General features: G+C 43.6%; 2 protein-coding genes across 3 annotated transcripts; one reads left to right on the top strand and one right to left on the bottom strand.

Moving 5' to 3' along the window:
* Positions 1–1,287: 1,287 nt before the first annotated feature.
* On the bottom strand, positions 1,288–19,629 carry PRMT9 (protein arginine methyltransferase 9). Its single transcript, XM_066573665.1, has 12 exons — positions 19,350–19,629; positions 18,196–18,344; positions 17,206–17,442; positions 14,592–14,759; positions 12,452–12,554; positions 12,261–12,361; positions 10,944–11,133; positions 9,008–9,191; positions 5,727–6,378; positions 5,412–5,565; positions 3,845–3,973; positions 1,288–1,666 (listed from the first exon to the last, which is right to left on the bottom strand). The coding sequence occupies exons 1-12, from the start codon at positions 19,545–19,547 to the stop codon at positions 1,445–1,447; spliced, it is 2,487 nt and encodes an 828-aa protein (XP_066429762.1). The 5' UTR covers positions 19,548–19,629; the 3' UTR covers positions 1,288–1,444.
* A 20,391-nt stretch (positions 19,630–40,020) lies between these two features.
* ARHGAP10 (Rho GTPase activating protein 10) lies at positions 40,021–267,128 on the top strand. Of its 2 annotated transcripts, XM_066573663.1 has the most exons (24): positions 40,021–40,420; positions 91,724–91,819; positions 91,904–91,965; positions 96,250–96,321; positions 102,651–102,752; positions 106,597–106,707; positions 110,791–110,895; positions 112,879–113,008; positions 113,290–113,396; positions 115,521–115,615; positions 126,013–126,094; positions 128,742–128,784; positions 131,968–132,033; positions 139,522–139,596; positions 146,006–146,093; positions 151,442–151,500; positions 160,009–160,114; positions 162,049–162,208; positions 178,761–178,896; positions 185,955–186,089; positions 208,658–208,811; positions 256,984–257,130; positions 258,255–258,346; positions 266,384–267,128. In XM_066573663.1, the coding sequence occupies exons 1-24, from the start codon at positions 40,267–40,269 to the stop codon at positions 266,470–266,472; spliced, it is 2,466 nt and encodes an 821-aa protein (XP_066429760.1). In that variant the 5' UTR covers positions 40,021–40,266; the 3' UTR covers positions 266,473–267,128. The 2 variants fall into 2 exon arrangements, with proteins under 2 accessions (XP_066429760.1, XP_066429761.1); XM_066573664.1 differs by lacking the exon at positions 185,955–186,089 and having other exon boundaries at positions 40,023–40,420; positions 266,384–267,127.
* Positions 267,129–270,276: the final 3,148 nt, after the last annotated feature.

Below are 270,276 nucleotides of genomic sequence, written 5' to 3'. Positions count from 1 at the left end.
TATAGTTCCAGCGCTCGGGCGCCCCCATGAGCTAAAAGCCATCCCTTATCATGCCACTAGGGAATAACTTTCAAACATGGTACAGTCTGTTTAAGAGTAGTTTCAAACAAGGTTTTTGTGAAGTCAATCCATTAAAAAAAATAAATAAATATTGCAGGTCTGATTATTAACTACAGTCCCAACAGTGCCACTTTTACTTCATTAGGGAGCGCTTTGTGAGTCAGTAATATTTCTTTTCAAAACGCAGGCCGTTCTATGTGTGGTGTGTTTTACGCATCTTCCATGGAAGCTAAAAAATTAAAAATAGGTCCATGGTATTTTAATACACAGTATCCTCTAGATGTAGTTTGTTTTTCCCCCTTCAGGGATTTTCCCCACAGTGTACTCTACAGTTAATATAAATAAAATGTAAATGTAAAAAGAAAAAAGTGAATAAAAATACATGAATTACATGGTGCTTCTTTTCTAAGCCCAAAACACAGCCAAAAAAATTGTAACTGAAGCCTATGGCCAGACACCAAAAAAAAAAAATATATCAGCGTTTTCTATCTTGGCGTTTCCTCGGAACGTCTCACCCATTGTTTTCAATGGGACCTTAAAAGACATCACATGATACTTGCATGCCGCAATGTGCATGCGAGTGCGATGTTTTCCAGTGAAATCAATGGGAAAAACTTATGATCCACAGGTGCATGTGAAACACGGATGAAAATTGAAGTGTCACAAAAATTATGTTTCACAAACATTGATTTAAAAAAATAAATAAAAATTGCATGGCCTTAAAAATATACGCTGGCAAGTGCGATATTGGGCGGAGTCACGCTCATCCATGTTGTTGTAGCCTCAGAGGAATACAACATAAATACAGTCAAAATAAACCAGTGTTTTCCAATCATCAACTCTTAAGCTCTTGCAAAGAGAAAACATGCGCCACAGTGGAGGATCGCTACTTTCCCGAAGTGATGCGAGGCGGTTTTTATATAAAAATGCCTCCCATCTGCGGAGAAATAAAAATAACCGCATGTTGGCGAATGCGATATCGGGCCCTGATTCATGGCCCGATATCACACTTGCCAGTGTGAAGTTAGCCTGCAAAGCCATCTGCACTATATCCACAACCAATCATGAGAAAGTACGACGTGTCTACGCCCCCCATTTAAATGGAGTGCTGGTGATCACATGCACTGCTGCTTCATTCACGGACTTTGGCTCTCTCAGTCAGTCTCAATTCTGTTGTACTCATGATGACCATTTACCTAAAGTAATGGTTAATGAGAAAAAACAGACTTCTCTAAATAGATTTTATTTAGTTGTACAACGAAAATACTAGACAATTTACTATATGCCATAAAACGAAAGTCTAGGTGGCATGTATGCTATAATACAGATACTTAGAGTATTGGACCGTTCCAGCTAGGGCAACTAACTGATCCTCCAGAAGTTACTACGAAGGTCGTCTCAAAGTCATATTGACATTGCTGTTCTGAAAGTGGACTCCAAGTAAGACTTCCTGCCCTTCCTCCACTCGGAGTGGCTCCTCCAACACAAAAGCTGCTTGTTTCCAGTGTGACATGTCACTGGAGGTGTCCAAATAAATCTCTTCATCAAGGTGGAGGTGATACCAGAACGGGATAGCAGTCACTTGGCCAGACTTACAAATTCTTACCTTGGGGAAAGTAGTACAAACATGTTCATGGTTAAGGTGTTACAGCAGATAGTCCGAAACAAATCACAATCCCCAACACAATCTGGATATTTACACTGAAAAATCAATTTGTAGTACTATGATAAGAAACAGAAGTAATCACATGGGGAGCACGGCTGCTTTACAGTACTGGACTTGGGGGGAAAAAAATGTATTTTAATATAAAAAAATTAAGTTTTTTTTTATTGCAGATCGCCATCCGTGTGGATGATCTGCAGTAAATCACTGGCATTGAAAGGCATGTATTTTCAATTTTTTCTTCACACTCAAATACAAATTGTGAATTCTGCGACTAGAAGAAAAAAATCTCGGCATGCTCTATTTAACTGCATACGGCCTCCATTGATGGCAATAGTGTGGATTTAGCCTTTGCGGCAGGTTTTGTGCTGCAGAAAGCCTGCAGTAGACACAACCTGTGTGAAGATACTGTAAGAAGGAACAGGCAATAGCAGAGCCTTTAGGCAAGAACCCTGGCATAGGCCTTAGTAACACTGCATCTAGACGGAATTTCAGTTCTAGCTCTTGCCAGGACAAAGCATGCAGCTCCATAACTCTTTTGACCACTAGGAACAAGTTATTGTAGGATTGTCAAGATATTGTAAGTATTTAAAAGGGAATCTCACGTAGTTTATACGGTCCTCAAAGCAGTTACAGACCTGCTCATTTCAGTGTCAGTCATGGGGTAATGTGCAGTAGTTTAAGAACTTACAGCCCGTTTCTGCAGCTTTCAAAAAGAGAAGAGTCCAGTTTATCCATGATGTGCTACTAGCCCTGGTCACTCACTGTGAATGACAGTCTTCTTGCTATTACAATGCATACTTAGTACCTTCACCCATCTACCCTAATGGTCAGCTTTCTAAATCCTTATGAATAAGGCGCTGCAGAAGCAAGCTGTAAGTTCTGAAAACCCCTGCACATTATCCTGCCAGTGACAGATGTCAGACATGCTGATTTCACCTGCTACTGTGTCGTTCTTACCAAGGGCAGCATAAAGGACAGGACAGGTTCCTTTTGAACACCACGAGGAGTAAATGTTCCACACAAGTACACAGTGAGGCCTTATTCTAGGGGGTCGAGCACAATATAGTCTGAGAAACTCAGCCAGATATCATGTTTGCCAATGTTGGTTTTTCACGACGATGCACAGCATTTTTGATTCAGAATCACATCACTTTTCAGTGAAATTGCAATCGTCACATGAGAATAGCGCTCGGGTGAATACTCCCTTACTCTAGGAGTTCCTCTGTAGGCCGGTAATAACCCCTTCATCTGAAACTTCCATGCCTTTAAAGGTGCCCTGCTCAGTCTCTATGCTGTCAGATGTAACTTGTCTATGTGCAGGTGAAGGAGATTGGGCTCTAGGAGGAAATCTCAGTAAGCGGACAGTCTCCAAAATAGGCCTCCCCTTCCGGAATGGCTTCCACCCTCTAAAATGGGTAGGAACATTTGCACAATTCATTGAGAAGCCATCTATGACGGAGGGGCTATCGGACTTGGTGAGGGAGCAGAACCCTGTGGCTATGGCATGCAGAGTCAGTTGGTCCATCCTTTTCACAATCTTCCAAGGTACTTCTGGATTCAGCCTCCATTCGTCTGGGTGAATTGAACTCTTGCTTAGCCAATTCGTCCTCGAGTTCAGAGTTCTTCAAAATATGCACAACACAAATAGAGCTCAGCATACATGATTAGGGAGCAATCGATCTGTAAAGGAGGACTTCTGATGGGACATTTAGATAGTAAAAGAGCAGAGAAATTCTCTGACCTGACTTTAAACATGATCGCTTTAGGGACAAGGACAACTCATTGTATAGGGGAAGACTATATAGATAGAAAGAACAATGGGTTCAACTTCTATCCAGTTTGAGAAGATTGAAAAAAAAAAATTAATTCCATTGGTTGATCGATTGGTTTATTGTCTACTTCTGTTTAATTGTCTCTTCTATCCGAGAAGTAGAAGGGTCATTAATCCATTTGTGATCTGCCTTAGTACAAACAGAACAGTTGTGTTTTGCGTAATCCAACTGAAAAATGTAAAAATTAAATTGTGCCCTCCCCCAATTTAGTATAACAATAGGATACCTTTGTACATACAGTAGGTAAAGAGGGGTACAGAACTGTAACACTGACAATCCACATTACCTTTACTTCAGTAGCCAAGCTAAAATGGCTTGAATATGGGTTCATTAAATCCAACCTCAGCAACTCTACTGGATCACTTAAACGGACAGAAGGCAGGGTCGATAGACTCAGGAAGACATGGACAGGCACCTGAAAGTAATAGTCACAGGGGCGTCAGGATTAGCCGGCGTTCACACTGCGTTTTCTGTCTACGTTAAAATGTATAGGTTAATGTATGTCACAAAAGTGTAAAAACATGCAAAAGGTATACCGCATGGTCAGTATATATTTTCATGAACACAAACATCAATTAAACATAGTTTGTTTTGTAAAAGCTTTGTTAAGACTTTTTGTATGAAGGAGAATTTGGGAAAATGTAAGTTGTTTGCCTATCTTCTTCTGTTTTCTAGAGGGAGAAATGTATTGTGTAGTGCAGTGTACAATACATCAGACAATAGGAAAACATAGTAAAACAAAAAAAGTAGACAAAACGTGTATTTTTCTTGCAGGATAACAGTCAACTAAACTTCAGAGAGGCTTGCAAAATCATACTGAAGTGCAAACCCGTGAAATAGACGAACATATACCGTACATTAGTTTACGTCTGTCTACACGTCTCTTATAAAACTATGTATTCATTAGAGATGAGCGAACGTGCTCGGCCACGCCCCTTTTTCGCCCGAATACCGCGATTTTCGAGTATTTCCGTACTCGGGCGAAAAAATTCGGGGGTCGCCGTGGCGGCGCGGGGGGTTGCAGCGGGGAGAGGGAGAGAGAGAGGGTTCCCCCGTTCCCCGCTGCTACCCCCCACGCCGCCACGCCTCTCCCCGCCCCCCGGCGCACCCGAGTACTCTTCACCCGAGTAGTGAAGTACTCGAAAATCGCGGTATTCGGGCGAAAAAGGGGCGTGGCCGAGCACGTTCGCTTATCTCTAGTATTCATCAAAGTATACTTTTGTAGACTTTGAACAGCATAAAACCATGCTTAGCAGACACACACAACACAGTGTGAACGCTGCTTTAATAACTCTGCATCTTCTAGAAGTAACAGAATTGCAGAATAAATGTTTGCAAGTCCCACCACTCGTTGCCCATTTATATGGACTGCGGGCTCATGTTCTGCGCTCCTATTGCTCCCCATATAAAAATGAGGGTTCTATTGAAGCTCTAGAAAATGGAAGCTCATCATGGCATCCGTCGTCATCCCACCAGCTGAGACGGATGTGAAGGTGCTGAACACCTGAGGCATCATTTAAGCCAGAAAAGCCTGTTTTGTATTACCAAAGTCTTCAGCTTCCTGGAGCTACTTATTATATCTGCTCACTTGTCATAGCTGTAGAATAAGACCATAGAAGGCTAATAGTATCAGTGCCTGCATCACAAGTTCTATCAGGTTGGACAAGATGAAGAATATCGGCATGCACTATGGTTCATCGAGCGCTTATGGCTTTCATCATACAAAGGATCCATAACTGCACTGTTGCTTCCATTATAAACCTGTGAGCACATAATGCTTTCCAGGAGGAACTGCAGGTTCAAATTTAACATTTAATCATTTTGACTTGAATATTGACCACATTTCTGCTCACCTTGAACTGGTTAATAGATGGTGCTATATTAAACCCCAGGGTAGGTTCTGTGCCCTGAACAGAACTCTCCTGCATTAACGTGTTGGATTCTACCAGCATGCCATGGATGACCACACACCGAGGAAAGATCTTTCCTCCAGACTGAAGCAAACACCTAGAGTCATAGAAATAGAATACAAGTTAGATACACCAATATCACATCAACCGCTTAAAAAGTAGACATACGTGGCACGAGCATACAACACAGACGTGAGAAATTTTTAGTTGACTAAACAAAATGTAATCAAGTAAAGACGATAGTAGTAGCTCATTCACCTTGCGATGGCACATTTCTCCATCACCTCCTGTCTGATCAGACCACAGGGCTCAATCACATCTAGAATAATGATGCTCCACAACTTGTCAGACTTGGGCCTCTGTAGCACATCATCATTGGCTTCCAATTGGTTTAGCCAAAACTCCAGAGTTCCTTTTGAGATATCGTTCCTTTCCGATAACCTCTCTAGGGTGACACGGTGCGGCTCCTCTTCGACCGAGCTGTAAGATTTCACCTTCCCAAGCTGTGCAGCGATCAGAGGTAGGATAGAAAATCCTTCAGACACATCCAGTATATATAGAGGGTCTGAAAAGTCTTCAGTAGCTGCCATAGTCTCATTCTTGGATGTACGATTCTCCTCGGCTGTCAGAGAAGTTATGACTTTACTTATGGCATTCTTGAAGCTCTCGTGGTAAATAGCATTGTTAAGCAAGGCTATCTCACTGGGCTCCAGAATGCACAGTTCCCTCTTCTGGTGTGTGGTGTGAAGGCTGGCCAAAGCATCGCACAAGTCTTCTTCCTTCTCCAATGACATGGCATTGGTCACTTCCCCAGCTCGAATAACCGTGACTAGATCTAATCTTAAATAACAGTCAGGACAGTGTACATCCAATATTACTGTATCCCCGCAGTTCACAATGTAGCCATCAGCTGTGGAGAAGGACAAAATGCGTACATGAGTATCTTTAAGGTCAGAAATTATCCAACATTTTATTTAATTTGCAGATAACACAACTGGAAAATGTCCTTCAGTTATCTTACAGCTACTGGAGTTCAGAGCTGCATTCACAATTCTGCTGGCTGCCATGGTAAACATATGGCAAGCTTGTTGAAAAACACCTACAGCTTCGTTCACTTCCAACATTGCACTGGAAGAATCAGACTGGTAGAGTTGGAAGGGACCTCCAGGGTCATCGGGTCCAACCCCCTGCTCAGTGCCGGTTTCACTAAATCATCCCTGACAGATGTCTGTCCAGCCTTTGCTTGAACACTTCCATTGAAGCAGAACTCACCACCTCCCGTGGTAACCTGTTCCACTCATTGATCAACTTCAAAGAGTTTTCTCTACATTAGATTCTTGCACACTGCTTAGTTTAAAGCCTACACAAGCCGAATGAAGAAAGGTCAGCTCTGAAGCCTACAGAATAGTAACTCCAACTAGGAATTACAATACAGGCTAACTCAAGACTTCTATAGGTAAGCCTAGGTATTTACAAAGTGACTCTACTCAAAACAGTACTCAAGGAAGCCATCTATGACGTAAACACAAGTATATCGCAGTTATGGTGCTGTTAAGTTATGTAACATGGAGTCAGGTGGTAGTGTTTTTTATATACTGACCAGCTCCCGAGTTCCTGCACTGTTACTCAATGAGATCTGAATACAACGCGAAAATCTGACTGGGAGAGGCTATGCATGGCAGTCTTTGGAAGATCGCATGCAAGGCAATCTGAAAGTCAGATTTTTGCACACGGACTTCAGTGGATCAGTATTAAAATAAACCCACAGCACCCAGCCTCCCTGAATAGCACCGTACGTTAGTTTATGGTGCTGCAGGGAGGGGACAGGTTCTCTTTACATTAAGAAAAAAAAAATGTTAAAAGAAAACCTTTATTTTAATTAGTGGATGGCCTAGATTTGTAGAATAGTGTATGCTATGTATAAAGCCTCACCTATGGTGCTTGCAGAGGAAAGTCATACACTGGCTAGGTTATTTATTTTTATTACTACTTTTCCTTTACTTATTTCTGCTACAGTCCACCGATTGGAAAACTAGGCTGCCTGCAATACTTGCTGTAGGAGAAGTAAGACTTCTAACTGACTGTAAAGATGGCTATACATATAGCATCAAGATGAAGGAACAACGATCTCCTCCGCCCCAGGCCTTCGATCTCCTCCGCCCCAGGCCTTCGTGAACTGTGAGATAAGCAGCTCCAAGGCACTGAGACTAAAGATATGTTTACACGTAGCGATGTCAAAAACTAGCCCACCGAAACGGCGCGACTCCATTCACTGATCAACCATCGCTACACGAGCAATAGTTGACCTGTCAAAAACCAGCCTAACAAAGAATTACACGGCTTAAGGTGGCCATACCTATTAGACAGAAGTAGGAGGATGTCTGATGAACTGTTAAAACTGGATTTTTGTTTTTTCGTTACTTACCCTAAAATCCAGAAATTCATTGGGGGACACTACTAAGACCTCAGCTTTGGCTCCTGCCACTAGGAGGCGAACAGGAAGCTTAAGAAGAGTTAACTCCTCCTAGTTATACCCCGTCTGTAGCTGCTAGGCTAAATCAGTTTGTATAGAAGCGGTAGGAGTCAAGAGCCCCAGGGCTCAGTGAGCAAGTGAACCAAAATAGAACATACAAACGAAGCAGTAAACAGGGGAAGCCAAAAACAGAACCCCCCACAAAACAAATGGGTGGGTGCTGTGTCCTCAATGAACATCTGCAAAGAGGATTTTAAGGTGAACAACAGAAAGAAAAAAAAATATATCTTGTTTTTGTCAGCGGTGACATAACCAAGATCTCAGGACATTCAAAGCAGTCCCTGGTGATGGGCCAAAAACACACGAAGCAATAAGGATACCGCCGCCTGCAGAATCCTGCAACCAAGAGAAGTGTCAGAAGACACTGAAATATGCATCCTGTAAAATGTTGTGAATGTGTGAAGTGAAGACTATATCACAGCCTCGCAAACCTAAAGACAACATCCACTATGCTCCCACCGCTCTATTAAGCCCCATTTACACTGATAGATCGCTCAAAAGACAGTTTGAGTGACAGTTTTGAGTGATCATCTTTGCATACTTTATAGTAGCCAAGTAGCTACTATAGAATATGCAAGCGGAGCGGGATACAGCCGCGGCCCCTAATAGAACAATGCAGCTGTTTTGCATAAACAGCTATATTCTTCTCCGCTCTGACTGCCAGTGTCTCGCTGTGAATTCACATCAGGACACAGGCACAGAGAATCTTATCAGTGCAGCCAGCTGATAACAGCTGATCGCTTAATTCTAGCAAGCTAGAATTGAGCGATCAGCGACTCGTGCACGAAAACTGCACGATATCCCTGCATTTAGACAGAACAAGAATTGCTCAAAAAACTGGTTTAAGTGATTCTCGTTGTGTCTAAAAGGGCCTTTAGAGTGGGCAGTGACCCGAACCAGTGGAGTCCTGCCCTTGGTGCAGCAGCTCCCCCTCTCCCTGTTCAAATTTCAACCTCTTAACCAAGTGATGACTAGTTTTTATATAACAAATACATAAATAATTCACCAGGGAGATGTTGGATAGGGAATACAGCTTGTTCCCAGCAGGTCTCTTCACTGGGTCCCGTTGATAGACTGTGTTCAGCATCCAGATGCAAGACAAACCAGGTTATAAAACAGTCAAGCTGTCCTTGTTCTTGGACCAGAACCGAAATCCTGCAGGACTTTCCAGAGGCAATGCTTTCCAAATTCTAGCATTAAAACACAAGCTGGCATTGTCAGAATTACTTCCATACAACGTATACTTATGTTAACACTAGAAAACTCTAAGAGAGAAGAACCTGACATTGGTTACTATGTAAACTGTCAACTTACAGACTTCACTACTCTAGTCCTGCACTAGGCAAAGTAATAGTGCAGAATACAGACATTTGTGTGCAAATTAACTGGAAACAATAGCTTCCTCCACCCCAGCTTTCTTCCTTTCTATGCCACTACCAGGAAGCCATCATTGAGCTCATCAGAAACTGTTACTGTAACTTTTGTAAAGAGAACTCTACAAGGGACCATCACACATCCACAAGTAACTCTCACGGTTTACCAGCAATTGTCAGGCTGCATCTGGACATGCCACTTGACATGGCAGTAGTTGCCTGGCAATTCCGAGCGTCAGCTGCGGCCAGTAACTTGTGTACTAGCGCCCTTCAGAGCAGAGATCGCAATAACGCCTGCACAGATACATTCACACTTTGAAAACAGCCTCATGGATATTTCAACGCACGAGACTGAATGCAGCAGGGGTGTAACTACCGCTGTAGAGGCCATAGCGGGAGCACTTTTACTGCGTGAGGCCCAATTACTATCTGAGGCACTATGAATGGGGAAGGTGCTGGAAAAGAAAGGACTCAAAGATACCTGAATGTCAAATTCTGCAGACACAAGTTGAGGCCGGGAGAAGTAATTGTGATGGTTTGTGCCGGACGCAGAAGTAAAGGGAAAGCAAGTCAGAGGGGATGTTGCCTGTGATCATTGGCTACAGCAGACTGTACTCACTAATACAATCTGTATAGTGCAGGTGTGGCATGAAAAACGTGCCCTTACATAGGGGCTGGTACACATTCATGCTTGAGGGGGTGCCCCATTCAAAATTTGCTATGGGAACCAGCCTTTCAGGTTACGCCCCTAGCCTGGAATGCACTACTGAGCTGCGGCACATTGCTACACCAGAGTGCAGCTTCTTCCAGCACCAAGTGGCACTGCATTTTCTGGGCTGGCTCACCCTCTGCCATAGGAACCAGGGAGGCAGGAGGGTAAGAGGGTGGGAGGGGTGCACACTAGTTGAAAAAGGAATTAGGCCATGGGGAGAAAAGCATAGATGACTGTGGGGCACAACAAGAAACTGCTTCTTTTTTCCATTTTACCTCAGGGAACAATACGTGCAGCCCCAGGGGGTAACCCATCAGATGGTACCTAACATACCGAGTCAGCGGCATGAAGCACATATATTATGAAAGATATCCATGGCAACCAATCAGAATGCAGCTCTCACTCTCCTTGTAAAGTTAAAACTTATATGATTGGTTGCCATGTGCAGCCACCACAGGCAGCGGCTTTCCTCTTCATCCTATTTGGCTACAGTCTACTTTGCGGCTTGTCTTTTTGAGAAGTTGCCCAACATGCAGCCTTATGTTCAGCGTATAATGTTTAGAATTCCCTAAATGCTCTATGTATACAAGGAAGTATTGTAAGAAGAACAGTAGCTCCTCCTTGCACATATAGCCAGTTTTTAATGCCATTCATACCCATGTATTGTCAATTTGAATTACTGCAGATTGTGTGCTCCTTCTGGGCTCACAATATGCATCAAAAAGGCTTGAAGGAGCACTTTTACTGCTCTGGAAAATATGTAGGGCGACATCTACCTAAAGACATATTTATCAAGCACAAGTACCTCCAATCATTCAACATTCAACAAAATTAAACAATCCAGAAACAATGTTCACCTGCAGGCTATTGAAGTCTACGGTCAGCGCCAGGAAGGGCTGGCTCAACGCTTTATAGCCACCGGGCACTCTGCTCATCTTCTCTGTAGCATATGGTTCATTGACCTCACTAGATTTGTGACTGCAATGTACAGGACTGGAAAACGTAGCTTCTTCTAGGTTCACACCGGCAACTGTATTCACACACACTCTGGGCAAAAAAAAATAAAATACCGTTAGAAAGGTAAAATGTGTGATAATAAGAGACCATTAAAAGTGGAATTGTCGCTATGTGCCATTCTCTTCCAAGTTACTCTCCTATCCTCTGGATAGGTAAACACTCACAAATCAGTGAGGATAAGACTACCGAGACCCCCACTGGCGGGTCAGAATAGTGGCTGCGCATGCGCACTTGCGCTCTGTGCATTTCAGTGGAATTGCTGGAAATAGCCAAGTTCAAGCGCTCAACTATCTCTGGCCGTCTTACAGAAATCTGTATGTGCTGCCACACCTCTATTTATTTGGGATTCCCTGTTCTTTTAAAAAAAATAGTTTAAAAAAAAAGGCAAAAATGTAAATTTGTAGTTTGGCTGCAGTTTTAGCTATCTTTCTTTTGTTCTATATGAATAAAAATTAAATCTAGATAAAATGAAAGAAAAAAACTAAAAAAAAGTTGAAGCATGACAACCCCAGCATTTGCATCTTCTAAATAACCAAAATAGTCCATAGAAAGAGATCCAACAGAAAGATAACTGCTAGTCATCTCTCTGAATTTCTCCATTTCCTACAGTAACCATATTTTTGCCACTTAAGACAATGGAGGCAAAACTAGGACTGTCTGTAAGGGCTTCTGCACATGAGAGTCTGTACTTCCATGCATGGTGACCATAATGATCTTTAGTACATAGCCACACAGTCTCCATTGGGAACCGTATGTACAGAGATATTCTCTCCTGTAAAAGCAATGCTTCCGGGGAAGAGCTTTGAATCTCTGATCAAACATGCTACAGGCTTTATATGGTCATGGAACTCCTTGGTGACCACCAATATGTATAGAACTTACAGGAAGGCTGCGGCCACTTTAGTGTTAGGCATTACAAAACTACAATGCCTGCTGGGAACACACCTGTCCCATGATGGGAGAGAACGGCGCCTGACACGAGCCAATGACTACAATGGGGGTCTGTCCGGGTTCAGTTACGCTGCCCAGTATTTCCCAGGCAAAAACAGCCGTGCAGGTTATACTAGATCATTCAGAAATCTGTGCTGGTGGCTCCAAGCCTCTAACACATGTGAGAAGAGCCCAAGGAGTACACTATGTAGACACCTTACACTTACCTGTGATGCCTGCGTATCTCTGGACAGTCCACAATCATGCCATATACAACAGCGCCTGCAGGTATGACCTGTCCATATCCAACACAGGAGCCAGCTTTGGGCTGAGGAAAGAAAAAAAACAAAAAAAACACAACACACATTAAAATTTTGGCATCCAATGTAAGCAAATATTCATCATCCATTTTGCTAACCTTAGGCTCTAAAAGCAGGTTTTTCCAAGCATGAATAAGAGTTTCCACAATCCCTTCGCCAAACAACCCAGCATCGACTGTCTCCGTTACAACCAGCGATACCCTGCACAGAAACAAGGATACAGAAAGATGACAAAATGTTATGATGTCACTAGACCGAGTGGTGCAGTACTGATGTCCACCACTGGGGGGTGGGGGGAATCATGTTTGCAGTAGGCAATGACCAGTGTGAGCTCAACTATCAGCCAACCGAGAGAGGACTAATCGATACAGGCAGAGAGTTTAAAGCGATGGAGGTAACACTGCATTGTGAGAGACTGACTAAGCTAAATGCACCAAACCCAGTGATGTACAGAGCTGTATGGTGACGGATGAGCATCCATTGCTGAGGAAGTCATTCAATACAGCCAACACTTCCAGTATAACTGCGCTACCAGTAGCCACAGGTGCAGAAATGGTGCCAGAAAACCGAAAAATTAATAGAGCTGTCCACTGTATGCGCTGTACCCACTTTATACACGGCAGGCGTCAGTTGTCTCTGCCAGCCAACACCCACCTGCAACAGTGGCATTTACGTGTCTGGATCGTGACTTAGATGCCCTGATCTGCCCAGCCGCAATAACATTGCAGGGGTAACATCCAGGTGTCATGGTTAGCTGGTGACTCCTGCAAGTCCCCAAGGCTGACAATCATTTGCCCATTAAAGATATGCTTGTGGAATGTGTTTAATAGGAAGCACAATGCATAGTACCATAGTATTGCATTATACTGTATAAGCGATCAAACGATCACAGGTTCAAGTCCCTTACGTGAACTAATAATAAAAAAAATTTTTAAAAAGTAAAAGAAAATAAAAGACTTTTTTAAAAATATCATAGAAATATTTGAAAAACCTTTCCCAGCCATCTAAAAGAAAGAAAAAAAAAAGGCATTTAAAAAAAATGTCACATTATTAAATCAGCATGATTACCTGTGTCAGGGGAACGGAAAAAAAAAACAAAAAACACAACACTAGAGCAGATTTGCACTTTTTTGTCATTTCATCTCAAAGAAAAGAAGTGAGTTAAAAATCTATCAAAAAGTCAGATGTTCACCATAATGGTACCAATACGAACTACAGATTATCCCGCAAAAAACAAAACAAAAAAACAAGCCCTCACAGTCCAATCGACAGAAAAATGAAAAATAAAAAAGGTGGGGGGGGGGGGGGGCCCAAAAACGTGACAACAGAATTTTTTTTTTTCTTTAAAAAAGGTTATATTATTTAAAAGCATTACTAAATTATATATTTTTAAAAAATGAATCTAGTTTAGGGACAGCGCTCTGAGTATGTACATAATATATATATGTATATCCATATACAAAAATATCAATTCAATCAATTCGTGCTGCGACGTGACAGGAGGAAAGCATGCAGATCAATAAAACACCAGATGGCATAAAAAATGTGCGATCCAAGAAAATTTGTGAATCAATAAAGAAAATGGATCAAAAAAGCGCTTACAGTGGAGGAGGTCTCATGTCTGGAGACCGCCCAAAAGGATTCCCAAGAAGAACACTTGTCTTAAAGGTTCAGTAAAAATTTTAAGTTCCAAAAGACCAGCTACAAAAATGGATCAAGTTTGTGACGCGTTTCGGAGCTTTACTGCTCCTTTGTCAAGCAATTCCTGTAAGCTTTCTGTTCTCATTTTGGGCGGTCTCCAGACATGAGACCTCCTCCACTGTAAGTGCTTCTATCCAGCACTTATTTGCACTTTACCCTGCGAGCGCCTGATCAAATAAAATCGTAGTTTTATTTTTAAATGAAAGTGGGGATACCAGAACTGCATGCAGGCGCATCAATGACCCTCAGTTATGAAAGGGTTAACAGGTTTCAGATCTGATCAGGCAATCGCATCCACACAGAACTTGGTCAATATTTCCATAAAATAAACTTCAGCCCCCGGGTTACAAAAATAATCTTTAGCCCATCTTTGAACCCCCTTGCCAGTGTACTGCAATATCAGCATTTGCTGCCATCCGCATCCTGCGCCCGCTGAACTGTCCGACACTTTACAAATACATGGACTGGTCTCCAACAGGAAAGAAGGAGTCAACAAACACTTTATAGAGCTTTGCAGAATTGATGTTTGCTACGTACTTCTCAGGTATGTGTTCAGGGACTCGAACTTCATGAGACTTCATATGTAGAAGCTTGATCTGGCCATCCATGTGATTGGCTGCCACTACTTCACACGCCAGGTCGAACATAGTCTTGGAGAGTTCACACGCGTAGACGTGCGGGGCGCCTGCTCTCCTGGCAAACATGCTGCAAAATATATAGAATACTAATGATAATACCCATACAGGATCACAAAGTACTTTCATTTCTTATACTGCTGAGGTAAGATGAAAGCTGCGCTGTGATTGGTTGCTAGGGGCAACACAGTTTTGGTTTTTTTTGACACATTCATAACAGTGCGGTGCTCGGCTCATTTTTGTGGCCCACTCTGTATGTTCCAGGACTGCTAGTCATACAATCGCTGTGCAAGGCATGGGGTATATCACTAAGGGCCCCTTCACACTGGTAAGAAAATTGCACGATTTTCAAGGGTTTCATTCTCACTTGCAAGGTTTTCACTCCTGCAATGCAGCATGGAAAAAAAAAGGGAAAAAGAAAAGAAGGAACTCCATTCTTTTTGCGATATCGCCCGTTGTCTTCACTGGGGGTGGCAGCAGCACCAGCCCCATTGAAACCAATGGGAGAACATTGCAATCCCTTGCTATGGCTGTGACCGATGCAGCGGGGGATTCCTTCAGCCCTGCAGTGATGCGAGGCTGTCATATCCAGGGGGTTTTTCCACAAGTTTTCAGTAGAGCCGGCGATGGCAGCAGGGCCGGCCCATTTGAAAACTATGGAAGAACATCGCAATCTCCTGCCGTGGCGGGAATGAATGGAGCCCCCACAGGGATGCGAGGCTGTTCCCATGGGAAAAGACCTCGCATGCAGGGGATTTCAGAAGGATTGCGAGGGCGATACCGGGCCATGAATCACAGCACGATAGCGCCCTCACCAGTGTGCAGGAGCTCTTAGTCAGACATAGTCCACACTACAAATACCCTCCACAGACAGTCCCAAAAAGCACCACACACCTTGCACTACAACAGAGGTAATCACAGACAAAACAGTCCACCACAACAGGCATCACACAACCACATCCAGCATAGGTCTCCTGCACATGGGCGGAAATTCTGCGGTGGGATTTCCCGCAGAATCCCCGCCCGTGCCCGCTGCCATAGGATTGCATTAGATAATGCAATCCTATGCAGACAGTCGCGATTTGTCCGTGTGAAAACTCGCGCGGTAAACAAATCACGGCATGTCCTATTTCTAAACAACAGTCAACAAACTTTACATCTAAACAGACATTCATGTTGCTGCAGAAAGCAGCCATACTAATTACATGTCACATTGTCAGGAGGTTTCTAGACCCGGGCATACAAAACACAAGGGTTTGGTTTTAGCATTGCTTTGGTGGCTCTGCCTTGGCTGTTGGCACCTGGTACCGGTATTAACATATAACATAGAAACCTAAGATAACCGGTATGTTATAAACGGACTTTAAGAAAACCTCAGAACTCCAGTTTGAAGGAATATCTGGTGGGGGTCCCCCACCAATCACAAGAAATGAGGTTCCAAATGAATGGAGCAGCAGTAGAGTATGCATGTGGGCGCTCTAGTGATTTCAGTGGTTCAGCTGGAGATTGTCAAGAGCTTGACCTCTACCATCTCCAACAGTCCCACTGAAATTAGCTGAATGGCTCCACCACAGTGGGCCCCAGCACTTAGACCCCCACTGATCAGATAGTTACTCCTAGTCATGTGGATAGGAGAGAACTTCCAATCTTGCTACAGCTGCTTTTACCATTTTAGGGATGTATCCTAGTCTGGTACTTAAGGACTAGGGATGAGCGAGTATACTCGCTAAGGCACTACTCGCTCGAGTAATGTGCCTTAGCCGAGTATCTCCCTGCTCGTCCCTAAAGATTCGGGGGCCGCCGCAGCTGACAGGTGAGTTGCGGCGGGGAGCGGGGCAGAGCGGGATCTCCCCTCCGTTCCTCCCTGCTCTCCCCCGCAGCTCCCCGCCACGCGGCGGCACCCGAATCTTTCGGGACGAGCGGGGAGATACTCAGCTAAGGCACATTACTCGAGCGAGTAGTGCCTGAGCGAGTATACTCGCTCATCCCTATTAAAGACGTAATGATTTTTGTTTTTTGGGGGGGCTGGGATTTGGGGGTTTGCTAAATTGGGAGTTGCAATTTTTATTTGTACTACTTTGGGGAACACAACAATTGGGCCAAGTTAATGCTTAGACATGCCTTCTTTTCTTCTGAGGTCGAGGCAGACAACAGAACAGTTGACTCTGTTCTGTTGGGGCTCCTCGATGGGGCAACAGTGAGGGTCATGCCTCCCCGTATTCTCTGGGTCCAAACAGCACTTGAAGACCGACAAAGAGGTCTGTCTCCTACAGACACTAAGCTTAAACTAATTAGCTTGGTGCCTGCAGGGGGAATATAGCCAGTAGGAGGGGGTAACACTTTCTGCTTAGTGTCCGCAGCTATACCCACAGTCTTCAGCTGCGCCCCCCCAATGATAGGGATGAGAAATATTATTACACTGAGGATACAGATGTTGGCCTGTTGTAGGAAATATACAAAAAGGTCCCATTTAACCAAATTTTTGACAGCAAATTAGAATTATGCTCTCGACTTACCTTAGTATCCCAGTGCCAGTTCCAATATCCAGCACAGATGTGCAGCCAGCCTGTACCGCCTTCTCAATAGCCTTCTGATACATCCAATTCCTCTTCACATCATTGAGCATAACAAAATGCCAGCGCTCCACAAGCCAGTTTGCTACACGGTAGAAATTTTCTTTGGCATCTGCCGAGCTTGGGTTCAACTTCACAGCCTTGTAGAAATACCCAGCTGCTTCATCTCGAAATCCTAGTCTATGATGGATGTAGAAAAGCCCACGGTTACGTGAGATGATTAATACACTTCAGCTAATGCGATTCACAAGCCACTAACCTGAAGGCCAGGCTATAGATTACAGGAAGCTCACCCGCTTCTACATACCAGGTACATAGCTAGAGCCCTCTCACATACAGTGGATTATAGACTTGTAATATTGTCGCGTTTAGATGGAACGATTATCAGTCAAACAAGCAAAATTGAACAACAATCGCTCGGTTTAACCCTTTTCAATCCACTGTCTGACATCTTCAGACATTCTGATTGAAGGCTGTACAGCTCCGATATCGGAAGACATCCGGCAGGGTATTCTTACTGTATATTACTGGCCGCTCTGTTGTCACGGGGCCTCTCCGGCATGTCCCATACCGCAGTACTGGCTCTAGCCAGCAGATGGCATTATTGTATAATGGCAGAAAAAGAAAACCCCCTAGGAAACCCTGAAATCAAAATTGGATTGCAAAGGGTTAAACAAGAGCCGCGCACTTTTTGTTCGTCATTCAGTTTCAGCCGGCATAGAAATCATTGTTGGCTCGTGAACTTCTCACTACGTGTAAACGCTCCCAGTTCAGTGTTTTATATAGGAATGTGCGCACTGAGCAAGAAGTGAGCGAAGATCTGTCTGTGTAAACATTCCGCGCAAGTGTGAACAACCAGCAGTTGTTCTCAGTGTATGTAGGGCTCATCTAGAAGAGGCATTGGACTGTGGCTTCCCATGGCATGTACCCCACCTGAAGAGCTGCTCCCCCATACTGTTGCAGATCACATCGTCATTCGGAAACAGTTCCAGCGCCTGTTCATAACAGTTGAACAAGTCCTGATTGCGGCTTAAAGAGTACAGTTCTTCTGCCCACCTGAAGAGGGCGTACTGGAAGGTCTCCTGGAAAACAGAACAGAACAAACAGATCAGCTATTCGAAGATGTAAAGTAGTCATCTAGGTGTCAACCAAACCATGTCAGACCCCGCTCAGTGTACCAGAGAGGCAGCACTGGCCGTCTTATGGGTTAGCCCTGGGACCCCCACTAGCACCGGAACTTCACCATCTGCTCACCGGTCAGACATGGACAGGACTGAACCCCACATGAATGGCTGCCCTACTGTGCCCACTGGGGGGGGGTGGAAGCTGCATTCTCCGATGAGCACGCAAAACGATGGGGGGGGGGGGGGGGGGGGGCGGGTTGTGCCAGCAAATGGCGGGTGCAAGCTACTGCACCTGCTCAGATTGTGCTTTGATGACTGTAAGGCCGGCTGCGCACGAGCAGAGTTTTGCTGCAGAATCCGTCGCGGGCATCCGCTTCCGTAGCAATAAGGCCCCCTGTCCACGGCAGTGATTTCGCCAGCGGTGAAGTTTTCCATAGCATTGCTATGGAAAGTGCCGGCCCCGATTTTCCGCGGTCAGCCTGTCTGTCAAATTATCAGAACAGTCTGCGGCTCCTGCTTCTGGGCAGCGGAGATCTGCCGCGGGATACCGCAATGCCCGTGGACAGGCAGCTGAACTCCATAGCATGCTTTGGAAAAATGATTTTTCATGTCTACCAGCGGAAACCAATTGCTGTTTCCGCTTGCGGATGAAAAACCACAATTTGCTCCATTTAACTGCTGTTCGATGGAAGCCGTCCAATCTGCGATGGACGTTGCGGATCTGCGTGGATTCCGCAGGAAAAGCAGGAGTTTGAAAAAAAAGTGCACTGCTCATGTGCGCCGGCCGTCATGTCCCCAGGCATCCGCAGTACACAACTTCAGGACACGGAGCGGTACGCAGGGTCGCCCCATGTGGAATCCGTGCATGCCCATGTGATTCAGCCTAGAAGGAGAGGGAATACTGCAGGACACATTCATACAGCCAGTAATGATGTGGAGTATGGGCACACAGGGCCGCCATACCTTGTAGTCTGCCCTGAGCTCCGGAGCCAGGCTGAGCACCAGCAGGAAGTGGGCATACGCAGTGCCATAGTCCCGCTCCCGTAGGCACAGCTCCGCGCTACGGAGAGACCGGGAGAGCAGCTCCCTCCTGCCGGCAGCCTGTGCAGCCCGCCGCCCTCGGCGTCCCTTCCTCCTGTCAGCCCCCTTAACGTCTGCCATGACCGCTCAGCAGCAGGCATGTGCTACCATTCCCAGCACTGATGAAGAGGGTCAGCCGGTGTAATGTGCGGTATCAGCTGGAACGCACGAACCAGGCGCCGGGATATGACGTAGTGATCGCTGATTGGCTGAAGCGGAGGGGCAGGCTCTGCATCTGTGACATAGCAGCATCATGGAGACTTCATGTATTAGTACATATGGAGGAACTAGACTAGTGCTGTGCGTGGTTAGAGATAAGCTGGGGGCGCACATAATCAGGGCTGTACATGGTGTACCCCAATTATGGGGTCTGGTTGTACCACCCAGGACCAGGAGGGTCTTGTTCCCCTTTCATGTCCTAACAAAAGGACTCAATTCTGCATCTCCTAACATTGTAGTTTAACTTTTGAAGAAAGTTCCACACGTATATTCTCACTGCCCAGCAGCAAAAGGGATAATGCAGTCAGAGTCGGGGCCCCCTGTCTCCCAGGGCCCCATAGCAGTCACATGGTCTGCAGTGGCACAAGAGTATTGGCCCAACCATAAAAGGGTTTTCTACTGATTACCTATCCTCTGGCTCGTCTATCAGTAGTTGATGCACAGCGGACCAGATGTCGTCATTGGCGCACAGGGAAGGAAGTGACAGCGTCGGCTTCACTCCCATTGAAGTCAATGCAAGCGCCGTGCTGGTATTCCACTTCCTGCCTTTTACTGAATCCTGCCCTGGGCCAGAAGTGGAACAGCAGCACTGTGTGGCACAGAGGGGACCCCCAGACCCTGTGGGGCAACACAGGGGACCTCAGGACTTTGTAGGGCTACAGAGGGGACACCAAGACTGTGGGGCCACAGAGAGGATACCAGAACTTTTCAGGGGTAGTTAGAGGTTCATTGAGGCTAGAAGTAGGATAGGGGGAGTGTGCAGAGACAAGCTGTGGCTTGCAGACATCTTCATGGTGGTCTGCGCCTTTATAAAGAACAAAAATAAAAATGGACATCACCTGCGATCACTGGAGGCAACTGCACTGCAATCACTATCACTGTAGATTTTGTATCTGACTACTATATGGTGACTTCTTTAGGCCTCTTTCACACGGGCGACAGCAATATCACCGCGAGAAATTTGCAGCGATACCGCAACTGTGTTCTGTACGATATCGCTATGTTTTCTTGCGGCGATATCACGATCTTGTGGCGCTACAAAGCTGTGATTTTCGATATATGTCCTACCACAAAAATAAGCCTCAGCTGTATCACAAACAAGAAAACCCCAATACATCACCTAACAGGCACTGTCCTCTCCAGCACACTTGTCTGCAGTCTTCAGCCAGCACACCCTGGTCAAGGGGTTCAAAAATCCCATCTCCGGGAAGCGCTGGCTCTGATTGGTTCTCAAGTGCCACTGCTCAGCCAATCACTGCAGCGCTCGATGAACGAATCACAACCATCGCATTGAATAGCTAAATAACTAAAGGAACTAAGGGGTGCCATTGATGAGTTTATGGCACTAAGGTGGCATCAATGCTCAGATGGGTCAGAATTACTGAGTATGGTGGCATTAAAGTATATAGTTTTTGTATGGTATATTTAGTGTACAGTACAAAGTGTGCATATTTATACAGTATAGTGTATAAAGTGTACAGAATATACTTTATATAGTGTATATAGTGCACAGTATAGTCTTTATGGTGTATATAGTGTACAGTATATTGTCTGTATATAGTATACAGTATATATTGTGATTAGTATACAGTATATACACTATATACTATATTATACACAATATAGTGTAAATTATAAAATCTGCGTATTTATTTAAAATATATTGTAGGTGTACTATAAATATGCCTAGTTTAGGTATAGTTTTTATAGTGTACAGTATATAACAGAGAATATTTAGTCGGTATCAGTGTAGTATGTCTCCACCGGAATAATGGGTGGAGACATGGGTTGGCCGGCCTGAGTGTAAGGGAACGCCCCCAGCTGCTAAATTGGCTGCTACAGGCATGTCTTCCTGAGCTTGGGCTCCTGGCAGCTGCTCCAGCTTTCCCCTCCCACTGGCAAGGAACACATAGTGGTCGAAGAGGCTGCAGTTGTAGCACTGCGGCAGCTCCTGCTCCATGTAGCTCATGGGCGGCAACCTGCTGGAAGTGGCTTCGGCAGTCCAGTAGTGGCCGCTACTGGTGCTGGTATCCAGCTGATGGCCGGCTTACAAGTGGCTACAGCAGTCCTGTACCGGCGGCTACTGCTCGTGGAAGCGGCGCCACCACTGCCGCTGCGAGTGCTCCAGCTCCTGGCAGGGAAACTCCTCTAAACTGCTCCTGCCTTCAGGGAGGGGAGGGAGTGCTGAGCCAGCAGCAACTGCTGGAGGAGCTGCCGTGCCTGTGAGCTACTGGCCCGTCGCTCTATGAAGGTGTGTGTCCACCATCCAATCAGCAGCTGTGGACGTTCCCAGGACCGCAGGCTGGCCAACCCATGTCTCCACCCATACTTCAGGTGGAGACATGTTGCACTAATACCTATTTAGTCTGTGTATAGTGTATATTATGTACAGCATGTAATCTGTGTATAGGTTATAGAGTGCGAATTGTAAAGTTTGTGTTTAGTGTATATACTGTAGTATACAGAATATAGTTTGTGCATTATTTACTGTTTATAGTTTGTGCATGGCATGTTATGTATAAGATACAATATATAAGGTGTATACAGTGTATAGAATATTGTGTGTATATAGTATGCAGTATATGCTGTGTATAGTGCATTTGCTCGGACCAGTAATCAGTTACTCGAAAAGATCGATGCTCGCTCAAGTATCAGCCTTAAACGAGCGTGCTCACTCATGTCTAATCGCACGTCCTTATCACACAGCTACTGGCTGGGACTGCATACATAGCAGGGGAGGAGAGCTTCCCGTACAAACAGCTCATTGGTGGAGGTGGGGGAGCAGCAGCAGTTCTCTCTAGCGCTCATCAATCAGCTACTCGTACGGGCGGCTTTCCTGCCTTGCTATGGAGCCGGCAGTTGTGTGTTAAGGAGGGGAGGAGAGGTTCCAACAGCTGATTGGTGGAGACGAGGAGCAGCAGCAGTTCTCTCCAACGCTCATCAACCAGCTGTCCCTATGGGCGGCTCTCCTCCCCTGCTATGGAGCCAGCAGCTGTGTAATAAGGACCGCATGCCTGCTCCATAGGAGGCAAGGAGAGCCACCTGTACGGACAGCTTATTGATGAGTGCCAGAGAGAACTGCTGCTGCTCCTCGCCTTCACCAATCAGCTTTTAGTACCTCTCCTCCCCTGCTATGGAGCCGGCAGCTGTATGATAAGGAGGGGAAGAGAGGTACCAACAGCTTATTGGTGGAGGCGAGGAGGAGCAGCAGCAGTTCTCTCCGGCACTCATCAATCAGCTGTTAGTACGGGTGGCTCTCCTCCCCTCCTATGTAGACTGCAGCTGTGTGATAAGGATTGCATGCCCACTCCATAGCCGGGGAGGAGAGACGCCCATAGGTACAGCTGGTTGGTGCCCTATTGTGCTAAAAAAGTATACCCCATACCTCACTATAATCAGACATGCTATGCCTGAAAAGTTTGGTTTACACACAGCGAGAAGCCTGCGATCCAGTGATTTTTTTAAAAAAGCTGTCTGAAAGTTAGTGATTACAAACAGTGAATGAACGTTAAACAATTTTTAGGCATTTACACTGGACGATTATTGTTCAAATTCATCCATTTGGCCCTTAAGGCTGCTTTCACAAGGTCGTGAAAATTGCAAGAGATTTGTGCGTTCTGAGGAACTCCATTCTTTTGAATAGGGTCATACACATGAGAGATTTTTTTTCACGCACCGCATCATGGCATGTGAGTACAATGCTTTTCTTTTTGCTCCAATAGAAATTAATGGCCGATTAAAGAAGAAGAATCAGAGGTATGGCGTATTGCCTCGAAATTCACGGACTTCGCTCTGCCAAAATCGCCCGCATTCTTCCTCCTGCATCTCAGCGACATCCCGGAGTATACCTACACGGGCTCGGTGGTGAGACACCTGGTAAACGCAGCAAGGGCTTGTGTCCCCAAACTTTGGAGACAAACACTACCGCCCTCTATTTCATTGTGGTTTCATCTTATATGTGAGATCAGAGAGATGGAAGAGCTCACAGCATCACTCAAAGACGCTCATAAAAAATTTGCCAAAACGTGGCATCATTGGCTGGAGTTCCAAAACTCTGATAAATATAAGAATCTTTCTGGACAGAACATTAGGTAGCTTTCCCAACAGGGGTTTTCAGCCAGTTATTAAATCCCCCACTTCCACGCCTTATATGCCTTCTCTTACGGAATATAGGGACCTGTATTTGTTTTTCTCCCCCCATTTTTTTCGTCTTGTCAGTCTTTGTTGTCATTGTCTTGTTGCTGTTCCCTCCCCCTAAAACCTTCTATGTTCCCTTTCCTTACCCTTGTTGCAAGTTAAGGTACATATGGTCAGGACATACCTGTTCCTATACTGTGATGGATATTTTGGAATGTTAACCCCTTAGTGACGAAGCCTGTTTGCGCCTTAGTGACGGAGCCAAATTTTGGAAATCTGACATGCGTCGTTCAACGTGGCATAACTCCGTAAAGGCTTTACATATCCCAGTGATTCTGACATTGTTTTTTCGCCACATGTTGTACTTCATTTAGATTGTAAAAAGAGACCGATATAATTTGTGTATATTTATTAAAAGTACCAATATTGGAAAAATTTTGAAAAAATGTCATTTTTTCACATTTTCAACCGTAATATCTCAAATATGTCCAAACATACTGTACAAATTTTTGATAAGATATGTATTTCCATCTGTTTACTTTATTCTGAATGCACACTTGAAAAACTTTTGTGTTTTTTTTAACCATTTAGAGGACGTACAAATTTAACATTACTTTTCAGCATTTTGAGGAGCACTTTGTTTTCCTGCACCAAGCCAAGTTTGCAGAGGCTCATAAGTGTCAGAATAATAGATACACCCACAAATGACCCCATTTTAAAAACTACACCCCTTAGTGTATTCACTGAGGGGTGTCATGAGTATTTTGACCCTACCAGTTCTTTTCAGGAATTAGTTCAATTTAGGGGACAAAAAATAAAATTTCATATTTTTGCAAATATGTAATTTTAAAGACATATTTTTTTTCCTATAGAGCCCATGAAAATGAGGATTTACACACCAAAATGGATACCCCCGTTTCTCCCGTGTTCAGAAACATACCCATTGTGGCCCTAATCTTATGTCTGGATGCATAACGGGAGCCAAAATGAAAGGAGTAGTCGGTGTCTTTCAGAACATAAATTTTGCTTGAAGGCGTTTTAGGCCCCATAGCACTTTTGTAGAGCTCTTGAGTGGCCAAAACCAAAGAGAACCCCCACAAGTGACCCCATTTTGAAAACTAGACCCCTTGACGAATGTATCTAGGGGTGTACTGACCATTTTGACCCCACAGTTTTTGAATGAATTCAAGCCAAGCAAAAGGAAAAAATTGTGATTTTCATTTTTTTGTCAATTCTGTCATTTTAAAAACAGCTTTTTTTGTACAGCACACGCATGAATGAAGCCTTTCATCCAGAAATGGATACCCCTGTTTCTCCCGTGTTCAGAGACATACCCATTGTGGCCCTAATCTTATGTCTGGATGCACAATGGGGCCCAAAACGAAAGGAGTAGTTGGTGGCTTTAAGAACATAGATTTTCCTTGAAGGAGTTTTAGGCCCATAGCACTTTTGTAGAGCTCTTGAGCGGCCAAAATCAAAGAGAACCCCCACAAGTGACCCCATTTTGAAAACTAGACCCCTTAACGAATTTATCTAGGGGTGTACTGCCCATTTTGAGCCCACAGTTTTTGAATGAATTGAAGCAAAGCAAAAGGAAAAAATTGTGATTTTCGTTTTTTTGGCAATTCTGTCGTTTTAAAAACTGCTTTTTTGGTACAGCACACACATGAATGAAGACTTGCACCCCAAAGTGGATACCCCTGTTTGTCCCGTGTTCAGAGACATACCCATTGTGGCCCTAATCTTTTGTCTGGATGCACAACGGGGCCCAAAATGAAAGGAGTAGTCGGTGGCTTTCAGAACAGAAATTTAGCATGAAGGTGATTTAGACCCCATTGCACACTTGTAGAGCCCTTGAGCGGCCAAAACGACAGAGAACCCCCACAAATGATCCCATTTTGAAAACTAGACCCCTTAACGAATTTATCTAGGGGTGTACTGTGTATTTTTACCCTACAATTTTTGAATAAATCTAAGCAAAGCAGTAGGAAAAAAATTACAATTTTCATTTTTTGGCAGTTGTATCAATTTAAAAACTGTTTTTTTTGTACAGCACACATAGGGATGAAGACTTTCACCCCAAAATGGATACCCCTGTTTGTCCCGTGTTCAGAACCATACCCCTTGTGGCCCTAATCTACTTAAAGGACGCATGGCTAGGCCTATAATGGAAGGAGCACCCGTTGGATTTTAGGGTACAACGGAATAAATTCCAGGCCCCATTGCCCACTTATAGAGTCATTGAGCGTCCAAAACTATAAAGACCCCCACAAATATCCCCATTTTAAAAACTAGACCCCTTAACGAATTCATCTAGGGGTGTACTGCGTATTTTGACCACACAGTATTTGAATAAATTTCAGCAAAGCAGAAGAAAAAAATTACAATTTTCATTTTTTTGGCAATTTTGTCAATTTAAAAACTTTTTTTTTGTACAGTTTACATAGGAATGAAGACGTTCACCCCCAAATGGATACCCCCGTTTGTCCCGTGTTCAAAAACATACCCATTGTGGCCCTAATCTACTTACAGGAAACATGGCAAGGCCTGTAATGGAGGGAACACCAGTTGGATTGCAGGGCACAACTGAATAAATTCCAGGCCCCATTGCTCATTTGTACGGAATAAAAATTGACTCCCTAAAATCCCCCCCCCCCCCCCCCTCCACGCCCTTTTCGGCGTTCCCCAAATCTTAGATAAAAGTAATAATGTGAACTGTGTAGTATTTCCAAAGACGGGTAATTATGGAGGCTGGTTGGGATGGGCACATGGGGCAATAAAACCGGGTATCCCCCCTCCTCTCATGCTTTTTGGGAGTCATTTTTTGACCTCAGTGGCGGGGATAGGGTGTAAAAAGTGGCGCTCTGTGAGTCTCCGTAAGCCTGATGAGGTGCAGCGGTCTCACACAGAAGGCGCTCAACAAGCTGCTCCTGGAACTGCAGGAAGGCGAGCGTTCTCGGGGCTTCTTGTAAATTGCGTATCACAGGTAGCAGTCTGAATAACGCCGGGCTCACACAGCCGTAGGTGGATCCCGGCTGTGAGCCCGGCTGTGACCCTGCGTACAGCCGCGTAATGTACTGCGCATAACTGCGTACTTCCCCGGCGGTCATGCGCAGTACACTTTTTTTTTTGTTGTTTGTATTTCCCGCACCGTCGCTTAGCGATGACACGGGTACCCGCAGCCCGTATACAAGGTAGTTGCGTATGGGCTGCGGGTATATCCATGACCATGGAGCACAATGGGCTCTATGTTGCGGATATCCGCGGTAAAATAGAACCTGCTGCGTTCTCTTTTCTGCGAGTGGATTACGCAATTCCAACCCGCTAATGTGAGCGGAATTGTGTAATCCAATGCGATTGATCTGCGTATTACCGCTAATCAAACGCATGCGGAATCCGTAATTTCTATCCGGTCATGTGAGACCGGCCAAAGGTAGATCGCTACCATTTTTTCACGTGTCCGGGGACCGCTCAACAAGGCCACCCGTCACGACTCCTGCGCATGTGTCCGGTGTTTTGCCAGCGGTCGCATGCGCAGAATACGGGAAAGTTCACGGAAGAAGATTGCGTCGGGGTGCAAATATGGAGGCCTCCGGTAAAAATTTTTATCTCCTCTCACCGATCGCATCAGTGAGGGGAGATGAAGCTTCACCTTTTTTTAACTTTTACGTGATCGCCATTATTCTTTGGATAACGGCGAACACGTGATCAGGAACCGCTCACCGCGGCCCTCCGTGAAATCTCCAGGCTCTCGGCTAAGTTTTGTAGCCAGGAGCAGGGAGATTTTAAAAAACCACGGCTTTTGCGCATGCGCCTGCCACATTGGTGACGGGCGCGTGCGCAGAAGCTGGGTTGGGGTCCGCGGATAAATCCGCAGGCCTTAGGTATGTCATTTCATCCTCCCTCACGGATATGATCCGTGGGGGGAGATGAAACGCAAGCTTTTTTTAACTTTTTAAAACTTTTTTTTTACTTTTTGCACCTTTTTTTTTTTACCTTTTACCCCTTTTTTTATTTTTTTATTTTTTTACTTTTTGCACTTTTTTTTTAACTTTACATGATCACTGTCATCCATTGGATGACAGTGATCATGTCCCTGGTGACATCCCTCTGCTCTTGGCTACACATGGCAGCCAGGAGCAGAGCAATTTTGAATTTCCCGGGGCTCGAGCCCCTCTGTGCACGCGCCCGATGTCAATCATCGGGCGCGCATGCGCAGACGGGGATTTCGGGTCCCGGGACATCGGGACATCGCAGAGGACCGGGGGTGAGTATCTTCACCTCCCCTCATGGATCCGATCCATGAGGGGAGGTGAAACTTTACTTTTGTTTTACTTTTTAAACTTTTTCGCGATCACCGCTATCGCAATGGATAGCGGTGATCGCGGGCCCGGGGACCGCTCACAGTGGTCCCCGGTAACACCTCCTGGTTCCCGGCTACCTTCAGGAGCCGGGAGCCAGGAGATTTTAAATTTGCCGGGGACACCCGGGCTTCTGCGCGTGCGCGTGACGTCATCGTCAGGCGCGCATGCGCAGAAGGCCGCCGGCGGGTCCGGGAGGACCAGATCTCCGGGGGACACCGCCGACAAGCCGTGTGAGTATTTTCAGCTGCCGTGATGGATCCGATCCATCATAGCAGCTGAATTACTACTTTTTTACACTGTTTTATTTACTTTTTTGTGATCGGCGCTATTCATTTTATAGCGCCGATCGCAATGCCGGGGGGGACTGCCCGCATCCTGGGATGACAGCTCCATGCTGTCGGCTACCTGCGGGCACCGACAGCATGGAGCTGTCACGTCCTCAGGCCAGTGGGCATCAATCCAAAGAGGATGCATAAAACTACGTCCTCTAGGATTAAGGCCCACTTTCTGAGGACGTAGTTTCCCGATGGGGCCGTCGTTAAGGGGTTAAAGATTAGAGATGAGCGAGCGTACTCGGAAAAGCACTACTCGCTCGAGTAATTGGCTTTATCCGAGTATCGCTGTGCTCGTCCCTGAAGATTCGGGTGCCGCTGCGGCTGACAGGTGAGTCGCAGCGGGGAGCAGGGGAGAGCGGGCGGGAGAGAGGGAGAGAAAGATCTTACCTCCGTTCCTCCCCGCTCTCCCCTGCAGCTCCCCGCTCCGTGCCGGCACCCGAATCTTCAGGGACGAGCACAGCGATACTCGGATAAAGCAAATTACTCGAGCGAGTAGTGCTTTTCCAAGTACGCTCGCTCATCTCTATTAAAGATGTATGTACACATATATTTTGTTTTTGTACTCAGTAAATGTTGAATTGCAGTTTTATATGGAAAACTTATAAATAAAGATAAATAAAGAATTAAAAAAAAAAAAAAAAAAAGAAGAAGAATCTGCCAAAAATAGAACATGCAGCGAATTTTCCAACTCGGACTATCAGGCTGAGAGAAAGATCGCTTGTGTGAATTAACTCGGGGAGAGATTTCTGCAGCTGAATACAGGTCTAAAAGCCACCTCAGACCCTTGCCAAATGGCGCGGGTTTTGAAGCAGCCTTTCCGTGGGAACCCAGCCCTAAGGTTCTTTATCCTGTTTATAATGGTAAGATTGGAGGACAGTAAGCAGCTGGAGATCATTTAAGATCTCTTGTCTTTTAGCAGGCCTTTTTTTTTTATTGTGGCTTACATAAGAAATAGGTATTTCAGATTTGATCAAACATAAAATTCTGCAGTTTCTGCACAATTCATTATGTACCAACAAAAAAAAAAAAGGAACAAAATCTAAATGTAGTAAATTTGCTGGAATAAGCAGGATGTTTGTGTCCATCCAATCGTGTGAGCAGTGTGCTACAAGCACCACATGGGAGGGCTATGGGAAAACTATTGTTTTATATTATTCTGGGCAGAGGGCCAAGTTATTAAGAGACAGCCCTTATTAGTAAAAGCTACATTGTGTGTACAGACATTGGTTGATGCTTACTAAACACTTCAGACACAAGTATGGAAAAACGTCACTCCTAGCGATACATAATTGTAAGAGCTTGGAAGGCCGTAACATTTGTTTTTAGTCTACAGAACTGAATCTGAAAATTAGAAAAACTAACTTTTGCCTTTGTTCCAACCCTTGCCGTTTTTTTTGTAGCTAGTAGGACATCATATGTTCAAAGTAAGTTCTGTCTGCAAACAGATTATTACATATTGTCACATCTATTAGGATATTTTATTAGGGAATTGTAATTGGCAGTGATTTGTAAAAAAGTTTTACTGAATGTATTGAATAAAATGGTCCAACCCTCATATCTTGAATGTTACAAAGTAGAGGTCCGTGGCTGTACCATAATAATTCAAAGTATAGACAATGACCTGTGTGCATCTAATATATACTTTTGTATTGCACTATATTATCAAAATACTAATGACCACCTGTCCGTCCGTGAGTGAGTTACATGCTCCACTCCTGATCATGTGACAAAGATCCTGTGTATGTAGGATTGAAACGTTGCAGCTATGTTTTTACCATTGAGGAATAAAGTGCTGTTTTATTCATAATTAACCCCTGGAGTGCTGATTCAACATATCTTGTAGTGACATCATCACAGGTCCTGTAAGCACATGGCTGCTGTCCAGCTAGGTTTTCATTAGTATTCCATAGCAACTGAGTCCGCAGGGAGTTTGTAGGGGATGTAGTCCGCCTGCAACCTGCACAGGGATGAAAGACCTGTGATGACGTCACCGTCATGTGATCAGGGACAGAGCATGTAACTCACTTGGGATGAAGGACCTGTGATGATGTCAATGTTATGTGATCAGGGACAGAGCATGTAACTCACTCGGGATGAAGAACCTGTGATGACATCACCATCATGTGATCAGGGGCACAGCATGTAACTCACTTGGGATGAAAGACCTGTGATGACATCACCATGATGTGATCAGGGGCGGAGCATGACAGTCATGTCATCACAGGTCTTTCATCCTGAGTGCTGTGCTGCTTGTGATCTCTGTTGTATGGGATGAAGAATGTATGCAGCAGAGCTGTATCTGATGAACATGTAGCAGCGCTGTCTGTGTGTGATGTGCGTGTAACAGAGCTGTGTGTATGTGTGACATGCATGTAGCAGAGCTCTGTGTATGTGACGTGCATGTGCATAGAAACACTGGTACTATAATTTCCTAATAATTACTTGTCAAAATACTAACCACCACCTGTCTGTAAGTGATAAGCGAGTAAGTGACTGTGTGAGTTACATGTGATGTCACCGTCATGTGATCAGTCACCGGGGCTCTGAGATCTGCCCCTCATCACATGACAGTGACATCATCACAAGTCCTTCATCCCTGTGCACTGAATGAGGGATTACGGGCGGACTACATGCCCAACAAACCTCTACTGCCTCAGTTGCTATGGATACAGCAGTACTCAGTCTGCCAGTTTGTAGCTGGTTGTGAGACAGCTAGACACCTATGTGGGGACTCCAATAAATGACACCTTACAAATGTACACATACATAGCTTGTGTGCTGACAGGACCTGTGATGATGTCACCGTCATGTGATCAGTCACTTGGTCTCTGAGCTGAATGAGGGATTACTAGCTGACTACATCCCCCTCAAACCACCATGGCCTCAGTTGCTACAGATACAGCAGTACTTAGTCGGCGGTTTGTACCTGGTTGTAAGACAGCTGCACACCTGTGTGGGGACTCCAATAAATGAGACCTTATTTACACATACATAACTGGCAGTGAAAATTGACCAACAACATTGAAGCACAGTCCTTCACTGCTATCTTCACATCTCCTAAATGTCATATCATGTCCTCTCAAGTTCTAATGCCTCCAACACCAGTCCAGCCTTCATCTAATCCTCAGTGTTGAAACAAACCATTGCTGTCATGCAAACATGTCACCACAGAAGGTTCAATGCCTCCATGAAGCTAATGCAGCTTCCATGGTACAGCGACAAGCCACGATTTCACCTCAGCCACCAGCTGAAGTTTGTAAATCTTGTGCAGCAGATATGTGAAAGCAACGAGCCAACATGTCTCCTCATTGAGCAGCTGGCGTTCATAAATCACATGCAGCTTATATTTGTAAGCAACGAGCCAACATCTCTCCTCAGTGAACAGTTGAAGTTCGTAAATCACATGCAGATCATATGCAAAAGCAACGAGCTAACATGTCTCCTCAGCGAGCAGTTGAAGTTTGTAAATCACATGCAGCTCATATGCAAAAGCAATGCGCGAAAATGTCTCCTCAGAGAGCCGCTGGAGTTCGTAAATCACATGCAGCACATTGAAATATTTTGACCAACTCCAATCCCTGTCACTATACTATATTAGTAAGTGGTGCATTGCGCCACCAGAAACACTGGCACTAGAACTTTTAATATTAGTCTGTTAAGCCAATTTACAAGCAAGGCTTAATGGGCTGAAATCTATGGCAGGCCGGGGGGGGGGGGGGGGGAGCATACACAAGGCCATAGGCTGCCTAGCAGCCAAATGTTACCCCGCAATCTCTTTCTGGGAAGATCGATTGGGTGACAGAGGGAACTTCTTCTATTTATCCAGCCATTTAAATGCTGTGGTGACCTTGACCGCAGCATCTAAATGGATAAATAGCTGGAAGTCAGATGTATTTTACTGCTTCAAACTACTCTGTACAAAACAAGCTCTCCATGCCTAACCCACACACATCCAATGTAAATTAACACCAGATTGCGTGAAAGGGGTTAGCCACTATTAGGCCACCTGCAGACGGCCGGGTCGGATCCGGCTGCGAGACAGCGTGACACTCACCTGCTCCCGCGGCCCCGACTCTTTCATGTGCCGGCTGCTGGGCACCCGGCGCATGAGTAGAGTGGAGCCGGCGGCCGGTGAGTGACGTTTCTGTGCGGGGCTCGACAGAGCATGCCGCGATTTGTTTGCCGCGCGACATCTCGCGCGGCTAAATCACGCCCGTCTGCATAGGATTGCGTTTGTTAACGCAATCCTATGGCAGCTTCCAGGGGCGTAAATTCCGCGGGAAATCCCGCCGCGGAGTTTCCGCCCTTCTGCAGGCGGCCATAGGGTATATTTTACAAACTTGTGTAAATGGTGTTTTTAAACATTTATTAAATAACAATATTTATTTAAATAAATAACATTTAGTGTACAAAGACATGAAGAAAGGGTATAAACTTGGCATTGCTGGAGTAGTGCTGACTCAGAAATTAATGTTATCGCATTATTTATCCTGAATGTTGAACAGCGTAAAAATGAAATCCAAAAATCAATTTCCCCCCCAATCCAACAAAAACAAATTAAAGGGGTTGTCCCGCGCCAAAACGTTTTTGTTTTTTTTCAATAGGCCCCCCGTTTGGCGCGAGACAAACCCAATGCAGGTGTTAAAAAAAAACAACGTTTAGTACTTACCCGAATCCCCGTGCTGCGGCGACTTCTTCCTTACCTTACTAAGATGGCCGCCGGGATCTTCACCCACGATGCACCGCGGGTCTTCTCCCATGGTACACCATGGGCTCTGTGCGGTCCATTGCCGATTCCAGCCTCCTGATTGGCTGGAATCGGCACACGTGACGGGGCGGAGCTATGAGGACCAGCTCTCCGGCACGAGCGGCCCCCTTCACCAGGGAGAAGACCGGACTGCGCAAGCGCGTCTAATCGGGCGATTAGACGCTGAAATTAGACGGCACCATGGCGACGGGGACGCTAGCAACGGAACAGGTAAGTGAATAACTTCTGTATGGCTCATAATTAATGCACGATGTACATTACAAAGTGCATTAATATGGCCATACAGAAGTGCTGAACCCCACTTGCTTTCGCGGGACAACCCCTTTAATAGAAGTTATATGATACATTATATGTACCCCAAAATGATGCTATTAAAAATACAACTTGTCCCACAAAAAACAAGTGTTGACAGAAAAATGAAAAAGTTATAGCTCTAGGAATGTGACAATGAAAAAAAACTGAAAAATAAGTTGGTCATTAAGGTGCAAACAGGCTTCAGTGTTAAGGGGTATAGATCCATCCACAGGACAGCCCATTGTCACAAAATAACCTCTTTAAGCACCCAGAATGCTCCATCGAAAGTGACAATCATCAAATATATTTATCATAATTCTTAGTGTTACTATACAGTATGAGTACACAAAATGTGCATGTTCACTCCTTAAAGGGGGTTACACCAGAATTAAGTCTGATTGGTGGGGGAAAAATTGTCCCTCCCCCTTCTCTCATCACTTGTCGGATGCTTCTTCCACCCACAGTATCGTCACATTGAATGCAGCTGCGCCATCAATTTTTAAATGGGGCTGACAATATAGCCGAGCGCATGTAGAATCTCCTCTTCACCATGGGGGGTGCAGTAAGCCCACAGTGCGGAGGAAGGTGGACACGGAACCCCTGTTAGGATCAGTGGGCGCCTCAGTGCTGAGACCCTTATCACCTATCCTTTAGCAAATGGGTCTTACTGCTTTGCTTAATGATAGGACCTCCAATGGAAATAATGCAGATCTAAAATTATGTTTATATAAATGAAATGAATTATTAGTAATTTAGAGGCTTCCTTCAATTGTTACATTTTTTCACCAATATTTATTGTTTTTCATGAACAGTGCACAAAATAAACATCTTTCAAATCCCTTGGGTATGGTTTCATTTGGCTGCAAATGAGCATGATTGTTGGATTCATTTTGTATGCTGTACAACGTAAGGGAACACTAAACCTAGAAATTAATGAGAAAAATATACAGAAGATAATCTTGTATACACAGTTTTTCAACAAACAGTCCTGCAGAAATCCTACAGAGAACACGGGGATAATCTGTTGGTCTGTTCCATTTTTGGCAGGGAACTGACTGAGGGGGTGGGACTTAGGGTACTTCTAGTATTTCTACATGGAGTGAGAAGTCGTTTACCCAATCGAGTGAGCAGTCTGTTTCTATCTTGTTGCTAACAGATACGTCAAGTAGTTCTTGCATGGAGAGGACAGGCATGCATACTTTAAACCCGCTTATTCTTCTATAGCAGTGAGACAGCACATGCACAGGTTCTCTGTCTGCATTGCAGAGGGTGAACAATATCCCGCCCCCATTTATTGAACAATTTATTTCTAGATTTCAATGCATCAGATCAGACAGGCGATTTTGCACCGCGTAAAAAGCGCCGGCCGGCCAAGATGGCGCATTTTGGCCGGTCGCTTTTACGTCAGGCAGGAAAGATAGTCCTGGAACTATCTTTCTGCCTGGAATACGTCCTATGGGAGCCTATGACAGCTGCCAGAGAAGGGAGGGAGTTTAGCAGCGTGACTGCTAAACTCCCTCTCCCTTCTCTCCTCCTCTTGCCGACTGTTTGCAATGGGAGGGGGCGGAAGGTGTGCTGTGTGTGCATGTTTATTGCATTATGTAGAGGAGGATATATAACTGCGTGCCATCGCTGGTGCTGCCTATATTCTGGAGGAACAAAGCAGCAGACACTGAATTTGTATTGCTCACATACACACAATGTTTGTGCTCTACTGTATGTTTAATGTACAGTACTGTGCCAAAATTTTAGGCAGGTGTGGAAAAATGCTGCAAAGTTAAAATGCATGCAAAGGTAGAAGTGTTAATAGTTTATTTTTACCAATTAATAAAATGCAAAGTGAATGAACAAAAGAGAAATCTAATCAATATTTGGTGTGACCACCCTTTGGCTTCCAAACAACACCAGTTCTTCTAGGTACACTTGTACAAGGTCAGGGATTTTGTAGGATTACAGTCAGGTGTATGATTAACCAATTATATAGACAGGTGATAATGATCATCAATTTCATATGTAGGTTGAAACATAGTCATTAACAGAAACAGCTATGTAGTAAGCTTGAAAATGGGCGAAGAACAGGCTAACTGCTACAAAGGTGAGGTTGTGAAAGAGAGTTTCCTACCACAGCGTGGCAAGACTGAGGACAGCAACCAAAGACAAGCTAGTTGTACTGCATCAGCAAGGTAAAGCTTTCAAGGCAGACTGGGGTTTCAAGATATGCTGTTCAAGCTCTTTTGAAGAAGTACAAATAAATGTGCAACGTCGAGGACTGTAGACGCAATAGTCAGCCAAGAAAACTTAATGCAGCAGAAGAAAGACACATGCTTCCTTCTCTTCGAAGTTGGAAGATGTCCAGCAGTGCCATCAGCTCAGAATTGGCAGAAACCAGTGGGACCCAGGAACGCCCATCTACTGTTATGAGACGTCCAGCCAGAAGAATTATGGCCAAAAAGCCATTTTTTCAACATGAAAACAAGGCCAAGTGACTTAACTTTTCCCCTAAACATAGGAACTGGGGTGCAGAAAAAATATCAGTAGGTGCTCTGGGCCAATGAAATCAATGGGGAGCATTTTCAACGCTGTCAAAAATGTGGTAGAATGCTGTGTACACTGTAGTACTATGTTTTTGAATGCAGCATTCTATATCATCGGGAGGGAAAGTGAAAGTGCTAATGTCATCGACTTGCTTTGCCTGTGTTGTTACTACACTGAAAGCACAGTATCAACGCAGGCAAACGCTCACACTGAACCCAGTACAAAGCAACTCTGTGTTTACAAACGTAGCATTTTTACTATCACCTGTGTGAGTGGCCAATACCCATCATGTGATGCCATCAGGATGGCACCTGATTGGCTCTGAATTTATTCTGCAGCAGGACAACAACCCCAAACATACAGCCAATGTCATTAGGAACTATCTTCAGCTTAAAGAAGAACAAGGAGTCCTGGAAGTGAGGATATGGCCCCCACAGAGCCCTGATCTCATCATCATTCAGTATGCCTGGGATTACGTGAAGAGACAGAAGGATTTGAGCAAGTCAACATCCACAGAAGATCTGTGGTTAGTTCTCCAAGATGTTTAGAACAACCTCTCTGCCCCGTTCCTTTCAAAACTGTGTGCAAGTGTACCTGGTGCTGTTTTTGAAGACAAAGAGCGGTCACACCAAACATTGATTTAGTTTAGAATTTGGTATTGTTCTGTTTTTGAATTTTGTTAATTGACAAACATAAACTATTAACACCTTCCATTTTTGAAAGCATTCTTACTCTGTAGCATTTTTTCTACACCTGCCTAAAACTTTTGCCCAGTACTACGTATGCTGGGAAAAGCTTCTGGCATATAAGTTAAAGGGGTTCTGCCAAGATAGCATCCCCTGTTCATAGGAATGTCATAGAGCATGGTCCTCCACTCGGGATCCTCTTCTATTTCCCAGGACAGCCAGCTGCTTAGAGCAACTCCCAACCTGGCGGACCTCCTGCTGTCCTATTATTTCAGCATGGTCATTCATGTGACTGGTCATCCTTTAATACTACATTTACCCTGCTACAGGGGAAATGTTAAGCTGGTGGCAGCTTCCCTGGGCAAAATCAGCTGTTTGCACAAGGGTGCAGAGTGGGATCCAAGATGATCAGCTGATCATCTCAAACCCTGCATTGTTAAAGGCACTGTACATCTTGGCACAACTTCTTTAATGTTTTCATAGACTTCTATTTACTGTGTAGTACAAACGGGTGTCATATTTGCCTTCATCATGCTGGTATGTGTCAGTATACCGTTTCTTTAATTATATGTGAAAGTGCAACAAAACAGGGAAAGCAGTGTATACAAAGCCTTAGATTGTTGGCTGATCCCAATGAAATCGCTTTTTGTCCATTCCTCTAGTACGTATGACTAGTGCAGGCAGACAGCATACCTGCATAAATGCTGCCACAGGGCAGAGGTTTCGTTAAGGTGAAGTGCTCACCTTGCCTCGTGAATGGTGCCTCATTAAAAACCTATAAAACAGGGCAGTCTTGGCATGAAGTTTGTGCCGGTCTGTAGTGTCTAGGCTTGTCAATCATCTGCAGATTCCTGGACAGTGTAAAAAGGAAGATTTGCCAGTCCCAGCAGGAAAAAATATGTGTCCGTGATTCTTTATGAGGCTGGTGATACTTCGTTTGGATTCACACTGATTTATGCGAATTGTGCCCTAGAAACTAAACAGCAACTTGCCTCGGGCAGCACATGCACACCCGTCTGCGCTATGTCCAAAGTCTGCACTCTGCATGCCGGTGAAAAAGGGTGAGAAAAGGTCATGCAGCAATTTTTTCCACACTACCTTCATAGGCTATAATGGGGCTGTGAGCTGTCAGTGGAACACATGGGGTTACACTGCTGAGAATACTCCATGTGTATGAATTGGCCCTTAAGAAGATGACTGTGGTTGTAAGGCTATGTGCACACCAGCAGTAATGCCAAGTTACGCTAGGAAACTAAGCCGCAACTTGCATTGGACATTAGTCACGTGCATTGGCAAGTGCTATTTCTCATCAGTGAAATGGACAGGAACAGGATGTGTTTTGTTTTTTTTATTTTACGCGGACCAAATGACCCCATAGGCTATAATAGGGCTGTGTGCCGTTTATGGAATTACACAGACCGCACACAGACCCAAAATACATTGGAGACCCAATATAATCATTTTACAGCTGATGATAAATGCTAGTACTGTGTTCATATCGATATACTGATCTACGCTGTAGGCAGAATTCATTGCAGGCTGTGTGCCAAAATGATGGCGCACACCGCAGTGGTTCACTCATTTTTTGGCTCTTTGCACTTTTCTTTGAAAAAGTCGTGAGAAAGTGTGTGGGACTTCGGGTACTTTTACATGGAACTACTGTCTTAACGAATATCGCTGCTGCGTTTTCACAGGGGAGCAATATTTTTTTACTGTATCGAGGCGGAGCGCTCTGGACATCTCTGTTCAGAATAAACAGGCAGTGGTTCATAGAAGAGCGACTGCCTGTTTACACTGGCCAACAGTTGCTTGGTTTTTAGGTAAGCTGAAAACCAAGCACCTCTTGACAAGCGAGCGATTCTTGCTCACTTGTCCTGTCGGGTCCCGTGTTCACATAGGGCGGCAGTCGCCCAGAGTCACTTTTTGAACAAGAGGCACCCGACACTTTTACTATAATATATGCCAAAAATCGGTGTCAGATCATCGTCTTTTGTGAATCCCTCCTACTGTATATCTTCATCATTCATGAAGGTTTTTTATGTCCCTTTTACACAGAACGACTGCACAAGTGCTGACGTCATGGCTAAGGTCATTAGCGCTCGTGCAGAGCATTTAGACAGGCAGAGGTCACCGCTGGATCGCGGGCTTCTTGCTCAGCACTTCACCTTCTACGTGAAGCACTGAATGGGGGCAGTTAAATTCAGTTGAAAGCCCGCGATGCAGCGATGTTTTTTATGCTGTCTGAAAATGAGTGATAACAAGAGAAATAGTAAACATTTTTTTTACATTTAGGCTGTGTCCACACGGGGCGGATTCCCGACGGAAATCTCGCAGTTTGGCCGCACGGAAAAACCGCGAGATTTCCGCCGGGAGAACCGCTGCTTCAAAACCCGCTGCAGTTTTAAAGCGGCCCGGCCGCTCGCTCTTCCGCTGTGGCCGGCGCTCCCATAGAGGAGAGCGTGGCCCCAGCGGAAAAAAAAAATGAACATGCTGCGGTCGGCAAATCCGCGCCGCAGCGGCGGCCTCTGCCAGCTTAGCTGCAGCGGCTTTGCCGTCCCGTGTGGACGAGATTTCTGAGAAATCTCGTCCACATGGCTGACTAATCCCGGGATTAGCAGCCGCATGCGGATTTGCCGCGGCACAATTCCGCACGGAATTTCCACGGCAAATCCGCCCCGTGTGAACCCAGCCTTACACGGCACAATTATCACTCAATGTCGAACAGATTTTGAGTGCTAATCATCCCGTGTAAATGGCCCTTATCCATAACAAATAGTGGCTGTTGGTGATGTTTGGATAAGGGGGTCTGGAATCCCTGCTTCGTCCAGGGAGCAGGACAGGGGAATCCATTGACTACAATGGGGTCCATCGGCTTTCCGCCCGGAGGAGGATAAAACGCTGCATGCCGCTATGTCTTGCGGTATTTCGAGCCGGATCTGCGACAAAGGTTCTGACGCAGATGTGGAACCTGACAGATAAAAGGGAGATCCTGTAGACCCCCTGCAGCAGACGTCACACAGATGGAACTCAGACTGTTACACAAATGATACATTTCTAACTTTTCCCAGGAACCCAGAAGTAACAGGAGAATCCGGGGAGGAGGGGGCAGCGCACCCCGGTGACCTGCGCCTGCAGCCGGAGGAGGTCAGCGCCGAGGTGACGGAGGAGGGATGAGGCATGGAGAAGGAAGGAGGAGGAGTGCAAGGAGGACACCGGAGGGCGGAGGACACGAGCGGCGGGGCGGGCTCTGCGTGCAGGAATGTGCGGACGGACCGGACACTGATCCGCTGCACGGAGCTCCTGGGATCAATGAAGCAGTGAGTGTCCCGGTGCCGCTCGGGCGGTGAGTGCGCTGCCCCGTCCCGGCGACAAGGTGACCCGCGCCGCCTATTTCTGTGCTGCTGGCTCGGTTGCCTATTAAGGGATTTCCAAGGAGGCGGCGGCGGGGTTGTCGTCCTCAGCATGGGGCTGCAGCCCTTGGAGTTCAGTGACTGCTACCTGGACAGCCCGTGGCTCCGGGAGAGGGTGCGGGCGCACGAGGCGGAGCTGGACAGAACCAACAAGTTCATCAAGGACCTGGTGAAGGATGGCAAGAACCTCATAGCGGCCACCAAGAGTAAGTGCCTTATGTAACACTGTGCCACCTCAGCCTGGCACTGCCAGCCGCAGGAATGCCCTCAGGTGCTCCTGCTGGGCATGACAGATGTACAGTGCCACCACAGACATGACTGCTGCTGGTGCGGTAAACTGGGGGGAAATCCCGCAAGGCAGCCTTGTCAGAAATAGTCATTACTGGTAGCATGCATGAAAGTGACAACGGGGACAATAACCTCCGAGAAGGTCTGCTTCTATCTCGCTGGGAAATCCTCTGGGCACGTAGCGATTCTGCAGCGCCTTTTCTTAGAACTCTGTGGTTCCTTAAGACCCTTTTTACACGTAACGATTATCTTTCAAATGAGCGAATATGAATGATGAGCGCCAACAGCGGAACCGTTCATTTTATGCAGACATAAAAATCATCGTTGGCTCGTTGGTTAAAATACCGATCATTCCGTTATACAGCGAATGAACGTCTAAACGATTTCTCCTTTTAACGAGCCAACAGTATATCTGCCGGTATAACGGGCCGCCCGAGCGAAAGCACGGACTCTGACATCATCCGCTCGTTCAAACGATAAATCGGCAGGTCTAAACAGACTCTTGCTGGAAATGTGCGCATGGATAAATAGACAGCTGGATTCTCCTGATAAGGCCGGGCGCACACCAGCGTGATCTCACCATGGATTACGTGGTGAATGGAGTCAATGAACGTACATTTTAATCTTCATTGATCCATTCATACTTGTGAATATTCATTGCGCGTAATATGCCCCCCCCCCCCCCCCCCAAACAACTCGGTATGTTTATTTCACTGCATGTTACATGCGTACAGCCCTATTGTTCTCTATGGGTTCCGTATGACACACTGTATGTACGCCATATGTTGTGTAGTCGCACATGCAACGCCGCTTTGAGATAGAGCGAAGAATTTTAAAAAAGAAACTAGTCACACTGCGCATGATGGCGTGAGGGAGATACACTGTCATGCGCAGTGCGCCATGCCCACCATGTGCAGTGATACTCGGCTCCCACCAGGGTAAAGCGCTGCATGACTCGCACAGTGTTTCCCGCATACGGCCGTGGGAACGAGTTACGCTGAGCGAGAAATCACTCACTAGTTGCTTCATTTTCACAGAGCGACTACATAGCTATTTCTCACTCACTACCTTGTCGGGACCCGTGATTACTCCGACTACCGTCGCTGAAAAATTGCTCATTGTCCTGTATAAAGAGCTCTCGGTAGAACAGTTGTTTTATGGGGAATACAAGTATTTACTAAAACACGGCAGGAGAGCTGAGAAGTCCTCTGTGATTCTGAAAGTGCAGTGCGGTGTTAGCGTTATCGTGGCACCCAGCTGAAGAATGCCAGCTGGCACATGGCACCGTTCACCATCATTTACACACAGAAGTAGAAGTAAATGGGAAGCAATGCACTCTTGTGCCCCTTCTGTTAACTTCTGTTGGAGTATACCTCTATGGCACATCCACAAGATCTGCCATGAAAGTCCAATAGATGCAGGTCCTACCTCTGGGGCACACAACTATCCTTAGTTCTGGCCCTCATTGGCCCCGGACTGGCTGCATGCAACAGCCGGGTTGGGCAGGACCTATAAATACAGATGAGCGGGCTGCGCTACGCTGTTCCTGTAACTCCCGTTGAATTCTATGAGAGGCAGGCTTGGGCAGTGGGGGCAGGATTCATACAGAAGAGTTGGTAGGAATACCTGTTGGCTGGCCAACAACAATTGTAGGTGCTTGATCATAGCCGGTACTCCTTGTGATGTACAGATAGCAAGGGTCTCTGTAGCTCACCTCCATCACATATGACGCTAGTTTGCAGGATGTTGCATCCGAATCCCAAGAATATTCTTTGTACGTCTTGTTTCCTGTTTGTACTTGTAAGCCTGGCTGTCCACGGGCGATGTGGAGCTCCGCTGCGGGAGCTGCCGCCCGGGAGCAGGAGCCGCCTCTGAATCTCCGCTGGTCAGCCCTATGTAATAGATAGGCTAACCGCGGAGAATCCAGGCAATTCACAGCATGCTGCGAATTGCCCACCGCAAACGGAGAATCGCAATGATTCTCCGCTTGTGGACAGGTACCGTCGCTTTCCATAGCAATGCTATGTGAAATGTCGGCCGGCGGTTTACCGCCCCACAGCGCCCCCGAGTACTTTTCACCCGAGTAGTGAAGTACTCGAAAATCGCGGTGCTCGATTGCGAAATCGGCCTTACCAAGTACGTTCACTCATCTCTAATTATAAATTCAAAAATAAAAATGAAGTTATGTAAATAATCTAAGGCCCCCTGTCCATGGCAGTTTATTCGCCGTCGGTAAACCGCCGGCCGACATTTCACATAGCATTGCTATGGAAAGGCCGGCTGTGCACGGTGGAGCCGTATTCCACAAGCAGGAATCCACAGCAGAATCCGTCTGGGACCTGGCCGGCGACCCCACATACCCGCAAACTCTGTATTGTGGATGACGGCGAACGCTCGCTGTCGTCATGCGCAGCACAGATTTTTAAAATATGTTTGGATTTCCCGCGCCATCGCTAGGCAATGCCGCAGGTCTCCGCAATGTCCGTTGCGGATGGGCTATGGGTTGAGTGGCCTCCATTGACTTTGATGGCGGCAGTCTGCAACAAAATAGAGCATGCTGCGATTTTCATTCTCTGTTCGCAGAATGCACAATTCGAAAAAGCGTTTGTTTTTTTGTGTTTTTTTAAAATATATATATACCTTTCATTTCATGCTATTTCCACAGTAGAAATCCTGTCGTGTGAAGCCGGCCTAAGGGCTCCTGTCCACAGGCATATACATGAAAGGTGCGGCTCTCTCTGCAGCGTTTTACCGATTTTTGTGACCATCGGCTCTATTGACTTTCATCAACTCCATTCACCGTGTATCATGCGTGCGTGCATTGCACACCTAGTACGTGGTGATAACGCAGTCATGGACATGAGCCCTTAAGGCCTTTCCTAATACATAGTAAATAGTAGTTGTGTTGGTGGGAGAATCCACAGTACTATTTGCTATGAGGGAAGAGCTTGTGCTGACAACAGAAAGTAATGACTTGGAGTCGTGAGAAATGGCTCCAGAATCTGCATGTATTTATATTGGAGCTCCGGAAGATTTAGTTAGATTAGTGTTAATTCTAATGTGTCCTCCAATGTTTTGAAATCTTTAACAGACAAGAAATGTCTTGCCAGGAGGAGTAGAGTAATAGTGCTTGTATGGGGAATGCCCGATCCAGAACCACTCCTCCGCCTTCATACCCCGAACATGACTGCACTAGTTCTGGTAGTCGCGTCCCCACTGTTTTACCAATCATTATTATATTACACAATTGTTCCCTCTTGGCTGAAATAGTCACAGTATCAAAGAGAGTTCCCAATTTAAAAACCATTGCGGTCCAGGATAGACCCCGCCAGTGTGTCATCTCTTACTGCTAGCCATTAAAAGGTATCATATCTACAAGGTTACTGTGTTCCTCTAAGGCCGCCTGCAGACGGGCGGGTCGGATCTGGTGGCGAGAATTCTCGCCGCGGGACCCGACCCCAGCGCCTGCAGGGAGAAGCGCGTACTCACCCGCATCCGGCGGCCCCGGCTCTTTCATGTGCCGGCTGACGGATGCGCAGACCGGAGCCGGCGGCCGGATGAGTGACGTTTCTGTGCGAGGCTCTGAGAGAGACATTTCGCGTGGCCAAACCGCGGCTGTCTGCATAGGAGTGCGTATTGTAATGCACTCCTATGCAGGCTTTTAGTGGCGGAAATCTCGCGGATAATCCCGCCGTGGGATTTCCGCCCGTGTGCAGGCGGCCTTACTGAGCGCAATCACACAGACCCCAATGATCAGCTAACCCAAGTGCTGCACTCATGAACAATGCTTTGTGCTTGAAGACACCTTCAAGGGACTACAGTGTCTTCTTACTGCAGATGTGTGGGTGCCCTGCTGTTCAGATCCGAAGGCCGCCTACACACGGCCAGATTTGCACTGTGGAATCTGGAGGGGGCGTCTGCAGCAAATGGCATGCTATGGAAAAGTGTTTTTTCCTGCCCATGAGCGGAAAACAATTGCAATTTTCCGCTTGTGGGGGAACAATCGCTCCATGCTCTATTTTTAGGCGGATTCCATGCGGACAGCTTCCATTGAAGTCAATGGAAGCCGTTGGACCCGCGACCCTTCTGCAGTCATCATTGCAGAAAGGTCGCGGAATCCACAGTACAGAATATGAAGAATCTGGCCAGGTACGCAGGGTCACTGGCCGGGCACAGGGTCAGGTTGTCCTGCGGGATCCGACCCGGTCGTGTGCAGCCGGCTTAAGAATAGACCATCTTTCTTTTCTTTTTTTTTCTCCCTTTTGGAAAGCCCCTTTAAGGTCCTTTATATGGCAACATATGTCATGTTTTCCATGGAATGACTGAGTTAGTTAGTAGAGAACTCTGTAATGTCTTAATAACACAGTGTAGTTCTCATAACTTCTTCTTTTAGTAAATGCAGAAATGTGCAGGTTGTTCCTTGATAATTTTACTCTATTTAGGATCAACTCCTGTTTTTGACCCAAAAAGAAAAACATCAGAAACTGCACTAAACTGTGTGGACAAAACCTGTGAACTCTGTTACTTATGGAACAAAAGCTTCTTACTGTGAAAGAATAGAACAATACATTGTCTTTAGAAATGGAGCTGTTAGGTCAGTTTGTCATCCGCACCCTCTGCTTCCATTCTTTCTTTATTTCTTAATTAAAGGTCCATACCAGCAAAAAAACATTTTTTCCACCCCTGCCCCCCCCCCCCAATAGATTTGCCTGTCACACTCTGTAGATCTCCTGTGTATATTGCAGCCACGTCCATGCTAGCTGCATGCGATGCATTGCGAGGTTGTCCAATTGAAATCAATGGTAGAAACTACACAATCCTACTTCCCTGAAGTGATGCGGGGAAATTGTATGTTGGTGAGTGTGATATCTGCCCACGATTCACGGCCCAATATCGCACTCCCCCATGTGAAGTTAGCCTAAGGGTGCATTCAGACAACCGTATATCGGCTGGGTTTTCACGCCCAGTTGATGTACAGCGTCTCTCTCTTGAGGGGGAGGAGGCTGGAAGACCCGGGAGCAGTGCTCTGACTCCTCTCCACCCCCCTGCACTATCTTCAATGAGAAGAGGCGGGACGGGGGCGGAGCTAATTCCCGAAACTTAGCCCCGCACCATCCCGCCTCATCTCATTGCAAATAGTGCAGAGGGGTGGAGAGAAGGCAGAGAGGGGGCGGGAGCTCAGAGCACTGCTCCTGGCTCTTCCAGCCACCTCCCCCTGCAGAGAGAGACGCCGTATTTGTACATAATATTTAAGTACTACGCAGCTCATCATCATGTGTGTTGTAGGTCACTTGTTGATGTACACCATGGCTTTGCTAATTTTATTTTTCTAGTACAGTGTTTCCCTGATAAAAAGCCCTACCCTGATTTTTGGGGGAGGGGTCTTGAAATATAAGCTGTCTCTTGAAAATAAGCCCTAGCTACACTACAGGACAAAAAACCCCCCAAACAATACTCACCTAGTAGCCGGAGTTTGGGTCCCTCGTGTTGGGATGCGGTAGTGCTGCAGGCTTCTGCATAGTCTTCGGCGGTGACAGAGCATTTCTTCCTGGTAGCGAGGCTTGAATAGCCCGATTCCAACAAGTGATTGCTCTAATTAGTTTGAGTGCCAGCTCTGATTGGTTCCTCGAGCGCCGCGTCAGCCAATCGGAACAATCGCTTGCTGGAGACTGGTTTACATTACATCATACTGCAGGAGGGATCAAAGCATTGCTAGTTGTTGTGCCCTGTGGGGACTTAAGAAAAAACAATTAAAAGTCAGAACAATAAAGTTTTACTAAATTGTTAAAAAAAAAAAAAAAAGACAACGTTTTGCCATACTTAGGGCGCCCACCCACTGGCGATTTTTTTTTTTTTATTTTTTTTTATTTTTTCCTTTGCGTTTTGCATTTTTTCTCAAGAGCAATTAGTTTTGAATGTACTCCTGTCCACTGGCGTTTTTTTTTTCAGTCCGTTGCAATTTTTAACATAGGAACTGTCAGTTGCATATGTGTCCTTATTTTTCTCTTAATGCACCCATGAATGTCAATGTAAATTAACGTAAAAAGCCGCGAAAAACGCTGCGAAAAACGCGCCAAAAACGCTGCATTTTTCACGCACGAAAATCGCAAACGCCAGTGGGTGGGCGCCCTTATAATGAAATACTCTAAATGATAAAACAAAATACATATTTGGTATCCCTACGACCGGGAAAATTCCGATCTATCAAAGTAATGTGTTATTTGCCACGCACATTGAATGTCATCCAAAAATAAATAAATAAAAGTAAAGAACGCCAAAAATGCACTTTTTTGGTCACCCTGTCTTCCAGAAAAAATGCAATAAAAAACGATCAAAAAGACCAATGTGTTCAAAAATGGTACCAACACAAACTACACGACATCCCACAAAAAATGAGCCCTCGCACAACTATGTCATCGGAAAAATAAAGAAATTATTGTGCGCAGAAGATGGCGGCAGAAAATAATTGTAAAAAATTAAGTCTTTAAAAAAAATAAAAGTAGTACAGCAAAAAATCCCCCAAACTATAAGTTTAGTATCGTAGGAATCGTACTGATCCATAGAATAAAGTTATGTCGTTTTTGTTGCAGTTTGTGCGCCGTAGAAACAAGACGCACCACAGGATGATGGAATGTGTTTTTTTTTTTTCTTCTCATTTTAATCCACTTAAAGTTTTTTGAATGTTTTTTTTTTTAGTACATCATATGGTACATTAAATAGCACCATTGTAAAATACAATTCGTCCTGTAAAAAACAAGCTCTTATACAGCTACGACGATGGATAAAATAAGGAGATACAATTTTTTAAAAGGGGGGAGAGAAAACAAAAATTGTGTGTGTGGGGGGGGGGGGGGTGCTGCATCATTTAGGGGTTAATGATGTAACTAGCACCCAGTACATATAAGCGAGCTAGAGTTACCTTGGTTAGTTGTTTCTTTTAGTTCTCTTTGAGATTCCTGACTTTTTAGTCATGTGATGTGTTCGGATCAGCTCAGATCTACTTAGGGCTTATGTGTTCTCAATTTAAGTCAGTTTCCCAGCTTGTGTTATGCTGTTACATGCACTTACCACAGAAACTGTCTACAGGTGGACACAGATACTCCTGTCACAGCTATTGGTGATGATCACACAGCTATAATAGAGGAGATCACAGCTCATCCTCCTGATCGTATACTTGTGGTCTGTAACTCATTTTGGTGAATATAGAAGGCAATGATAATTAAACTGTCAGGCAAAAATGGTATAGTCTTGGCTGATGCCGTTCTGATGCATCATGGGATGCATGTGAAACTGAAAGTAAGAAAAAAATCTTAGCTGGTAAACATCAGACAGGAGCTGGGTAACATCACACTTACATACATATTGCACGGCATGCAGGTGTCGTGTGATATTTAAGGTGGGCGTTATTTAATGGGCGAGATGATCGAAGGGAACGCTCAATGGTAGATCGCAAGGATTTTCTTTTTCCCTTCACAGCGACGAAAAAAATTGCTCAAAAGAATGGATTTAATATTTGTGTGCGTCGCATTGCACAAAACTCGCGTGAGATTATCGCTCATGTGAATAAACCCTTAGAGAAGCACAAGACATTAGGTTATTTGGCTCAACTCCTGAGATTTATTTCGACCAGCATAGACAGACGTGTTTCGGGACTGTGGTGCCCCTTCCTCAGTGTAGGCTGGGGACACACATCCAGAGCATCAGTAGCGCTGGGACACGAGGAGAGGAGCTCTTGTCTCATCTGCCCGACACACTGATATCCAGTAAATGGTCAACACACTCTACGAATTCTTTCTTCTCAGGGCAGTGATTCTCAACTTTACTTGATCTGCTGGGGGCGCTTGAGGACATGTTTTCAGGATTTCCTTAGTATTACACAGGTGGTGTCATTATCGTCAATGCTTCAGAAAGTGCCACAGCCGTTCCGTCTATAGGATATCCTCAAATTATGACCTGTTAATGGTACTTGAGACCTGGATTTGAGAAATGCTGCATCTAAAGACCAAAGTTATAGAAGTTTTAACCGAGTTATGTAATATTGGGTGTGCTTCACAGTATAGACACAATGAAAACTTAATTTTATTAGAAGTATTAAAATTAGGGCTGTAAACACATACATCGTTCAATGGAAAGACTGAGATAGTCAGGCTATCTTCATTCATTCACATCGAAAGATCTATGATAGTCTTCAAAACTTTACTTAAGAAATTAATGAGTTCTTGGTTCGACGCGTTTCCCTGTGACTAACAGTTCATCAGGAACCCCTAGAACCCTCTCTAGATGCAGAAAGAAATAGTAATTACTCTCCAAAGTTGGGAGAGATCAGAGATATATATGTATAACTAGCTGATATACCTGGCCTCACCCCAGTTAATTTGATACAGGTGTTTTTTTGAAATCAAGGTTACTTCAGAGGAACCGAGGAATAAAATATATATACACATAGAGGAGCGTTAGATTCTCCTTAGGTAGCATGTACCGATGTCATCCTGCAGAATGTGCCACCCCTCCCATTCTCCTCATTTAGGACCTAAAGAATGCTTGCGCCAAATTTCACGCTCCTACGAAACCGAGAAGTTGCATACATAGGGGTGCACTTACTTTTGCACTTAGCATTGAATAATTGAGTTGTGACCCTTTTACTTTTCCTATCTAGGACCTAAAGAATGGTTGTGCAAAATTTCATGTTTGCATGACACCGGAAAGTTAGAGAATTAGATTAGGTACATTACACAGGGGTGCTAATACTTTTGCACTTGGCAGTGAATTTTCGAGTTGCGACCCCCTTTAATTTTCCTATTTAGGACCTAAAGAATGCTCCTGCCAAATTTCATGTTTGTATGACATCGGGAAGTTAGAGAATTAGTGGCGAGTCAGTGTTTTTTGTGATACGCGGTGTAAATCCGTGGCGTTGCCCCGCAGCTATTGTGTTCCATTGAACCTAATAGCGCAATGCTCACGGGGCGGAATTCCACCCCGTGAAATCACTCGCGGCATGTTCTATTTGCCGCGGGCATATGCGCGGACGACTTCCATTGCAGTCAATGGAAGCCGTCCGTCACGCTGGCTTCCTTTGTAGCACAGCGGTAGATAGCGTGAAAACGCTTCTCCACCCATCGACGCCTGCGTCATATGGCGCGGCCAGCGCGCCACGTGACGCTGCGGGCGCGCCACGTGACGCTGCGGGCGCGCCACGTGACGCTGCCGGCGCGCCACGTGACGCTGTACTGCGCATGCGCGCCGGCACGGGATGCGGGACATCAGGCAGTGGTTCTGGAGGTGAGTATGGGGTCTCTGGGGGGGCGCCGTGACGGACTCCGCTGCGGAATTCCGCTTGCAGTGCCCGTCATGGCTGTGGGCACTAGGCTGTATACCTTTCACCGGCGCTTTTATTAGTAGATTCTAGAGACTGGGCCATAGGATACTGGGTTCTGAACTGTTTGGAGAATCCTTACTTTTGGACCTCTAAATCATTAACCAGCTATAGCTGTTTCACTATGTGTGTCTGTCTAGAAACCCCCGATCCTGCTCCTGGTACCCCCTTTTCTATCAGTAGGCCCACGGAGTTTCCTTATGTGTTTTCAGCCCAACTTTTAATATTTCTAATAAAAGGTAATTTTCATTGTGTCTATACTGTTGGGCACCCAATTCAAGAAACAGACCTCTTCTCCGCCTCTGTGAAATTTTGAGTTCTGTAATCTATAGCCAACATTCTGCTGCAGTGGCCCTAAAGGGAGTTCAAGCTTTCTAGGAACGTTTGAGATTTCATAGGGATGCGTCAAAAGTTTTTTGATCTCTGGGAATCCAGCTGCTGAGACCCCCTCCAGTCACTAGAACAAGCCAGCTGAAGCTTGTCCAAGTGCTGCCACTGCTCACTAGCTGAAGACTGGCTTGGGGATTAACAATGAATAGCTGCTAAATGGATGATCTCTGGGATCCCCACTGATCACTAGAATTAGGGCCTCAAGCTTGACTTTGAACGGAGCATTGGTCATGCATGTGCATTGCTGTTCCATTTGATCTTCTATCTCTGTCCATAGTGTGCATGCATGTCCGTTGCTCCTAGTGATATGTAGGGGTCCCAGTGATCATAGGTTTGTCTTTCCGATGGGTAGCTAGTAAGTGCTATTTGTGGGATCACCCCTTTAACAGACAAGGTTATCCGCATTCTTCCTGAAGATTGATAATTAATGCCTTTCTTGTCCATTCTTGTCTTGTTTGCATTCTTCCTGTGAACATCACTTTGTTGTGCTGAGTGCATTCATTCATTCCATAACCTTAGCGGCTTGGTGGTTTGCAGAAAATGTATGTATCGGAATAGTTTCTTCTCGAATGCATCACTCTACTATAGAGCAGTGGTCTGCAATCAGGGGCAATTATTACAGTTTTGCCTTTCACTGTGGCTGTGAATGAACTTTTTACTTGTTCTTGAGTGAAATGTTGTTTTGAAAGGGTACAATTTTGTGGACACAGTTCATAGTTAGCTGGCATGTATGCTGCTATTTTAAAGGGGTTGTTAACTACTAACAGCCTATCCTCAAGATAGGAAACTCATTCCGTGTCGATCTACTGTTGATGAACTAAGACCCCTGCCATTCTGTCATTGAACAGTTTGGTGTACTTCAGCAATAAGCTGATTTCTGCAGGAAGCAGACATCTCCGTTCCCACTGCAGTGGTCAGACTTGGCATTGCAGGCCAAGTTCACATTTATTTCTATGGGAGCTTGGCCTGCAATGCCAAGTCTGGCCACTAACGTGGGAACGGAGCTGTCTGCTTCCTGCAGAAATGATCTTTGTGCCCCAGCAAGCGCAGTTGCCCAAAGAACAGCTGATCGTTGAGGGTCCCTGACAATGAACCCCCAACTGTTCTGCTATTGATGACTGGTCCTGAAGATTGGCAACTGGACACCCTCTTAACAAAGGGCAAGTCTGATTGGAAGTTTGGCGCATATGCAATATTATTGCATATGCGCTGTGTTCTGAACGCACCCACAGGAAACTATAGGGCTGTACCCGCGTAATATGCAGTAATATAGAAAATGTGTTCTTTTTTTACACGCATAATATACCCAAGTGTGAGTGGAACCATGAAAATCAATGCACTTTCATTGACGTCATTCACCACGTAATACGTGAGCGTAATACCCAATACAAATACGTTTGTGTGAGCCCGGCCTTAAAGGCAAACAAGTTCTATGATGCGCCTCCTTAACCGTATAGCAGCAAATGTTGGACTGAATGTTTGGCCTGCTTCCTAAGGTAGTGCGGTGATTCAGCTCTGTAGCCACAGACTTGGTGACTCAGGGATGAGTTTGTGCAGCCTCATCCCGCAGTTATGTCATCCATTGCCCGAGGGTTGGATTAGCATTTCTCAGTGCGCAGTCTTGTGTTTTCTTCAGATTCCCATGTTAGCATCAGCTGAGGAAGTTGTTGCTAGAAAATAAGAAGATGAAGGTCTTTGTCCTCTGACAAAATAATTTTTGGATTCCAAATAAAGATTTCAGAGTCTGTAAGACCGCCTTCTCACAGGGTGGAATCACTGCGGGGTACTGCTTGTGTAAAGTTGGCCTGAAGGGGTCCTTACATGTTAGATGGAAGTTAGCTGCACCCTCTGAAAGTAATCTAAAGGGTATGGACATCTTCAGACTTGGATAATATGGTTTTTGTATGGCAGTTTGATCACTACATGCGGTAGTATTGCAGTAGGGACTAAAGGCCCATTTACACACAAAGACAATCTTTCAAATGATTGAAAGATTGACAGTTTTAGCGATCGTTTGGAAAAAGTGTTAAAGACATTAATGTTAGTTAATACTTTATCAACTTCATTTGCGTGTAAAAGGGCCTCCAGGAGCTGTTTGCAGAGCACAGCATGTGGTCAGTACTGGTGTATCTTGTCTCCACCAGAAGCTAGGGGCTGACCAGCTTTTGTGAGAGTTAACGCCCCCTGGCAGGTCCCTAGCTTTTGATAGATGCTGGTGTGTCTGTTGTCCCGTCACCACAGCTCTGGACTCCATGGATTTTACCTTCTCCAAGACAGCGGCGGCGTCCGATGCGGGTCACACAGCTGTTCTTGGGGCTTTTCTACGGCATCCAGTGACGGATCCTGAAGCACAGAAGGGAACGCCGCTGGAGAGTGTGACCGCGCTTCCCTCAGCGGAAAGACATTACTGTGTGTCGGTAACGAGCCGGCCCAGCCTGCGAAGAAGGGAGGACACCGGGGACTGTAACATTGGGGCCAGGTGTTGACATGGGAGAGGAGCCGGGCCAGCAAGCAGTTAAGGGCAGACACTTGCGACAGTAACATCAGGGCCAGGTGCTGACATGGGAGGGGAGAGGAGGATAGTGACAGGGAAGCTGCGAGTGCAGCAGCAGTGGCGGACACAGTCACATTGGGCCCGGGAGCACAGGCAAGACAGCAACCGGCCACACTGAGACATGCCAGATGGCACACTCCCAGGGAACCTGGAAGGCACAACACTACAGCATCGGGGTCGCATGCCTTGCAGAGGGATAAATCCACAGAGGACATCCAGACAGACAATCAGCCAATCTGAAGCTAGGGGTGTGACGGGGGTGTCAACTCACGCTAAAGCCGGTCAGACTTTAGCTTTCGGTGTCGACAAGATACACCAGAACCCATGTGGTCTGAGCTCTGCACACGGCTCCATTGTTCTCGCATGGGCTGTCAACAGAATACAATGTCATCTCCACTCCTGTGCAGAACACAGCATGCGGTCCCTGCTATCTCTCTCTAGCTGAATGATAGATTTTAAACTCTCCTTAAAATCATCGTTCAGCCGACGAGTGAATGATGGTAGAGTTTACACGCAACGATTATTGCACATTTGCCATCGTTTGAACAAATTTTGAGCGATAATCGTTTCGTGTAAATGGGGTTTAACTGTAGTGTATTATCTGGGCGATCTTGAGATTAGAATATCAGACAAAACCTCTATTAATCTGATATTGCCATATGAAAGCCATAAAAATCAACAATGGTGAAATTGCTTTATACATCCATAACGCTTCGTACTATAAAATATTATATTTACCCGGCAAAGTAGAAATCTTGTTTTTTGCAGGATGGCTTGTAGGTTTAATTGGTATCGTTTGGAGGTACACAAGATTTTTTTTTTTTTACTCTGATTTATAGGGGAATGATTATATGTACAGAGGTCTGTCACCCCTTACCTGGGACAGACAAGAGAATTGCAGATCAAGATTGTTCTTTGGTGCTTGCTTTGAAATGATACCATAAGCATGCAGTGAGGAAGACTGGGGACATGGGACCCCCACCAATAAGTACGTTATTCCCTACCCTATGGAAATTCTGGTAAAACCCCTTGAAAGTTGTCTGAAAATGTGGCGTAATGGGAAATGAAAATGTCATCTTGTGGTGTAAAGGGACTTTTCCCTTAGTAATAGAGAAGTGCTGCTTTCTAGATAAAAGTATGACCATATACATGGCTTCCACATAAATGGCAACATCATGCTAGCTTGTTTTAGTCTGAATGGTCATGCCTTGTCTCTCAGCCCTAATATGGTTTAGATCAAGTATTAGTCAAGTGTTTGAGGATGAACAGTGGGAGTTGGTGACAAAGTAGTCAGCAATGACACTACAACTCCTATCTTTTAGTTCACTGGTACAATTGAGAAAAAAAAGCTTAAATAGCTGTTGGCGGGTGATTATAGTAAAAAGTTTGTTTTAGGCTATGTCCACATCACATTTTTGATGTACATTTTGTATGTTTGCCGTGAAAGCTGATGATGTACACCTCCATAGGGTTATTCTACTGCAGTATAGGTATGGAATAATGTAATGCAGTGCACTATTTCATACAGAATAAGTGTACTATGCAGTATTTGTTTTCTTATGGGAGCCTGTGGTTGATGAATGCTATTGTATAGCATTTGTTTAAGGCCTTGTTCACACGGGCGACATGGCAATGCCGCAAGAAAATCGCAGCGATATAGCCTTGCTGGTCTGTTGCGATATTGCTGCGGTTTCTCGCAGTGATACCATGATTTTCTAGTGCTACAAAGCCGCTAGACTTTGTAGCACCACATGCGAGGATTTTTGGGAGTGGGGGAGTTTGAAATATAAGCCCTACCTGCAGAAGGAAAAAAAAAGTATGCATCACCTTAGAAGCACTGTCTGGCGCTCCTGCAGCTTCCTCCTGGTCCCGGAACTGTTTTTCATCTCTTCTGGCCGGGGATTGAAAAATCCCCGCCTCCTGGAAGTGCAGGCTATGATTGGCTGATGCTTAGCCAATCAGAGCCAACGCTTGATGAATGGCTGTGATTGGTTCATAAAGCGCTAGCTGTCATTGGCGAAGCATCAGCCAATCAGAGGCAGCGCTTCCAGGAGGCAGGGATTTTTCAATTCCCGGGCAGAAGAGATGAAGGAGAATAGTGCCAGGGACCCAGGGAGAAGACACGCTGGAGATGACAGCGCTTCTAAGGTGATGTATACTTTAAAAAAAAAATTTTTTCCTGCAGCTAGGGCTTAGGTTATGGCTTTGACAGTAGGATTTCCTACTGTCAAATTTGCATTGCACCATCCGAAAATCGCGTTTTTGTGCGATGCAACAGAGAGGAAGGCTCCATAGGGAAACATGAGATACAAAACCTCACGAGTCACGTGCATATCGCCTTGCCTGCAAGGTTTTTGCATCGGGATGTCGCACACTACAAAACGTCGCACGTGTCAACCCATAGAAAAGCATGGGCTTCACATACATGCGCTTTGTAGCAACGTGACTAAATCGTGCTAATTTGTCGTCCGTGTGAACGAGGCCTAATGGATATGTTCAGAGCTCTTTTCGGCCTATTTATTAATTGAAGACTATAAATGCGATATTAGGAGTCTTAAAGGTTTTCAACTTTTTCCGTTGGTGTAAGTTTATCATTTCCGATGTAGCGTTGAGAGCAGTTTGATTCCTTGTGTTCCTGACTTTACTCCTTGGAGAGTATAAATAGTATGCCATCTAGAAACAGCTGTTTGTACTTTGTACACAAAAAAATGTAATACATTTCTGTGGGTGGATGTTCCAGCGAGGAGGTGCAATAGCTTGTCAGTCTGACTGCTTTCATTAAAATGATCTTCGCCCACAAGCCAAATCCCCTGCTGAAACTTGTAGTGGTAGGAGAGGCAGTGTCCGACGGGCAGTCCAGTAGGCAAGGCAGCCTTACCATGCCGGAATAATACCCTCCTGCCGCTCATTGTTCAGAACTTCACTTGAAAGATGCCAAATACAAACGCCAGTTGGGGAAAAACTTAAAATGCACAAAATTGAATGCAGATTGCATCTGCAGCAGGCGTATGTCACAAAGTGGTATGTGACTAAGAGGGGGCAGGAGGCTGTAGCTAGAGTTTCATCCTTATAAGTCATAGTGATTTCTTGATTCCTCAGTCAGTGGTTTCTCCTCATGATTTAGAAGACAGTAAAAAATGTTCTTTCTGTGATTGTTTTTTTTTTTTTTGGTTTGTTTTTGTTTTCTTGGTAAAATCAGAGGTGAGAGAAAAAAATGTACAAAGACACAACTCGCTGAAAAAGAAGCCAAATATGCATCACCTGATACTGCAGGAAAGGCTCAATCACCAATATCCCCTAGTAGCATGCAAAAAGTCAGATTGCAATAAGGGAGCTAAATGTTCAGTGCAGACTAATGTGCAGCCACTCAACTCAACCCAAGATTGGGGGAGGGGGGACTGCAGACAACCTAGTCTGTACATGTGACTCGATACCAAAGATGCCAGCCATTGATAACTGTGTCACACCATACAGGAATACAACCCCTACTGGCAAAGCAGTGGATTGCCTTGTATCACTATAGTACGCCACACTGGCAGGGCATCCTGGGCTTCCCCAGCATCTATAGCATACTGCATGTAAAAAAAAACAGTGATAAATGTAGCAGCATTGGTGAGGCTGTGGAGGCTGGGAGAGGGGCCAGGAGCCAGTAGTGATGATCTATACAAAGATCTAAGTGCCGACCACAAATAGCAGCCGGGGAAGAAGCGGGGAGGCAGTGGAGGCTGGGAGATGGTCCGGGAGCTGGTAGTGATGATCTCTACAAATATCAAAGCGCCGACCAGAAACAGAAGCCTGGGAAAGCACTGTGAAGGGCGGGGGAGCTTGCCAGACAGACGGCAGCACTGAGGACCTTCAATCACGGCCAGGACATCTGAATGATAGTGGGCTGCCAGGACCTGCACGGGAGCCTTAGCTGCAGCCAATGACGTGCAGAGGGCGTCACACCCCCCCTGTCAGTGTTGACTTCACCAGGACTTCCTGGTGGCGTCAAGATACAATAATACCGATGACTGCTTTTCTCATCCTGTGGGAGGTTAAGCTTTCTTGTCTGCCTGATTGTAAGCCTAGAGCATGCTGTAAACATGGGCGCACTTGTGCATGGCGTTCCCTATTAAAGTCTATGGAATTTACTTCCATAGACTTTAAAGAGATTATTCAGGGAGGAAATGCCTGGCTCAGTCCATGCCTAGTGGTGCCAGCACCTTGACTTCTGGCCTGGTTTTAACATTGGGTCAAGTGGTATGGAATCGTCTTCCCTCTTGTTGTTGGTCACGTCATTGGGGGCTGACTTAGTTATTGAAATGGGTAGATAAAGCTAGTTGCCTGCAGTGATGTCACAGACAATGAGCAGGAGGAGGAAGACTCCATACCTCCTTACCTGGGATTGGAACTAGGCCGGAAGACAATATCCAACCAAGTTCCACCAGACCCAGGCTAATCTGGCAAGCATTTTGCTCCCTGGATGACCCCTTTTAAAGGCAAGAGCCACACAAGTGCACCTGCTTCTCATTGATTTCAGCATTCAAAGAGACTGCAGATGTCCACTTTGAATCAGTGAGTTCAGACCCCCTTAGAGCCCCCCATAGTCGATATTTTCTGGATAGGTCATAAATTCTTTAGATAACCCCTTTATGATCAAAGGTGTACATGTATGCCTTTGGTTGCCGAGGAGGAGTGTATGGGATGGGCCATGGCAGGGCTGAATAGGCAATGATAACAGGTTCAGTATACTGCAATGCAGAGCAATTGTGGTGTAGTCAAGTCCTCTAGTAGGACTTAAAAAAAAGTCCTAACAATTTTTAAAAGTCTTTCCTATTTTAAGAAATCGAAACATTAATCAAATCTAAGTGGTGTAGCTGCATTTATAGAAGTCTGAACTAATAAAATATTGTATTTTTTTATCACGTTGAAAGCCGTAAAAATGACACATTGTAGGAATTACGGGTTACGTTGGTCATCCTGCCTCCTATTAAAAAAAAACAAACGAAAACTGATTGAAAAGTTTCTTATGTACCTCATAAATGGTACCAATATAAACTACAGCTTGCCACAAAAAAGTCCTCACACAGCCCGTTATGGTGACAGAAAGTAATAAAATGTAAACTATATAAATTTGGTATTGCCATAATCTTACTAACACACAGAATAACGTTACTATACCGTAAAAATAAAACCCAGAAACCAATGGCGCAGTTGCATTTTTTTCCTTTTTAGTCCACTTAAAAATGTAAAGTTTTTCCATTTATTATAGATTACATTAAATGGTACTATAAAAAATACAACTAGTGCTGCAAGAAATATGCTCAAATACAGCTATGTTGATATAAAAGTAACAAAGTTATGACTCTTGGAAAGCAAAGATGCAAAAAAGGAAAAAGGCACACAATACAGCCTGCTTCTCAGTGTACCGCCCAGACGCACTATTCTTACCCGTAACCAGCTACACACTGACCCAGTTTGATGAAGTCATGTATTAGCAACATTGTTGCATGCACCATAAAGTGGCTCAATCTGTGCAGGACTTCAGAGCCTGCTGAGAAGATCTGGGATCAAACAAGGCTGTCAATCAGGGGGTGGCAAGGTGCGATTTCATATACAGGAAAGCCAATTCTAGCTCCTGCGTTTCTTGGCCAAGATTTTCACAGGTATGTGGTGCATTGCTTGAAAACCATTAATATACCATTGGATTACTGGCTCACAAGTAAGTTACATGCTACCCTAAAGAAGTCTATGGAGAGTGGAAAGGGGAGGAAGAAGCATAGACAGACATACACAAATGCTGCTTCTTTTAGTAAATCGTCCATCTTCTTCCAGTGCTGTGTTCACAAATGCCCAGCTCGGACTGCTGTATCCAACAGTGTGCCACAGTGGGATAGGTGAGCAGGATCTCCTCTTCTGTGTGTGCTATGTATAGGAGACATCATAGCAACTAGCCTCCACCCAGCAGCTAAGGGAAAACTGAAAATTGGGGATGGACCATGCAGAGGGAAAAACTAGTGATAAATTCCATATACAAGTCCTAATAGTGAGAAGTGGCACTACTACTCACCCACAGCAGCCTATTCTGAAAAGTCACCTGAATTGACAAATTACTTTATCCACATACTTTCTGCCATAACTTTCTGTAGCTGTTTACAACTTTTATGTAGTAATTTTATATAGCACACTTTACACTCTATATTTTACATGCAAACCTTTCCTAAAATGGATCTCTGATTTTTGTGTAGGTTACTGAATTCTCTCTCTGTTTTGGAGTGGTGTTGTGTGATTTACTGAAGCTACTTGTTCAAGATTGCATTTTTCTTCAAACATTTCATCATGTCTTGCGTTTCCAAATAAGGCCTCCAACATAATTTTATGATTTTTTTAATACATTTTTCAGTTTATCGAGGATGTCAGTAGGGATCCAAGTACAAACTGTTTCTCCTCTGGTTGAGTACTGAGATAAATGGTGTGAACAACGGAGGATTTAGATAAAATAATCCAATGCGAATAATTTTTCTGTATAATCAGTATTAGTTTTTTTGTTGTTGTTTGTTTCAGTGGCCACCAGGCTTTTAGGTCCAATCTGTGGGCACATTTAAAACAATGATGTCTTACCACCATCAGTAGAGAATATAACCTAGACATATTCTGTAAGTTCGCTTGCTCCGCCAAACTGTTTTCATTTTCTGATTAGAACTGATGTGTGTTTGGTGTAGGGCTGTATGAGCACATCCTTAAAAGGGGCTGTCCTAGACTTTGTGGATTTTTTTTTTTTTTTTTTTTTGACTCAAAATAGGTGATCAGTCGATGATCGGCAGTGTACAAACTGTGCAGGGAACAGATGGCGCTCTGCGTATTGCAGCAGGCAGCAGCCCGGGTTGGTACTGCAGGCTCCGCTCCCATTTTGACTTGCTGCTTTTTGAAATATATATAACTTTTTTTTGTGTGTAATTTATTTTTTTATTTATTTTTTCACTACGCATGCCAATGTATCTCACGCATGCATGTGCAGTCTGACTTGTTTTCTTTAATTTCCCGCTGTCGCTTAGTGACGTTGTGTATAAACGCCACACATATGCAATCCAAATGCATATGTACCGCGTTTATTACACGCCCATAGAGAACAATAGGGCTCTCTTGTGCATAATGCGCTGTAAAATAGTACATGCAACTTTTTTTTTTTTTTACACGGATATTATATGCAATGCACTTTCATTGACTCCATTTACCGCGTAATATACGTGCGTAATGTGCTATTAATTTACGCTCGTGTGAGCCTGCCCAAAAAACGACTAAGATCAAATTTTCTGTAATGCCAGGAGTCAATGGAGAAGGGCAGCTGTAAGTCCTAGTCATCCTCTGGTGGGTGATAACATGGAAACTACTGTGCCCGTCACCGCATATCTACTATGTCACATTGGGCTAGCTGTTCTGTAAAGGTGTCATGGTCAAGAGTTAAAGCCCATTTAGATGGGAGGAGTGTCAGGCAAACGATGCCTGACACTCGTCCCCGCACATACTCGCACTCGTGTTGCTGCAGAGGAGCTAGTATCGCAGGCTCACAGCAGGGCGGCTGGAGGAGATTTCACTCCTTGTGCTCCCCCACCCCTCTCCATTGACTTTAATTGACTCTTATGCAGCATAAACGATGGATGATGAGCTGATCGCTCAGTGTAAATAGCAGCTGTTCAGTACTGAACGTCCGCTATGTTAACGCAATGGAGAGGGGCGGGGGAGCGCGAGGAGAGAAATCTCCTCCTGCTGCCCCGCTGTGAGACAGTGATACTAGTTCCCATGCAACAGCATGGTAACGAGGACACACAGCGACAAATGTCGGCATCGTTGGCCTGTCATTTGTCCCGTCTAAATGGGCCTTTACAGTAGAAGCTAGTTAACACTGTCAAATAACTGATTACAAGCTAATTAACCAGTTAAAAGACTTTTATGAAATGTGCCACAGCAGATAAGAAATCAGTGTACTTGGCTGTTTCTGTATCTGCTATTCGCTGCACAAGGATAATCAAGAAGTTCATGTTTGTATTGAAGCCTCCAGGGTTGCCAATCTGAAATCGTTCATTTTCCTGGAAACTTCACAGACTGCCAACATTTTTTACGGACACATTGGGAAACCATACCGAATGATAAAAGTGATACCGGTCATAGCCCAGTTACTGGTATGAACTCATTACCAGCCTTTAACCCATTAAAGACCAAGCACTGTAAATTTATAGCGCTTGGTTGCGAGTTAAATAAGATACTGATGCACATTATTTTTTAATCTATTTTTGTTTTATTTGTAGATTATTTTTTTCCATTCTGTTTTCTGTGGATGGCCATCTTGTCTGAGCTACTGTTAGTAGCCATATGGACCATAGAAACCTGCAGTCTGGGAACGACCCATTAACTTCTATGAGAGAGTGTTCTAGGCATGATCTGTGACATGCGCAAAGGTCATTTACAGGGAGGTGGAAGAGGTGAGCTGTGAGTATTACCTATTGTGAATTGTGTCATCTCTAGATCTAGGTATAATCCTGCTTGTGGTAAAGAGAAGTTATCTCTACAGAACAGAAAGTGTCAGACTATTATGAGACTCAGTGAAAAGTACAGTAATTCAGCAATTTTGTTTTTATAGTGACATAGAAAATAAAAAAAAACACATTGAAACAAAAATGTAAACAAAGAATGGATTATCATTGACTATGGCTAGTTTCACACAAGCATATTATGGGGGCGTTTCTGTGCCCATGTAAGGATGAGTTTCCCGGCCCAACATTTCATTTAGATCCCTGTAATGCTGTGAGTTCGGTCTGGTAGACCTACAGTTGGGCTGGGACACTCCTCTGTAATACAGGCTCAAAAATGAACCCGTATTACATTTGTGTAAAACCAGCCTATAGGTCGTTTTCTGATGAATTATTCACTTTAAGTAGAAAAAATGCACTATTAGACCACATGTCGCAATAAAATTAAATTTTTTGCTGGAATTGTGAAAAATTACAGCAAAAACAATTGCTATGGACATGACTTGTAAATGGACCGTAAGGTTGCTTGTGCTTTCACGTTGGATGCAAGCGTTCCACAGCTGCTGCTGAGGAAATCCGCACCAAAATCCACATGTCTAAATGCTGATTTTGTTGCCAAATTACCAGCAGAATTAAAGGGTTTTTTGGACTTCTTTTTTATTTAGTTTTGGTCTCTCCGTGCTCAAAACTGTATAAAATCAATGTATCTACCATGGTGCCAGACCACCATTTTGCCGGGCCGGCGCCATGGCATCTGACGGCTGATTTCACTGAGCCACCGTCACCAGAAGACCTGGTGACATTCCATAAACCGGTCATGTGAGCTACTAATGTAGACATCCTTGGCAGGTTTATGGGATGTCACTGATGATGTCCCTGTTGGGCCTCCTATTGGCTGCAGCAGTACTGGTGGGTAAGCAATTCTAATAGTCTGAGAATATATAATATTTTTCCCAGGGTTTAGTGGCTCTACGAAGACCTTTCACTTATACTGATTTGGTGTCTATTACTGTATTATGACTGACTGCTAGAGACTTTATCTATCTCTTTATATAGAAAAGTGTAGCTTTTGCTCTGCTGAGCATGTCCGCTGTCCTGTACGGTCCCCCGACACACCCAATGATCACTGAGCATGTCTGCTGTCCTGTACGGTCCCCCGACACACCCAATGATCACTGAGCATGTCCGCTGTCCTGTACGGTCCCCCGACACACCCAATGATCACTGAGCATGTCCGCTGTCCTGTACGGTCCCCCGACACACCCAATGATCACTGAGCATGTCCGCTGCCCTGTACGGTCCCCCGACACACCCAATGATCCCGGAGCATGTCCGCTGCCCTGTACGGTCCCCCGACACACCCAATGATCACTGAGCATGTCTGCTGTCCTGTACGGTCCCCCGACACACCCAATGATCACTGAGCATGTCCGCTGTCCTGTACGGTCCCCCGACACACCCAATGATCACTGAGCATGTCCGCTGTCCTGTACGGTCCCCCGACACACCCAATGATCACTGAGCATGTCCGCTGTCCTGTACGGTCCCCCGACACACCCAATGATCACTGAGCATGTCCGCTGTCCTGTACGGTCCCCCGACACACCCAATGATCACTGAGCATGTCCGCTGCCCTGTACGGTCCCCCGACACACCCAATGATCCCGGAGCATGTCCGCTGCCCTGTACGGTCCCCCGACACACCCAATGATCACTGAGCATGTCCGCTGCCCTGTACGGTCCCCCGACACACCCAATGATCACGGAGCATGTCCGCTGCCCTGTACGGTCCCCCGACACACCCAATGATCCCGGAGCATGTCCGCTGCCCTGTACGGTCCCCCGACACACCCAATGATCCCGGAGCATGTCCGCTGCCCTGTACGGTCCCCCGACACACCCAATGATCCCGGAGCATGTCCGCTGCCCTGTACGGTCCCCCGACACACCCAATGATCCCGGAGCATGTCCGCTGCCCTGTAGGGTCCTCCGACACACCCAATGATCCCGGAGCATGTCCGCTGCCCTGTACGGTCCCCCGACACACCCAATGATCCCGGAGCATGTCCGCTGCCCTGTACGGTCCCCCGACACACCCAATGATCCCGGAGCTTGCGTCAGAGGCGCTCCTGGCATGAAGAAATGACTACAATTGGTGGATTGTGCTGTCCATTATGATTGACAAGCATGAATAATGTCTCCTTATTGGATACAACTACGCGTGTGTTCTGATTGGTGGTTGGATCCTTTGTCACAGCTATTTGCTGTTACAGTGGTTACATTACTGCTCTGTATTTACATGTGGGGGATCAATCCCTCCATACTCTAGCATGATGGGAGTCAGTTTGGTGACCTCCAAATTTCTGTATCATTATGACATGATCTATGATCCATGAATATTTTAGTCTATAGGAGCTGCAAGAGTCTTGTAATTTTAATATTTTCATAGGTGTTTTATTTCACTTACTTAAAGGGGTTCTGGGATTAAAAGAAAAACCTCACTACTTGCCTATTCCTCCCCAGGCAGTCTTCTTACTGCATCTTCTCCTTGCCGATCTTCTGCTGGCTCCTGCAGTCCCCCAGGTCACCTCACCACAAACCGGCCAGATCCTTTTCCGATGACGAAGCGTACATTCACAGGCAGTGTCCTCATAGCCAAAAGGCTTTTGGCTGCCCTGTAGCAAATTTGTCTATTTGAATATGAAGTGGGGAGCAATCTGTCAATTAGCAACTGGGAAAGCCTGCATATCATGAATACATCGGAAGCCTTGTTCACAGCACTGGAATCATGCTGCCGTGATCAAATGGGTTTAACAAAACAACTTTAAATTCACACATAAGTGACCGATCCCTGAATTCTGCTTGTTCGCCACTAATTTCTGCTACCCGGAAAGTGGGACATCTATAATTACGTGGAGTATATGTCTTATTTTGTGATCTTGGCAGTTGATGATAATTTAATGTTGTTTTATAAAGTTTATATACTTCTTGTATAATTTTGCAGCGTGAGCATCCTGCTCTGCCCGGGTCTGAGGATGGGAGGAGTGAGTGGGGTGTGCCAGCACTGTATAAACATCCCTGAACTTCTCACCTTCAGAACTGCTTCAGCTGGTCTGAACTATTGCCCCAGCAGTGCTTCTCAAACTCCAGTCCTAACCCCCCCCCCCCCCCAACAGGTGAGGTTTTGCACAGGTGATGTAGTAAGGATCAGTGCCTCAGACATTATCATGTGGTGTTCTCTCTATAGGATATCCTCAAATCGGGACCTGTTGGGGAGTCGTGAGGACTGGAGTCTGGGAAACGGTGGTCCCGAGTCGCCTATATACGGTCTGTTCTTTGACATATAAAAATACACATAAAAGTAAAATTCGGAATATAAACCTCGTTCTCTGCTAGGAATAAATAGAACGTTTCCAGTAGTAGAAAAAAGGCTCCATTAACCCTGAGAGGTATTGGGCAGTTGTTAATTCATATATATGGAAGCCATATTGCCATTCATGGCTATTCAATCTCTCCTATAGGGATACAAGGACTTGTTTATACCTGCGGAGCCGTTTTCCATAGTGACAGCAAAAACATTGACTTTTCTACAATTTCGGAAAAGTGTGGCTGAAACTACACCGCAGCAGATACCCTGTCAGGGCCACAACTGCACAGCCTATAGGAATAGTCACTGGGAACGGTGAATTCAGGCGATAGTTGTCCTGTGTACACAAAGCCACTAACTGGGCACGGAGTGAGAAATCGCTCAATTGTCAGAGTTGCTTGGTTTTTAGCTCGCCTAAAAAGCAAGCGACTGTCAGGCCATGTAAACAGGCAGGCAGTGGTTCATAGATGAATGACTGCCTGTTTGCGATGAATAGAGGCATCAGGAAAAGATCTCCGGTGCACTGTGCCTCCATTCTCTGAACAACTATCGCTCCTGTGTGAAAGCGCAGGTGCGGTAGTCGGTGGGATGGCTGTCTGATGCTTATGCGTGAAGGAACTTTAAGATTTGGTGAATGGAACGGCCATCAAATTGGTCCGATGCGTCAAATACAGCAATCTGGAAAGGTGTTATTGAGGTAACTCCAAGCATGGATTCTCCGATGTGGGAGAGCCCCATGTTGTGGGAAGATGCTAGGTTGCAGAACAGTTACTTGGGAATCCAGTATGGCAAGGCATATGGGGATAGATACTCTATGGATTGATAATCTTGTCCTTCATTACATCCAGCTTTCGATTTTGTGCTGCTTCGGATTTGTCTTCTGTAGACATGGGGATTTTTGGTTTCCTATATTGGTACGGTATCCCGATTTAGATATCCTGATAGATGCTTTGTGGCCTTCTCTGAGAACAAGATATTTCCAAGATAGTGACTGCCCATGCTGACATGATCGAGCATTTTGGTAGCCAATTCCTGCCTATGCGACTTGTTGTCTAGCTTCACTTGTAGGACAATTTGCACTTCATAAGGATATATATACGGAGCTGTTTATACTCTAAGCGTGGTCATTGGTGGTACGTTGAATTGTCCTGGATACTTGGCAAACCGATTTCCCCAGACTTCTCTGAAACCTTCCTCCAATTTCGTCCGCTTTTTCACTTGAAACACTTTGACAACTTCCCCCAGACACTTACAGCTGCGAGAAGCTTCTGGAACAGCACCTTTTTAATTGTTTTTCCATCAGGTGCGTCTCCTCGGTACACTTGTCAGTCATTTCTTTGTACTGGAAGTACAATGTTGGTTTAGTTCAGCATGTCACACTACTGTTTGTGCGCCGTTTGTAGAGTCACCAGTTTGCTTTATGCAACTGTCGTGAGTGGGAACTTCGAAATGAGGCAAAATTCATGACACATAAGGCCTCATTTACAAAAACTAGCAGTAAACCTGTCTTTGTTGCCCCTCTGGTAATATGAAAGTTGAGCTGTGATTGATTGCTCTGTGCAACAAAGACCATTTTACTGACACGTCTGATAAACGAAGCCGAAAACTCTTCAAAATTTTTAATGCTGATTGATTGAATGAAACACCCTGTATTCTTACAAAGTATGTCAAGTAAACCCTGTATAAAGTCTTGTTGCAAGGTTGTTAAAGGGTTGGACATAGACTTGGAGTGTAGCGATACTATTGTATCTTGTCACCACCCGGAAGCTAGGGGTTTGACAGGGCTTGCATGGAGGGACTCCGATGTCATGCCCCTAGCTCTGAATTGGCTGAATTCCTGAAGGTCCTAGCAGCGTCGGTATAGATTTTTGCCTGGCCTGGAGGGTTAAGGTTGGGGTTTGATTTTCTTACATTATTTGCTGTGAATGCTTCAGTGTTACAAGTGTAACATGGAACCATATAGAGCTAATAATGTAAGCCGATGGTTAGGAACACTAACCCTAACCATCCAGGCCCGGGAAACATCTATACAGATGCTGCAGCTATCACTCTCCCTGGAGCAGCCATTGTCACTCCGGCTGAAGCACATCGTGCAGCGGTGATGTGTGATAGCTGTGAAGACTGACAGCAGGGACCGGCCAGTGGGGGAGCACTGGTGGAAGAAGGTGGAGCGCTTCCCTTGGCTGACACCGGGGACTGGCCAGCGGCGGAGCAGTTCTGGGAGAAGGCACAGCGCTTCCCTGAGCTGAGGGGCTGACCAGGAGTCTGAGTACTGCTTGTGAGTGCAAGCCGCTCACTGTCCCTGTCCGCCTCACAGCGCTGCCACTGTGTCGGGATACACAGTGTGCTGCTCACTCCCCTGTGCGTTAATGCTGGATCTTGTCTCCCATTTGGGAGATAGGGGCGTTCCTCCATGTAAGGGCTGTCAAACCCCTAGCTTCCGGGTGGTGACAAGATACAATAATACCGAATGTAGCTACCTCCAGTAGGTGGCTTATTCACTCATTATGTAACTATACTCCCAGTATATATGACAGCTAGTGTTATCTTGGTTAGCTATTGCTTTCTATCTGAATCTCCTGTCCGCCTTCTCCTGCATGGAAGTGGCTGCAATACGCTGAGGAGATCTCCATAATCTGACAGGCAATCAGATAAGGGGGTCAGGAACGGAAAAATGTGTCTTGGCTTTTCAATGAGAATATTCTCTTCCTCCTGGAAGAGATCTAATTTGCATATTTTTCCCATAGGGCATTGCCAATAGGACTCCATATATAGCTTGGCCTCCTTAACCTCCTTGTGTCACATATATGGCTCTGTAAGTCCTAACTGCACATACCCCATGCAGTGATTATGTGTGCAACAAAGCAATTGAATAGGCCTAGTTTCGGCCATGTGAATGAGCCCTGGAGAACATCTTTGAGTAAAGGTACCTTTTGCATGGGCCAATAGACATCTGAATAATTATTCCAATAAGTGATATGGGGTGACTGTCATCCTGTGTACACATGGCCCCCACCGGGCACTGAGCGAGAAATCTGAATGACTGCTGAGGGATGTCTCGCTCAGTATAAACAGGAGTCATGCAGTCTTCGACAGAAGAGATCTCTGGCCCGCTCCACTACCATTCACTGAACAACTATTAATCCTGTGTAAATGCATAGCAGTGATAGTCGCTTGTGACGGCTATCGGGTGCTTGCATTAACCCCTTCAGTGGCAGGTTTATTATTACCATGTCAGCGCAGCAAGCCTCGGAGATTTTCCTGAGGTAATTCGAAGTGGCAAACGTGTGCAGTGGCACAATAACTGTGTGTCCTGGCCAGCATTTCAGTACTAGAGCTGTCCATGGAAATCTTCCGGGCTTTAACTGCATGGTCAGTGCAGCAAGCCCTGGAGATTTTCCAGGCGTGCCACTAAAGGGGTTAAGGCACCTTTTAAATTTGACAACTGTGAGATTGCTCTTATTGTATGAAATGTAGTTTTTGCTGTATAAAAATGGGGTCGTGGCCGGACCTCTTGACAGATGAGATGCATCAGTGCTTTAAGATTACTGGAGGGGGTTGAGGGGGAAAACCCCTGGGAATTTCTAGAATTGCTCTTCAAGAAGTATGGTTTGTGAATATTTCCAGGCTTTTCTTTGGAAGTACCAAAGAGACAGCAAACATTTGCGGAGGCAAGGAGATTGCTACGTTCCAAGCAGCTGACTTACAGGATGCTTTTTCCTGCCAAATTAAAGTTCATAGCGATAATCATTCGTATTTCTTTGATAAACCAGAAGATGTAATTGCTTGGCTGGAGCAACATTAGATTCTGTTTGGGATATACCGTATACCTCTGGGCCAACCTTGTTTGTTTGTTTGTTTGTTTTTGTCCTGTCAAGTTGTTTTTGGGGGTGTTTTTTCCCCTCGGTGCTACAACGTCTCCAGTTTTATGTGGGTGCCTTACGTTGATCATATGTCTTTCTGCTGCGATGGCTAATATTTCCATCAAATTGGACTCTTGGAATGTCAGAGGCCTAACCTTTAAATTTAAAAGAGCCTTGGTATTTAACTTAAGGCTTACTTCCCTCGTGTTCGCCTAGTTCGGGAAGCACATCTGCAAGCTTCCATGGTGCTGGCACTTTAATGGGCCTTCATAGCCTTTGTTTACCATGCTACCTATTCTAACTATGCTGGAGGAGTCCGCATCTAGGCTGCCAAGTCAGTCCAGTTTGTCTTTAAGCAAATTCATATTGATCCTGGAGGCCAATTTCTTATTTTCCAGAGCACTTTTCATAGCCAGCTTCTTACATTGGTCAATATGTACTTGCCAACCCCTTCTGATCTCCAGGTGCCTAATGATGTAATGACTCGGGTCATCATGCCTGAACTGTCTCCTTATGGGTGATTTTAATCTCATTTTAGACCCATCACGTGACTGTCTTGGCTGATTAAATCCCTTGACGGCTCATTTGTCTAATTGGGTCGCTTCCTATTTGTTGCAGGAGGTATGGCACCTATGGCACAAGCATGACACCACCTACTCATGTCATTTCCTTTCACATGGCACCTTTTCTCATCTTGATTTATGTTTTGACTCCCCACATGTCTCCTGATTGTATGTTATGTGTCTTGTTTACCCAGGGGTCTCTCGGATCACTGTCTGCTTCAATTAGTCCTTGATCTTGTGGTAAATGGGTAGTTCAGCAGGAGGTACATAATTATGTTCAACATGCGCCAGCTATGTATTGGGGGGCTAATGAGGGGTACGTTGCTGAACAAATTGTATGGGAGACCTTTCTTTAAGGATTTAGTAGAGGTTCCTTTACCTCTGCAGTAACTTAGTACAGAAAATCCTCACAGGTTGCTTGGTTAGATATTTTAGAAGCAGAGACTCAATCTATAGCAAACCCCTCCGTAGATAATTCTGCTCTCAATTGATTGTGAAGGCAATATAAACTACTGCTAGCTAAATATACCAGAAAGAAACTCCTCGCAACACCATATATTTGATCAGGGTGATAAAACTGCCATGTGTTCACCTACTTAGCCAGAGAAGATGGAACCTTACCCCCAATTATGGCTATCCACGATGCTTCGGATGTCCTAATGGATGATTTAAAGCTAGTCAATGGGGCATTTCCTACTTTTTACTCTGGTGAGCATCTGGCTAGCATACAGAGTAGTATGGTCTATCTAGATCACTTGTTGAGTGAAAATGAAATTGTCAGTGCTACTCGGTCCTTCCCTAATAGGAATACCCTGGGTACAGGTGGGTTCCCCATTGAATGATATATGGACTTCTTAGCTGCTAAACTCTTGATACTATGTAATTCTTTCCTATAGAATGGCACTCTGCCATCTACTTTGTGTGAGGCCCTTATAGTTCTTACTTCTAAACTTGGGAAACACCCAGTGAACTGTAGTTCTTATTAACCTATATCGCTCCTTAATTATATTAGAATTCTGGCCAAAATGCGTATTAATTCGGTCCTCAAAGAAATTTATACATGATGATCAATCTGGTTTTATGCCTGGCAAGAGTAGGGCTATGAATCTTGGGCAACTTTTCACTGACTTTGCGCCTGAACACTCTAAGGCTGGGTTCACACAGGGCGGATTTGCCGCGGAATGCCGATTGCATATCCGCACTGTGGCAAATCCGCTGCATTTGCAGTGCAATGCAGCACAAATGAGATTTGCCAAAAAGCTGTTCTGACAGTGAGGATTTTTTCCGCACAGCCGCAGTGCGGAAATGCAACAGCGGCGCGGTTTTCAAAGATGCAGCATGTTCATTCTACGGTCTTTTCCGCATTGCTTTTTTTGTCTATAGACCTCTATGGACGGAGCCAAATACACGGCAGATACGCAGCAAAAAGTAAAAAAGCGCTGCGGAAAAAACGCTTGCGGGTTTTTCCGCACGAAAACCCGCAGAGATATCCGCAAGCCCAAATTAAACTTTGAAGCGGTTTTGCCGCAGAAGCAGTTCTTCTGCGGCAAAACCGCAACAGAAAAACCGCTGCAAATCGACCCTGTGTGAACCCAGCCTAACTGTGGGAAACGGACACTGGTATTTGTTCACCTGGCTAAAACCTTCGATTCAGTAGAATGGAGGTATTTGTGGGCAATAATGGCCTGCTTTGCTTTTACACCAGGCCTTAGTGAGTGGGTACAAATTCGATACAATTCATCGGTAGCGAGCGTTAGAATTAATGTGGACATCTCTGTATTGTTCTCTTTGAACAGGGGCATGCAGTAGGGTTGCCCTCTTTCTCCAGCTTTGCCTGTCCTGGCTATTGAACCTCTCATGATTCTGGTACGTACGCCCCCAGCGATTGTTGGGTTCAAATTGAATAGTAATGAAGAGTGCATTGTATTATACACTGCCAATACTCTCCTTCTCGTGCAGCATCCAGAGTTCTCTCTCGCTTCTGTACTGCTCATTTTTGATGCATTTGGTCTCTACTCTGGTATTGGAGTTAATTGCGACAAGACCCATGTCTTGGCAGTTGATCCAACAGCAGCCTTGATTTCCCTGCCTGCCCTATTGAGTTGGCTAGATCAAACAACTCATCTGGGCATATGGGTTACCAAACAAGTCTCCACATTTTCTTTATGGCAATCTTGCCCCCCCCTCTTGGATTGGGCTGGGGAGCTGGCTGTAAGCTGGACCTCATTTCCCTTAACTCTAGTGAGCTGAATTAATTTATTGAACAATGAAACTATTGCTTAAGTTTTTTTATGTCCTCTATAACTCTCCCATTTTTGTTTCTAAGAGGGTTTTCCATGTTCTCTGCAAGATTTCACTCTGTATATTATGGAAGGGCTCCCTTCCTAGGATTAACTGGGAGAACTTTTGTCTTCCAGGGGATTTTGGGGACTGGCCTTGTCTAGTCAATTGGTCTACATTGGCTCATGGATGTCATTGTCCAATTACAACCCTGTGGTGGGCTTGGTGGAGAGATGGGTCCCAACCAAAGTCTGCGAGAGCTACTGCTGAGAGGCCCTACTTTCCCCATGATTACATTATCTAAGCTCATGATGTTGACTCTTAAACTTTGACATACTGTTCTTCAACTCTATCCTAAGGAAGTGGTCTCCAAACACTCTTCTGTGGTATAACCCACACCGCATTGACAGTGCTTTACAGAGTCAGCGTTTTGAAGGCTCTATGGTATAACTACTCTTCCTGACATAGGGGACTTTTTGCACATTTTTGCAGCTGCAGTTGAAGTACCTGAGAAGTCCTACGTCTGGTACTGTCAGCTGCAACATGTTGTTGTAGCTAAGTTCTATGGCCTGACCATTTTTCTATCCTTGACCCTCTTGGAGGGTTTGACACGAATGTCTAACCTAGTGAAATCCCTCTCTACTTTCTATAGGCACTTGATGAAGAATTTTGCTCCGTTTAAGGAAAAGGCCCCCCCAGAAGTGGATGCTGGATTCTGGGGATAGCCAGGATATACTGGCTAGCTTTGGGTCATCCTTTAGTCAGTGTTTGTGACAAATTAATACAGGTTAAGTTTGTACATAGGATTTATTATACTCCCTGTTTTTTACATGCCATAGGCTTGTCTCCTTCAGCAAATTGCCCTCGGTGCCTGACTGCTGTGAGCATGCTCATGCATATGTTTTGGTAGTGCAGTACCCTGCTGGGATGTTCTTAAATTTATGGAATCCCACATGGGGAGGCCCCAAGGATTATGCACCCCAAGTTTTGCCTCTTGTATAAAAAGGTTATTTTACTGAATTGGAAATGTCGTAAGAGGCCAACCAGGGCTGCCTGGATCCAGGTGGTTAATGGTGTAATACCCTTTGTGACAATGCAGTAGCAAGAGTGGCCTGTAGGGGTCTCTGAGTGCAGTTGCAGAGTTTGGTTTAGTTAACCTGCACATGCAAGGCGGCGACTACACAGGTTAAATTTCCCCTCCCTCACAAGCTCTGTGTCCTTTGAAACCTATGGAGCTTAAGTCCATGTAGACCTGGTGCTGATCTGTGAGGGACCCGGAAGCACGAAGTGGACAGAGGTAGTTGGCTCATCGCCTATTGGCGCAAAGTCCCCTTCCCGGAAGGTCCGCTGAAAGACGCTGTATGCGTTGCTGTGTGCACTGTGAGCTACAACAGTGTGAAGTTGCATATGATATGCTGGACTGTATGTTTAAGCTGAATACCTATGCTATGCTGAAATAAACACTGGAGGAACCAGCATTTGGACTTTACTTTGTGTTGCTGGACGCCATTGCAGTGCTGCCACCCCTAGGCAAGAGATCCTGAGCAAGTAACCCCCACTTGCCACACCTTGTATAAATTAACGTATCTGACTCTGGGTTGCCCTGCGACGTTTGATACAATCAGGGGTCGCTAGAAAAACCGTCCTGCAACAGCAGTAGAGGTAGGTACTGGTGCATCTTGTCTCCACTGGAAGTAGGGGTGGAGACAAGGGTTGGGCTGGCTCAGTGATAGGGAAGGGCCAGCTGACACCCCAGGAGTGGATTGGATGATGCAGGTGTGTCCCTTGGCCCCCCAGCAGTACTATTATCTTGATGTGCTGTAATTCTCCCCAGCGCTGTGCTCCGGTCCTCCTGCAGCAGGGCTTACGCTGGTCCTGCTCTCAACATGCCTGCATGGATGGAGCTGCTGCTGCAGAAGGCAGCGGCTCTGTCAACACCAGGAACATATCACAGACAGCGGGTCGAACATCAGCGGCGCTGGGGGACACAAGCACATATCAACAGGTACTCTGCTGTCACTGTGTAGAGGTATCCGACTAATTGCGCTGAGCCAACTTAATGTGTAGTCTATGCTGTATAATATCTCGCTCTCTTGCTCTTTTCTTTTGTCGTGCTGTGAGGGCTTATTATATTTGTCCCCTTGATTGATTTTAGATTGCCCTGCTGGGAATCTTTATTCTCCCGGTTTTGTTACAAATTCCAAACAGAAATGGAGTGTAAGTTGAGTTTATTTCTGTAATTTTGGATACAATATTTTAGTGCTTGGTACATTATGTCTCTTTCCCATTGGGTTGTATCGATGTGCTCATGTTTCGTTAATGTGCATTTTCTCTGTTTTTTTGATAAACGTTCCTTTTAACCATATTCTTCTTTCTTTAAGAAATAGTTCTGGCATCTGTCTGATCTATATGTATTAGCGAAAATCAGGAAACTGAGTACAATGGAGGGGCCAGTGGAAAATATAATGGCTTCCTACTTCAGACGGGTTGAGAGGAAAAGGCTTTTGCATGTTGCATGTAAACCTGCATATGGCACTCAAAGAAATATGGTATTCAGCAGACCTATTTGGTTTTGTTGGCTTTTCATAGTAGCTTAAGCATTTTGCGTAGAGGCTATTCATTTACAAATTACAGATTTTGACTATTAGCTTCTGTGCATTGGTTTTTATTTTTTGCATTTCCAAAGCCAGTTTGTTAGGGCTCCTGCCCACGGACAGATATTTTCTGCAGAATGCGCAGCAGGCATCCGCACCACGGATCCACAGCAAATATTGCCCATTTTATGCTATGGGAAAACGATTCCTTCTGCACACTGGTGGAAACCAATTGTGGTTTCTGTAAGTGGAGGAAAAATTGCAGCATGCTCCATTTTTGTGCAGGTTCCGCAATGGAAGCCGTCCAATCCACGGCCCTTTCGCAGTCATATTGCGGGAAGGTTGCAGGTTCCGCGTCATCGCCTGGGAAAGGCAGGACTTTCAGAAAAAAGTCTGTACTATGCAGGTTGGACAGCGAGCCACGCAGACCATCCGCGACACAGATAAGAATGAAAGTGATCAGGTACGTGTGGGCACCGCTGCTGGCATTAATTAAGCCTATGATCTATAGCAGTGCCCTCAATCAGTAGTTTGTGACACCCTACGTGTGGGTCACCATAGAGGTCCTGAGTTATGACCATATACACTTGGAATTGGCATTATTTCAGACCTATCCTAATCGCCAAACTCTGACAATTTGGATTGCTTAGGTATCCAATTTTCCACTGAAATATGTATCCACACATGAGGAAATTTTTGTTCTTTCTTGTTTCTCCATTTTTAAAGGGCTTGTCCAGTAATTTAAATAATTTATTTTCTTTATTGATGACCTATCCTCATGATAGGTCATCAGTAGATGTTCAGTAAGATCGAATGCACACAGCCGGGTCGGATTCCACATGCAGGATCTGATCCTGTGCCTGGATGGTGACCCCTGCATACCTGTCCGGATTCTTCATAATCTGTATTGTGGATGTGCCAACTAGTGCGCCAGCATACATGCTTAGTACAGATTATGCTGCGCCGTTGCTAGGTGATGACGCAGATTTTGCGACTTTTCCTCAGTGATGATTGAAGAAGGGCCGCAGATCGGACAACTTCCATTGACTTTAATGGAAGCTGTCCGTGCGGAGTCCACACTGAAATAGAACATCCTGTGATTTTTCTCTCCTTGAGCGGAAAATTGCAGTTGATTTCTGTTCGTTCACATGGAAAAACGATTTTCAATAGCATGTTTCTGAGCAGTATTTACTGCGCCATCCGTAGGCGGATGCCTGCTCCGGATTGCCAAATGCAAATACGGCCGTGTGCATTCGACCCAAAGGGCTGCCATTTAGGATCTCCATTGATTCCTGGCACTTCTGTCAGTACGGACAGGGCAGGAAGCAGATCTCGTTGTCCATACTGCAGCGGCCCAGTTTGGTAGTGCAGGCGCAGCTCCCATTGAATTCAGTAAAGTTGGGTCATGGCTAGTAGCGTGCTGTGCTGGATGATTAGTGTCGGGACATTTCATGGGGGCAGGCAAACTGTTCAAGTCCCACCCAGCACAAAACTATGGTTCCATGCCACCACAAATGGTATTTCTGGTATTCTTAGTGTTATTGATGTTTGGTAAGATATCTGTTGGAAATAAAATTTTCTGTAAACTACAACTGCTAGTAATTATGGTGTGGCAATTACGCATGCAATAACTTCTGGGATGGGTGATAACTGTTTGTCTAGAATGTTAACATTAGAGATGAGAGAGCACGCTCGGATAAAGCAGTTACTTGAGCGAGCATCGCTCTTAAGTAACTGCTTACTGGTCCGAGCGTGCTCGGGCGTGGGGGGGTGGGGGCGGCGGGGGGGGGAGTGATGGGTGGCGGGGGAGAGAGTGAGAGAGATCTCTCTCCCTTTCTACCCCCCACCTCCCTGCGCTACCCCATCGCCGCCCGCTCTGACCAGTAAGCAGTTACTTGAGAAGAGCGATGCTCGAGTAACTGCTTTATCTGAGCGTGCTCGCTCATCTCTAGTTAACAACCATCACTCACCATACAAAAACTTGTTTACTGAACTCGTATAGGAATGTGACGTGTGCACTGCTGTACACCAAGTGCACACCCTGACAGCGGATTGGGTCCAGCGGCGACTGGGCACACTGTGTAGGGGAGAAGCTGTCTGCAACCCAGAATGGCTTCTCCTGACACAGAGCACTGCTGGGGACAGCAGCGGGAACGGTACAGGGATTTATAGAACACCTGTGGTGGTGGGACACAATAGGGACACAGGAGGACTGAAAGTAAAAAAAAAAAAAGGAATAAAATGGAGACTTTTTTAGTAATAAACTTGTACTGTGTATGAAAACAACTAGTGCAGACCCAGCTAGATGGAACGCCATCTACTGCTATGCAGTGAGGCGAAGACTGCTTCCTCAGCCCTGTCTTCACAGAGCTGCACAGCTGAAGAGGGGTTTCATAGGCTGATAAAACTTATTGCAAAAGTGCTTTGGAATGCCTGTTCTGTACATTTAAGAAAAAAACTAAAAAACAGTGCAGCTACTCTTTAATCTTGCATAAACTGAATTAATTTGCCATAACTAACTTGCAGATCAGGGTCTGCGGATACCTGGGTGACGCACACCTCTTGTCTGTATAATGCTATTAGTGGTTTGGAAAATCTAGCATCAGATTAGACTGAGCATACTGTCCTATTATGGCCATGTAAGGTCCAAGTTGTAGAAGCAGTAAGTCCGTGGACTCTACTCTACCTCTGCTTCTCCCTGATTCATATGCAATTTGAGAGAAAGGAATGGTGACCGGTAACATTGGATGACTTATTATGAGATATTTTGGGAGAGGGTTTCTCTGTAATCTGTCACCGTGCGGCATTCATATGGCTCCTAATTACGCTTCATACCACAAGCTCTGCAAGCTCAACATACGAGGCCAATAGCTCCTTGATTTCTATTGCGCCACTCACACTTGCAGGTGTTTTTTGCGCATGTATTATGCAAAAACAAAATGCGGCATGCACTATTTTGGCATGTTTTAAGCAGGCGTACACACCAAGATAGTGAATGTGGATTGGCCGTATGCAGCAAGTATACATGTCATTGCATACTCGCTGCGCGCTCATGCGTGTGTCTCTCACACGTCAGCGCTACTTACTGACGTCTCTGCCGGAGAAACCTGCCGGAGGAACCTGCTGAAGCCGCAGATAAGACCTTATGGCACTCTGGGCAATAAGGCACAGTGCTTCCACACTGCTCATAGGATGTTGGAAGCTATGGACGGGGAAGAAGTAGCAAATGCAGACAAGATGTCAGAAGAAGTGGAGGGTCATGTGACCAAAAATTAGTTATGTAGGTAGACCAGATACAGTAGACCTATTACAAAATTACTTAGGTCTCTCTCACACAGGCGCTTTTTTCCCACGATTTTCAGCGCCGTGGTAATCGCAGTATAACACATTGTTTTCAATGGAGTCTCTCAGACCACTCGAAAATCGCTTCAATCGAGTGCCTATCTTTCAGCATTTAGCGCATCTCCTCAATAACTGGGAGGGCTAAAAGCCAGCATCGAAAAGCTGGAAACGAGAGTAAATCGCGGTAAAGCAACGCAATCGAAAACCTGGCACTTTTCCGAATGCCTGTGTGAGGGAGGCCTTAATGTGATGATGTACATTAAATGTTAATCCAAGCCCACACATGCGTAAGATTTAGAGATGAGTGAGCATACTCGCTAAGGGCAATTACTGGAGCGAGCATTGTCCTTTAGTGAGTACCTGCCCGCTCGGGAGCAAAGATTCGGCTGCCGGCGCAGGGGAGCGGTGAGTTGCGGAGGGGGGGGAGAGATCTCTCCCCCCCCCCCCCCCCCCGACACCCGACCCTTTTCTTCCAAGGTACTCGCTAAGGACAATGCTTGCTCAAGTAATTGCCCTTAGCGAGTATGCTTGCTCATCTCTAGTAAGATTACTACGTATTATGCGTGCAATGTACGGTAATTCGCGTAAGAATATTGTAATATGCGAGCGAAAAAAAAGCAGCATGTTCTATTTTGCCGCGTATTGCGCATGAAAGAGCCTGTTCTCTTTATGGCGCTTAATCAACACCACGCATACACAATTACATAAGGGTGGCATTTATACACGCCGTTGCAAAGAGACAACTCGGAAAGTATAAACATAAAAAAAGGGAAGACTGTGCATAGCGGTGTGCGTGAGATGCACTGTCACGTGTAGTACAATATCGTTGCGATACGCAGTGAAAGGCCAGGCCCACAGCCGTAAGACCCTGCGTGACTGACCGAGGGTTTTACATATATGGCTGTGTGAGCCCGGCCTTAGTCTTTACCCAGAATACCCCTTTAACTATTTTTGGAATGTAAATGTGCTAAATCAGTGCCAGGTTAATCCCATTACTCTGTTTTATAACTTTTCCATCATTTTAAAAAGTTGACTCATCATCTAATTATCGTTTGTAGGTTGCTTCTTGCAGATAATTTTCAGCTACGTTCCATGTAAGTCTGACTTGTTCTTCTACACCTTCTGCTATTGTGTTGCGGTTGCTTTTAGAACTCGGCCACCACAATACAATGTTAGATTTTTGCAGCGTGTTCCATGTTGCTTCTGGGATTTGGAATCATGAGGTCATTCTAACTTCATTTGGATGTAAACGGTTTCTTTCCAGTTGGATTTGTGTACGTCACCTGTGGGAGGTGTAGATCTGTTTTATAGACTTCATCATAGGTATAAATGTCTACTTTTCCATCTAATGATCTTTTACAGTCCCTCTTATTGTAGCAGATTGAAAACATCTGTTTGTAAGATCTGTTTAAAAACTCTGCCGGTATCTTCCAAACTGTGTGTGAGCCCTTGTGTATTTGGTACACGCATATCATGTGCCAAGCATGTCACATGTTTGGCTGCACGCCAGAGAAATGTTCAGACACCTGCTTAGAGGCTCGTCAAGAATACACTGATAGTTGCTGTAAAAATCCCTTTTTAATAAGATCTAGCTGCTTCTCTCTTGACATTATCGGTTCATGCTCCGTTTTTAGATTTGGATCTAGTTTCCTACTGAAAGTTAGAAAATGAAACAATGTCTCAAAGTTGGTGAGAAATGATTTTAAAGGGGTTGTTCTTGTGTCATTGTATTCTATAATAAGGACAACTGTGTTCTCCAAGAACAAAACAAACTCAGGCTGTTTATACGGCCGCTACTTGGTTTACCCCATTGTTTCCAACTTGTACAGCTGAAAGTGGGGGCCGATCCCCCACAACAGACATTTTTGGTAAATTTTTTTTTTTTTTTTTTAACTTTTGCCCATTACATTTAACAGGGATTGGTAACACCACTGTTTGTTTTAGTTCTATACCATTACCGTGGGATAGAGATGAAAATTGTGCAAGAGAGGGAGAGTTGCTTCTACTAATTTATATTATTACATCTTTAAACGAGCAGCGGATTTCACGCTAATTCTACAATGTTTCACAATAGAAGAGTGGTGGATATACGTTTATCCCTGGTGCCTCTCCTTGCATTGATATAGTCCCTGCTGTTCAAAGGACACAAACGTGGCGAATAGTCCGTCTGCCTGATGATAGCCTATTTCTAAGACAATGCTTACATGATGGAATATTGATGTAACAAGTACACCCTGGTGTGAATAATGGTCTATCACTTATTAACTGATGGATTTTGTAATCTGGCTGGAGATGGCCAGAGTCTACTGTCATGTTTATATATTCCATTTCTTTGATCAGATTTTTCCATCGTTCATCTTAAGTATTTTGTTTTTGAAGCATGTCCTTTATGTGAACTCGAACTGGAATGCTTGGAGATTACAGCTGGAATACCTTAAACGATTAACATTTATCTATCACAACTTTCACAGATTTAATCACTGAAGTCACAAGATACTATGACAACCACCGTGGGATGTACAGCAATGCTCTCTTTACATAGATGCCCCGCGCTCTGTTCGTTGAAAAGGATGTTGCCATTTTGGATAAATGGAGCTCGTTCTACTTCAAACGGCTATAGCTCTGGTTCTGTCGGATCTACTGACATGCTTTGGTCTTGTTTTAAAGCGTCTTCGCTTTAAGATGAGACCAAAAGCTTGTCTGTAGCACCAGCAGAACTTTAGTGACAGCCTATTGAAGTAGGATCGGGAATTCTCTCTATGTGCTGAGCAGTGAGGTGGGGGGGATCTGGGACAAGCAGGCAGGAGAGAAACCTTTTTTTTATTATTCTTCCTGTCCTCCTTTTCCAAGGGAGGGGTGACATGGACTTTCGTTCATTTATTACCCCCCCCCCCCCCCATATCAATTAGAGAACATATTTGCTCTCTGATTGTTACATGTTTTTTTTTTCCAGAAAAGCAGTTAGAGGATGAGGACTGTGCTCGTCTAATCACTTCTCTAGGCAATTTAATCCTGCAGATGCCAAGGTCATTGCTGCCAAAACATCTAAGTGTTTTTATGAAAAAATATTTTTTTAAATGTTTTTTTCCCCCTTACACATGCTTTAACTATTGAACACATTGAAATAATAAAGGAACCAAAAAAACTGCACATAATTGGTATCACCACATACCTAACAACCTGTGCTAAAAAAAATAATACATTATTTATCTAGCACTGCAAATTCCATAAAAGAAAAACTCACAAATAGTCACGTTCTATTCAGCTTAATTTCCCCAAAAGGGATAAAAAGTAATCAAATAGCCATATATACATCAAAATGGTAGCAATAAAAATGTATCCCGCAGAAAACAACCCTCCATAGACTACTGTGTTGACCAAAAAATAAAAATGCTATGGTCTTGGAATGTGCCACTAGGAAAAAAACTTATTGTGTAAAAGCGGTGTATTTGTCCCAATAAGCCAATTCTCAGCCCCTGTAGAAGAAAAATGACTCAAGCACCAATGGACATGTGTTGATTTGCGCTCATTACATTAAAAATTCGGCCCATGTAAAATACCTTTTGGGTGGTTTCACATCTGCCCTTGGGGTTCCGCTTACCAGCTCCATTCAGAGATCAGAAAAGTGGAATCCCCGCAGCTGAACGGCTCAGTCTCAGGACTATAATGGGGTCTGTCCGCTTACGGCCCAGGTGCCCGGCTTTTGGCCAGAAGAAAAAGTGCTGCATTTAGCCTTTTTTTTCTTCCGGTACTTTTAGCCGGATTTGTGATAGAACCTCTGACAGTAGGTTCCAACACAGATGTGAAAGCGGCCTTACTTTGTAAGCATTTGTCTAACCTCTCTTTTACGGATTCGGAGTCGCCGCCTGTGATAGAATGCAGGGCTACATTTACAAATCTGCAGGATTCAGAGCTGAAATCTCCCAGCACTCCTTGATGATCAGCATTTGCACAGACTATGCTCTGGTGACTTGAACTGTACAATAATCTGAAGGTGGAACGTCTAACTGGGCTAAGCTGCTGTGGATGTATCTCCATATGCTTATTTGATTGTTGGCTGTCCAGTAACTAATGTAGCTGCCACTCAGGACCAGCGCAAGATAGCTTATAGATGCTCCTTATGCCTTGTCAATCTGTTTCCTATACACTATTTTTTTTCATGTAATTTGCCTTGGTAGGTTACCATTCACATTGTAATAACTGAAATCCATTTACACACACAGATGATCGCTCAAAATTCGGCAGAAGCTGACGATTTTGAGCAATCACTTTGCATTAGCTACTAATGGGCTAATTAGCCCATTAGTAGCTAACTAGCTTCATTTGCATGTATTTAGAGAACAGTGGGCAGTCTGTTCTCTAAATACATCACTGTTGGTCTCCAGCAGGACAGCAGCTGAAAGAATGTTATCAGCGCTGCCTAGGGAGAACTCAACGTGCGGTCCCTCTTATCAGGGATGATGTATATTAAACTGAGCTGAACTCGGCAATGGACGAAAAGTGCACGATAAGTGCATGATGGGTGCATGTTTACACACAGATTATTGCTCAAAAGATGGCTATTTACAGACTCTGATTTCCCTGCTGTTTTTCACAGATTCTTAGAAACTGATTTGTAAATTTTGTATGTTTGGCCATAAATCTTTATCCTACCTCTGCAGCGATAATTATATGCTGCTCTTTGTCCCATGAACAGGTGACGTCCTAGCTACCATATTTCAGAGGGTCAGACAAGCAGGCCTGCTATATTTTACGTACCATACTATATAAAAGCACTGCAGTGGTTGACCCCCGTCGTTGTATTTACTCGTCTACTGATTTCCATCCCCTTACTATGATGACCTCAGTAGGCGATCTAGGAGCTGACTATGGCAAGATGCAAGACTGCAATAGCCGAATTCACCCACAGTGTAGACGAGCAAACAGTGCATGTATTGTTACATGATCACACGACTAAACAGAACATCCTCTCTGTTTCTGACAGTCTTCCACTAATGTTTGACTATACTCTAGACAACGGGACGCTTCATCGACAAGGAAGAACTTGCTGAGAAACTGCGATATTGTATTGGCTTCTAATCCCCAAGGAAGAAATGAAATAATGGAGTGATTGATACTTACAGCCAAAATGCTTAATTCGGCGAGTTCTGAATGTTAGTTTCATTCAATGAGCCAACATTTAAAATGGAATTGTGTGCTAGATGGCTAGTTACAGTCTCTATTTACAGTGTATTTTTATTGTAGTAGTAGTATTGCAATAATCAGTGCTGTGCTTAGATTAACTATAACTGATTAACTAGATAACTAATGATATGCCTCCAGCAGGGCTCTATAGCCCATAGGCAGACAGTGCTGTTGCAACAGCCCCCCTATAGCATACGTCTGTCTAGCTCCCTCCCTATGATACATACTACAGGGGAGATCTTCTCTCCTCCCCATAGGACTACTGCACCCCACAAAGCCTTTCAGGACGGAAAGGAGCGTGTTCGTAAAATCTTTGCGTTGGGCACACCATTCTGTTAATCTAGGAGTTGACACTACAGTTACATCACCTCGTCGTTGAAAGGAAAATTCCTCTTTTGCTTACTATTAGGCCGTAAGCGTGAAACGCTGTGTGGGCCGCGACGCGTTTTACAGCTGTTGAGCTGGTAGTGATCCAGCATAGGGCTGCGTAGGGCAGCGAAATTGTACTGCTTATGACGGCGTATCTCATGCGCAGTCTACCTGTTTGTGTTTTTTTTTTTTTTTTTCTCCCACACCTCTGGGATACGCAGTAACTTGCAGGCAATCCATTACATTGCCTTACGCAGTTCCAATCACATTAGCGTGTTGGAATTGCGTAAAATGCAACTGCAAAAAAAGAACACAGCATGTTCTATTTTGCCGCATATATACGCGAGATAGAGCCCTTGTCCTCTATGGGTGTGTGTATATACATGCGCCCACATGCAAGTACATTGCATACAGGCAGCATGTATATGCGCTGTCAAGTGAAGGCACAGAAACTATAATTGGGGGGGGGGGGAGGCGGGGATACTTTGCATATCAGCAAGCATGATATACGCTGTAATGCGCAGTACAATTTTACCGCCAAAAGTGGCAGCACGCAGGGTCATGGCCAGCTCTACAGCTGTAGAAACACTGCGGAACCCCAGCAGCATCTTGCGCTTATGGCCTAAGGAGGAGTTTGCGTGAACCATCAATCAAGTATTTATTTTAAACTAGCGCTGATCTTGTTGATTAGCGCTCACTTAATGTTTTTACTGAGTCCAATGGTAGCTGTAATGGAGATGATCGTTAATACGGTCGTTCATCTCAGGCCGGTCTCACATGACTGAATTTAAATTGCGGAATTCACAATCATCGCCCATGCGGACAATCCAAGGTATTCCGCAAACATTACAAAGCTAGAACATTTGCATATTCGCTCAGGTGAGCAGATAGCGATTGGGATTTCCGCAAGCGGAAATAAAATCGCAGCATATTCTATTTTTGTGCAGATTCTGCACGGATGGCTTCTATTGAAGTCGATGGCGAGCCCCCTCGGTGATCCGCAGTAACTACCGTAAACTACAGGTATGCGGGGTCGCCGGCCACCGTCAGAGTTCTATTCTTTGAGTGGCTTATTAAATCAAACTACTAATGACTACTTGTCTGTTTGTATGTGAGTGAGTCTCATAGCTCGGCTCCCTGGCGATGTCATAGCCCCGTCTCCTGACGCCGCTATGCAGGTCCTAACACACTCAGAATACAACTAAGCCGTTATGTCAGACACAACTCAACGGTCCTGACAGGAGACACTGACCTACCGTCACCACAGAGATCTGGCGGGCTGAAGGACCTGTGGTGATGTCACTGCTGTGGGAGGAGTTTGGGAGTACTCTATACTGGATAAGCAAACAAAGTACCAGGACCTGTGATGTCACTGTCATGTGATCACCTGTGTGGGTGGAGTCAGGGATCACATGACCAGTGGCTGACCACTGTATCCAAGAGCTGTGTGTGTCATGTGCAGTCAGCATAAATGTAGTAGAGCTGCGAGTGGCTGTTTGTCTAATGTGCTGTGCGTGTAATATGTATAGTCAGCATGAATGTATGTCATATAGCACAGCTGTGTTTGTAATGCGCATGTCACGTAGCAGAGGTGAGTTTGCAACATGCGCATGTACCGTGGCACACCTGTGTCTGTCACACACATATAATGTATCAGAGCTGTGTTTCTACCATGCGCATGTCATGTACCAAAGCTGTGTCTGTGACGCCCATGTCATGTAGCAAAGCTGAGTTTGTAACATGTGTATGTACTGTGGCACAGCTGTGTCTGTCACGGGCATATAATGTAGCAGACCTGTGTTTGTACCATGTGCATGTCATGTCTGTCAGGCGCATGACATGTACCAAAATGAAAACAAAGATCTGGTACCGTGTTAGTCAGTAGAGCAAAATGTGATTGTTCTCAGCAAGAGAAACGACGTAATCTTGTAGATATGATACCTTTTAATGGCTAACAAAAATTTCATGATGTAATAATAGCGAGCTTCCGAACCAACGCAGGGTTCTTCTTCAGGCTTATGGATTGGATCTGAAGAGGCATGGATATTTATACACACTTATAACATACATACTTATGACAAGGCACAGATATGGATGTGATTGGTTCGCACTTAAAAGGAATTCTGCAACAGCAAACAAACTTTTTTTTTGTCTAGGCACTGATAGCGGAGTGAAAGTTTTATGGTCCCTAAATTACTGTTGGAGGGGGGAAAGTCCCGTTTCGGCGCGGGACAACCCCTTTAAGTTAAGTTCGTCTCTGGTAACAGACACACAAAGTGGTTTGGGGTGATTTGTTGATGCCCATAGAAATCTGTAGAGAGGAGGGGGTTATAAAGGAAGACCGCAGCAGAGACTTGCACAGTCGTGGCTGCTGGAGCTAATGGTGTGTGTGACTGTGTTACAACTACTGGAATGACTTCTACACTGCTCAGTACTTGCCATCGTGTTCTCTCTGATTTCATCATTTATGAGTGTGCTACAGAAAGGGAGAAGAATCTTTTTTGTTTTTTTCCTCCTCCATGTGCAGTGTATATAGAAGACAGGATAAAAGACATATTTTCCACCAGCTCAGAGAGAACTGAAAATTAAATATATAGGCTCTAGCAGCGGTAAAGGGTGAAATATTGGTCACAAATGGCACTGTCCCTCTTGTAGACATGGTCGTTTATTTTGAAAACTCAGGTACGCTTTAAATTTGACTAATTTTCGAATAGTACAGGGCCCATGCTATCCTTTATCCGCCCCTGATACATGTCATTAAAAAGATATTCAGTCTTGGCAAGTTATCCCCTAGCCACAGGATTTTTCTGCTGCAGAATGGGCTACAGTAAATCTGCATATGTTGCAGATTTCACCCTTTGAATAGCAAATCTGCATGTAACCGCAGCAGATTGTATGGACGGCTTTGAGTGCCCTTTGCTCTTATTACATCAGTAATCCTGGTTGTAAAACCATGTTAGACATTAGTTCCTTCCAAGTCTCCTCACTGGTTTTTCTTTTGCAGGAGTTGAAGGGAACCTGTCACGTCTCCACAGTAACATGATGATGATTATCCGTTCAGTCACATCCAACCTTTGGTCCATCTATGGATCAATGTTCTCCACACATTCCTGTATTTCACCGCTTCTTTCAGTTCCGCGATTGACAAGTCCTTGGTGGCCTTGATTGTATCTAGCTATCTTCTTCTTTGTCGTCCTGATCTTCTCTTCCCACTGACCTTGCCAAGTATCAGTACTGTTTCCAGTGATTTAGCACGCATCGAGCGTCCACAAAAAGAGAGCCGCTGTTTGATTTTTGCCTCTAGTGATATTTTCGGTTTGGCGTGGTCTAACACTACCTTGTTTGTTGTCATGGTGGTCCAAGATATCCGTAGCATTCTCCTCCCGCACCAAACGCATCAATTTTCCTTCTGTCTGTCTTTCTGAGCATCCAACTTTCGCGACCATACGTCGTTATGGGAAAGACAATTGTATTGACCAGTATAATGTCCTTGCTTTTCTAGATCTTTTCCTTGCATTGCATTCCTACCAAGTGTAATCCGTCTCTTGATCTTGGGTCCAGATTGCCCGTTGCAATCGATTTGGTTCCAAGGAAGATGGCTTCTTCGTTGTTAATTTTTATGTTCACTGTACCGTTGCCTACCGCAGTCATGACTTTCATTTCTTTCCTTTTACACTCGTCAGATCCTAAAGTTTGCTCACAGCATGAAAACCTGACTTTTTTTAGAGTTCCGTACCCTTCAATAGACTTGTATAGGAGAGCGCGCACACACGGGCCATGCAGTGGCTTCAGAGGAGGACCGCGCTGGATTGTAGGCGCGGGAGTATAAAAAACATATCACTCGGCTCCCTGTCACATCGCCTTATAGTCTATTAACTTAGTTTATGGTGCTGTGGGGACATGGCAGGTTCCCTTTAATTTGCAGAACTTCTGTCACATGTTGTAATTAACTTTTCTCACTTGTATTCCAGCATGTGATTTTTGTTTCCTATTTTCCATCCCAAGCACTTTAAAACGCTGCAAGCAAAAATTGCATGTCAGAAAGCTGAATGAATGCGGCTGTGGTGGAAGCGGACGCCTGCAGCTTACCGTCCACGTTCCCCTGCTTAAGGCCAGTTTCCCCGGGGACTGAATGGAGAAATGACCTCTTGGGGCCCTTTTACTCGGAACAATATCGTCCAAAAAGTTGTTGGATGGCGCACGTTTGTACGATAATCGTTCAGCGTAAACACAGCCAACGATTGAATGATGTTGCTTGCTGCATGCAATTGCGTGTGAACAGCGATCGTTTAGTCGTCTGCGTTTACTGGTACAGTGAGTGTGAACGATTTGTAAATGCTATTCCGAACGAAACTGCAAATGACTTATCTGCCTGTATAAATAGGCTGCACTAACGAACCCTGGCATCGTTAGTTTTATCAATTCATCACTCCGTGTAAAAAGAGCTGTCTGTGCTGTGCTCTGTATGTTAATTTATATGAGAGTTACAGAAACAGTCAAGCAAGTATTTGGGGACAGGTATGGGAGCCAGAGGTGAGATGAGCACCTGCCAGAAATTTGGAAATGCCCCTTTACGCCGGCTGCACACGAACGGGTTGGAATCCGCATGCGTACTTGTCATTTAGTTTTTTCTTCTGTACTGCGGATAGACCCGGACATCCGCAACACAATTTTTTTTTTTTTAATTCTTGGAATCTGCGAAGCGACTGAGCGGAAAATTCAAACAAAAAGAAATCTGTAAGGCTGGATTCACACGAATGTATATCGGCTCGGTTTTCACGCCGAGCCGATATACGTCGTCCTTATCTGCGGGGGGGGGGGGGGGGATGGAAGAGCCAGGAGCAGGAAGTGAGCTCCCGCCCCCTCTCTGCCTCCTCTCCGCCCCTCTGCACTATTTGCAATGGGGAGAGGCGGGATGGGGGCGGGGCTAAGTGAAAACAATTTGCCCCGCCCCTGTCCCTCCTCTCCCCATTGCAAATAGTGCAGAGGGGCGGAGAGGAGGCAGAGAGGGGGCGGGAGCTCACTTCCTGCTCCTGGCTCTTCCATCTCCCCACCCCCCCCCCGAAGATGAGGACGACGTATATCGGCTCGGCGTGAAGACCGAGCCGATATACGTTCATGTGAATGCACCCTAAGACTGACGTGCGCAAACCTCATCATCAACTACAAAAACCGTCTGACCGCTGTGCTTGGCAACAAGGGTTTTGCCACCAAGTATTAAGTCTTGTTTGCAGAGGGATCAAATACTTATTTCTCTGTGCAAAATGCAAATAAATATATATGTACATAATTTAGACAATGTGATTTTCTGCATTTTTTGGGGGGGATAGTCTTTCTCTCACTGTTAAAATTAACCTACCCTAAAAATTATAGACTGTTCATGTCTTTGACAGTAGGCAAACTTAGAAAATCAGCGAGGGATCAAATACTTATTATCTTCACTGTATGTGATCTCTCCTCCCTCCTACTGCAAATTTGTGGGTTTGCTGCTCTTTTTCCTCGCTGTGAGATCCTTCTCTTCTCAGGTCCTGTTTACATCAGTGCTGGAGGTTCCTCCAACCGGAAACTGATTGGACCTCTTAAACTCCACATGGTTTATTCAGTGCAATTTTGTTTCATCATGTGACTGTTCCATTCAGCCAGCGGGTTCAATTTTCCTGCTCCCCATAAGGCTGGGGTCACAAGGGACCGAAATCCCATGAAAACGTCGCAGAATGACCACACAGAAATACCGTGAAATTTTTCGCAAGAGAAATGCACCTTCAAAACCCGCTGCCTTTTGCCGTAGATTTTGAAGCAGCTTTGCCGCCTGCGTTCTGCTGCAGCCGTCTCTCCCCACAGAGAGAGGAGAGAGGCTGCTGCGCAAACAAGGAAATAATTGACATGCCGCAAGATGATGCAAATCTCGTCCACTTTGCTGGCTATCCCGAGATAAAAAGCTGTGGGCGGATTGTCCGTGTGAACCCAGCCTAACCATTCAAGAAAACAGGCCTTTTAGTGCTGATGTGAGCGAACCCTCATACAGCTGTCTAGGTTTACAACCTCGACCCTCTCCCTGCTGATATCTGTAACACTGCGCTACTGTGTGACTTGAGAAGGATAAAGCATAAGAGCAGACACGTTAAGCCCTGAACTGGCAGCAGCAGGAGCATTGTGCTGTTGGATCTATTTTGCAATCTGCAGCACAGCCACCTAAATAAAGGAGTTGCACAGACTCTACAACAGTAAAGTTGTGAGACATTCTGTTATTGAATACTATTTAGAAAGTTTCTTGATTTTTGTTTTTAGGAAGTAAATAGACTAAAAAAGTAATCCGTGCTAAAATAGCCTTTAGTAATCTATGAAATTGTTATTTGGATGTCTATCATAGTGGTCCCAGCTACCAATCTTAATTTTCCCATATCATCCTGTGGGCTTCAAGAGTTTTTTTTGTTGTTGTTGTTTTTTTTAGTTTGAAGAGGTTTTACAAGTCATGGACTGAGCTGGTGTTCTCCTTTAATGCCGCACCCAGGAAATGGATTTTATCCAAGTGAAATTCCAGGACCATACTTTAAGCTAAATCAGTACAACCTTTGGCACTGCAGCTGTTTCTACTTCTGCCATTATTTGGCAGCTTCACTGGATCTATAAAGAACTTTTGTTTTTGGGATTACTTTGGCTTTGTAACTTCTTGCTTTCTTCAGACTTTTAAATAATATTTAGAAATCCGTCCTTATTTATAGAATGACTCTGGTCCGTGTACCTTTTTATATATAGCCTGATGTAATTTAGGAGGCTGTAAATTTGTTGCTTACTTGAAACGAGATCTGAAATGCTTCAGAAACTGTCAGAAGCGTTGTCTGCTATGAGAAGTATGAGTTATGCTATTGGTTTTGCAGTGTATTTGCACTAACAGAATAGACACAGCAGGGATTCTAGTTCCCTTGGGCAGCGAATTAAAACAATGCAAGGATTGTGGGCAGAATTTCTGCTTGCTTCTGTAGTTTAATGTTGACCTTGTGATTCAGAAATGTTAGTAAATTACCTTTTTCGGAAGCATTACCTGAGTACAAGAGATGTTCTAGGAACCAGAAAATGTAAATCAGATTTCAGGATCCTGTGGTGTTTTTTATATTTTTATCATTCTGCTTGTTTTGTTAACGTTTTAACATTTGTGAAGTTCTCTATATTCGGCAATTTTTATATGAAGTTTTGTATCCCACTTTTCTTAAAATAAATTGGAGGTAGCAGTCCGGCGAAAACACATTTTTCCATCCCAGCCCCCTCACCTGATTGTCCCCCACCCCCCACCCCACCCCACCCCGTAAACAGCATGTGTGATAGTCCACTCACCAGAACTTCCTGTATGACGAAGTTGCATGAGCTCTGGTGAACCTTTGAGAGAACAGAAAGTTAATTTCCAGGGGGTCACCATGAGATCACATGACCCAATTGAAGGGAGTTTTTTAGATAAAAAGGAATAGCTAAATAAGGTAGTACTCGTTGACTAATATGTACTGGGGAACTAGTTACACAATGAATGGAGAACCTATTTCAGTGGAGTGTCTCTTTAAGAAAAAAGTCCATAAAATGATTTTTTTAATAAAACTTTTGGGTTGGAGGGGTTTCCCAGGCAGCACCACTGATCAATGCCAAGAAACATCAGGGGTCAGAGCAACGCCCGTTGATTTCAATGAGAGCTGCGCCTGTAATTACAAGTGCCAGCCACTACAAAGGGGTCAGAGCAGCAGCTTCCTCTCTGACCCAGGTATATCCCAGCACTGCCTGGACAATCCCTTTAGTTAGGCTGCCTGTCCATGGGCATTGCACTTCAATGCCGCCGATTTCCGCTGCAGGAGAACCCTAAGGCTGGGTTCACGGGGGGCGGATTTGCCGCAGAAATTCCGTGCGGAATTTCACCATGGCAAATGCGCATGCGACCGCTAATCCCGGGATTAGCCAGCCATGTGGACGAAATTTCTCAGAAATCTCGTCCAAGCCACGCCATGGAAAGCTTTAGACAACGTGATTCACCGGTGATTTATCGCCAATAGAGTTGAGCAAACATACTCTGCTGAGCTTGATGCTCGTTCGAGTATTAGCGTACTCGATGGTGCTCGTTACTCGAACGAGCATCAAGCCGTGTTTGACCCCACCCCAGTTTTTGGTTCCTCCCCACTGTGACGTGCCTGTTTGGCCCCTTCCCGCCGCGACGCAGCGCGCGTCATTGGCAAATTTTTTGTCTGGCAGGCAGGAGGGAGACGAAGAGACTAACCTAGAAAAAAAAAAAAAAAAAAGCTCGGCACCCGGCGTCCCACATACAAAAATGCTTGAGTCTCCCATTGTAGTCAATGGGGTTCGTTACTCGAGTAGAGCTCTCGAATTTTACGAAAAGATCGACTCGAATAACACGGACCCAAGCGTTTGGGTGCTCGCTCATCTTTAATCGCCAACGAATCATCGTCCGTGGACATACAGCCAAAGTCACCGTGATTTTCTGTGATGAACCTATCCTTATGATAGGTAAATCGCGGCATGCCACAATTTTAATATGCGAGTGGAAAATCGCAGCGGATTTCCGCTCGTGTACATCAAGCTGTACTTTCCATAGTTATCACACCCCCCCACCCCTAAGAAAGTGGTTGAATTTTGTGCAATATATAAGCAGAGCCTCCAATTGCCTACTACATAGGAAAAGCTATAGGTGTTCTTGGACTAGGTATAGTTGCAGTTGCACCATTGGAATCTCACTTCAAAGCTTTTTATATGACCAGCATCCCGGGTCTTATCTCCTAAAATATTGCTATACTTCTATATTTTGATTGGCTAACTCGTCTGCTTTTTGGTTTTCAGGTTTATCTACAGCACAGAGGAAGTTTGCCCATTCACTAAGAGATTTCAAGTTTGAGTTCATTGGCGATGCAGAGACTGATGATGAGAGATGTATTGGTATGTTGAACCTATTTTCTCCGTTGGCATGTGTCTCTGTGGTGCTACCTTTTTTGGTTGACTTTACCCAATATTATATTCCAGATGCATCTTTGCAGGAGTTTTCTAATTTTTTACGAAACCTTGAAGAGCAGAGAGAGATAATGGTGAGTTTCATGTGCTTTTTAAAGAGTTGAACTTTATTTGTGACAAAGAAATTAAAGGGGTTGTCCGATAGGCACTCATTGACAAAAAAAAGGGGAAAACAATGCTCCAAGAAAGGAGTTATTGGAGTCGAATGAAACCGTGTGTGACTGTAGTGATGATATATTGCAACATTAGCGCAAAAAGCTAAGTTTATTGGGGAAAGCTGTACAATTCAAAGGAGGCTCTAGTACCCTTAGAGGTATTTTTGTATATTGTCACCACTGGAAGTGTGGGTGGAGACAAGATACAGTCTGCTTGACAGGATGGCCACGCCCCCCCTCAGGTCCTGGCAGTCAGTAAGAGCCGCAAACCCGCCGGCAAAGCGCCGCCTTCTTTTCCTTGGACTGGGCAGTGGCTGTGGACAGTGAGGGAACGGTGGCGGCAGAGCAGCTTCCCCGCCGGCCTCCTTGCACTGGGCAGCAGCGATGAACACAGGGAAAGTGGCACCAGGAGCAGCACACTGCTGGCTTGACAGTGACTGAGTGAGGGAGAGGGACGGGGAGGCTGTGCAGGAGGCTGTAGGGCAGCGGGGGCACAGCATGAGCAGGGGATCGGCGGCAGCACAGCGCTGGGCGAGAGTGGGTGAGGGAGGGGGACAGGAAAGGGGAAGCAGTGCGGAAGGCTGCAGGGGAGCGGGGACACAGCATTAGCAGGAGGGAGGGAGGCTGGAGGGGAACGGGGACAGCGCTGGGTGATAGTACGCCTGGCATGGAGGGTTATTTTCAGTGTTGGGGTTGTATTATCAGCTGTAAATGCTTCCATGTTCATGAAGCGGGCTCTGACATGGAAGGATTAACAGCTACTAATGTAATCCCTTACACTGAAACAACCCCTTAGCCTAAGCCGCCATCCCACCATGAACTTCATCCCCACGCTGCTAGGACCTTTGAGCACCTGGCTGCACACAGCCGATCAGCAGCGTGTGGGCGTGCACTTGGCGGATAAAGCCCATGACTAACACTCCACCCATTCTGTTGGTGGTGACCCCCGGGCAGGTTGAGGTGGTGTGACATCTAGGCAAAGGCATTCCTGGAAAACACTAATGCACGGTACAACCTGTGTGTGGATGAGCATTCTCCCGGTAAAATTTGCCTGTTGTAGGCCCTGCCCTGCCATGAGAGGCAACATATGTGGCTGTAGGATTTCCAGCACATAGTGACTGAGGGACAATGACAACTCAGAGATTCTAGGGGTGATTGACTGTCATATGCAATGGCTCCATAGATCATCACACCAACAGTTTGGGCAGTGTGTTGCTCCACAGCAAAGTCAAGATTGTAGCACCCACCATGAGGCCTCCAATTCCAAAACTACCTTTCGTCAGGTTCCAAACAGAATGTGCAATCCTCGCTAAAGACAATACGGTTGCATTCCATTGCAATGGAGCTGGGGTGTTATTGGCGTGACACGTAATGGGTGCCATGACACCAAATTTCCTTCTGCCAAGTGCCTGAAAAAGGTCTGAGCAGACAAATGGGTCTGTAAGGAAGGTGTCGTATATGTTTTGATGGTGGGCATCAGAACTGTTGGATCTGCTCTTGCTTGTCAATAGATCAAACAATCCTCTCTACGGGTGGTCTGTCTGGGCCGTCCGGCCCCTGTTCGTCATGTGTGCGTGCCGTCGCATAACCAATAGCCTAGATAGTCAGCAGTTCGTTGAAATAGCGGTCCAGCTTCTCAATGATAAGCCTACTCTCAAAGACTGTTAATTGGGCAAAATATCTTTGAGTGCATCATAGAGTTATGTCTAGCAGTCAACGAGGCACTCTACACAAAAGTAGCTTCTAAGAGCCATCTTATAGGGCAATGGGCAAAGCACGTTTACGGCCTGTGGTGACGAGCCAATGTCTAATTGGACCACAGTGGTAATCCTTAACGCATCTGCCTGAGTCAGTTTTGCAGCAATCCGACATTCTATTTGGGAGCATTATTTTTCGGTCAATGAGTGTATTAAACATTGGTCACAGTTGGGGCAGGGGAGAATGATGGATTAAAAAAAACACATTGCGATTAACGCAAAAAGTTGGAAAACCCCTTTTAATGTAGTGTTTGTGTTTTGATTATTTTTCCTACTGGAATAAGTGACTAATTATTATGTTCTTCCTGCCTTAGAATTGAAAATGAAAATGTTCATTTAGACAAGCTTAGAAACCTTTATATATTCTTTAGAAAGGATGCTATTGTATTAGAAGGGAAGGAAATCCTCAGCCTCGGGACACGCTCGATGGGTAAATACCTTGTTACTGAGGATATCCCATGGTAATCTGCAGCCACATAATAAAGAGCTGTCATGTAGAGCAAAGTCTCTTACAGCTATTCACTCAGTATTAACAGTAACATCCACTTATTTATATTGCTACCTTTCTGCTCTGTGATCATTGCCGAAATCCATCTAAACTGAGATAATTCACATAATTGAAAATGAGAACATTTTGATACAATTCAATTTAACATCAGCCGGATCTTCATGTTCAGCAGTGAGTGTACAAGCTATCCGTATCCAAGAAGTGCAATGCACGGTACGACATGGGTGAAATAGTAGATGTAGGAAGCCATCTCCCCTTCTACAGCACATCCCTTATGTTTGCAGGTCTAATGTCCACAAAACCGCGCACTGAAGGGGTAATGAGCGGGTATTGCAGTAAGCCCATTTAGACAACCGCTGTCTTCCACATCCTCCCTAATAAATATGGATACAGATATCTGACAAAAGCTTATTTTGCCCGGGAACGGCAATCTTGAAATCCAACCTGCCCAACGCATCACACAGATCATTGTCCACTGATCTTAACAAATTCAGCGGGTTTGAAGGCCTTTTAATATGCGTGATCAACTTAAAGTGAACTTCTTGGCTATCTGGATATGTCTGTTTTAGGAAATACTTGTACTCCTCATAGGCATCTTTTCTTACTGCTGTTCCTTAGTCCTAGAAACATAAGAATACATTAACAATTGGGCGTTACCAGTCCCTGTGCTACATGGGTGCAACTCCCCACAGACCACACTGATTGCACAGGGTCAGACCATGTAGGGACACCATTAGCAATGTATTCATGAAGTTCCTAGAGGAATAACAAGGGGGTCGGCACAATGCATAGATCTTAGAGAATATGCTCCAGAATTGTTGTTTCACGGGGTATACATATTTAACATTTTTATACCAAAATAGACATACGAGGAGAGCCGACAGTTCTTCTTTAACCCATGCCTGCTGACTTTGACTTGCACACAGGGTTCGTTAAACCAAGCCTGTTTTCAGGCTCAGAACATTGATATGTAAGTCAGTACCTATAGTAAGGGAGACGAATGCGCCCGCTGCCGTCTGAACCAATGCTGGTGTGTCCCAACTTGTAGTATGCAGCGCAGGAGGAAACCACTGAAAAATGCTTCTTTAACTGTAATGACATAAATAATTTTTGCAGAAAAATACATTGATTGATAAAAGTGCACTAATGTGTAAATTGTCAGTTTCTTTCCAAATTAACTGTCAGCAGAAAAAAGGTAAAGTACAAATATCTGATCTTGCTAGAAGAGAATCCTGCTGCGTCATATACCTAGTATAGAAGGAGCGGCAGTTAAGGCACCAAGTATTTGCACCTTTTACTTACACTACTCACTATTAAGATTAATACTTTCAAATTGACTGAGGCTGCCCAATTGCAACACTATTTGCATATTTTCTGTGTTTTATCCTCCTCTTCTCTAAAAGCAAAGATTTGTGAACCAACCTAACGCTGTTGTGCTTGGCCTGTAAAAGATTGTTGATCATATTAAATGGGGTTTCTGAGTTGTACAATTTCTGTAAATCCAGCCCCCCATGCAGTAAAATAACAAATGGGCATATACTCTCCTCTCCCCCATCCCGCTGTGTCCCATAGCGCTGCTCCAACTCCTCCCCTGTGATGTCACGTTTGAAGGCTGCTGCAGCCTGATTGCTGCGCTCTGTTATTGGCTGCAGCGCCTGTGACATCCTGTAAACGGGGCGAGACTGCAGCCTATACACAAGCACGGAGGACCGAGCAGCGCTGTGGGACACAGCGGAAGAGGTGAGTATATGCGTATGTATTGTTTTACTGTATATGGGGCTGAATTTACAGAAATTGAACTCTGAAAAGTCCTTTTATGGCAAGCATGCATTCTGCAAACAAATAGACCAATAATTTAGTCACATTTCACCTGAATTGAGCCATTTGTGATTGGATATCCACCCGCTTCAGTTATGACTCTTTATCACTCTTCATTAGGCACTAAGTGTAAATGAGACACTGATCAAACCCTTGGAGCGATTTCGGAAAGAACAACTAGGAGCGGTTAAGGTAGGAGGGATGGATATTTTTCTATCGTATGTAGTCGCATGCTATTATTATTTGCATATTTGACCTGTGAGACTCAGTGGTATCCTGCCAGGAATTTAGCTTTATCCTATAATTCTGGTCCCCTAATCAAGGAGGTCTTGCACTATTCTATCCTTTCCAGGGATTTTACTAGACTCTTGCAACACACTTCTGTAAACCTCTGTTTAACATTTTTTTTCCTTGTTGGGCTGACGGCTTATACCCATAAATGTATTTCTACTTATTTACTATGTTTCCTTTCCCCTGTATAAAAAAAAAAAAAAGTTTGCTGTTTTTGCGATCATATGCTTATTATTCAAAATATTAGGTTTGGAACTAAATATTTTATATTAATGGGGTTTTCTGTGAGAAATTTAGCTGCCAGGAGGAAATGTAAAATAAAAAACATTAGTTACCCTTTAACTCCCCCATGTTTTCAACGCCAACATTACCGTGGTCCTCGCCTGTTTTTGTTTGACTTCCTGGATCAGTACCATATATCCATATTACCGCTGCAGCCAGTCACGTGCCATGTGTGCTAGACTCTCCAGTACTGCCAAGACCGCTGAGGCCTGTGATGGACTCCAGCTGACATGTGGGTGTATGGTACGCCAGACCGATGGGGACCACTGGAGCATCGGCTCTAGAGATGTGGGGCATTTAACAGATGACTAATGGATGGTTTTGTTTTTTTTTGTTAATTCACAGCATTTCTTGTGTTTCACTTATTTTAAATTCCTGAACAACTTGTTGCAGCTACAATTACTCTAACTTTCTTACATTTTGCTATGAACAGTGCATCTATTAACACTAAATGTGATCATCTTGTGTATGGGACCCCCAGCTCTCCTCCAACAGTGAATACTGAGAGAAAGAAGGATTGGGCATGTTGGGTTTCAACATACCCGATTCTTTTGTTGTTTGACGAAGTAAACGGTCGCCTCTTGCAGTGGCTTAATTGGCTCTCCCTATCAGGAAAATATCTATTGAGTGTGTGTGTGTGTAATATATATATATATATATATATATATATATATATATATATATATATATATATATATATATATATATAGTGTGTGTGTATATATAATATAATCACACACACACACACACACACACACACACACACACACACACACACACTGAGAGGTCGGGAGGAATAGCTGTCTGCCAACAGTTGTCTGAAGCATATGGCCAACTTGAAAGGGCATTTGAAGACCGCATCTTCCACACTTTGTTACAAATATAGTGGTCCAGTTTCTAAAAAAAGTGGTGTAACCATGAGTGTTGCAGTTGTGACAGGGCTCTTAAGACAGGGGCATAGAGCGCCCCCCCCCCCCCCCCCCCCCCCTGGCACTGTGCCTACAGCATCCAGGAGAAGGCCTTCATGGCCTACATAACTCGGGCCATTTTGTGGACTTATTTCACTATATTCATAACATTTTTCCTAGCCTTACTGCCTCCTGCTGCTGTCCTGAGCACTCGACTCCTCCCTTGGCTCATCCTGCATGGAGAATAGCTGGCTGGGGGAGGAATCGGGTGCTCACTAATGTGAGATAGGCCGGGAAGATGTAATGACATGAGTCCAAATAATAGCCGGAGTTGCAGTGTGGGGGCTGGACTGAGGGAGGGGTGCACAGGCACATAATAACTTGGTGTGTGTGTTTAGAAGGGGCCACTGTGTGTGTCAGGGCACAGAAGAGGCATTAAATGTTGCTGGAGGATAGGGGGAGTGTGAAGAGACAAGACATGATTAGAAGTCACCTCCCGGATGGTCTGGAAAGGGATAGAGAAGAAAAGCACCAAGCAGATGTCAATGAGCAGAAGAGATGCCACCTATGATCACTGGAGGTAACTCCACTGTAATCACTACCCCTGTATAGAATTGGCATCGATCGTTGCATTATTTGGAGACCTAGTGCAACTGAACAACCGTAACCGAGTCTGCCATGTTATAAGAGGAGTCTTGTAGATATGCTGCCTGTGATATAATTTTATTTATTTATTCTTTTTTTGGTGGAGGGAGAATCAATGCATGTGTTTTTGAGCTTGTGCCTATAATCTTTTCAGACTCTAGCAACATCCCTGTTTGCTAGTACCACATTGATGAGCTTCTTAAGAAACCTGGGGATTTTGTGGAAAGCTTTAAGTGGCCACTCTCAGCATGCATGAAGAACAAGTGAGGTTGGGGGGGGGACGGACTGAACTTTTGTACTAGGGCCTATGGGGCTTTAGCTACGTCTCTGATCCTGGTCCTATGGTAATACTTCATATCTGCTGATATCATGTCTACAGCATAGCTCTTCTAGTCCTAGTCGTGTCTTCTTAAGTCGGGCCTGACTGCTGGTTAAATGGGCTGGCGACAGGATCGGAAACTTAAGTGATTTTTGAACATGCATTCTCGCATCTGCTGTAGTGTCAACTGCGTATGCTTGCTCAGGAAACTCTGGAAGTTACACTGGGGGAAGAGAGGAATAAAGACTAATGTGGCACATGATAGCATAGCGGGAGCGCTCAGGAGTGAGTATTATTCTCAATGGTATAGAACATTTTTGAAAATGAGGCACATTCTCGAAAAACCCATTTAACTAGGGGGGCTGCTAGCTGAATTTTTTTTTTGAGGCTGAGATTCTGCCTTAGTATAGATAAGTGTTTCCCAAACTCCAGTCCTCAGCACCCTCCCCACAGGCCATGTTTTCAGGATCTCCTATAGTAAGAACAGATGTGGCAATGTCTTAGGCACCGACAATAATTACATCACCTGTGCAATACTGAAGAAATCCTGAAAACATGACCTGTTGGGGGTCCTGAGGGCTGGAGTTGGGGAACCACTGTTCTAGATGGTATGAAAATTCCATACATAGTATGAAAGTACAGAGTTATGACAGAAAGTGTATTCAGATTGATCTTTCTAGGGATTTCATCTAGAAATAGAACATTGAATGGTTCAATGGGTTGTGTCTAGAGTTGAGCGAACATACTCTGCCGAACTTGATGCCAGTTCGAGCATTAGCATACTCGATGGTGCTCGTTACTTGAACGAGCATCAAGCAGTGTTTGACCCCGCCCCAGTTTTTGGCTCCTCCCTGCTGTGACGCAGCGCACATCGCTGGCTGGCTGGCTGGCTGGCTGGCGAGAGAGAGAGAGAGAGAGAGAGAGATCGAACCTAGGAGAGATAGAGAGAGAGAGAGAGAGAGAGAGATCGAACCTAGGAGAGAGAGAGAGAGAGATCGAACCTAGGAGAGATAGAGAGAGAGAGAGAGAGAGAGATCGAACCTAGGAGAGATAGAGAGAGAGAGAGAGAGATCGAACCTAGGAGAGATCGAGAGAGAGAGAGAGAGAGAGATCGAACCTAGGAGAGATCGAGAGAGAGAGATCGAACCTAGGAGAGATCGAGAGAGAGAGAGAGAGAGAGATCGAACCTAGGAGAGATCGAGAGAGAGAGAGAGAGAGAGATCGAACCTAGGAGAGATCGAGAGAGAGAGAGAGAGAGAGATCGAACCTAGGAGAGATCGAGAGAGAGAGAGAGATCGAACCTAGGAGAGATCGAACCTAGGAGAGATCGAACCTAGGAGAGATCGAACCTAGGAGAGATCGAACCTAGGAGAGATCGAACCTAGGAGAGAAAAAAAGCTCGGGACCCGGCGTCCCACATACAAAAATGCTCGACTCTCCCATTGTAGTCAATGGGGTTCGTTACTCGAGTAGAGCTCTCGAATTTTACGAAAAGCTCGACTCTAATAACACGGACTCGAGCATTTGGGTGCTCACTCATCTCTAGTTGTGTCTAATATCAAAGTTTATAAAATGAAATGCTAAAGAAATGTATAGATTGTCCTTAACAACATGTAATAAGATATAAGCAAGAAGTAAAGCTAAAACACAATTTAGAAGTAAATGGCTATAATGTGCACTTTAGAAAGTGCTGTAGGCCTTTACCTGCGTACCAGCTGTTTGCACTGCTTTACCTTTCTCTAGTTTAGCCTCTACTGGCACAAACATCATTGTTTTTCTGGTGTTTGCTAGTTTTATTTGCATCCAGAGCAACAAATTCTTGCTTGTTATATAACTTCTTGGCCTATAATGTAAGTGAGGCCCTCCATAACATTACAAAGTGGTGTGTGGTGTGTGTTCAGCCTTCTGCTTGGATAGGGGTAGTGCCCGAGGTTCTCGTCCTAAAAAGGAATTCTAAATCCACTTGTATTTCAAAACTCTTGGAGAAGGATCAGCTATTGTTTGGCAACGCTGTCACAACTACAAGATAATGACTGGAATATTCTGGGCAGAAATAACTTGCATTTTTAAGCCAAGTAAAGCACATTTACTAAAGGGAATGTATTACCTATATTGTTTACCAGCTGGAGGCAGAAACCCATGAGAACAAGGCACAGGCATCTGTTTTTATTTTCTGATTGTAGATGATTTATTCTATTTTCTGCATGTGATGTGCTGTAGACAACAGTCAGCCATGTGGACCATAGCAACCTGTGTTCTGGATAGGACTCATAGGCCCAATGCCCACAAATGGAATTTGTGCACAATTTGTGGCCAATGTCCATCCATAGACATGCTATATTAAAAGATTCTTCCCTGCCCACGAGCGGAAATCAACCGCTCGCGGGGGAGAATCGCAGCATGCTCTGTTTGGTGCGGCAAATTGCATGGACGGCTTCCATTGCAGTGAATGGAAGCCGTTCGTCCCGTGGCACTTTCGCAGTGAGCATTGCATAAGTATCGCCAGAGTCCACGTTATAGCCCAACATCAACACCCCGTCTTGCCCCGGACTGTGCATGCACGCCGCTCGCTGGCCAAGACACTCACGGCAGATCCAGACAGGTGAGTATGGGTCTCTGGGGGTCTTTGCCGAGGCATCAGGTGAGATTTCGCAGTCAGAATCTGACCTGGCCGTGGACATGAGGCCATTGACTTCTATGGAATTTTTCTGCACCAAATCATGTGAATTTTCCTGTGCATTATGTAAATAAAGGAAAACAAAACGTACTTTTGAAACCTACGCTTTTTTGCTACATATCTGCGGATAATCCACAAATGGGTTTTGTTGAGAATTTTGACTTTTCCATTGAATTCAGTGGGAAAAATCCACAACAAATCCGTGACAGAAATTGACCCGTTATGCAGATTTCTAAATCCGCAGCATATCAATTTTCACGTAGAAATTTTCACGCTGCTTGTTAATGAGATTTGTTAAATTTTCACTTAAATGACTGCTACTGTAATCCACGGTGGACTTTCTGTGCTTAAATCCGGACAGAAACTCTGCAGCATTTCCTTTGCTTATGCCTCACGATGAAATCTGCAGCTCCGTCTGCACCAAAATCATCAACATAGTTGCATTGCTAATTTTGATCCAGTGTTTTAGGGCAGTTCCACAGCATGATATTTACAGAAACCAGCTTTTGGGCCAATGCGCATGAGAAGAAACAGCTGAGGATTTCACCTGTGGATTGTGCCACGGACTTTGTTACGGATTTTTATTGCGGATTTCACCCATTTCAATTTAGCAGCAATGAAATCTGCAGTGAAAGTTCAGCACAATCTATGGTAAAATTATGCGTGGTTTCAACTGCCTGGTCAAAACTGACTTCTATGAACTCAGATTGTGGTCCCACGTAGCGACCGTGTCAGATGATTGTTGGTGTTTGCACGGTTTTGTGGCTAAAACTGTGGTATTACCAGCAATTGACTGATAATGTGGTCAATTAACAGTTTTTTTTTTTGTTTTTTTTTAAAGCTGCACCAGGTGGGACTGTACCCTGATGACTAGAGATGAGCGAGCATACTCGCTAAGGGCAATTACGAGAGAGAGCATTGTCCTTAGCGAGTACCTGCCCGCTCGGAAGAAAAGATTCGGGTGCCGGCGGGGGGGGGGGGGGGGGATGGAGGGGAGATCTCTCTCTCCCTCCCCCCCCCCCCCCCCCCCTGCTCACTCCCGCAACTCACCGCTCACCCGCGCCGGCACCCGAATCTTTTCTTCCGAGCGGGCAGGTACTTGCTAAGGACAATACTCGCTCGAGTGATTGTCCTTGGCGAGTATGCTCGCTCATCTCTACTGATGACCCTTTTTAATTGTTTCCAAAGTAGTGCTTAGATTATAGCAGACCATGCGTACAATAGGTCTCCACATATACCGATCTCCTGTCTATCAGTAGATCACATGGTGAAAAGCGTACACCGGATTTAGATTGGGCGCTGTTCTAGATTTTGGATTGAAATTTTGAATATTCGAAAATTACTTGGTTTTCTTGTGTGTTTGAAGAATAGTAATGAAGTACGTTTTCCTTTTACACAGGAAGAAAAGAAGAAGTTTGATAAAGAAACTGACAAGAATTACAGCAATCTAGATAAACACCTTAACATGTCAGCGAAGAAGAAAGAGCCGCAATTACAAGAGGTAACTTGTGTGGTCAGGGAAGGTTCGGACTCCGTTTCATGTTTTTAGTTATTGTATTTTATGTGCTGCAGTGACCCCGTTTTGTATATCTGGACAAGAAGGGCAACAAGCAAGTACATAACATGTATAATAATAATAATAATAATCTTTATTTGTATAGCGCCAACATATTCCGCAGCGCTTACATAGACAGGGGAAATACAGAAAGACAAAAGTACAAAAAAAAAATGTATCTAGTGGAGACCCAAACTCCACTGACTGCTTGGCCAAAAGCTGAAGTCCTAAAGAGATCCTGGCATGTCCGCACAGCACCGTAAATTTAGGGTGTTGGGATTCGTAATGGGGAACTCGGTAATGTATTGCTTATACTCATCCACTCCAACAATCCAGCGGTGTCCCCTTTTGAAGTTGGCGTATAGCATGAAAATCTGACTAGACTTGTACAAGTCTATTGGAGAGCGTGAGCACGGGTCTCTGAAAAGACTCAGATTTTCGTGCCATGTGTCGACTTCAGAGGGAGACAACACTTAATCGCAGGAGTTGGTGACTATTTGAAAAAAATCACCCATTTTAATTTTCAGCTCCTCTATCAGCACCAAAACATCGATTTCAAGGTAACATTTTGCTATATCTAGATCAGCATACCGAGAGAAGGGCTGAATATCCTGCATGTGTCACTTCTTCTTTTTTAATTCACTAATATGACAATTTTGAAATCTATCTTGCAGTATACACACTATACAGTACTCACAGGACTCACATCAGCATGCAATAGTTGTCTCCCATTGGCCCACATTTATTATGCACTTTGCTTCTGATTTTGGATGAAACTGCACTTTACAAAGTCGCAGCTAAGATCCAATTGCAGAATCCATTATTAATAAGTTTGGATGATTGTCACTTATATTTGACAGTGTTTAAGGGCTGTGCCTATGTACATATTCCGAGTCAATGTTGCGCACATCGTGAAAACGGCATCTATAAAAATATGTAGTCCCGCTCTGATTTACAGAGGTCTTCACCACTGGACGTGCCTACTTGTAGTGCTGCTTGTGCCCACAGATAGCTGGTAGGAGTACTTTGAAAATGTAAAACTTCTGACCATGAAACATTGTGTAATGTATAATGTATATGATCTCTAAACATAGTTGTCATTTAAACAAGATACACGCAGTTTACTTGGCCCTCATTGGTCTTCACTTCTTGGTGCAGGGAGCCAGTGAGGATGTCAGTGACATTAAAAGCCATGTGACCTGCTAACTTCAGCCAATGATTAGCTGTGTGAGCACGTGACGTCTTGTTGGTTTATCCTCGTTCTGCACCTGGAAGTGAAGACAATGTAGACCAAGTGTCGGTAGAGTAGGCAAGGTGACTATATCATCTTTTATGTAGGTCCAGTCCTTGATTCTGTTATAGAAGGAAATTAGATTAGTCTGGCGTGACTAGTTTAATACAAGCCATGCTGGCTCTGGTTAATTACTCTATTCTCATCCAAGTATTTACATACATGGGATCTTACGCTTTATTAAAACCTTACCAAACTCTTATAAATAACCGACACAGACACCAGTATTGGATAAAGAAGGCCGCGGTGTTTATTAACTGGGTTACCAACATTGGGGAGAAATGTAATCCATAATAACCATAATACTTCCTGTAAACTCTGTTTTACAGACCCAAGTTTATTAACCAATCAATAACCAGAACAGTTCATGTAGACTCTGTCTTACAGACATGAGTTTACCACCACCAAACTCTCCCCAAGTTTACCTGCCCACCCGCCTAATGCGGGCGACAATCCCCCATTAACTACACAGCGACAAACCTAAGGGAGGGAGGGCGGGATGCTGCTTCCTTTCCAGATGATGATGGCCCACATCTCTGCACCTCCATATCTCACTGCTGCTCCTCTCAGCTTGTTCCTCTGGACCAATCACCAGCCTCTGCCAGGCCACCAGAGTCTACCTGACTACCGCAGGCATTTCCTGCCATTTTTCTTCAGCCAATCATCTGCTGCTGCCAACCAGTCCATCACTGGGCAGAACTCACCCTCTGCCATCTCATCTGACCCAGTAATGACCTTTTGTAACATATCTTGGTTAACCAAAAAACCTCCTCCACAGAGGGCGACATATTATCCATCCATCATGTACATAAAGCTCCCAGATCCCATGAGGCTCCATAGAGGGTGACATATCATCCATCCATCATGTACATAAAGCTCCCAGATCCCATGAGGCTTTCCCTCCTAACTGTCCCTCAAGCCAAAGGATGTGAATATGGAGAGCAAAATGAGGATAGAGTCAGCAGGGAGACTGAATACCTGATAATGCATAATACTGAAAAATGTCTAAATCATGTGAGCGCCAGCCACCAGTGTATGTACGTGACAATGGATAGGGAAAGCTAGTTATGTGTACAACACTTCCTATATTCATGGGTAACATAATATGGATACGCTCTGCTGTCCACATGTCCTTCTGTCATTGAAAGATGATTATCTTGTTAGTTGAGATACTGCAAACACACTGTTTTTCTTGGCCGTCTTTCATTCCCTAGAGGGGTTATTTTCAAACAACTCTACATTTTCCAAAGGGACTGCTAAGGAGGAATGTATGAGAAAATGAGCAAAGGATGTGTTTCTGGCCTCTCCAACAAGGTCATCACACTAGAGAAAAAAGAGAATCCACTATTTCACTTATCTCTCTCAGTATTAGGAATTCATAGCGCTGGAAATTGTTTCCACAAATACTCCCTAATACTGAAATGGGAAGCAGAAACCTACAGAATTCACTTCTCATTGGTATAAGTTAAAGTAACTTCACATACAGCTACATCATTTTTTAGGAAAGTTTTTAGGAATTGTTCATCAACTATATAAAAGTTTTTGGCGTAGGGAAGTTGAGCTTTATGATATATATAGGGTTAATACGATTTCTCGGGAGGATTACTACATAAAAACAGAAAAAATCCAGACAGCACTCCTAAGCAAGACACCTACGATGCAGATGTGTACCCAACCTTAGCAGAGTAGAACCAGACAGTTCCCCCATGTTCTGTATGATCAGACAATAGAAAGTGTATGTATTAGAGATGAGCGGTCGTACTCGGTAAGGGGGATTTCGCAATCGAGCACCGCGATTTTCGAGTACTTCACTACTCGGGTGAAAAGTACTCGGGGGCGCTGTGGGTGAGCGGGAGGTTGCAGAGGGGAGCGGGGGGGGAGAGGGCGAGAGAGAGGGCTCCCCCCTGTTCCGCGCTGCTACCCCCCGCTCCCCTCTGCAACCCCCCGCCCCACAGCGCCCCCAAGTACTTTTCACTCGAGTAGTGAAGTACTTGAAAATCGCGGTGCTCGATTGCGAAATCGGCCTTACCGAGTACGTTCGCTCATCTCTAGTATGTATCATTTTCTTATAAATCGGGATATTCCTCAGAAGGCAGCTCAAAATACGCTACTATAACTGTGTGTAATTAGAATAATTTCCTACTTTTTGGTTTTGTGAAATCCCCATTATACTGCAGTATTATAACGGAGTCTCAGACGATCTGGATTCTCTGATGCCGACTCCGAGGAACTGAAAAACTTTCTTGTAGTACAATAACTATGTTGGGAGGTTTCTGGCTGTCTTGTGCCTTAATACACGTCTGTACTGATATATAATAAATGTAACAATTCATAAATGTTATGACTTCTTAGTGATAGTAAATGTTTATATTGGAGTCAAAAGCTCTTGAGTTTCTTTACAAAGGCTGCACAAATCTATTCCTTAAAGGGAATGGCATGAAATGCACAGCGCAGTTATTCTGCATCTCTAAGCGGCTGTTTTTTTTCTCCCTCCTTTAGGCAGATGTCCAAGTGGAGCAGAATCGGCAACATTTTTACGAGCTGTCACTAGAATATGTATGTAAACTGCAGGAAATCCAGGAACGGAAAAAATTTGAATTTGTGGAACCTGTAAGTGAGGACATTGGTATACAGAGCGCGAATGGTCTGTGTCATACTGTACATAGTTATTGCTGCCTGCAAATCAATCCTACCGAAAAGAAAAATAGCAGTATAGATAATAAAATAACACCGCACTCCCTTCTTAAATCCCCCAGCGCTTCAGCACCAAGGTTCCAGTGGTTCCCCACCAGTCTTTTAGATCCTTCGAGTAATGATGCGCTATAGTGGCTTGTGACTGCTGGAGCCCATTCATTACTGAGGCCAGTACAGCATACCTCTGCTTTCAGGAATTTAACAAAAACTATCAGGCGACCACCGGAACATGGGACTGAATTGAAGAAAACTGGATTATGTTTTATTACACTTTTTTTGATTTTTTGAAAATTCCCTTTAAGAACCCCACTAGGAATGTTCTTAAAACTGCTACTAAATTTTCTACCTTGTATCAAAAGCTATCTCTGCCACTTATTATATGACGGGTTGGTCCTTCTGCTCTCCGTTGACCCTGTTTCTGCCCTGGCCCTTTTGTGCTCTGAGCTTGTAGAAAACACTTAACCATTTTGTGTAAAAAGTCGACTATCGTTCAAAAAAACTTGTTGGATCGTTCGAATTTGAACAATAATCGTTCGGTTGAATGATAATTTGTTCGCTCATCATTCATTTCATGCAAGCGTAAAAATCATCGTTGGCTCATTCGCTTATCGTTCGGTTTTAACCCCAATTGTTCGGTCGTTCTCATTCGCTGGTACAGAGAACTGAATGATCCTTTAAAAAAATAAATAAATAAACAATTTATCTGTGTGTTTACAGTGAACGCCCCAACAAAATGTGTCATCGTTTGCTCAGGCGTACGATTTCTCGCCTCTTCTAAACCGGACTCCTGACACTTAATCAGCTAACTACTTTAAGCTTCCTGCAATATACTTTGAGGATAGAGAACCCCTTTAAGGCCATATTCGCATCTTCTCCATTTGGAGCCTCTAGCTAAAATTCTGCATGAAATCCTGGATGGTATAGTGCAGCATGCTGCGCTGTTTAGTCAGGGGAAATACCAGAAGGCGTAACGAAGGTCAGGCAGACCCCATTGTAGTGAATGGAATCCATTTGGTGCTGTATGATGCAGTCATAGGATGGATTGGTTTCGGCAGGGACTCCGTAAAAGAGAAAACTGAAAGCCAAAGACAGATGTGTATGTGGCCTTAGGCCTCCTGTCCAAGGGCAACGCAGTGAACGCTTTCCATAAACTTAACTATGGAAAGTGCGGTCCGACGTCCACGAGCGGAGGCTTATAGCGATTCGACGCTCGGGGGATTCAAATCCCGGCATGCTGCGATTTGCAGCCGTAAGCCTATCTATTAGACAGGCCCATCCTGGAGACCTGTCAGTTCTCCCCCTGCTCCCCCATGCCCGACTATTGCTAGCGATATTCCATCACAGCCATGGACAGGCAGCTTAAGTCTTTATTGATGGGACTCTTACACCATCTTGTATCTCTCTTTCTGAGGGCAGCATAATATAGTGACAATCACAGTGATCGGTCTGCTGTGTGTATCTGTGCAGTAGCAGCATGTGCAACTTGAAGTAGTCCTGGATATTCATGAGCTGCAGGCTGGCTTCACCCATCCCATCCTCCAGATGGGGATTGACTGCTGTTTGCCTATTACTGTGCATAGAGAGAGAGCTGCCAATCATGGGCTGGAGGGCGCGGTGGGCGTGGCTAGACTGCAGCTCATAAATATCAAGGGCTAGTCCCATGTGTTGCTGCTACCAACAGAATGCGGGTTTCTTCCAAACTACTGCACAGATGCATAAAGCAGACATATCACTAGAATCAGTTTGCTTGTGGCCATCTTATGGTGCTCACCAGGGTCGTAACTAAAGGCTCAGGGTCCCTGATGCAAAAGGTGAGCTGGGGCCCCCCCTGTATCTGTACCCGTACCCATACCTAAACCATGCTGCACAGAGGCATAACTTGAAGCTTCTGGGCCCCAATGCAAAACCTGTAACAGGGCCCTCAACTATAATGCTTTATTCATAGTACTGGGCTCCCTATATGGAGAAGAGAGGCCTTATGGGCCCCCTAAGGCTCCTGGGCCTGGGTGCAACCGCATCCCCTGCATCCTCTATAGTTACGCCCCTGGTGCTTACAGTGAGGACTGCGAAAAGATGGTGACAGATTCCCTTTAAATCATGTTCAGTAATCCCTTCTTTCCCCAGTGGTAGGTAGATAGACCTTTATAAAAGGGATTGAGCTCTCTGTAACTGAATAGATATAGTAAGAAAATATTGGGCACCAGTGTTACCAAACTACATCCTAAATTCACTCTGTAAAAATGAGGAACAAAAATAATACGTTTTTGTTTTTTTAAACTGGAAACAAAAGTGCGGAGTCTGCCATTCTGGTTTACTGCACTAGAACAAAAGCGAAGTGAAAAGTTAAGAAACTAATTGAAACTGAAGATTTTTAGTTTCAATGCATTTCTATGGGCTGAAAAATTGAAATTTTTCTTTCCATTTTTCTGTTTCCATGATGGAACAGCTAGACGGAAAGCAAAACCTTGGTGTGAACTCAGGCCTCATGCTCACAGCCGGGTCGGATTCCAAATGCAAAATCCCGCAGCGGAATCGGACCCGGTGATCCCCAGAGACCTATAGTCACTTGTCCGGATTTGCTACGATTGTCTCGGCCGGCACGCATGCACAGTTCAGGGTATGATGCGCCGGCACTGGACTATAACGCAGATTCCTGCAATACTTCTGCAGTGCTCACTGAGGAAGTGTCGCGGGAATGACTGCTTTCATTGACTGCAATGGAAGCCGTCCGTGCGTTCCCCCCCCCCCCCCGCCAAATAGAGCATGCAGCGATTCTCCCCCGCGAACGGAAAGTCGCAGTTGATTTCCGCTCGTAGGCAGGGAAGAATCTTCTAACATAGTATGTCTATGGATGGACATTGCTGTGGAATTTGTGGGCTTTGGGCCTTAGTTTTGTTTATTAAATATCTGTAGATGTAGACACTACATCGTTCCTGTCTGTCAAGTTGTTACATGTTGTTTCTTGTACAGTTGGGTGAAATATCAGTTGCTATATCTTGATTGGAAAATGTCCCGTTCACTGCATAACGTCTCATCCCTGAGACCCAGGTAACGCCCTGAGGGACCTGTCATAGCACCCACATGGCCGGTTACATCTACAGCATTTTGATGGGTTTTTAGAATGGCTCACACGAAGACTAAAGCCCCCTATCCACGGCAGTGATTTCGCCGGCGGTAAACCGCCCGCGAATCACACCGGCCGATGCTTCCATAGTATCTATTAGATACTGCTGACCGGCGAAGATTCGGCGGCGGCTCCTGCTCGGCGGCTCCCGTGGCGGAGCTTCGCCGCGGGATACCACATCGCCCGTGGACAGCCGGCCTAATAACTAATAATTTTCTGATGTTTTCTTTTAGAACCTTAAAGGGGTTGTCTCGCGAAAGCAAGTGGGGTTATACACTTCTGTATGGCCATATTAATGCACTTTGTAATATACATCGTGCATTAAATATGAGCCATACAGAAGTTATTCACTTACCCATTCTGTTGCTGGCGTCCCCGTCTCCATGGCTCCGTCTAATTTCAGCGTCTAATCGCCCGATTAGACGCGCTTGCGCAGAAGGGTCTTCTCCCTGCTGGTCAGTCCGGGCACGAGCGGCGTTCTGGCTCCGCCCTCTTCTACACGGCATTGCGTAGCTCCGCCCCGTCACGTGTGCCGATTCCAGCCAATCAGGAGGCTGGAATCGGCAATGGACCGCACAGAGCCCACGGTGCACTATGGGAGAAAACCCGCGGTGCACCATGGGAGAAAACCGCAGTGCATCCCTGGGAAAGGACCGGCGGCCATCTTTGGAAGAAGTTTTATAAGTTGCTGAAACGCTAGAACGGTGAGTAGAAACCATCGTTAAATTTAAACTTGTGCATAGTAATGTTTGCTTTAGAAGGGGGACTGGGCAAAAAAAATAAATTCACTTTTGCCTCGAGACGACCCCTTTAACTGGAATTGTGCTTTCTGTGACTATTTCCGGTTCCTCTACTAATAATTTATTTTTTCATAGATGCTGTCTTTTTTCCAAGGAATTTTTACCTTTTATCACCAAGGATATGAACTTGCTAAAGATTTTAACCATTACAAATTGGAGCTGCAAATTAACATTCAGAATGTGAGTGGGATTGTGTTTTTGTTTAAGTTGTTTGCCTCTACTTTCCAGAAGTTTGAACGCTCGTCGTCATAATTACATATCCATCTCTGTTTACCATAAATTTGTGGTGTGAAGAAACCAAAAATGACCAATGCTAACTAGTATTTTCAGGGTTGTGCTTCTCTCTTAGATTGTAAGCTCTATTCCCATGTATCATAGTTTGGTGTGAATTTCATAGTTCTCTGTATTTACACCCATTGCTCAGTCAGCTTAGAAATATGTGTTTAAAGGGTGATAATATACTACTAGCAAAAGTAATTGCTGTACTAAACTTCTATATATTCTGTTTAAGAAGTATAAATGTTTGTTTAGGCCTCCACTATTTATGGTGATTTTTAACTCTCCTTTTCCTATTTTCTTTAAACTGTAAAGTCACTGAGCCACTCTTTAAAATTCACTGTACATTCCTAGTGTATCATGCATCAACTATAAGGTGCAAAGTGAAGAAAAAAATAAGCATCCACCGTACATGGCAACATACTGCCACCTGCAGGAGGACTTACAATGGTGCAAACAGTTTAAATTGCAGTTTAAACCAACAACATTTTCATGGCAAATCAAAGAAAGAACAGAAATATCAGTCCCCTGTTCTGTTTACATTGTACGTATGTTTTTATCTTCAGTTTTGATAGTTGAAGATATCTTTTTATGTTTTGTTTAGTTTTTTTGTTAGGTCCCATGTCCACGGGCAAATTTGAATTGTGGAATCAACGTAGGGCACCCGCGCGGATGGTCTACAATTCAAGCTGCCTATAGGGAGATATGGTTGTCCGCAGCTTAATTAAAGCATGCATATTTGTTTTGTGGACCTTTTTGGTTTGGAAGACAAATCGCAGCATGCTCCATTTTTCTGTGGTTCCTGCAAGGACGGCTTCTATTGAAGTCAATGGAAGTCGTCCAGTCCACAGCCTGTCCGCACTTGAATTGTGGATGGGCTGTGGATTTTGTGGGAAAGCAGGAGATTTAAAAAAAATCTCTACTGCGCATGTGCGGCAGCACGCCGGCCAGCGCTTCTGCATGCATCTGCAGTGAAGACCTGGACAGATAAGCACTGTCTTCTGCCACGGGCACGGTTGGGTTCTGCCCCAGGCTCCTGCATACAGAATCCAAGACGCCCATGGACATGAGGCCTTAGCGTTATTGATCCTAATATTGAAGGTCTTCTTTTGAATTGTTTGCAGATTACCTTCCGAATTCTTTCCCCCTTTTAATTAGCCTCTTTTTTTTTTTCAAAGCTATTATTTCTATCAGGCAAACCTGTGATATTTGCATTATCTGCACATGCTTCCTCAAGACACTTAAGGTGCTTTTACACAGGATGATGATCTGTCAGACAACAGATGCCTGACAAGTTGTCCCAGCAATAATCGTTCCTGTGCTTTTACATAGGAGAGAGCATCGCTGACTGAATTGAGGTGGGGTGGGTCGGGGATCGTTCTGCCCCCCCTCCCCCCCCCCTCCCCCACATCCATTCATAGTAAGTGAAAGGCTGTTTACGTGGAACGATACGTCATTCGGTCGATGCTGCATCGACTGAAGTCTTTCACTTCCCAAAAAGTCTTTCACTTCCCGTGCGTCATTCAGTTTCTGCATGCAGAAAACCTTGGAATAATCGTTCAGATTCTCGCTGGATCATGGAAATCCGAACGCAGCTTCTGGAAAAAGTACTTGACCCGTACAGAATCCTCTAATTTTCCAACAGTGTAAAGGCTTTTCAATCTCTGTGGATATTTATGGATAATGTATCAGTTATTCTAACATAACTATCTTGGCTAATCTTATATACAGATCGCCATCTATTAACTATTTGCTAAAGAGTGCTACATGTCTGTATTTCCTCCTGACGGTTTTGCCAGATCAATCTGTCGTTCTTATGTCCACATGAGTCGGTTATAAAGTTCTGCGGAAAGCTAAGCGAATATATTTTGGGTTTACATATTTCAGACACGAAATCGTTTTGAAGGGACCCGATCAGAGGTTGAAGAGCTGATGAGAAAGATCCGGAAAAACCCGCAGGAGCACAAGCGCGCCAGCCCGTTTACAATGGAAGGCTACCTCTATGTGCAGGAGAAACGTAAGCCTTACTGTCTGTGTTGTATAGTCCATCTAACCAATAATCCCCCCCATATTTAAATTCCAGTAGTTCCTGGTGGGTAGTCTACTCTATTGTGCAAAATGTCTAAATAATACAATTTATTCTTCTGAAGTTTTCAGATGATCTCCATATAAACATTATTCGGTTTCAGCTCATGGCTTATATGTTGAATTGGCACTTTTAGCATCGATTTTGTTCAGTCTAATATCCACATGTTCATAAATAGTTGTATCTTGTGTATTTTTTGTTTTCATATATAGGACCTGCCCCATTTGGTTCCAGCTGGGTAAAGCATTACTGCATGTATAAGAAGGAAACCCAAACCTTTTCGATGTTTCCATATGAACATAGATCAGGAGGGAAAATAGTAAGTATTAAGATTGATTTCAGCTTTAATTCACAGTCTGAAAGCATGGAACAAGGGAAGGAAATGTGGTCTAGAGGCAAAATAAACCTCTTCGGGAAGAGTTTTCATTCCATTACAAGAATTTACAATGACTTGTTCGAACGGTATTTATTGTGACTATCATATTCTAGACTCCCTTTACACGGGCAGATAATTATGAATGAAAATGACTCCACTTGATATTCTGCCCATGTGAGGGTACTGCCAATGTGAGGGTACTGCCAATCACCCAACAAATGCGGAAATGCTTGTTTTTTAGGTGATCACATCTTTCCTTAAGCTGCAAAACCATCCTTGTTGGCAGCACATCACGCTGTGTAAACCGGACGTTTTGCTGACAGCAGTGAAACTGTGTGAGGGCAACTATTGTATAAATGATTATTTATCCCCCATTATGTGTGAATCGGTCTGTGTGAAGGCCAGTTAAACAGACCCCAATCAGCGCTCATCAGAATGTAATCAATGTGTGAAACTAATGGCTACATAAATTGCCCACCTTGCTGCTTCTGTCACCCTTGTATATGGCTAGTAATAAGGCTTTGTCCAAACATCGTTTGGCACATACAGTTGTAGAATACAAACCTGGAAATGCAGTTATTTTTTATTTAAACAAAAAGATTGAGTTTTTTACTATTCCACTAAATAAATTTTAAGTGCGTTTCACTCTTGTAATTGGTCAGAAAAGGTATGAAAGCCTCGATGTCATAGAAAGGGACTGCCAGCTTTCATACATTTTCTGACCTGTTTCCGTTTATTGCAAAACAAAAAAGGCAACATATATTTGTACCACTGAAAATGATACAAAGAAAGTCATTTGAAACATATTTGCCCCATGGAAACCTTTGGTACTCTTAGGTCGCCTGTCCATGGGCGAGTTTGAATTGCGTTCCCCGCTGCAAAAATCCGGCCGCGCGGGACGCAGTTCAAGCTCTCAATAGCGTTGCTATGGAGAGCGCTTCCCCCCTGTCCACGAGCGAAGAATCATTGCTACGGGCGTTGCAGTATCCCGTGGACAGGCAGGGAGCTCGGGAGCAGGAGCCGGCAGATGGATCTCCGCTGTCAGCCTTATCTAATAGATAGGAGGACTGCGGAGAATCACGGCAAATCGCAGCGGAGGCCAAAAGAGTTCCCTTCAGGCCGATATTCTTTGTTATGGAATAGCATAATAGACTAGGTATACAGTAAAAAATGTATGCTACAATAAAATTATATATAAGCTAATGAGAGACTCAGTTCCATTGACTTTGAATGGAGTGCCAGCATGCAAGATCAACCGCTACTCCATTCAAACAGGACACAGAAACTTCTATTATTCCAATTCAGCAGTTATCGCCCATCCACTGATAATGAGAGGTGATAATTGCTTATAAACTGAATACCCTTTTAATGTGATTATTCTCTAATAAACGCAACCCACCATGTGTTGCACTGATACTAATATGGCTGGTTTAGACACAACGATTATCGCTCAAATAAATCTTTTGAGCGATTTTTATTTATTTTTTGGAGTGATAATCGTTGTGTTCTTTAGCACTCAAACGTTGCGCTCCGAGTGGAGGATGCAGAAGACAAGTGGGGTGTCCCTGCTTGTCTTCTGCATCCAGCTGTTCTCTGCTCAGAGCATGAATGTTTGAAAAGTGTATTCCTAAAACATGATTAGCCAGGATGCGCAATAATGGATTATTCTAAAGGTGTTTAAAAACTGTATCTTGTAACCTTATTGGTTGTGAACTCCTCTGCACTGCTATTTTATGTATAAATCCCTCCTGTGTTCTTCCACCAGGTTTCTATGTTATCTGGATTTAGTGGGGGGCCGTAACAGTTGAGGAGGGCTGTATACTTCATGTCGACCGCATGTCCTTAAACTCTGGAGATTATTTCTACAAAGTGTGAACAGTCTTCTAAAAGCCCATCCACTCGCACTGTAGTGTTCATTTGTTGAATATTCCTAATACCCATGATTGTTTTCAGGATCGTTACTACTAAAACTATTGGACCTCGTATTTGTATGAACCATCTGATCATTCTGACTTGATTTTAAAAGCAGAATAAGTTTATACATATTTTTTTTTTCCGTTTTGTTAGGGTGAAGGGGAGAATTTTACACTTAAGTACTGCGTAAAACGAAACACAGACAATATAGACAGAAGGTTCTGCTTCGATGTGGAAGCTATAGAGAGGTAAGATAAAAATGTCAATTTGTAACCTTAAGAGTAAGAAAGCTATAAAGTGAACTGCTCTGTGCATTAAAGGGCTTGTCCAGGATTAGGAAAACACGGCTGCTTTTTTTCCCCCCAAAACAGTGTCACATCTGTCAATAAGTTGTGTCTGGTATAACATCTCAGCTTCATTGAATTGAATGGGGCTCCGCTGCAATACCACATGCAGCCTTTGGATAAGTGTGGTGCTGTTTTCGGAAGAAGGCAGACCTATCTTTCCAGTCTATGCAAACCCTTTTTAAAGTACAGCTTGAGCAGAACATTTTCTAGCTAAAGTCATTAAAAGGGTTTTCCCAAATAAGTTTTATGGCCTATCTGTAGAAAATCTAAAACTGCTTGATGGGAATCTATCCAATGATGCCTTCCCCAGTCCCTAGTACCTGTAGACTTTAACCCTTTCCAATCCACTGTCTGACGTCTTCCTACATTCTGATTGAAGCTTGTACAGCTCCAATGTCAGAAGACGCCCCACAGGGTATTCTTACCGTCTATTGCCAGCCACTCCATTGTCGGAGCCTCTCTGGTGCACACACACTGGCTTTAGCCAGCAGATGGCACCATTGTATAACAGCAAAAAGAGAAAGCCTTTTAGGAAACCCTGAATCCAAAATTGGATTGGAAAGGGTTAATGGAAAGGGAATGGAAGAAAGATCAGTCTTGTTGATCCTTTTGTTCTTCCTGAAATGCAGCAAAAGGTTTCTGGCTAGTTAATAAAGTTATCACGTCTATTATACGTTTTATCTTTATTATACAAGAGTAGGTAACCTCGCATAGTTCTTCCAGGAGATCAGCAATCACCAGAGCGGTGAGGCTGCGGCTTCCTCCACTGTCCCCATGAAAATCACATAAACACTCAGTTGAACGAAGCGCTTGTGTGTATGGTGGAGTCAGGAGAAATACTGTTTATCTGACAGTTATTGAGGGTGTATGGGCACCTTAAAGGGAATCTGTCAGAAGGAGGAGCTGAACAGATTGTATACAGTTTAATGGGGAAAGATTCAGTAGAACTTGTATTTTATTCATTTATATCTCTGCTCATTCTGAGCCGAACAGTCCAATGGGCGGAGCTATCAGTGATTGACAGCTACTTCTGTATGTACAGTCATACACAGCTGTCAGTCACTGATAGGACGCCCATTGAACCACTAAGCTCTGTATGGCAAAGGTTTAAATGAATAGAATACAAGTTCTATTTAATCTTTCCCCATATAATTATATATCCGCCTGCTCAGCTCCTCCTGTTCTATAACATGGTGACTGCAGTTTGGACTGCATATTCGAGCGGACTCTTTAGGATGACAGTGTGTTTTACACGCATGATACACCAGTTCTGCAGCCTATCCTCTAGCGAATCAAAAGTTTTATAACTATTTGTTTTACATCCAGGAAAAAGGAAAGGGTAACCATTCTGCTCATAGAGCCACAGCTTTCCATTTGTTGTACTTATGTGATGTTAAAAGCATGACCCCAGAGTACTGTTTCTAGGAAAGGGCCACATTGTATGCTTGTGGGTCCTACTTTATCATTACCCATGACTTGGAGGTTGTTCAAGGTAAAATCTTTCCCATGCCCGAACATAATAAAACTGCTAATACTCGCCTCTCTTGGCTTCCCACATGTGCCCCGTCCGCAGCCTCCATGATGCTGTGTGTACAGGGCATCACCGGCTGCTGCAGGCAGTCAGAGCTTGGCGATGCAGCAGCCTGTGAACTGTACATCACAGGGGAGACTGATGACAGCGATACAGGACATGCTGGGAGTGGTTAGTATTAACTGTTTTATTATTTTTGGGTATGGGGACCAAAGATTTTCACAAAATTGTAACTCTGGCAACCCCTTTAATTGGTAAAATGGAGGGGTGTAGCCTGAGACGTATGGTATCCATTATGATGAGCGCCAGACAACAGTGCATTAATACTTAACAATGTTTCCCAATATAACCTTCAAGGAGAAACCCCCAACAGATCTTGAAGATATCATACAGAGAAAGTACCGTATATGTACTAATTATTATTAATTTTGTAAAATTAACTAAATCACCTGTGCTATATAAGTGGGAAGTCCCCAAGACATGGCCTCTTGGGAGTTCTGGGGGCTTTATTCACACAGGTTAGCCCATATGCTGTCTGCAAAATCAAATGTGAAAAACATTGAACAGCACATAGATGCCATCCGTATGGTGTCTGATATTCATGGAGCTCTTAACGTTGCATGGCATATTCTCTTCAGTAAACAGAGACCAGAATAGGACATGCAATCGCATGTGTGAATAGTCCCAATTGGCTATAATATGTGCGTGTGTTGTCCAAGTGGAGTCTGTTGGAGACTCAGACAACACATGGATTGAAAACATGGTTATGTGAATATACCCCGAGGAGAATTGTGGTATTGAACCACTTATATGTAAGACAGGACACTGCTCTCAAGGATGTCATTCATATCCAAGTCCTTTTTGACCAGGAAATGAGAATAGAAGCTGAAGTGATAGTTATCAATGCTCAATAACTTAGGGCCCATTTAGACACAACGATTATCGCTCAAAAGCCATCTTTTGAGCGATAATCGTTGCGTGTAATTGTGCCCATCTGCCAGTTTTCTGCTGAACGATGGACCTCAGTTCAGCTTGAAATCCATCCTTCAGCAGAACATGTGATAAGACAGAGACCGCAGGCTGTGCTCTGCCCAGGGAGCACTGATAACAGCTGATTGCATTGTCTCAGCTGTCAGCTCCGCCAGCAGAACAAAGGGAATTTATTCAGAGAACAGCAGGCGGTCCTCTAAATAAATTCAGCTCCAGGTGGCTCGCAGGCTACTAATTGGTACTAATAGACATTACTATTAGAGATGAGCCAGCATACTCGTTAAGGACAAATACTCAAGCGAGTATCGTCCTTTTCGAGTACCTGCCTGCTCGTCAGCAAAGATTCGGCGGGGGTGAGCAGTGGGTTGCGGGAGTGAGCAGGGGGGAGCCGGGGAGAAAGAGAGACACCTCCTGCCCCCCTCCCATGTCTGAATACACCTTGAGTCAAGTGTTGAAATTTTGAGAAATTAAGACCCAAAGACCTGAGCACTACAACTGTTTGTGTTTTTAGTAGTTTGGTTCAATTGTGTTTGTCTATAATTGTGACTTGGATAAGAATCAGATCACATTTTCTTAGTAATCTGTGAAGAAATCCAGGCAATTCCAAAAGGTTCACTAACTTTTTCTTGCCACTGTATCTGATATCCAACATATTCAGTCCTAGTTTTCCCCAAAGGCAAATGTCAGGGAACGGTTGAGCCTTATGTATACATGTTAGACTTTGTATGATTTGGCTAAGTGTACATAAGGTTTCTGCCAAGGAGGTAAAGAAAATATGTAACAGGATACCTATACAGGATGCACATACAGTTGCATCCGGTTGTCATTATGTATTATAAAAAAAGAGCAGCGAAGCGGTTATATGTTAATACTTATAGTGGAAGTCAGTGTAAACAGGATACAACTTTATAGGCAACTTCTCACATGATTTTTGCTGGATATATTTTTTCCTTAGAAGAAAAAAGTAATATGCCTTTATTCCGTGTCAGCAATGTGTTGTGAAAGAAGCCTAATAGATTACCAATTGTTAGGAGGGAAGCAAGGAATAACAACTAACAGTTTTAAATACCACATAGCAAATCCTGCTAAACTGAGCCAATGTTATACAACATCCTTAGTAGGGTTGAGCGATTATTGGAATATTCGGGTCAGCAGAGCCCGACCTGATTTTCAAAGAATAATTTTGAATCTGCCCATCCCAATTCCGACTCCCATTAAAGTCAATGAGAGTAAAAAAAGTAGTGGTAGTTGTTTCATCTTAAAAGAAAGTGGCTCAATGGTTAGAACTATGGCCTTGAGGTGTTGGGGGTCCTAGGTACAAATACCATAAAAGGTAATATATGGTTGAAGAAATGTTGCTCTTGGACAGATTTAAACCTAGAACTTCAGCACTGCCAAGCAACAGTGCTAACAACTGAGCCACCACACGTCTTCCTTTTCCCTTCTGTAGAGAAAGACTAGATAGAGAAGAAAAAAAAATAACATGAAGAGAACATACAAACTTTACGCAGATGTTTAGCATAGTCAGATGTGAATTTAGAACCCTAGTGCTATAAGGCAACAGTGCTAGTCACTGAGCCACCAAACTTGTTCCTTTTTCCTTGTCCTTTGATCTGGAGGTGTAGGAGAAGGAAAAGGAGAAATTATTTCCTGCCCTCCTTCCATCCTCTGCTGCCCATAGTTTGGACACACGCAGGCTGGATTCTTGGGATTGGTGGCTATTCCAGTAGTCAGACTCCCATCAATGAGCAAGTTATCCCCGATCCCAGTGCTTTCCAACCTATTTACCCTTATGGTGCCTCTTGGAAAAGGTTTAAATCTTGGAGCACCCCTGGTTTACACACTTGCTGCAGTGTGTAAACCATAAAAATAAGTCCTCCCCACCCTCCAAAGATGGCGGAATTTCGGTTTCTTTTTCCATTTCACTGCACTTAGAATTTTTTAAAACTTTTTCAGTTCATCATATGATACATTAAATAGTAGCATTGAAAAATACAAGCCCTCAGGCATCTACATTAATGGATAAATAAGTTATGTTTTTTTGTTTTTTTAAAACTGCAGAGAAAAACTAAAAAAATAAGGGCCACGTCTTTTAAGGGGTTAAAATAGGTGTATGGATACATGACCGGAACCTTGTTCTTCCTCTTTACAAGTCACTGGTCAGACCACACATGGAATCTTGTGGACCGTTTTGGCATCGGTACTCAAGAAGGACATATCCGCATGTCACATCTAGGAAAGAAGGTTTCTATACCAACACAGAAGGGGTTTCTTTACTGTAAAAGCAGTGAGACTATGGAACTCTGTCTGATAGTGGAGTGTAACAATATTACATGTTCTAGTCCGGCCACCTGCACACAAACTCACTTGCATTGCGGAATCCGCACTGCGGTTCCACAGCAAATACCGTCCATAGCATTCTTTGGAAAATCGATTCTTCCTGCACACTTGTGGAACGAAATTGTGATTTCTGCAAGTGGAAGAAAAATTGCAGCATGCTCTATTTTCGTGTGAATTCCGCACGGAAGGCTACCATTGAAGTCCGTGGAAACCGTCCACCCTGTGGCCCTTCCGCAGTTGATATTGCGTAAAGGTCGCGGACTCTGCGTCATCGCCAGCAAGGACATGGGGGGGGATTGAAAACAAATCTGTTCTGCGCATGTCCGATGGCAAACCATGTGGTCAATCCAGACTATAGAATGTGCAGGTACCCGCGGACGCCGGCCGGGCACAGGGTCAGATTCCACTGCGGGCTCCCACGTGCGGAAGCCAACCCGTGAAGTCGGCCTTAACCCCTTAGTGACCAAGCCTGTTTGCGCCTTAATGACCCGGCCAAATTTTGCAAATCTGACACGTGTCACTTTAGCATGGAAAAAGACCAGAAAGGTTTTGCATATCCAAGCGATTCTGACATTGTTTTTTCGCCACATATTGTACTTCATTTAGGTGGGGAAAAAAAGACCGATAGAATTTGTGTTTATTTATTAAAAGCGCCAAAATTGGGAAAATTTTGAAAAAATCGTCATTTTTTTCACATTTCCAACTGCAATATCTCAAATATGTGCAAACATAATATAGAAATTTTTGCTAAGATTTATATTTCCATCCGTTTACTTTATTTTGGGCGCACATTGGAAAAACTTTCGTTTTTTTTTTAACCATTTAGGAGACGTACAAATGTAACATTACTTTTCAGCATTTTGAGGAACACTTTGTTTTCCTACACCAATCCAAGATTGGAAAGGCTCATAGGAGTCAAAATGATAGATACCCCCACAAGTGACCCCATTTTAAAAACTACACCCTTTAACGTATTCACTGAGGGGTGTCATGAGTATTTTAACCCCACAGTTTTTTTTCAGGAGTCAATGCAATTTAGAAGAGAAAAACAAAAATTTAATATTTTTGCAAATATGTCATTTTAAAGACAGGACTTTTTTCTATAGTACACATGAAAATTAGGATTTGCACCCCAGAATGGATACCCCTGTTTGTCCCTTGCTCAGAAACATACCCATTGTGGCCCTAATCTTACGTTTGGATGCACAATGGGGCCCAAAATGAAAGGAGCAACCGGTGGCTTTCGGAACAGAAATTTTGCTTGAAGGAGATTTAGGCCCCATTGCCCACTTGTAGAGCCATTGAGTGACCAAAACTATGGAGAACACCCACAAGTGACCCCATTTTGAAAAGTAGACCCCTTAACGAATTTATCTAGGGGTACGATGACTTTTTTGACTTCACAGTTTTTGAATGAATCTAAGCCAAGCCGAAGGAAAAAAATTACGATTTTCATTTTTTTGGTAATTCTGTCATTTCAAAAGCAGTCTTTTTTGTACAGCACATATATGAATGAAGACTTGCACCCCAAAATGGATACCCCTGTTTGTCCTGTGCTCAGAAACATACCCATTGTGGCCCTAGTATTACGTCTATATGCACAATGGGGCCCAAAATGAAAGGAGCAACCGGTGGCTTTCGGAACAGAAATTTTGCTTGAAGGAGATTTAGTCCCCATTGCCCACTTGTAGAGCCATTGAGTGACCAAAACGATGGCGAACCCCCACAAGTGACCCTATTTTGAAAAGTAGACCCCCTAACGAATTTATCCAGGGGTATGATGACTTTTTTGACTTCACAGTTTTTGAATGAATCTAAGCCAAGCAGAAGGAAAAAAATTATGATTTTCCTTTTTTGGCAATTGTGTCAATTTAAAAACAGTTTTTTTTGGAAAGTGTACATAGGAATGAAGACGTTCACCCCAAAATGGATACCCCCGTTTGTCCCGTGTTCAGAAACATACCCATTGTGGCCCTAATCTACTTAAAGGAAACATAGCTAGGCCTATAATGGAAGGAGCACCCGTTGGATTTCAGGGTACAACGGAATAAATTCCAGTCCCCATTGCCCACATGTAGAGCCATTGAGCGTCCAAAACGATAGAGAACCCCCACAAATGACCCCATTTTAAAAACTAGACCCCTTAACAAATTCATCTAGGGGTGTACTGCATATTTTGACCCCAAAGTATTTGAATGAATCTAAGCAAAGCAAAAGGAAAAAATTACGATTTTCATTTGTTTGGCAATTTTGTCAATTGAAAAACAGTTTTTTTTTGTACAGTGTACATAGGCATGAAGACTTTCACCCCAAAATGGATACCCCTGTTTGTCCCGTGTTCAGAAACATACCCATTGTGGCCCTAATCTACTTACAGGACACATGGCTAGGCCCATAATGGAGGGAATGCCCGCTGGATTTCAGGGCAGAACTGAATAAATTCCAGGCCCCATTGCCCACTTATACGGAAAAAAATTTGACTTCCTAAAAATAATCCCCCCCCCCCGCCATCCCCATTTTTTGGCATTCCCTAAATATTAGATAAAGGTGGTAATATAAACTGCGTTTTATGTCCGAAGACAGGGGTAATTACGAAGGCTGGTTGGGTTGGGCACATGGGGCAAGAAAACCGGGTATCCCCCCCCCCCTTCCTCTCATGTATTTTGGGGGGTATTTCGTAACCTCAGCGGCGGGGATGGGGTGTAGAAAGTGGCGCTGTGAGGCTTTGTAATCTTGCTGCGGTGCAGCGGTCTCACGGAAAAGGCGCTCAACAAGCTGCTCCTGGAACTGCAGGAAGACGAACGTTCCCGGGGCTTCTTGTAAATTACGGATTACAGGTAGCGGTCTGAATAACGCTGGGCTCACGGGTCTGAATAACGCCGGGCTCACGTAGCCGTAGGCGGAATCCGCTTGCCGAGGCCCGCAGCGGATTCCAGCTGTGAGCCCGGCTGTGACCCTGCGTACGGTTGCGTAATGTACTGCGCATAACTGCCTACTCACACAGGCGGTTTTTTGTTTGCATTTCCCGCGCCATCGCTTAGAGATGACCCGGGTACCCGCAGCCCGTACACAATGTGTTTGCATATGGGGTGCGAGTATATCCGCGGTCATAGAGCACAAAGGGCTCTAGGTCGCAGATATCCGCGGTAAAATATAGCATGCCGTGTTCTGTTTCTGCGAGTGGATTACGTAATTCCTACCCGCTAATTGGGGGGGAATTGTGTAATCCAATGCATGCGATTGATCCGTAGATTACCGCTGATCAAGCGCATGCAGAACCCGTAATTCCTCTCCGGTCATGTCTGACCGGCCTAATGTTAGATCACTACTTTATCACGTGACCGGGGACCGCTCAACGAGGCCACCGGTCACTGCTCCAAGCACTCAGCGACCGTTGGTCGCTGGGAGCAAGGAGATTTAAAATTTCCTGGGCTTCCCGGCCCCTACGAATGTGTCCGGCATTTTGCCGGCGGGCGCATGCGCAGCAGCCGGAAGGGTCCATGGAGGATAATCGCATCTGGATTCAAATGCGGAAGCCTCCGAGAAGATGTTTCATCTCCCCCAACCGATTGCATCGGTGAGGGGAAATGAAACTGACACTTTTTAAAGAACTTTTACGTGATCGCCATTATGCATTGGATAACGGCGATCACGTGACCAGTAACCGCATACCGCTGCTCCCCGTGACATCTCCAGGCTCTTGGCTACCTTTGGTAGCCAGCAGCAGGGAGATTTTATATTTCTTGGGCAATATTTCACTTTTGCGCATGCGTCCGCCATCATGCTGACGGGCGCATTCGCAGAAGCTGGGGTAAGGTCCACGGATCAACATCCCACCAGGGAACAAATCCGGGACCTTGGGTACGTAATTTCATCCCCCCTTACGGATACGATCCGTAAGGGGAGATGAAACTTTAACTTTTTAAACTTGTTTTTCCTTTTTTTTAATTTTTTTTTAACTTTATATGATCACCGTTATCCATCCATATGACTGGAAACCGCATACAGCGGTCCCCAGTCATATCTCCCTGCACTCGGCTATCTGTGATAAGCCGGGTGCAGGGAGATTTTGAATTTGCCGGGCTCGCCGGCTTCTGCGCATGCGCGCCGCATCGGCACATCGCAGAAGCCAGCGGGGGGTCCCGACACCGGCCGGAGGACATCGGCGGACCTGAGGTGAGTATTTTCACCTTCCCTCATGGATCCGATCCATGAGGGGAGGTGAAACTTTTCTTTTTTTTCACTTTTTTTCACTTTTCCGCGATCGTCGTTATTCATTGGATAACGACGATCGCGGTACCGGGGACCGCTCACCACGGTCCCCGCTGACGACATCTGCCTCCTGGCTACCTACAGGAGCCGGGAGCCAGGAGATTTTAAGTCTCCCGCGCCGCCGGGCCTTCTGCGCATGCGGCTGACGTAATGCCGCCTGGCGCGCATGCGCAGAGGGACGGCTCCGGCGCCCGGAGCATCGGGACAGTGGGGAGTCGTGCGGCGAACCTCAGTGAGTAATTTCAGCTGCTCCGATGGATCCGATCCATCGGAGCAGCTGAATCTTTAACTTTTATTGCACTTTTATTTACTTTTTTGCGATCGGCGCTATCCATTGCATAGCGCCGATCGCAATGCCAGGCGGGGGTCCGAACAGCCCGGGATGACAGCTCCATGCTGTCAGCTACCTGCGGACACCGACAGCATGGAGCTGTCGCGTCACAGCCCGAGGGGCATTATTCTCTGCAGGACACATGTTTTTACGTCCTCAGAGAATAAAGCCCACTTCGGGAGGACGTAAAAAGGCTATGGCCCGGTCGTTAAGGGGTTAATGTTATAGTAACTGATTAACTCAGAAGGGTTGTTGATCCAGGGATTATTCTGATTGCCAGACTTGGAGTCAGGAAGGCATTTCCCTAAAATGAGGAAAATTGGCTTCTACTTCATTGTGGTTTTTTTTTTGCCTTTCTCTGGATCAACGTGTGCGTGTGCGCATGTAATAGGCTGAACTGGATGGACACAAATCTTTTTTTTTTTTTTTAGCCTAAAATATTATGTTACTATGTAACCCTCAAACCTCACTCTCCTTCCCAGCCATATACGTTGGCCAAAACCTCTCTCTCCCTCCAGAGAGGTTTGAGCTTACTCTTACATCTGCTTTTGTGTAAGTTTGTGGACATCTATCATGCACGTGTATCTTTCTGAGTGGGAGTACTGTTCTCTGGTGTGGCAGCGGTCAAGCCAGCACGATGAAGAGGTGGGCGATGCAGCCTGAGACACCGGCTGTGACACTTGAGTTGAGAATCACCAGCCTGTGCTATGTAGTGTGGACAACTGTAGGAGCAAATGTAATATTTGATTCTACAGTTATCATATTGGTAAATAACTACGGTATACTTTTAACAGTAATAAAAAAAAAAAATCTTTATTTTAATTGTTCACCTAGGCCTGGGCTTCTCATCACCATGCAAGCATTTTCAGAAGATGATCGACTCCTCTGGATGGAAGTACTAGGTGGAAAAGAATCAGTAAGACAATAAAATATTTCTCATCTTGATACATTTTCTATATTGCTTTTACCCCATAATGACAAAGTAAAAACAGAATTTTTAGAAGTCTTCGTACATTTTTAAAAACTAACATTTTGCATTGACATAAGTATTTATATCCTTCGGTATGACACTTGAAATTTAGCTTTGGGGCTGGTAATTTATCTTGATCATCTTTGAGATGCTCCTATACCTTGATTGGCGTTACCTGTGATAAATTCAGTTGATCAGACATAATTTTAAAATACACACCCGTCTATATAAGGTCTCACAGCTAATTATGCATATCAGAACCAAAGCCAAGCTATGGGGGATAAAGAACTGCCTGTAGAGCTCACAGATAGGATTGCATGGAGGAACGGATCTGAAGAAAGGTGCAAAAAATAAATCCTGCACGGATGGTTCCTAAGAGCACAACGGCCTCCATAAATCCTAACTGGAAGACGTTTGAAACCACTAGGACTCTTCCTCGTGCTGGCTAACCCACCAAAATAGGTAATGAGGGGGTGGAAGAGCTTTGGTAAGGGAGGTAACCAGGAATCCAGTGGTCACTGTGGCTGAGCTCCAAAGATGCTGTATGCAAAATGGGAAACGTCCAGAAGGTCAACCATCACCACAGCTCTCCACCAATCTGGAATTTATGATAACCCACCTGACGTTTGCCAAAAATTACCTAAAGGACTCTCGGACTGTGTAAAACAAGATTCTCTGGTCTGATAAAACCAAAATTGAACTTTTTTGCCTCAATTCTAAATGTTATGTCCAGGAAAAAAAAAATCAGGCACTGACCATCACCGCCCGATACCATCCCTACAGTGAAACATGGTGGTGGTAGCATTGTGTTGTGGGAGTGTTTGTTAGCGGCTGGGACAGGGAGGCTGGTCAGGGTTAATGGAAAGCTGATTGGAGCAAAGTACAGAGATATTCTTAATGAAAACTTGATGCAGAGCACAAGGGAACGGAGACTGGACAGAAGGTTTATCCTCCAACAAGACAATGGCCCTAAGCACACAACCAACACAACACAGGGGGGCTTAGGGACAACTTGGTGAGTGTCCTTGTGTGACTCAGCCAGAGCCCAGACTTGAATCTAATTGAACATCTCTGGAGAGACCTTAAGATGCCTAGCCCACCTGACAGAGCTTTAGAGGATCTGCAGAGAAGAATGGTAGAAAATACCCAAATCCAGGTGCGCAAATGTTGTGGCATTGTACCAGAAAAGATTAGAGGCTGTATTATCTTTCAAAGGTGCTTCAATTAAGTACATAGTACAGGGTTTGAATACTTATGTCAATGCAAGATGTAGTTGTTCGTTAAATAAATAAAAAAAAAAAAGTACAGAGATTATAATATTCTGTTTTCACTTTATGGGGTATTGAGTGCAGAATGATGGGGAAAAACGTGAAATCTTTTTTTTTTTTTTTTTTTTTTTTTTGTATTTTGCACAAGCCTACAACATGACTATGCATCACAGAAATGTAGGCCAAAAGGACCCCTGAGATTTCTTTCATCTTTATTGATGACACCCAGATAAGTTTAAGTTTTTGTCTGGAGCTTTACCTTTTCCCATGGAAATGTTCATTTTTCCAGCTTTTTCCCATTTCATTCACTGTAAGAGAGCTGTAAAATCACACCTGGTGACTGCAGAATGGACCGAGTTTTGAGACTGCCAACCGCCTGCAAACTCTTCCACATTATTAGCGGATTGGTGAGAGTCCACTGCCCGAAACCTCCACCAAACTGCAGTTGATGCTCTAAGGCATGCAGTGGATAGGTAATAAATAGCTTTGGATAGGAAAACCACTTCTAATAAAGACTACCTAGGAAGTTGCTTACTTGTGCATTTACATAGCAAACAAAAGAAAATTGGTACAAAGCTGTCCCCAACTTTTAAAGTACACGTCTGCTTATGCTGAGATTTCCATGTGACATTTATAATTCTGTTAGTTGTGTCTCATAAATAACCGTGAATGCTGACAAAGTGACAGTTTGTAGTCTGTTGCTAAGGAGCAAGTGAATTTGAAATGTCATGCAGGAAATCTGCAGAAATGCAACTAACTTCTAAAATTGTGTACCATGACATGTACCACATTCCCACTCAAGGCCTAAAGCATAGAGATGTGTTTTGCAGAGATTTTCCAAAAATGAGATATAATTAAAAGTTACATTTCTGAAAGGTAGTATTTTGCTCATGGCATGAACCCAAAAATCCTATTCTGCAATTGAAATAAGCTTTTTTTTTCTTCTTCTTGTTGCAGGCTTAGATATAATATATTCCCTAAATATTTTTGAAAGGGTGTAGAGTTTTGGTTGTATAATACAGATCACCAGGGCTGCACTCCAGTTTCAAGTATATAATAATTGATTTGGATGGTGGTCAGATTGTATGTGGCTCAGGTCTTCATTCCATTCCCATTGTTATTTGGTGTATGCTACCGATGGGTTTTTCTTTACCTTGACTCTTAATGTGATGTGATATCACGTGTGCCGTAATAGCTGAAGGATATGCCTGAATCTCTATACTAATTTTAAGCCTCAGTATTTCTTATTTTAGCTATGCAATCGTATCATTTTCTTGCAGAATTTGTCAAACTGATTTTTAAGCTTTTTTTAAATTTGTTTGCAGAGATCTCTGAGCCTTAGCAGATGTACGACGAGAACAGAGGGAGGTGAGTACAACTAGGCACGTTTTTTACAATAGAAATATATTTTATTTTCTATTGCATTTTGACCTTCCTCCCTACATTTATTTAACTTAAATGTATTTCTTAATGATTGGAATCAAGAGCCATGAGTCTTAGCCAATAGGTTGGCACATCGCACTTCACAACTAGCAAACATGATAAACTAGACAAAACTAAGAAAATGAGGTTCATTTGTCAAATTAACCAGGCTGCAGAGGGCAGTAACCTCAACATATGGAGCCACAATTTAAAGGGGCAGTTTCACGCTTAATATTAAAGGGGGTTGTCCCACGAAATACTTATTCCCTATCTGCAGGATAGAGAATACCTGTTTTATCAGTGGCGGTCCAACCACTGGGTTTCCCAAAGGTCCCCATATAAATGGAGTGGTAATGCACTATCGCTTCATTCATCTCAATGGATGTGATTTAGATAGCCAAGAGCTTAAACTTGCCTGTCTCCAGCAGTCTTCTAGAAAAGAATGGAGCGGCAGTGTGTGACCACTGCTCCACTTAGGTGCTTTTGGGACCCGTGCTGTGATCGTGGAGGGTTCCAGTGATCAGGCTTCCACTGATAAATTAGTCCTGCAATTTTTGTTTTCAATCAGATTATTTTTATTGAGATTATAAGTTTTGTAGAATTCACTTTTAATTCTTATCTATTTATACATACATAAACATAGTATACATATTATTTCCCCAGCCAAACAATACATTTAAACATAACTATACATAAATAAATCGGATCCTCCCCCTGCCCCGTCCTTAACAAAACCTATTAAACGTACAAAAGAAACATTAAAGACTAATTTACCTCCACTTTCTTGCCTCTGTTTCATCTCCTTTACTTCCCATCAATATTGACTACCATTGACTACTTCCTCAAACTTAAAGAATCCCTTTTTTGATATATCCCCTTCTCCAAAGATATAACCTCCTTTAACCTTATATCAAAATTTCCCATGGTCTGGGTGGACAGGCTGCATCCAATGGGTTATACTACAAGCCAAAAGCCGACCCTCAGCTTCCCCTTCATCAAGAGACGTCCGCTTCATAAAAAGATGCTTTTTTTTGCAATACCTCTCACATGTTCCATAAGACAGGACTGTGCCTCTTTCCAATTACTCTCTGCCTGATTAGTGGGATAATGTATATACGCTTGCTCTGCTTTTTTCGAGTAACTGACTACTCGGGCGAAAAGATTCGGGGGGGGGGGGGCGTGGTGGAGCGGGGGTAGCAGTGGGGAATGGGAAAGCTCTCTCTCCCTCCCCCCACTCCCCTCTGCAACCCCTTGCTTACCCCTGGCGCCCCCCGAATCTTTTCGCCCGAGTAGTCAGCTACTCGAAAAAAGTGCTGTTCGATTGCGAAATTGCCCTAAACGAGTATGTTCGCTCATCTCTACTGCTGATACTAAGCTCCCATAGAGATGAATGGAGCCACATCTGCGATAAAATGGAGAATTCTGCAATTTATTATCCACGCGTGGCATCCGCAAATCATTTAAAATCAAATCCGCAGTTGTTAAATGAAGTGCGGATGCCCCATGCGTGTCTATGGGCAGCCTGAACTGCGGATCTCCCACATCAAATCTGCCTGCGTACATCGCATCTAAAAGGAATATTTTTATGAATTGGTACACTTACTCCATGTGAATAACTTGAGTACACAGAGAATGAAAAGAGTGGGGCCAAGAGGAATGGTGAAGCAAGTGTATATTCTCTCCTGTTAAATGAGTCTTCAATAGACAAACAATAGCTGGTTGAAATTGCTGAATAGATGAAAAACCGTATATCTTTCAGACTTCTTCCCCATACCCTGCACATTCAATGAACTTATATTAACCACCTGAACCATGGCAAATAATACTTATTGTCATGTCTCTTACCCATATACATAATTGGAATTCTGGTTGCATGACATATTGGAGAAGGAGGAAGAGAAAATTATGAAAAAAACAAGGAAAACACACCCAACCCTAAACACACATACCTCATATCCCTCAGGGTATTAGTCACCTAGACTTAATGGTAATGGGCAAAAACCCAATATTGCAGTAAGATCACTACAAACTGAGGAGCACACCTAGGAACCTCCTACCCATCCGCCAAATCTAATTTCAAGCAGCGATATAATCCATCATTAGACAGACTACTTATTACTATTATATAAATATTATTCATGTGTATCAATCCAGCAGGATATAACACTGCATCAGGCTGCTGCAACCCCCCCTTGCCTTCTCGTAACGTCCTGAAACTGCATCCATTTTTTCTGTATGTCTAGTGAATAAAGAGCGCTATACGATGGCCATCCAGAATTATCTCTTTCATCTGTCTTGCTCTCTTTAAAATAGTGCAATAGCACCTGTCCTGCAAAGTTACATAATGACTGCAATGTAAAAACGGAAACGTGTACCTGTACAGGCTGAAAGTGATAGAAAACTGGCAGATTGAAAATCTTTTGTGGCCGCCATGTGCTTGCCATGCATCATCTGGGCCCCTACTTATGCAGTGCTTGACCACACATCCAGCAGTTCAAACAAGGAAGAAAGCAAATGCAGCATCATTTCAGGATTGTTATGTGCTTCAGTAAATACAAAATAGCAGCAGTTGCATGATACTGACCTTTAATTTGAGGCAGTCACCCCTCCTATACCTACACACCTTTGGGTTAGGGCACACCGTGGCGTTTTGGAGGGTACTCTTATTTCTTTAAGGGGTTTTCTTTTTTGGATTGCTGGATCCTATAGGCGGTGAGTCAAGCTGCTGACGGCATATGCTATGCTATGTGGATTACTGCACTGCCCTGTGTGTCTTCCATGGTGTATGACCACACATACCGTCACTCTTCAATACATTCCATCACAGAATATCTTAACTCTTGCTTTAAATTTCCACATCCCAGTTCACTAAAGGCAGCATTAATAGATATGCAATAGATGCACCTTTTGGGTGCCTTATGCATTACTCGCTCTTACAGTGTCTATTCATTTTATTGCGGTGGAAGATATAGAATTTACACTTCTACAAATGTGCCTAAATACCCAAAATGTAAAACTGATCTTATACATACACACGAGTAAAATCAGCAGAAATGACATTTTTAAATCTTGTGTTTATTGTAATTTTTTTCCCCAACTTGGTACCAGATTACTTTGTTTCTGTTCTAGGTGCCCAGCTAGACCAACACGGATTTGCTGTTGTGAAAAATTGTATCCATGCCATTGAATCAAGGGGTAATGTATTTCATTAAGAACATTTATATAGTATAGTGATATGAGTAAGCATTTTCTATCTTCCATTTAACTTGCCTTCTGGTACACCATCATTGCCTAAAAGGAATGTTCACGGCATTGCTGTAAAATAAACCGTATTACACAGTGCCAATTCTACAAAATATACTAATGCATCGTAATTGTACAAAGCGCTAGGATCCAGATTTATATCTGCACTGCCAGACTGAAAGCAGTCCGTTGTCACAATGAAGTCCAGTTATGTCATGTAGTTGTATGGAACAATACAGGGGTAGCCCCTCAGTACCCGTTAACCCCTTAGTACCAAAGCCTGTTTGCGCTTTAATGACTAAGCACATTTTTCAGTTCTTTTTATCGTCTCATTCCTAGAGCCATAACTTTTTGAATCCAAAGTGGATTGGGGAAAAAAAATTCTGCCATTGATTTGTGGATTTAATTTTTACAGCGTTACGCATGCAGAATAAATCATGTGATAATATTTTCTGGGTCAGCATGATTCAGGCGGTACAAATTTTATACAGTTTTGTGTTGTATTTTTTTACTATTTTCATACCCTAAAACACCTTTTTGTTTAAAGATTTGTTTTTGTATTGCTGCTTCCCAAGAGCCACAAGGTTTTATTTTTCCATCGATGCATCTCTGTCAGAGCTTGTTTTTTGTGGGACGAGCGCTGGTCTTTATTTATCCCATACAACCTATGACAGATGTGGCGCTGTTTCTGGAAAAAAACATCAGACACTTTTTTTTTTTTTCTATTAGCCCTGGGCAAACCCTTTTTAATAGCTTCCAGAGCTGCAGTAAGAATGCACTTTTCAGAAGCTTGGATGTGTAGAACGAAGTACATTGTACAGCTGAAGTTGGCTAATAACAAAATAACAGTTTCCACAGAACCTGATAAATCCTTCAGCTAGTCATCAATAAAATGCTCTCTCACTTGTGTTAAAATTAGATACTTTTTGGATACAGCTTATCAGTCTTTATTCGTTTCTGCAGTTATTCTATTAACAGCCTTATAGCTCTGCTCTTAAATTAGTGCTAAGTTAACCTTGAGGGCCTTTTAGAGGGGCAGAGTACTCAATCTGATATACAGCTGCTGATCAACAGATCAACATGCATGTTAATTGGCATTTGTTTCATTTTATTTAAAACGGGCCAAAAGTTGGCTCCTGAAGACAAACGATCACTAGTAAATCATTCATCCCCGTAGACCGGCTGGAACTAGACTGCCGATCAGTCAGCATTCTATGCTCTGAAGCTGAGCAACCAGCTAATTGTTGGCCCCTTGAGATGGCCCAATTGTTGGGTGAACAAGCGTTTGGTGGAAGGTTGGAGACCAATAATGAGCCTGTGTTAAAGGACCTTTAGTCTGCTAGAATGGCCTATTCATTTCTTGTTTTATTTCTCATAATGCTACAGCTCTCTGCCTATGTCCCTCCCCATTGCTCTGTTACCTAAATCCCAATCCTCCTAAAATCTAGGAAGAAAGTTGAGTTTCCATTACAGCAAGCATAAAAGATAATATAAGCTATAAGCAACAATATCACTAATAGGAAAAAATGATCGGTTAATTGGAGTGGAATCTCTAGACAATAAAACAATACCTATATCAGTGAAGAGGAACTTGCAGATCTTCACCAGAAATATAAGAAACAAACTCCTTTTTGGAGCTAGTTTACCTTGCTATATATCCATGACCGCTACCTGATCTTCATTTTCTCCTTGCTAGTTTAGTTAATATATACCGTATATACCGGCGTATAAGACGACTTTTGAACCCCCAAAAATCTGCTCTGAAGTTGGGGGTCGTCTTATACGCCGGTAATACAAAAAAAAGAAAGTGTCAAAGAAAAAAAAATCATTACTCACCTCCCCTGGCGTTCTGCGGCGCTGCTGCAGGTTGTCGCTCCCTCCTGGTCCCCGGCAGAGCATTGCTTTCTGGACGCAGGGCTTGAAATCCCTGCTTCCAGAAAGCTAATACTGTGATTAGCTAACACACACTGTCAGCCAATCACAGCCATTCAATGACATCATTGAATGGCTGTGATTGGCTGAAGGCGCACGTGTGTTAGATAATCACAGCCATTCAATGATGTCATTGAATGGCTGAGATTGGCTGAAGGCACGTGTGTTTTAGCCAATCACAGCTTTCAATGATGTCATTAAATGGCTGTGATTGGCTGACGGAGTGTGTTAGCTAATCACAGTATTAGCTTTGTGGAGGCGGGGATTTCAAGCCCTGCGTCCAGAAAGCAATGCTCTGCCAGGGACCAGGAGGGAGCGACAGCCTGCAGCAGGGCCGCAGAACGCCGGGGGAGGTGAGTAATGATTTTTTTTTTTTTTGCTCCGCTGTATATCCCGGCGTATAAGGTGACAGTTGGGGGGTCGTCTTGATTACATTTGATTACATTTTCAACTACCGTATATTCCGGCGTATAAGGCGACGGGGCATATAAGACGACCCCCCAACTGTCACCTTATACGCTGGGAATACAGCGGAGCAAAAAAAATAAAAAATCATTACTCACATCCCCCGGCGTTCTGCGGCGCTGCTGCAGGCTGTCGCTCCCTCCTGGTCCCCGGCAGAGCATTGCTTTCTGGACGCGGGGCTTGAAATCCCCGCCTCCAGAATGCTAATACTGTGTTAGCTAACACACGCCGTCAGCCAATCTCAGCCATTCAATGACATATATATACACAACACTCAGTGTAACAGAACTACAGGGTAAGTTTGGGTGAGCAAAGTCTTTACACAGATGGAGATGGTTGTGAATTTGTTCAGTCATCTGCCCATGTGAAGGCGTCACCAATCACGCAAGAAATGAACACAATCTCATTTGTTGGGCGATTGCATCTTTTGTGCAGCACCAAAAATCCCTTGTCGTTGCCGGCTCATCTCTTTGTATAACTAGTGATGTGCTGCAGACAGCAGTGGAACTGTGGGTGCCCTAACAATCATTTAGGTACATACAGTACTCCTGATTTTTAGCTACATGGAGATGAACAAGCACTGATTGACTAGTAAAAACATCAGTTGTCACTTGAAAGAAAATATGCAAATGTAAAAAGACCTTGAGGGTTGTCCTACTCTAAATGATTGATTTGACCTATGCTACTGCAGACCCCTTTAACCCTTTCCAATCCACTGTCTGACGTCTTCCTACATTCTGATTGAAGCTTGTACAGCTCCAGTGTCAGAAGACGTCCAACAGGGTATTCTTAGCATCTATTAGTAGCCACTTCGCTGTCGGATCCTCTCTGGCGCACACACGCACTGGCTTTAGCCAGCAGATGGCACTATTGTATAACAGCAAAAAGAGAAAGCCTTTTAGGAAACCCCAAATTCAAAATTGGATTGGAAAGGGGTAAGGCAATCTGAGCCTCTGACTTCATCAGAAATGAGACTGGTGTAGATTTCAGATTCCAATACTCTATAGTGAACATTGGAAGTGTGCTGAATTATGGGAAATGATAAATAGTAGATAAGCTCTACCTGAAGAGTAATTTTTTTAATACAAAATCTTTACATAGGATGCACATGAGCCTGCAGAAAATCACCAGCGTGTTTTTTTTCGAAGTATCCCCCTTTGTTTGCAGAATGCAGTTTTAACTTCCATTACTAATAGGCAGTTTGAAAACTGTTTACTATTGCGCAGTGGAGAGCCAGCTGTGAAAGTAAGCAGTTTTTGTATTATAGGTGAATAGAAGTAACGTTATTAGTTTTATTTCAGAAGGAGAAATAAAATACAGTCCCAGTTTGGAGATAATCTAATTTGCCTTAGGAACACTAGACTACTTGTTTTCATAACATGACATATTGCAGGAACAAAGCCTATAATTATTTATGCAACTATGTTATTGTTGATTGCCGCTCCTAAAAACATTAACGGAAACAGCAGTTATTTTTGAGTATAAAAACATATCTGTGCACTCCTCCCCCACAATCACTTGCACAAATTGCAGTCTAGTCTAGTGCATAAAGCATTATGCATCTCTCTTGTGTGTCTTGAAAGGAAATGCTGTTTCAAGCCTCTTATTTTGCAGTATTTCTACTCCCTCAGGGTATATCATTAATTTACATTTGTCACAGATGGATATATTGCATAACAAATGTTTTTATCCAGTATTCACAAGCTTACAATAGCAGCAAAATAAAATACCCCTGGAGAATTTCAGGACAGAACTGTGATATAATCTGTGAAATAGTATGAAAATATAAGGAGCTCAATGCCAAACACAAATAGTACAAGAAAATGTAATCTCTGCCTTATGACATAATAAACAAGTAATTCCCAGGTGCCAGCCTAGGACCAATGCAGTGCTTGGGTATTGGGTCAGATGAGCATAAAAGCCGATAGATACGGCCTTATACTGTGGGTTTTAGAATCTCATTTATTAGTACGATGTCTGTGGAGTCTCGCTAGTTCTTCTTATGTATTGGGAAGCGTGTTTAAACTGACCATTGTGTGCCAACAATATCACTACAGATTCTTATCCACGGGAAGTAAAGAATGAAGTTCCTACTGAACAACTGCAAGCTGAGATCTTGTAAACCATGAGGGATTGATATGGAAAATGTATTGCAGAATCGTTTAGCTTTTTCAATTTACCATAAATAACCCTTCTTAACTGAAGCTGTAAATACCCATTTAAATTGCACAAGTTTTATATAAAAATTTCAGTTCAAGACCGTAATAGGATATTAAGTAGCGTACAATGTACATTCAGTATTCCCATCAAGGGTTATTGATGACGTAACGACCCTTTTCATTTTATAATGTAAAAGATAATTTATTGTGGAAAACGGAACACTTGAAGGGAGGCTCTAGTACCCTGTTGTATCACCTCTAGCTTGGATACAAGATGTGATACAGGCAGGCATGGAGGCTCTAGTACCCTGTTGTATCACCTCTAGCTTGGATACAAGATGTGATATGAGCGGGCATGGAGGCTCTAGCTTAGATGCAAGATGTGATACGGTTGGGCTATGAGACATATAGATTCTGTAAGGTATCCTGCACCATATCAGTCCACATTTGCTGTAACTGAGACTATAGATCGTGCAAACTCATAGGCTGTTCAAGATGGTGCCCTAGATGGTGCTGCACGTGTTCTATGGGTGATAAATCTGGTGACTGGACAGCCATGGAAGTGTGACAGTGTTGGGGAGACATTCCTGTGACACCCTTGGAATGTACAGCCGAGCATTTTTGTGCTAGAAAATGCCTCTTGGGAGCCGCCATGAGAGGAACACATGTGGCTGCAGGATGTCCTGAACATATCGCTGAGCTGTTATTGTCCCTCGTACCACTACTAGGGGGAACATACTGTTGGTATTTTGGGTCTGCGAGGGCACCATCAGCACTGGGACCCGGGTACCGCTCCACAGCAAAGGCAGGATTGAGGTACTCACCCCTAGGTGTCCAGACATAAACACTTCAGTGGTCTGTACCCAAACTAAACCTGGATTTGTCACTGTAGACAACCTGGTTTCACTGCATAGCAGTCCAGTTTCGTTTACAACACCACTTCAAAGGACACATTGGTGTGTGCGTGTGAAAGACCATACACGTCATGGGCACCATGAGACCATAAGTCCTTCAGCCTAGGGCCTGGAAATGGTTCAGACAGACACAGAGGCCTGGAATGAGGGTATCATCTAGTCTCTGGATGGTGGACAACAAAACACTTGGAGCTGCTCACACGTAGTGGTCTGTGGAAAGTGTCCTGTGCTCAGTCGCCTTGTGTTCATGCCTTGGATACAAGATGTGATATGAGCGGCATGGAGGCTGTAGCTTGGATGCAAGATGTGATACGGGTGAGATTGGAGACCTACAGGTTCCGTATGGTATCCTGCAGCATATCAGTCCACATTTGCTGTAACTGAGACTCTAGATCGTGCAAACTCATAGGCTGTTCAAGATGGTGCCATACGTGTTCTATGGGTGATAAATCTGGTGACTGGGCAGCCATGGAAGTGTGACAGTGTTGGGGAGACATTCCTGTGACATCCTTGCAATGTGCAGCCGAGCATTTTTGTGCTAGAAAATGCCTCTTGGGAGCCGCCATGAGAGGAACACATGTGGCTGCAGGTGTCCTGAACATATCGCTGAGCTGTTATTGTCCATCGTACCACTACTAGGGGGAATATACTGTTGGTGTTTTGGGTCTGCGAGGCCACCATCAGCACTGGGGACCGTGTACCGCTCCACAGCAAAGGCAGAATTGAGGCGCTCACCCCTAGGTCTCCAGACTTAAACACTTCAGTGGTCTGTACCCAAACTAAACCTGGATTTGTCGCTGTAGACAACTTGGTTCCACTGCATAGTAGTCCAGTTTCGTTTACAACACCACTTCAAAGGACACATTTGTGGGTGCGTGTGAAACCCCATACACGTTATGGGCACCATGAGACCAAAAGTCCTTCAGCCTAGGGCCTGGAAATGGTTCAGACAGACACAGAGACCTGTAATGAGGGTATCATCCAGTCTCTGGATGGTAGACAGCAAAAACTTGCAGCTTCTCACACGTAGTGGTCTGTGGAAAGTATCCTGAACTGTCGTCTTGTGTTCATGCCCTCACGGATCCACTGGTCTCAACACCTCCTAATAATTTGGTCAGAACAACCCAGTTGGTTGACAGTTCATCAATATGACCTTCCAGCTACTCGTATTCCGATAATGTGCCCCCTCTCAAACCCAGTTAATTGGGCGAAATCTCTTTGTTTGCGTCATAAAGGCATGTCTTGTAGTTTAAAAGCTCTACACAAACAGAAAAAGAGGTCACTGCACACAAGTAGCATTTTCTGTAGTAAATCATGTGGTTGTTTACCCAAATGATCCCTCAGCCCATAGGAGGCTCTGAAACGGGATGTCATCAGTGACCGACTGTAAAAACAGGCCAGGGGGTTTAATTCAGAATCCCATGTGACGTGTTTACAGGATGTCATTGAGGCCATAATATCAGGTGATGACAAAGGTCGCATGATGTGGCGCCAGAGCACCGAAATTGCGCTCCAGTGCCACGGTGAGTATTTTACAAATTTATTAGCTTGATTTTCACTTCCGGGAGGGGAATAATGACGACATGACACTACGGTATGTAACTGCTAAAGCTATTCAACTGGCTAAAAGGAGCTGGTGATTGGCTGCATTGGTCACATGGCCCTTTTGTCAATGACATCATCGCCAGCTCCCTGCACTCAGAAGTGAAGACCAGCAGGGATCGGGAGGCAGCAAAACAGCAGCTGTAGAGGAATGTGAAAGAGGAGGATGTCTTCTGTTTTAATAGCGTAAGCTGAGTTTATTTTTTGCTAAATTAATCTGGCCCTGGATACCCCCTTTAAAGTCTGGAGGGCCTCATTTTGTGGTATAAAGCACCTGTGTTTAGTCTGATAGCAACAAAATTGCCTGTACTAAGATTAAGGTAATATGGTTTTGTTGTATAATCTGGTTTGCTCTTTCTTTCTTGTAGGTATTAATGACCAAGGATTGTACAGGGTTGTGGGGGTGAGTTCAAAGGTCCAGAGACTACTGAGTTTGTTAATGGGTATGCCACCATTTTAATAATTTTTTACAATCGTTAAGTAGTTTAATTCTTCACACTGAACTTGTCAATTTTTCTATTAGAACTTATATTTTATTTTTATTTATATCTAATATGAAAATTGTGTTAGGAGATGCAAGGCTAAAGACTTACACTGCTAGATTCTCTTCCATTAACCCTTTCCAATCCAATTTGTATCCTGGTTTTCCTAGGGGGCTTACTCTTTTTCTGCCATTATACAATGGCGCTATATGCTGGCTAAAGCCAGTACTGCATGAGGTGACATGTTGGATAGGCTCCGACAGCAGAGAGGCTGGCAATATACAGTAAGAGAACCCTGACGGATGTCTTCCAACATCAGAGCTGTACAGCCTTAAATCATAATGGTTTTAGACATCAGACAGTGGATTGGAAAGGGTTAATGAGTGCCAATTGGCAAAAGAGCAAATTAATTGTTGCTTGTTTACCACTATTTTCATGGCGCAATCCTCCGAGCTGTATGTAATGGAATGAACATTGGTGTATTTAATCAGGCACATACAGTCCCTGCGGGGATGTAGTGATGATCGAAGATGTTTATGCTCCCAGAAAACATACTATCAACCAAAAATGGGGCAATGATCTGAAACAAGTCCAATCATTTGCCCAATTATCAGCCTGTTTAAATGGATCTTAACCCCTTAGTGACAGCCAATACACCTTTTTGCTGACCTGCTAATGGGCAGGTGGTGGCTTGGCTGACTGACAGCCAGGCTCCTGATCTAGCTGCCAGTAGCAGGGAAACTTCAGATCCTCACAGTTTAACCCTTTATCTGTCATAAGCTAAAGAAACTGTAGTATGTAAGCAGATGACAAGGGGAGAGATTCCCTCTATTATCTGTTGGCAGCCCATAGTGTGATTGCAAAGTATCAATGGGTTCTCATGACTCCCAGAAATTTGACAAAGGCCTCCATGTTTGCCATGTAACTCAACCTATTAGCCCCCACCTCCGGCAGAGTCTAATTGGCTGCTGTCATAGGTTTAGTAGAATGCACTACATAAGTAATGCAGTGTACTGCCCTAGCGACCGAACGATCGCATCTTTAAGTCCCCTTGGTGGACTAAAAACCTGCCTCAAAAAAGTTTTTAATTGACTTTAATTTTAACTGCATTTATAATTCCCAGACAATCAAAATATTTTGTTATTTATCATGCATGATGAATGTCGCAAAAATAATTTTAAAGTAATCCCAGAGTTGCAATTTTTTTTGTTTGCCTGCCAAAAAGTGCGCTAAAAAGCAATCCAGAAGTCATGGGTACCTCAAAATGGTATCAATAAAAGCAACTCTTCCTGCCAAAAACAAGACCTCACGCACCTGTTGCCGAATAATTAAAAATGTGTGGATTTTATTGTGGATTCAGACGACCGTATATCGGCTGGGTTTTCACGCTCAGCCGATATACGGAGTCTCTCTGCAGGGGGAGGAGGCTGGAAGAGCCAGGAGCAGTGCTCTGAGCTCCCGCCCCCTCTCTGCCTCCTCTCCACCCCCCTGCACTATTTTCAATGAGGAGAGCCGGGATGGGGCGGAGCTAATTCCTGGGACTTAGCCCCACCCCTGTTCTACCTCCTCTCATTGAAAATAGTGCAGAGGGGTGGAGAGGAGGCAGGGAGGGGGCGGGAGCTCAGAGCACTGCTCTCGACTCTTTCAACCTCCTCCCCCTGCAGAGAGAGACGCTGTATATCGGCCGGCGTGAATACCCAGCCAATATACGGTCGTTTGAATGCACCCTTAGAATGCAGCAATGCAGATTAAATTGGTTTTCTTTAAAAACGTGGTTTTATTGTCCAAAAGTAGTTAAAAAATTTTTTTTACTCCTATATAAACTTGGTTAAGGCAGTAATCAAGTACTGATCCAGATAAAAAAGTTATGTTTTGTTTTTTTAACCAAATAGTGATCACTGTGAAAACAAAACTCAAAAACTGAGGTGGAATTTATGGGGAGTTTTCTCCCCACCCCAAAAATGTAATAAAAGTTATACAATGCAATATGTGTACCCCAGAATGGTGCCATTAAAAAATAAAACTTGTCCCCCCCAAAAAACAAGCCCTCATACAGCTATGTCAATGCATTATGGCTCTTTCAATGCAATGATGTAAGTTGCTTGGTCCTTAAGGCAAAAAATAGGTTTGTCACTGAGCGGTTAATATTTGCAGTTACCATGTATAAAGTTTCCAGCTAAAACCAAACATGACCATGTCTCACTAGACATTAGGGCAGCAGCCAAAGTTTGATAATTAGTTATTTAATTGCAGAGATATTGACAATTGTTGGATCAGCTGCAACATCATTCCTTTCAGAAGTGACCTTTGCATTATCTCCTCAGTTGGATGATAAATTGTCACTTTCCTATTACATAAAAGTAGAGACGGAGCGACAGGTTATCGTTAACTGCCAAGAAAAAAAGTGTCAGTCAATATGGAAAACAAACAAAAAAGAAAAAAAAAAGGTAGGGGGGGGGGGGGTGTTGGTACCGTGTTAGCCAGCAGAGCAAAATGTGATTGTTCTTAGTAGGAGAAACCAAGTAATCTTGTAGATATGATACCTTTTAATGCCCAACAAAAAATACATGATGTTATAGCGAGCTTTCAGGCCTCATAAGGTCCTTCCTCAGGCATAATGGAAGAAATCTAAAGACTTATTTACTTTATTTACTATAACACATGATCTCATGGGAGGGCACGAACATGGACTGAACGAAAACAAATGCACCTATCACTTTTAAGGAAAAGGAACCTTCTTACCAAACTTTGGCTGCTACTCTGTGTTTGTTTATTGATATGTAGCCATGTTTTAAATCCTTTCTTATGAGATCCCAGGCATTGTGTGTTTATAAGGCAAATACACCTTTGCAGAGAGAGATACGGATGCAGAGATTGTCAGTGTAGCAGAGCTGAGCGTGTTATTTGGCACAAGTCATTGATGATTTCATAACCGTTTTCCATAAGATTTTAATTTAAAAAAAAGTTGCTTTAACTCTCAGGGTTATCAAAATTCAAAAAAGAAAGCCGTAAACATTGCGGCGTTCTACCTATGGTATGTCCTGAGCTGTTTCGTCAGCGTAGGTCTGACTTTGAGGGATTCATTGGTATTCCGAGAGGCTTGTTGCAAGCAGGCTGTGCTCCAGGTCCATGCGTGCTCCATCTGTGCTGATAACACAGTGTTCTTTGGCACGGGAGACTGGAGGAAACCAGAGAGCGAATTCATTTCATTACCCTGGACATTATGAGAATGACAAATTGTTTGTATATCACACGCTGCAATCAATTCAATGCTGCATCTAAGAGTCCTCCTGTAATTGTTATAAACACTCACTTGACTCGTAATGATGAAACATCAACATTAGACCTTGTATGTTATTAATGGCCATCAACGGGACTTTGACTAATACTACTACTTTCTGCCCTTTATTTCTTAGCTTCAAATGAAAAAAAAAAGTTATATACCAAATGCATCTTTCCCCAAAAAAATAAAAAATTTATTGATGACTTCACTTGGGTTTATTCTTGTACGGTTTAGTCTATAGTACAGTATAATTAGCTGAGCTGCATCTTGTCATTGTACATTGTATCAGAACATGCAGCAGTTGTGTATCTAAAAATCTGTATATCATTGATTGTATACGGAAAGAAATATTACCAATTTGTAATACCCTATTTCCTCGAAAATAAGACCTACCCTGAAAATTAGCCCTATCCAGATTTTTTGGGTAGGGCATGAAATATAAGCCCTACCCTGAAAATAAGCCTTAGCTGCTGTCCGGAGCTCTGCCGTGCGTCCTGCAGTTCTCGTTAACCCACAGAAGATCACTTCCTGGTTACGGGATTCATAAATCCCACCGCTAGGAAGCGATTGTTCTGATTGGCTAAGCAGCGCTCGAGAACCAAACCATGCAGCGCTCGATGAACCAATGCGATGGCTGTAATTGGTTCATCGAGCTGCATTGATTGGCTGAGGAGCGGTCGAAGACCCAATCACAGCCATCGAGTTGTAGAGGAGGGATTTAAGGAATTGGCCTATCAATGCCGCGGCTCAGCGTGTCAGAGCTCCATAGAGCAGCGGGAGGGACCTGGACCCAGCCTGCTAGGTAAGTATAATAATTAGAGATGAGCGAACGTGCTCGTTTAGGGCAATTACTGGATCGAGCATCGCTTTTTTTAAGTAACTGCCTACTCGGGTGAATGAAATGAGGTACAACCATAAAATTGTACAGCCAACTAATTCTTACAAGACACTGCCACTAACTGAGCCGTAGTTAAAAACTGTGCGCCGTGGCAAGGTCTCTTGGTAGGTGCCGCTGCAGGAAATGCCTTTTAGACTGTGTTCACATTGGCATGGAAATCTTGTACAAACATGAACCCCATTCTTTTGGATGTCTTTATACACATTAGCGATGTTCTTCTGCATGGCACCGCGCGCCGATGATATGCAAGATAGAAATCGCTAAATGTTCTGTGAGAGCTCACGTCGCAGCCCCTTTGTTTTCAATGGGAGCGATGGGAGAACTCCACGATCTCCTTCATCCCCGCAGTGATGCGAGGCCGTTTTCACATGAAGACCCCTCTCATCCATGGGGCTTTCACATGGATGGCGAGAGCGATATTGGGGCTTCATTCATGGCCCAATATTGCCCACACCAGTGAAGGCAGCCATAAGCTGTATTTATGTGCGCAATTGTCCTTCGTGTGTTCTGTCCAATTGTAAGGTGGACAGAACTCGGACAGGAAAAACTGATTTCAGGGAAGGAATTGATTTTAATTGGTTAATACACATGAGCAATTATTCTCTTGGACTATGTCCTATTCTTCTGTGATTCTGCTGCAAGTATTGGGAGCGTTAAAAAAGCATTGCATTTGCATGCAATGTGATATACATGCAAGGGCAATGCATTTTTCAAGCATTTTAATGTTGAACCACATGCGTTTTTTTTCATGCACAATAAAAAACATGCGGAAATCTGATGAAAGCTGTACGGTTTTTCTCAAAAATGCATCATACATGCTGGAAAATTGCAGATGAAATGGTCAGATTTTCACTGATCGCACTCGCCAATGTAAATACAGCTTTACTTGCATCTTCCATGCACACATTGATATTCCATACTGCTGCATGCTTGTATTGTACAGCTAAAGCAGGAGTTGCTTCCTATATGTGTGCACAGTAAGCATCTTGTGACTCCTGAACCGAACACAACAGAGGCGTAGTAGTAAATATGGGAATACTAATGAGCAGCATCCCCAGGAAAAGTGAGTGCATGCTACACTAAGTCTATACTGGCATGCTTATAGATAACTGTGAAACCCATTTGTAAGGAAGTATGATACAGTTAGCAAACATTCAAAAATAACTCCTTTATTGATTAACCATACATTCAAAGTAAAGGCCCATTTAGGCACGATTATCACTCAAAATTCGCTCAAAAGCCATCTTTTGAGCGATAATCATTGGGTGTAAATGTGCCCATCTTTCACTTTTCTGCCAAACAACAGATCTCAGTTTGGCATAAAATCCATTGGTCAGCAGAACAGCTGATAAGAAGAACCGCGCGCTGTGTTCTAACTGGGGAGTGCTGATTACATTGTCTCAGCTGTCAGCCCTGTGGCAGAACAAAGGGAATGTATTCAGAGAACAGCAGGTGTTCTGTTCTTTGAATACAGCTCCTGGCAGCTTACACACTACTAATTGGTACTAATAGGCATTAGTTTATGCAAAATAATCACTCAACAGCAATTTTTTGAGCGATCATCTTTGTGTCTAAATGCACCTTTACTCTGGGAATAAATAACGGCACCTTTTAAACTAGTTTCTGCTTTTATTAAAGTTACATTTATTCTAAATACATCTGCATGAGCAAAGGGCTCATTTCACCAATTTTTCATATTGAATTAGAAAATTTGCATTGTTTTTAGAATTCCTCTCACCCCAAAAACACGAATCCCAATATTATGTATTAAATACTCTACCCAAGATTACTTGGGTGCAGCGTTTTACAGTTTCTCATTGCTTATTTATTGTATATATTAAATATTGCATATTTAATAAGTACTTGGGACTGAAGGTTTTAATAAAGTTAATATAAATTAATTGTGACTGGTAAAATGCACCGTAGTTTATATGCATTTGTGTTATCAAACATGGGTTGTCTGCTCTATCTACTGAATGTGTTTTTTTGTTTTTTTTAATAAAAAAATAAAAATCTTAAATCATTATAGTAATGCAAATAAATTGAAATAATTGATTAAAACTGAACTTACTCCACAGTTGGCCTCTGCCACTTTGTAAGCCAGTGAGAGATTGGATAATTCTTAGTATTTACTCAGTAGTGGTTTTGTAGGTAAATTAATGAATCTCGTTATCGTTTTCTTCCTTGAGATGTGAAGACTGGATGTGATGTTGAGTTGAGCACTACGGGAGAATGGGAAGTCAAGACAATCACCAGTGCTTTAAAGCAATATTTGAGGTTAGTGTGTTAATTACATTTTTAGGTGTTTCCATGTGTGAGTAAATACAAATGCTGTAATAAAACAGTCCTTGAAGATAATCGTGTGCCTTTTGTGGACACAGGCAATATAAATATTAGTTATAGTTATGTCTGTAGCGTCTTCATCAATTGACCATTAACATCTGATGTACTTGCCAATGTGTTGCTTATTAAAGCGTATCCACATTATAAAGTCGCTTTTCAGAATAAGCTGCCATATGTGTGTACATCAGGTCTAACACTATTGCTGGTCTTTATATGGCTTGTATCCTGCATTTTCACTAGGTTTCCCCTCTGCAGGCTTCTTTTCTAATTCCTAGTCTTCCTTGAGCTGGTGGATGGAGACTATATGTTGTTATGTCTCCCATACACAGCACAAATAGAAGAGCAGGGTATCTTCTATATCTTTCTAGAACACACGTTCAGAAGTAAGTGTCATGGAATACATTTTACTTCAGTTCTAGGCAGTGTGGATGTCATTTCAGTAGCTGTAAATGCAGCGGCACATTTGTGCAGGTCTCCCTCTCCCTTTACCTGTGTCCCCCTCCTCCTTCTCCTCTCCTCTCTATAGACTTTTATGGAAAGTTTGAGACAGTAGCAAACAAAGACCCACTTCCTGTAGTCTTTATTAGGGTCTCTGCAGTTTGTCACATGAAGTCTGTCTCTAGCAACAAGGTAAGGTGACAACAAGTTTGAAGGCTTGCACTGCTAGTGGGCAGCACTTCACCTTGATTTTTTTTCAGCACAAAAACATCTTTTTAGGTGAATGGGGATTTGCATTTTTTTCTAGCTAAATCATCGGCTATCGCATAACCACATGTTTGTTCAAAGTGCAGTAGCCATGTAACCCCTTAGTGACTGGCCTATTTTGGATCTTAACAATTTAGCATTTTTTTTTTAGTCTTTGTCGTCACATTCCAAGAGCCATAGGTTTTAAATTTTTTTCTTTAAATGTATTTATGCAACTTTTACAAAAAATTTTTTTTTGGGGGGGTGAATGGGGAAAAAAACTGCTTTCTTTTAATGTCTAAATTTAAAGCAACCTTCTGGTTTCGGGGCAAAATAAAACCGAATAAAAACATTTTATATAAATAATTTGCATTAAACATCACCATGTTCGAAGACCAATTAGGGTATGTTCACACAGCGGATTTATGCTGTGGAATACACAACAAATCCGTGCCTGCTAAGTGTCTCATTCATTTTGATTCTATATGGCACCGCTTTTTCTTTTCTTCTGTGCACATGGATCTGCAATCTGCGTGCGGGAAGAAAGTGGCACGTCACTTCGTGATGTGGAAACTGCATGAGGAAATCCACACGCAGATTTGGCTATTAAATAGGGCAAAATTCGCCAGAAGATATGCAGCAAAGAAAATTTCTGAAACAAAGTGTTTCATAAAGGGAAAAACTTGGATATATTTTTTTTAACTTGGCTCTTTTTTTTTTTTTTTACTTTTTTTCACTCGTGTTTTTTTAAGTCCTACAAGGGGACTTGAAGATGTGATAATTTGATTACTATTATGTCTATTATGCCTGTCAGTACGTTGACCGTTCGCCTATTAGACCCCACCGGTGTAGTCAATTTTGCAAAGTGTACTTAAAGGGAACTTATCACACTGTCACAACACCATAAACTAAGTTATGGTGCTGTTGGGAGACGTGACTGAGCCAGGTGAGGTATGTTTTATACTCGCCTGCCCCCTGATTCCTCCGGTACCCTCCACTGAAGATCACACACGGCACTGAAAATCCAGCTTTTTTCAGAGGACCATTATTGCGCACTCTCATACAAGTCTATGGAAGAGCATGTGCACTGCACTGTGAAAAGAGTCAAATTTTAGGTACTGTGTGCAAACTTCAGCAGTGGGCACCGCAGGTACTAGAGAGCACACAAGTATAAAAAATACCTTCCCTCGAGTCCCTGCCGCCTCCCCTAACTGCACCGTAACTTGGCTTATACATACTGTGTGGACAGGGCCGGGTTCCTTTAGGCCTCATGTCCACGGGGAAAATCAGATCCGCTGCAGATTCTACATGTAGAATCTGCAGCGGGTCCCTCCTGCCCCGCGGACATGAGCGCTGAAAATAGAAATTTAAAAGCATTTACCTATCCGTAGCGGGCGGCGAAGGTCAGCTGTTCCTCACGGCCGGATCTTCATTTTCGGCCGGCGGATGAATTCCTGACGCCGGCGGCACGTCGCCGGCACGTCGTCGACGTGCCGCGCGCATGCGCCGGGCACATCCGCCGAGCCGAAGCAAGGGAGATGCGGCCGTGAGGAAGAGCAGAGCTTCGCGGCCCGCTGCGGGTGAGTAAATGCTTTTAATTCCTATTTTAGGTCTCCCGCGGATCCGGACGGCTTCCATAGGCTTCAATAGAAGCCCGCGGGAGCCGTCCCCGCGGGAGACCCGCATGAAAATGGAGCATGGTCCAGATTTTTTCATGCTCCATTTTTTTTTAAATGCCTTTTATTGACGATCCGCGGGTATTTATCTACCCGCGGGTGGTCAATGCATCCCTATGGGGTGCGGATCCGCGCGCGGGAGATCCGCTGCGGATTTTAAATCACATTTTGCCCGTGGACAGGAGCTAGGGCTCATGTCCACGGGCAAAATGTGATTTAAAATCCGCAGCGGATCTCCCGCGCGCGGATCCGCACCCCATAGGGATGCATTGACCACCCGCGGGTAGATAAATACCCGCGGATCGTCAATAAAAGGCATTTAAAAAAAAATGGAGCATGAAAAAATCTGGACCATGCTCCATTTTCATGCGGGTCTCCCGCGGGGACGGCTCCCGCGGGCTTCTATTGAAGCCTATGGAAGCCGTCCGGATCCGCGGGAGACCTAAAATAGGAATTAAAAGCATTTACTCACCCGCAGCGGGCCGCGAAGCTCTGCTCTTCCTCACGGCCGCATCTCCCTTGCTTCGGCTCGGCGGATGTGCCCGGCGCATGCGCGCGGCACGTCGACGTGCCGCCGGCGTCAGGAATTCATCCGCCGGCCGAAAATGAAGATCCGGCCATGAGGAACAGCTGACCTTCGCCGCCCGCTACGGATAGGTAAATGCTTTTAAATTTCTATTTTCAGCGCTCATGTCCGCGGGGCAGGAGGGACCCGCTGCAGATTCTCCATGTAGAATCTGCAGCGGATCTGATTTTCCCCGTGGACATGAGGCCTTAAGGTTACATGAAAGTTCATATGTAATATTTAGGAAATATGTATAGATCAAGGGATCTGTAAATACAAAGAGGGACTTCTGGGGTCTGTCTTTTGAGGAAGTGGAATTTTGAATTTTAATTTTGAGGTGGTCTGTACATACAACTAGGGTCTGGTCTGGACTTTAAAAGCAGGAAAGTCTGAACTTAGCTCTGTAGACAAGTGGCGGTCAGCATCTATTTCCTTTTTGGGGTCTGCTTAAGTGGTTCATATGCACCATTTATGATTCAAATGCTGCTGGTTGGGTGTGTCACAGATAAATGGTTGGGCATACTTCGCTTTTTGTATACATTCCTTAACAGAAACCACGATACGACCATTACACAGCAGACTTTTAATATTGCCCCCAACAGACCTTATAATGGGGTCTATTGGTTTCGCTTGTGGTATCTGTCATACTGCGTTAGACCCCATTTAAAAATAAGGGAAGATGGTAACAAGGCTTGTATAAAAAGTCTGACTTTGACTTATAGGAATGCTGTCTTTTAATCGGTGGCACTGTAGAGAATTTATTCCATCTCCCTTATTTGCATATTACCCAGAGGAGTGTGCATGGCCATTTGAGTCTCCTCACTTAGGGAGAGCAACTATACTATAAACTAAGTGAGGAGACTCACATGGCCATGCACGCTCCTCTGGGTAATATGCAAATAAAGGAGATGGAATAAATCCTCCACAGTGCCACCTATTGAAAGACAGCATTCCTTCAAGCCAAAGTCAGACTTTTTATACAAGCCTTGTTACAATGACCGGGAATTCAAAGCAAATCCAGACTCCATGTACATATAGCTGTTTCAGGGTTTTTGCCCTTCATCAGTGTACAGTAGGAGTCTGGTTTTTTTAGTGAGAGGCCTGGGACAGGGGTCAGAAACGCTATCTTTTCTCCTTAGGGAGAGCAACTATACTATAAACTAAGAAGAAAAGATAGCTGTATGTACATGGAGTCTGGCTTTGCTTTTAATTCCCGGTCATTGTAACAAGGCTTGTATAAAAAGTCTGACTTTGACTTGAAGGAATGCTGTCTTTCAATAGGTGGCACTGTGGAGGATTTATTCCATCTCCCTTATTTGCATATTACCCAGAGGAGCATGCATGGTCATTTGAGTCTCCTCACTTACTTTATAGTATAGTTGCTCTCCCTAAGGAGAAAAGATAGCGTTTCTGACCCCATTTAAACTGACAGATGATCGCTGAAAAGTTTCCCAAACAACAGTTTAAGTGACCATTTTGAGTGGATCATCTTTGCATAGTCTATAGTAGCTGAGTAGCTACTAAAGAGCTATGCATGCTATCGCCTGGCGAACAATACAGCTGTTCTGCATAAGCAAACAGCTGTATTGTTCTCCACTATTACAGCTCGCGTCCTGCTGTGAACTACCAACGGGACTCTTAAGAATCTTATCAGCGCTGCTGACTGATAACAGCCTGAACCGCTAATAAGAGTTCATCACTTAATTCAAGAAAATTAGAATTGAATGATGAATGACTCATGCACGAAAACTGCACGATGTCCGTGCATTTAGACGCAATGTTTATCGCTCAAAAGACTGCTTTTGAGCGATTTTTTAAGCGAGAATCATTCGGTCTAAATGGGCCTCTATTCCTCAAGTCAAACCTGAAGGAACTGCCAACGGCAGTTTGAGCATAGCCTTGGTTTACTAATATTTCAAAGGGATTGCTTCCGTGGGGGTATCTAGTTGGAACTTCTTATCACTAGGTCAAACTTTGCTTGCAAGGGTTGAGAAATGCTGCAGTAAAAGAACAGCACAGCCAGTGCCCGATTTTAAAATGTTGCTTGACTTTGAAATCACTTTCCTAAACACGCGTAAATATGGGCTGGGAAGATAGTATAAAGCTGACTTACTGGTTCTTATGAAAACTACTTCATTAAATCTAATGTTGAGAGTTCTGGTAAAGCAACATTACAGTTCTGTAATCGGTGGTTTATGTAACTTTTTCGAGTTGCCCGACATTTAAGGTGAATTAGTACCTGCAGTAATAAATGTATTAATTGTGCTGCATTAGTACTTAAAAATGTTGCATAACCAGTATATATTAAAATAGCTTGACAGGGTTTGTTTTAACTTTGAGCTGTCCTTGTATTTCAGGAGCCTGCCAGAACCACTGATGACATATGAGCTGCATGAACAGTTCATCAATCCTGCCAGTAAATATTCACTTTCTTTATTTTCTGTTTGCTCCTTATCAGTGAGCCATATGAAAAAGCAGATAAAGCTCATGTTAAATAGGTTTTGATAGAAATGTATATTATATACCTATAAATAATTTATTATGGGCAACCTGGGGGGTACTTACCTATAGGGTCCCCATCTTTTTGTTCAGAATGGTTGGAACCACATGCACAAAGGCTTGGGAGACTCAAATCACTTGCAATTCTGGCTTCCACAGCTTAATTCCACATATCACAGCAAATGGTTCTGGTACATACATGATCTCAGGGTTCACAACCCACAGGGTCTCTGTCACTATTCCCCACCCGGGCCGTCTAGGGGGCGTCCTCCTCTATTAGACCTTTGTGTTGGAGCCAGGCTGGTCCACACGGACTTCAGGCTCCAAGTGCTTGATGGCTGCGGCTGCAACCTTTCATTCTGGCTTTTAGCCAACTTTCCCTGATACTTTTACGTTGCTTCCTGCCACTTCCACAGGAGTTTATTCTTGCTTCTGGTAACAGAATGCCAGTCTAAAGCCCCCTACAGGGCATTCTGTGTATTGCACTTCTACAATATGTGTGTGTGTGTGTGTGTGTAATGTGAATATGCACTATGTTAGCAAAACGCATATGTTGCGACACACATAGGAGGTTATGAAATTCTATTCACATTTTTCAATAGGGTGTTGGGCCGCCTTGGGCCTTAATGACTACAATAACCCTCCTAAGCATGCCTTTCACCAAATTCCGATAGTTGTGCACAGAGATTTACCTCCATCCCTCATGGAGATAGTGATGCAGAGTATGATGGGCGTGTTTGGCGTGCACAGATACGGTGTTCTAGTTTCCCCCAAAGTTGCTAGATGGAATTGAGATCTGGACTTCGGCCTGCAAATGAAGTTTGCAGACGTTCTGCTCCTCAAACCAAGCCTTAAGACTGCATACTGTATGACATGGTGCTCGGTCATGTTGGTAGAGACACTGAACTGTACCAAAATATTGCCACAGCATAGATAATGCCACCTTGTCCAGATTGTCTCTATACCCATTGGCATTGAGGGTACAGTGAATATAGTTGCTTCCCAGCAAAAACACCTCCACACCTTAACAGAACCTACTCCAAACTTCACTGATGGGATTATTCAGTCACATGGAAATCGCTGTCCAGGCAACAGTCACACCCAAGTGCGGCCATCCAGTCGGAAGATGGTGTACAGTGATTCAGCCGTCCATAACACTTGCTTTCACTCATTTACAGTCTAAGAAAAACACTCCAAGCACCATCTCTGGCACCTTTGGGTTCTCTTAAATTCCATTATTTTTATTTAAGTCCTAGCTCTAAATACAATTGCCCCTTAATTTCTACATATTTATACATGCATAAGCATAATATACATAGAACATGTCATTTCCCCACCCAAACAATATAATCAATCATAACTATATTTGAGCAAATTACAATCTCCCCCAACACCCCCCCCCCCCCCCAAAAAAAAAAAAACGAAAAAAAACTCCTCTACCTCTCACCCCCTTCAAATCCCATTAGCTTTTTACGATGCCTCACTGGAACCAGCATTCAATATAAACTATACATTACACATATATCAGACCATCTACCCCAAATTTCCTCAAACTTCCTCAGCCTCTTTTTTGGTATGTCACCCTTCCTTAAGATACAACCTCTCTTATTTTTGCAATTAAACTCTCCTACTGTCAGGGGCAGGCTGCATTCAATGGGTACCTTCCGCACCTTATACAATACTCTCTGAATGCCCATCAACAATACCTAGCATACAATAATGACAAGATATATATATTTTAAATTAGCTCTGATACCCCATTCCAAAATGCACACAATTTTACCCAATCCCAGACCATATGCATTAAATCTGCACCATCTCTATAACATTTCAGGCAGTCTGTGTTTAATCCAGTACCCATGTTTAACAACTTTAATGGAGTACGATAAACTCTATGCACTAAATACAATTGCGATACTTGTTGACTTTCAGTAAATCTATCTACTTCCAATATCTGCTTACATTTATATATTAAAATAATTGCCGGATATAGTCCCTTCTTTCTTCCTTTCAGCCTTCTTACATAGTTTTATAGGGGGGCTACAACCTGTCATTTTAGAAACTTTTTACTATTCCACCCCGCCCCCTGTATTTCTTTCTCCTCATCCCTTTAACTGTTACCATTGAAAAGCCAAAAAATATATCCAGACATTCGGAATTGCCAACCCTACAGACATAAATGTACAAAGTTCTGAACAGAATTCAAATGAATTGTGACATTATGATGTTGATTCCTATCCTTTACATTTCCTTTCAGTTCAAAGTTCTGAAACATCCCTTTAACAACATTAACCCTTTCCAATCCACTGATGTTTAAAGACATTATGATTTAAGGCTGTACAGCTCCGATGTTGGAAGACATCCGTCGGGGTTCTCTTACTGTATATTGCCAGCCTCTCTGCTGTCTGAGCCTATTCAATGTGTCACCTCATGGAGTACTGGCTTTAGTCAGCAGATAGCAGCGTTGTATAATGGCAGAAAAAGAGTAAGCCCCCTAGGAAAACCAGGATACAAATTGGATTGGAAAGGGTTAAACCCAGGATTAAAAAAATAGGGTTTGCTTTTTTCCCTCAGAAATAGTGCCACATTGTTGAAGGGTTGTGTCTGGTATTGCAGTTTTCCTTTCTTTAATCAGCTCCTATTTTCCCTTATGTTGGGTTGACACTTCTGAAAAATGTATGATGATCTAGTATAGTTTGTGATCGTCTCATTTGTACTACAGGAGTTCTGAGATTTTTTTTTTTTTTATCTTAATGATATTTTCAAATATGTGGTTGACCAACACTGAAACCAGCTGGCGCTGCCATCCAGCATGCTAAAGCTAACTGCCCCTAGGAGTTAGTAAGTAGAAGAGTTGGCTATATCATTGTATTCTTATTTCCTGCTGCTCACAGAGCACCAACATTTTTCACATCACTGTGCGGAAACTCCCATCACCCACTTCATCCCACATATCATATAGAACACAACACTGCTTTGTTGGTGCTTAGATAGAACCCAACTCCTTATAGCACAGAATAACCGAATCCGGCACTCATGGATATGCGTCAGAAGATTTTATTAAGCCGTCCACAGAAACTGTGACGTTTCAGTCCCAAGTTAAAGCTTCCTCAATCAATCTGGTCTATTCATATTCTAATAAGTATTCTGTGGCCTGTTTCACATTAGTCCCAACACTTATAAAGGATCACATGTCTAAGTTCCCAGTCTAAAATGCACATAAGGGCCAATTTCATAGAAAATATCAGTATGTATGGAATATGTCCGGAAGTTGGAGCACACAGAGGAAACCCATACAAATATGGGGAGAACATTACAAACTCCATGTGGATGTTCTCCTAGGTTAGATTGCAATGCAGAGCCCAGGTGCTGAAAGGAAATAATGCTAACCACTGAGTCAGTGTGTGGGTTAGTGGTCTTTTCTGCACCAGCCACTAGTTGAAGGCCATGCATTGTAGTGTATGTCCATTTCGCATGGTAATTAGGATTTAGTTCAGGTTTGTATATTTGCCTCTAGACTAGATGTTTACTGCCACCGAAGATGCTTGCCAATAATTGGCTGAAGTGTGCAAGACTTTCAAAAGTCATTCTTCAGCCCTATGATAGTTGCATCCAAGTATACACTCGAGGAGACCTAGAACCTTCGCTGAATGGATGAATGGGCATGTAAATTACTTTTATCTGTGCCTCCACCCAGCAGAGAGCCTTGGCATCAAGAAAGGATCTGTTCCCGAGAATAACAGTAACTATACTATATCAATTAAGGTCTTAATGTTAACTTTATAGGGATATATACTGCATATGTTAAGAGCAATACATACACATAGTACATTTAATATAATAACAACAAATGCCCTAATACGTCATTCCAGTATACTGTGTGTATGTGCGTGTATATGTGTGTATATAATATAGTGTGTATATCTGTAATATGTGTGTATATGTATGTGTGTGAATATATATAATATATATATATATATATATATATATATATATATATATATATATATATATATATATATATATAAAATGCATGCACAGTATATTGGGACAACTTATTACAGCTTTCACACAAGGTGACTTATTGTCGTAGATGGTCCCATACATGTTCTGTTGGTGATAAATCTAGTGATTAGGCAGGCCAGTGAAGTGTGGCAATGTTGTGGACACATTCCTGTGACACCCTTGTTGTGTGCGGCCGAGCATTATCCTGCTGGAAAATGCCTCTTGGAAGCCGCCATGAGAGGAACACATGTGGCTGCAGGACATCCTGAACATATCGCTGAGCTGTCATTGTCCGTCATACCACTACTAGGGGGACCGAATGTCTTATGCGGTGCCCCCCAGACCGGCGCACCAGCAGTGGGGGCAGTGTACCACTCCGCTGCAAACACACGATTGAGGCACTCACCCCATGGCCTCCAGACACGAACACTGGCATCGTCAGTGCCCAATCTAATCCTGGATTCGTTGCTGAAGACAACCTGGTTCCACTCCGTAGCATCCAGTTTCATTGTTCACAACACCTCTTTAAACTTATATGACGGTGGGTGTAAAACAGCAGTATATGTAATGGGCGCCGTGAGACCAAATGTTGTCTAGCAAAGGGCCTAGTTCTGACAGAAACAGTAGGCCTGTAATGATGGTGCTATCTGTCTCCGGATAGACAAAAAAACAGTTGGAGCTACTCATGTTTGTCAGGCGATCCTCTCTACTCGCGGTCTGTCGACTGCATCCTGAGTTCAGTCGCCGTGTGTGCGCTCACACATCCACTGGTTCCAACACCTCCTAATGGTCTGGTCATAACAGGCCAGATGATGGGCAATTTGTCAAAACGACCATCCAACTACTCGCACTCCAATAATGTGCCCCCTCTCAAACTGTAAATTGGGCAACATTTCTTTGATTGTGTTTGTAGAGGCGTCTAGTAATCTGAAAGCTCGACACAAGTGGAAGAAGAGGCCACTACACACAAGTAGCCTTGGAGAGCCTTTTATAGGCCAAAGGTGGAACCACTTTTAGGGCCTCAGTTGGCACGACCGTTCATCTAATCACCCCACAACTCTAATCATTTTGTATATCTGCCTGAGATGTAACTGCATGACGAGTTTACAGCAAAAACGATAACTCCTTCTAGATGCTTGTTTGTTTTTTTTGGACAGAGTGTATTTCTGGCCCTGCTTTTTGTAGAAATTGTAACATAATTTTGTGACTTGAAAACACTCGACTCTGCGCTTTTATAGGTGTTTCAAAGTTTGTCTATGCAATAAATATAGTTTTAACACATTTTACATATTTTTCTAGTACCTTAAGCATTTTAGTAATCAAATTATGTTGCTTATTGACCTGGATAGATTTCAGCAGAACGAGAAAGAAAGGTGACGTGAACAGAATAATGAGTTTTATGTCAGAAACACCATTTGATTTATCTCCTAGCCTTTCTTATTCTGCAGCCATAAAAAAACAAACAAAGTGAAGATGGTTTGTTGAAGGCTATGTTGTGCAGGGCTAGTTAATCTATAACGATCAATTTAGATTTACCTATAACAATCCCTTTCATGTTTGTATTTAGTAACCATATCCAGTTGCAGGCTTTCACGTCTTTTTGGTTGCTGATAGTTCTAATTGGATAAACCTACATAGTTGCATGCTTATTCATGAAATATGTAGCAGTATAGGATGCATGCTTTAACACCCTTCCTGCGCCTGCATTAGTATGATGCATATATTGCAAATATACAAATGTAGCAAACGTTAACTTTTAATGTGTTATCATAATGTAAAGGGGTAATTCCATCACGGCAAGTTATACCCTTCCACAGGATAGGGGATAACTTGTTGGTTGATGGGTATGCCACTGGGCCCCCACCGATCCCAAGATTTTAGGCACGGCATGTCCCTCAATTCTGGTGGTCGAGGCAATGCATGCACGTCTTCCCCCCATTCACTTCAGTGAGGGCACTGGAGCGAGCTAAATTCAAGCGCTCAACTATGTCCACTACAGTAAAAGGAACAGAGGTGCGTATATACAATTTCTGCTGCCAGATCTTAGGGCTGGAAACTTGGGACCCAGGCAGTCAGACCCCAGTTAAAGGGACACTCCTTTAACTACAGTGCTGGTAATCCAATTATCATGATGCATCAGTTTTGCTACATCTGTAATTGCCATTTTGAAAATCCCATCTTCACCTCCATGGCCTGCTACTCCCACTATACAAGTATCTATCAAACTAATCACAAGGATGTAGTTGCTAAGCAATGCATTCCTGGCCACCAAGTGGTCAGATATGATCAACTCAAAGATGAAATGGCATTGTGCTTAAACCAGAAAAAGGGGGAGCACAACAGTAGTCAAAAACAGTATCACCAACTCTTTTATATATATATATATATATATATATATATATATATATAATACCATTTTTAACCTCTCAAATCTACAATCTGTATATTTAACCTGGCAGGTTGACGAATGATCACTTAATATAATAATTATGTCCTTGTCAATAAAGTGGAAAAAATGGCACTGAACGTATCAGGTTCCCAAATTCCTAAACAGGCGTTTTTCTCTTTACCTTAAAAGAAAATCATAGCATGAAGAAAGAACCAGAAAGAAATCAAAGATCATATCCTTCTTAAAATGGACAAACCACCCAGAAAGCCAATACCCATGCTATAGTATACCGGCATCACGAAGAATGGAACTTTCCCAAAACTACAAAAAATCCATATCCTCCATATTTGCACTAGAGTAGAGTTCCTTCTACGTATCTGCTGTTATAGTTAACAAAAAGTACTTGCACCTGGTGTCTCTACAACAATGTACAAATGTCACATGTTAAGGCCTCATGTCCACTAGAAAAGTACAATCAGCGCAGATTTCTGCTGCAGATTCCGCACGGATTTGCTTTAAATGGTGTTTTTTTTTTCATGTGGATATCTGCACCTATTGATAGCAATGTGAAAGCAAAGTGGCCGATCTGCGTGGAATCCGCACTAAAATGGAGCATGCGCGTTTTTTTCCACGCGTGAAAAACGCAAATCAATTAAAATGCCATCCGCGGGTGCAAAATTAAAGGGGTTGTCCCGAGGCAGCAAGTGGGTCTATACACTTCTGTATGGCCATATTAATGCACTTTGTAATGTACATTGTGCATTAATTATGAGCCATACAGAAGTTATAAAAAGTTTTTTACTTACCTGCTCCGTTGCTAGCGTCCTCGTCTCCATGGTGCCGACTAATTTTTGGCCTCCGATGGCCAAATTAGCCGCGCTTGCGCAGTCCGGGTCTTCAGCAGTCTTCTATGGAGCCGCTCGTGCCAGAGAGCGGCTCCGTGTAGCTCCGCCCCGTCACGTGCCGATTCCAGCCAATCAGGAGGCTGGAATCGGCAGTGGACCGCACAGAAGAGCTGCGGTCCACGAAGACAGAGGATCCCGGCGGCCATCTTCAGCAGGTGAGTATGAAGACGCCGGACCGCCGGGATTCAGGTAAGCGCTGTGCGGGTGGTTTTTTTAACCCCTGCATCGGGGTTGTCTCGCGCCGAACGGGGGGGGGGTTTAAAAAAAAAAAAAACCCGTTTCGGCGCGGGACATCTCCTTTAAATTTAATTGACCTGCAGATGGCCAATGATTTCCTATGGGCAGAATTTCACCCGCAGAATCTGCAATTCAATTTTGCTAGTGGACATGAGGCCTTATTATGTGAGGGCAACAGGTTTAGGCTTTTACCCGCTAGCGTTTGTTTTTTAACACTGCGATCTCACTGCATTTTTTTCAATGAGACTTTCTAATGTTAAAATCGCATCGCATAAAAATCGCAAAACCACAAACTTCTTGATGGCAAGGCTCTCTCCTGGGTGGAGGCACAGATAAAAGTAATTTACATGCCCATTCATCCATTCAGCGGAGTTTCTAGGTCTCCTTGAGTGTATACTTGGATGCAACTACCATAGGGCTGAAGAATGGCTTTTGAAATTCTTGCACATTTCAGCCAAATAATTGGCAAGCATCTTCGGTGGCGCTCAGTGGTTAGCATTATTGTCTTTCAGCACTTTACACTGAGGCCCCCTGCACAAGAACGGAAGTGCATTTCCCACACCCAAGCACTGCGTTTTTGCAGAATGAATGATGCTTTTTTGAGTATCTCCCCCCCCCCATCTCTAAAGATTCGGGGGCCTGGGAGCGGCGGGGGAGGAACGGAGGGGAGATCTCTCTCTCTCCCTCTCCCCCCGCACCCCGACGCAACTCACCTGCGAGTAATGTGCCTTAGCGAGTATACTCGCTCATCTCTAATTGTGATAGTTAAAGAAAACTGAAATCGTGTGACTATGTCAAATGCATAGAAGAACAATAAATAGGTGCACAGTTTGTACTTGGTAGCATGATCAGTAATTATATTCTTATCGTTACTTTTTTCCCCCCACAGAAAGTGGAAGTCCGGAGTCCCGAGTGAATGCCGTTCATTTTTTAGTTTACAAACTTCCAGAGAAAAATAAAGAAATGTTGCATCTCCTCATTAAACACTTGGCAAAGTAAGCATGGTCTAATTTTCCATTAGCGCTTTTGCATTTTTAGTGTGTTAATCAAACTATGTATACAATGTAAAGTGCTTCCTAGGGTCAATGACAAAGCGTGTTAATAACCTTATCTATCAAAGTCAGCCCACAGTCATGTATTTCAAGACTTTACCTGTGATCTATTACAGCCTTGCCAAACCAGTATTTTTCACTGTCCTGACCTTTACAGAACAGAAAGTGAGTACTAAAGTCACTCCTAATTTAGTTCCTGGCACGCTTGACCATCATTCGTTTCACTTCTATGGGACTGATGCCATGCTTGGCCACCTCCATAGACAGCCGGTGGAGCAGTGGTGTGCCTGCATGACTACGAGATTGCACTTCTTGTGACTCCTGGGAGTCTTAGCATTCGTACCCCTGGCGATCATACATGTGTCACCTATCCCGCAGATAAGTGACACGTTTACTTAGTGTGAAAACCCCTTCAGGTTTATTGTTGGATCAATGTTTTTTCAGCTATTTGGCAAGTTTTGGCATTCAGCAGTGGTAAGGTCCCTTTCATATGACCCCAACCAAGTGAGGGTGGGGAGACAATATGATTTTAAAACATTCGGGGTGAAAGTTGAGGGATTGGCTAAAAGTGTCACAAGGCAAGTACTGTCACTTCCTCTCTGCTGTGGACTCAGTTCAAACTTAGTTTACATTGATGGCATGAACATTTTTGGATCCGAGATCTCCCCTATGCAGTAAGTCATATAATAAGAGATAAACCTTGGTATTAGCCTAAAGGATTTTTACGTTCTACCATATTTTGTTAGTTGGAAATGTAATGGCAGTTATTTCTATATTTTCGTAGTAATAGAGGAATAATCCCATCTCAAGAATTTATTGTATATCTATGCCATAAATAGTGGCTCCCTCTGCTAGGACTGTCACTTACTGAGGAAATGTTGTGCTGGTAACTCTTGTTTGCCAATCCTTAGTACCCACATGCTCAGGTTGTGTCAAACTGGGATCCACACCTATCAGATATGTGTGCCACATCTTGGTATAAGTGTTTGAGATGAAAATTCGCATCTAATTTTAGTTTTGGAACCACAATTTTTACATATGTTTTCTTTAGTTTAATTTCATTGTTGGATGGTAATTTCTTTTAACTACCACGCTTCCCTGAAAATAAGACCTACCCGATAATAAGCCCTATCGTGATATTCAGAGAGGGCTTGATATATAAGCGCTATCCCCAATATAAGCCCAACCTACACTACATAGGGGGAAAAAAAACAATACACACCTAGCAGGTGGTGTTCGGGGTCCCTCCCGCTAGGCTGCGGCACTCTGGCAGGCTTCTGTGCAGTCTTCAATGCCTACAGAGCATCTCTAGTTGGTGACGGGGCTTGAATACCCCACTTCGAGCAAGCGATTGCTCTGATTGGCTCAGGTGGCGCTCCTAAACCAATCAGAGCCGGCGCTCAATGAAACATTCGCAGCCATTTATTGAATGACACCATTGAATGGCTGTGATTGGTTGAGGTGGTGCTCGTGAACCAATCGGACCAATCGTTTGCTGGAGGTGAGGTATTCAAGCCCCGTCACCAACCACAAATGCTCTGTTGGCATTGCGGACTACATGGAAGCCTGCTGCAGTGCTGCAGCCCAGCGGGAGGGACCTGAACTGCGTCTGCTAGGTGAGTATAAGACCCTCTTTTGGGGCAAAATTTAATATAAGACGGGTTTTTATTTTGCCGGAAACCTGGTAGCAGCATACATAATTCCTAATTTTGACACATTTAGCAGAATCTTTGAAAGGTAAGTCTTTGTCACTGTATCCTAAAAATAACTTAACATTAATGAAACAAAAACTATAACCCAGTTCATCCGTGTTAGTATCTAGTGCCAAACATCCTAAGCTCTTTTTGTATCATTGTCCCTTTTTGTACTTTCCTCAGTGTTTCCTCAAATGCCAAGAAGAATTTGATGACTGTAGCCAATTTAGGAGTGGTGTTCGGTCCAACACTGATGAGGCCTCAAGAAGAAACGGTAGCAGCCATCATGGACCTGAAGTTTCAGAACATTGTTGTTGAAATACTTATTGAAAACCATGAGAAGGTAGAGTGGGTTTAAACATATCCTAAGACTGTACGTGTAGTAGAACATATGTGTAGCAGAAATATCTTAAAATCCCGCTTTATATTGCAATGGGTAAAATCCACGGCAAATCTGGAAAAAATCATTGACAGGGCCGAAAATAGTAACAACATATTGGACTGAATAGCTTTATTCAACACTGTCGGTTTATTTCTGTGAAAATCATGGTAGCCCTGGCAATGTCATTTTAACTTCAGAGAACTGCTCATCTCTTTAGATATAAGGGGAGGCAGTGAACTGAGACCACCTTGAGACTATACTGATACCTAAACGTAATCATCAGTGCAGTCTTCTCCTTGGAGGGTGGTCACAGGTAACATCATTCACTACCATCTGCACACCCACTTTACATCGCAGCACTTTACTAGGTAGGTTTTTCCCCCATCTAGAACTAATTCTACATGCTGATTGTAATGTAAAATATTAACGCTTTCTTTGTAAAAACAAACAAACAAGTGTACTAAAGTGGTCGTCCCACCATAACAACTATTCACGTATACACAGGATAGGCGATAACCGTCTAATTGGTGGGGGCCAACTGCTGGTTCCTCCATTGATCATGAGAACAGGGGTCTTGAATTTGCCTGTATGAATGGACCGGTAGTCACACATGCACTACCGCTTTATTAATCTCTATGGTACTACCTGAGAGAGTGGTGTACAAGCGAGTGGCAGTCTTCAAAAGTCCTATAGGGATGAATGGAGCAGCAGTGCACATGCATGACCGCCACTCCATTCCTCAGTGAGGGTGATGAATGAGTGGAACAGGTTACCACTAGAGGTGGTGAATTCTCCTTCAATTGAAGTGTTCAAACAAAGGCTGGACAAATACCTGTATGGGATGATTTAGTGTATCCTGCACTGAGCAGGGGGTTGGACCCGATGACCCTGGAGGTCCCTTCCAACTCTACCATTCTATGATTTTGCTTTATAGAATAAGAATATTACCATGTATGAGTGCAGGGGAGGATCAAGAGCATGCTATAATGATTGAATATAGTCAGTCTAGTCTGACAACGGACTATGCAGATTATACCATATGTAGGGCCTCCACAGCATATCCTCATTCTATATGGAGGCATATAGTGGTTATGGAGTGCTTACATTAGATGATACACACTCAGGCTTGCTCTTGCTGCTGTTGCTTCAGGTTTACACCTATAGCTGTAGAATGCTAGTTAATGCATTACGCCAATTCGGAGATTGACTTTAAGTTTAATTAAATGAGGGGACTGTCCTTAATCTGCAATCACATTCTATTTGAATATACTACATTGTTATATACTCCTAGGTTTTATTTTTATAACTGTAGTGAAATACCTTTTTCTACCTAAAGTTTACACTGATATCAGATACTTGCCAGAGGTGTACAGCACACTACAAATTAAAAGTCAAGTGAGGTGACACTGGGACATAAGGGAGGGCCAGGAAACCAATTTTCATTGGTAGAAGGAAAATATTTCATTACTGGCAATGGCCCAGGGCTAACAGACTAGACAAGAGACGTATTGTTATATAGAACGTAATACCTAAACTATTTATAAGTCGCGGAGCAGTGTGTGCATGTACGAATATCATTTAAATGTGTGCTTTATATATATAATATATATAAACACACATCTTCATTCCGAATCCACAATGCTTAGCCTGATTGTCTAAAGAAAAGGAAAGTTCAGAAAATGAAAAGCATATAATTATCTTTCTTTGTATTGCTTTTAAAGCACGGCACAAGAGAAATAACTCCAACGTGTAATAATCTGCTGTTCCTTTCGCCTCCCGACTAGCTATGCCCTTCTATTGATCAGTGTGAGCTGTTAATATCACCCAGGGTAGATTCATACACCTGTCACCCCTCTTGTGATACAATGTTTCACTATCAAAGCCTTTGCTAGCTGGAACACCCACTGCAGTCTAGACACATTCCTTGGAACTGGAACCGCTCCTCTATGCTATTGCCATGTTTCTTTATTAGATTTGGTTTTAGAGTGAGTCAAACCAAGATGTGAACTATTGTTTGATCCTTTCTAAGTATTGCTTAAAAAGTGTGCAGGGCAATACCTAAAGTACACCTATCATTTCTATGAAAATGGGATAATTGGTGAGGTGCGAACCTTTGAAGAATTCACCAGAAGCCATGAAACTGGTGTGTAACACTGGCTAAGAGCCATAGAAGTCCTGTATAATATTCTGAGTGTGTTATACAGGGCATTTCCCAGTCTTAGACCAGTATTTAAGACTAGTGTTGAGTGAACTGGACCAGTGGAATTCTGTTTCATGTAGAACTCTACTAAAAGCCCAGTTCAGGTTTGAGCCGTACCAACCTTCTTTTTTTAATCCCAAGCAAAGTTTCACTCAAAACAGGTTTCAGTTTGCTCAACACTAGTGGGAATAGTAGTAATAATCTGCAACAAGTATTCATAGCACTTGTGTGCTTAATGCATAATAGTCTGCTATGTGTCTGCTATGGGGCTCCAGCCAGACTAATTTGGCTGCATCCCGTATTTTAAGGGCTCATGTTCACGGGCTGGTCAGATTCCACACATGGGAGTCCGCGGCGGAATCCAACCGTGTCCGCGGCCAGCCATCCTGTGTACCTGCCTGGGTCTGTATTGTGGAAGCGCCGGCCTACGCGCATGCGCAGTCCTTTTTTTTTTTTTTTTAACTCCTGCTTTCCTGTAGAATCCACGGCCCATCTGAAATGTCAGTTGCAGACAGGCTGCGGATCAAGCAGCTTCCATTGACTTCAATGGAAGCAGTCAGTGCAGGAACCGCACTAAAATGGAGCATACTGTGATTTGTTTTCCGAATCTGGAAAACAAAGCCGCATGTCAAAATTCAAGTGCAGATGCCCATGGTTCACCATAGGCGGCTTGAACTGCGGATCTTCCACATTTCAAATCCACCCGTAGACATTGGGCCTGAGGGGCAGAACGAACCTGTACAGGGATTCCTGCTACACACATCCTACGAAATTAGCAAATGTGCAAGTGAGGAATTTACCCAGCTATTATGGAAGGAGATGGAGGCAAACAGATGCCAAATCACCCTTTTTCATGTGGCTAGAAGTGCAGTATTTTGTTATTACCAGAACGGGAGACCACTTTAATCTTTTCTATGGACTATCCTGACCCTCATGAACCCCCTGCTATTTGTGAGTTGAAAATAACCTGTCGCAAGCTTCACGTTCCTTGAGGTCTTGTCAGAGCACCACTGCAACTAAACAGATGGGTTTCCGATAATTTATGGAATTTCTAAGTTAAAGAAAAAATAGCTTTTTTATCGAAGTACTATACATATATATAATATATATTCGATTTCCATGCTACTTGTAAGGTAAAACTGTTAGTAGTAAAACAATGTTGATTATTACATTTAAAGTTGGAGTTAAGGTTTGAGGCTGACACGATTGAGAAACCTTCTGCTAGAAGCTGCATTGTCTTGAATCTTCCTCATAAGGGGGCACTGTGGTTCCACGAGGAAGGGAATGACTTCCTAGCTGAAGAGCAGACCTTTTCAGCACCGCAAATAACAGCTTAGCAGGCAGATTTTCTGAACACAAGTGATAAATATTGTGAATGTATGGTATCTTAGCAGTAAGACACAACAGGATATGCACTGCTACATCGAAAGGTTTATGATATACAAGCAGTTATTTGCATATCTTGCAATCGCCAGGCTATATTTAATGTGTACTTCATGTACTATTAAGTCTTAGAGACCTTTAGTATGGAACTATTATCATTCAGTTTATCGCGGGTTCGTGCGAAACTGAATGCTAATCGTTCAGTGTGAACATGGCCAGCTACTGGAACGATAGTTTGTTCATATATTTTTTTGTCGTTCAGTTTGTGCAGGCATACAAACCTGATGATCGTCCCGTATAAATGGGCAGTCATTCATTGTTGAGCAGGCATACAAACCTGATGATCGTCCCGTATAAATGGGCAGTCATTCATTGTTGAGCAGGCATACAAACCTGATGATCGTCCCGTATAAATGGGCAGTCATTCATTGTTGAGCAGGCATACAAACCTGATGATCGTCGTATAAATGGGCAGTCATTCATTGTTGAGCGACTGCTTATGACGGACGACTGGAGCTCTCCTCTATGTGAAAGCACACGAGCTCTAATTGTCGGGGTGGCTGTCTGCTGCTTAAGTGCTTAACATTCGTTCCATGTAGAAGAACTCTTAAATAGAGATGAGCGAGCATACTCGGTAGGGCGATTTACTCGAGAGAGCATTTTCGAGTGAGCGGGGGGCTGCGGACGGGATCTCTCTCGCTCTCCCGCCCCGCGCCACCCCCGTGGCCCCCCCGAATCTTCAGGGACGAGCCAGCAGGTACTCGTGGGCATAAAAAAAGGGTTTTCTATGGCATGTCCTACGAGGAGTATTAGCTGCGGGATCCACAAGCGAACTCACGCTCCTGATCCTGTAGTGCAAATATGACAGTGGGCATTGGGCCTTAGTAGTTGGAAGCCCAAGTACTGATACATTTGAAAATATACTTGCATTGCAAAACTCTAGACACTCCTGGTAATAAGTTTTTTTTTTTTCTTTTTGTGTCATGCATTGCAAAGAAGTATATAAAAAAAAAAAGCATGTAAACATACCGGTTAAAAAAAATAATTTTGCATACACTGGGCAAATGAAATATGCTGGGTTTAGGATTCAGTTTTGTCTCATTTGGATGGGATTCCGCATGTGGGATTCCCGCAACGGAATCCAACCTTGTGCTCGGCCCTTGACCCCACGTACCTGTCCGGAATCTTCTTAATCTGTACTGCAAAGGGTTCATCCGACGCACATACGCAGTACAGTAAAAATACAGTATGCTGTGATTTTCCCCCCCCCAAAAGCGGAAAATCGTAATTGATTTCTGCTTGTGTTCAGGTAAAATCCCTTTCCCATTGCATTCTACGGGTGGTATTTGCTTCGGAATCCGGAGGTGGACGCCCAGTCTGGATTCCGCAATGCAGATCTGCCTGTGTGCAGGCGGCCTGAAGGACACAGTAAATGTATCATCCTTTTAAATCAACTTTAGTCTAATGTATATGGAGATCTTAACTAATAGCTGACAGTAACCTTGTAAGTTTCACAAAACCTTTACAGTTTTTCAGATTGCTAACACTACGGATCACGGTATTGAGTGTGTGTGTAGGCGGATGCGAATAGACATACATTCAGACACTTTGTATTTAATAATCATAAATGTAGAAATGTGCTTTCACGATTATCAAAACTTTTAATATTCTAAAAGATGAAATGGTCCAATAGGTTATGAATACATTACATAGGTAATGTAGCTTCGTGGGAGGAAACTGCGGAAGCCCTTTTCATGTTTTAATATGATATTGCTTTCCACAGATTTATTATCTAGAAGCTTGGTTTGATTCAAGCCAAGTTTGATGCGAGACCCCACTAACCTGCACAGGACCATGATCTAGCTCGTATCAAGAACTTACCTTCCAACATCAGAGTCAGAGCTTACCAATACTCATGTCTAAATAGATGTGAATCCCAGCAGCCATGATCTGAAATTCACACAAGTCTTTGTAGAAATGTCATTGTGTTAGAAGAAGAAGTTGAAACAACATGCTTTCTTAATAACTTCCACTTTTCCTCTGTAAACACATGGATGTGATATCCAGTTTTCAAAATTTGGTCAAAATTTATGTCCTGTAGTATATGTTCTTCTTTTAAGGATAAAAACGCTCTTGTCATGTACTTTTATATACTCACGTATAAGCCTAGGTAAAAAAATGACATCACAGAATGGCTGTGATTGGTTTATCGAGCGCCGGCTGTGATTGGCCGGCACACGATCCAATCACAGCGCTTCCTCACACAGCGCTGATGGCAAGAGATTTCAAAACCAAGCCAGGGAGATGACAGCGGGGGAGAAGTCTTAAGCAGCTTGCCGCACCGCCGGGGAGACCATCGCGTCGGGGACACAGACGCAGGCTGTTTGGTGAGTATTGCGTTTTTTGTTGTTTTTTTTTACCTAGTATATACTTGAGTATAGCTCGGCTTATACTCGAGTCAATAAGTTTTTTGTTTTTTTTTTTGTGGTAAAACTTATTGACTCTGCTTATGCCCGGGTCGGCTAATACTCGAGTATATTCGGTACATTACTCGTTTAAGTCGTCATTATTTTTGCCACCATCGTTCCACAGAGCTGTGAGGGCTTTTAAAAAATAAGATTGTTAACAGATGAGTAAATGGAGAAGGTCTTTTTGGTGATTTTTCAATGGCCGTTCTATTAAAGCAAACATTCACTTACAGCAACAAAAAAAAGCTTTATACATGGGCAAATCATAAAAGTAAACAGTATCGTCACATTTAATGTGTTTTATACAAAACTGAATAAAAATCAAGGTCAGTAGATGTGTGCTATGACTGAATGAATAACCAGTTATGATTCACATAGGTATGCAAACATTAGACTAGTACAAGGGGATTAAAAGTTCAAAAGTGCACCCCCTCCTTCCTAAATACATTCATGCATGATGAACAGTTTACTTCAGCTTACATAATAACCTACTTTTAGCTTTTCAAAACAGAAGATTCATTGCAGGAGTTACTGCTGCTACTAGCTATTTAATCCAAACAACGGAGCGACTGTTGGTGCGTGGCGACGTGTGGTCATTTTAAGTGTGTATGAGACTTAAAATTGGGTGACTTTAAAGTTGGGGGAGTTGTATTTTCTGTTATTTTTTTGTTTATATAAATTACTTGATTTTTATTTGTACTATCCCTATTTAGAATGTGCTCCATGATTGACAAGGCCGTACACTGTACCTCTTGTGTCATGTATGTTGTCCTTGAACATCCCTTGAGCTTGCAAGAGTGAGATCCATTGGCAACATGGAAAAGGATTTGCTGCTCACTGAGCAGATCCTCGCTGGGGCCGATGTGGGTATGGATGGTTGCATGGCAGTGCAGGATGATCAGGCAGCCAGTTGGGTAACAAAAGGAAGGGTAGAGGAAAGAGCTGAACTGGCACACTCCAACAAATTTGCAAAGTTGGCAGATAAGGTGAATGCCATTACAGGATTAGCACTGCTGCAGTACGACATTGCCTCTGACCGCCAGGGAGATGTTTGCTCCAGTAAGAAGGAGAATGGAAGCGCAGGGCAGGCTAGACAGATTCTGGTAGTGGGGGACTGAGGATCGTCGAACAGTCTGTTGTCCTCCTGGCGCTCGAGTTCTACACATCACAGATGGGATCAACAGATTACTGGGAGCGGCTGGGCTGAACCAGTGGTCATTGTACACACCAGTGGCAAAGTTAGAGGTAGGATGTAAACCTAGGGTAACGACCTCGAAGATAGTAGGTGTTTCTAAATACTACCTGTACCATGTGGTACACCAGAAAGACAGCGGAAGATTAGAGAAGTAAATAAGTGGATCAAGAGTTGCTGTAGGACGGAGGGATTTCTGGAGAACTGAGCAGACTTTGCTGTTGGCTACAGGTTCTGCCGTAGGAATGGGTTGCATCTCAATGGGGGGAGGAGAGAAGATGTCTAGAAGGCTGCAGGAGTGTTTAAACTAGGGACTGGGGGGTGAAGACAACCATAAAGCTAGAGGGGAAAATAGTGTAGACAGTGATCTGGGACTAAGTAATGGAAATAGGGGTGGAGTGGTGGGAGGGATTAGTACAGTTAGCCAGCAAATACAACATAAGCCACCAAAAATATATTACTGAGGCAAATGGCTATAGCGTCAAATAACAATAAAGTAATTATAATGGGGGACTTTAACTAACAATTCAGATATAAACTGGGAAAAGGATACCTGCAGATCTCATAAAGGAAATGGGTTCCTGTTAATTTCTAAAGATAATTACCTTACCCAACTTGTACAGGACCCAACTAGAGTGACGGCCATTTTGGACTTAAAATTAACCAGTAGACCTGCCAGAATAACAGGGGTGCAGGTAGGGGAGCACCTGGGAAATGGGGATCATAATTTTAACTTGTCTTTTAATAGGGAGTCTTATCAGGGAGCTACAAAAATACTAAACTTTAGGAAGGCAAAGGTCAATCAGCTTAGAGATGCCCTTAACCTTACTGACTGGAGCAATGTCCTCAGAAATAAGAATAAAGACAATAAATGGGAAATTTTTAAAAACATCTTAAATAGTGGAACAGGTTACCAAGGGAGGTGGTGAGTTCTCCTTCAATGGAAGTGTTCAAACAAAGGCTGGACAGCCATCTGTCTGGGATGATTTAGTGATTCTGCATTGAGCAGGGGGTTAGACCAGAAGACCCTGGAGGTCCCTTCCAACTCTACCATTCTATGATTCTATACTCACTGTGAGCAGTTCATATCTTACAGGAATTAAAGGGTTAGGAGTAGGAGAAAACCAGAGAGCACAGTATACAGTTGCAAATGGATCTAAATAAATTCGTCAGAAAAGTGGCAAATGAAGTTTAATACTGATAAATGTAAGGTTATATACATGTGAAAGGAAACTACATGTCACCATTACACACTAAATGGGAAACCACTGGGCAAAACTGACATGGAAAAGGGCTTGGGGATTACCTGTAAACTCAACTGGAGCAACCAGTGTCAGGCAGCTGCTGCCAAGGCAAATGGGATCATGAGGTGCATCAAAGGAAAGTATATGTGCACATCACAAGAACATTGTTCTTCCTCTTTACAAGCCACTGGTCAGACCACCCATGGAATAGTATTTACAATTTTTGGCACCAGTACTTAAGAAGGATAAATCAGAGCTTGAGTGGGTTCAAATACGGACAACTAAGTTAATAAATGGAATGGGTGGACTACAATACCCAGAGAGGTTATCAAAATTATGGTTATTTAGTTTAGAAAAAAGACGGCTTAGGTGCGACCTAATAAACATGTATACGTTTATCGGAGGACAAATCAGAGATCTTTGTCATCATCTACTTATACCCAGGAAAGAAGGTTTTTACACTAACATAGAAGGGGTTCTTTACTGTAAGAGCAGTGAGACTATGAAAAACTCTGCCTGATGACGTGTTGATGCCTTTCTTGAAGTATCATATTACATGTTAAAGTAGCTGATTATTTCAGAAGAGTTGGTGATCCAGGGTTTATTCTGACTGCCAGATTCGAGTTGGGAAGAAGTTTTTAAAATTTAGGAAAATTGGCTTCTACGTCATGGGCTTTCTTAAGTATAATATTACATGTTCAAGTCATTGATCATTTCAGAAGGGTTGGCACTCCAGGGATTATTCCGAGTGCCAGATTGGTGTTAGGAAGTAATTTTTTAAAATTGGGAAAATTGGCCTCTACCTCATGGGGTTCTTTGCAGTTCTCTGGATCATCATTGGGGGTTACTAGACTGAACCAGATGGACATATGTCTTTTTTTCAGCCTTACACGCTGTTGTGTTACTATTACTTAGCATGATAAATGTGATTGGAAATGAAGAATTTCTTAGTAGCAGAAACATTTGCTTTCAAAGATGATAGCTGCATAGATTGAAGGAAATGTCTTAGGGCAATAATACCAGCTCTCTCATGACTGCATGAAGAAAACGTGGTCGTGTTGTATGCCTTATACAGCTCATTGATATTCCCCCTCTGCTTTTACTAACACCTCTGTCATTTCCACATTTCACTTAGTTGCTCAATAGCATGTATGATGTTCTCCAATAGGCTTGCACTGGGCAATTATAGCACAAGCAACACTACAATTTATGTTTAGGTGGGAAAGCAGGAGATTTTTAAAGGAAAAAAAATGCACTGCAAATGCGCCTGCACGCATCCGCCGTGCAGAAGAAAGATTCCTGCAGAATGCAGGAGACCCACACTGCATCTGGACAGGTAAGAATACTGTCCATGCCCGTGGGCACAGGTGGATTCTTGTATTTTACGCATTTCCATCTCTGCTCTTTCTGAGTTGCTTGGTCCAGTGGACGGTCCAATTAGTGATTGACCGCTATATGTATATGAAAGTGCTAACAGGGAGGCTGCCAATCACTGCTAGTACAACCCACTGGACAATGAAGCCCAGAATGAGCAGAGATTGAAACATACTTATATATGCATCTGCTCAGCCGCTCCTGCAATAGCATGCAACCTGCTGAATAGACTGCAAATTCAAGCTGACTGGTCCCCGTTAATATTGTCTACCACATGCTATGTCACAGTATGCATACATTTTGAGTACAAACATGTAGTCTATATAGAGTGCTATATACATATGTAAATGGGTACAATCCCTAACTGCAGATGCATTTTTTTAAAGAGATTGTTAGGTTGAGCTAACATGACCGTATTGGAATTGTGTATTACGTGGGATCTGTATGTGGTGTAATACGCGGTAGAGCGCAGGCAATCAATTATATTGTTTTATGCAGTTCTGGTCACATTATCGTGTTCTACTTTGTCATATATATATTTGAGTTTTTGAGTGTTTGAGTACGCAGTCATGCACAGTACAATTTTTAAATAAAATAAATCTTGTTATTTGTATAGCGCCAACTTATTCCGCAGTGCTTTCAGGTAATTTTTACTTATTACCCCCCACCAAGCTGGGTTCTCATTTTACCGACCTCGGAAGGATGGAAGGCTGAGTCAACCTTGAGCCGGTTACCTTAACCATTCGGGGATTGAACTTGCAACCTTCAGGTCATGAGCGAGAGCTTACACTCTGCGCCACACAAGGCTCATCCACCATACATGCTGTACGCAGGGTTACGTCCGGGTTCACAGCTGTAAACGGCTGCGAGAGCTCCATGGAGCTTTACGTTTACGGCCAAGTGAGGCCAGCTCTAATTAAAGTGTACCTTTTTTATGGCAAGGTTTATTGTAACACGTGCGCAACGGGTGTTGACTTGGCAATCGTATATCGTTCACTAGGCATGCATTTACAGTGAATAAGAACTGGGTAGTTTCGATCAATCATTTAAGCCTAACCATCCTTCTAGTCAACCCTTCTTCCGCTGCTGTCTATTTAGCAAATTGCACGATGCCGGTTTATACCAAATAATGGCAGATGAACGATTATTATTTAGGTCTGCATGAAAAATCCAATCAGCTATAATCTAATGAAAAAATAAATTAAAGTCCCCTTTATTGGTTGTTTTAGAACATTACCAGGTTGCTATTACTCTGTAACAATGGTGTACAACCCAGCAGGGCCAGTCAAACCCAGAAAGGTAGGCGCTCCAGAAGACAAGGTTTTGCTACAAGTCGAAAGAGGGGAATGTTCTACTGAAAAAGTCCTAGTTATTATGGATCCAAAGATTCTAACGCAAAGCAAAATAAAAAAAATCCCGCCATTGGCTGGACTTGTAGCACTCTACTTGACCGTTGAGTTTCATGATCTACCTCAGCAGTGCTGTTCTGGAGATCTTCTGCTGTTTTATATTAGGCTACAGCCAAAGATAGCTGGCCATGACAATAGTGTCAGGAGCCACTGGGAAGACATCACAGGGAATACTAAAACTGTCAAACACATCACACAAAGACAATAGAATAACTGATATCATAAGCACTCAATGGAAATACTGAAATTACTACTGGTGATGACAGATAAAAGGAAGTTATTTTTAGTGACCGATATCCAGTTTTATCGCTTCTGCACATATCATGTACTTAAAATCATTTCAAAATTGTTTGAATTTGATTTGAAGTGAAGCAAGATAAAGAAGATGTTATCAGTCCATCTAAATCTTGATCCGATAGAAATTTCATTCCAGAAGGAAGCTGACTTCTTTTTTTGCTATGATTAACTGGCACATTGTCACTGTCTTCATCCCAGGAAAACATGTCAATGGCTAAAGGTGGCCATACACATTAGACAGAAGTATGCTGATGCTTGAGTAGCCGTTGACTGAAAGATCATCTGGTGAACAGTTGCAGCTATACACTTTAGTCTATACTGGCTGTTAGAGTCCTTCAAACTGTCCATACATGCTGCATGACACTGAGCGATGGATGAAAGGTCTTTTTAGGAATACTCTTTCATAGTTGTTTGGTGGAGGAAAGATTTGTCCTCAAACTATTGGACCGAAAAAATTCAAAATGGCTGACTTCTTTCCAGACAGACAGACGATTGTCTGTCTGTTTTTCAGTAGTCTGCAATGATCATTCATCGTTACATTTCACCAGATAAATGGTTTATATAGTCCATTTTCATCAACTTAATTGCATTTAAGGTGACCGTACGCATTAATAATCACATTAAAATTGAGCCCTTGGCCATCAGTTGTTATCCCTGAGAGCGCCAGAAGACACCTATGTATTTTCCCTGCAGCAACAAAATGTAGTAGTATGTGATCCCCTTTTAAATCAGTGTACCAGCATGTAATTGATGGGGAACCAGGAGTTGGGGAAAAGTACAATCTGAGATAGTTGGCTTGAATTCCGAGTGACAATGACTGAGCTGCAGCTTCTCTATATTTGTAGTGTTGCAGATAATGATGTTCCTGTTAGTGAATCGGGAAGAAAGAGCGGTCTGCGGCACGCTTTGTAGGGAAAGGTTTCACAAACGTATTGGAAATGAAAATCTAAGAACACTGAGACTTTCAAAAGCACCCTTTACTCTAATCAGACATGAGATAACATTTTTCACTGTCTTCCTTTCCTTGATTTTCCGCTATTAATTTGTCATTTTTTCCTGATTTGCTTTGCAGCATGCACCTGGGTTAAAATGGATAACTTCAGATATGTCATATACCGAGCTATTGATTGATGTGGGACATTGTTGTGAGCATGCTCTGTGACCTATGGAGGTCATTGTGCAGGGAAGAGGTGGAAGGGGGTGGAGCTCAGCTATCTACTCCACCTATTGTCATTGGTGTAATCATGAGTTTGACTCCAGCTTACTACTGAGGTGTTACCTGTAATCTTGCTTTCTGATGATTTCGAAATGGCTGCTGTCTCCAATATACTCAATGTAAACTGAAAAGTGATTTTGCCAAGATGGGAAGTGTCAGAAGTAAGGCGACTAATACATGCGTTCAGAAAATGCCACTCAATCACTGCATTTTTACAGCGGCATATTTGAACACGTCACAGCATTTGACAGCGCTTTTCAATGCACCCCTCATTGTGATGGCTGATATGGGGCTTTAAAAATTGCTAAAATTCGCGAAAATAGAACAGAAACTTCTCTAAAATTGTGGTGTTCTTGCGCAGGTCGGAGAAGCCCCATTAATATAAATGATGGCGTTGTACCGTGGTTAGCGTGGCACTCAGGAAGTCACGCTAATCACGGTATAAAGCAGTGTATAAAAGTGGCCTAAGGGAGAAAAGATAGAGCGCAAAGAAAGAAGGGAAATATGTATGTAAGAAAGGTTTGGAGATTAAGGGCTCTTTTACACAGAACAATTATCACTCAAAAAAATTGCGTGAATTTGAGCAATAATCGTTTACACGGCCAACGATCAATTGACTAACGGGAATTTCTTAATTTCGTTTGTCATTAATTTCGTACAGACATATAAAAATGATCGTTCACACATTGTTGCGTGTGGACAGCGATTGTTTAGTCGTTCACATTCAGTGGTGCAGTGGATATAAATGACTGAGCAATAGAGATGAGCGAACTTACTCGTTTATGGCGTTTTTGCACTCGAGCACCGCTTTTTCCGAATAACCGACTACTCGGACGAAAAGATTCGAGGGGCGCCGGGGGTGAGCGGGGGGTTGCAGAGGGGAGTGGTGGGGGGGGGGGGGGAAGAGGGAGAGCCCCCCCTGTTCCCCACTGCTACCCCCTGCTCCACCACGCCGCCCCCCGAATCTTTTCGTCCGAGTAGTCAGTTACTCGGAAAAAGCGGTGCTCGAGTGTAAAAACGCCCTAAACGAGTAAGTTCGCTCATCTCTATTGAACAATATACGAGCGTAATTACAAACGATTTATTGCTGCATGTAGAAGGAACCCAAGTTATTAGTAATAAGTGTAACTAGACACAAAAACCTACCTGCGTTAATAAATATGTATACTGCAGCAGGGCCTAATGAAGGGGAGACATGACAGACGGCAGCCTAAAAATATCTGGAGAGTGCGAGATCTTATGTGATAACCTATTAAGGAAAAAATATAGAGTCAGGCTGCAGATAAGAAAATGGTAAAGCCAGAAAGTATTTTAATGGTGAGAGCAAGTGGAATCCTGCACATTAAGTATAGACCGTGACATCGAAAATATATAGGAAAAAAAATCACTACAAACTTTTAAATATGTTTAACATAAAAACTTAATTTACACAACTGGCAGTTTTCTGATGACCTTAGCAACATGGTTTGAATTCAATGAAAGACACCTTCTGCATAGATCTTTTCCAGCTGCCTGTATGGTTTTCCTAAAGATTTCCAGTTTCCTGCCACAGTCCAAAATCATACTACTAGCTTGTCTGTATCCCTGTGAAACTGGCCATAGTTGGGTGTGCGATAAAGTTTAGATTGTCAGCCCCATTGAAGCACAGGTAGTGATGCGAGTAATTACAAGATGCGTATAGCACTACCTAAAATTGTCTTGGTAACCGCTTTAAACTGTCCAATGTGATGGAAAAACATTTTTAAAAAGGCATGCGCATGCACCCTGCTGCTCTACATCCACTGGTAGCAGGAATTATGTCCCAACAACCCGACACGCTGCAGTTAATTGGCTACAGCAGTCACTGTTACTGATGAGGTCCTCACTGCAGTGCGATCTCGAAGCTTGGGCGTATTAGGTGGGGTGAGAATGCCATTATGTTTTTAACCACAGTAAGCAGGCTTTCAAAAAAATGTTTTTGCTTAGATAACCCTTTTACAATAAACTTTTGATCCATGCAGTCTATAGATGCCCATACACACTTTTGATCAGCCAGAATCCAACTAACGAGTCATTCATGGAATTATATTCGCATGTATGACCTCACCAGCCACAAGCCAGACTAAGCTTGCCTATGAGGCAGAAATTGTAAAGCAGGCTTGCCCAAAAGTAAAAGGTGACCACGGTCAAAAGAAATCCAATCTGACAGATCATGTTTTGGGCATACAACAGTCTGTCGTTGGCCATCACAAGTGTTTGTTCATAATTTTCAAACGACGGGCAACTGAAATGGCCAAAATCTGCTATATCTTGTCTATATGTACAGCATAGGAGATAACTTTCTGACTGGTGGGGCTCTCGCCATTAAAACCCCCACCAATGTGGAGATTGGGGGTACCATGTTCCCCTTTATTCATCACTGCAGGTATGCCTCTCTCATCCACAGTGACATCACACTGAATGGAGCACTGGCCGAGTGTGTGTTGTGGGCACTCCATTACTTTTATTGGGGCTGACAAAATTACCCGAGTGCATGCCGATCGGCTATCTCCAGCTGTACTATTGAAAATGACTGGAGTGGCAACCCGCTTCCTCCTCACTATGGAGGTTGCAGTAAGCCCATAGTAAGGAGGACAGGGGACACAGGACCACAGTTCTTGGGATCAATGGAGGTCTTGGTGGTGAGAGCCGAACCGATCAGCAAGAATAGAGGATAACTTGTAATTCTGGTACAACCCCTTTAAGTGTATCAGACTACCTATCTTGCCAACAAAAGACTTTTGACCTACTACTGATAATGTGTCACAGAAGGGAAAATATATTAACAATCACAGATAATGGCCATATACTTACTGACTAAGGAGGGCAGATAACTGCATCTCCTCAACATACAGGTAGCAAACTACCAAATGAGGGAGCCAATTGCACCTATGAGGGACACCGATGAAGCAGCCACTCACACAGCCTCTTAATATAGAGGGGGGGGGGGGGGGGGTAGCTGCTTGGTGTAAAATCTCACACAGAGTGTTTTAGTAAAAACTAGTATTTTCCATGAAATAAGAGTTCAGACTGTATTTACACAAGTGAGAAAATTGTGCGGGTTTTGTGCATTGTGAGGTGCACAAACCTTGCACGCATATACAACCCATTATTTGCAATGGGTGTAATTACATAGGTGATTTTTCCTCGAAAAATTGCTGCATGTTCTATTCATTGCGAGTCTGCAGAAATCTCGCCCATTAATTCTAATGAGTGAAAAAAAACTTCACATCCTACTCGCGTGTGCATGCAAGTTTCATGCAAGTTTTGAATATATTGATGTGCTGTGCCTCCCCCCCCCCCCCCCCTTGATCCCCTCTCCTTTTCATTAGGTTTTGTCCTGACATATTCCAATACTATTCAATCAGTGCTGTGTTGGCTTATGTAAGGATAGCACCCTAGTGACAGGGGATGGTAATTCCTAACTATTTTGTTCTTACAGTCCCATGAGGAATACCAGAGGAATGGTACAATGCAGGGTTCAAAGAAAAATGCTCCAACTTTGATATATGGGGGTGCAAGACTCTTTTAAAACAAACTTGTGAGGAGAGCTGTCAGGTCCACTTCTAAAAAGAGTATATAGTATTTATTTATGCCTACAGCTAGCATATGCAGATCGATGGAGAGAAATGGCACTATACAGTGATTGAAAAGCACCACTTTATACATATGATAGGTGATAAAATATGTATTTTTGTGTGCTTTGTTTTAGATTTTTTCAAGCCCTCCTGATGAGTCTGTGAATGAGCCAACTTCTATTTCTCCTCGCGCCCCACCTAGACAGTCGCGGAGACAGCGTAGCAAGAGGCCGGTTGCGGTGTACAACCTTTGTCTTGAACTAGATAATGGTAAGATGATCTGAAACATCTTAACGTAACCCTCTCTAATTCAGCATTGAAGCAAACTTTATACACCTACTGATAATGCAAGCAAGTTAAATATTTAAGTATGTGTCGGTGTAGCAGACTTTTTATGTGGCTGATTGTCAAGTAGGCTAAACAAACTGCACCTCAGCTTAACATGGTTGTGCTGTTGTACGTAGGATATGTATGATTATATCATATGTGGAATTACTGGCATGCTGCTGCTTTCGTTTTTTCGACAAACTCCTAACTTTCTATGAAGTAAGTTGAAGCGACCAAAGTATTTGCTATCCAGCTTTCTTTATTTTACAATAGAGTGTAAGAAGGTTTTTCTTTTGTTTATAGCATTAATGTATTTATTTTAATAATGAAAATGGCAGAGGAGTCCTAAATGTTACTCAAATAACTGCAACGATGTACAGATACAATTTTATGACCTCCCTTTCAAAATGAAAGGACACCAAGAATCGCCACAACTCTGTGTGTGTGTGTGTGTGTGTGTGTGTGTGTGTGTGTGTGTGTGTATTGGTATATTTGCTGCCAGCCATTGATGAAACTTGTGTATTCGACAGGTTCTGTCAAAATGCATTATTTTGATGACTGCATTTAGAGATTGAAGTAAATAGACATTTAGATATACAAATTCTCAAAATATTAAACAATAGATATAGTTATATAATGCATGCACAGAAATTTAGTTATGGGATCCAGGTCTTGTCATAGACTTCATTTTACATGCTGACAGTTACACTAGAGATGATCTGATTTCAAAGGAACCAAACAGGCATATGTTATTTTTTATTTTATTTTATTTTTTTGTTGTAATCCACCAAGAAATCCACCGACATGCACCTACTGGGGTTTAGTTCTTCAAACCCGAAAATAACGGTGGAGCTGCATGGTCTCAGTTTTCCACCAACAGGTGATATCAGGAAAATGAAGTATTGGGAACATTAAATTTCAGAGACTGAAGGAGTGGCCAGCAGTCAAGATGAATGAATGACTAGCTTCTGATTCCACATAGCTGAAACAGAGTATTTCTCCAGTTTACCTACGTCCAATATAGGAAAAAAGGCACCAATGAAGCAGCATCAGTGGGTACTCAGAGGACTAGTTCTCATGCTCTGGACAGCTTCATCCAGCGCTCGGATTCTCCACACATGGAGGAGCCGCTGTTACCATGTTCTGCCACATAGATCAGCAGCAGTCTTCAGCGGGGACTCCAGAGCACTCCCCTTCCTCTTTTGTGACCTCCCAAAAAGACGGGAGTGCCTCTTCAGCAGGTATCTCCCCAGGCTCCATGGCTACTCTGGTGCCACATCTTTGTCCCCTGCAGCACCCATATTCAAGCCATATTCCACCCATATTCCACCCGCCCTCTGCTAGGGAGAAGAACGTGGTGAGGAGGGGAGGGCAGCTTGAAGTTAGTTTCTTCCCATACTAATGTTCTTCAAGAAACTAATTGTCACCAAGAGGACTTAGACAATAGGAAATGACGCAACAATATTTGGGTACGTAACCACTGGTGATTAGGATGTGTGAGCCACACTCAAAGCATTTTTCAACATAATTCTGGGAGAGCCATCCACCCACAAGATAAAGCTGGAGAGAGCTCATTGAGCCTTGTGACCTAAAGGTTCCACTGCAGAGCCACGGGGTGTCATTTGCCATGTCCATGAGTTCGAGTTGAAGGAAGCCATTATGTCCAAAGCTTGATTCCTTCAGAACTCTGAATTTGAAGAGGCCCCTATCCAACTATTCCCAGAGTTGTCAAGGCTAAGCCTGCAGAAGCGGAGACATCTCAGTCCCCTATCTTATCGCTGGGGATTTCCTTTCTCTCTCGTGGCCAGGAAGGAGAGTCGCTTGGTGATACTGTGCTTTTTCGATTTTCCTGCTTTTAGTTAGTCATTGGACACATTCCAGTATCACCTCTTATAGATTGGAAACTAAACTGTCCCCAGTCGGCACCTCCGTCTGTCTGTCAATCAACTCAGCATAAACGGAAAGGCTCACTTCAGTCTGGATCTGCTCAATCCTCTCCCAAGGCTAACCCACAGTGATGACTTTGTTGCTTTTGGAGGCCTTTGTGCATGCCTGATCCCTTTCATAATTCTCTACATCTCAATAACCGTTCACGACTGGTTTATTGGCCTTATCTTTGTATTCTTTTCAGCCACTTCCCTATTTCAACTGCTGAGTTAGGAGTAATCTGGGACATATTCCACAGGTCTTTTTTTTTCTTATTTGATCTCTAAAGGCCTGTTTGCCTTTGTGCTATTTTCTATGCCTCCTCCTCACACCACAGATGGAAATTGATAGTATTTTGCCTTTTTGTCCTTTGTTTAGTGATGAGCGTTCTTTGCTTTCACTATACTTGTATATTCCACCTTCCAGAATAAATGGTTACTCCTGAGTATTTCAGACCGTTTTCTATTTGTTGCTTGTCTGTGCTTTTTTTGTTTTGTTTGTCTGCCCCTTTTCCTACTTTGTGTTGCCGGTCTCCAGATTTCTGTTGAGTGGAGGACGAGTTTATGATCCTGGGCCTGAATATCTCTATTGGCTCCATTCTCTCATCCTGCTTCGTTATACTCTTGCTGTTGCCATTTTCCTTGAATTAGCCCTATGCTGCCCTATGCATGGGGTAAATACAGGCAGCTCAGCATTTATTTACAAACAGTTAACTTTTTACTACATAAACTTTTATTAATATGATCCCTCTTATAAATAGAAACTTAATTTCATTTGAGCATATTTGCTGCATATTTCGTATATGGAAGTACATTAAATTAATGCATAGTATAAAGCAAAGAAATGCATTTTTAAAACACGATGCTGTAGGCATAATATTTGCTGGTTCAATGCTGGCGTCTCGGTTGATCCATGGCCCCTCCTATCCGGAGGACAAGTCTACAGAGTTTAGCAAAGTCAGCAAACTTTATGCCTATAGCATTTTCTTTTTGGAACTGCAGATCCTTAAAAATTAACTTGCCTGTTTACTGTAAATATAATATTGTGTTCTTTTGTTCCTTTGTGCGTGTTATTACTGAATGCTCATAGAATATTAGGATAGATAGAATAATGATGATATTGTGTCATAATATACACAAAGCAAATTGCAAAAACATAATTTGCCTATTGAGAGCCTAAATGAAAATTTGAAATATTTCATTAATTTATCATCACTACCGGGAGGCTTTACAATAAAGAACCAATTATAAGCCATTGCACAGGTATATTAAAGGGATCCTGTCACAATCTATGAGCACCATATACTAAGTTATAGTGCTCATAGGCCAGGTTCTGAGGAGTTTGCGGATGTAGTTTTTATAGTCACCCAGCTCCTTGTTCCCGCACTGTCACAGGTGGAAGCCAACACCAGCAGACTCCTCACTAAAACTGTGTGTGCGCATGCCCATAGAGAAGTGTGTGTGTGTGTGTCAAGGTGACAAGTCTGCTGTGCACACTTACATTGTTTTCTATAGGACTGTGCTCACACAGAGGAGTCCATGGCACTGACTTCCACGATTGACAGAGCAGGAACATAAAGGTGGGCGAGTCTAAAAACGAGATCCCCGAACTGCTTGGAATCTGACCTATAAGCACTGTAGCTTAGATTATGATGCTCTTAGGTGGTGACAGGTTCCCTTTAAAAATCAAACCAAGTTTCACATAGACCAGTGAGCCAGAAGAGGTTCTGATTAGTGTCCTTATTGAGCTCCCAATGTTCTCCTAGACTCAACGCGCTGTACAATTATCTACCTCTCTATGAGACTTAAGTACTTGTAGTCTGTCTACAAATTCACTCAACAGAAGTAAAAAAAACCTTGTTTTGTTTTTTCAGTAAGTGCAGAATCTCTGAACCATTTCAGACCTTGCAAAAGCCAGAGGGGAAAGGGAGGCATCTAGTACTTGGAGAAAGAGGAGTTTTATTTTTAATATATATTACAAAGTTTATTACTTTTTTTGAATGCACTATGGATTTATGTAAAAAAATAGGTGCACTTTAATGTGCCCTAACCACTGCATTGATTTTTGTACATGGGAAACCGGAAAAACAATACATATTCCATGCATTGCATAAACGTTCTATGCTGGTTATTCTTGATTTGAAAATGTTATGATGACTCTCCTATCTACAACCCCAATTCCAAAAAAGTTGGGATGCTATGTAAAATGTAAACTAATGTAAAGAAAAAAAGAATGCAATGATTTGGAAATCTCATGTAATCTTATTTTATTAACAATAGAACCCAAAAAACATATCAGAAGTTGAAAGGGAGACATTTTACCATTTCATTTAAAAATTGAATTCATTTAAACATTGATGGTAGCAACACATCTCAAAGTTGGGACGGGGCTTTGTCTACCATTCTGTCACACACCCCACTTCTTTTTATAACAGTCTGTAAACATCTGGGAAGTGAGGAAACCAGTTGGTAGTGTTTTTGGAGAGGAATGTTGTTCCATTCTTGTCTGATGTAGGATTCTTGCTGCTCTACAGTCCGGGGTCATCTGCTGGATTTTTTGTTTCATAATGTGCCAAATGTTTTCTATTGGTGAAAAAATTGGAATGCAGGCGGCCGGTTGAGCACCTGGACTCTTCTGCGAGGCCATGCTGTTGCGATGGATGCACTATGCGGTGTAGCATTGTCTTGCTGAATTATGCAAGGCCTTCCATTAAAGACGTTGTCTGGATGGTTCTTCTAAAACCTCTACATACATTTCAGCATTGATGTGCCTTTCAAGAGGTGTAAGCTGCCCATGCCATAGGCACTAATAGAACCCTGTACAATCAAAGATGCAGGTTTTTGAACTGTGTGCTGATAACAAGCTGGATGCTCCCTTTCCTCTTGAGTCTGTAGGACACGGCATCTGTGGTTTCATCTGACCCTAGTTCCACTTTCTCACCAAAGGAATGGCAGCATCCAGGGCGTGGTATAATATAATAATTTATTCCTCCAAAGTCCTGCTACGTTTCGACCCTCTTGGGGTCTTTGTCAAGCATGCTTGACAAAACTGCAGGTTTCGACTCTGAGTGCCTTTTTTGACTCTCATTTAGCAGACCATATATGTGTCAGGTTTAAGGTGGCTGATAAACACAGACCTTTCATTAGGAAATCGGTACCTGCTTTCCTGCAGGGGACCTCAATTTAGTTCTAAATAGCTTGTGTTCCCCCTTTTGAACTCTTACATTGGATATTTTTGGAGCTTTTCACTTTGAAAGTCCCTTTCCTGATAGCTTTCATGTTAGCTAGAAGGATTAACGACCTCCAGGCCCCTTCCTGCAGGGAGCCATACCTGAGTTTTGCAAGACAGAATAGTCCTTAGTCTTGATACTTTTGTTTCTCCTTAAGGTAGTGTTGCAGTTCCATAGAGTACAGGAAATAATCTTACGCTCCTTTTCCAAGGACCCAAAGAATGACAATAAAAGAACCTTTCATACTTTCAATGTATGACAAGTGGTGCTATCTTATTTTAAGGTTTCTGAACCTTAATTTCAGAGTCCTAAATATAGGGAAGGCAGCCTTGAAGGACAGCATCTCTAGATGGATTAAGTTGGTAATCCAGGAGGTTTATAGGATGCAGAACAAAATGCTCTAGATCAGTGTTTCTGAACTCTAGTCCTCATGACCCCCCAATAGGTCATGTTTTCAGGATATCCTATAGTACGAACACCTGTGGCAATGTCTGAGGCACCGACAATAATTACATGATCTCTGCAATACTAAGGGGATCCTGAAAACATGACCTGTTGGCGGGTCCTGAGGACTAGAGTTGAGAAACACTGCTCTACACAGTCTTAAAGCTCATTCTACCCAAGCTCTTTCATCTTCCTGGGCTGAGTGTGTGGACGCTTTGATAGAACCGATGTGGGTGAACATACATACTTTTGCAAGACATTATAGACTGGATATGTTGGGTAGTAAATAACTGGCTTTTGGGTGTAAGGTCCTACAAGCAGTGGTCCCCCGTTGAAAAATCAGTATCTGGTATTGTTCCAGTCGTGCTGTCATGACCGGACAATGTGGAATATGGGAATTATGTCTTACCATTAATTCGGTTTCCATGAGTCCATCATGACATAACCTAAACCTTCCCATCCTTAAAGTTTTGTTGCATATACTTGTGATGTAACTGTGTATGGACTATTATTGTTTAATAGTTATGCCCATAACCAGTGTAGTTATTAGAAGACACAGGAGGTGGGTGGAAGGTTGGAACTCTTTTTAAACTTGCCATCTTCCTGTCCCTACAGAAGACACAGGGCATCATCTATTTGTGCCATCATGAAGAAGTCATGGAAACAAAATTAACGATGGGATATAATTCCTATATTGCATCTGGGTTTGCGTTTGAATTCCCAAATGAGGGCTTCAGACCGTCCCCCTAGTAGATGGAACCATTTACTTGTTTTGCTAAGTTGGAGACCAAGATGTTTGTTTCAGCAGGGTTTCATTCGTTTCTGCCATTCTGTGCCAAACAGAATAACATAACCAACTGTTTTATTTTTTCCAGCAGAGAATGCCGGAAACTAATAGAACCTAGACATATTGGTCTTTATCTCAGCAATATAAGTGAATGATTCCATTCAGGGGTTCCGTCTGAATCCCTTTTTCATGAATTCAAACATATAAAGCCTGATGGAAACCCTAGAATATAGTAAAATGATATGTGAACCTGGTCTAATGAGTAAGGAAAAATGAGTACACTACAAGGACAACGCAGAGCTTTTAGCCATGGTTGAACAATGTCACCATCCCAGCTGGTGACTGAGACAGCTACCAATTATAATTGAAACGACCACGTTCCACTTTCAATGCTATATTTTATAATGTGTAGGATATTGTCCATTTAAGGTTTGGTGATTCATATATTTAAGCTAGAAGAGCGCTAAGTACACTGTCTTTTTCTAAATTTCTTTGTGACTCAGTCCTAATGTTTTCGACATAGTATAAAAAAGGGCAAACTGCCTGATGTCTTTGAAAGAAAAAAAAATGCTAGCACTTTCCATTTCAGTTTTTGATTTAAACTATCCCTTTTAGGGGTGGAACTTTTTGAAGATTCTGCTCTTCCACTTTTTAGACCTGATGATCTGCAATCTGAAGAAAAGAGCACTGGGCTTAATGTAAATCAAGGCCGTTCCTGTCATTCGGCAGCATCATGGTGTGCTCTTTCAGGTAAAAGTGGGGTTTAGAATCCTAAAAGATTAGGAATATATGGTGATTACAAATTCAATAAAAATGCTAAATTTAATCTATTACTCCTCCATTTGTTATCATTAGTAAGCCAGGAGAACCTAGTCAAGGAGAAATATATTTCAGTTAAAGAACTAACATAGTTGCTATATGCTATATTTGCTTAACTACTATTTTTACAAAGTTTGGTGCAGTTATATAGTTAAGGCAGGTGTCTATTATTTGGGAAGAAAGCTTTTTAATAATTTCACAGCTTTCTGTGTAACAAAAAAAATGTAGTCATTGATGTGGTAGTTGCTGGAATAGCTACAAATCTTTTTCAGATTGAATTACAGATGTTACATTTTCCTCCTAAACCACTGAGATGGATCGTGGCATTTTTCCCACCGATGGTCTTGTCAACGCTATACTGATGGTTTTACTAATAAAGCTTGAACTGTATAAATAAAAAGGCTTCATTATACGTATCCTCGTTATATGTTCTCCAGTGTAATCAGAATTAATGTTATTAGTCCCACCATGTGTCTCTTTGGCCCCAGTGCACAAGGAGTAGCAGAAGCCAACATTATTACTGCCTTGTACAATGAGGTGAATGACAAGGTAGACATTAATAGACAGTTGCTAAGATGAGATTGACCACAGTCATTCTGCTCATACCCGTACAAGACGAGCACATATTCTTCCTTCGGTTGGTTAAACTCTGGAAGGATCTACGCTCAGGTCCAGTGACACACTTGAGGCATTTTGTCTGAGCGCTGCACATGCTCAGTTGGAATGTTAAGACTGTAGAATGTACTGGCTGCCAATAGTAGAGTTAGCATCTAGCTAAAAAAGACATTTGGGAGAATCCTTGTGAAGAGTATCCTGTTTGTCTTGGCGAGGCTGGTTGGCTGATAGCAGGTCTCTACACGTAAGACTTTGTGAGAACGAGGCACTGTATACGGCTTGTGTCCTTGAGCTAAAAGTAACAAACTCTGCTTCTGGAAACTATCTAATGGGAACTTTTAGCTGTCATTAGTTTAATCCTTAGTTTGGTATGTCTTATGACAAAAGCTCTTTAAGTTACCGTTTAGTTCTATGGAAAACCAGTGATAACACATAAAGGTAATAAAGCATATGGTGCCAAAAGACAAACTCATCCCTACTTATATTCAGAAAATCAGTCTTGCTGTATCTGTATATTAAAGGAGTTTTCCGGGAGCCAAAGAAAAAAATCTATTGGCCATGAAATGTTGTTGTAAAATAAAGAAATAAGCAGTATTTGCTTTTCATTGGCCTTTGGTCCAGTGCAGGAGCCCAAATCCCCACCGTTTCAAACCCAGAAGCAATTAGCAGTGGTCGCGTGCTGTTCATTGTGCATGTGACTGCTCAGACCATCATAGGTTCCAACTGTGCTAATTGCATGAGCAACATGTGACCACTGAAGTCTGTGCTTAGCTGAGGAGTCACATGCACAGTGCGTGACCGCAGCCATCATCTTCTATGTTTTGACATAGCGGGTATTGGGGCTGCTGTGCTGGAAGGGAAGCGGCAGTGGTGGGGGGCACTCAAGTCTGGCTTATTACTTTAATTGAAAACATTCCATGGCCAATAGATTTTTTTTTTTGGACTCTCAGAAAACCCCTTTTATATCTAAAAAAAAATTCTACAAAAACTGCACAATTTTTTTTTTTTTTTTTTAAACAAAGTTTCACTTTTGATCTTTTCAAAAAATCCCACTTAGAGAAAAGAATATCCTTCTAAGCTAGGGATAGAGTGCCTTGGTATAAATGATGCTTTGCTTAAATAATCTTGTCCTTGCTGTATGCTTGTAGGAGATGTGAATTTGATTATTTTACCGCATGCATTTTCTTTGCCAATTATGGTTACAGTGAAATAGATTCTAAAATTCTTTTGCAAATGGGTTGTTTGAATTGGTAAGGTGGAAAGAAATCTGATCCAAAGTGCATAAAAGTACTATACTTCAGACACACATTTTCAGTTTAACTGTAATTTGTTAGCATTGTACTCTGCTATATGCTGGTATTGACTTGGATTTCTCAAATGTAGAATAGAAGCAACAGATTTAGTGCAATTTGCAGTCACTCCTATTTACTTGCATTGTCTTCATTCACTTTTATTACATTTTTTTTCCAGAGTTGATTGATCTAGCTTCTTCTAGATTCAGGAAGAATTGTTTTGTCTTTTAAAGTATTGAATACTTGTCAGTATTCCGGTGTTGGCCACAATCTATAAAAGCAAAATGGCTGCTGCCTAATGTACTTGTACTTCACATTATGTTATAGAGGAAACTGGAGTAAACATTAGGTAGAAAAAGCTTGCAAAATGTAAATGTCGTCATCATTATACAACTTGTGAATATACTGTTAGGCCCATTTAGATACAAAGATTATCACTCAAAAGATGTGTTTTGAGCGATAATCGTTGTCATTCACAGTGCAAGATAATTGCTCAAACATTGAGCGATCACCTTGCACTCCGAGCAGAGGCGAATCGGGGCCACTTGTCTTCTGCATCCAGCTGTTCCCCGCTCTGAGCGCCCGGCTGTTATACAGCCGAGTGCTCCGAGCGGAGGATGCAGAAGACAAGCGGGGTGGCCCACTTGTCTTCTGCATCAAGCTGTTCTCTGCTCGGAGCTGTCATACAACCGAGCGCTCCGAGCGGGGTATGGAGGAGAGAGCTGGACCGCTCTGTTCTTCATACTCAGCCTGTCATCAGGGAGCGGGATACAGCTAAAACAATAGTATCAGCTGTATCCCGCTGTGAATCCCTGATGAGGCTCATCTTTGCCTTTTAGCACACTGAAAGACCACGATGAGCGACGGCTTAACGAAAACTGCACGATGTCAGTTAAGTTACACACAACGATTATCGCTCAAAAGACGGCTTTTGAGCGTATTTTGAGCGATAGTCGTTGTGTCTAAATGGGCCTTTGGTCCCCATGCACATGGGCAGATTTGCATTGAGGAATCAAGAGCGGGTGTCCGCCCCCGGATTCCGTGGCAAATACTGCCCATAGCATGCTATGGAAAAGTGATTCTTCATGCACACAAGCGGAAACGAATTGCGGTTTCCACTCGCAGATGAAAAATCACAGCATGCTTCATTTTTCCGTGCTGTCGGCTTCCATTGAAATCAACAGAAGCAGTCCAATCCGCAGGCCATCCGCAATTGACATTGCAGAAAGGTTGTGGATTCTGCGTCTTCGCTAGGCAATGACGCAGGAAAAGCAGGAGTGAAAAAGAATCTGTACTGCGCATGTCTGACGGCGCGCTATGCAGACCATCCGCAGTACAGACGAAGAAACTGAAAGACAGGTACCCGCGGACACCGCTAATGCCGGGGCCGGATTCCGCTGCAGAATCCGACCCGCCCGCGTGCAGGCGGTCTTAGTCTAAAACTTCAGATGCCCTGCCATGCTCATACAGCCACGTGGGGTGCAATTGTTACAGACTGTATCTGCATGTTTTCAGCAGGAATAAGCAGGAAAGTGGGTGAGACTTCACAAATCTCATTAACATGCTGCAGAAATTATCTGCATAGAAAGGGAAGTGCGGATTTTAAAATCTGCAGCACTTCAATTTGTGGGGGGATTTTCACAGTAGATTTCAGCCCTTTTTTTTAATATAGTGGTGGTAAAGTCTGTAGTGAATCTGCGCCAAAATCTGCATGTTAAAGCCGTATTACCCAGGCACTAATTTGCCGCATGAAAGTTCATGGAAACGCTTGTTCCTAATTATTGCCTCTTGTAAACATGGCAGTGATCAGCCAAAAAAAAAAAATCATCATGGACCTAAACTGGATTGTGTTAAAAGGAGAATAAAAACTTTCTAGCTATGCCATACTTCAAATGAATATAGGGAGAGTCCGTCTGAGATACACTTCAGAATTTCCGCTGTCGGAGAGCAACTGTAGATTGTTTTTAATTGGTTACCATTTCCACAAAGTATTAGAAAGCTGCACAACTTTTCTTTACTTATATAAAACTGCATTACCCATTTAATAAAATTATATGTTACCAAGATCCAAAACCTTCCATATTGTAGCATAGTATATCTGATCGGTAAAAGACACCACTCTTGTTTGGCTGCATGAATGTTTAAATAATTGACATATCTGAAATTGAATATTTTTTTTCTTTTTCCGCTTCCCTCATCTGCTGTTTAGTGCATTTTGTGTCCGGGGTAAAGAGCTTGTGTTAATAAATTGGGCAAAACTATAGAGATTAAAATTTGGTGTACTTCATAAATAACCTATGTCATTACATGAACTGCCCTCAATGCTATATTTCATTGTATTAATAGGCAGAAACAAGACCATAGGCTGTAAATCAAAAATCTACACAAAGGTTGGACTCTATAATGGCTATGTCATAGTATGGATCATGAGCTTGGTATGCCTGTTGGGTTACAAGCCTTGCTCTTAAATTCATTTGTTACTTTTTAAAATTGATTATTGTGTCGTGTGTGAGCAGAAGAACATTATTATTTTAGAAAAGTGTATCTTAAGATAAATGTGGAGTAAAACTTGGGCGGTTTCACATCTGTGCTGGAAACTCCATTTGCAGGTTCCGTTGCCTATCTGACCCAAAATACTGATAAGATGCCAACAGCTTAGTGGAAGGTATGAATGTACACCATTATAATCGATGAGGCTGTTCTGTTCCGTAATAAGATGGAGCTTTCGTCCGGAGGATTCCAAGTGCAGATGTTACATGTTATGCAGTATCTGAAAGCAGATCAAGCTCCTGGAGAAGTCCTTGACTGTTAGTTGCCGAAGTTATTTATTTAAGCATGTAAATAAGGAGTATGACGTGAGCTGATAGGACTAATGAATGTGGAATGGGCATGTTAAAAATCCAACAGTTGCACTGCCTCCATACTCATTAACCCCTTCCCGCTGCAGGGCGTAAGTTTACGTCCTGGCAGCCTGGTACTTCCCGCAACAGGACGTAAGCTTACATCCTGGAGATAGCGCGGGATCACATATGATCCCGCAGCGGGAGCCGGCTGTCAGTCACAGCCGGCGTCCCGCTGCAACAGCGGGGGGGCATCGGAGATGCGCCCCCCACTGTTAAACCCTTCCCTGCCGTGATCTAAGTAGATCGCGGCAGGGAAAGAGTTCACAGAGGGAGCAGACTCCCTCTGTGTCTCCGGCCGGAACTCGCGATGTTATCGCGAGAGCCCGGCCTGTCACCATGGCAACAGGACGCCAGACACTGGCGTCCTGTATTGCCTATGCCTGAGATCGCTGTATGAGCGATAAGGCATGGCAGAGCAGTAGCTCTGCCATGCCTTATGACAGCGATCATCAGGGCAGTGGTTAAAGTCCCTCAGAGGGACACAAACAGTGTAAAATAAAAGAAAGATTAAAAAAATGTAAAAAAAAAGAGTAAAAAAAAAAACCATTTTTTTATGCTTTTTCTCAGATTAGCATAAAAAAAGGTAAAAAAAAAAAATTAAACCCCACATATTTGGTATTATTGCGTCCGTAACGACGCATACAATAAGTTGCACATGCTTTTGACTGTGCACGGAAAAAAAAACGCTAAAAAACTGAGGCAAAATGCTAATTTTTAGCATTTTGCCTCACTAAAAGCGCAATAAAAGTGATCAAAAAAGCCGTATGTACCCCAACATGGTACCAATAAAATCTACAGCTCGTCTCGCAAAAAATAAGCCCTCATAGAGCTCCATACATCAAAAAATAAAAAAGTTACAGGACTTCGAATGCAGCAATTTAGAATAGAAAAAAGATTTCCAAAAAAAAGGGTTTTTATTGCAGAAAAGTGTGAAAACATAAAAAAAAATGTTAGAATTTTGGTATCGTTGTAACCGTACCGGTCTGCAGAAAAAATGGAAAGTCTCATTTATGCTGCATGATTAACGGTGTAAAAAAAAAATAAAAATCTATGGCAGAATTGATGCGTTTTCTCTCTCTATCATAAAAAAAAAAAAAAAGTTTTACAATATAGTCTATGTACCCAAAATTGGCATCGATAAAAACTACAGTTCACCACGCAAAAAACAAGCCCTCATACGGCTGCGTCTACGGAAAAATAAAAAAGTTATGTCTTTTGATAAACGGAGAAGAAAATCCGCCAAAAATTGTTGCGTCCTTAAGCCCAAAATAGGCCATGTCATGAAGGGGTTAAGTTGCTGACTGATCCAGACAAAATCCCGGCAATCTCCTCCTAATTTGTAATGTGTTTGCCCTACAATGCAAGCATGTATTTCTGCATTTTGTACTTACGAATGAAAGTGTACTGTAATCCCTTAACACAGCAGGGAGTTTTGACTTTCATGAAACAGACCCATTTTATGTTCAGGTTTAATATGTATCAATTTATGGTAATAACTTTGAAATGCGTTGACTTATCCAAGTGATTCTGAGATTGTCATTCCATGACACATGGTACTTTGTTGGTGAATTTAAGTTGATATGTGTTGTGTTTATTAAAATAGACAAAATTTAGTAAATATGAAAAAATGTCAATCAAAATAAAAAACGAAATTCTTTCATATTCAAACAGAATCTATGGCTGACATATTTTCCCTCACCTATGTAGCCCATAAGGCCCTCTGTAAGCTCTCCCTTTCAAATATCTACAGGTCTTAAATCTCTTAAATACCTAGTCTTCCTTATAGACCGCCATGCCTTTAAAATAATTAAGGTATTGGTTCTTAGTTACCGTTTAAATAAGATGCGTCATTTGTATCTTAAACTGCCACTTCTTCTTCCTTGTCAGATTTGAACATTAACCTAACCTGATTTAACCATATATCTTATGTTCAACAACATGTATATCATTATGCTGAGCATGCATTTCATCACATATCCTTTATTTTTCTGCTAACTTTAAAATTAAAATTTATTAAAATTAAAATGTAATAAAATCCAAAATTCAAGGAAAATTTTGAACATATAGTATTTTTCTAAAATTGAAAATTTTTGGCTTGTAAGAGTCATACTATGCAAAATATCTCCCATAAGTCTACTTTTTGTTGGCATCATTTGGAAATGTCCTCTTATTTTTTTCAAGCTGTTGCAAGACTTAAACGTTTTAAAATAATTTTTTAAATTTTAAAGAACATTTCCAAAATCAATTTTTTTTAGGGACCGTTTCAGTTTTAAAGTGGCTTTAAGTCCTTTGTATTAGATACCCCTCGTAAACACCTTATTTTAGAAAACTAAACCCATCAAAGTGTTCAAGACTGCATTTAGGAAATGTTCTTAACTGTTATTGTGATACTTAGGAATAAGAGGGAAGGAGAAATTTTAAAAGCTTTCATTTTTGCAGATTTCAAATTTTATATTTTTTAAATAAATCCGTTTTTTCTGTATTACAGCAGGTGTACCAGGCCTCATTTCAGCTGTAAAAGCCATGAAAAAGACCGAAAAAGACGGTTTTAGAAACTAAATCTCTTGATCGCGCATATGTTAACATTTGGCCATAAATATGAAAATTTAAAATATTTCTGATGATACATAGGTTTAGCCCCAAATTTACCCAGAACGGTGGACTGCCCCCCAAAAATTTACTCCAATTTAGTAAGCTAGACCCCTCATAGAATTTATGAAGTGAAGTAGTGAGCATTTTCACCCCACAGTTGGTGTATCATGGAAATTAACAGTTTGCTGTGAGAATGAAAAATTACAATTTTTTTTTTTTTTAAAGTAATATATGTGGGTTCTTTGTAGGGTTTCTTGTTTTGCCATTGTAAATATGTTTTTAGTGGAAAAATTGTGGTTAAGTTTTTAATGTGAAAACTTTTTAATACATTTATTTGACCTAGAAGAGGACTTAAATATGCCACCATTTGATAATGCGCTACTTATCTAATGCAGTGTATTAAGTCTGGTTTAGAGACAGAGTGTCCCTCAAAAGATGTCTTGAGTGACTTTTGAGCAATAATCGTTGTGTGCATTTAGCAAGGTGATCGCTCAAGTTTTAAGTGAGCACTTTGCACTCTGAGCGGTGTATGCAGAAGAAAAGCGGGGCTGCTTGTCTTATGCATCCAGCTGTTCTCTTCTTGGAGCGCTCAGCTGTTCTCCATTGAGCGAGAATCGTCAGGTCTAAACGGGCCTTTAGGTGTAGCTGTCTGTTGTAATAATTCTATACAGCAGTCGTTAAAAGGATAAGCAGATACTGATGGCACATGGTTATATGTCATCATTTGCTGAGGCCACAGCATCAATCCTCTAGTATCTCTACAGAGAACTTTGCCACAGTCAAGTGAGTGAAACTCAATTGCTGTACCTATACAATAGTAGGATAGAGGTGGGTTTATCACAGTTGTTGTTCTTTGCTGGCCCTCCAATCCATCTGCTACAGGTTTCCTTTTTCATCCATCCAAGATGGCCAACAATCTGCAGACTTCTGTATACCTACACTGCATTGGTAGTGTAAAACTACCAATGGTACTATACCTGCTCTCTGATTGGCCAAGGCTGTAAAGCTCAGCCAGTCAGAGAGCGATGTACAGAGTGCATTAGGTAGTGAGAAAATTGTGAATGCCATCTTTGACGGCTGCAAACTGGGCCTAGAACTGGAAAATACGAGGAACAGCAGAAAAAAACGGCGGGTAATTTATCCCTCTCCCTCTCTGGTCCTGAGACATAATTTTGTCCCAAGGTGTCGCTTTAACAAAGAAAGGACAAAACTTTTTTGACTTGATTTGCTGTTCATATGCAAGTAAGCAATGTTGAAAGGGTTTGTGCATGACCTTGAAATGTAAGGATGACACCTTTTAACAGAAGTAACATCAAGTTCTATAGATGGAGCATTCTTTGTGCATGTATTCCAGGGATTCTGTTAGATTGCTTGCTAGAAGTAGTTTCTCAATCCTCTAGCACACAAGTGTAAATAACAATATCCTTTACTGAGGAAATGTTTCTCTGCTTATTACGGTTCCCAAGACAATATAATATCTTTTCCTTTTACACAATGAATTATACAGTTCATAACATGGCAATCCTGAAACAAAATTATTCCAGATGATTAGTAGTGCTTAAAGACTAAAAGCATTGCCCATCTTATATCGTGTACAGTATTTCAAATACATTACTTTAAAAGAGGACTGTTGAGTGAATGCATTTGTTGTGTTTGACTTTCCTTTAAATGCATTCTTTTGTTAAGTCGTCCCCATTAGGACCCTGGTAACACTTCTACTACAGATGAATTCAATACAGTTGCCTGATCAGTTTTCTGATTTACACAATTGAGCCAAATAACTACTGTATACACATTTATGTATGTATATATGTGTGAGTATATAAATACTCTTTGTATGAAATAAGCAACTAGAGGGAGGAGTTGTTTTGCTTCAAAACGCTCTATGCAGTTACATCTCAAGCAGATGTGCGGATAATTAGAATGTGGCGTGATTAGATGAATGGTCTTTCCATCTGAGGCCCTAAATGTGGTTCCACCCTTGACCTATAAAAAGGTTCTCAGTGGCTACTTGTGTGTAGTGACCTCTTTTTCTTCTTGCAAAGAAATGTTCATTTAGTAAAAGTTTCCTGCGCTCACAGAACCCACAAAAAAGACACAATATATTCTCTCAAGTAAGAAAGAAACTTACTTTGAAGGAGGGGGTTATGATGTCCACTATTCCCCCTCCTACTTCCAATACATCTGATATAACCACCACAGATTGTTCTTCAGCCAAGAACTTCTCCTTTCATCTTTATTTATAAGCCACCAAGCAATGGTATAATGACAACGCGTTTTGGTACTAACTGTACCCTCTATTATTCTCTCTGAACGATCTTACAGTATTAGAATGTGGGCGAGAAGGGGCCACATAGTCCTTTTATATTTTTATTCCTTCTAAAAGTAATAATCGGATTTTGTGGTAGAGTGGCTTTCAAAAATGGATCCTCCTTAATGATATTCCAATGTTTATTGATGATATTTTTTATTTCTTTATGTTGAGAATTGTATTTGGTTATAAACCTAGATTTTTTTAAATTGTTTTTTCTTTTTCTTCTTGTGTAGAGCTTGTTGACTACTAGATATGCCTCTATGTTGCAATCAAAGATATTTCTCCCAGTTAACACAGTTTGAGAGGGAGCATATAATTGGACTGTGACAAGTTGGATCGTCATATCGACGAATTGCCCAACATCTGGGCCATTCTGGCCAGACTTTTAAGAGGTGTTGGGACCAGTGGATGCATGAGATCATGCAGATAAAGTGACTGGGCTCAGGACGCCCTTCACAGACTGCCAGTAGAGAGAATTGTCTGATCGTCTGACAAACACAAGCAGTTCAAACCGTTTTGTTGTCTGCCATCCAGAGACAGGTGGCGCCATTACCAGCCCCTGTATTTCTAGGAATTATTTCCATGTACTTGGCTGAAGGACATTTGGTCTCGCAGCACCCATAACGTGTACTGTGTTTGGACACCCACCCACTGTCGCCTCTGTTTGCAGTGGTGTCATGAACAATTAAAATGGACTGCTATAGAGTGGAACTGGGTTGTCTTCATCAAAGTATCCAGGTTTAGTTTGGGTACTGATGACGGCCGTGTTTGTGTCTGAAAACCTAGGGGTGAGCGTCTCAATACTGCCTTGCTGTAAAACGGCTGCCACAATCGCTGATGTAATGGTCTGGAGGGCCATCACATATGACATTCAGTCACCCCCTAGTAGTGGTACAAGGGATAGCTCGGAGATATGTTCACGATATCCTGGAGCCACATGTGTTGCCTCTCATGACAGGACTTCCAAGAAGCTTTTTTTTAGCAGGATAATACTTGGCCACACACAGCAAGGATGTCAAGGAATGCCTCCACAACATTGCCACACTTCCATGACCTTACCCAGTCGCCAAATTTATTGCCAATAGAACATATGTGGGATGCCAACTTCGACAACCTATGAGTTTGCACGATCTAGAGGTTCAGTTGCTTAAACGTGGAGCAATATGCTGCAGGATACCATACAGAACTTGTATGATGCCTATTTGCCTCCATTCCTGCCTGAATCACATCTTATATCCAATCTGGAGGTGGCCCAACAAGGTACTAGGGACTCTATTCCCGCATCCAAGCTAGAAACCGTCCAATAGGGCACTAGAGCTTCCATTCCCGCCTATATCACATTTTGCATACAGGCTAGAGGCCGCCCAACTAGCTACTAGAGCCTTTATGCCCACCCGTATCACATCTTGCATCCAAGCTAGAGGCGGTACAACGGTAGAGCCTCCCTTCAAGTGTTCAAGCTCCCTTAAGGTAGGCCGCCAGCTAGGGCTGGTGCTGCTATTTTTTGTTTTCTGTTCCTGCTGGTGGGATTAGGGTGGGTGATTGCTCTAGAAGCTAAAATTACTAAGAGGCTTTTAGGAGATAGCATTGTCTATCACCCACTTATTTACCTATTGACTAGTCCACCTTTTCTAACTTAGGGATCGGTGTTTACTTTACTAGATCCTCTCTAGGAATAGCTCTGAGGTTTATTTTACACCTCTCTTTGGTTCCTGACGAAGCTAAATGAATGTTAGCGGAAACGCGTCGAACCTCCCTGAGTTACCATTATCGCTGTAGCTATACCTTTTGTTTGGATTCGTTAGCTGTTCTAACTTTGAAACCCTGGTATAGCGAATTACGCTGTACACTGTTTTCAGTCTCGAATCCTTCTTGTTGTCCCGTGCCGAATCTTTTTTTGAGCCTTATACTAAAAACGGACACGGATTTTCGGTTTACCCCTCAATGGAACACTTTAGTCTAACCAAAACTCTGTTCGCATTGTGGTTACAGGAACACAGTTATTAGAGACCGTTTCATTATCCGGATGACCAGCACTTTATTCATCCTTGGATTCGGTCTCTCTAGAAACCCTAGGTTTTTTCTATTGGTTTCTTATTCCCTTTTATTTTTTGCCCACACATCTATTTGGGATTCTGGAAAGGGAATTTTTATTTTTATTTTTGTGTGTCCCTTTGAAGATTGGCCCTTTAAGCCTATCTCTTTTATTTTTAAATCTATTAAATAAGTCGAATAAGAATCCTGACAGTGAAACCCCCCTTTTTGTAATTATCCAGTTGATTCTCCTGCATCTGTGAATTTCTTTAAAGGTCCATAGGATGTAATTAAAAAAAAAAAAAATCTATTGTTTCTCAGTAATCCACATACTTTTTCCTGTCAGAAGTCCTATAGTCGCTGTTGCCCTGAAATCCAGCCATAAAACTGCTGCTTTTCTATGGTTGTGTATGCATAGGTACAGCCCATGGTTCCTCTCAGTGGTTGTCTTTCCCCTTTCATGAATGTGTTGTTCCAACACACGTCCTTTCCCTCGATGCAGCCCATCGATTAACTGCCTATGCACAGTAGAAATAAGCAGAAGCAGATTGTGGTCTCTCTGAAAACTCAGATTTCGCCTAAATCTGCCTGACCAATCACATTTTTAAATTAGGTGACACTGAGTGGAGCTGAAGACAAAATCAGGGAGCAAGAACTAGAACATAAAATTAATAACTGAACAGTATGTAGTATCTCGAACTAGGGGACGGGGTATGGTACACTGCAACGAGCTGGATACAAGCACAACAGTAGAATTATGTGAAATGTAGTCTGCACAGTATTTTGGTCCTGTGACTGCTTGCAGGAAGGAGGAGTTGAAGAACAGGGTACCTAACATAGTGCACAGAAGACAAATTTAATAAAGTGGCTAAAAATCATTTGTACCACATTACACTCATGGGCAATAAGATTTTAGCACTAAGGTTTGTGGGAATATCCCCTTTAAATAATTTACAATTGGTAGGAATATTGTACATCAGCTGTCACTATACTATTAACATGACAAGTATCACTAGGCAAGTAGTCTGCTTCTATTACTTCTATTAGCGTTCCCGACCCAATGCAAAATTGGGTCGGGAACGCTATATTTTCTCCTTGGGGAGTGCACCTAGACTTACAGGGCCATTTACGCTCCTCTGGGTAAAATGCAAATAAGGGAGATGAAATAATGCCTCCACAGCGCCACCTATTGGAAGGCAGCAATCCCTAAAGTCAATGTTAGGCTCTTTCTACAAGCCTTGTAACTATGACCAGGTATTGCAAAATTAGAACAACTCAGCTTGTCATTTGGAGGCATGCATTATGTGCTACAGAGAATATCCGAGATCCATATCTCTATCATCGGCTATCAGATCACAATTTCTGTCCTCCTAATATACTGTATATAGTTTTACTTGTGTGAAAAAGCTTTTGTTTGTTATGTTGTAAACTTATTTTTGTCATTATTGTATCTTTAACTGGTTGTTTTGTGTTGTAAATGTGAAGCTTACCGAGAGGCAGAGAAAGTTTTCATTGTGCACACCAGCAATTTGTCCTTTTCTTAAATTAGCTCCTACAATCATCAGCTTAATCCTTACATATAAACAGGGCTTTGCACTATGGTCGGCTCCGCTGTTTGACAAATGTGTATACGACTACATTGCAGTCCTGCATGTTACTTCCCAATGGGGAAAATTATCCCTTAATCACACTTTTCATTTGCTTTCCCATTTTACAGTAGATGATCTCATTTCTTTTATCCCTAAGGCCTAAACTAATGTAATAACAGGCTGAGAGTTGTCATAGGAGCATGTACTACTTGGAAAGGTTGCACACAACGCCGTTCATCTGATTTATAAGCTTGATATTCATAAACATGGCAATGCTTCCCTACTTTTATTATTAGCCTTGTTATCTGAGGCAAACGGTTTACAGCAGTAAAGTGTATCTCTACATAAAATATGATGGTATTGCGCTTAGAACAGATTCCATCCTTATTGTTAACTAAATCATGGCCAATGCCTGCAACAATAGTTTGAAAATACAACAGGGCCGCCATTTTTTTTAAAAACTTGTGTCTAGTCCACATCCTACTTGTAGACTATAGACTGGGGTAAATATAGGCTTGCTTGTAGCTTCTGAATGGCACCAAACTCAAATTGCCCTGTTGTTCTGCTAGTAGGGATTCCTTTAATAAAATATATTATAGTATGAAACTTCTTATTCTGCAAAGTACCTCTTATGGTTTTACACGTGAAATATCTGTCAAACAAATGTTTGTCCCACCGCTAGAGATCTGTTTCTGTGTGAAATCACTGACAAAGAAAACCTCAGATCCTTCCTTACTGTGAGGAACTAATAAAACATAACTTTTATTTTTAATAGTTAAAAATATCTAAAAACCTCAAGCTGATGAAAACCAAATAATAACTAGAATCTACACAAAATTCCATTTGCTATCCTGACGTAGTCACCGGGGGATTATTGTATCTTGACGCCACAGGAAGTTAGGGGTTTGACAGGGCTTGCATGGAGGAACGCCTTTGTCACACCCCTAGCTCCCGATTGGCTGAATTTGTTAAGGTCCTTGAAGGTCCTAGCAGTGGCGGTAGTAATTATAGCCTGACGTGTAAGTTTTCCTGTTAGGTTTAAATCATTAGGTGTAAATGCTTCTATGTTACAGCTGTAACATGCAAGCATTTACAGCTAAGAATCAAAGCCTAACAGGAAAACTTACCCTAACCCTCCAGGCGAGGCTAAAATCAGTACCGACGCTGTCCTCTCCCATTCAGTTGCACTAAGATTGTGGGCTGGGTGAGTGTAAGCAGCGGGGGAGCAGCGCACTTCAGCGGGGTGAAGATCACCACGCTGCTAGGACCAGAGGTGCAGTGGAACTGATCGGTGATGGCGTGGGGAGGGAAAGGGGAGCGGTTGGAAGTGTGAGCTGCAGAGCTCACCACACTGCTAGGACCAGAGGAGCGCTGATGCAGATCGCCAATAGTGCGGTGGGGGGATGGTTAGTGTGACCAGCGGAGGGCAGCGGCCTGAACATCACCATGCTCCTAGGACTGGAGGAGCGCAGCAACTGATCGGTGACAGCAGGGGGGGGGGTGTGAGCAGCAAACAGCGCGGTGAACATGAGCACGCTGCTGGGACTAGAGGAGCGCAGGGGGGGGGGGGGAAGAGAAAGTGTGAAACATCACCATGCTGCTGGGACCGGAGGAGCGCAGCAACACATCCCCGATAGCGAGGGGTTCAGTGTGACCTGTGGAGCAGCCATGCACTTCTGTGGTCTGAACATCTGAATGCTCCTATGAGCAGCAGGGAGGTTACATCAGGGACGGGAGAATTATACTGACCTGCCAGGACCTGCAGGGGAAGCATCTTGGCAGCCAATCAGCAACAGGAGCGTCACTCCCTTGTCACTCTTGTCTGTCACTCCCTTGTCACTCTTGTCTCCACCAGTACTTCCTGGTGGCGTCAAGATACAATAATACCGTCACCAGGAGAATACAAAAAGTTATATCTAGAAGGAGGGATTCTCACCCATGTAGGGAATAATCAATTAAATGAAAATATAAATACCATACACCAGTCCCCTAGAGCCTCTAATATGATCCCTGTATTCATCATTTCCTAAAAATCCTTCTATACCAATAAACCCTTGAGTGCTAAACACATGACCTTTTTAGACTGGCACGGAGTGTTAAGGTAGCAGAAATGCAGTCCTAAGCTCTCGCTCATGACCTGAAGGTTGCGGGTTTAGGTAGCCAGCTCAAGGTTGACTCAGCCTTCCAAGGTTGGTAAAATGAGTACCCAGCTTGCTGGGGGTAAAAGATGACTGGGGAAGGTAATTGGAAACCACCATGCAAAAACAGTCTGCCAAGAAAGTGAGGTCTCCCTATCTCACACATAGTGGTCACATCTATATGTGCAGTGAATGGCTGTGTATATATATACTAACTTTACGGGATATATGCGGATTGGACATATAGAGTCATAGGTTTGTCATGAAGGGATTGAACTGTTTTTTTCTAAAAATTCAAGCTGTGATTGGTCAAAATGGGCAATAAGGTGAGTTTGCTGTTTAAACAGTTTTGATAAATGATCCTCGCCATATAATCAGCCACTGTAGTGTATATACAGTGAATAGTCCACTACTGGCCAGTACAGACATTATACTGTGTGTTTTACATTTTTCGATGTGCAGTGATACGGAAAGGCATTGATGGCTTGGGTGAAGGAAACCTAAGAACACGCAAGGTTCAGAGAGATAAATGTAAACATGCGTATCATTACAGTATATAGATATATCTACTCTTAAAAGGGTATACCCCTCTCAGACTTTCATGGCCTATCCGAATGATACACCACCTCTTGGACCCAGACCTAGCTCTAGTTAAAACGCCCACAACCCCTGGTTCAGTTGTGTGAGGTGGTAGGGAGTGGTTGAGATGTCCAACTCATTAACTACCTCATTTTTAGCTGCTAATAAATGTATTTAGGACAATGTCTTCTTCAGGATAACTTCTTCTCGATCTCTCTGTACCACGCCCTCAGAAGCAATGGCAGTATGAAGATTATTATCATACAATAGTAATGAGCAGTGTAGATGTGAATTCAGCATTGGGGTGAGATTAAAGCACTTACTAGAAGCTGCAGTAAAGTCAGTCTTGGACTTTGTTTTCCCTTCTTCTCATTCCTCCCCTCTCAACAGTCTTCTATGGGCTGCAGTTGTAATCTGCTCTCTCATCTGATGAGCTTTATCTATACATTTATACATTCAGGGTAAGTGGTCAGAACAGCGGAAGGAAGAGGAAAATTGGCTTTCAATTGGAAAAAAGAGGCATTTTCTCAAATAAGATATGAAGTTTCTTATTTTCACTAGTACTACTGATTTATTAAAAATAAATAAAACTTTTGTTACTCTTTTAGAGCTGTGCTTCTGTTTCTTGCTTTGTGCCATAGATTCTGCTGAAATACTTCTTTTGGGATGTAAGACAGCCGAGCTTTTTTTTCATGGTATTTTTCCACCTGGCAGGTCTACATGAAATATGATTGGATTGAACATATTTTTCCCAGCTGTTCTCATGGAATTATGTCAGCCAGGTATTAGATTTCTGGAGTTGGAACTGTATTTACAAGTGAAAGAAATAAAGAAACAAGAAAAGTAAATCATCATTCACACAGAGTCTCTGGAGAGACCTGTACAGGAAGTGCTTCAATAAAATTGAGTATTGCTAAAAGGTAGTCTCTGACCTAAATCTATTAATGACTATACAGTGCTTAAGACACTGGACATCACTGTTTAAAAGAAAAACATCCAGTTACTTTCTAATCTAGAATACAGCTTCTTGACAAGTTTCTGCAATGGTTTTCCAAGTTGTAAAGGTTTTATGTCCCAAATGGAATGTACTTGGCTTTATGCAACAGAAACTGTCAATCCGAGTGAGTGCCAGTTCATTCATAGCTCCCAGGGTTTCAGATCATCGCAGAGGGGATTTCTCTAAACACTCGCAATTTGCTCTCATTTATAAACCCTACCAGTTAGATCTATGATTTGATTAATTAGGGCATACAAGTAATTTGTATAGAGAAACAGCAGTGTTATATCTTTCATTAGAGGATAGGTTTACAGTTTCTGTTTTTGTTTTAGGGATGTTAGAACTATGGAAATGGTGAAGTCAGCTGAATGTCATGAAAAAGTTTGTTTCAAAAATACTGGCAGGTTGGAAATTGACTGTAATCCCTTTAGATCAGACTTGGTGAAAATGTAGAAAGAAAATACGGCATCAGTTGCTGGTCTAGAACTGCAGGATGATTTAAATTACTCATCAAGGAAGTATTTTTTTTTTTTACCCCCTAAATGAGGAAAATTGGCTTCTGCCTCATTGGGGTTTTTTGCCTTCCTCTAGATCAACATTGGGGGGTGAGAGGGTGGGGTAATAGACTAAACTGGATGGACAGCCTTACATACTATGCTACTATGATATTAGTGTATCTTGACACCACCAGGAATTCCTGGTGGAGTCAAGACTGACAGGGGGTAACGCCCCCAGACGCTGATTGGCTGGACAGTGTCTTCGGCTCCAGATCCTGGAAGGGTTGTTCAGATCTGTACAGATTCCCTGGCGGTTGAGCAGAAGGCAAACCCCACCCCCTGACAGCAGAAGCGCAGCGTGACTTGATGGAAGTTCATTTGGTGGGAGCGGCGGTGAGGGACCACTGATGCGGCCGCTGGAAAGGAGCGGAGAGATGGCTGCCGTCCGTACTCGCAGTGCTTTGCCGGCAGCGGCACAGAGGGAGCAGTGATGTGGGCAGCGACACCGAACGGAGAGCCGGTGGCTGTGAAGGAGGGGGTGAGCCGGTGGCCGCCTCAGAGGCCATGCCTCACATGGCAGACACGACCAAACACGCTGCAGCGTCTGGATTTGTTTCTGCCAGCGCTGTAGCCTTACGTGGAGGGTTAGTATTCTGATTTGCCTTACATTATGACATGTTAATGCTGGCATGTTACTGCTTTAACATGCCACCATTAACATGTCATAATGTAAGCCTAAGCAGAATAGTAAGCCTCCGCGTAAACCTCCAGTGCTGCCACTAATAAACCCACACTGTGCGACTAGGACCTTCATCCCTTCACCCTATCAGAAGATAAGAGTGTGACAGGGGTGTTGCTTCTGTTAAACCCCTAGCTTCCGGTGGCATCAAGGTACACTAATACCACTACTATCATTAGGTGCCATTGGAAAAAGTGAAAATCCTACAGACCTCGTGTTATGGCACCCAAGAGTTGTAAGCTACTAGTTTCCAAGTCTTAGACTGATGATGGGTTCCTTTTTTAATTTTATACATACCTTAAAGGCATTGTCCCACTTCTAGTTATATTGCAGGGCGTAGACAGCTTTGTACATTGCTCAGTGGCCTGGGCTGGTAGTGTAGACTGAGTTCTATTCACATCAACAGTATTTCACAGAGGCAGTAATCCTGTACAGTAAAGCCTGTAATTTATAACGTAAGCCCTTTCACAGAAAAGACTTGAAATAAAATCATAGAATTTTATCAATTAAACCCTAAAAACACACACACACACCGGGCACAAGGTTATGGCGTGGAAAGTGTCATGACTGGTGCTGTCGGGCACGTCTCCCACGTCCACTAACCATAGACTCACCTCAACACTTAACATAAAGAGACTAGAGAGATATAGTCTATATAGGGTCCGTAATGTATATACTGGATCATGCAGTAGATAGTCCTTTTGGTAGGGGACCAGTATTTCTCAATGTTGAGGTCAGTCTATTGCTAGTGGACATGGACGATGTGCCCGAAAGCACCAGTCGTGACACTCTCCACGCCATAACCTTGTGCCCAGTATGTATGTGTTTTTAGGGTTTAATTATTAAAATACTATGGTTTTATTTCAAGTCTTCTCTGTAAAAGGGTATAAACATCAATAGGACTCAGACTATCGTACCAACACAGACAGCTGCAAAATGTAGGGAGCTGTCTGCTTCCTGCAGCAAAAACAGCTGGAAGTGGGACAAACCCTTTCGTTAGAAGTAATTTATGTCTAGAAGGCTTTGTATTTGCCTTGTCTGTTGCCATATTCTAGATTACAAGAATTTTCCGACTTCAAGATGTTTTATATTTTAAATTAACTAAATTTCCCATGCAAAAAAACAAAGTTGCTGCGATTGTACTAAAATCAGTATTATTCGAAGTGTGCTCAGTAGTCAAAATCTGAAACCTGGAATTACTAGGAAGATAGTGTAGAAACAGTAAGGTTTCCTCAGAAGTTTTCATACTGTTCTTAGATTGTAATATTGTTAAGAGCAAACTATTTGGTTTCATTATTTTCAAAAAGTAATCTAACCTAATAACCTTAATACTGGTACAATATCTGTTGTTTGATATGTTAATTTGCCCTTTAGTTCTCATTAGAAATAGCTGCATTTTTTGTAATTTGCCGTGTTGTCTCCATGATTACTGAAGTTTAGAATTGTAATATGGTGCTTCTATTCTGATAGCCTGAAAAATTTACCTTTACCTTGGGGAAAAATCGTCATTTTTTCTCCCCCAAGCACTGTATATATGTACTTTTTTTTTCACCCACTACTAAGGGTTTTCATTAGTACAGAGTGAATAGAAGTAATGTAAATGGACTATATACATCAACATTAAATGAGACTTTTATGTTGATGGACGGTGTTTGATTTGTAGCATATTACCTTCTAAAGACATTGATGGCTTCATGCCTCTATCAGCTCTACGGAGTTTTTAAAAACCGTGTGGTTGGGCCATTATAGGGGCTTGAGAAAGGTTTCAGTGGAGACCGAAACGTCGCCAGTCTGACTTTTATGGAGGAATAAAAGTTTTTCTATCTTTATAAAAAATCATCAGCTGCTGCCTGGTCACTTTACAAATTCAGTTGGGCGATTATAGCCACAAAGAAGCCAGAAGGAGGTGAAGGGTCACAGAACTTTTTTAGCATTGCTGCCATTTGTATTTATAGGGATCAACAGGGATTGCAAATGTTGTATCCCTACCACTCATTATTGATAATAAGTATCACTTCTGAAGAATAGAGGTGCAGACACTTGCTGAGGAGTTGGACTGCATGGTGAGTTATGAACCGCAGTGCCCTACAGTTTTACAGGAAATAAACAGTAAGGTTTTTTTCCCAATAGTTTTTAATGTCTGCATGGTTTGCAGGTACAATTGCACAATCTAAGGGTCCGTTCAGACCTGTTGAGTTGTCGCTTGATTGAGTGAACCATGTCAGAGTTCGCTTGGGCATCTTGTGTATACAGGCAGATACGTCGTTGGTTCGTTAAAACAAGAAATCCTTCAGTCATTTACATTCGCTGTATAAGTGAATGAGAACGACTGAACGATCTGTATTTAAATTGAATAATTAGCAAACGAGCCAACGATGAGTTTTATGCCTGTATAGAATGAACGCTGAATGCAAAGTGAACGTTTTATGTTTCGTCGTTTGATCATTGACTTAGTTTATGCGGAGCGATGATCATTAATTTTCGCTTGTTTGAATGATAATCGTTCTGTGTAAAAGAGCCACAGACATGAACAATTATTTAAAAACCATCCTATGGTGCTGGCTTTGGCCTTGACCTTCTGTCACAAGGGTTCTTAATGCTGCCTGTTCACGGGTGTAGCGATATCCTGCAGCCGATCTCCGTCCAGGAGCTGGGGAGAGCTCACGGTTCTCCGCACTGAGCCTATCTGACAGATAGGCTAACCGTGGAGAATCGCGGCAAATCACAGCATGCAGCGATTTGCTGCCCGCGAGCGGAGAATCGCTGTGATTCTCCACTCATGGACAACGGGGCTGCACTTTCCACTGTGCCGCTGTGGAATTTGGCCCAAAATCTGCAGGTCTAAGTGGATTTTCAGGCAGGATTGCAGACAGATTTAAGCCATTTTCAATTCCACATCAAAATCTGCAGGTAGCCCAGTTTTTTTTGGGGGGGGGGGGGGAGAAATAATTGCGTGTTGTGGTGCATCTTGCAGGCGACAATTTTACATGCAATGATTAAATGGTAAGAGGGAAAATTCTAAACTATACCGGACTATTAGGAACCCCTGTGTAAAGGTGAATGCAGACAGCCGAGCCGGGTCGGATCCCGCTGTGAGAATTCTCCTAGCGGGATGCGACCCGTGCCCCTGCAGTGATTCGCTGCTCACCTCCTCCGACATCCTCTCTCTCTGCTCTGCGATGTGCTGGCTGGCGCACAGCCGCACATGCGCAGAGCCAGCGTGTCAGCGGAGACGTTTCTGTGCGGGCCTCTGCGGGGTTTTCACGAGTTTTCACGCGGTCAAATCGCGGCTGTCTGCATAGGATTCCATAAACGAATGCAATCCTATGGCCGCGTGCCCGGGCGGAAATTCTGCGGGAAATCTCACCACGGAATTTTTCACCCGTGTGCATTCACCCTAATAGAAGGTGTGCCCACAATGCTACCCTTTGTAAAAGGTCCCTAAATTCATCTTGAGGATTCATCCTGGCAAGAAAACCAGCTTGGAAAGAATTACTACATATAGTAAAGAGACAATGTTACAGGGGTGGTAAAGGAGAGGCAGGAAAGCGAGATTAGAAAATGTACAAAGATGCATTGATTTCAAATGTTTAAATATAGAAATGATTCCAATTACTTAAAATACTCTCTACAAATGTGCCAGCCAAGGAGTCAAAGACGTGTGTGTGTCCCCAGAAAAATGTTTTTACCCAATTTTTCCCCTTAATTATTCTAAACCATTTATATATGAAGAACATTTACGAGGTGCGGTTTGCTTGCCAAGTTTTGGGCACCTGTAAATTAACAATCTTCTAAATTTTTTATTTGGAAAATGTTCTACTTTCATTTCTGTATCATTTGGAAGTTTTCACTATGATTAATGAAGCCCTGGCACAAATGGACTTTTTTCCCCTCTGTTGCAGAAAATGAATTGTTTTCACTAGCTGACCTCATTCTGAATTTTTTTTGGCTGCCCTTATTATTTAGAAATCTTACACTGCTGAAGCTGTGCGGAATAACTTTCTACTTTAACAGTAATACTGATACTTTCACGGTTCTGTTCAGGTTTTAGCAGGTAGGAAAAATGAGGATTCCAGTTAAGGATGATATTAGGGTCTTTTTAATATCCTTTTCTCTTATTTTACTTTTTTTTTTTTTGTATCTCTTTATTTTTAGGGAATTATTCTTTTTTTTTCTATGGTCTTTAAAATTAATTTGTATGCTTTTACAGACAACAACTCTCCAAGAGAAGATACACCTACTGGTAGCTTGGATTCACTTTCACCCCCTTCTCTCACTCCTCTGGCTACGTGCATAAATCCTTCCTATGACAAAAATCATCTTCTAGCAGATGCCAGTGACCTTTTGGAGTGGGCTGCCTCTGAGTAAGAGTTTTATATCTATTTTTTTTTATATGGATACTTATTTGCTACATTCCAATAATGCTGATGCCAATTAGGAGAGTACCAAAACTTCCATGTAAGTCGATGCTGCTTATTCTATAGGCACTGGGTTCATGCTCGGCAATGGTTGTATATGCAGACGGTTTGGAACAGTTCCACAACATTTACAGTTTTTAAAGAAAAAATGATATACAGTACTCACTATAGATGAGCGAATATACTCGCTAAAGGCAATTGCTCGAGCTAGCATTGACTTTAGCGAGTATCTCCCCGCTCGAGACTGCAGGTTCGGGTGCCGGCAGCGGGCACGGAGCTGCGGGGGAGAGTGGAGCGGAACAGAGGGGAGATCTCTCTCTCCCTCTCCCCCTCCCCCCCCCCCCCCCGCTCCCTCCTGCTGACAGCCACTACTCATCGCTCCCCCGCGCCTGCACCCGAACCTCCAGTCTTGAGCGGGGGAGATACTCGCTAAAGGCAATGCTCGCTCGAGCAATTGCCTTTAGCGAGTATACTTGCTCATCTCTAGTACTCACCTTTTGGTGTTAAAGGGACACAGTCACCATGGAAAAGTACTATTAACAGTTATGGTGCTGGTCCGGATGGTGGTGGGGAGATGTGTGTTTTTTATACTCACCTGATGCCCGTTTCCCATTGTGTCCCTCCATATATTCCATGTGGAGCCTGAAGATTTGATTCTTTGTATAGGAGTGCGCACACATAGCGGTCTGAGAAGCGTCAAATCTTCAGGGCGCATGGATTTCATGGAGGCACAGCGTGGGAATCGGGCTGTGGGTGAATATAAAAAAAAAATACAACCCGACTTCCCGTAACCCGCCGGAACAGCGCTATAACTTAGTTTATGGTGATTTTCTGTAGTGACGATGTCCCTTTAATATGCATGGTAATGTACTTTCTATTATACATTAAGATCCATGTGATGCTCTCCTCTGGGTCATTAGACCTGCTGGTGGGCCTTGAACTTATATTACTCTCATGCAAAGCTGAACTAATTCACCAAGATGTGTGCGCCTGTTTCTAATAGACATACTAGACAATTGTTTATTCAGATCATGCCACCTCTCTGTATTCTATTAGAATGTGATTTCACATGCATCAAATAAGCTTTGCTGAAAACATAAGCAGGAAAAATTATTTGCACATCAGCATCTTAAAGGCTTTGAGACCTCATTCTGCTTCCAAAGTAGAAAACTGGATACATTGTATTTAAATTATTAAATTGAACTGATTTTCTTTTTTTTTTTTTATTCTACTGTTAACCCTGACCTAAAACTTGAAACCCCTTTTTCTTTTAATGAAGTTGCACTAAGCTGTATGTTAGTGGGACACGCCAATGACTTCTGTGAACAGAGGAGCCTAAATCCTAGCTGAGCAGCCATGTAGTTTACAATGCAGTAATCAGTGGCTGCTTATATACTGTATTATTCAATGGGAGCCTTTAGTGCCTTATTTATTTCCTCTTTCTATAATAAACTGTTTATTCATGCATGCGTGGCTTTTTGTGTGTGATCTGCTACCTGTGGCTCTCCAGATATTGTGAAATCGCAGGTTCCAGCATGCTGCAGCTTTCATGGCGTGCCAAGACTTCGCTTTTCCAACAGCTGGAGAGCCGCACTCTGCAAATCACTTGATGTAAATGTACGGAAACAAATACCTTCCTATGTAAGGATTCTGGCACACACTCCCATCTTCTTCATAACACCGGGGAACTCAAAATAGGCGAGGTGTTACCTCTGTAGTTAGTCTGCAAGTCCGGAAATCCCAAATATTGCCACTTCGCACCATCACACTCCACCTTCTCAGGATAGCATAGCCATGTCCAAATCTCCTCCTAATAGCTTGTAAGGAAGAGTGAGAGGGGGCGTTAGCTTTTGGCCATTTTTTAACCTTGCTTTGATTCTGTATGGTGTCCTTTCCAGATATGCCCAGCCCATAACCCCCTTGAGCTCAAACTCGGAGCTGCTGCATGGGCTCTATGCTATGTTTGCATGTAGGCACATACTTTTGACTTGGAGACAATTACTCCTTCCTATTAGAGCTAGTGGGACTAATTGAAAATAGCTTCTTGTATTATAAACAGAAAGCAAAAGGCGTCTGGCTCACAAATAGCTGAAGTCACACCCTAAAGCTTGCATACAAAAACTACAGTACATATAATCACTGCACTGCAACATTTTTTGGCTGAATGTCCACTTTTACATCAAAGTTGTAATACCAACTTGAAATAACCAATACTTATGTCTTCCTCCTTAGAAATACAGTCAGTGTTGCCAATATACTGTTACAACTGTTCTTAATTGAGTCTGCAGTCTACAAACTGATATAATAGGAAAACAAGAAGCCGCAATACTATTAGTGTTAGACCAAATGCGTCTGGGCGTAGGGACAAAGCCTCCTCCCTCTAGGTATGATTGAGGCTTGTGATAATACCTCCCTTAGACCTTGAGCTCTGTTATACTGTATTGCAGTTTTTACCACTTGTTATGGAGAAGCATATGTAAATTAGAGCTGGCCAGCCAGGAAAAAAACGTCTTATTCTTTTACAATAACTGAATTTCTATTAAATTACAACCGTTTTATCGTCTCACTTGTAATCAAGCATAAGGGTTTCACTTTGTGCAGTAGATTGGCAACCTAGTTGCTTATTGGTATTCCCAACTAACTTCTTTCATGCGGAAAAGGAAGGGAGCTGGTCCATTCCCAACTATTTATATGGCTACTGCCGCATCCACACACTTGTGAATTACAGTGTTTCCCAAAAAATAAGACACTGTCTTATATTAATTTTTGTCCCAAAACAGGCAGTTTGTCTTATTTTTTTTTTTGGGGGGGGGGGAGGGTTTATACTCGCCTTGCCCAACCTAGATCTCCGTGTTGTCTGCACTGACATATCAATCTTTCTGGTGACAGGGCTTTGAATACCCCACCTCCAGCAAGAGAATGTTGTGGTTGAATCACGAGCGCCGCTGGCTCAGCCAATCAGAGCAGGCACTCGATGAACCATTCAAGCCATTCACTGGATGGCTGTTAATGATTGAGTGCTGGCTCTGATTGGCTAGCGCTTAATCCAGTCACAGCACTCGCTTCTTGAAGGCGGGGTATTCAGAGCCCCGTCACCAGAAAGAAAGTGATATGTCAGAGCAGAGGACACGGAAACCTGTCGCAGCGCCGGAGACCACAGCAAGGGACTCAGACTCTGCGGGCCAGGTGAGTATTGATGGTTTTTTTTTGCTTTTTTCATGTAGTTTAGCTAGGGCTTATTTTCAGGGGTGGGCTTGTATTTCAAGCCTCCCAAAAAACGTGTAGGGCTTATTATCAGGGAAACACTGTATTAAAGAGGATCTGCCCCCTATCTTGACTAAAATGTTTTAGTAAATCCTTGTAAATTCCCCAAAAAACTGTTATGACAGGAAAAAGAAAGACTTGTCAGATTTGAATGGAATGAGAGCAGTCTATACTGCCCACTTACCACTCTGCCATGTCTCATATAAAATAAAATAGAGATGGTCTGTCTGCAAATTTGCAGCAATCTCCCTTTTTGTGAAAGGGAGAATGGGTTCCCAGTTCTCGGAATCAGTAGGACCTCCATTTGTGCCACTTCTAAAAAATATGCCATAAATAGAATGGGATGGGAAACCCAATTAAGGCAGCCTACACACGGGTGGATTTGCATTGCAAAATCTGTGGCGGGCATCTGCCTCCGGGTTCCGCAGCAAATACCGTTTATAGCATGCTATGGAAAAGGGATTCTTCCTGCACACGAGCGGAAACCAATTGCAGTTTCCGCTTGCGGAGGAAAAATTGCAGCATGCTCCATTTTTCCATGGATTCCATGCGGACGGCTTCAATGGAAGTCAATGGAAACCATCCAGTCTGTGGCCCTTCTGCAATTGACGTTGCGGAAAGGTCACGGATTCCACGTCATTGCGAGGTGATGACGCAGGAAAAGCAGGTGTTTGAAAAGAATGTACTGCATATGTCTGACGGCGAGCCGTGTGGACCATCCGCAGTGGGGATGAAGCAAAAAGAAAGCGGGTACGTGCGGATGCCGCTGCTGCCAGGGCTGGCTATGCTGCGGAATCTGAGCCGCCCGTTTGCAGGCGGCCTAAGAGATGTTAATTAACCAAAAAATGAGAACTTTTTATATGGAGAAAAACAAATACATTTTTACATTAAAATGATTTTTTTGTGCAGCAGTTACCAAAACATAACAAAACTGATCTACAATGTATTTTGTATTGCTCCAATTGTAACAACCAGTAAAGTTAATGTGATTTATAAGATGGTGCCATTGAAAAATACAACTCAAGCCATCAGACAACTATTTTGACAGGAAAATAAAAAACAAGTCATGACTCTTTGTAAAACTGTTATGAAAAGTCTAAAACGGGGTCAATAAGTGAGGATCTCTCAAAGTGTATTGAGACTGTTATTATGTTAGCATTATGGGCAAAATTGTTTTTTGAATCCTCAGAAAACCTCTTCAGCTAAGGCGTTTTTTAGTGTGTTTTTTCCCATGCATCTGTATTGCCAAGAGTGACGTTCATACAGAATCCTGGAGTGCACCATAGACTTCAATGAGTCAAACGGACACCACTGTACTCTGTTTGACATAATGCCATTTCTTTCCGACAGTTTAAGAGAACAGAAAAATGGAGTCATTGTGTGAAAGAAGCATAAGCAGCGTGTCATGTAAGCTTCAGCTCCAGACACAACTGGCAGCTGAATCCCTGGGTTATAGGTTGCCAAAAAAATGTCCCTTTTGTATGTAAAATCTTGGATCATGTGACGTTTCTGCTGTTATCAAGTCCCATCCAGTTGAAACGTGTGATGTCACTGTAACTCTTAGTGCGCAAGTTATAGAAGATAAAAGAAAAGAATTGTTTCCATATGGCCTTATAGCATTTAATAAGCCTATGTTTTACAGCAGTGGGGGCACACTACTTGTATAGATAGATAGATAGATCTAGGTAGATAGGTAGGTAAGTAAAGAGGGAGAGATCTAGATGGAGAGGAAGAGATCTAGATGGAGAGGAAGAGATCTAGATGGAGAGGAAGAGATCTAGATGGAGAGGGAGAGATCTAGAGGGAGAGATCTAGATGGAGAGGGAGAGATCTAGATGGAGAGGGAGAGATCTAGATGGAGAGGGAGAGATCTAGATGGAGAGGGAGAGATCTAGATGGAGAGGGAGAGATCTAGATGGAGAGGGAGGGATCTAGATGGAGAGGGAGGGATCTAGATGGAGAGGGAGGGATCTAGATGGAGAGGGAGGGATCTAGATGGAGAGGGAGGGATCTAGATGGAGAGGCAGGGATCTAGATGGAGAGGCAGGGAGCGCTCCAGGTGGAGAGGCAGGGAGCGCTCCAGGTGGAGAGGCAGGGAGCGCTCCAGGTGGAGAGGGAGCCAGATATATGTATGTAGTTTGATAAGTAGTGTTATATTTTGGCACAGTGTATCATGGAGTGGTGATTGAGGCCATGCAGAAAGTAAAATTGTATTAGTCATTTGTACATTACTGCTGAATGCTTGTTAATTAATTTAGCTATAGAACAAGGTAACCACACTTCACTGTGGAGTAATTTTATTTGTCAGGTTTTTACTTGGCAGTTTATTTTAGCTACAAGGTAACATTTTATTCTGTCCCAGCAAATGACTTCTCCACATTTTATGCATTGGTGATTTCATAAACGCACCTTAGATCGGACGGATAATTGTGATCATCCTGGCAGGTGAATATATTGTTAAATGCTGTAAAACATGCAGATAAGCAGATACATTCCTGTGCTTTTACACCACCATAAATCTGTGTTGTGGATCTCACAGTTGTAACTGTAAATTTCAGTAGTGAAGTAAAGTAATAGTATCTAGTGTTCCTTGTTTCCTAAGTTTAATTTCCTGCCTTATTTATAAATTGCATCAATCATGGCAGTCATAGAGTGAAGCAGCGTGTTTTTTTTCTGCGGAAATCTAATTATAATAGGAAAACATAACATGAAACCTTTATCTGAGAAGATTTAAGTGACGATAAACCGTACTGATAAGTATCATTTATTTGCTTTTATTTTCCCTGAAAATATGCTGAAAAAAATGTGTTGGCGTAGATTGTTTTTGTTTGTGCTCATACAGTTATAAAACCTGATGTGACAGCTGGCACAGTGCCAGGTAGATGGCCGTAGCCGTATAACGTGGAACCGCCTGCCTACTTTTGACTTGCCAGTAAATTTTAAATGAAATCTGGCAGAAGAAATGTTTTTGTTTGAATATTTTTCATAAATATGTAATAATACTGTGAACTTGATAGGGAAGAAATTAGTCCTATTAGAACGCCATGCCAGCCTTCTCTGCCCTCCTCACCTGATTGCCGTCACACTTTGGAGGTCTCCTCTGTGTAGTCTAGTCATTTCCCTGCACTGTAGCCCCGTCAAACATTCTCTTGAGGCTGAGATTTTTACTTTCACTTTACGTATACAGTCAGGAGAATGAGCTGTGATCTCCTCTATTATAACTGTCTGACAGGAGTTCTGTGATCATCATCCGTATCTGTGACAAGAATGACTGTTCCCCACAGGCAGTTTCTGTGGTAGATCCATGTAGTAGCATCACCCAGACTAAGAAATTGACTAGAAATCCCCAAGCAGAACTGAGCTGGTCAGATTAACCATCTGGTAAAAAAGAGGCCAGGATTTTAAGATAGAAAGAAAGAAATTAACAAATGTAACACTAGCTCACTTGCATATACTGGAGGGATAGCTACATAAATAAATGAATAAGCAATCATCACCAGAGTGGCCCTTTAAGTATAAGAACTCCATATTGGCCACTCCTGTATTGTCCTTACTATGAAGTCACTTTTTAGCTGGCCATATAGAGTCCAAGTTGACAGCTTTACCCCAATTGATTCTAAAGATTAATTAACATCTAATTTGGGCCGTTGCTCAGTGAAGACTTGCATGCAGCCCGTTTGAAAACTTGGAATGGAGGCCAATTTTTCAATGTAAGTAAATTACAAAGTACAGATAGTCCCCGACTTGCGAACATTCGACTTACGAATTTTGCTAGATACGAACTATCTGTCCTGCACAGTATGATGTAATGCTATGGCATTACATCATGCTGTGCAGGGACCGGGCAGGCTTCTATCAAGCCTGATAGAAGCCTGTCCGGTCAGATCGCGGCTGCTAGGCAGCCGGGGGCCTTCTGAAAGGCCCTAGGGCTGTCTATGCAGAGCGCCTATCAAGCCGTGCGCTTGATGGGCACTCTGCATAGACAGCCCTGGGGCCTTTCAGGAGGTCTCCGGCTGCCTAGCAACCGCACAGCGTCCCGCGATCTCATCGTGGGACGCTGTACGGGCCCCCTGAACGTCGGGTGCAGCGGGCACCCGGCGGCAGCAGTTCCGACGAGCCGCGCCGCTCGGCTGAACTGTTATAACACTCTAAATACTGTACCGCTGTCAGAGCGGTATTTAAAGTGTTAACAGTTCTGACAAGTGGCGCGGCTCGTCGGAACTGCTGCCGCCGGGTGCCCGCTGTAAGAACAGCCGGCAACCGACGTTGTATGGAGCGGGATCCACCCGCTCCATACCATTTGTTCGACTTGCGAACAAAACGGACTTGCGAACGGGCTCCCGGAACGGAACCTGTTCGCAAGTCGGGGACCACCTGTAGTTATTTTAAACACTGAGGGATCATTGGGAACTAAAAATTTGATATCAGAATACCCCTTTAACATACCACTGCTAGTAGGAATATATACCATATTAGATTATGTTTTATGCATTCTGGAAGTTAATAACCTGTATTAGTGTCCTTTTAGATGAGACGATTATCGTGTGAACGAGCGACGTCATCACTAGCTCGTTCGCTCTAGTGGCATGGGCAGCTTACACTCTTAAAAGGCATTATCAATGCTGAGCAGTATATAGAGGTCTTAGAACAACATACGTTCCCATCCAGATGTCTTTCAGGGAAGGCCTTGCATATTTCAGCAGAACAATGCTAAACCACATGCTGCATCCATCACAACAGCAGAAGAGTAGTCCAGGGACTGAACCGGCCGCCTGCAGTCAGACCTTTCACCAATGGAAAACATTTGGCACATTATAAAATGAAAAATCTAGTAAAGACGACCCCGGACTGTTGAGCAGCTAGAATCCAACATCCGACAAGAATGGGACAACATTCCCCTCCCAAAACTTCCCAGATGTTTACAGACTCTTGTAAAAAGAAGAGGCGATGCTACACAATGATAGACAGGGCCCGGGGAATGGAAGATGCTCTGGGAATGGAAGATGTCCCTTCGGATTTAGGAAGATTAATCTGTCGTATATTGATATCAGCTATATTATTAACCGCTTGAAACTGGAGGTCTCCCATGTCTCTAGCTCTTCAGGCACTCCTAAAATCAATTACCGGGCAATGCGTATATGAATGCTTATAGTCTATTCTGCTGGATTGAGTATCAGCCTTTCACTCCTGGAGGGACCCCTGGCTACGTCATTTTCCTTTATGAAGGATTTCGACAATCACAATGTAAAGAACAATTTCACAGCTTGGATCAGTCAGTGATGATCGCTTGGCCTTTGGATGATAGCAGTTGAGAATTAAATGCTTCCCTGTATCCCCCTCCCCTTGTTGCCTGGTTTACTTGTTAAATAATAAAGTTAGGTTTTGCTTTTTGATGTCAACATACTTAATAATTTCTAATGATGTATAAAGGGCATCAGTTATGTAACTTTTTTCTAATGTTTCTCAAAACTAACAAACATTTATTGAAATGAAAAGTGTGAACCATAGTTATCCCTGTATATCACTGCCGGGTACCTTGTCAACAAAATCAGCCGTTGTGCCAGTGTTGTACAGAATTCCCTCCATGCAGCAATACCAGCTAATAAGATCTTTAGCCTTCATAATCACATTATTCCTGATCACTACTTCCAGTCAATGACCAAACCTCTGCTCGCACTCCTGTTCTTTTATGTCTACTGAAATGGGGAAAACTGCGTATGCCCTGGACAAAGTAACAAACAGAGAAGTCCTGAATTGTATAAGATCTGATATAGAGCAAGAAGACTCAGGCTCACGGATTCTGGCCATGTAATGCGAGCAGAGCCGCTAGAAAAATCTATAATGCTTGGACAGATCAGTGGCAAAAGAAGACATGGCCGCCAAAGGACTCGATGGCCGATATGTCAGAGCTGATACTGGCATGGATATCACACAAGTGAAAAAAGCAGTGCAAAACCGAAAAACAGAGGGAGCGTTTACCGAGGGTCGTTAACAACTAAACCGCTAACAAGTAGAAGAAGTAGTAGTAGTAACTGTAAATGACTGACAGTGCAGAGCCCTTAGAGTGTATAGATGAGTAACACATGAAAACTCTGATAACCCATCTGTCATTTAGAAAGGAGTGTTTCTTTAACAAATGCCCATTCTATAATGGCATTTGAAGTCTGTTACGTGGCTCGTGTTTAAATACTAAAACTCAGTTTTACTTTTAAAACTGCATGGTTTTTAGACACCTTTTTGTAAGTTTGAAGGCATGTTTGCTCATCTGCTAGTCCTGCGTGTAGCTAATTATAACACTTTTGAGTTCTGTGTCCTCGGCCTCTGCTCTTTTGTGATAACCTCACTTCTTAAATTATAAAATTGTATTCCCGGCAGTACCAGGATGGTACTAAAGCCCTTTTCCTGACGGTTAAAACTTACCTTGCTGAGAGTTCTGTGTTCTTCTTCCCTCCAGAGATCTGCATACAAAAGATTTTTCCTACTACCCGTTTTTTCTAAACTGTTAAGTGAAAGGTGCTCCTGCACCAAAATCAGGATCACGTCCCCCTTCACCCATTTAAGTATGTTTTGTGCTAGTAAAGAAGCCTCCTTCAGGATTTTTTTTTTAAATCTTTGCAGTCATACCTGCAAGTTGTACTGTATAAGCTATTATTTACTGTATATAGCACCTATATATTCCCAAAGTGCTGTGCAGATGGTTCATTTATTCACATTAATATCTATGCCGTGGCCCCGAGTTGGATTCCAGTATCAAAGACACATTTATTGAGAACTGAACAATAGTTTCACCTTTGAATGCTTTGCCTTTCAGATAGCAGTGTACAGAATAGAATTCTAATAGCTCAAGCAGTAGATGTTTAAATTCAATGCTTTTGGTAAATTTTATGTTTCCAAGTGAGCACATAAAGGGAAGTGACAGGATTTGCTTCTGTTCCCTACATAAACACCTTTCAACCTGCTATACGGAAGAATGTTATTATAAATACATGAGAATTTGTGCCACTTTTACATTGATTCTTAACAGAGGTCATACCCTGGATCTAGTACACAGTATATTACCAGAGTGATACTAATATATATAAAACTAGCTGATATACCCGGCTTCGCCCGAGTTAATTTGGTACTGGTGTTTATCTGGTGTTCACATGGAAAATCTTATGAAGTCGTGGTTACTTTAGAGATACTGAGGAAAAACATATGTTCACCATTTTGCATAGTTCTCTGCGTTACCCAGGAAACACCACGTGGAGGTAACCATGCGACGTTTCCTTCATATAAAATGACATCAGGAAGTGAGAGAATTAGATTACGTACAGAAAATTTGGACACTAATTCTTTTGCACTTAGAATTGAATAATCGAGTTGAACCTATTAACTTTTCATATTTATGACACAATCAATGCTTGTGCCAAATTTCATGTTTCTATGACATTGGGAAGTGAGAGATTTAGATTATGTATGTAAAATTTGGACGCTAATTCTTTTGCGCATAGAATTGAATAATGGAGTTGGGACCCATTAGCTTTCCCTATTTATGACATGAGGCTCGTGTGGCGCAGAGTGTAAACTCTTGCCTACGACCTGAAGGTTGCAAGTTCGATCCCCACATGCGTCAGGTAGCCGGCTCAAGGTTGACTCAGCCTTCCATCCTTCCGAGGTCGGTAAAATGAGAACCCAGCTTGGTGGGGGGGTAATTAAGTAATAATTACCTGAAAGCGCTCATAATAAGTTGGCGCTATACAAATACCAAGATTTATATTTTATTAATCAATGCTCGTGCCAAATTTCCCGTTTCTATGACCCCGGAAAGTGAGAAAATTACATTCCGCATGTAAAATTTGGATGCTAATTCTTTTGCGCATAGAATTGAATAATGGAGTTGGGACCCATTAGCTTTTACTATTTATGACATAATCAATGCTCGTGCCAAATTTCCCGTTTCTATGACACCGGAAAGTGAGAAAATTACATTCCGCATGTAAAATTTGGATGCTAATTCTTTTGCGCATAGAATTGAATAATGGAGTTGGGACCCATTAGCTTTTACTATTTATGACATAATCAATGCTCGTGCCAAATTTCCCGTTTCTATGACATCGGAAAGTGAGAAAATTACATTCCGCACGTAAAATTTGGACGCTAATTCTTTTGCGCTAGAATTGAATAATCGAGTTGGGACCCATTCGCTTTTCCTATTTATGACATAATCAATGCTCCTGCCAAATTTCCCGTTTCTATGACACCGGAAAGTGAGAAAATTACATTCTGCACGTAAAATTTGGACGCTAATTCTTTTGCGCATAGAATTGCATAATCGAGTTGGGACCCATTAGCTTTTCCTATTTATGACATAATCAATGCTCGTGCCAAATTTCACGTTTCTATGACATTGGGAAGTGAGAGATTTAGATTATGTACGTAAAATTTCGACGCCAATTCTTTTGCGCATAGAATTGAACAATCGAGTTGGGACCCATTAGCTTTTCCTATTTATGACATAATCAATGCTTGTGCCAAATTTTAGGTTTCTATGACATTGGGAAGTGAGTGATTTAGATTATCTCCGTTAAATTTCGACGCCAATTCTTTTGTGCTAGAATTGAATAATCGAGTTGGGACCCAATTTCTTTTCCTATTTTGGAGATAATCTATGCTTCTGCCAAAATTCATGTTTCTACGACATCGGGAAGTTGGAGAACTTTTGGCGAGTCAGTCAGTGAGGGCTTTCAGCTTTATATATATAGATAGATTATAAAACATATTACACACCCCAGATATGGCCGCGCCCCAACTTGTGTATCACAGTTCCATTGTAATGGGATCTCATTCACACAACAGTATTTTGCATCCGCATTTGGAAGTCAAAAGAGTGGAACCTACACCGAGAAAATGTCCAGTATAACAGAGTTCTAAGCTCCTAGTTGTAATGTAGCTTACAAAAACTCATGCCAAATACTGAAGATGCCTTAAAAGGTGGGTGTACTCACGCCCGTTCCCTTCATGGAGAATAAATTGCTTGCATATAACACCAGATATTAACACTTAAAATGCTTGGTATGTTTTGGAAGTGCCACGCTTACATCAGTTCTGCCAACAATACTTGTGGTCATTAGTAGAGATGAGCGAGCACCAAAATGCTTGGGTGCTCGTTACTCGGAACGAAATTTTCGCGATGCTCGAGGGTTCGTTTCGAGTAACGAACCCCATTGAAGTCAATGGGCGACTCGAGCATTTTTGTATATCGCCGATGCTCGCTAAGGTTTCCATTTGTGAAAATCTGGGCAATTCAAGAAAGTGATGGGAACGACACAGCAACGGATAGGGCAGGCGAGGGGCTACATGTTCGGCTGCATCTCAAGTTCCCAGGTCCCACTATTAAGCCACAATAGCGGCAAGAGTGGGCCCCCCCCCCTCCGAACAATTTTTACTTCTGAAAAGCCCTCATTAGCAATGCATACCATAGCTAAGCATCACACTACCTCCAACAAAGCACAATCACTGCCTGCATGACACTCCGCTGCCACTTCTCCTGGGTTACATGCTGCCCAAACCCCCCGCACGACGCAGTGTCCACAGCGCACACCAAAGTGTCCCTGCGCAGCCTTCAGCTGCACTCATGCCACACCACCCTCATGTCTATTTATAAGTGCGTCTGCCATGAGGAGGAACCGCAGGCACACACTGCAGAGGGTTGGCACGGCTAGGCAGCGACCCTCTTTAAAAGGGGCGGGGCGATAGCCCACAATGTTGTACAGAAGCAATGAGAAATATAATCCTGTGCCACCGCCATCAGGAGCTGCACACGTGGGCATAGCAATGGGGAAGGTGTCTGCATGCCCCAGTCAGACGGCGGTTTTTTATAAATAGTCACAGGCAGGTACAACTCCGCAATGGGAATTCCGTGTGCACCCACAGCATGGGTGGCTCCCTGGAACCCACCGGCTGTACATAAATGTATCCCATTGCAGTGCCTATCACAGCTGAGGTAATGTGCGATTAAATGCAGATGGGCTTCGGCCCACACTGCATGCCCCAGTCAGACTGGGGTTCTTTAGAAGTGGACACATGCAGTTACAACTCCGTGTGGACCGACAGCATGGGTGGGTGCCAGGAAGCCACCAGCGGTACATAAATATATCCCATTGCATTGCCCATCACAGCTGAGGTAATGTCATGTTTAATGCAGGTGGACTTCGGCCCACACTGCATGCCCCAGTCAGACTGGGGTTCTTTAGAAGTGGACACATGCAGTTACAACTCCCTGTGGACCCACAGCATGGGTGGCTCCCTGGAACCCACCGGCGATACATAAATATATCCCATTGCAGTGCCCAGCACAGCTGATGTAACGTCAGCTTTAATGCAGGTGGGCAAAAAAATTAATTGGATTACACTGTAGGCGAGGGCCCCAAAAAATTGGTGTACCAAGAGTACTAATGTACGTCAGAAAAATTGCCCATGCCCAACCAAGAGGGCAGGTGAAACCCATTAATCGCTTTGGTTAATGTGGCTTAATTTGTAACTAGGCCTGGAGGCAGCCCAGTTAAAATAAAAATTGGTTCAGGTGAAAGTTTCAACGCTTTAATGAGCATTGAAACGTATAAAAATTGTTTACAAAAATTATATGACTGAGCCTTGTGGGCCTAAGAAAAATTGCCCGTTCGGCGTGATTACGTCAGGTTTCAGGAGGAGGAGCAGGAGGAGGAGGATGAATATTATACACAGATTGATGAACAATGCTTCCATCCGCGGGTGCAGCCTACGTATTGTTTAGGTATCGCTGCTGTCCGCTGGTGGAGAAGAGAAGTCTGGGGAAATCCAGGCTTTGTTCATCTTGATGAGTGTAAGCCTGTCGGCACTGTCGGTTGACAGGCGGGTACGCTTATCTGTGATGATTCCCCCAGCCGCACTAAACACCCTCTCTGACAAGACGCTAGCCGCAGGACAAGCAAGCACCTCCAGGGCATACAGCGCAAGTTCAGGCCACATGTCCAGCTTCGACACCCAGTAGTTGAAGGGGGCAGAGGCGTCACGGAGAACGGTCGTGCGATCGGCTACGTACTCCCTCACCATCCTTTTACAGTGCTCCCGCCGACTCAGCCTTGACTGGGGAGCGGTGACACAGTCTTGCTGGGGAGCCAGAAAGCTGTTAAAGGCCTTAGAGAGTGTTCCCCTGCCTGTGCTGTACATGCTGCCTGATCTCTGCGCCTCCCCTGCTACCTGGCCCTCGGAACTGCGCCTTCGGATGGGAATTTTACCATCAGTTTGTCCGCCAGGGTCCTGTGGTATAGCATCACTCTCGAACCCCTTTCCTCTTCGGGTATGAGAGTGGAAAGGTTCTCCTTATACCGTGGGTCGAGCAGTGTGTACACCCAGTAATCCGTAGTGGCCAGAATGCGTGTAACGCCAGGGTCACGAGAAAGGCATCCTAACATGAAGTCAGCCATGTGTGCCAGGGTACCTGTACGCAACACATGGCTGTCCTCACTAGGAAGATCACTTTCAGGATCCTCCTCCTCCTCAGGCCATACACGCTGAAAGGATGACAGGCAAGCAGCATGGGTACCCTCAGCAATGGGCCAAGCTGTCTCTTCCCCCTCCTCCTCATGCTCCTCCTCCTCAACGCGCTGAGATATAGACATGAGGGTGCTCTGACTATCCAGCGATATACTGTCTTCCCCTGCCTCTGTTTCCGAGCGCAAAGCGTCTGCCTTTATGCTTTGCAGGGAACTTCTCAAGAGGCATAGCAGAGGAATGGTGACGCTAATGATTGCAGCATCGCCGCTCACCATCTGGGTAGACTCCTCAAAGTTTCCAAGGACCTGGCAGATGTCTGCCAACCAGGCCCACTCTTCTGTAAAGAATTGAGGAGGGTGACTCCCACTGCGCCGCCCATGTTGGAGTTGGTATTCCACTATAGCTCTACGCTGCTCATAGAGCCTGGCCAACATGTGGAGCGTAGAGTTCCACCGTGTGGGCACGTCGCACAGCAGTCGGTGCACTGGCAGATTAAACCGATGTTGCAGGGTGCGCAGGGTGGCAGCGTCTGTGTGGGACTTGCGGAAATGTGCGCAGAGCTGGCGCACCTTTCCGAGCAGGTCTGACAAGCGTGGGTAGCTTTTCAGAAAGCGCTGAACCACCAAATTAAATACGTGGGCCAGGCATGGCACGTGCGTGAGGCTGCCGAGCTGCAGAGCCGCCACCAGGCTACGGCCGTTGTCACACACGACCATGCCCGGTTGGAGGCTCAGCGGCGAAAGGCAGCGGTCGGTCTGCTCTGTCAGACCCTGCAGCAGTTCGTGGGCCGTGGGCCTCTTCTCTCCTAAACTGAGTAGTTTCAGCACGGCCTGCTGACGCCCACCGCTGTGCTGCCACGCCGCGCGACACCGGCTGCTGGCGACGTGCTGCTGCTGACACATCTTGATTGCGAGACAGAGGTTGCGTAGGAGGAGGAAGAGGAGGGTGGTTTAGTGGAGGAAGCATACACCGCCGCAGATACCACCACCGAGCTGGGGCCCGCAATTCTGGGGGTGGGTAGGACGTGAGCGGTCCCAGGCTCTGACTCTGTCCCAGCCTCCACTAAATTCACCCAATGTGCCGTCAGGGAGGTATAGTGGCCCTGCCCGCCTGTGCTTGTCCACGTGTCCGTTGTTAAGTGGACCTTGCCAGTAACCGCGTTGGTGAGGGCACGTACAATGTTGCGGGAGACGTGGTCGTGCAGGGCTGGGACGGCACATCGGGAAAAGTAGTGGTGACTGGGAACTGAGTAGCGCGGGGCTGCCGCCACCATCATACCTTTGAAAGCCTCCGTTTCCACAACCCTATACGGCAGCATCTCCAGGCTGATAAATTTGGCTATGTGCACGTTTAACGCTTGAGCGTGCGGGTGCGTGGCAGCGTACTTGCGCTTGCGCTCCAACACTTGCGCTAGCGACGGCTGGACGGTGCGCTGAGAGACATTGGTGGATGGGGCCGAGCACAGCGGAGGTGAGGGTGTGGGTGCAGGCCAGGAGACAGTAGTGCCTGTGTCCTGAGAGGGGGGTTGGATCTCAGTGGCAGGTTGGGGCACAGGGGGAGAGGCAGCGGTGCAAACCAGAGGCGGTGAACGGCCTTCGTCCCACCTTGTGGGGTGCTTGGCCATCATATGTCTGCGCATGCTGGTGGTGGTGAGGCTGGTGGTGGTGGCTCCCCGGCTGATCTTGGCGCGACAAAGGTTGCACACCACTGTTCGTCGGTCATCTGCACTCTCAGTGAAAAACTGCCAGACCTTTGAGCACCTCGGCCTCTGCAGGGTGGCATGGAGCGAGGGGGCGCTTTGGGAAACAGTTGGTGGATTATTCGGTCTGGCCCTGCCTCTACCCCTGGCCACTGCACTGCCTCTTCCAACCTGCCCTGTTGCTGCACTTGCCTCCCCCTCTGAAGACCTGTCCTCAGTAGGCGTAGCAAACCAGGTGGGGTCAGTCACCTCATCGTCCTGCTGCTCTTCCTCCGAATCCTCTGTGCGCTCCTCCCTCGGACTTACTCCAATTACTACTACCTGAGTGATAGACAACTGTGTCTCATCGTCATCGTCCTCCTCACCCACTGAAAGCTCTTGAGCCAGTTGCCTGAAGTCCCCAGCCTCATCCCCCGCACCCCGGGAACTTTCCAAAGGTTGGGCATCGGTCACGACAAACTCCTCTGGTGGGAGAGGAACCATTGCTGGCCATTCTGGGCAGGGGCCTGGGAACAGTTCCTGGGAGTCTGCCTGCTCCTCAGAATGTGTCATTGTAATGGAGTGAGGAGGCTGGGAGGAAGGAGGAGCAGCAGCCAGAGGATTCAGAGTTGCAGCAGTGGACGGCACAGAATTCTGGGTGGTCGATAGATTGCTGGATGCACTTTCTGCCATCCACGACAGGGCCTGCTCACACTGCTCATTTTCTAATAAAGGTCTACCGCGTGGACCCATTAATTGTGAGATGAATGTGGGAACGCCAGAAACGTGCCTCTCTCCTAATCCCGCAGCAGTCGGCTGCGATACACTTAGATCAGGAGCTCGGCCTGTGCCCACACCCTGACTTGGGCCTCTGCGTCCTCGCCCGCGTCCACGTCCTCTAGGCCTACCCCTACCCCTCAGCATGCTGTATTACCAGTAGTGCAGAAACAGAACGCTGTAATTAAATGTGCCGCTTATTGGCCTGTGGTTGGAGGCTGACTTCCCTTACGGAACGCACAGCAGAGCCAGGAAACAATTTTGCGCACGCCTGTAGTGAGACGTAGGTGCGCATGACTGAGCTAGTGGAATTCACAGCGCAGAAGCAGTCAATTGGCCAAAGGCCAGTAGTAGGCCTTAAGTATTTTGCTTCTATTTTTTTAAAATGCTGAGCTGATACAGCAGATAGATACTGTAGGCAGCGTATAATATTATGTATACTCTTTCCCTCTGGCGGGATGACAGCGATCATGTAACAGACAGCAGATCCAGGAAACAATTTTGCGCAAGCTTGCTGTAACGCTTAGCTGCGTATTAATTAGGACTACTACCCCCAACAGATACTGTAGGCAGCGTATAATATTATGTATACTCTTTCCCTCTGGCGGGATGACGGCGATCATGTAACAGACAGCAGATCCAGGAAACAATTTTGCGCAAGCCTGCTGTAGCGCTTAGCTGCGTATTAATTAGGACTACTACCCCCAGCAGATAGATACTGTAGGCAGCGTATAATATTATGTATACTCTTTCCCTCTGGCGGGATGACGGCGATCATGTAACAGACAGCAGATCAAGGAAAGAATTTTGCGCAAGCCTGCTGTAACGCTTAGCTGCGTATTAATTACGACTACTACCCCCAGCAGATAGATACTGTAGGCAGCGTATAATATTATGTATACTCTTTCCCTCTGGCGGGATGACGGCGATCAATTTTTTGGAAAAAGCCCACTGCCTATATAGCCTGAATATCTCTTTCCCTGCCTCACCAGTACTGGCCCTATACTCTGTACAATGACTGCAGACTGCGGACGCAATGCTCTGCACGGCCGATATACAAAAAAAAAAAAATGTGCAACACTGCTAAAAGCAGCCTCAACAGTACTGCACACGGTCAGATGTGGCCCTAAGAAGGACCATTGGGGTTCTTGAAGCCTAAAATAACTCCTAACACTTTCCCTATAGCAGCAGCACCAGCAGCAGCACTTTCCCTGAGCTATGTCAGAATGCATCTGTGGCGAGCCGCGGGAGGGGCCGATTTATATACTCGGGTGACACCTGATCTCGCCAGCCACTCACTGCAGGGGGGTGGTATAGGGCTTGAACGTCGCAGGGGGAAGTTGTAATGCCTTCCCTGTCTTTCTATTGGCCAGAAAAGCGCGCTAACGTCTCAGAGATGAAAGTGAAAGTAACTCGAACATCGCGTGGTACTCGTCTTGAGTAACGAGCATCTCGAACACGCTAATACTCGAACGAGTATCAAGCTCGGACAAGTACGTTCGCTCATCTCTAGTCATTAGCTTTCACAAGGCAACATTGTTATTAGGGGGATATTTACGTTGAATAAAATAATGATCCATATACTGTGACTGTATGTCATTTGATACTAATTGCAACAGGTCAAAAATGGAGGCGTGAGGACATGTAGCTCAGTTCCCATCCCACGATAGGCCTAAAAACTGTCCTAATATCCTATTTACTCTATAAGAAAGGCCATCATCATGGGCAACTGACGAAAATGCTGTCTGCAACGTCCCAGAGCTCTGAACACTCCATCTGCTTCTGGAAGGATCGACAGATTCCTATCCATACATAGCCCACCTGAAGGGCCTCACCTTGATTATCCAGATGGGACTTCTTACCTGACCCTGCTGAGCCTTACTGCAGTTGAGGGGCCTGACACATGCATAGCAGACCAATGCGCTCTCTAAGGCTCAGCAGCCATGCATCATCCCACTCAAAAGAAGCCCCTCATCTGCACTCCCACTCTGGCTACTCCCTGGTCCACCAGCACATTGTGATACAGCCTTGCACATCATCTCTACCTAGCTGCACTGGGTGACATGACTGCAGCAAGGATTCTTGTCATGGCTGGCCTTACACAAAGTGGCACTCAGGAGCTTTCAGACCTGCCAGCGAACCAGAGGAACTTCACCACTGGACATTCCTTCAGCTCTGAGGTATAAGATTCTCCTCTCTCATCCTCCCAACAGTCCACCTCTATGGGCCTGTCAGTTCCTGCAAATCCCGTGGGCGCCTCTGCTGCCTCTTTTGTGTTCAAGCAGGCTTGTGCACCCCTCTCGGCTACCTGTCTGGAAGAGTCTCTTGCTGAGCTCAGAGAGCTGGATTCTCAGCTGAGCGCCATGTCCACCAGAGAAGACATGGAGACGTATATAGCACGTTTAAAAGGCTCATACAGATCTGAATGGTTGTCTCTCCAAGCCACAGTACAGCAAATTGAGGAGTGCATCTCTTTAGTGGATGGCTTAGCGTCTTCTTTGGCTACTTGCTTGGACATTCAGTATTCTATTTCATCTGCCCACACTTATCTAGCTGATTCCTTAAATAATGCTGAAAATCAGAGAAGGAGAAATAATCACACACATTGCCTCTCTAGGCAATAGGACTACTACTACTAGAGGAGAACCTTCACTATCTACTTAGTGATATGCTTGAGCTTCCTATGGACACTTATTTAGAGCTGGATCAGGCACATCATTTCATAGGTCTGTGGACCCAAATCACCCACATGATGTTAAATGCTGAGTCTACTAGTATTGAGTGGAGGAGTCTGTCATGCATAGGGAAAGGGAGCTGCGGACAGTATTCCATAATGGCCAACCTGTTCAGTTGTTTCCTGACTTGTTGCTACTTACGCTTCAAAAGCACACTGCCTCGCAGCCCCTACTGGTTGAGCTCCAACAGAGGAATGTTCCCTATGCCTAGGGATTCTCTTTTCAGCTACACGTTTGACATGAAGGCCAGCTGTTTTATACTCTGTCATCCTTGGGTTGTCCCTTCATTTTCAGCTGCTTTTAGGCTTCCTGCTGTCTGTATCTGACTGGCCTACTCTGCCCATGGTGCTACCCATAAGCCTCACACCTTTTCCACATTGGGAGCCTTGGAGGAAGGGAAGGGTGAGATCTGTGACAGAGGGCCATACCCCACTATACTTAACCTGCCTTTGAACTGAGATGCCCTTTTTTACTTTTTTAGGTCAATCATATTTCGGGAACAGCTAGCCTAATGGGCTCTATACTTAGATTTCACGCAGCTTTTTTGCATTTTGCTCTCAGAGTAGAATGCTTTTCTCTCTGTGTATTGCCTCCCTACTACGAGACTGCATACATAGTTTTTGATGCTACTGTTTCTGTTAATAAGAATAGAGTGCTCTTTGTAATCCTCTCCCAACTTACAGCCTGAGTTTCTCACTTCTTCTTTCCTTTCTATACAAAGGCTTGCATTGATATTTTGTGCAGTTTTTTGGAAGCAATGGGGGAGCTTACTGTGTGTCAACCAACTGTATTTGTTTGCCCTAACTGATCAGCCAGAGGGCTCTGTACCCGGTCTTCTTTCTTCATCCTACTCTGCTTGACTCTTCCTGAGCCTGGGGCTGAACTAACCAGTGCATGCTTCTGGCATGCTACTTATCACTCCCCCTGTTGATTTTTCGTGTATTGAGCGGTCCTTTTTGCTCAGGCTCTGTTGACACCATGGGAGCACCTCCGGAGGTTAGAGTCTCCCATGGGGCATAATCCTTTTGTATGCTACTACTTCAAAGACTCTTCTCTTTTTGGATAGGTTTCTTGCCTTGGGGCCCCTGCAGTACCAACTTTACCTTTTGACTTTGTCTCTTGCCTCTCATGTGAGATCCAGAATTCGTCTCAGAGCATTTCTCTCCCAAGACTTGATATTAGTTATAAGGTATTACTCTCCTTTTCTTATAACTGAGGTCTTCAGTTTAGTAAGGTTATCTTGTTTCATTGGGTAGATTTATAGTCTCCTTTTCTCTAATACTTATTTTTTACCTATTATTCTTTGGTATTGGGCCGGGTGGAGTGGCTCCTTTTGTGGAAAGCCTGCTACCTACTTGGGGTCTTGCACTCCATTTTTGGAGTGTAGGCAATCTCTCTCTTAACCCCTGTTTAACTGGTCTGCCTCCTGGCAATTTACCTCATTGTCGCCCTCGCTGCCTTTTTTTTTTTTTTTTTATCTGTGCTAGCCTGTAGCTTCTGTTCACTTTCTTAACTTCCCCTTCCTTCTTCTTCTTTCCTTTCCTCACCCTTTTTTCATCCCTTCCTCCTTTCATATGGCTTCTTTGAAGTGCTGGTCACTTAATGTGAGGGAGGTGAACATCCCATAATTTGGGAGTTCAGATTGCATGTGACCTTCACCAAATATATGCTCTAAATTTACCTCTATCTCTTGGAAAAAATGTGGCATCTTTCGCCGCGTATGATAAGAAACACTTGTCTTGGTTTGGCCATGTCCATGTTCTTGAAATGGACATTGCGCTTTGACAACTCTGTGGTTTTTCTGGCTCTTCCTATTAGGCCCCTTACTGGCTTTTTCCAATAACTGCAGAGAGCCTTTCCAAATTTTTATAAGGTGGCTGGAATATCCTCACTAGCTTTCAAAATCCATTCCGGTCTAAATTCTCTGAGGTAGCAGGACTTCCTTGTCCTAGATTATTTTCCTGCTGCTTTTCTGCTCCGTATGTTCTACTGGCACTTTCATAGGAAAACAAATGGGTAGACTTGAAGCCTGATCAGATATTGCCTTATGTTCATACATTACCTTGGATGTCTGAGGAGCACAGGCCTAGCGATCCACCTTATACTGTCTGCTCTGCAGATTTACTTTGTGTCTGGGCTAAGTTTATGGGTGGTAGAATATTATCGTGTTTTTGCTTTTTTTTTTTTTGCTTTAAAGGTCCCATAATTTCACTTTTTCACAATGCTGCTTTCCCTCTGGGATTGTCTCTGAGTGTTTTTCTGGGATGGAAGGCCATAGATAACGTTTAGGATGTGTTGAGTGGTTCCATCACTCCATGTTTTACAGGCAGCTCTCCCTGGCAGTGCCCTGTCCTGGTTTGAGTGACTTGTGTTGTAGACAGGGTTCAAGAAATAAATTATATCATGCGTATGGAGGAATTGTTGACCAAAGATTCCGATGATCCTAGTAAATATATGCTCCAATGGTTGCCTTGGGCTATGTTCCAGGAATCTTCAGCCTTCTGGAATCTTGTTGGGTTGGTTCTTCTCTAATCTTGGAGAGGTCCTATTAGTTGAATCAATTTAATTTAAACTATCTCTTGCGGAGGTTCAATTTCACTTGCATTTGTACAGGCTTGAGAATTCAGTGCGGATTGGGCCTTCCCATTTTCCACCCCTACTCTTCCTTTTTTTTTTTTCTTCCTTTGTAGCTTTGCCCTTTCTTCCCATGTTTCTTCCTCTTCCTGGTTTGGGGTATGAAGACTATAATTTACATATTTCTATATTTTTCTTGTGCATGTTATACATTTTTATAGGTTTTCTAAGAAAACGATGCCGATCTGGCATGTATTTATGTTATTACCATGTAATGTGATGTTTTACTTGTAACAACCTTTTCTTTCTGTTATATATTTTGAAAATCTCAATAAACTTATTAAACATGAATGCAAGATAAATGGCACCCTCTTTCTTTTCTAGAAGCTTCAAAGACAAAAGTAATTTTACATTTTGACCAGTATTTGGCCCTTAAACAGACTTTTCTGTGATATGAAGGCCTAGGACAATGTTCACTTTATATTATCATCTTCTTCAGTTTATATATAAAATATTGGTATACTGCTTCAATGAGAATCTATCTAATATATAATTCTTTTCAGTGTGGGGCGCTGGGTGCCGAGTTTTTTTTCTTTTCTCTCTCTCTCTGCTAGCATGCTGTGCAAATAGCTTAAAGGGGTTGTCCCGCGAAACAAAGTGGGGTTATACACTTCTGTATGGCCATATTAATGCACTTTGTAATATACATCGTGCATTAATTATGATCCATACAGAAGTTATTCACTTACCTGTTCCGTTGCTAGCGTCCCCGTCTCCATGGTGCCGTCTAATTTCCAGCGTCTAATCGCCCGATTAGACGCGCTTGCGCAGTCCGGTCTTCTCCGTGTTGAATGGGGCTGCTCGTGCTGGAGAGCGCTCCTCGTAGCTCCGCCCCGTCACGTGTGCCGATTCCAGCCAATCAGGAGGCTGGAATCGGCAATGGACCGCACAGAAGACCTGCGGTCCACCGAGGGTGAAGATCCCGGCGGCCATCTTCGCAAGGTAAGTAAGAAGTCACCGGAGCGCGGGGATTCGGGTAAGTACTATCCGGGTTTTTTTTTCAACACATGCATCGGGTTTGTCTTGCGCCGAACGGGGGGGCTATTGAAAAAAAAACAAACCCGTTTCGGCGCAGGACAACCCCTTTAACAGCCATTCATGGATTAAACCATGAATCTATAGCACAGATAACACTGCCCGCCTGTTTATCTGTCATTTCATCTTATGGCCAGTCCAGCAATACGTATTTCTATCACAAGTATTTGTTTTAAAAATGCATACATCTTGGGTCATCCTGGGTGGAGACCTTAACGTGGTGCTGAACCTGGAGCTGAACTCGTTTTCAGGTAGAAACTCTGTTTCCCCCATCAGCACTATGCTCTCTCAAAAAAAAACCTACGCCCTTTACATCTGGTTGACTTGTGGAGGAACCTTCATCTGGGAGTCAGGGGCTACACCTTCCACTCCTCAGTTCATAACTCGTACAGTAGAATAGACTTGCTTCTGGTCTTGCAGAGCCTATTGGATTGCTCCCCGAGATGCTCGCAGGGAGTCTTTTTTTGGTCTGCCATTCACCAGTTTTTGGCGAATTCACTAGTGGGTGCAATCTCCCTAAAAACTTTTCCTGGAGACTTAACAACCGCTTGTGTGTGATTGACATTAAAAAAACGATTGCAGATTTTATAGTAGTCCACCAATCTGATTCCACGGGGGCCCCACACACAATGGAAAGCGCTAAAGTGCGTTATCTGGGGGGTCTTGATCGCTCATGGATCAAGACTCAAAAAGGAAAAATCGGCTAGTTTGCGCAAGCTATTGCTAAATCTGCAGACCAAGGAGGCAGCTAATAAAGGTTCCCAACAGGAAGTGCTTAAAGGGGTTGTCTCGCGAAAGCAAGTGGGGTTATACACTTCTGTATGGCCATATTAATGCACTTTGTAATGTACATCGTGCATTAAATATGAGCCATACAGAAGTTAGTCACTTACCTGCTTCGTTGCTGGCGTCCCCGTCGCCATGGATCCGTCTAATTCTGATGTCGTCTTGCTTTTTTAGATGCGCTTGCGCTGTGCGGTCTTCTGCCTGGTGAATGGGGCCGCTCGTGCCGGAGAGCTGGTCACCGCGTCGTCATCGTAGCTCCGCCCCGTCACGTGTGCTGATTCCAGCCAATCAGGAGGCTGGAATCGGCAATGGAACGCACAGAGCCCATGGTGCACCATGGGAGAAGACCCGCGGTGCACCATGGGAGAAAACTGCAGTGCATCCCTGGGAAAGGACCGGCGGCCATCTTTGGGAGAAGATTTTTTAAAGTCCTTATTTCGTCGGATCGGTGAGTAGCAAGCGGTTTAAAAACCGCTTTAATTTGCTATTTTATGCCAGGGGGGTGACAGGGGGAATGGGGTAAGGTAAAATTTTAAGGTTTGCCGCGAGACAACCCCTTTAAGGCAGAAATCTCAACACTGAGACAGCAAATATTGGGAATTCTTGTGCAGAACTCCCTTGCCTTTAGGGACAGGTTACACAGGGGATCCTTTGAATGTGGAGATAAATGTGGCAAATGGCTGGCTAGAGCGCTCCATCTCTAAAATATAAACAAGTCAGTGGGGTTTTGTCAACTCTACCACTGACATTCTGGAAGAGTTCAAGAATTACTATGCCAAACTCAATAATATTGCAGGGGACTGGCAGTATGGTCACCAGAGTGCTATGGAGCGAAACTGAGGCCTATCTGTCTAATAATGCCCCCGAAAAGATGACAACTGAGGAGTCAGAGGAACTGGAGATAGACTTCTCCTCTTCCGAACTTTCAGAACTTATTAAAAGTTAAAAGTTAGGCAAGAGCCCAGGACCAGATGGTTTTACAGCCAGGTTCTATAAATTGTTTCGGGGGGAGATATCGTCCCTAGTGTTGAGAACCTTCAACGCGGTGGGGCACGGTTGTCCATTCCCTGCCCAGGCTCTACTGGCGCACATCACTGTCATCCCCAAGCCGGGCAAAGATCCCTCGGTGAGCGACAACTACAGACCAATTTCTCTCTTTAACATAGGTATCAAATTATTTGCAAAACTGATAGCCTCACATCTCCAAAATATTATCCGATGTTTGATCCACAGGGAGCAGGTGGGCTTTGTCCCACGCAGAGAGGCAAGGGACAATACTATCAAGTCCTTTTCCCTGATGGCTCGAGCCAAAAATTCAAATAGGCCTCTGTGTCTCCTGGCGGTCGATGCAGAGAAGGCATTTGACAGAGTCAGTTGGAACTTCCTCTCTGCTACCCTGATAAAATAGGTGTCGGACTGTGTATGCAGGAGTGGATTCTGGCTCTTTATCATAACCCTTTGGCCATGATCAGAGTCAATGGCACCCTCCTTCCAGATACGGAATAGGACTAGACAAGGGGGCCCATTTTGTCTGTTCCTCTATGTCCTGACCATGGAGGCCGTTGCTAACGTGATTCGTCAGAATGGGTTGATCTCGGGCTTTCGTATAGGAAATACGGAACACAAAATGGCGCTCTTTGCGGATCACCTCCTGCTTTATTTATCTAACCCATGTATTGGTTTACCAGTGATTCTACAAGAATTTAAATGTTTCAGTAGATTTAGTAATTCTAAAGTAAATGCCCAAAAGTCGGAGATCCTGAACATTTCATTGACGCAGGCCGAGCTGTCGCAAATTGAGATCCAGTTCCCTTTCTGCTGAAAAATATTCAGTCATAAAATATTTAGGTATACAACTACCACGGATATCTCACAAGCATTTAAACTAAATTTTGTACCATTTGTCTCTTACTTGGAGAGAGATCTTAATAAGTGGAAGTTACTGCTCCTCTCTTGGAGCTGGAGAGTTAAAGGGGTTGTCCCGCAAAATGAAGTAAAGGTAAACACTTCTGTATGGCCATATTAATGCACTTTGTAATATACATCGTGCATTAAATATTGGCCATACAGAAGTTATATACTTACCCCCCTGTGTTGGCGTCCCCGTCTCCATGGCGCCGACGGAATCCTTCGCCCGGCTCGATTAGACGCGCCTGCGCAATCTGCCTATTCTGTCCCATTGATGGGGCCGCTCCAGCGCGCTCGCGCCGCACAGCTGGTTTGCGCATGCGCAGATGACCTGTGCGGTGCGAGCACGCTGGAGCGGCCCCTTCAACGGGACAGAAGAGGCAAACTGCGCAAGCGCGTCTAATCGAGCCGGGCGATGGATTCGGTCGGCGCCATGGAGGCGGGGACGCCAACACAGGGGGGTAAGTATATAACTTCTGTATGGCCAATATTTAATGCACGATGTATATTACAAAGTGCATGTATATGGTCATACAGAAGTGTTTACCTTTACTTAATTTTGCGGGACAACCCCTTTAATGTGCTCAAGATGGATTCTCTGCCCAGGTTTCTCTACCTGTGTAAGACAGTCCTGGTGAGGCTCCCGACCATCTACTTAAAGGGGTTGCGTTCCCTGGTCACAGCATTGCCAATTGTATACTGGATTTACTTAAGCAAGAAAGCTCCAAATTTTGGGTGGAAGCAGAACATGCTTTAGTCCCAGGGTCTTCGCGGGGTGCTTTCTGGATCTCTTCTAGGTACACAAACTCAGTACCTTACATCTCGCCCTTCCTCAACCAACTAGTTAAATTTGCACCCACCAATGGTCTGATATCTGTGCCTGGGCCTCTTACTACCCTGATATCCAATCCGCAATTTGAGGCATCCAAGCAGCGGCTTCCCATCTTGGGGCTGCCTGCCTCTCCAATGCCTAGTATACAGGATGTAATGATGCATTTAGGCTTAAAGCCTAAATGGTAGAGTCCCACCCCGGCTCGTGGCTGCAATACTTTCAGTTGAGGAGCTTTGTGGGGTTTCTGACTCCCCAGGAAAGTCTGTCTGGATCCATCACACCATTTGAGCAAATTTGTGTGTCTGCAGAGACCTATGATATCCAAACTATATAAGTTGTTGCTGTCTTGGAAGCAGAGGACCAGATTCCTGCATATGTGGAAGCTTGGGATAGAGCGCTGGGTTGGAGCCTTCCATGGGAGGATTGGAAGAGGGCCTGGGTTCTAAAGTATATCATCTGCTTGCAAATGACAGGATTTAAACTTTAAAATCTTTCCTGGTGGTATAGCACCCCAGACCATTTACACACAATATCTCCCCAGACATCGTCCGTGTGTTGGAGATTTAACAATGACAGAGGCGATATGTCTCACATTTGGTGGAGCTGCCCTCCAGTGGCTGCCTTGTGGAGGGAACTGATGGAGGTATATAATCGTATCTGTGTTGTGGGAGTGAAATTACCTCTAGAGATGGCCGTGCTCTCAATCTTCCCAGGATCTATTAAAAAGGCCCAGAGTGGTCCGCTGAGATTCTTTATTGTGGCAACCAGAAGGATTATTCCCAGATTATGGCGGTCATCAAGGGTGATATGGGTGGAGGAGCTCAATGACCTTATGCACTATGAAGAAATGAGGGCGAAAGAGAATGATGTTGATGAGGAGTTTCACAGAACTCGGCAGGTCTGGATCTCCTTCTGGTCTTCGGACAGGTTCACAACTTGGGGTAAATACTGGTCAGGTCTAAGATAAGAACCAAATGGGTCCTGTCACGACTCGGCCTGGGGCTTATTCAACTAGGGGGCACATTCCGATAGCCCAGTCGCCCATTAGTTTGCATGATGAATCTGGCAGCGGCTTTCTTTCCTCTACATTGAAAGCACATTTACACTTGGCTGAGCGTGCATGGTGCTGTTGGCTGATATAGCAGACAGCTCTTTGTGTATGGCCACTCTTACTTTTATGTTTTTAGTACCCACCAATTTACAAATAATATAACATGGAGAAAACAGCACATTTTAATGATCAACTTCCTTCAGTCTTTGAACGCTTACCCATATTCCTTTGCGTGATACAATCCGTTTCAATGTAGCCGGTTCATTCAGCAAGAAGGAAATGTCTACCTACCACCAGCTTGCTTTGTTCATGACCATGCTATGTGTTTCTTCTATTATATACACCCTCGCAGCCCACACACTTTCAGTAACTTGGGCTAACCGAGGGACTTAAATACACAGATAAATAGAAAACACGACGTTAACCTTCTAGCTCGCTGCATGAACAAGATAATGGAGCTCTGTGATTGCACTGGAGAGCATAATCCTCTCAAGTGAGGTGCCGTGTGTCTTTGTACTTGGTTTTCAAAACTTTTGCTGCAAGTAAAGAAATGGATTTTTTTTTTATTACAGTAGATCTTTTCATTTCAAACTTAAACTGCAGGTTTTTAAAATAAGGAAAGCGGTGTTCTAAGTGGAAGAGAACTGCAGAGGATAATTACTGTGGTATATCAGAGAAGTGAATAGATCCCCATTAGTCGTAATGTTATGTCTGCTGTCAGTCAGCTAATATCCACAATAACCAGAGTGTTTTCTTTCTGCGGTCTCTTGCTTAGGCATTAGCAACTTCAAACAGATATTTGAGATACACTAGTTTTTGTGTTTGACATGTATATTTTACTGTAAAAGTTTTCAAGACCTCACGGTGCTATTTCCTTTAACTATTTATTTTGCTGTCTACTGTATCTGTCCACAACACAGACACATCCAATGCATTCAGCTTTCACATTTTAGGGCACTAAGTATTTTATACAATAAAACCACTACTTCCATGCAAGTTTATTAGTGTCAGGAGGGGTGTCGTGGCTCCTTAAGGAGAGCATCCAGAAGGTGTGTGGAGACACCTAGGAGGTGAAGGGGTAGGGAGGGGCATAGTCTCTCCCCAAGGAGAGCACCCAAAAGGGGTTTGGGTATACCTAGAAGGTGAGTGAGGAGACTTATAAGGCCATGCAAGCTCCTCTGGGTAATTTTATGCAAATAAGGAAGATGGTACAATACGTCTGCAGCACCACCTATTGGATGGCACTATCCCGGGAGCACTTCTCTCCCTGCCTCTTTGATTTCACCCCATCTGTTAAGTGTGAAAATTGAGTAGGGCTTGCACATTGTCATCTGTATCCAGCCTTTCGCGGGTAGTGATGCTTTTTGCAAGAAAAAACATCGCTGACGCTCGAACATCTTATGAGCGAAATTCGTTTTGTTTTTTTTGCCGCGACTTCCTTACGGCGATATCGCGATCGCCAGTGTGAAGGAGCCCTTATCCTTGCATTATCATGGATTTTTCCGGGCCCGAACAGTTTCCCTGTGCAGAATTCTGCAGCGGATTTCACCCGGCCTGCACATGAGGCCAGAAAATACATTATACTCACCAGTCCAGACGCTGCGGGGCTCTCTTCCATCGTGGACGGATCTTCCTTTTTCTGCACGGCGAATGTGCTCGGGACGCCAGCGGCGTGCGTATGCTTTTCTTTCTCTTTAAACTTCTGCTTACCCACAGTCCGCGGCACTGACACAGTGACAGCTGCATTTGTGCCGTGGATCTGGACAGCTTCTATTGCCTTCATTGGAAGCTGTGGGAGCCGTCCAAGTGGGAGGAAAACCGCACAAAAATGGAGCATGCTACAGTTGTTTTCCCACGCGTGCAATCCGCACATTGGGAGAAAAGAACATCCGCAGGTATTTAATTACCTGCGGGTGTTCAATGATTCCCTATGGGTGCGAATTATGCGTGTGGGAGACCCGTGCGGATTTAATATATCTATTTTCCCCATGGACATTGGGCCAAAGTCAAGCAAACTATCAAGCAGTCACTAGAAGGTAACATATTTGTTGCTGCTGCTCTGGCCAATTAGCAACAATTTGAACACACCCTAAATACAATAAATGCTTTACCTTCGACAGGAATGTGAATGGTACCTAAATGTGTCTCTTCAATAGCATAAACTTTCAAGGACCCGCTTCTCTTAGGGTGGCGTTACAAGGGGCAACTGCTGGACATTTGGCAATTTCTACTGATCACATTTCATTATTTGTCAATTCCATGTACAAAGGGGGGGTGGGGGGGGGCTTTAAAAAGAAAATACAAAAGCACAAGAAATCGATGAGTAGGCGAATACTAAAACAAGCATGTAATAAATAGCAGTAACACTATATATATATATATATATATATATATATATATATATATATATATATATATATATATATATATATATATAATGTGTGTGTGTATGTGTATATATATATATATATATATATATATATATACACATAATGTGATAGATACACCTGAATCAAGATTATAGGCAAATGTAGAAGGCAACGCATTCCGAAGTTTTTAAATCAATGTATCTAATGTGGTTTACTGTACTGGGATGGCCATGCAAAATTAGCCCGGCACCACACTCTTATGCAAGCTGTCTAGAAGAAAATCCTTGCCCATAGCAACCAATCACAGCGCAGCTTTCATTCTATATCAGTAGTATAAGAAATGAAAGCTGCGTTCAACTGTCCTCCTTGTCCACACTCCTCAATGCAGACATAATGGGTTTAACTAAAAAGCGTTGGCAGGTGTCGTTACATATATGATCAGCTGCTAAATGTACCATTGTAGTCCGTTGGAAATCCCCTTTCATCCCTTTCCCCAAGACTTTCTTTAGCTTATACCCTGGCAGTGAAAGTGGTATGACACTTATAAACAATGCTGTAATAGTTGGAATACTGTTTGAAATAGTTCTTTGTGATGATTGGTTTTTCACAGGTTCTCACTTGGTGTGACTTTTACTGTCTCTAGTTTGATGTTACTTCTCTGTCATTCATCACCTTTCTATGGGTTCTATGGGTGCTATGTTCTTCATTAATGCCTAAATTGTGAAAGCACTTTGTGTAGTCATGAGCTCCCATGATGTGGAACGTTGTTTTGTTTTTGATAACATTTAGTAAATGGGGTTTAAACAAAAAAATAGAAGCTGCGTTATGATTGGTTGCTATGGGCAATGTTGTCTTAGACAACTTTCATAGGAGTGTTGTGCCAGGATACTTTTTCATGGACTTCCCTGTAGATGCTATGGGGATGAGGAGTGAGTGTGAGGTATAGCATATAGTAACATAGTTGTTTCGATGATTAACAGGCTAACAAGTATATCCATAGGATAATTGGCAGTCTAGAGGAAAATGTAGGCTGCAGTTCTTTAAATGAGACTGCATAAAGGGAGCCACATCAGACTGCAAGGAGGAGGTACACACATGAGACTTTAATGTATTCTTTAAAAGCCTATCTTGCACTGCTTTGGAAATTGCTACTTTGTTACATTTTTGAGAAGAACCCATCATTTAGAATAACTTGTACACAAGGGAAAACCGTCTGCAAATAGGGGTTCCGAAAATAATGAACTTGCTAGTATTAATGGCTCAGCCAAGTCAAGAAATGTGTATTTCTTCTGGAAGGAGGCTGAAGCAGTAAAGGTGATGGGCATGAGTAGAGTTTATGTAACATAACATTGCATGGTAATTCTTAATTTGGATACAGTTGAGATACTGATACAAAGTGTCATTGGGGAAATGGTTCTACTAGAAACATCTACAGATCTTGAGAAATTGTTTCAGTGTAACGACAAGAAGCACAAGACAAACCTGTTGCACAATATCTGTTCATTGCATATCTGTTTACTCGGTGACAAGATGGACTATCTATGGAGTATATTTGCCTTCATCATTGATGTAGATGGGATGATTATCAGATGTAATTAATGAAGACGATCGTTGGGTTCCTGGTAAAGGTGTCCGTTGATCTCTATCAGTAGATTGTGACTGCTGTTTTTACATAGACGTCTGTAACACTCTCTGAAGCTCTCAACATTGAACTACTCTTTCTTGCCGTTGCCGTGGTTACAATCCAGATATCCACTTAAATCTTTTTACAGTAATTGGTTACCTATCCTTTCCTAAAAGTGGAGGAAGGGTTATTACTTGTAATGCAATGCTTTACAACCCATCTAATCCCTTACTGAAATGCTTCTTTCTGGCTCGTCTCATCCCTTCACATACTAGTTATTTGCTGCTTTTCAGCAACTGAAAGCTCATTGATATCAGAGGGCTCAATATGTTATTATGAAGCAATTACATTGCTACACAGTATTGTGCTGACTTGAGGCAGGATGTCCGGCAGAATGTAATTAAAAGTTACTATAAAAATATTTGTCTGCAGGTTTTTCATTGTGTAACTTACAATTGTAAGGTATCCATCACTTTATAGCGTGTTAGATAGATATGAAATACAGTATTTGGGAAAAAGTGCTACATACAATAAGGCTGTTTTATCAGATGTGGCCGAATGCCAAACTTCTAAAGCTTCTGGACACTTTTTGTCTGACATGTAAATGTGCATTGGAGTCCAACTTGGCAGAGGTTGTAAGCTGGCCATACACTAGAGAGATTTTAGAGGACCAAAAAACTGTTTTGACACCTTTTTTGATGGCTGTCAGACATCTGCAGAAAAGTAGATGCTAACGGTTGATGAGAATAGAAGCCGAGGCCAAGCAACAGATATTAATATGCGGTTATTCATTTTAACTTGTGGCATTGTTATCCAGAAGGACTACCTTAGCAGACCAACCAGATCAAGGACAAGTCACTGAGATATTGGCTATCGGAGATCCCCAGTGTACAGTCAGCTGTTTCCAAAGGTGGATTCATCAACACAATATCTCCTAGATCCTGTTGTTAATCCTGGCACAAGCTGCATTAACCCTTTCGAATCCAATTTGTATCCTGGTTTTCCTAGGGGGCTTACTCTTTTTCTGCCTTTATACAATGGCGCTATCTGCTGGCTAAAGCCAGTACTGCATGAGGTGACACGTTGGATAGCCTCCGACAGCTGAGAGGCTGGCAATATACAGTAAGAGAACCCCGACGGACGTCTTTCAACATCACAGCTGTACAACCTTAAATCATAATGTCTTCAGATGTCAGATAGTGGATTGGAAAGGGTTAAGAACAGACAGGTGGGGCAACTCAATGTTCAAAATGTGCTAGAGATGTTTGTATGGGACAGTGTTCTTACAGCATTATCTGTGTTCACCCTTTCGGTCCTAGGGTTCCATCTGAATAGGTAAAAAAGGTAATCTCTTATTGACCAAGCTTTTTTTTTTTTTTCTATTGTTTTTTTCTCTCTCCCTTTTAAAAAATTGTAACTCCTTTTATTTATCCATCGATCCAACTGTATGAGGGATTGTTTTCTGCAGGACAAGTTGTTTTTTTTTTAATGGTACAATTTAATGTACCATATAATGTACTGAAAAATGTTAAAATTCTAAGTGCAGAGAAATGGAAAAAAATTACATTCCACCATCTTTCAGTGCGTTTTGTTTCTTCGGCGCACAAACTGCAACAAAAATGACATTACTTTATTCTATGGGTCGGTACGATTACTACAATACCAGACTTATGTAGTTTGTTTTTGGTTTTTTTGCTGTCCTACTTGTATTTTTTTTTTAAAGATATTTCATTTCCTTTTTAATTATTTTCTGTCTCCATCTTCTGCGCACAATAACTTTTTTATTTTTCTGTCAATATAGTTGTGTTACGGCTAGAGATGAGCGAACCTACTCGGCCACGCCCCTTTTTCTCCCGAGCGCCGCGATTTTCGAGTACTTCTGTACTCGGGCGAAAAGATTCGGGGGGCGCCGTGGGTGAGTGGGGGGTTGCAGCGGGGAGTGGGGGGCAGAGGGAGAGAGAGAGGGCTCCCCCCTGTTCCCCGCTGCTACCCCCCGCTCCGCCATGCCTCCCCCCGCCCCCTGCGCCCCCCGAATCTTTTCACCCAAGTATGGAAGTACTCGAAAATCGTGGTGCTCGATCGAGTAATTACTTGAAACGAGTATGTTCGCTCATCTCTAGTTACGGCTCATTTTGTGCAGTACATCCTGTAGGTTCCATTGGAATTTTTGAATACATACAAGTTTTTAATCACTTTTTATTACATTTTTTTTCTTGGTGACAGGGTGACCAAAAAAGCGCATTTCTGGCGTTCTTTATTTTTTTTTCAGACAGCATTCACCATGTGGGGTAAATAATGCATTACTTTGATAGATCGAACTTTTATGGATCCAGCTATACCAAATATGTATTTTTTTATTGTAAATATTGCAAAAGGGAGGTTCTTTGAATTTTTATAACTTTTTTTTAAATAATTAGTAAAACTTTATTGTTATTATTTTTACATTTTCTCTTCTCCTAGGGGACCACAACATGCGATGTTTTGATCGCTCCTGCAGTATGATGTAATGCCATAGCATTACATCATACTGCAATCTGACAGGCAGTCTATCAAAGCACCCCATGGGGATGGCTTGATATGCATTTTGTCAAGACAGCCCTGGCTGTCAGAAGACCCCCGGCTGCCATGACACCCGCATGGCTCCCTGCGATCTCATCGCAAGGGGGTAGTACGGGACCCCCAAACATCATTTGGGGGATTTAAATGCCGCTGTGAGAATTGACAGCGGCATTTAAAGGGTTAACAGCGCTGATCTGCTGTGTGGCTTGTCGGGGCTGTTGCCGCCAGGTGTCAGCTGTAAGAAACAGCTGACACTAGAGATGTATGGAGGGAGGTCGCAGCACAATCTCCCTCTATACACGTTCTGCAGCTGCAGGATGTAAAAACACTATAGGGCAGTCACTAAGGGGTTAAGAACCAAGTGCAGTAAATATATAGGGCTTTAGTCCTGGCTGATGGCAAAAGTTAGGCGGGGAATTGAAGCTCCTGCAATCAAGCAGAAGCAAGTTGGGTCCTCGGCTGTTAGTTACAGTTCTGGACCCAGAGGAGAAGGGAGAAGCGGTTTTTTGATTCAAATAGATTTTATTACATATATCAGTCAAACAAAGTTAATTTTCTGCGTTAATCATAAAAAATCAGATATAACTTTCGTAAACTTTTGAAAAAATATAAAGATCGAAGGGAGAAGTAAGGTAGGTCTGGGGGAGGAGCGTTTATCCCTGGTGGGGCTTGGTGAGACAGTTATGTCTCGTGCTAGCTACTTCTTTCGCGTTCCCTCTACCTCGACTACCTTTGGGATTCATGGTGGCGAGGCTTGTTACGGCCCCCACCTTGAGTATAGCGAATAGTTCTCCCTTCGACTATGTGAAACTTAACTCTCTTAACACACTAAAGGGGGAGGGGGGGGGCTAGGGGAGGGGGGGGGGGGTTGGGGGGGAGAAACGAGAAGAACTGCTGTATGGGGCCCCTTGAGATTCTACTTTATGGTCACGTATGCTTGTCCCTTGGCCTGTTGTCTAGTCCAGTGAGCCTTGGGCTACCCACTTTTTGAAATTATCTGAGCCTCTGAACGCCACCCATGGCTGCCAAGTCTTAAAGGTGGTTTCCCAAATCTTGGGATCGTCGGCCCCCATTTCGTCATATCTCATAAGGGTGTGGAGTTCCTCCACCCACATGCCTCTAGTGGGGGTGGTTGGAGAACGCCAGAACCTCGGTATTAGCCTTCTGACTGCTATTATAAAGTACCTTAATAGGCCTGTTTTGGCATCTTTCACCGACCCTGGGAAAAGCGAGAGTAGGGCTAGTTTTGGGTTTATCAACAGCCCTGTGTGGTTGATGTGGTTATAGAGGGTTGTCACCTCGTTCCAGAGAGAGGCCACTGGTCGGCAGTCCCACCAGATGTGTATCGTTGTGCCTCTGTTCTTACCACACCTCCAGCACATGGGTGCGGATTGAGGGAAGATCTTCTGCAGCAGGTCAGGCGTCCTGTACCACCTTGTAACTAACTTATAATTGAGGTCTTGGATCCTGCCTGCTGAGGAGAGTTTATGTGTGAGGGCCCATACTTTATCCCAGTCCTCCTCTGTGAGAATGGTGCCAAGTTCTGTTTCCCATGCCTCTTTGTAATGCAAGGTCTCGTCCTCCGTCTCACGGCCCAGCAGTATCTTGTATAATCTGGAGATCAAGTGTCTCTGGTTTGTGGTTGATAAGCAGAGTTGTTCAAACGCCGTAAGTGGCGCTGTCAGGTTGTCTTTCGGTGTCAGCGAGCTCACAAACCCCCTTAGTTGCAGGTATTGAAGCCAGGACCCTGGCTGATGGGAATTCTTTCCCAGTATCTCTGTCATGGGTTTTAGGCCTTCTTGAGTCATGACATCTCTCAGTCTGGGGATCGGTCTGACTGGGAGAGATAGGAGTCTCTGGTGTAGTAAAGTGGCTTCAAATTGGGGGTTAATTACGAGTGGAGTTAAAGGGCCTGGTATTGTGATCAGTCCAAAGTTGTGCGCCATATCTGCCCATGTCTTAATTAGCTGGAGACCAAAAGGGGAGATATTTAGGATGGATTTTATCAGTCTAGGGGGGATCCATAACGCTCCGTCAAGCCCGTCTGGTTCGCCTGCATGTTCCATTTCTACCCAGAGTCTTGTATTCCTATTTTTGATGATGTCGAGGGCGCAGTTTGCGATGTTGGCTTTGTGGTAGAGGGAGAAGTCCGGGAGGCTCAGGCCTCCTTTCTCTTTCTCCCTTGTTAGTATAGAGAAATGTAGTCGCGGCTTGCGGCCCCTCCATATGAAAGCAGTGATTATGGATTTGACTTTTTTGAAAAATGCTCTCGGAAGCCCAATCGGGATAGTTTGACAGAGATACAAGAATCTGGGCAGCACGTCCATTTTTATCGCGTTAACCCGGCCATTCCAGGAGAGATACAGGGGTCTCCACTTCCCCAGTTCCTTCCCGAGATTTTCTATAAAGGGGATGTAATTTAGTTTGTAGGCTAGTGAGGGCTCTGTCGGGATCATGACTCCCAGGTACTTTATGTGTGAGCTGACCCACCGGAAAGGGAGTGCCCGTCCCAGTTGGGAGACCTCGGCCTGCGGAAGCGAAATGTTAAGGGCCTCTGATTTCTGGGTGTTTACTTTATAGTTATTGACCCTCCCGAATCTTTCAAATTCCCTCAATAGTATAGGCATGCTGACTCGGGGGTTGGACAGGTATAGGAGTAAGTCATCAGCAAATATGGCCATTTTGTGTTCTGTGGTCCCGATTGTGAGTCCTTTGATCGATTCATTACTACGAATGGCATTAGCTAAGGACTCCATTGTCAGTATGTATAAGAATGGTGAGAGTGGGCACCCCTGCCTAGTCCCGTTATTTATTTGAAGAGATTCGGATAGCGCTCTGTTTACCCTAATCCTGGCCGTTGGCTCTCGGTATAATGCCATGACTCTCTGGAGCATACGCGGGCCCAGGCCGATTCTTTCCAGTGTGGCAGAGAGGAAGGTCCAACTCACCCTATCAAACGCCTTTTCGGCGTCGATTGCCAGAAGGCAGAGAGGGGTTTTTGCTGATTTTGCCCTAGCTATTAGGGACATCGTTTTGATGGTGTTGTCCCTTGCCTCTCTGCCTGGAACGAAGCCAACCTGCTCAAGATGGATCAGGCGTGGGATTATGTTTTGGAGTCTATTGGATATCAATTTGGCAAACATTTTGATATCTACGTTTATTAATGAGATAGGCCTGTAACCTCCGCAGGCCGAGGGGTCTTTGCCCTGTTTGAGAATAATTGTTATGTGGGCCTGTAGTGCTTGTCTGGGGAACGGTTGGCCCCTGTTGATTGCGTTGAATGCGTCGAGGGCTATTGGTACCAGTTCTTCCGCGAAAAGTTTATAGAATCTGGCCGTATAGCCGTCTGGCCCTGGGCTTTTGCTAACCTTCAGGTTTTGAATTATGTCCTGCAGTTCCTGGGGTGTGAAGTCTGGTTCTAGGTCTTCTGTCTCCCTATCCGTCAGTCTTTTAGGGGTATGTTCAGATAAATATGCGTCTACCTCCTCTCTATGTGGCGGTGTGGTGGTCTGGGGGTGGGAGTCGATATTATACAGTTTGCTATAGTAGGATTTGAATTCTTCCGTGATATCCATGGTGTTGTGGACCATGTGTCCCCTGTGTGATTGAATTTTGGAGATGTACGTGAGTGGGGTCTTGGGGTGGAGGGTTTTGGCTAGATGGCTCCCGCATTTATCTCCGTATTCGAAAGATCCCCTCTTAAGCTTGTCCCTGAGCGCCAATGAGCGTTGATCAAGGATCTCTAGGATCTGGTGCCGGATGGTGGAGATCTCCGCTCTTAAAGTGTCGTTTTGTTGGTTTTTATTGGCTGTCTCTTTACTTCTCAGCTTGGATAATAGGCCCAACAGGGTGCCCGCTCTCTCTTTTTTAAGCCTGGAGCCATGCGAGATGAGCACTCCTCTTAAGATACATTTGAGTGCTTCCCACTTTATTGGGGCGGGTGTTTGGTCTGTCCGATGAGTCTCTTTGAAGTCTTCAATCGACTTCTTGATTGCTGCTACACAGATGGGGTCTTTAAGGAGGTTATCGTTAAGCCTCCATGACTGGCATTTTGGGGTTGTCACCCAGCCTGCCAGGCCTCCATACACTGGTGAGTGATCCGACCAGAGAAGGTCTCCGTGTGAGCAAGTCGGGGCGCTGTCAAGAAGGCAGTGTGAAATTAGGAGGTGGTCAATCCTGCTATAGGAGTTGTGAGTCGCTGAGTGGAAAGTGTAGTCTCTCTCCTCTGGGTGTAAGATTCTCCAGAGGTCTATCAAGTGTAGTGTGTCTAGCTTTTTTTTGAGTGTGCGTATCGCTGCTCGTGAGACAGAGGACTTACCTGATGTAGTGTCGATCGCGGGATCTAGTACCATGTTGAGGTCCCCCCCTAGGATGATCCTAGTCCCTCCTGCGAAATCGGCCAAGGCGTTCAGGGCTCTTGTCGCTGCTGGGACCTGGTTCTGGTTGGGAAGATATAGGTTAGCAAAGGTGATAGCAATGCCCGTTATTTCCATCTTGAGAAAGATATATCTACCATTGTGGTCGATCAGGGAGTCTATGTGTTGGTATTGAAGGGATCTGTGTAGGGCGATCGAGACCCCCCCCCCCCGCCTTCCTTGTGGGGTCGGGGCCATGGATCCACGTTGGGTATTGAGAGGAGGTACAGGTGGGTACACTACCTGCTTTAAGGTGAGTCTCCTGGAGTATGGCTACCATGACCCTCTTCTTGTGTAGATGATATAGGAGTTGTCTCCTTTTCTGGGGGCTGTTTAGGCCTTTGGTGTTAAATGAACAGAATGTTAGATTAGCCATCTAGCTTTTGGCGTGTGGGTGTTCCAAGGCCTCTCGTTTCTCCCCTGGTGGGTGGGCGGGAGGGAGAGGGGGTGAGGAGGGAGGGAGTGGGTAGATACGTTAGGCATTAACACGTGGGAAAAACATGGGGCAAACGCACTGTTAACAACAAACAGAGGAGAAAAGAAAGGGAAAAAACAAAAGAAAAAAAAAAGGGGGGTGGGTCTCCTGGAGACCCTGTTAACTAGAGGTTCGCCTAACATTGGCGACGTGTAACAGCTTAAATTAGCTGTGTGCCCTAGGTGGGAGAGTGGGAGCCAGAGAGAGGTATGCTCTCTTCCCCGCCACTCGACCCACTGACAATTGTAGATCTGCGAATTTCCTGTCGCGGAGCTGTTGAGTATGTCCGTGAACATACCCAGACCCGGCAGAACACAAATTCCCCCCACCATTGTTGTAGGCTAATTTCCTCTGCTTCTAATGGGTATGGCATTTCGGAGAGGGGGGGGGGGGGGGGGTAGGTGGGAAAATAAAAAGATCAAAGTAAGAGTAAGTACGGTCAGCAGGAGGGAGCAGGCTCGGCGGCTTCATTCCCCTTTGTCGCTGCTGGCGGAGCGTCTCTTCTCTTGGTGAGGGTCCTTGCGGCGTCTACTGGATCTTTTCGTCGCCGTCTGCCAGGCGTTCTGGGGCGGCATCACGGTGAGGGAGCTCGATATTGGCCAATCCGGGAATTGAACCGTTGGGAGTTCGAGGCTTTCCAGGAAGTTCGGAAGGTCTCCCAGGCCTCTGAATGTAGCTGACTTGCCTTTCCTGGAGGCATGTAGTTGGAAGGGGAAGCCCCAGCGGTATGGGATCTCCCTTTCCTGGAGAAGTATCAGCAAAGGTCTAAGGGCTTTACGCAGCTGTAGGGTTCTGCGTGAGAGGTCTGGAAGTATCTGGATAGGAGTTCCTTTAAATGATAAGCCTTTAAGGGGGCGGATTTTCTGCATGATCATGTCTTTATCTTTGTAAAAGTGAATTCTGCAGATCACGTCCCTGGGTCTGCTGGGGTCGGATGATTTTGGGCCTAACGATCGGTGGATTCTGTCGATTTCTATGGTGGAATCTTCGGGTCGTTTTAGTATATTCTTGAAGAAAGACTGGGCCCATGGTTCTAGTTGTGGGGTTTCGATTTCTTCTGGGAGGCCCCTGATTCGTAGATTGTTCCTACGGTGACGATTTTCCAGGTCGTCTATGTGGGTGAACAGTTCCAGAATCTGCTGGGAGTGTAGTTGGAGCTCATGGTTGTGGGCCTCGAGTGTTTCGGCTGTCTTTTCCTTGGCCTCTTCTACCGCCTCCACTCTCTGGCCTATTTGTCGGATCTCATGCTGGAGCGACGCTACGTCTTTCTTCCGTGCGGTTTCGAGTTGCTGGAATAGGGAATCGATATGGCTCTGCGTCGGCATGGTCTTTAGGTGCTTCTTCCAGTCCCATCCGTCTTCCTTGTCGGGCGTATGGGGAGGGCTGGGTGGTGGGTCTTGTGCAGTTCCCTGAGTAGGTGGCAATTGTTTCGTTTTGCTGTTGGAGGGCTCGTGTCTTTCCATCCATTGGTTCTGTTCTCCGCGTGGAGGACGGGGCTCGTTGCGGGTTGTTGTGTTCTGCAGGTCTGCCTGCGCCGGTCTTCTCGGGCCGCTGCTTCTCTGTGGCAGAGGGGGGCAGGAGGGCTGCTGGGGTGCTGAGGAATGTAGCTTGTTGGTTTGGGGGCTAGTTGTTGAGTCCCGGGCGCGTTCGTTTTTCTTTTGCGGAGCTTCTGGCCGGTCAGGCCCCGGGGGGGCACTGGCCCCGAGGGTCTCGTTTTGGGGGGGTTCTTCTTCTTGCCTCTGTGTGTGTCTGCATTTAGGGCTTGAGTGGGGACTTCTGGGGAGCCTGTAGGTGTTGGGGTCTACAGGCTCTGCTCTGTGAGGCATTCTAATCTCCTCCGTCAGGGGGGCCTGCTGTGAGCCTCCTCTGTTGTGGGCTGTGCGCCTAGTTTCGCCTTCCCCTGGGGAGGTTTGGGGGGGGAGGTGTAGTGGAGGCTCCTGGGGACCCGGGGTTGCGCTCCCTGGGTGGATTGTGACAGTCTGTTCCCCCGGTTCTCCCCTGCCTTCCCTCATCTCTCCTGTTGCCGTGCGTTCTCTGCGCTGGGGCCCGCTAGCGGAGTTCCTTCCCCCTCCCCCAGCGCTGCTGTCACTGGGCTCCGGGGACTTGTTCCCTGTCGGCGCTTCCCCCCTCTTGCTGCTGTGTTGTCGGCCGCCGGGACTGGAGTCTGGTAGGAATAGAGGGGACTCCTGGGGTCCCGGGGTTGCGCTCCCTGAAGGGATTATGCCGGTCCGTCCCCCCGAATCTGCCCCGTCCCCGCTCCTGCTGTCATGCGCTCTCTGCGCTGGGACCCGCGAGCGGAGCTCTCTCCTCCTCCCCCGGTGCTGCTGCCTCTGGGCTCCGGGGGCTTGTTCCCTGCCGGCGCTTCCTCGCTCTCGCCGCTGTGGTACCTGCCGCCGGGGCTGGAGTCTGGCGGGTGGCTGCTGCGGGCGCCGATTGCGCTCCGAGTCTCTTCGCTGCCTGGCAGCTCGTCGTCGGTGCCTGCGGACGCTTGTGTTGCCGGGAGCTTTGCGGGCGCCATTTTGGGAGCGGTCGCGTGGGACTCTGCTCCCGCCGTTGTCCGTAGGTAGGTCGCTATGTTCCTCCTGCTGGCCTCCGGAGTGGCCCCTGAGGTGCCTCTTCTCTTTCCCCTTGCCATGTGGGTTAAAAGCCGGGTCTGGGTCATTCACTGGCTGGGAAAATCGGGTCGGTAGCGGGAGCCAAGCTACTTAGGCGTCTTGTTCCTCCATAGGCTAGCCACGCCCCCCATCGGAGAAGCGGTTTTTAACCCCTTCTGCTTAATGAGTGCTGTGTAGTGCAGAGATAAAACAAGTGTTCCTTTCAATATTTGACCCGGTGATCATGTGACTGCCGGGAGCCCCCTGGCACAGTGGAGCTGTAGGGTCGTGGCAGACCCCGATCAATCTCCGTGAATAATGTCGATATAAGGAATGTTTTCCCTTATATTGTACAGTGAAAAAGTGTGAAATGAAAAAAAGACAGCCTGAATTACCCCCCCAGAGGTGTAATAGAATGTCATGGGGGACATAGATGGTTAAAAAAAAAATAAAATACAGGAATAAGAAAAAAATTACAGAATAAAATAAATTGTATACATAAAGAAAATGACCCAACACCAACCAAAACTGGCACTATATGCGCCCTGTAACCCGAAAATCTACAAATTCTATATCAAAATGCACAAAACAAAATTAACAACCCTGTACTTTATTTTAGCGTAAATATACTAATTTTAAAAATAAAGAACTATAAATTTAAAAAAAAAAATGAAAAAAAAGTCGATGATAAAAGATGTTATCATGGAGGAAAAAAACACAGCAAAAATTATTTTGGTAGCTGAAGAAAAAATATAGGGCAGTAAAATCCCTAAATAGTGTCTGGTCCTTAAGGGGTTAAAATGAACAAACAGAACAAAGCTGTAAAATATGGTCTGTTTGACATGGTTTCCATTTGTTTCCATAACTTATGGAGAACCCAATAGTGTAGTGGACTATGCCACATAGTTTTATCGATAAAGTAACACCCTTTTATTATCAGGAAATTAACTTTCAGCAGCCACTCACATGTAGTCACGGCAGCTTGTACAGACCAAAGGGATCCTTAACCCCTTAACGACTGCCCCATCGGGAAACTACGTCCTCAGTAAGTGGGCTTTAATCCTAGAGGACGTAGTTTTATGCATCCTCTTTGGATTAATGCCCACTTGCTTGAGGACGTGACAGCTGCATGCTGTCGGTGCCCGCAGGTAGCCCACAGCATGGAGCTGTCATCCCAGGATGCGGGCAGTCCCCCCCGGCATAGCGATCGGCGCTATCGGATAGCGCCGATAGCAAAAAAGTAAATAAAAAGGTGTAAAAAGTTAGATATTCAGCTGCCCTGTTGGATCGGATCCATCAGGGCAGCTGAAAATACTCACCCGGCTTGTCGGCGGTGTCCCCCGGAGATCTGGTCCTCCCGGACCCGCCGCCGGTCTTCTGCGCATGCGCGCCAGACGATGACGTCACGCGCACGCGCAGAAGCCCGGGTGTCCCCGGCAAATTTAAAATCTCCTGGCTCCCGGCTCCTGAAGGTAGCCGGGAACCAGGAGGTGTTACCGGGGACCGCTGTGAGCGGTCCCCGGGCCTGCGATCGCCGCTATCCATTGGATAGCGACGATCGCGAAAAAGTTTTTTAAAAGTTAAGTTTCACCTCCCCTCATGGATCCGATCCATGAGGGGAGGTGAAAATACTCACCCCCGGTCCTCAGCGGTGTCCCAGTTTTCTGGGACCGGAGTCCCCTTCTGCGCATGCGCGCCCGATGATTGACATCGGGCGTGTGCACAGAGGGGCTCGAGCCCCAGGAAATTTAAAATCCCTCTGCTCCTGGCTGCCATGTGTAGCCAAGAGCAGAGGGATGTCACTGGGGACATGATCATGTATAGTAAAAAAAAAAAGTGTAAAAAGTAAAGTTTAAAAGTTAAAAAAAACTTGCGTTTCATCTCCCCCCACGGATCATATCCGTGAGGGAGGATGAAATGACGTACCTAAGGCCCGCGGATGTATCCGCGGACCTTACCCCAGCTTCTGCGCACGCGCATGTCACCAAAATGGCAGGCGCATGCGCAAAAGCTGTGATAATTTAAAATCTCCCTGCTCCTGGCTACAAAACTTAGCCGAGAGCCTGGAGATTTCACCGGGGGCCGCGGTGAGCAGTTCCTGATCACATGTTCGCCGTTATCCAATGGATAATGGCATTCACGTAAAAGTAAAAAAAGGTGAAGGTTCATCTCCCCTCACCGATGCGGTAATACGCGGATCAATCACATTGGATTACACAATTCCGCTCACATTAGTGGGTTAGAATTGTGTAATCCACTCGCAGAAAAGAGAACGCAGCAGGTTCTATTTTATTGTGGATATCCGCAGCATAGAGCCCATTGTGCTCCATGGTCGTGGATATACCCGCAGCCCATATGCAACTACGTTGTGTACGTGCTGCGGGTACCAGCATCACCGCTAAGCGACAGTGCGGGAAATACAAACAAAAAATATATATATACTGCGCATGACCGCCTGTGTGAGTAGGCAGTTATGCGCAGTACATTACGCGTCCGTACGCAGGGTCACAGCCGGGCTCACAGCTGGGATCCGCTGCGGGCCTCCGCAAGCGGATTCCACCTACGGCTGCATGAGCCCGGCGTTATTCAGACCACTACCTGTAATGCGTATTTTACAAGAAGCCCCGGGAACGTTCGCCTTCATGCAGTTCCAGGAGCAGCTTGTTGAGCGCCTTCTGTGTGAGACCGCCGCACCGCAGCAAGATTACGGAGACTCACAGAGCGCCACTTTTTACACCCCATACCCACCACTGAGGTCACTAAATACCGCCCAAAAAGCATGAGAGGAGGGGGGATACCCAGTTTTTTTGCCCCATGTACCCATCCCAACCAGCCTCCGTAATTACCCCTGTCTTTGGAAATACTACACAGTTCACATTATTACTTTTATCTAAGATTTGGGGAAAGCTGAAAAGGGCGCGGAGTGTGTATGGGGGCTGGAATTTATTCCGTTGTACCCTGAAATCCAACGGGTGTTCCTTTCATTATAGGCCTAGCCATGTGTCCTGTAAGTAGATTAGGGCCACAATGGGTATGTTTTTGAACACGGGACAAACAGGGGTATCCATTTTGGGGTGAAAGTCTTCATTCCTATGTGTGCTGTACAAAAAAAACAGTTTTTAAATTGATAGAACTGCCAAAAAAATGAAAATTGTAATTTTTTCCTTCTGCTTTGCTTAGATTTATTCAAATACTGTGGGGTCAAAATACGCAGTACACCCCTAGATGAATTCGTTAAGGGGTCTAGTTTTTAAAATGGGGTCATTTGTGGGTGTTCTTTATCGTTTTGGATGCTCAATGGCTCTATAAGTGGGCAATGGGGCCTGGAATTTATTCCGTTGTACCCTGAAATTCAACGGGCGCTCCTTCCATTATAGGCCTAGCCATGTGTCCTTTAATTAGATTAGTGCCACTAGGGGTATGGTTCTGAACATGGGACATACAGGGGTATCCATTTAGGGGTGAAAGTCTTCATTCCTATGTGTGCTGTACAAAAAAAACTGTTTTTAAATTGATACAACTGCCAAAAAAATGAAAATTGTTATTTTTTTCCTACTGCTTTGCTTAGATTTATTCAAAAATTGTAGTGTAAAAATACACAGTACACCCCTAGATGAATTTGTTAAGGGGTCTAGTTTTCAAAATGGGGTCATTTGTGGGGGTTCTCTGTCGTTTTGGCCGCTCAAGGGCTCTACAAGTGGGCAATGGGGCCTAAATCACCTTCATGCTAAGTTTCTGTTCTGAAAGCCACCGACTACTCCTTTCATTTTGGGCCCCATTGTGCATCCAGACAAAAGATTAGGGCCACAATAGTTATGTCTCTGAACACGGGACAAACAGTGGTATCTATTTTGGGGTGCAAGTCTTCATTCATGTGTGTGCTGTACAAAAAAAGCTGTTTTTAAAATGACAGAATTGACAAAAAAATGAAAATCACAATTTTTTGCTTTGCTTGAATTCATTCAAAAACTGTGGGGTCAAAATGGGCAGTACACCCCTAGATAAATTCGTTAAGGGGTCTAGTTTTCAAAATGGGGTCATTTGTGGGGGTTCTCTTTGGTTTTGGCCGCTCAAGAGCTCTACAAAAGTGCTATGGGGCCTAAAACGCCTTCAAGGAAAATTTATGTTCTGAAAACCACCGACTAGTCCTTTCGTTTTGGGCCCCGTTGTGCATCCAGACAGAAGATTAGGGCCACAATGGGTATGTTTCTGAACACGGGAGAAACGGGGGTATCCATTTTGGGGTGTAAATCCTCATTTTCATGGGCACTATAGGAAAAAAAATATGTCTTTAAAATGACATATTTGCAAAAATATGACATTTTATTTTTTCTCCTCTAAATTGAATTAATTCCTGAAAAAAACTGGTAGGGTCAAAATACTCATGACCCCTTCAGTGAATACATTAAGGTGTGTAGTTTTTAAAATGGGGTCATTTGTGGGGGTATCTATTATTCTTACACTCAAGAGCCTTTGCAAACTTGGCTTGGTGCAGGAAAACAAAGTGCTCCTCAAAATGCTGAAAAGTAATGTTAAATTTGTATGTCCTCTAAATGGTTAAAAAAAAACACAAGTTTTTCAAGTGTGCATTCAGAATAAAGTAAACAGATGGAAATATATATCTTATCAAAAATTTGTACAGTATATTTGAACATATTTGAGATATTACGGTTGAAAATGTGAAAAAATGACAATTTATTCAAAATTTTTCCAATATTGGTACTTTTAATAAATATACACAAATTATATCGGTCTCTTTTTACCACCTAAAAGGAAGTACAACATGTGGCGAAAAAACATTGTCAGAATCACTTGGATATGTAAGGTCATTACGGAGTTATGCTACGTTGAACGACGCATGTCAGATTTCCAAAATTTGGCTCCGTCACTAAGGCGCAAACAGGCTTCGTCACTAAGGAGTTAAAGGGATCCTGAGCATGTACTCTGATCTACAGGCAGCATATTATAAAGCTGCTGAACAAATTTATATATAGTTTTATGCGAAAAAACTAGGTAGAACTGGTAATTTATTCATGTAAACTTCTCATTCTGGGCTCAAGAGTCCAGTGGGCGGTGCTATCAGTGATTGAGCTGCTAATCATGTGTAAGACCGCCCACATGGGTATGACCGCCCATGCCTGCACATTGAATTGCGTTTTTGACGTGATTGTTTTCTTTTAAGTGAACTTGTTTGTTAGGGTAGTGGCAGGAATGTAATTTTTTTTTTGTTCTATTGAATCTTGGGTTGTTTGTTATGGGGATAGGGAATCATGAGCTTCACAAAACAGGCCATGAGCCACACGTGTTTTCACAGCCAGACTCTGTGCACCCTGGGATTTAGTAATACAGATACCAGCAATCGCCACCTCTGCTTTTTCTGTGTGTCGGAATTGTACTTTCTCCCACTTGCCTCGCGGCATCAGATACTGTGCTGCGGATTGGTATACGGTGTATGTCAAGCCGGTAGCCAGCGATAGTAGATTGCATTTTCTTGCTACGGTGAGATTTCTTGCTATAAAATGCTTTGGGTTTGGGGTATAATTTAAACGTCAGTAATCAGTTTGCAGACTAAATGTCACGTTTAGACCAAACCTCATGCTCAGGTATTTCACACCAAATTGCTTACTAATCTATCTACATTAAATTTCTGTAATGTGTGTTTTGGAAGTTTTAAACTTTGAGCCTACATTTTCAATACCATGGTAACGCTCTGCGGAGAAAAGCCTCCTATGCGGCTGAGCTTCTGTATCAGCAGTCTAACATAGGACTATGCAGTCTGTGCTGCTTGTTCTCTTGCACATCTGATATACTGTAGGAAGCTCTCCGTATACTTCCTAACACCAGAATATCATTCTGTCTTTTCAGGACTTCCCTGCCCCACTGTCCGTTGGTATCATGGATGAACAGCGAACCTTCCGCAGTATCCAGTGAACCTACCTCTCCGGAGACGCCTGAACCCTCTGCCGACACTGAAGCCTCCCCTGGGCTGCCTGCAGACCTCCCTGCAGAGAGGTACAGCGGGTTGTAATGCTGCTTATTACATATTACAGCTGTCTACGGTCTCATGTAAGGGAGGTGAATGGCCTGTATTGTGAGACTGCTCATATATTGTTGCAGTGATACAAAGTAACTCTCTTTTTTTTGTTTGTTCTCATCTGTTACAAAATGGTATTTGTGTGCAGTCCCATAACCCCAAACACATTAGTTTAAAGATTTCTACAATTTACATCTAAATTAAAACTCAGCGTTATGACATATACTTTTTTTTTATAGAGCTCACTCATACGGGCATATGACGGCTATGTATTTTTCAGGCGCATGATACGCAGCACTAAATGCCCATTGATTTACAGCAAATTCTATGTTGGTGCGTATTACACCACATATAGGTATTTATAATACACAGAAAATGTGCATGTTACACTCGTATTTAACTCTGTACTGCATATTACACACTTGAAAAATATGTGTGTACGGTCCCATGCCCACGGGTGTATACATAAAATGCGTTTTACACATAGATGCCTCATACGCTCTGCCGGCAGAGACCACATATGGGCTCAGTATGCGCTGCGCATGCCCCATAAGCTGACATCACAGACATGCGCAGTGTGAATTTTATAATTTTTAAAAAATTTCTTGCTCTGTTTGGAGCTGGAATCAAAACGCTGCCCATACACAATGTATCGTATGCAGCCTGTAGAAGGGCTGTGTATCCTTCGCAGAGAATAGAGCCTATTGCAATTTATTTCCCTTGCGTATACATATGCAGTGTCCACACGCTGGTGTGCATGCATCAATGAAAGTCGATTGCCTCCGTTCACCGCATATCATGCGTAATATGCGTCAAAAAAACAGCCGCCCGTGGACATGAGCCCTTATACACAGCTCCCATATGCCCGGGTGAGTGAGCCCTTGGAGATTTATGTGGTTTTGATGATGTTTTCTCCATTCTTAAGTTCTCTAGAGTTCAGCTCTGTTGGGGTGTTTAGCTCCATTCTACAAATATAACTTTTTCTATGTATTTCTGTGTCTCCAGTATTCTCATTCTAGCATCCCCCAAAATTGTCCTAATCTCACTCTGTTTTATATAATGTAATCCTTGTACACCTCATTCCAAATAATGTTTGTTGTAGCATCTTTGGCAGAAAGGCAAAAGCAGTATACCCATGTGAAGCTGAACACAGCTCGGAGTTATCGTTTCAAGTGGGAGAAATCTTTGAAAATGGTAAGTTGTTGTGTATTTGTATGCAGGCACTGTTCTAATGAATGTAACATAGTTCGTAAGGCCGAATGAAGACAATTTCATCTAGTCCAGCCTGTTTAGTCCTGTGTTGTTGATCTAGAGGAAGGCAAAAAAAAAACCAAGAGCAGAAGCCAATTAGCCCTTTTGGGGAAAAAATTCTTTCCCAACTCTCTAATGGCAATCAGACTGTTCCCTGGATCAACCCCTAATATTTCCTACCTGCCTGTAACCCGGATTAACAAATAACCTTAGATTTATAGCCTATAATATCCTTCCACTCTAGAAAGACATCAAGTCCCCTTTTAAACTCCTCTATGGATTTTGCCATCACCACATCCTCAGGCAGAGAGTTCCACAGTCTAACTGCTCTAACAGTAAAGAACCCTTTTCTATGTTGGTGATGAAACCTGCTTTCCTCTAAACGTAGCGGATGCCCTCTTGTTACCGTCGCAGTCCTGGGTATAAACAAATCATGGGAGAGATCCTTGTATTGTCCCCTCATACATGGTTATTTGATCATGTACATGGTTATTTGATCGCCCCTTAGCCGTCTTTTTTCTAGAGTAAATAATCCCAATTTTGATAGCCTCTCTGGGTATTCCAGTCCCTTCATTCCATGTATTAGTTTAGTTGCCCTTCTTTGAACCCCCTCCAGTACTGTAACATTTTTCCTGAGCACCGTTGACCAGAATTGTACGCAGTATTCCATGTGAGGCCTGACAAGTGCCTTATATAGTGGTAGAATAATGTTCTCGTCCCTCGCCCCTATACCTCTTTTAATGCACCCCAAGACCTTATTTGCTTTTGCAGCAGCTGGCTGGCATTGATTGCTCCAGTTTAGTCTACAGTCCACTAATACCCCCAGGTCTTTTTCATTATCACTTTTCCTTAGCTGTACCCCATTTAGTGTATATTGGTGACATCCGGTTCTCCTGCCCATGTGCATTACCTTACATTTATCAACATTGAACTTCATTTGCCATTTTTCTGCCCAAGCAAGCCCTCAGCTTATCTAGGTTCGTTTGTAGCTGCACATTGTCCTCCGTTGCATTAATTATATTGTATAATTTTGTGTCATCTGCAAATATTGATATTTTGCTGTGCAGCCCCTCTATCAGGTCGTTGATAATGGAGGCCTCAGTGATACAATTAAAGAGCAGTCCAAGTAACATCTGACAACACCCTTACTTAATCAGATGGTAATGCTATGACAGCTCATGCCGATAAATAGGATGCAGTAAGCTCCCTCTAGTGGTGGCTGCAGGCAGCCGGAATTCTGTCATTGAGCTATGCAGCGGATTTAGAGCACTGTCAGAAAAACAGACATCTGACCACTGTGAAGAGATTGTGATGATGTTAAAAATGGTATTCCCTTTAAGGGCACACTCACATGCAACATATTGTATTTGACCATGTATTGTGTGTGATGGAGTCCTATTGTTCTCTATGGGTGTGTAATAAACGTTGTACATATTCAATTACAGTGCATTAAAGCAGCGTTTATACACAACGTTTCAAAGTCACAGTGGGAAATAAAAATAAAAAAAGTCAGATTGTACATGACAAAAAGTGTGAGAACGCTGTCATGCGCAGTGAAAAAAACGCTGCCATATGCAGCAATACACGCAGCGTTTTACCACACACTTGTGTGAACACAGTCCATGTTAGAAGAATAAAGTTGTCCAACAAAAATATTGTTAAATTGCTCCACAATGCTGACCGCGGTATCAAAGTGGTCGCAATCATGGGATGCCTCTATGGAAACTTATTAGGCTTTTCCAGAGGCAGGCTCTAATAGGCTGGCTTTATATAAATGTAGCAAAGTTTAGCTTGGCTGTAGTAACTTGCCCAGAGAGTTATATTATCTCAAGCCATTAAAAAACTGTTCTGTCACCTTTACACAACAAAAGCCATCAACTGTGGTAAAACAAAAGTATTACAACGCATTAAAAGTCATCTTAAACTTTGCTGCATCTGTAAAAATTATCATTGAGAAAAGGGAGTCAGGGAGAGCGCCGAACACTTTTCCAGATAATCGATAGTATATTGTATCAACTCACCTGGTGCCAGACATGTCACCCTAGGGTGAACATGTCAGCACCCAGTGTCCAAGTAGGCATATAGCATTTTTCTTTAACAAGAAATCCACTGAATTAACTTTCACTGGAGAGCTGCAGATGTCACCCAAAAAATCCGTGCCTCATAAGAGGTCGGATCATACAAAGATAGAGAACAGAAAAAATGGTGCTCCTGCGCTACTTTATATAACAAAGACCGATTCTTTTGAAAGATTCCAACGGTCAGTATCAGTTAATAGTCAAAGAAACATTTATTACTACAATCTAAGGTCACAGCCTCATATAAAAATAAGTAGATACTTGCGGGACAAATATGCGACGCGTTTCGACGTGCTAGACGTCTTTCTCAAGCATAACTAAGACCAACAGAGCCAGGTATATATAGCATAATAAATCATTCACAATTACATACCCTTCCCTGAAAGGTCACCGGAGTTGTGCATGGTTCCGGTGTACAGCGCCATCTTGGGCCATGAGTGATGACGTTATCTCCTAATCTTCTATGGAGCTCCTCTGAGTCTAGGAGCTGACGTACGGGGCTTCATCACATGACTCGTATTGCAGAGCTGCGCTGTATACAAGACACGCAGCGCTGCGTTCCACACAGGGTCCGGGGCACGAGGCATGGCTTTGGTTGCCGCCCCTGGACCCTGTGTGGAATGCAGCGCTGCGTGTCTTGTATACAGCGCAGCTCTGCAATACGAGTCATGTGATGAAGCCCCGTACGTCGGCTCCTAGACTCAGAGGAGCTCCATAGAAGATTAGGAGATAACGTCATCACTCATGGCCCAAGATGGCGCTGTACACCGGAACCATGCACAACTCCGGTGACCTTTCAGGGAAGGGTATGTAATTGTGAATTATTTATTGTGCTATATATACCTGGCTCTGTTGGTCTTAGTTATGCTTGAGAAAGACGTCTAGCACGTCGAAACGCGTCGCATATTTGTCCCGCAAGTATCTACTTATTTTTATATGAGGCTGTGACCTTAGATTGTAGTAATAAATGTTTCTTTGACTATTAACTGATACTGACCGTTGTAATCTTTCAAAAGAATCAGTCTTTGTTATATAAAGTAGCGCAGGAGCACCATTTTTTCTGTTCTCTATCTAAAAATTATCATTGTGAGCGATGTTCAAGTTCCTTAGTAGTAAAATAAAAAGTTAGAAAAACCAAAAAAAAACACAAAAAAGTTGTTAAAAAACAAAATAACAGCATAAAAACCGATCTCACCACCTTTTTAACAGACTTTGTTTTTATACTTCTATACTAAAAAGTTTATATACCCAGATATTCCAGGACTAATGTTACAGTAGCGCCACCTGCTGTTTCTATTGAAGAACCGTTGCTGTGTCCACTGTAGTAAGTGTTCCACAGTGGTCAATCTTGCTTCTCTCTCTGCTGCACTGGGTATGTGGATGGATGGTTGATGTGGTGAGCGGCTGCTTCTGAAGTTGATGTGCCTCCTCTGCTTGTCGGAGGAGATGCTGAGCAATTAGAGTAATATTGCTCATTTCCATGAAATCGGATTTTAAAATATCATCTCGCATGTAGACTTAGAAGATAAAAATCCAACACACATTTGAGAACATCAAACAGAATCTAGTGGTACCCAACAAGTTTTACTATGTTGACTTCATCAGGATCTGGTCAGGTACTGGGAGGTTCCCTGTTTGGCAGCGTTCTCCATAATGGCTTTTGATATCATGGTTTCTTTCCTAGACGCTTATCTAAATTATTGTCTGGGACCTAATAGCTAGCTCGGTTAGGAAGCTTGTTTTCAGTGATTAATGAGACTAGAACTAATGACTGGAAATAGATATTATTATAGAAGTCATGTGGTGGTTTGTCATCGAGAGAAGACTAGATACCGTGTGAATATAACCCACAAGTAAAACTGTGAACTGAATAGAGATATTCTCCATAGTCTAGAGATGTCTATTACATGCATAAGGTTCCTGAGAAGGAGAACGCCATAGCTGCAGCCCTTGTCCTATCTCACAATTTTGAGCTTTTTATTAAATCTCATGTTCCTGTACGAATATAGTACATGTTAGATTGCCATTACTGGAATTGCTGATCCTGTTCTCTTTTTTGTCACAAATCTTTTTAGAGTAATGTTTAGATAATGCATGTATTGCGATCCATTAGTGTTTTAGAGGGTTCCATGGGCTGCTCAATTATAGCTCTGTTTTGAGAGTCAATGCTAATAAGTGCTCTGCACCTTGTTAATTAAAAGGAATGTTCCTTTCTGCTTCATTTTAAAGCTATATATACTACATGCTGTTAAAAATTGTACTGCACTTCAAAGTGCTTTACCTGGAGACTAAGGTAAATGAGAAGTGCTTTAATTAACAAGAGAACCATTATTTGCTGTTGATTGATATCTAGTGTTTCATGATTATCTCAGTGTCATTATGCATCACTATTCTTAATAGACCCTAATCATTAGGCCATGTTTGAAATGTTACTGTATGTGCTAACCTGTTGTATAACTTTCTAAGCCTGCATTACATTATTGTAGTGGTGATATTTTTTTCCAACTTTATGGCTAAATGACAACTTAATAACGAGATTGTGTAATTACTACAGGAATCTATGTGTATGTAGTTATCAAGACATTTAAACCCTTAATGACGAGCCTACTATAACCCCTTAACAACTGCCCAACTGCCCTGACGGTGGGGGCATCAGAAGCCTGGCATGGGTGCTCAGCTGTTAGATGGCAGCCTGGCACCTGCTCTAACAGCAGGGATCAAAGAAACCACAGATCCCCACTGTTTAGCCCCTTACGTGCCGCGTGCTTTGCAACCGCAGGGTGTAGACCGCTACAGATAGAAAGTGCTCCTTGTCTCACCCATTGGACACCATGATGTGAGCGCAGGGTCCCAATGGGTTTCTATATCACCCGGAGACTTGAATATGGTCTTCAGGTCTACCAGCCATGGTAGCCTATGAGGCTTATCCTTTAGATGAGCTTCATAGGCTTTTTAAACCACTACTGTACTGGAGTATAGTAGTGTATTGGAAAGTAATAAAATATGGTGATATTCAAGTGCCCTAGTGAGACAAAAATGAAAAAAAAAAAAAGTATTGTAAAAAAAATAAAAATGGCAAAATACCACCTTTACCCCTTTACTATATAAACAAAAATCACATGTGGTATCGCTGCCTTCATAATATACCAGGGAAAAAAGTTAGCACATTATTTAATCCCACACAGTGGTTGTCATGAGAACAAAATACAAAAAAAAAACGGGCAAAAATGGTTTATTTTGCCAATCTTGCCTTACAAATCACGTAATAGAAAGTGATCAAAATGTTGCATGGATCAACAAATGGTACCTTTTAAAAAGTACAACTCCTCCCACAAAAAGTTTCAAAGCACTGTGGTCAAAAAGAAAAAAAATTAGAGGTCTTTGAATGCAGCGATAAACAAAAAATAATTTTTTTTTAAAGTGTGTAAAAGTTACAAAATAACCCCCAAACTATATCAATTTGGTATTGACCTAATCGGCGTGGCCTGCAGAATTCATTTCACATCGTACTCAAGAAAAAAATGGAATAAAAATCAATCAAAATCTTTTAACTTCCAAAACATTGGATACATGAAGACTGGAGCTCCGATGTCAGAAAACGTCCGACAGGGTATTCTTACCGTCTATTGCCAGTTACTTCGCTGTCAGAGCCTCTCTGGCGCGCACACACTGGCTTTAGCCAGCAGATGGCACTGTTGTATAACAGTAAAAAGAGAGAGCCTTTAAGGAAACCCTCAATCCAAAATTGGATTGGTAAGGGTCAAGGGGCAAATGGGACTTGTCATTAAGCCGTTAAGTCCTAATGCCAACCAGTTTCTGTTTTTTTCGCACATTCCAAGAGTATATCTTCTGTTAATGCTTTATAGTGGAGGAAGAAAGAACCATTCCTGCATTGTCTTTTGGGATATGTTTGTGCAGCACTCACTGTGTGGTATCAATAACATCACGATTAGGGCAGTGTCAAATTTATGTTTTTGTTTTACTCCTTTTACACAAGAAAAACACTTAAAAAATAGCTTTTGTGTCGCAGCATTCAAAGAGATAAAACATTTTTATTTTTCAATTGACGGAGCTGTATGAGGGTTTGCTTTTTCAGACGAGTCACAGTTTTCATTGACACTTTTTCTGGGAACATATGACAGCTTAATCACTTTTTGTTTCAATTTTCTTTTTGCAGGTGAAATTAACAAACTGCAATTCCAGCATTTTTAGTTTTGAATACAACATTCACCATTCAGTATAAATCATGTTGGCTTAATTCTGCAGTTCAGAATCACTCTCTAACAAATTGTGTGTGTGTGTGTGTGTGTGTGTGTGTGTGTATGTATGTGTATATGTGTGTGTATGTATACATATAATTAATTTGTGTATGTATGTGTGTATGGTGTAATGTTTTTTAACAACTTTTTTTAGTGTTTTTTTTTCTACCTTTTTATTTTACTACTAGAGAACTTGAACATCACTCACAATGATAATTTTTACAGATGCAGCAAAGTTTAATATGACTTTTAATGCGTTGTAATACTTTTGTTTTGCCACAGTTTATGACTTTTGTTGTATAAAGATGAGAGAACAACAGCTTTTTAATGGCTTAAGATAATATAACTTTCTGGGCAAGTTACTACAGCCAAGCTAAACTTTGCTACATTTGTATAAAGCCAGCCTATTAGAGCCTGCCTCTGGAAAGGCCTAATAGGTTTCCATAGAGGCATCCCATGATTGTGATCACTTTGATACCGCAGTCAGCATTGTGGAGCAATTTTCTGCACAAATTGAGCTTTGTAAATCACTCCCCCATGCTTCTAGACAATTGTTTTTTGATGTACTCTCTCACCTGAATCCCCTGGTCTGCCTATCTATAACCCTCATGACAAGACCCTTAGGCCAGTCTCACACAAACAGTTCAGATTCCACATGCAGGAGCCCGCAGAGGAATCTGACTCTGACCACGGCCGGCAACCCGGTGTAGCTGAATTATCTTTACTGGGGATGACCGTGGACGCTTGCTGTCAGTAATGTGCAGTAGAATTTACACCGTCGCTAGGCGATGAATAGGGTACCCACGGATGTGTTTCTGAGACGATGTGCCCATCTCACCTTGATGATGTTAAAACTGGCTCTTCCACAGGAGATAAGCTAACCTCAAGTGTGGCACTTAGAGAATCACACACAAATGTGTGCCACAGATGCTTATATGTCAGTGCCACCATTGCCCCGCGATGACAAGTTAAGTTAAGCACTTCGGTATGGCCATATACATGCACTTTGTACTATACATCGTGCATGAAATATGTGCCATACGGAAGTTATATACTCACCTTCCCTGTGCTGGCGTCCCCGTCTCCATGGTGCCGTCTAATTTCAGCGTCTAATCGCCCGATTAGACGCGCTTGCACAGAAGGGTCTTCTCCCTTCTGGTCGGTCCAGGCACGAGCGGCGTTCTGGCTCCGCCCCCTTCTAAGCGTCATCGCGTAGCTCCGCCCTGTCACGTGTGCCGATTCCAGCCAATCAGGAGGCTGGAATCGGCAATGGACCGCACAGACCCCACGGTGCACCATGGGAGAAGACCCGCGGTGCATCGTGGGTGAAGATCCCGGCGGCCATCTTGGAGGAAAAGAAGGAAGAAGTTGCAGAGAGGGGATTCGGGTAAGTAAAATTTTTTTTTTAAATTTCAACACATCCCTTGGGTTTGTCCTGCGCTGAACGGGGGGCCTATGCAAAAAAAAAACAAAAAACCTTTCGGCGCGGGACAACCCCTTTAAGTGCCTGCCACGGTCATTGACATGAAAATACAACTTTATGGATGTATCACTTTAAAAACCTGGATTACATTACGTGAGTCTTGCCTTGATAGTGTTACAATGACAGCAAAAAAGTGACAACTTCTTCTTCTTTCCTTTAGTCCATAACTCGAGAGAACCTGGATGGTTGGAGGGAACGCTGAATGGCCGACGAGGGCTTATTCCACAGAATTATGTTCAGTTTCTCTAGCTACGTATATGTGACCCACAGAAGCTGTACATGGTATCCATGGATTTCCGTTCCAGTTGTGTTAATTGTGTCTTGTATCGTGACTGCCTGAACCGGATGACCAGACTTTAGCACATGAAAGAAAAGGTCATTAAAGGAAAGGACTTGCAATTTTGCCAAACTGTACTGATACTTTGTTACTGTATTTTTTAAACTCGTATTAGACTGTTCGCCATCCTACTATTTGATTCTTATGTCACTCATTTCACAATTTCATTCCTGACTAAAGAGATAATTTTGTCTAATTTTATATGTAACTGAATTGTGTGATGTATTGCCTTCCTGGCAATGAATGTAAAACAACTTGCATGGCTCACACACCGAATGCGCCCATCTGACACAATGTAGCAGCTCTTTTTCACCTTTTGCAAGTTTTATGTTGCTGCAGTCTTCAGCTTACAATAAGGACAAGATCACTTTGTAACATTTTATATTTTTATCTAAGTTCTCATTTATAGCAGTCACAGATTTGGTTGTTATTTTTAAGGTTTCACTTGTTGAATTGTATTGTTTTTAAAGTATATTTACTACAAAAATGTAATTTTATCCTAAAATAAAATTAGTTCTTTAATTTCCTTAATATATAATATGGTTTGCAGAAAAAAAAATATAAATAAAAACAAAGTAGATCTATTATATCTTTTCAAAGAAAATAGCATTGTCTGATTTTCCAAGTAGCGATGTGGGAGTATGAAGTTAATGTCGGCACTATTGAGGTATTTTAAAATTCTGCCTGATTTAGGTCTTTTATATTTTTTGTGCAACACGGAACTTGGCAGTGGCTGGAAATGTAGATATTTAACCCTTTCCTATCCAATTTCCCTGCCACCCACACACTGCCCAACTCTTATTTATTTTGGGTGCCATACAAAGGCATACTATAGCTGCATACAAAGTATATAGCACATGTTTCTAACAGTATGCAGGACAGAACTCCAATACCAGAGGCTGTTCTGCGTATGTATGTTACAGTATGCAGGACAGTGCTCCATCGGAACTTTGCAGGGAAACCTGAATGTCGGACGAGGTCAGACACTGGATTGGAAAGGGTTAAGAAAGAAGTAAATGCTGTATCTTCCGCGTAAAATGCAATTAATAAGACTTCTGGTGCTACTGTAGAATATTGATGCAGGAATCTGATTGTTAGCGCTTTAGTCTTGATTTTTAAAAATTTTTTAACTAGAAGTCATTAGCTCCTTAACTGAAAAACCTAGGAGTCCTATAAAATGTAAATACATATATAAATGTTATAATAAGACGTATTATGTGCATTGTCTTCATCTCTCTCCTCCTTATTCCCCCTTTCTGCTTCTAAGAGCTGTCAGTAGTTACAATAACTAGGTTTGACTCCAGCATAGTTGGGGGGTGCAGGCGGGGCATTTTTCCTGGGCGCCATCATGATTGAGAGCAAGGGAGGGCACTGACTCCTTTCTCCCTTTTGTTCTCCCGAATGAGCGCTTCACTGATAGGTGGAGTAGCAGCTGTCAGTCTTCTGCTCCACCAATCAGAGCGAGCTGCAGAGGAATCCCTGTGAATAACCCGGAGGCTGAAGAGAATCTACCATGGAGGACTGAGTCCCTGCTTTTTCTCTTCTCTCCCTCTCTTCTGCATCGCTCTTCTCCTCTGTGGCCCTTTGTTGTGCTGCCTACAACTTGATACAGGCAGCAATTCTAAGCTCCATCGAGACGGAAAGGTGATGGAGGGTGAGGGAGTCTGCAAAGATGGAATACAAGCTTCCAGTCCTTTATTCCACTGATGGGATCTTCTGCACTGCTCAGGCTCCCAGCGGCAGGACCCGTATCACTGTCATTTCTGTAACTGTATATATGTGTAAGGTGTATTTGTCTGTCTGTATATAGATATGCACAGGTATACACTAGGGTTATGACTTTTTTCAAAATGTTTTACATTTGAAAGCCTGTGATGGCAAACGATGACTTTAAGCATAGAACTCTCAAAAACAATTTTCATTTCGTTAAATTGTAAATAAAACCTCTGCACCTAACGAGATGTTGTTTTAGCCTGAAGCATGAAATCAGAAAATAAAATACATCCCATTAGACACGAGAATTGTGAATTAAATTTTAAAAAATAAACCGCATTTACAGCTTCGCCATCCAGCACTTATCCATCCTCTGTGACTCATTATTTAAACTCCACACATGACCCAGTAACCTTGCTGACTGAAGTTCTTGTATTCAAGCTTTGATTAACCCTTTCCTAATGGGTAGGCTTCTTCTCTTTATTATGTTTTACGACTTATTAACTCCTATGATTTGTTGTTGTTTGCCGTATATGGCAAAAATGAAATTATATTGGGTGCGGGAGGTTTTTACATGACCAAAAGAAAATAACACCAGAAAACTAATGTGGGCAAAAGTTCATGAAATGCAACATCAGGAAAGTTAATATTTTGAAAAAACTTTAAAAGTCATAACCTTAGTATACACATATGTGTGTGTATGTATATATATTATAAAATATGTGCTTAACGTATTTGTGTGTAAGCAGTATATCTGTATGATGTGCAATTGTGTATACTTGTGTGTGATTACATATGTGTGTGTATATAATGGTAGCCGTTATTGTATGAAGTCCCTTTTACAAGGCACAAATATAGTGCACACTGCTTGTTAGATCAAGTGGTTGGCACAATAATTGTTAGGTGTATGCCCATGCAGTGAAAGATGGATCAGAGATAAATCGCAGATCAGATCTTTCATGCCAACCCAAAAATCATTGTTGGTCTTTCGCTGTATTGTTAGGTCTAAACAGGCAATCATTCATCTATGAATGACTGCCTGTTTACTGTAAATGGAGGCAGGTTTCCCCGAAGTGATCTCAAGTCTGTTCCGCCTCCATTCACTGAGCGATGGTTGCTCCTGTTTGAAGCACCTGACAGCCGTCCCATTGATGTTGACTCCTGTGCTTTCAGTGCCCAACAATTGCGCCCTATAGAAGGGCCTTAAGGCCTCATTCAGACATTGATATGTTAATTTTATTCTATGGCTCAGTGCATTTGTCGACCACATCACGGGGGGGGATCCTGGTTTATGCACAACTATTATCGCTCAAAAGTTGTCTTTTGAGCAATAATCGTTGTGTGCCTTCACAGCGCAAGGTGATTGCTCAAACGTTGAGCGATCACTTTACGCTCTGAGTGCGGTATACAGAAGACAAGCAGGGCCGCTTGTCTTCTGCATCCAGCCGTTCTCTGCTCGGCGTGCCCGGATGTTATACAGCTGAGCGCTGAGCGGGGTATGCAGAACACAGCTGGACCGCTGTGTTCTTCATACCCTGGCTGTGCACGGAGCGCTCAGCTGGTATACAGCTGTGCACTCCATGTGGAGTATGAAGAACACAGCTGGACCGCTGTGTTTTTCATACCCCGCCTATGTTGAGGAAGGGGGATACAGCTGAAACTATAGTATCAGCGGTATCCCGCTGTGAACTCCTGATAAGGCTCATCATTGTCTTTCAGCAGACTGAAAGACAACGATCAGTGACTGGTTAACGAAAACTGCACAATGTCAGTGCAGTTAGACACAACGATTATCGCTCAAAAGATGGCTTTTGAGCAAATTTTGAGCGATAATCGTTGTGTCTAAATGGGTGCCTCCCGTATTAAAATAAACACGTTTTAATCTCTGTTGTGTACAAAAAAAATAATAATTAGAGAAAATCTGCATGTAGCGATAGAATTAGCATTTTTTCACTTGGGTACTGTCATCAGTCAGTGTTTCCTAGAATGACTACTGTACAGCG

This window comes from Eleutherodactylus coqui, chromosome 7, assembly GCF_035609145.1.
Source record: "Eleutherodactylus coqui strain aEleCoq1 chromosome 7, aEleCoq1.hap1, whole genome shotgun sequence".
NCBI classification, from domain to species: Eukaryota; Metazoa; Chordata; class Amphibia; order Anura; family Eleutherodactylidae; genus Eleutherodactylus; species Eleutherodactylus coqui.
Note: the sequence above shows the minus strand (reverse complement) of the source record. Positions and strands in the feature narration are given on the sequence as shown.

Coding starts and splice junctions, on each gene's coding strand:
- PRMT9 (XM_066573665.1), bottom strand. CDS start 19,547: ATGGCAGACGTTAAGGGGGCTGACAGGAGGAAGGGACGCCGAGGGCGG. Junction 12,555..14,591: donor CCTGAACACATACCTGAGAA/GTACGTAGCAAA, acceptor GTTTCTGTGCAG/GGTATCGCTGGTTGTAACGG. Junction 1,667..3,844: donor GCTTGGCTACTGAAGTAAAG/GTAATGTGGATT, acceptor ACTTTCCCCAAG/GTAAGAATTTGTAAGTCTGG.
- ARHGAP10 (XM_066573663.1), top strand. CDS start 40,267: ATGGGGCTGCAGCCCTTGGAGTTCAGTGACTGCTACCTGGACAGCCCG. Junction 91,966..96,249: donor AAGAGCAGAGAGAGATAATG/GTGAGTTTCATG, acceptor ACTCTTCATTAG/GCACTAAGTGTAAATGAGAC. Junction 258,347..266,383: donor GGGAGAAATCTTTGAAAATG/GTAAGTTGTTGT, acceptor TCTTTCCTTTAG/TCCATAACTCGAGAGAACCT.